Genomic DNA, 288,358 nt, shown 5'->3' on the forward strand with positions numbered 1-288,358 from the left:
ACAAAAGGTGTCCCCAGCCCGTGCCAGCCTCCAGCATTGTAGTAGAGCAACGGAAACAAGGTTTTCCTTGTCTTTCCCATTTTCCAGGCCCTTGCCTTGGAGTATTGCAGCGTTACAACCTTCAGTTTTTGGTTTGGTACACTTTAGCATTTGTATTCTTTTTAATTAATTGGCAGGCATTGTCTTTGAGCCAACCAGAATGGTTATTTTTTAAAAAACACACATTTAGGACCCAGTTTACATCTTGAAGGAACAGAGGGTTTTTTAAAAACAGATTTGAAGTGTTTTGCCACAGTCTGAAAGCTTCCCTAGTACATATGCCATCCTAGGGGTTAATCCATGTTCTGTTTTTTTCAAAACGCTGTATTCGGAAAGTATTAGATTTTATAGTTAGACTGCAAAGAACCTAAATAACCACAACCACAAGGGACTCACTTGTATGTCTAGCTCATTTAATACTAAGGTAAGCGACTTCTGGAAACACTCAAGATTTATTGCTGTATGTCTAGCTCTTTTAATGCCAAAGGCAGCAGACTTCTGGAGTGGGGATGTCCATCCAGGTGGTTTCTTCAGCAGGGGGGTCTGCTGCGTTCTTGAAGGGAGGCAAGCAGAAACTTTTAACTTCTCCCTGCTGCCTTCTCTGCCTTCTCTTTATGTGAAAAAGCAGCAGTTTCTCTCCAGTCCTACAGCTGCAGAGTTAATGCATGGTATAAAGACAAAGATCTCATGATAAACAAAGCTGTTTTACTCAGGGTATGCCTCAACATTATGGATATTTACATGTAGTATGTATACTGCAGAGAGGGAGAAGCAAGTGAGCGTAGAAATACAGAAAGTAAGTAATAAAGGCCTGGATATATGATGTTATAATTTTCACCCTGCTAGAGACGAAGTGGAGATAAATGGGTGTTGGCAACTATTTCCAGTTAATGTGTTTTTGCCATGCAGCTAATAGATCCTGACTCTGAGATGAGATTTTTTACAGTTCCGTAAGTCTTTCTACCAGCGCTTACTCCTGATCCAGAGCCACTAAGCCTTTGGAGATGTCAGACCTGTACTTATCTTCCCAGGTGTTTTATTGAAAATGCTACTTCTCAGGGGCAACATGGCAGTCAGGAATAGTTTTCACTTTCAGAGAACTGTAACAACAGAGTGCATAAAAGCATTCTGAGACCTTGTTAAAATTGTCTTAATCAGATAGCTTTTTCAATAAAAATGGATGCTTCCATACAGAAATGCAAGACATGCAATGGGATTGCTCAACACCTGAAAAAATGCCATCTGAAAAATAAGGAAAAAACAAGCTTTCCAGATGCCAAACCTTTACTAATTCAATTTTACATATTTCTGATTGTTTATATTATATGTTATATATTACATTTGATATTATATTCACACAGCTTGATTGCACCAGACTACAAATACAGAGCAAAGAAGGAACCCTGGTACCTGACAAGAAAGGAGACTTCCTGTCTTTCCCACCAACGCAGCCCACGCCAGCTACGCTGTACACCTATTGTAAATGGTGATTGCATTTGGATTATTCTTGGGGTGTTTTGACAGTCCTCGAAACATTGCAGATGTTTTCAGACACTGAAGGAGAAAGTTTCTTTTTCTGGAGGGGCTGGCAGTCTATTGTGCCAGTCTCTCAAGGATTTCCTTATAGATGGGACCCTGTGCCATTGTGGATCTCTGATGAAATTAATATGAAGTCAAAGACAATTAATGGGGAGTTTCTAACATAGCCTTTAGGTATTTGCTGTATAGGAACATCAACCATACAGAGAGGTGCAAGGGCATTATTTAAGTAGACGTGATACTATTACAAAAATAAAGTCATTACTTGTATGTGAAGATAGAGATCAGGGTTTAGCAGACTAAATTCTTCTGTGGGCAGCAGCTGTGGCTTATGCCTTTCCAAGCCTTTAAACTGCATTGAACAAATTGGAATAAAAATGTCTTCAGAGGGACTATTCTGCAATGACAGGAAATGAACTAGATAACCTAATAGGTTTTTTCCGTAATTCTTTCTCTGTTGGAAGTTTTATTTTGTGAAAAAGTGAAATTGAAGTCATTGGCTAACCTGACACTTTAATTAATCAGACCATCTATTTAACTAGATTCAGCAGGTGGTGTAAAGTAACTTTCATTAGTTTCTGACACTCCAGCAGAGCTTGTAAACCTGCTGAAGTGCACGTTTCTTACAACGTTCTGAAAAATGCAGAAGTTTCCCTTTATTTTCTTGTTTTCTTGCTGATAGGTTAATTTTCTCCTAACATGATTTATTTTATGAGTGACCAAACTAATAAAACTGGTTTATACACCAGCTGACAGAAGTAGAAGGAAATTGTTTAAAATACTACATGGAAAATTTGGCAATGTTCAGCCCTAAAAGCTAGAAAAATGTTTATGTAGAAATCAGCAGAGAAATGCCAACAATCTTTAACAGAATTTCTGCAAGGCCTTCTAAGGACTGCAGAGCTGGGAGACAAGTCTTTTTGTGGAGATTGGCAGGAAATATTAAGCAGCCCTCCATCCTATATAAACATTGGGTGCACATTTAATAATTACATTTTTATGTGGTGAAGTAAGAGAATACTATTCATGAAGGAACTTTCTGTTAAGGGAGTAAGATGATTTCTCTCCCCAGTGTAAAGGTAAGCATTGTCAGCTAAGGCAAGAGCAAGATTTAAAGGTTGATAAATGTTTGATATCATAAACTGCAACTATGCACAGTTTGTGTTTTACCAGTTAAGTACTATATTTAGGCAGGTCAACATTTCTAGGAAACTTGCAGATAGATAGCTCCAGAGAGGCATGGACAAGCTACTTTTCTTCTGCCTCACATTTCTGAAAAACACATGGCTCTTCTGGTCCTGCTAGCCCAGCCAGGGTCTGATCCTGCAGTTGTTTGTGTGCTGGAAGATGGAGGAATGCACAGAGAACACAACACGATGCTCACTTGAAAAAGGAGCCCTGAAATATATTGACCACTTGCTAAAATTCAAGATCCTGTCTACAGTCTAAAATATGAATGTAAGACAAGACTGGAAGCTTAAAATATCATTACTTCCTGAAATAATGCAAAAATGAGTAAGATCTTGTCATTTAGCAATAAAAGAAGAAGTTACAATAATCTTGGGAAGTCGTAGATTAAGTGCAGAGGATGTGACCATCACTGTTTCCCTCCTTATACAGCTTTATACAATCATATGCATTATTATATTGTTGAACACTTATAAATGATTTCAAGAACAGTTTTTGGCTTAGGACTCTGTACTGGCTTTGGCTGGAGTACAGTTAAATGTTCTTCACAGTAGCTGGTATGGGGCTACGTTTTAGATTTGTGCTGAAAACACTGTTGATAATACAGGGATGTTTTCATTATTGCTGAGCAGTGCTTACACAGTGTCAAGGCCTTTTCTGGTCCTCATCTTGTTCACGTAAATTATTCCATGTTTTTTACATTCAGGAAGCAGACAGGCACATTGTGTGGTTTAAACAAAGCTTAGGATCATGGCAGACAACCACTGAACTAAGCTCCCTGGGGAACACTATGTCTGAAAGGGATAGTATTTTTTTATATATATATAAACATGGGATTATCAAATACAAGATGAGAAGTTACACTTTTTCTGTCTTTCAGGGTAAATGCTTTTATAATACTGTATTCAGGTACAGTGTCCTCAGTCTAAGATAAATTGCATGTAGCTCAAAAAACTGTTGGGAGAATTATTAGAGGTTTGGAAAATTGTTTCATAATAAGAGACTCCAAATATCAATTTATTAACTGGAAGTTTGTGGGTTTAACATAAACATAATCTCTGGATAACTTGCTTTATAAAATAACATTTTCAGCACACAAAATTATACATAACAGTCACACGCATCAATGTATGGCAAGTCTTGAAGCTGGAACTGGGGGCAGACTACTGTACAAAATTTTAGCAGTGAAAATAATTAACAACTGGAACAACTTTCTAAAGGTTAATTTTCTGAAAGGTGGGATCTGCTTCATATAATAATTGAAGCCTTAGCTTAGACAAGCTCTTAGCTCTTCTTTTAACTTAGAAGAGCTGAAAATAGGTGTTTACTATAATTCCTCCCACATTTATAATACATGGATGCACGGCATTTCTTCAAATGAGTCCTACAGTTTTTCACACTGAACATAATGGAAAACTTTGCCCTTTGTCCTCCAATATTTGTGTTCCATTTGAAAAAGAGAAAAGTTCATTACATCCTTTGAGTTCAAAAAAATGATTTTGTTAATAAATTGGGTAAGGTGAGAGGGCTGAACTGTTTCAGTTAGTGAACCGCATTAAAATGTATCAGGGGAAAGGTATGAAATAAGAGAAATTTTCCAAAAGACAGTAGGGAATGTCAAAGAAAAGCAGGATATAGAGCTTACATTTATTGGGCCCACTTGGCTGTTTTCTATTATACGTTTCTCAGGAAAAGAACTTGGTGGTCTAAAATTGTCTCTGGGAATTTCCACTGTACAGAGGGTCTTCCACATCAGTGTAAAGCTGAGACTATCATCAGGGGGTGCCTGAACACACTTTCAGGTTGGTAACATTCATTTTTGGGTATATAAAAATGCCGAGCATGAACTAGAGTGGCAGACCTGCTGTGAGGACTGAGCAGCTCCTGCAGAGCTCTGAAGTCAGGGGAACACACAGATGCTGTAAAGCACCTTTGCCCAGCACCTTCATCTGGCCTCTAAGCGCTGGGGTATCATGCAAAGGATATTGTACCATTACCTTTCCTTTGAAGCATGGAAAAAAGATAAAGCTCTCAAAGCGTGACGAATCAGCTGGATTAGGATCTTGGAGACATTCACCACTTTGTGGTGTAAAATGGATGAAATGACCTATAGTGACCCCATCTTGATAATTTTTTACTGTGACTGAAGCAGACATTTCCTTATGCTATATAAAACATTTCTGTCAGCATTAACCGTGTTGCCCCTTGATCCTGTTTACCTCTATTGAACAAAGCTAATTAGTGACAGACAATAAGAGTTAAATACCACCGAAAGGGCAGCCCAAGAAGTTGTTCAGCCTATTTACACATTCAGTGAAAGGGGTGATGAACAAGAGCTTTGTTACCTCTCACCAGAGGTTTTCAGGCAGTTTTACATCACTGATTTCTCTGTCTTCCTCGTTTTTCCTCTTCATCGCTTGCTTTCTTTCTCTTACTTTCTCACTTTCTGCTCTATGAAGCTTCCACTCACGTTACCCTGTTAACATACTCAGCCTGGCTGTTCCCAATCTATTAATCTAAATGGGCCTACAGCTGCTTTTGGAGCCTTTCACCAGTCCACTGTTGCTCCTTGCTGGGCCCTTCTTTTTTAAGTCATTCTTGCCAACCCTGCTATAGTACCCCAGCTCCAAAATTCAACCCTTCCTCCTCTCTCCAACAAGAACTAAGCTTATCCTTAAGTAATACGTCTTCTACTCTAACATGCAAATTGTTTGCTCAAGTCACAACATGGTACTTGGCACTAAATACTAAATGACCCAATGAAGCTGATGTCCAGTCTTTACAGGAAGGGTGTGACTATTGTCCTTATAATATCAGCATATATTCTGCGAAAGTTAGTATGTGTTATGTTTTAGTATTTTAGGTGATAATTGTAATAATTATTAATATATTTTCTAAATAAAAGAAAGAACCTGGTTTCATTCCCAAAATTTGGATACACCAGCCTTATCCAGGAGACCTGGACAAGGAGCACAGATGGAATTCTCCTCCTAAACTGGCAATATTCATTGTAGCAAAGTATGAGGTTTGGGGCAGTATATCTTGGCTCTATTCCCTGTGTTCTCTCAAGGTCCACCTTCACCCTTTATTTTTACCCTGTGCTGTTGCTCAGAGCTATAAAACAATATGCAGGCTATGAAATCTGTCCTCTGCAAGCTCTTTAAGAAAGTGCTCTGAGCTAAGAAAGAGTCAGAGCAAGGTAAGACACTTAGCAGAATGGTTATCAAAATTAAATATGAAAAAGTTGGAAAGGGGAATGAACATTATGAATCAGGACTGAAGCCAAACTTCAGTCACAAGCCAATTTATATGGAGAGCAGGTTATGCCATACCTACCTGTTGAGGGGTTTCCTATATTCATTAAAAGGTCAGATATCGATCACTGTCAAAGATGAGATTTGTGAACTAGAGGGACAATAGGCCGCATGAACAATGTCAAAACCGATGCTCCTGGTCTCTCTCGCATCCTAAACTATTTGTTTGGAAGATGTTAGAATGGATATACAAGCAAATAGTCCTGTGTAATAAAGGAGGATGCTTGCTGCCAGTCATCTGTATCTCACTTGTGAAATCCAAGGATTTACCTTGCTTTTAAGCTGCTTATATTTCTTTTGAATTTTTCAGCACCTTGATAACCTGTGGAAGAATGTACTGCTGAATAAAGTGACCCATGTTCTCTCAGACAGAGAATTGCCACTGTTCAGGGTGGCTGAACTGTTCATTGCTTTAAAGACATAAATGACAGATCAGCCTTGAGTCTATTTCTTACCAATTCAATTGGCCATTATTGTACTCTTGCTTTTCTCTTTTGCTCTCAGGCTACAGCAAAGACTCTTTGAATTCATTTGTTTTCAAATATGGATTGAATAAACGTACAGAATATGCATGTGGGCATAACAGGTGCTACATACAACATCTGAAAACATGTTTAGTGATTTATTGACCTGTTTTCCTGAGGTACTTTAATGCTATACAGGAATTCTTTTCAAGAAGATTTTTCTGTTAAAAGAAATAACAGATAGGGAAGGAATAAATTGCCTTTATGGGGATTTATGTGTTGTGTAGATATTTTTATTTGGTAAACAAACAGAGAATTTGAGCCAAACTTTTAGGTGCCTGAAGATAAATAGGCTCAGCGGAGCTATGACTCTTCTATCACCCAGTTACTCCATAACCATTCAGTTTATAGTGATGCTTTAACAGGAAAATGAACTGCAAGTTTATATTTCTATTTTTGTTTGTTTGTTTGTTTTATTCTGGTGTCTTTTTATATTGCTTGCACAACTTTGCCCCCAACAATGCTCCTTAGCTTTTAAGACTGCTTGCCCATAGCAAGGACAGCTAGAGTCTGTCCTCCCTGATTTCTTTACAGCTATGTAATCCAAGAAGCTATTGACTTTATTTTATTACTCTGCTTCAGTATTGCTTAGACCTCAATGATCTCTGCCAGGCATGCTAGGTCATCTGTTTCTTGCATTTCATCTTTGTACTGCCTCTTGGAAGTTTGCCTCTTACTCCCTGAAGCCTACGTGATCTGGATCAGCAACATAAACTTTTACGGTTTTAACTCTGTGTTACCCTTGTATATTTTCTATCAGTCTCCTTAGTAGGGCTGATCTGTAATTTCCCTCCTGGGCTTTACTGAACTTCAGATTACCATGCACTATAGAGACTAGATCAACCCGTTCAGATTTAGACATCTTAACTTTTTAGGAACCTATGGTGGCATCTACAGTGTAGGTGTCTGTGTGTAGGTGTCTGGGCTCCCAACACAGGCAGGAAGGGATGCAGACACCTCCGGAGGGCAATTGAGTTACCTCAGAGGTCTGTCTGATGATGAGTTTAACCACCCTCTATTCATGCCTGGTTATCAGCACCAACTGTAAAGGGAACTGGGAGTCACTATGGTTTAAATGCTTAACTTCCGGATGCATAAGCTTTAGCAGATGAGTTTTACTCAAAACCACCTTTAAAGCACAGATATACTACCTTGCCCTCAGATGCTACTTCACTTTTACTTCCTCTGCTTTTTCTACTGCAATCCCTGGGTAGGATTTTCAACCTGGTCAGCAGAGTGCTTGCTCTTCATCAGGAAATGAACCCACAGACAACAAGACATGGGCTCAGTGCATGGAATTTCAGCTGGTCCACCGACTTGTGCAGAACTAGGGATCCTACATCTTGTATCGGACACGTGTCAGAAGGTAAATCCCACAATCCAGACTAACTTCATCCATATTTATCATGTTCTTTTACACTTTTCACTCTCAAATTAATCCAGAATAAAAACTTGTATTGTCAGTACATATTATTATGTGAAGAACAACCGATATTTTTCTCAAAACGATGTATTTTGGCCAGGAAAAAAAAAAAAATAGGGCTTTGCACATGAACTGCAGCTGAGGGAGAAGCAAATACTTTTCTAGAGGTTGTTAGTCATGATGCACCATAGGAGCTATTTGTTGATACCAAGCATTGTTATTTGCTGCTGTATTTCCACTAACAAATGTGATTTTTAAATGTTTTACAAAATTATTCCTGTGGAGGGTTTGAAAGCACATTGTGCTTGACAAAAATAGGTGGTAATGCAGACATGATGTTAAGGACCCAAAGCAAATGTTCATCTGTAGACATATTAAGGATATGGTGTTCTCCAGAGAAGCAGCTTCCAAACTGGAGATTGCAATGCCACTTCAAAATACAAGTGGAATCATGAGCAGAAGTTTTCCTCTTGGCGTTGCTACAAGCAACATAAATGATCAGCAGTGGTAATAGCAGCCATTGCAACATAATTTTGCCAGATTTCTGTCTCTCCTATATACAAGCTAATTATGTGATTATATAAGGAGAAAGAACCAACTCTTCAATATATATGACCAAAAAATGCACTGTGTTCACTTGCGTTCATTGTGTATATCATAGAATCACAGAATGATTTGGGTTGGAAGGGACCATAAAGATCATCTAGTTCCAACCCCCCCACCATGGGCAGGGACACCTTCCACCAGATCACATTGCTCAAAGCCCCGTCCAACCTGGCCTTGAACACTTCCAGGGAGGGGGCAGCCACAGCCTCTCTGGAGAACCTGTTCCAGTGTCTCACCACCCTCACAGTGAAGAATTTCTTCCTTAGATCTAATAAAAATATACCCTCTTCCAGTTTAAAGCCACCACCCCTTGTCCTATCACTAAATGGCCTTGTAAAAAGTCCCTCCCCATCTTTCCTGTAGCCCCCTTTAAGCCCTGGGAGGCTGCTGTAAGGTCTCCCCAGAGCCTTCTCTTCTCCAGGCTGAACAACCCCAACTCTCTCAGCCTGTCCTTGTAAGGGAGGTTCTCCAGCCCCCTGATCATCTTCTGGGCCGTCCTCAGGACCCACTCGAGCAGGTCCATGTCCTTCTTATGTTGGGACCCCCAGAGCTGAACACAGCACTGCAGGTGGGGTCTCATGAGAGCAGAGTAGAGGGGAAGAATCACCTCCCTCGACCTGCTGGCCACACTGCTCTTGATGCAGCCCAGGATGTGGTTGGCTTTCTTGGCTGTGAGAGCACATTGCTGTCTCATAGTCAGTTTTCCATCCACTAGTACCCCCAAGTCCTTCTCCTCAGGGCTGCTCTCAATCCACTCATTTCCCAGCCTGTATTTATGCTTGAGATTGCCTCAACCCACGTGCAGGACCTTGCCCTTGGCCTTGCTGAACTCCATGAGGTTCACACGGTCCCAACTCTCCAGCCTGTCCAGGTCCCTCTGGATGGCATGTCCCTTCCCTCCAGCAAGTCGACAGCACCACACAGCTTGGCATTGTCAGCAAACTTGCTGAGGGTGCACTCAATCCCACTGTCCATGTCACCAGCAGAGTTGTTAAACAGCATCGGTCCCAATACTGATCCCTGAGGAACGCCTCACCTATTCCTTTTTGCAATTCTATAAGCTTGCTATGCTCTCTTTTTAAAAAATACTTCACAAAGCACAGATGCAAATGAACTTGAGATTTGAGACTTTGTTGTTTAACGTGGCACATAACCCATAAACCAGGGTATGAAATGATTTTTTTAGAATATGCAATCTGAAGTCTAATAATGAATAAGAACCTTTTTTAGAAAATTGACAGTGTATATCAGACACCACAAAATGTATGTGAAGAATTTCAGAATAGGGTAATATTGGATGTCCAACAGTAGGAATTGCCTTTTGTTTTCCACAGCACAGAAAGTTGCAGTTGTTTCTTCCATGGCTGGCCACAAATACAGGATTTTGAGGGTAGAATACAAGAAGAGCAATTTGTTAACACAGCTATAAACTGGGAATAACTTCAGAGAATTAGCATCAAAATACTTCTATAGGTTTTTATTCTGATCCAGTCTCTGTCAGCCATTTCCCACTTACCTTCAGTTCTTGCTTAGTTTCAATATATGGAAGACACTCAACACATAAAATTGAGCCTACAGCCTAAATCAGAGATTTACTTAGAATGTTGTACTGTTTCATCTTTGCAAAACACCTTTTAGGTTATGTTCCTCTTTTTATGATTCTTTGGGAGTTCGGGGCTTGTAAAGTACATTCTGTTTATATTTTCAAGGTTTTTATCATTGTCACAATGACTAGAAACTTACATAAAAAGACAAAAAGAAAAAGACTGTCATATAAACTTTAGACTTGAGCTCTCAAAACCCCCACGTTACTGTATCATGAGATTCATTAAAACTATTAGTGATTGCCCAGACTGGAGTTTTACTATATAGTAGGGAGACATTGAAACTGCTTGCATGCAACTTTTAGGTTTGCTTAGTGTTATGGTCCTCATTGACTTTAAATGACATTAGGGGAAACCTCAGAACATCTGAAGATCACATAGCAACTGAGACACCATATACTTAGGTGTATGAGTATTCTAATTTGAAGCTCAGAGGTACTTACAGAGTAACCTGGTAGTACGTGTGCCAATTTTGACTTTACAACTCTATTTGTAAATATTGTGTATAACAAATGAATAAATTAAGGTTTCTAGAAGTGTTTTGAACAAATTATGCCAAATTTCCAAACTGTCTAGATAATTAAACTTTCCATCTTAATGGATTCCCGAGAGCATTTGATCTTAAATACAGACCTGAGACTTTTAACACTGAAATTACAAGATCACAGGCTTATTTTTTTTTATTATGATAAGGCCCCTTTAAACCACCTTGACAATGTAAAACATCTGTACAATTCAGGGAAATGAAGCCTACACCCTTTAAAAGCCCTATTACTCTGCTATTGTGCAATAAAATCATCTTATTGTAAAAGAAAATTTAAGGGCCAGGAATCTAATTGAGAAAAAAATCAAATCTTCATGAGCTCTGAAGAGAGCTCTATGCAACTGTAACACAGACAGGGCCATCTAGAAATTTGCATTTCTCATATAGAATGTGGAATTATGTATAAAATATGTTACAGAACTTGTTTTGAATTCTACTTGTATCTGCGCTTTACCTCTGGGCATGTTCTGTCTTGTTTTGGAAGATCTGACAGAAATGTCTCTTTTTTCCAATCACATTCTCAGCAAATCATCAGGAAGGGAATTGCTCAATAGCAGATTTAACAATCAAAGAAAAATTACAGCCTGTGTAAAATTCTTTTATAATCATAAAATGAAAAAGAAAAAACCTTGGCTCAGTATATAGAAAGATACTCTGTAAGGATCCAGTTATGCAGAAGTATAGAATTAATACCAAATAGGTTAAATTGTGTGGGTAGAAGTATGGGAGAAATACATATTCATGAAAATGTAATATGTAATAATCTGTAAGGATTAAATTAAAAGCACTATTTTTTAATTTGTCTTACTGGTTCAAAATACCTGCACAAGTATGATTGCTGCAGCTGCTGTTGTGAGGGAATGAGGCCCTGACTTGGCGAGCTTTGTGCCGGAGAAGTCTGGCATTGACTGTCCTATCAATAACCTCGATACCAAAACCATTATGAAATGCTAGTGATAAGAATACACAGCAACCAAGGATTCACAGGTAAATTTTCCCCTTGCCATTCTGATAACACATTTATATAGCACTTTATACTTCTAAAGAGGTAGATAAACATCAGCGCATTAATTCTCACTAGGAGGAGGTGCTTCCACTTTATTTAACAAGCAGTGAAAACACTTAATAGTGAATCACTGATTTCAGACCTGCCAAGTCTCATGCACTGCATGTGAGACTTACTCATTTGATTCCCCTTTCATCATCCTCCGCTGTGGCAGTTCTAGGCCAGGTGCTTGCTGTACAGCCACATCGACTCTCTCCTGCATTCTGATCTCACACACTAGGTGCTGTGATCTGTTTGCCAGCTGCATCTTAGATCTCTTTACCTGCTGCAGCTTCTGTGTAGGGACAGGTGAGCCGTATGGCTCTGCAGCTGCGGGTGCCCGATGCCAGGGAGCCCTTCCAGAAGCCAAAGCCCTCAGCTGCAGATTTGCATCATGATTAATGATGCAGGCTTACCTTGTTGTGTGATCTGACACACAGGCGTACAGCTCAGACTGGGGCCCACTGGACAGATGGACAGCCCTGCTGTGGGCGTGCAAAGTCACATGTCCCATTATGTGATCAAATGTCACACCTTAGTTGGAAAATCTACCATAATATGAAAAATTCAAGCCAGGTTCAAAAGTATTTCAGATAATCCTGCTTTTAAAGCCATTGAAGCCCCACTGTAGGTCACGTTCCAAGCAGCCTGAATTGGCTTTAAAGACTTTTAAAAATGGCTTTTAAAAAAGTCAATAGAAAAAGTCCAAGTCACCTAAAGCTTACGCAATAGCTCCAACCAAGTTTAAAATTGAGAAAGCATCTCCCCAGTGTACAGTAGGTTTTTAAAAACTGATAGTAGCAATTACATCCACCCTGAAGTCTCAGCTTTGCTATAGCCCTATACAGAGTCTGCTAGAGGCCACCACCTCTCTGTAGTAATGGAGATGTTAAGAACAAATATACTGTATCGTGTTTTGGGTAGATTTGAAAATATTTCCATTTATTTAAGTGTGCTTGAAACTATGTATCAACATAAACTATTTAGGTTAGTAATGAATATTGATACACTATGCACATCTTCTTTTATCTGTTTATATATTCACCAATTAAAATACTTCCTAAGACAATGAAGTAACATGAAGTCTGCTCTACCATCCTTAGAGAGGGACAGATTTGTTCCAGCCATGCAGAAGTTCTCTGTGCACACTAAATATGGTCTCATTAGCAATGTGAACACTACCTCTTTGCTGAAATAGCCCCTCTCAGCTGGTTACTCAGAATCCTGTAGCAGATTTAGATCTAAAGCCCATCTCCAGGCAGCCATCCAGCTAAATTCAGTGGGGCTTTCCTCAAAACTGTGGCAAGGTTAAAGCACAGCTCCTTCCGGAGGTGATTAAGGGTAGCTCTTGCAAGCAGACCCCAGCAAGAAAAAAGCAGAGCTTTGGGAGAAAGGGTGACAGAGGAATGCATTTTAATCATTTCATTCATTTTTTAGGCTTGTTATGGTTTCTACTGTGGAGTATACAAAATCAATCGCATACGAGCTTGGGATAGGTACAGGCAAAGGAGGAGCAGCTTCTGTAAGTGTTCTTCAATACAGGAAAATCATAGTCTTAAAGGCTGTCAGCCATCTCCAAAGAAAATACTTATTTACAAACACAAATAAAAAGGGTACAGCATGCCATACAGTAACACTCACAGCCAGGCCTTTTGCTTAAAGTTTGGAAATTCCCCTCTTCTTCTTTTCCCTGTTTACTTTAAAAATCTCTTCTTTATCTGACATTGTTTAAGCCTATGATAAAAAATAGGGAGATTTTTGGAGAGAAAGAACATGTGCTCTTAATTCTTAATAGAGATTTTCCACTGGGTTATTTTTATACAGTCATGTGATAGTGATTTGTAGACCACAACACTCTGAAGATCATTTCCTCTACAGATGTTGGAGAAATCTACGTTATTTTACAGGGAGCAAATGCTTCTGCATACTGATATTGGCATTTCACTACTGCTAAAGAATCACAAGCTCAGATGCAATGAACTGCCTGTAAAATTTCATTTTCAAACTGGCTGGTCTCTGTGATCCTTTTTAATTTCAAATTAAAGCTATATTTTACCACTAAAACACCTAGCTCTTTATACAATCATTCAAAGTAGCAAACTAGAAAGTTTGCATTACTAGATAAACTTGCAAAAATAAAAGTAATTTAAATGAAAAATCAGTTGCATGAATTTAAAAACTTGTTTCTAGATCCTAAGAGAATTATCATATCAAATTAGACTATATCAGTTAAATACTTGATTATCTTGTCCAGTGTCTGATTGTCATCAGTGAGAAAAATATTAGGCAACAACATGAAAAAGATAAATGTCTTCTTAACCATGTTAAGAATGTACCATTAATGGTTTCCTCATCTCCTGAAACATAAAGGTTCATATCCATTTTCCATATTCATATCCATGTCCAATCCTCATCCACATACTTAGCTCTTTTCAGCTGAGCTGTTTCATTGTCATCCAGCAGCAAAAATATATTGATATAATATAATACAATATAATTATAAAGAGATGAAATTTAACAAGTCCAAATGCCAGACTCTGCACCTAGAATGGAGTAACACCGGGCACAAGTATAGACTGGGGGAGGAGTGGCTGGAGAGCAGCCCTGCAGAAAGGGATCTGGGGGTGCCAGTGGGCAGCAGGCTCAGTGTGAGCCAGCAGTGTGCCCTGGCAGCCAAGAGGTCAAACCGCACCCTGGGGTGGATCAAACACAGCGTAACCAGCCGGTCAAGAGAGGTGATTATCCCGCTGTATTCAGTGCTGGTGCGGCCTCACCTTGAATACTGGGTGCAGTGCTGGGCCCCATGATGTAAGAAGGATGTGAAGGTCCTTGAATGCATCCAGAGGAGGGCAACAAAGCTGGTGAAAGGGCTGGAAGGCATGTCTTGTGAGGAGTGGCTGAGGACTTTGGGCTTGTCTAGTTTGGAGAGAAGGAGGCTGAGGGGTGACATCATTGCTCTCTACAGCCTCCTGAGGAGGGGAAGGGGAGAGGGAGGTGCTGAGCTCTTCTCCCTGGGATCCAGTGACAGGACATGTGGGAATGGTTCAAAGCTGCATCAGGGAAGGTTTAGACAGGACATTAAGAATCATTTCTGTACCAAGAGAGTGGTCAAACACTGGAACAGGCTTCCTAGAGAGGTGGTTGATGCCCCAAGCTTGTCAGTGTTTAAGAGGCATTTGGGTAAAGCGCTTAATAACGTGCTTTAACTTTTGTTCTGACCTGAATTGATCAGGCAGTTGGACTAGATGATCATTGTAGGTCCCTTCCAACTGAAATAGTCTAGAATAGAATAGAATAGAATAGAATAGAATAGAATAGAATAGAATAGAATAGAATAGAATAGAATAGAATATTTACTGATATTCACTTTTCTTTGACCTTTCATCTGTTCCTGATATATAACTCTGTTGTGCATGTGTAAAACATAGGAAAACTTTTTTTCAAAGCCTCTGAAGTCCATGATTGAAGACAATTTTCTCTCCTTGACAAATAATAAGATTCTTTCACTGACTGGCTTTATGCAACTGCATAGACGCAGTGCAGTAGTGACTGAACTCAGCATCTTTCTTAACATACCTGTCCCCTCACTTCTTTTATCTGTGACTAATGGTGTCACTGTTCTTCCTGCCACCCACACTTTCTAATCTGGGTGTTATTTGTTTATTCCTTTTTTGGAGCACTTCCTTTTCACCAGCATCTTCATTAAGATAAAATTTCTCATTCTTAGATTCACAGCCCTGCAGGATGCCCCATTAGATTCCTTTTTCCCTTCTTCCTACATCACAAACAATCCCAATTCTTTTGTGTCTTTTCATTCTCACAATTCAAGTGTCAGTATTGAATCTTAAAGAAGAAACTCCACCAGCACACCAGGGCCTTTCTCTGATGACCCACTCCACTCATGCTTCTGGCTTGCAGCATCAAGAGAAACACCTGGATTTAGAAATATCTTTTGGCTTGCATGCATCATCAGCTAGACACATGTCCAGGCAATAATATAGAAATTGATGTTTTATGTGGCTACAAATATTTTTAGGACCAGCAAATCACCCTTGAATTATTTTGATGTTGTGCTTGACATTTCATGTTATTTTTGCTAGTTCTGGAGGAGGGAAGATGGTGAGGGGGAGTGAAACCTACTGTCAATATTTTTCCTGTGAAGGTTTGTGGCAACTTTACCTTTAACTGTCTTCAAACACTCTTAGTTTTGAGATAATGACTTTACTGTGCATAGTGGGCTGAAAGGAATAGTATACCTTTATGCAGATTTGATTAATTGTTATGAAACTCAGAACCTTATTTTTTGTACTGTGTGGTGGATTCAAACTTGCTGTTCTCTAAATTTCCTTGTCCTGGAATATAATCTAATGCTGGACCGTCACTGCCAAATTTTTTTGTGGACTGTCATCAGAATCAGTAAGATCCCATTAAAATGCAGTTGTTGAGACTTAGTTTTTGATGTTATGGAAGTATTCATTAGCACCTCAGCTGAATTCAAACCCAGAAGAGGAACTTTGGTTATATGTGAAAATGAGACTGTTAAGTTTCACCTTAGTTCCTAATTTTTTTTTAGGACACCCCTGTGGGGAAAGAAGAAAGCAGTGTTCTCAGCCTTTGCTGTGGACATTCAGTTTTACAGATTCTAAATTGGTGGAATGTGCTCCTGCTTGTTTACTGACAGAAATATCCCATACTAAGTTATTTCACTCCAAATGTCATCTTCTATTATCTGCCTTGAAACTTCAGTGTCCAAGTCAGTGATTCTGTATTAGCAGCTCAAATGGTTTAAAAGCAATCTGAAAATGTGGGATTTTACACAAATTTATTCTTTCTACTTAGAGTGGTTTTCTACTTATTTCTGGGAAAGCAATAGACGAACTTGAATATGTTACATTAGAGAGTATAATATCTGTAGTACATGTGACGCTGCCAGGTGATACTCTGCAATAATGTTATCCACGGTAAGTTACAGTTAGCCACGTGTTACAATGCAGAAAGACCAACCTACTCCATTCAGTCATCTCAGGAGGCTGACACTGCTGCACACAATTCTGGTCTGATCCTGGGTGGGCAGTGGAGAAACAGGAGCAAGGAGGATTACAGCCCGAGGTCTTTCAGACCCCAGTCCAAACCTGCAGTAACTGAGACAAAGAAGAGGCTGAGCAAGGACTAAAAAGATGCAGAAGCTTGTGTGGGGCATATCTAAAGGTGACCAGTGCAGACAGGTCACTTCACTCTTCAGAAGCCATCTAAGAGGCCAGCGTTGACACAGCTAGTGACACACCTCTCCAATGTGTTTCTGTCCCCAGCCCGCAAAGCCCAAACAGTCGGTGCAGCTGCAGAGCACTGTGCCTATATCTGCATCCGCTGGAGACAGCAGCTTGTGGCCTCAGAGCCCAGCCACTTGGGAGCCACTGCACATGTTCCTCTGCCTTTTGTTTTATTTTAAAATCAAGTAAAGCCTCAGTAGGAGTTTGGTTTTCTCATATGTCAACAATCCACAGCTATCACAGTTTTTGCAACACCTGATGAGTTAATGAAGTCGACAGGTGGGAGGCATTATTCAGACCTGTGTGCAGCCATTACGCTGGCCTGGAGAAGGGGAGGAGGGCTCTGAAGGCTGACATCCGCCAAGTGACATGGAACTACACCACACCAGGAAGTATCAAAGCTGCAGCTGCAACCCTCTCATCCTCCCCCAGGAGACCCACCTTGCCAGGAGATACCTGCCAGCCTGGAGCTCGCTCCAGCAGACAGAACAAGCAGTAGGAATCGAAGGAGACATTAACACCAAATCCTGCCCCAGTGAATTCAGTTGCAAAATTCTCATTACTTCAAGGGACCAAGATGTTACACCTTGCACTCAGCTATGGGAGTGTGTCTTCTTAACGCGATTAGGGGAGGCTCAGCAATCACTTTCAATAGCCCATTATGAGATAAATGAATCCTAAAAATCTGCTGGCTCCCTACTCTTGCCGTAGCTGCTTGCTTAGGCTAATCTTCCTGCTTCACATAAGTGAAAATTAAAGAGGATGGTAAAAAGTATCTAATAGCTAAGGAAGGAGGATTTCTTTCTCTTCCTAGCTGCAGTTCAGCTTATTTCATTACCTTATTTATCATCTCTAATGATCTCTAAGCACACATGGAAGTGGGGGACATTTAAAAACCAGCAGATTGGTCCTTGCTCCAACCACCTCTCTGTGTACGTGGCAGCAGAAGTGATAATGTGTCCCAAAACAGGAACTTAATGGATTTATCTGGTGCAATATTGCTTTTCAGGGACAGAGGAGTAAGAACATGGGGTTTCATATGGCTAACTGCTTAAATAATGTGAAAACTAGATGAGTTTAAAAACAGCCTCAATGAGAAATTGTGCAGAGGCAAGGAGAGTAAATGACTCACTCTGCTTCTCTAAGGTAACAGTGAAAAGCTGCCAGGTATCTGGTGCTAGGAAGTAGCAGTTAGCGTATGAAACCTTGTAGCAGAGGTTGGTTAGAGGCAAAACCAGCTCTGTGTAACACAGCATTTACTATTACATTCTGAATTCTTGCACACAAAGTGTGTGGCTGAAAAGAGAACAAATTTATACTTATGTGCAGATACTTACTGTACTTATCGTACAAAGCAGACATCTTTCTGGGAAATGAAAGGTGAAATATCTCTCCACATAAATCACTGGGAATTTTTCTTTCAACTTCAAGCAAGCAATCCAAAGAAATTAAGAGATGAAGAAAATTAGCATAATCAGCTCATGTTGTTTAATCCCCCTAGTCCAGCCCAGGAACATTCTCTGTGTGTTTCTGGTTAACACTTTTATCCTGGCCAGGTTTATATAACCTGTAATTTCCCTATTCCACTGACTGTTGTAACTATCAGATATCTCACTATGTGCATCTTGGATTTTATAGAAAGATGCACTGCACACAATATATTTTAAAAGTACAGTTATACTAAGTATAATGGAGAAAGGAGAGCACAGAGAAATACAGGAGCTACAAAAGAAAATGCTTTCAAATCTGATTATTTTATACAGGTATAATACGCAAATATTTTTGATTCCTTCCTTTAAAAAAGCTGCTAAGATTTGATAGTGACTGGAGTGATGACCAGGATGGAGGTCAGTGATGGATGACAGACTGAAGAACACAACAGGAGAAGAAGGGCTTGTAATAGGAGATTTATCAGAAGATAAGGAATCTGTTGAAAGCTGTGATGATTCCATCAGACAGCATGAGCACTGAAGGCTCAGAACAACCATAGGTAAGAAAAACAGCTTCTCCTAAGCAAGTATTTATGTCTCACTTAAGTAATGCTTGGCACCTGTCACTATAATGTTTATGTCAGAGACATAAAGTTCTCTCAGACTTTATTTCGAATAAAAGAGCTGCAAAACCTATCCCTCAGTTCAGTCAACTTCCACTGACTAAAGTGAAATCACCGACAGGTAACTTCCATCTGAAATGAACTGAATATGCACTGTTTGTAGACCATACAGGGTGTGCCACAGTATTACTAGAACAGGAATTTGATACAAATTACTGTTATTAATGAAATGGTTGCTGTTACAGTAGAAGAAAGCAAGTTAAATGGCACTTGTTCTTATAAGTTTCTCTTCAGAGTTGAAAAACATTTATATTTAGACACCCCTGCTTGATTTTGTGTCATTAAACAGAAATAATGCCAATCTGTAGAAACTTTCCCCATCTGTCATGTACTCACCTGGTTTCCTTAATTCCACTGAGCTCAACAATATGATAACAGCTGATAATTTGGCCTTATGGCCATTATATAAAATGTAGATGTTATTCCAATACACAAAATCTGAAAGATGAAAAGGTAGTTGCTGGGACAAAAATCTTGACCGAAATGGAATATTGATTAAATGTGGCAACATAACTTGGTGGGGACAGGAATGGGTTTCTCAAAATAGCTCTAAGAACGCTGAACAGAGATGAAACAATACCAACACTACAGGTGCTTCCTGTATAACAGACTTTGGGCAATGGCTACAATTATTTTGTATCTTCTAGAGATTAATTTGGCTTTGGAATATGCAAAGTTCAGCCCCCCCCCCCCCCCCCCCAAATCATTTTTCAGTGGCACATTTATAATTCTTAGAGATGTTATCTTGCAACACAAGAAGAAAAACATTCCTGTCATGACAGTTTCTATTTTTAAACTGGCTTCTGAAAAAAAAAAAAAGGCAAACAAACAAAGTGCTACAAAATACTGCAGCAATGAGAGAGAATAATAATGGAATGGGCCACTCAGTCCTTGATAGTCGGATGCATTACTCTGAGGTCTAATGTATCCACGCTTTTTCCATGGCTTTCTTCCCCTCCTCCCACAGTCACCCACAGCACGCATGGTTAAGAGTATGACCCAGTCAGACCATATGACACTTTTTTTTTCCTGTGAAGGGCCTCAGCAAAAGGGATTACAGGGGGTTTTCAGGTTTGGTTTGTTTTGTTTTTTTTTTATTTCAGTATTTTGCTTTTGTTAAAAAGTCCAATTCTGACTCCCAAGAAATATTCCTTCCAATTAAAGAAAAAGATAATGGAAAAGTAACTGAAGCTGTTAGTTTCTACAGTTACGGCCTTTACCATATGTGAACTGCAAGTTTTTGGGACATAGATGATGAAAAACAGTGTAATCAAGTTTTCAAAGGATGTCCACCACTGCTCAGTGAGGTGGATCTGTCCTTACCCTGCTTCTTGTGCACGGTCCCATCCTCTGCCTCAGGCCAGCCAAATCAGGGAACTAATCTAGGGGGAAAAAAGAAAGATGCTCAGCCCATAGTCTGGTTCATTGTATAACCACATGAGCTCCATGCTGGGATAAAGGAACGCCACTGAACTGTGCTGCCAGGAGGTAAAACAAGGGACCACACATTTCACCAGCAGCACAGAAGTCCATCAGCTCAGCCAGATCAAGAAAGTTTACCCAGGCAGCCTGATTCAAATCCTGCTAAAGCCAGTACAAGCACTCCACATCATCTCCTGTTTGGAAGGATTTCAGAGCTTGTTGACCAGAGAGAGCATGACTTATATAGCAGCACTAGAGACACCCTGGCCAAAATACCTGGGAATAGCAGGAGGGGGCATTCAGGAGCCAGAGCTGCTCCTGGAATCATCCATCATGACTTTGAAAAGGTTTCTCACAGCACTGAGCAGTAGGGAGTGAATCCTGTTTAATAAGACTCTGGGTAGGGACCAAGAATTTGGCTCTCAGAAAGGAGAACATGGCATATTTTTTGCTGACAGTGCAAATAAAGATCCTTTTGTAAGAACTGTCATGCCAGACAAATACATTTTCTGTAGTTGGTATCTGAAGACTTTTTTTATCTGGGGAAAAATGACGGTGCAATTCCAGGAACATTTCTTCAAAAGCAGTCCTGGGACCTGGCTTGTGTGGAAACACTGAGCTGGACTGAGGAACTGCCCAGCCAGGTGAAGGGAAACATTTTTTTCTTTCAGATTTTTTTCTAGCAGGATGCCTCTTCCAGTTCAATGCACCGTGAAATGATGCTGTGTAGATAAATAGAATGGACTAGAGTAGAACAGACAGAACAGAACCCATCATATTGGCATAATACAAATGGTAGAAACACTATATCATTTTCTATGTAGATATTAATTATGAATGTTCAGTCAGTACACTGATGCAAGTTATTAAAATAAGTATTCATAGTAATTTTTATTCAGTTCATCACATCTGTGATTATCAAAAATATCAATATGCTAAGTTATTTGAAATGAATAACGACTATCCATACTCTTGCTATACTAGGGTAAAAAGCATCAAGAATATTCCTTTTAGTTATTTCTCTACCCCACTGTTATAAAAACTGTCAATGGCAGAATTTCCACAGCTCACTGGGAAGCTCATCTCGGTGCTGAGCTGCCTTTGTAGATTGAAAGCTTTCTGAAATACCTAATGAATAATCCTTTACTGCATATTATGTCATCCTCTTTTTTTCCTGCTCTCAAAGATAATGCAGAAAATGTGATTACCACTGGACCTTTTTTCCTCAAAAAATCAACTGGTATATGGATATGTTTTGGTTTGAAGGCTGCAGTGCTTTTAACTAAAAGAAATAAATCTTATCTTACATGAAGTAATGGGGATGAGGGTGTTATGCCTTCTTCCTCAATCTCATGTATAACACCATCCTTTGCAGGAATATTTGAAACTTCTTATAAGGCTGCAGTATTTGCAAATAAGCAGAAGAAACCTATCATTCCTGTACCCTTGCCACACACACTTCTGAGTACTGAAAAATTTAAAGCTTCCGTTTCATTCCTTTTTCATGACAATCCTAGCTGCTCAAAATAGGCATATGGAAATCAGGTTAACAAAAGTCTTCTTTCACTATAACTATAATGAAAATGCATGGAAAAAAACCCTTTCCCCTCTTTGTGGTATGTTCTATTTTGTTTGTATCAGCCTTCTTTCCCAAAAATCCTTCCCCGCTCTTTAGCTCCACTGCAAGCAAAGTGATTGTACAGACTGGAGTTTTTGGACAGCATTTGTATTTCAGCACACCCTGAGCAATGACAGAAAACTGAACTTTCTACATGGGATCCATTCTCTGCCTGGTTCATAAGTGAATGTAGCCCCTGGGTGACCTGGTCCGATGATTCCAACGCAAGCGTTAGCAATATTCAAACTGCACACTTCTGCGCCATGGCGTACAGTCACTACCGTGGCTTAGTGTGCACAGGTCACAACTGAAATGTAGACACAATACCACCCCCCAAAAAAAAAGTCCATGGCAATGGGAAACATTTTGAGCCTTTTAATCTCCTGTTGAAATTGCACATCTAGAATTAATCGGATTCTTTATTTAAGGCTCTTAGATTCCTCACCAGTAGCAGTTTCTCACATAGCTACATCAGCATTACTGTTACTGCCTCCACTGACAGCAGAGACTCATTCTGTCCTGGAGAACAATGACGTGGCTTCAGTCATCCACACATCTATGCCATCTCAGCCGGATTACAGCGATATAACGTCTGACCCCAAAACCTTTGACAAATGTCTTTGTAATATTGCCCCACCTCTTCACAACCCTGCCCTTTGCTCCCTGTGCCAGTTTCCATTACAGAATGTAATTACGTTCAAGACCTCTGTCCTGACCTTTGGGGGAACCAGTGACCTGTGCCCAGGATATCTGAAAGATCAGCTAAAGCCTACAAACGAAAATCACTGCCAGCAATTCAGCTCTCTAGTAGAGTGGAGTACCTTACAATTACAGTAAAGCTCCTTGGTCTAGAAAGTCACACTTCTTGCAGTCCTGGTCCAAAACTACGAATTGATTTCCCACAGGTTCAGAGACATTATGAGCATCATGACATTTTACTCTAAGTGTCATGTGTATTTCTTCAACTTCGTCTTCTCTATGAACACAAAGTATTTCCACACTGGGGAATGCCAGGTCAGTGAATAGGAGCTTTGTAGAAACTACATGTTGAGCCCCTACTGGGAAGCAAGTACTTTGCTTTCCTAAATTTGCACTTCTAGCCAACTCATTTTTGAGTTGATAAACTAAGAGCTTCACCCAGTTACCAATGGCTGGAACACTAGCCAGAATTATTCTACTTCTAAGGAAGTAAAAGGACTGCTTGTAGTTCTGGAAAGGATTCAGAAATTGCCAGTCTTTGATAGCTGGCTGAGAGGGAAAAGTGTCAGACTGTAAAGCAGTACCTAAATTCATTGCATGCTCATCCTTGCCCCTCCCCATGCCAAAGTTATGGAAAGAAAGAAGGAAATAGTAACAGAGCAAAGCAAAGAATTAACAGCAGATTACAATTCACTGTAATTTCATAAGGCAAGAAAAGACATCTGCCAGTTGTGAGAGTGGATGCTGGATCAGAAAGCCCAGAGCTGGGAGATGTTTGGTAATACTTGTAACCTAACTGTGTGGGATTCTTTGGTGGCTTTTTCAGAACTGTGGCTTTTTCAGAGCCAGACACTAAGCGCAGGGCAGCACAGGTGCAACACTGGCACCGTGTTGCGTCACTCGGGAGCGTGTCCCACATCAGCGATGCCAGTGGGGCCAGAGGGACTTGCCTCCCTGAGAGCTTCTTCCCTCCCCCTGTACATATGTGGCTGTAAGTTATTGCAGGTTTTGTTATCTTTTGTTATCTTACAGTTCAACCATTACAAGGATAATGAAAATAATGTTAACGTTTCTAGTCTTGAGTGTGAATTATTTTATTCTTACAACCAGAACACCTGTCTGTCTGGCACACTTTCCTTCCTCCCACAAACCACGCCTGCCATCTTCTGGCCAGGTCACCAAGCATCCAGGGGCTGGCTGGAAACGCACCTCGTGGGCTTTTCCAGTTGTTAACGCAAACAACCAAGCAAGGAGGTTGAAATTAAATCTTGCTTTGGGACGTGAAGTTCCCCTATCACAGAAGAATTTAGCTTTCAAGCTGTGCAAAACTCCTCTCTCTTGATTCATAAGGATTTGCATGAGTTTCTCCTTCTATCTTCATACCTGAAATATCCTGAGAGTTTCATTTATTCCAAGTCTAAAGGAGACGTTCAGCCAAAAGAGTCATTATTATGCTTATTTTATACCTAAATCACAATTTTCAGTGGCTTTTATAGGAAACCAATGTTGGTTCCAAACTGGAATTATGGTTTTCATTAATATTTATTACACACCAACATTGCAGTGGAACAGGAGGCTGAGCAAAGTTCATGTGGTGTCAGGTTCCAATGCAAATATTTGATGTGGCTCTAATCAAAGACAATGCTAGAGTTTGATATCACCTTAGAAAGCTTCAAGGAATTTTCTAACTGGGAGTAAAACGTTGTTTAGAAGTCAAGTGTTAAATTCTGAAATCATTTCTTTGCTCCTTGCAATCTTCAAAACAAAGATGAATCACTTTCTGAAGAACATGAGTTATTTTATATATGAGAACTAGTGGTTGATATTTCACAGCCTGTTACACAGAACTTTAGATTGCATGCTCCTAAATACTCCCTTTAAAGTCTGTGACTAACCCACAAGAGCAGAATTATGAGAGGTTTTTTTCCAGGTTAAAGCCATCCTGTAGGAAAAGGAAATCATGTCAAAATCAAAACACCTCATGAACTACATTGCACTAATGAACTTGAGAGAAAAGACGGAGAAGGCTGTGACGATGTTTTCAAAACAGGACATTGATCTTCATTTTCTTTTCAATATCAAATGTAGTATGCAGTATATCTTTATAATAAATGCATATAAACATCTTATATGCATATTATATGTATACACATTATACGTATCAATGCAAATAATATTGAATCTTAAAAATAAATACTTGAATTGCTCAGAATTTTTGTATTTTCAGTGCCTCAGTTTTAAAATATAAAACTAGCTCATAAAACAGAAATTCTGGGCTCCACATCACTTGCAGTTAAGAGGGATAGAGTGGGAACTGGAGCCATCTATATGAGCATGTAAAACATCAGTCAGACTAGTTTCAGCACCCTCTGAAAATGTACAAGGCTGTTTCTTACGTCACTGATGGAGACTGTGCTATCCAGCCCTGAGTGGTACACTTCCATCACCCAGTTTAAGTCAAATGAAGGGCTGGGAACCATCCAGCTTTCCTGGGTAGGCCATGAGCAGATGTCTTCTCTGGCATCTCTGGAGGATTTCACCTCTTCAAAGACAAGTGTCTAAGACAGTGGCTGTGTGTCTCTCTTCACCGATTTCTCAGGAAGCCTGGATAGTAATGTAGAGTAGGCTTTAAGAGCAGTCAGCTGAGAGAAATCCTACCCCAGGCCTCTTGAGATGGTGATAAAACCAAAGAGCTGAAATGAGCTTATTTCTCTCCATTAACAGAGGAGGTGAGGCTGACTGGATGTCCAGCTTCAACTATTCTACATCAGGCAAAAGTCGGCTAGACATCAGTCCAAATTTCTGCAGCAGCCCCATGAAGTGATTCTGTGATTCTGTGAAGTTTATCACCATGTATATTAAGGTTTGGATTTCCCTAGGACAAGGCTAGGCTGGTCATTGCTCCGAACCTTCTTTTGTGGTATATTACAAATCACTTATGCTCTACTTCATGTGAGATAAAACTGTGCTACCCTCTTCTTCCCACCCCCTCACCAAGATGGTAGCTATATGCAGTCTGAATTACACTAGTCCCTCTGACCCAGCCTCGTGCATGGTTAATACTCAGGCCTGGTGTTCTGCTGACCAGATTCAACAATTTAACAAACACGTTGCTGAAGGCTTTTCATGAGAGCAATGTTAGGATCCTCCTCTTCTGGGGAGGATCTTCTAAGATTGTATTTTCTGCTGTGGCAGGTCTAGTTTCTAGTATAACTTCACATTCTCTCTACTTTTGTCTCTCACATGTTGTCTAAGTAGCTCCCAGATCAGCTCTTCTGAAGACTGAAATCACCCTGAGATGTGTCGTTTTAGCTAAAACCAGAAAATTATTCTTTCCAGTATGCTTCATTAATCAAAAAAAAAAAAACAAAACCAAAAGCTACTATACAGAGCAGCTGACACTTTCAATTGTTTTTAACTACTTTTATATTAACTAACTGGTGTTAACTAGCTTGAAGTGGTCTCACTGGTGACCATAAGTACAATTCGGGCCTGTGAGCTGTTTTCAGTTATCAGGAACTAGCTAAATTTAGTAGCCCACAGATTAGCAAATAGCTCCTCTTTGGGACTGTGTATGCAAAGGGCAGGGGAACTAGGGGCAGGGTTGTTCTGCATGTGACTTCAGAAGACTGAGCTTTTCCACTATGATTTTTTCTGCTGAAGCTTTGTACTGAGTTCAGCGAGACTGGCAATTACAGTGCGAACCTCAAGACTGTTTGGTAATGTTGAACATAGTCCTACTGAGAAGCAGAGGAAAGCTCTGGCAGACAAGGCTCAGCCCAGTCATGACAGGGAGATTAATGTTTCCACAGCTGGGATTTCCTCTACAAGGCAGGATTCTTCAGGAAGACCACATTTTCTGCTGTGGTATGTCTGGTTTCCAGTATAATTCTGATTCTCTCCACTTCTGTCTCTCTGAAAACAAACAGCACAAATGATAAAACTAATGTCGAGTCCCAAGTTGAAGGAATCTGCCTTGCTCTTTGTTATTTCACTTTGTAACTCAGGGGTTCTACAATTATATTCCAGATGTTGCTAAATATCTGAGAGAAACAGTTCTACAAGGCCTTTGCTTTGCATATATTGAATTAGAATAGCCAGATCTTGCCTTTCAGCTACACAACTCACCACTTGCAGCCACACGTCACCTCGTAAGGGGAAAAAAATTTGTGCAATGTATAATTATTTTCGTTAGCTCTAAAAACACAACATATAGCGCAGGGTTCTACATGTACAGCTGCTATTTAATTTGTGGTTTCAAAGGGAAAATTTTCATTAATAAGGTTAAAAATTAACACTGAATCTGCATTTTATTTATTACATTTACAGCTGTATAACACAAAGCATGCCTGAGGTCAGAGAAACTGCTATGATGGCAGCATTTGCTCTTCCATGTGCTCCACACAAAGTATCACAATCATTTCTGTTTCTCCCTCTCAGTCAGGCACACCATTTCTGAACTGTTGTCTGGCATTTGAAAAAAATGAGCTGGCCCAGCTTTCAGGCTTTTCCAGCTTCCCACCTGTTTTAGCAAAGACACATTTTTTGCTGAACAATTAGATACTGAGCTCACAAGAAGTAATAGCCAAGAACATCTACAGAACAGAAACTAATATTAAATTCCAGAAAAATACTGAATAACAATTCCTAGGACAAATTTCAAGTGTCTGATCTGAGATACTGTAAATATCTTTTACTACTTTAACATTCTAGAGTTATTTTTACTGAGTATCTAATTTGTAGTAAAGCATGCTGCCTTTTCTGCCATGGATTAATAGCAGGACTGGGGGGGCTGGGGAAATCATTAAGAAAGGGTATGATACCCAACAGTCAAGCACATAATATTGCCTGTCTCTAGCAAGATGCACTTGAAAAATCAAACATCAAGGCAAGAGAAAAAGGCATACTTAGCAGTAATAAAAATAAAATAAAAAAGGATATTTAACCATCGTTTTTGCTTGCTTGGTTGTCTTTAAATCAAGTCTGGAACACAAAGTTTCCAGTTCTGGAAAAGAAAGCAAACCTCTGCAGCAGAAGCCACAATGTGTGTGTGTGTGTGTGGCGAGTTATGAAAGACAGACATTTCTCCATGTAGTGCCTGGAAAACAAAACAACAACAAACACAGTGTAGGTGAAGGATCGGGGAGGAGCGGTTCATTTCCCAAAGGCCCCGGCACAGAGGAGAACTGGAGCCAAGAAAGCGAGCGCTGCCTGAAGCACGGTACCTCCGCAGAAGCCGGGCAGCAGAGCTCTGGCTGGCAACCAGATGGTGTTGTCCACGTCTGCCGTCGTCGCAGAGGAAAGAGGCCCGTGGCAGGCAGTCCACCTCTCCCGTAGCCTGAGAGACACCAGGAAGGGGGCTACAGTCCTCAGACATACTCCCTGGCTCTTTTTCTTGTCTCCTTGCTAAGTATGCTAGTTGTAGGAAATGAGATAAATATGCCAGTGAGCAACTGTTAATGTTAGTTCTCTTACCACCCTTTTTTCACAGGAGGCAAAACCCAAAAGCTCTTTCTCTGCACAGTTTAAAGCCATAAACAGCACAGCCTAACACATTTATTTACTTTAAATAGAATGAGAAAGTTTGTCATTAAAGGAATACGGGGAAAATTATAGAACTAGGAGATTTTCCTCATGCAGATGGTGCACTTGTATGTAAATCTTGTCTCCTGTCAGAGATGACCCAAGTCTCATCCATGTCTTTTGATTCTCCAGTGCGTGCCTTGCTTTGTCAAAACAGAAAACTCTTCTAGGCATTTTGAACTTTCCAAGTGAGCATTCTCTTCAAATAACAAGCATAAAACCACCATCCCCCATTGAGGGAAACGGAAGAAGGAGTGCTCATATGTTACAGACATTGTCACTTCACACAGATGTGAAATCAAAATCGATCTTTCACACAAACAAGTTACTACAATTTGTTTTGTCAAATGGTTACTATGAGTAAATTGCCTTCTGCTTTCTCAGCTTCTTTTAAGAAATGCTATCTAAGGCCACAACATTTAGCTGTAGCAAAGGAATAAAACCCAAACTTAATACAATAACTAATCTTAAACACATTAAATTTTATAGGGAAATTCTTAATATATTGAAAAGGTCCCTATGTCAGTAACAATATTTACAGGTTATCATGATTTGTAGTTTTTCTCTTCAGAAGAAGACACAGATATAAACTATTCCTGGGTAAAGACTACCAGTGTCTTTAATTATAATATTAAAAATAGTTGTGCAAGTATAAATCGTTTCCATTGAACCTTAAGTAGTAATATGTTAGTCTTTAAATATTTTGCAAGTACCACATTGGAAACGCCACATATGAAAGTCTACCTATACCAAACTGCAGAACAACAAATTAGATGTAGGAAAGTCTACACATCCCTCTGCATTAGCTGGTGATTCACTCTCTTGAGTAGCGCACACACCAACAAAGCCACCAACCCTGTGTTCAGGCAGACAGAGCTGATGGCACACGCTGTTCTCTGCAGGAGGTAATGAGCAGCTTCACCAAGGCACAGCTGGGTGTCACCCACACGCTGGATCCACCAAAGCCTACATTAATAAAACATTGATATTTGGCTTTTAAAAAATTGTGGATTGGTCTCCTTTATGCTAGATTATCATCCCAGGAGAAGAAAATCCACTTTAGGTTCCTTTCATGACTCTTGGTTTTTGTTTCAGTCCAAAATATAGACGTCCTTACTGATAGTAATGAAAAAGCTGTCAGGACAAAATGATAGATATACCGTACAGAGTTTTATTCTTATATAAGGAATGCAAAATCCTATCAGGTAATTCACTGCAAAAGGTATCCGGGAAGGAGAAATGAAATTTGGAAATAGTTAATGGATGGCTACATTCCTTGCAAACTAAAACAAATTTTTGACACGCATATTTTGCACTGTTTTTCTTAGCAGTCAACTGTTTTCATTCTTACAGAATTTACTGTTATTGTATCAGGCTAAATTTACATGGCGTATTTCAAGGCAAAGGTGTTGTGTATGTATTTAAAGCTTTTCAGGATCTTGGAGTTAGGGAAAAAAAAGTACTCTAAAACCCTCTCCGCATTTTTATTCTTTTTACTTATAAAAATGTGATTTTTACAAGACCATGTGATTTTGTAATATCTGATGTAAACATTGGTGTTAATCCAATAAAGCCTTTGGCTTGAAGGGCTCATGAGAGCACTCAAGCAAAAGGAGGAGTTTTAAAAATTCAGAAGTTGTTTTGCCAAGAAGTGATTTTAGATGTGGCCATCATATATGGGCACTGACCCTAACATGGCCTCGGCAGACTGGTATAGAAAATATGCAGTTCTATCATTCCATAAGATAATAAAGATTGCTTTATGTCTGGTTATTTCAGTGCATGCTACCTACACAGCCGTAGTTCAAGGAAACCATCAGAAGCTGCACTTGATAATTTGTATTTATGCAGTTCCTCTTGTTCTAAAAATCTCAAATTGAAAAATATTAATAGCTTTTGAAAAAATTATATGAATTTTGATCACTCTTAGCTGTCAAAAAAATCCCCAAAAATCATTTTCACATGACTGAGAATAAAATTCCAACCTTCTGCCATTTGCTGTATAGACCATCAAAGAAGTCCGGTGACTTATATTTGTTATTGAAGTAAATTGATCTGTGACTTTCTGACTCATAGCCTGATATAGGAGATGTATTAAATTATTCGGAAAGCATTTTCGAGTGTTAAGTTCTTATTTATTATGAACAAGCTCCCTAGGGCATGTTCTTTTGTGCTGCCTTGTCACAGGCTGTCGGCTTGACACCCGACACATTTACCAAGTCAGGTACACACAGCCACAACAATACTCAGAACAACCTTCACCTTGGAGTTCAGGACTATTTGCCCTTAACAGTTAACCTACATAGACAAATCAGGAGAGTTCTGCTTAATTTCTATGTTAGTTTATGAACAAGAAATTGCAGAAGTCCCCAACTAAGAAAACTTTTTTTATAGGAATACTAATATGAATTTACTTAGAATAGGATTTGACCCCCTAATTTACAAAGCACTTGAGACTGCATTTAACCCGAGAACTAATGGGACAGATTTTCCTGAATTCGTACATATAACTGAAGTCAATTCAGTAGAGTTATGCGTGTGTAACAAAGCAAAATTTGGTTTATTATTCCACATCTGAAACTATGCAGTGCAAATTGCAAAATTAAAAATATCCAGTAGGTGTCATATTTCTACATATTGTAGGTATGATAATCAAGTTTAATTTTTTTTTTAACTGAACTTAAATGAAAAGTAGGAGTCTTAACACTCTGCAAAAAGTTTTCTGAAGAACATGCGTAAAAAATGCATGAATTTGATCTGATACGCTTTACTAATGCTAGGATTTCTGGCATATTTACCACCTGGAACTGTTTATGCACAAAATAATTTGCAGATATCCATGACTGTGCTTAGATGCCTAAATAACATCTGTAAAATATGCCTGTAAATGCATGTATTTAAACCTGAAAATCCATTTAATGGATTCCATTTAATCCACATGTCCTTAAAGGAATATAAATATGTACTACAGCATTGCCTCTGATCCTGAAGCCTGTATTGCAAAAATAGATTTAAGATCCTCTTTACTGATGAGGATATTAAATTAAGTTGGAAGGGCCTCAGGAGGGCAGGGAATCCCATTTCCATAAATGGTGTTTTAAGTTGTTGATTTCTTGAAATGACACCTCATATAAATAAATATTTTCATGTGGATTATTGAGAATTATCAAGTACCCAGATTTGCTTGATTTACATTGCTTTTGATTTCAAATCAAATACTTTCATTTCTATTCAGCAGCCTCACAGCTGAGGAGTAAAATTCTTCAGGCGAGTCTGAATCACTGTGATTCTGCCATCTTCAAATCTAAGTAAAATAAACACGTACCACATTTTAAACCCTAACCTCTATTATTCGGCATGGGGATACTTACTAGGTCAGAGTTATGTCTTTCAGCATGTGATTAAAACGTGCACTTTGTCCACGTCCATGGATTTTGTAATACAATCCTTTAGCAATCTGGCAACATTTCTGGCTTTGTTAGCGTGGGGCATCGCTTAGGAAAGTTCCTGTGCAATACTGCTGTTGCCTGATCCAAAATCCTTTGAAAATAATGGAATGAGTTCCAAGGGCTTAAGCCCTGAACTAGTGAGGCTCATGAACGGGCGGGGCGGCGGCAGGTGAAGCTGGCGGCAGCCCTGGCAGCAATGGCAGCGCGGCAGGTGCCAGCGGGCACACGAGCTCATCTCAGTGAGGCCTGAAACCTGCTTTTAATTGGCACCGGCGGTGGGGCGGGAAATGCCCCTGCTTCGGACGGACTAACGGGGGTTACACATTTGCATTTAATTCGATTTTTTTTTTTTTTTCCAATCGAGTCATCTTGAAGTTTCCAACAATCCCTGTATCTGTGGCTTCTATGAAGGTGCATGAGGGAGGAAACAGGAATTTCAAAGGCAAACGCCTTTTTGTCCCTGTGATCCTGTGCTATGGTTAGGCACGGAGTAAGACGGGGCTTTTACCGCACGAAAGAACAGGAAATTCTGCCCTCATTAACAGCGCGTTAGTCCGCCCAGGTGAACCGCTCGCTCAGCAGCCCGGGAACGCCCACCGGGGCGCTCCCGCCACCCACACGCGGGAGGCGGGAGGCGGCCGCGCTGAGGCGGGCGGCCCCGCGGCGGCGAGCAGGCTGCCCAGCACCACGCCTTTCTGTTATTTGGGAAGGATTCTTTGTGATGAAGCAGCGTTTTTTAGGAACACGAGGAATTAATGCATGTCTATAGTTTACGTATGTGCGCTGCCACTGCAGACCCGCCGGGGGGGGGCCGCGCCCCGTGCCGCCTCAGCGCCACCACCCGGGCGGGTTTCCGCTCCCGCGCCGCCTGTCCGCGGGCAGCCGGTCCCTGCGCCGGGCGGGGCGGGTTGTCCCTCCCGCCGCCCCGAAGCCCGCAGGGCGCTGCCGGGGCCCCCCCGGGCCGCCGCCTCAGGCAGCGCGCGAGGAAAGAGGGCTAAGTGCCGCGCGCCGCCCGCCCCCTCCCGCGTGGGAGCCGGGGGCGGGGCCGCGCCCCGTGACGCCCGCGCGGCCCCGCCCCGCCCCGCCCCCGCGGCCCGGCTGGGGCCGGCGCTGCCGAGGGAGCGCAGAGGAACATGGAGGCGGCGGCGGTGGCGCGGCGGGGGGCCCGGGCGGCGGGCGCGGGGCGGTAGCGAGCCCGCCGGCCGCCCTCCCTTTCCCCCCCTCCCGGCCCCCTCCGCTTTTCAAGAAGCGGCAGAGGCGGGCTGCCTGCCTGCCCCGTCGCAGGGGATGGCGGCCCCGGGCCCTCCGCAGCTCCCGTGGCTGCGGCTGGGCCCGCGGCTGCGGGCCGGGCTGGAGGTCGCTCTGCGGGTGCCCAGCCTGTTCCTCATCGACGCCATCTTCAACTCGTCCCCGCTGCCGGGGGGCTCCCTGTGCGCCGCGCTCCTGGGCGTGCTGCTGCGGCTGCTGGGTGAGAGACCTTCCCCTCCCGCCGCCGGACCGACCCACCCCGCCGCGCAGCCCCGGCCTTGGCCGCCCGCCGGGCCATGGGGGAGTCACCCGTCGCCCCCCCCCCCCCCCCCCCCCCCGCCGGGCCGGGGCCCGGGCCCCTCCTCGCTGCTGTCTGTCCCCGCTGGCCTCGCGTACAGCCGCAGGCAGGGCCCGGTCGCCGCTTTTCGCCCGGGTCCCCTCAGCCCTTGTTTTCGGCTGCTGTCGCGGCCTCTCTCTGACCCCTTCCTGCCGCCCCGGGCTCCCTCCCCCCGCCCCGAGTCGCTGCTCGGCCGCTCGTGGCAGGTCCCCTCCCTCCCTCCTTCCTTGCCCTCCTCCTGCCCCCCTCTCGGTGGCCGCTTCCCCGCCCGTCCCCGACTCCCGAGCCAGGGGGGCCGGGCCGGCTCCCTCCCGCCCCCTCGCTGGGGTGCCGTCCTCCCGCTTCCTGGGCCGGTGTGACCCTCGGGAGGCGCCGGGACCGGCGGGGCCGCGCCGGGCGTGGCGGCGGGCGGGCGGGCGCTGCTCGCCATGTGCGCGGCGACTCGGGGCTGTGAGCCCCCTCCGCGGCGGAAAACATGTGACTTCGCGGCTATACCTTTTTTTTTTTTTTTTAAAGCACTTTGGATAGTGTGATGTTTTCCTGAAATACGCTGCGAAATCCTTATTTTAGGAACATCGGTTCAGAAATGCCAAACGAAAAAGAAGTCTCTTGAAACTCGTTGATGGTTATTTTTAAGCTTTTTTCTTCCCTGGGATGAAGGTTGAAAATCACTGGTATAACTAGGCGATACTATTTTCAGTATTACTTGGTGTCTTGGGTTCTTGCGTGGCTTCAGCTGAGTTGGAGCCCCATTCTGTGAACTGCTGTACGGGTGATGCTGCATCATGTATCGCATCTTGGAGCTGGGAATCCTGAGGCAGGAAGGAAAGGAGGATCCAAAACAGAGCGAGAGTTTTTTGCAGGCCTGTGACGTGTTGATTTTGTGGTTTGTTTGATGTTTATAGCAGGAAAAAAAAAAAAAAGGAAGGGAATAGGTGGTATAGCTGTTGGGGTAGGAAGCTGAGAAGCGAGGTTAAAAGGAAAGGTACACGGTGAGAAGTGTGGTAATGGCATCGCAGAAGTTGAGGAGCAGAGGAAAAAAGTAGAGGATAACCTGTAGCAAGACAGCAGGTAAGAGGAGAGCAAAGAGAGAAAGTAACAAAACAAAGCAGATACTTTCTTTGGGCTGCTGCTCCTCTGGTAAAGGGTGCCTGGGGAAGTCGCCGCTCATGTGAGAGGCGAGGCTGAGGAGCTCATGACTTGCCTCCTTTGCCCGGCCTTGCAGCTGGTACCAACAGCTTTTGGGAGGGGGAGGAGGGTTTCTTCCTCCCTGCTTCCCATTTTCTTTGTTTTCTTCTGTTTTATACTTCTGGAATTGCTAGGAGCACTTCCTACTGATAATTTTTAAATTTTTTAAAAAATGACATTGCAGTCGTGCCTTCAGGAGTCCTTCGTCCTATGATCCAGGCACTGTAGGAAGTGCCTTGAAATTAATCCCACGTAAATGAGAACGGTGGATATGTTATTCGACGAGCTCTCCTAAATGTGTGATATTGGGATTAACAGATTAAGGTGCTTTTCAGGATTGCTTTTATATGATCACTTTTCTGGAAGGGTTTGGGGGAAGACGTGGGTAATCCCTGCTTCCTGCAAAAGAGCTTTGGGAACAGTTTATGTCAAGAGATTTATACTTTGAGACAAGTCATCTGTAGTTCTTGGCTTTCCAAAATTAAAGAAAAAGTAAAATGTAACCACTTGAAGATGATGTTAAAGACCTTCCAAGTGGTTCTAACAACAGTGCTTTTGCATCTATTTTTTCCTCATCTGAATTTAAGGATTACAGGGTTGGTTTTTTGCTGCTGTTAGGATAAACTGAAATACTTATTTTGGATCATTCTGTATTTAAATAGTAGGGAAGTTGCCCTTTTAGCTACCATTTGCAGGCTTTGAAAGACTGATCCAAATTTTTCGCTGTAGCACAATACTATTTAGCATAGGATAAATGCACAATTATCCTCTAGATATGAAGACCATAGCTCTGGAGAGATTTGATAGCTTTCAGTGGTGATACTGAGAAGTTCTGCAGTACTCTGTGAGTACAGTTCTTCAAGAATGCTAATAAAGATCTGTATGATTTTTAAAAAGTTTTAACTGCAGGATTCCTTGGTCTGATGATTCCATACAAGTACCTAGAGTTACACACAGCACAGAACCAAGTTCTACAACTAGAGTGCAGTTTTTCTTCAGTCTTTTTCATTAACCTTGCTTTGTCTCCAGCACCATGTTTACCTTTCATACCTTTGCATGGTTTAGATTCCAGCAGAACCACCACCCCCCAGGAGTGTGAAACTGTTACTTCAGACAGCAGTCTCTTCTCGGCCAGGACTCTGATTTTTCAGAGGGTTACAATAAATACTGTAGTCTGTAGAAAGATGTGGAAGCAAAGTAGAATGGCTGGGGCTAAGGAAAAAATAATTTGGCAGTTCCACATGATTAAAATACGTATGTGCAAAGGTAACTGAACTCTGCAACTGACTGAAGGTCGAATCCTAGGTAGTGTGCTACTATAAAGATACTGACATTGCAGGAGTTAAAGGAAAAAATGAGAGGGAGGGATTCATTGTAACACAAGAAGTTATATTAAAAGTAAATGCGTGTGGTTTGATTAAATGTTGCGTTTGGGGCCATACTAGAGCAGCTGGTGGTGGGGTGGCACAGATAGGAACAGTGAAGATGAGTGGCAGTATATACAGAAACAGGAGACAAATCTTATCAAAGGAGGAGCTGTGCCATTTCCCATCAAAGGAAAGTGTGAAAAGATTTACTGTTTGGTGAACACTTTGCAGGGCGGGGGAAGTCTCTTCCTGGCCAGATAGACTGAATGACCTAAATGGTGGAGATGGGGGAGAGGAGTGCTCACCTCCCCTTCCCAGATTTGAGTTACCTCCTGTGGTCTTTTGCGATTCTTTTGGGGGGGTCTTGACTTTCCCACACAAGTGATGACAGAGAAATGCTTTACCTTTTGTTAGCCCCTCTTTAGAGGAACCAGTAGGTCTAGCTTTTCTATTGACTCACTGTAGCAGTTTTTAGGGATGTGTCTTGCATGTGAAACGTCAGTGTTTTAAGATGACCTGTAGTATCTAAATACAGGCCTGTTACTGCAATTGCAAGGAAGAAAAATAGGTTTTAACAGGCGTGTTTCAGAGCAGCCTGCTTAGTGCAAAATGCATCTCATCTGGCTCAAATGATCAGACTTATGTAAATAATGAGCTTGTAAATAATGAGCTTGTTACAGGCATCTGAGCCTTTTCTGTGACTTGTGAAAAAAGACAAAGGGTACAGACTTGGCAGCAGCCTTGGCTTTCCCAAAGGTGTTTATGGTGGGAAACCATCAAGCCTCTTTTAAAAGAAGTGCTGTATGTAACCATACCCAGCTATTCATGGAAGAACAGAGCTGTGATACAAGGCAAGGCACTTGCTGAAAACTGATTGAGGCTTTTCCTCAGTCAACTTCACAAGGTTACTAGGTTAATGATTAGTTAAAGAGAATGTTTTTGTATGAGCCAATGCTGCTGGCAAGAAATACTGTTAAGGTGCATTAATAACTTTTTGTAGTCTGCCTTTTGCTATTGATGCATGTTGACCTTCTCCCTTCTTATTCAGTCCTCCAGGCTGGGGGTTTTTTGGGGAGAGGGGTGGGGTTGTTTGGGGTTTTTTTGATACAACCAGCTGGCAACACTACTGGTGGAATCAAATGCTGGTTCTTAGCAATTTTTTTTATTCCCATGATCAAGATACCATGGCTTAAAATTTTTTTTTTTTTTAAAACACTTGATTATGGAGGATTTGGAACAATCTAAAAGACAATTGTCAGAAAAGACTGATACTGTCCTCCAGTTGGAAGAGGATTACTTGTGATTTCATTAGTTTTAGTACAGAGATTGAAAGCAACTTAAATATAATTTGTAGAGATCGAAATCTCTCCAGATTGGTTTGGGTGAGAAAGCAGTTCTAGACTGGAAGCTGATTGAGAAGCCCAAACCAAAGGCAGTGTGTTTCCTGAAAAAAAAAAAAATGTTTAAGGAAGTGAATCTAGTGATAAGTGCTGTTTAATTAAACACCTGTTAGGGCAGAGCCCTTACCTATGTAGTACGTAGTGATGAAATTCATAAGCTACGCTACAGAAGTTTACTGCAAAGTTTTAAATGTAATACCAAGGTACTACAGATGCTGTGGTAGGATTTCGCATAGGAGGGTGCAGACTTCCAGTCACGGTCAAGATGTGTTCATGGTCAGTGTGAGGGAAAGGTTAGCAAACAGGAATTTCAAGATCTAAATCTAACTTCCACCAGGTAAGATGCAGGTTTGCACTGGCATTGGCAAAGAGGCGATTGGTGCAGTTTTGGATTCTGTGTACAAAAGCTTTATACTGTGGATGTTTTTTTCTGTAAGACTTTTGTTTCAGGATGCCTTATCAGAAATGAAAGCAAATGGAAGGGAATTGGAAGAAGAGTGCCCTCTCCCTAGTAAACCACCAATTTTTCACTATTTTCCCATTAAAGGGTTTAGCTAAACTGTTCTGGCCACTGTTATCTTTAGTATTCCAGCTTGACATCTGCAGCTGAGTGCTTTGCTCAAATGAATTAAGGGACTTCATAAATTTCACTCATTTATTCCTTATTAACTTTGCCTATAAAGATGATGCTGTAGCTGGTAATTCTTTTCTGCTTTTAGAACTTGTCTACCCTTAGATTTCAAGAGTAAGACTGAAAGGTTGGGAGTTGTCACTGCTCTAGTCTGAAACCACAGATGAATTTAACAGTGATTGTGACTTTATGTTTGCACTGCAAGCACTTGACTTTATTGCAGCTGCACTGCCCAGATGTATTAAACGCAGAGATTAAGCTGTCCTCTTGTCTGTTCTCTGAAAAGGGCACCACTGGTAATGCAAAGTGGCAAGTGACTAATTGGGAAATGATACATTAAATAAATGGAGCTCCAAAGCTAACAGGTTAAAAATCTGTTGTCGAATTTCTGCTGAGAACTAAACGATTTCAATCTGTTTTTAGGTGTCTTTGTATCCAGTGTTGTTCTGGTCTTACAACAGCGAGCACTTTTCAAGTTTTATATGATTGCCTCAGCATTTCTGCTGGCTGCGACTTCAGTGTTGGTGAATTACTATGCTGCTTTGCACATAAACTTCTACAGTGCCTACTACACAGCCGCGTTCGGAATTCAGATCTTCCCTCATAAAGGACCTTCGCTATGGATGGCGCTTTCCATCCTTCAGCTTACCTTTGGCATCGGGTATGTCACATTGCTAAACGTGCAGTCCATATACTCTCAACTCATCATCCTGGATATACTGATTCCTGTAATTGGCTTGGTTGTTGAATTACCTTTAAATGTCCGGCAGATACTAGTTTTTATTTCGGGCCTAGTTCTGACACTAAATACCACAGCCATTTTAGTTACGAAAATTAAATGGTTCTATTACTCGGTGCGATATGTTTATCTGCTGGTGAGGCACATGTATCGCATTTATGGATTACAGCTATTGATGGAAGATACATGGAAAAGGATTCGGTTTCCAGCTGTACTGCGTGTCTTCTGGCTAACGAGACTTACAGCACAAGCTGTGGTATTAACATATGTTGTAAAGATGGCTGAAACTAATACAGAAGCAAAATTCTTCTTGATATCGTGGGATAACTGCTGGGAGCTGATCTGCAGTCTGATCATAAGTGGGTGCGACTCTACGTTAACCGTGTTAGGCATGAGTGCCGTCATTTCCTCAATAGCGCATTATTTGGGACTCGGTATCTTGGCCTTCATCGGATCAACTGATGAGGATGACAAAAGGCTTGGTTTTGTAGCACCTGTCTTGTTTTTCATTTTGGCTCTGCAGACTGGTTTAAGTGGACTGAAACCAGAAGAACGGTTAGTTCGCCTGAGTCGAAACATGTGCCTTTTGTTGACCGCAGTCCTGCATTTTATCCATGGAATGACAGACCCTGTGCTCATGTCTCTCAGTGCCTCCCACGTGTCATCGTTTCGCAGACACTTCCCTGTACTGTTTGTTTCTGCTTGCCTTTTCATCCTTCCAGTTCTGCTCAGTTACATCCTCTGGCACCACTATGCACTAAATACGTGGCTTTTTGCAGTTACAGCATTCTGTGTAGAGCTTTGCCTAAAAGTAATAGTTTCTATCACTGTTTATATATTGTTTATGATTGACGGCTACTATAATGTGCTATGGGAAAAACTTGATGATTATGTCTATTATGTTCGTTCAACTGGCAATATTATTGAGTTTATATTTGGAGTGATCATGTTTGGAAATGGAGCTTACACAATGGTTTTCGAATCGGGAAGCAAGATTCGCGCTTGCATGATGTGTCTACACGCATACTTCAACATCTACCTGCAAGCAAAGAATGGCTGGAAGACTTTTATAAATCGCCGGACTGCTGTTAAGAAAATAAACTCGCTTCCTGAGGTAAAAGGAAGTCGGTTACATGAAATAGATGATGTCTGTGCAATCTGCTACCATGAGTTCACCACCTCTGCTCGCATTACGCCATGCAACCATTACTTTCATGCACTTTGTCTTCGGAAGTGGCTGTACATTCAGGACACTTGCCCAATGTGCCATCAGAAAGTGTATATTGAGGACAAGGAAAATGCCAGTATCTCTAACAACAACGGGTTTGTGGCACCAAATGAAAATCCTGTACAAGTTGCAGAAGAAGCTGCTGATGCTGAAAATGAATTAAATGAAGATAATGACAGTTCTGATAGTGATGAGGAAGATGATGAGTGTGTGGCACAGCACTTGAATGAGACTCTCAATGTTGACTCTAACTCTCTCGGTGATTAAGATGCCCTTTACTAAGCCATGAGGTATTTGTTTAAGATTGACTTCAACAGAATAAAGTATCACTTTGTAGTTATTGTACTTAAGCACAACAGCAGTATCTCAATGTTGAGTCTGTGAATGGTGGTTGTTTACTGTGGTGTGTGCTACTGTAAATATACCTCTAATTTTTGCTGGTCTCTTTCATGACCACCTTAAAATTATGTACATTATTGTACATGGAATAAAATGTTTTCACATGTTTTTAAGATGGTTGGAAAAACACTCTTTAATTGATGTAGTGATAATGCTGTGCCAAAGACTGTATACCATAATCCCTGATCAGAGAGTTCTGGATGCAAATGAAAAATACTGGTGAAAACAGACTGTTCAGCAGGTCAGATCAGAAATGAAAAGCCTGAACCAAAGCAGCTTTACAAATTCAGTATTAGCAGAGCTTTATCGCTAAAAACTAGTGAGTTGTGTTTTTAAAAAATAAAGAATTAGGTTGGTAGACTTAATGTTACAGCATTTGCGTATGTGGAACAAAAGATGAAACTGCTAAGCTTTCTGGTGAAGTAGTAAAGCATGCCATTGATGTGTTAAACACTTCTGAATTACCAGTAGTAGCTTGAAGTGCTCTACATGTGAACCCGGCAGCCTGGTGTTCATCTTGTAACATATACAGGTGTTAACAAGAGTTGCTAGCTTGGGCTGTCCTTGAAATTGATCCTGAATCTTGACGAAAGGGAAACAGGGCTGAGAAACTGCACAAATGCAGACGACCTTTTCAAAAGCAGCTTTAATCTTGTACCATAAAAAAAAAAAAAGCACGACATATTGGCTTCCATTGATAAGAACTTGCAGATATGATAATTTTTAAGGTTTTGCAATATATTTACTAAAGTTATGCTGAATAAATGTAAGAAAAATGACTATGTATTTGGAAAGAAGACTTTAATAGTGTTGTTATACAGAGTATTGGCCAACTCAAGTGGGTCATCTTCTCTTACTGCCGCCATTATTTCCAGTATTTGACTAAAAAAGAAAGATTGATATTAGAAGGCTGAAACTCAGTACTGAATATACTTCAGACTGCTGCATGTGTATGTACAAGTCACTAAGATTAACCTGGAATAAAAACCTATGCTGAGAGCAACAGGGTAAGGTGCTCAGATACGCAAATAGCTTCACTTTTAAGTCACTAACTGCCATTCCCTTTACACTGAACACTGGTTGCTCACTGGTACAGATTCATCTTTGGTCTTTTGACTCTTGTTTGGAGGTAATTAAACAGCTTTCTGTTTCAAAGAAAGTGTCATTTTGTGGGTGTCTTTATCAATGGTCTTCATTTTCCAGACTGAAACTCATTAGCCTTTCAAGGCTAAAGCTGCACTATGCATAAACTGGTCTATGGCAAAGCTTAAATTCCAGACACAGCCTTATCTGAAGAGTATAGCTGCCAAAGTAACTTATTCCTCCTTCCTCATTCTCTAGATTAATTGTGATTAATGCATATAGATGTTTGCAGTAAATGTTAAATGAGCAATTTTAAAAGGCCCATAGCCTTGATCCAAGCTAGGAAAAGGAGGCAAAAGAAATGGGATGAATAATATTAACACTAACAGAAAACCAAGCCACAGTATTTTCTCTGTACTTATTTTCTTGATTTTGTATCAATCATTCTGAAAAAAAATTAATATTCTGTGCACTTCCTAAGACGAGTCATACTTTCATTTCTTCTATTAGCAGAAAAAAACCTTCAGAGCAAAGAATAAGAACCTCAAGCCTGGTGGTAGGGTTTGGTGGTTTTGGTTTTTAGATCTTGCCTCTTAACTTATGCAATAGCTAAACTTCTTTCTGAGGAAGACAGAGTAGAGAAAGTTGCTCTTAACAACTACTGGAATGTAGATATTTTCCTAGATGCAGAATTAGCCCATTTCATGACCATTCCTGTGTTTTGCAGCCAAAGAGCTTCTGGGTTTAAGGGGATGTTCCCTTAAGATGAGATGGGGTGAGATCAGGCCTACGCAGAAGTAATAAACACCAAAGAATTTCACCCTTGAAGAGCCTTGGTAGCACTTACATATCTATTCCCACTTGGATGCAGCAGGATGCTAGATGTTACTGTAACACTGCGTATATGAAATCACTGAAGGAGGGGGAAAAAAGAGCATCTTGTGGCTAAAGTTTCAAAAAAATAGCTTCCAAGGGTGAGTAGTGCAGTTCTGAAAATACATACAAAGCAGAAATACCACCCAGCAGCAAAATTGAGAGGTATCCAGCACCACCAAAGAAAAGACAAGTGGAAAATTCCTCCTGCTAATTGAGCTATATTAAACAGTATATATACCCTAAACATTAAATATGCTTTGTGGCCTAACTTCCCCCTCACACCAGATCTTGCTATTTGAGAAGTCACAAAACACCAGTTCTCAGTTACTGTAATTCATTTTTCCTAAGGTGTAAGAGGTTCTCCGGTTACTACTCTACAATTAGTACAGGTTATATTTAATGTTTTAAAGGGACAGTAACTTTGAAATAATTTTGAACTAAGTAAGATTTTGTTTTATAACAGAAAGCAAAAGCCAAAGTGTAGCATTTGTGTACTGCTCTAGAACAGACTCCCTGCGTTTCCAGTTCTGGGGTTCTGGAACACTTCTGTAAACTACAACTAAGGCTGCAGCCAGGGAGGTGGGAGGTGGTGGTAACACACACAGGCTTACCGAAATAGCCTTATTCAGTGGCAGTAGAGGTCCCCCAGCTGTGACCAGAGAACTGTTCTTACTGGATTTATTCACCTCCTCCAAAATCATGGACTGACCCTAGAAAGTCTTAAAATACTGAAAGAGCCCTTCCATGGTAGTGTGTGCACTCTGTGTTTAAAGCCAATTTCAAAGGCTATTACAACTTGACATAACTGCATAAAATGTATCTGAACACTCGGAGATGTCACCATGTAAGCTTAAACTGTGCTTTTAGTGTGATCAGTGGTCGTCTCTCTCCAAGAGTTTCTTCGGGTCTCCCAAAAAAGCAGCAGAACTTCCTTCTGTTCTCAAACTCTTGTTTAGACTCCTTGCTGAATACCTACATTCTTTAGTACTGTCCTGAGCAGTTATTCCAAAAGCTAGTTCCAAACAGGTAGTTCACACAGCTTTTCATCGATATACATACAGACTTCACATCAACATCAAAAAACCCCGAATAAATGGGCTTTGCACCTGCATCAGTACAGCTATGAGCTTTATTTACTGAAAATTCATTCACTGCAAGAAGAAACCTTCCCAAATTCCTTTTTCTTTTCAGAGAGTTGGTAACGAGAAGATGACTGAGATTGGTATAACTCACTGACCAGACTTCAGTAAGTGTTGTGATATTTCAGGCATTTAATCCATCAGTGCTATTTAATGGAGATAACTAAACATTTTCACTAAACCATTGATACATTTCCCTACTTTCCACACCTCTGCCAGGAAGCACATGAAAACGGTTTCTGCACTTTCTAACTCTGTCAACAAGGCCCTGGAGTTTTCTTTCACTGTTCTCTATGCTGACTGCTGTTCTTCACATCCAAACTTCATAGGATCACACTATTCTATGAAACTTATTTTTTTTTTAGGCACAGTAGCAGAATGAAGAAATGACCCTAAGCAGATTCATGTTATGGCAGTTCATGTCCCAGGCGCTGTGATACGAGCAGAGGCACCACTGGGTGTCTCAGTAGTGTCCCCTCTGCGGAGGACTGCACAGCTCCAGTGCGTGTCAGTTTTAAAAATAACTGGAACAACAACTGAGTGAAATTTATTCAAGTCAGGTTACTTCACAGGGTTTAACCCCTCCTCTAATGTATCAAATGAGAAGATAAAAGCAGTACTGGTTTCACTTTCAGGGAGCTTTTTACATTCAAAATTGCTGAAGTGGGAAAATCACGGCTTTAAATTTTTCCACAGCCTATAAAGCAATACCTTGCACAAGTTTCACTACATTTAGAATTCATGTCTATTTACTACATTTTCAGTGAACTGATTTTTTCAATTTTTTTCCCTGTGAGATTTGAAGTATTTTGAATAATGGTACAGCAGTACACTTACATTATATGGCAGGGTTCATTTCTGTCCTTCAGGCAGTGCCCTATTTCCCATTTCTTTTTTGTAGGAAATGTAGTTTTAATGTATTTTGATCCAGCGTGAGTATTTTTCACTCCACACCAAGGTGCATCTAGTTTCATTTGAAAAAAAGAATTAAGAGTATGCAATTGTCTGAGAATAGCATGAGATCGTTTAATCAACTACATCCACAGACAAAAGTTCTTGCAATCTCTAGCAGTGACTTACGATTCAAAATGGAATTTAAGAGATTTGGGCAATTTAACATCGTCACAATCTTTGGATTTTTATACCATTAACCTTCACGATTTTACATTTTAAAAAATCAGCAATAACAGTACGTAACACTAATTTCCTCTGACATAAAGATAGCTAGACACACTGCATGTGTTCCACAGAAACTTCCTGTATACTTCAACAGGTCTGTACTTCATGTGCCAATAAATCTAAGGATTTAGGCAGTTTGTTATTTTCCTTTCTCATATTCACAAATTTAAATAAATACTGTATTTATAACTGCCAGTTATTGAGAACTGAACATGCCAAAAGAAAAAAAAAAAAGGCATCCCTAGTCAGTCAATTAAAATCACTGCTCATTAGGCCAAGAGGGGAATTGAAGCATTCTTCTCCTTTATCCCATTTAAAGCGCTGTTGTTTCCAAATGCTGATACTGCTACCAGTGGCAAGCTCACAGCCATTGCCCTGTGTCTGGCACATCTCCAGCAAGCCAGATTTTAAAAGATAATCAAGCAGGATTCTGGTACCCAAGTACATTTAAAAATCTGGGCTTGTCCATTTGTCCTTTTCATCTTCCCCTGCAGAGTCAGAACCTGACACAGCAGCTTACTCCTTCCAGCAGAAGGCTGAAAAGGAGTATTTCTGGAGCCTGTAAACTGCTTTCCAAAGCGGAGAAACAGCCAGTCCTTTTTCTACCCTGAACTCCTTCTGCCTTATCATTGCTATACAAGCATATCTCGTTGCCCAATAGTGTTTTAAGTCACAAACTGACCAAGATAGAAAATCTTACCAGTTTCTATCATTAATCGTTCACTAGGAATTGATTTCAGTGTTTCCAAGTTGGCTTCTGTTTTCAATGAACTAGAAAATCAGAGTTTGGTTAAAAAAAACATAAAAAGTATATAGAAATAAGTAATTTATCTCTTGAAATGTTTTGCAGCAAAGGCAGCTTCCTAAATAATTTTGTTAGTGAATAAAATTTGCTTCATTTTTTAAAAGTGCTGCCTGTAAATTCGAACTTTGCAGAAAACAGCAAATTTGGAGAGCTACCCAGTGAAGCTGTCTCACCCTAGCAAGCATGCGGAACCCCTGCCTGCACTGCCCACACCTGCCTGGCCTCGGCAACCCATGCAACTTATAAAGTGGTGCTGGCTGGCTTTTGGCCAGATGACTGCTGAGAATTCAGACTGCGTAACCAGTAGATGAGGCTGCTCAGGTTACATTTGCATTACTCCTGGATTTGATATGGCAGCTTAAAATTATGCTATTTTTTAAACACTTCTCAGAAGGACTGCTTCCACGTTCAACAACCTTATTTATTTACAAACAAGGATTGACCTGAGGGTAGTAGAATGGACTTAAGACTAGATTAACTCACTGAGCTGTGAGTTAAGAACTTTTTATAGCTAACAGACTAATGAGTGCAATTCTAAATCTGTCAGATGATTAAGAGTCTAGTGAGATTTGAAAACTTGATCTCATTGTTTAAAAGAAAGCACAGCTGACATTTAAAAATAGTTTTATTTCTTGTAAAGAACTTACCAGCCATTTATCCCAATATAAAGATCCAAATCTATTATAGCTGCTGCTTCTTCCTTTGTGCCATCAAAAGAATGTACCTAGAACATATATAGATGCACACATATATACTTAATTATAAAACTCGAATCATTTAAAAGTACATATAAGGTTTTATTTGTGTCATAAATATCTTTGATAGTATGCATTGCACATCTGTACAAACATAAAGATGGGGCACAGCTTAGTGGATTCTGCACTTGGCACATGATTCTGAATTTGGGCAAAGTTCAGGCTGAAGTCACTTGAATGCTGCAATAGAAGTGGCTACCACATTTTATTAGTGATAAATATGTGTAGAAAAGGCCTATCCAGTGATACTGCTTTTGGCCTAGGAACTTCCTGTAGCTGACAGCTAGGAGACTATACACAGGAACTAATCCTGTGCATGCTAAATTTTTACATTTTTTCCTCAGTACTCCCCACAGGGCACTGTCAGGGACACAGTAAGAGCCGTGTTACGTTCTCCACAGATTTTAGCCCACTGGAACTAGAGGGACAGTCTATCTGGTCATCACAGGGACTAAAGAGGCAAGTGAGAGGTCACAGTGTATAAGCAGTGTAATGCATCTGGGAACTGCAGCTTGTCAGCTGAGTGGAGCAAAGCCAACTGTCTGCTTCCCCACGGTGCGAGGGGGACACTCAGCTGCAGAGGCTGCCTGCTCGTCATTTCTCCACTGATTACCAGTTTTGCAGAAAAGCAAAAGAAAGGAAGGAGAGACTGTACTGTATTACGTAAGAGCACAACATGCAAAGCACTGAGCTAGGGGGGAAGGTTTTAACAGTAACAAAAGGGAAACCTGGGGACTGAGATATTATTGTAGGAGGTGTGGTGGTATTAGTAGGATAGAGTAATCCAAGCATCTATTACTTTTGGAAAACCCTGCCATAATGGAAACCTGAGAGAGCGTTGCTGGACTTTCCTAACTATTTCATCCAAAGTTTCTCCTCTTATGCTTGTGAATTAAAATACGTGATCTGAATACCTAAAGTAATCAAAAGTTACATCTGGATCTAATTTGAAAACGATGTCTAACGTAAGAAGCAAATGTCTGAGGTTATGGCTTCCACTGGGAACATGCATCTAAATTATCTGTGGTCTGAATGCACTGCAGTTACAGACACTGACGAATTGGGAAAAGGCCAGTATCAATTATAAGGTGCTTAAACTGTCCTTCTGACAGGCCAAGAAAAACTGCTCATGTCAGCTGCAGAGCTTTTTCTCAGCCTATCTTCTTACCTTGCAAAAAACCTGTTGAATAAGCAATGAAAATAAAAATACTAGAAGGGACTGGAAAACACTAATTAGTAATAACTTAAACCATATAACAGGAAGCCTACCCAGATTCTATGACAAACAAGAAGTTGCATATTAAGCAACAATATTCACACACAGGCATATAAAAAAGAATGCTACACTGAAGTCCATACTTACCACTCCTCCTACAAATCTATCTCGGTTTCTTCTCATTATGTCTATGAAAGGAAATAAATAAAAATGTAAGACAGCTTTATAACAGACAAAGGCGAAAGATTCAGGTTTCCAGATTTTACATATTCAGAATTTGCTCTGAATATGAAATATTCAAACAAAACCCACCTAAAAATTCAGCATGTGAGTTTCTACAGTGGAGAAACATGGGCAGTTGGGTCTGTTCTGACAGGTCAAATTGTTTTTCAAAATACCTGTAAAATAAAAAACACCTTTAAACAGAAACTCAGTGTAAGAGCAAATACAGACAGTAAATTAGTTTCTTCCAGCTTTTGTCCTCAAGAACTAAAGACAGAATTAATGCATTTGCCATGCAAAAGCTCTTCCTTGTTCAAGGACTTAAAACGAACTCTTTCCCGAGGTATATTCACATAGTTGTGATCTATGCTGGAAGACAGATAAGAAGTGGCCAAGAGCATCAATACTGAAGAACGCATGCATATATATATATATATGCCAAGCGTGTACTCTTGTGTAGTGCCGGTGTTGGAGTTTGGTTTTATTGCGCAGACTTCTATAGCCTGAGACGGTCAAAACTGCATCAGAGCTGACTGGCCTGCAAAATAACAATCCAGAGTTTTTGTTTGCCCTTCCATGAAGGTCAGTTTTTCCTCTCTTGGGGTGGCACAAATACCAATATTAGGCACCTTACTTCTGTCCCATTCTGCCTATTGTCTTCACTCTTTCAAAGTCCTCCACTGTCTTCCCTCTTCTCCTTTGTGTGCCTACATCCTTTCCTTTTCACTCAGTTTATCCCTACCTTCTACTCCTAGTATTCCCTTCGAAGGAGCAGTAACAGCAAGGCAGCCATGCTATGAAAAGACATAAAAATATGGGCAGAGGGAAGCTAACTAGGTAGCCAGCTTCCCCAGTGCAGTTTTCAAAGGAAACTAATTAGCACTGAACTAACCCATCACTTGTCATTGGCAGCTAATTCTGATCCCAGAGCATTATCATCTACCACTTCTGTCTGCCACGCTACACCCAGGCATGCAAATGACCAACGCTCAGGAAACACAGTAGAATTTATGCATGGCAGAAGGCCAGCAGTGCATAGGTGACTCAGTATCCATACGCAATTTGAAAGATGACATTATTTGGACAAGGCAGGAGAACAACACTGCCTGTCCCAACAGGCTGGGACTGTATGCATGTATTGGATTTCTTTAGGTGTTACTCTTAAAAGCAGTCTGGGGCACTGGGGCATTCCCATCATCAGATATCAGAAACATTTCAAAAGCAAACTCGTATCACTGTGTATGATTCACATATCAATCAGGAGAAAGCAGCAGCAAACCATTAGTTTGATTCACACTTTGTTAACATATAAATAATAAACCAAATTGCAAAAAAACCCCCAATGCAACCGGTCATTCAGTTTTGTGCAATTTTTAGTATTTTCTGTATATTACAGGTTGATATAGAGGGTGGAAGCAAGGACAGGCAGCCTGGGAGGAATACAGAGGAATTGTCTGAGCAACCAGGGATCAGGTCAGGAAAGTCAAAGCCCTGACAGAATTAAATCTGGCCAGGGGCATCAAGGGCAACAAGAAAAGTTTCTATAGGTACACTGGTGATAAAAGTAATACTAGGGAAAACACGGGCCTTCTCCAGAAGGAAATGGGAGACCTGGTTATCCGGGACATGGAGAAGGCTGAGGTACTCAATGACTTTTTTGCCTCAGTCTTCATCGGCAGGTGCTCCAGCCACACCACCCAAGTTGCAGAAGGCAAAAGGGGGGACTGGGAGAATGAAGAACCATCCACTGTAGGACAAGATCAGGTTTGAGACCATCTAAGAACCTGAAGGTGCACAAGTCCATGGGACTTGATGAGATGCATCTGCGGGTCTTGAGGGAACTGGCAGATGAAGTGGCTAAGCCACTATCTATCATATTTGAGAAGTTGTGGCAGTCCGGTAAAGTTCCCACTGACTGGAAGAGGGGAAACATAACCCCCACTTTTAAAAAGGGAAAAAAGGAAGACCCAGGGAACTACAGGCCAGTCAGTCTCACTTCTGTGCCCAGCGAGATCATGGAGCAGATCCGCTTGGAAACTATGCTAGGGCACATGGAAAATGAGGTGATTGGTGACAGCCAACATGGCATCACTAAGGGCAAATTGTGCCTAACAAATCTGGTGGCCTTCTACGACAGGGTTACAGTGCTGGTAAAGAAGGGAAGAGCAACTGATGTCATCAACCTGGACTTGTGCAAAGTGTTTGACACTGTCCCACACAACAACCTTGTCTCTGAATTGGAGATACATGGATTTGACTGATGGACCACTCCAGTGGATAAGGAATTGGCTGGATGGTCGCACTCAAAAGAGTTGTGGTCAACAGCTCGATGTCCAAGTGGAGAGCAGTGACGAGTGGAATTCCTCAGGGGTCGGTGTTGGGACTGGAGCTGTTTAACACCTTTGTCAGTGACACAGACAGTGGGATTGAGTGCACCCTCAGCAAGTTTGCTGACAATGCCAAGCTGCGTGGTGTGGTCGACTTGCTGGAGGGAAGGGATGTGCCATCCAGAGGGACCTGGACAGGCTGGAGAGTTGGGTCTGAGCGAACCTCATTAAGTTCCACCAGGCCCAGTGCAAGGTTCTGCACAAGTGTCGGGGCAATCCCAAGCACAAGTACAGGCTGGGTGATGAGTGGAACGAGAGCAGCCCTGCGGAGGACTTGGGGGTGTTGGTTGAGAAGCAGCTCAATATGACACTGCAATGTATATCTGCAGCCAAGAAAGCCAACCACATCCTGGGCTGCATCAAGAGCAGTGTGGCCAGCAGGTCGAGGGAGGTGATTCTCCCCCTCTATTCCACTCTCACGAAACCCCACCTGCAGTGCTGTGTCCAGCTCTGGGGCTCCCAACATAAGAAGGTCATGGACCTGCTCGAGTGGGTCCAGAGGAGGGCACAGAAGATGATCAGGGGGCTGGAGAACCTCCCTTACGAGGACAGGCTGAGAGAGTTGGGGGTATTCAGCCTGGAGAAGAGAAGGCTCCGGGGAGACCTTACAGCGGCCTTCCAGTACTTAAAGGGGGCTACAGGAAAGATGGGGAGGAACTCTTTATGAGGCAGTGTAGGGATAGGATGAGGGGTAGTGGCTTTAAACTGAACGAGGGTATTTTTAGTTAAGATATAAGGAAGAAGTTCTTCACTGTGAGGGTGGTGAGACACTGGAACAGGTTCTCCAGAGAAGCTGTGGCTGCCCCCTCCCTGGAAGTGTTCAAGGCCAGGTTGGACGGGGCTTTGAGCAACCTGGTCTAGTGGAAGGTGTCCCTGCCCATGGCAGGGGGGTTGGAACTAGATGATCTTTATGGTCCCTTCCAACCCAAATCATTCTGTGATTTCTCTGATAAAAGTTACCTTCCTTGTTTATCAGTGGAGATCTTTGAGATAAAACAGCTGGAACAGAAAGCACCTGTAACGTTAAAAACTGACATGAAAATTCAGGAGAATTAATTACACGTAATTTGAATCTTCTTTGTAGTCTAGACTCTGTGCTTAGTTGAGCTTGTTTGACTAAATACAAATTTAATTAGAACTCATGATTGCTCTTGCGGTTAAATAGCTACAGTTGCTTGATTATTGGTGGGGGTTTTTTTAAACAGAAGACTTGTTTCATAAGGAAGTGATGTTTTAGAGACTGAGCTACAAACAAGTCCTGTAAGTAACTTACTACCAATTTCAATCTAATTTTAAGAAGGGCAGTGGTCTGGAAAGTACAGAGTTTAGTGTCCCTACAAATGGAAAGCCAATACAAGCTTCTTCCATTCCTAGCAACAATGAAGCTGAACACATGCTACTACTTGCCCTGTCAAAGAGAAAGGGGAGGTGAATGGGGAAGTTTTTGGAGAGAAAAAAGAAAAAAAAAAAGGAAAAATAAGGAAAGAAAGATAAACCCTGGAAAAGCATTAAGAAATCAGAATGATCAGAATGGTAACAAAATAAGTCAGTAGGAAACTAAACCTTTCTAGTTCTAGTGCTGAAGGAACCACCTTTTTCACTGGATGAGCAGACAGTCATTCAATACATGCTGGTTCTACGTTGCTTCTCAATGAAGAAGTTTGAAGATATTTCTGCAGGGTTGTTTGCAGGTCTAGTTTTGACCATAAAGTTCAAATACTGTGGTATTTCCACATTTGGGATTAAGGCACTAAAGGAGCTGAAGCAAACTCGCCTTGCTGAGGGAGAATATCCCCAAACAATTCTGGATTCATGTATGAATAACAGTGCAAGTGATTTTGTTCATCCCCTCCAATTTGATTACAAAACCTTCCGTTTCCATGTCGCTAAGCCCCACAAACCCCTCCCAGTAGCACAGCACAAGTAAAACTTCTATATACTTATCAGTCCATTTATAATGTGACCTTCACCATAATATGAAGGCAGTATCTTCATCCAACTACCATTCAAATTACCCTCCTTCTGTTGGAAAAGTTATGAGAATGGAGAAAAATTCTGACAAAGTTCTTAGGGCTGCTTCAACAAAGGAATTTAATTATTAGCCTATCACCTTTATTAACTTTTCAATCCAAGAAAAAGGATTAAAAAAATAATGTTCTTTTTTTTACAGGTGAAAATTATCCAGAAGAAAACACAGCACAACTAACTAGAAAATAATGATTAAACATTAAACAAAACAGAGGTCATGCTCAGATACTACCGCCTGGGAAACTACCATACTTCTCTTCTACAGGGTAACTCTGCAGCTGCTTGTGACATATTCCAATGAGTGCTCCAACACCTGAACATGCATCAGCTGAAAAGCAGTGACATGCCTCCATGCACTTCACATGTTGCCTTCCTTTGATTTAGTTCATTTATGAAGCATTCATTCTCTATTAATTCGAAGAACTCACCACCCAGTCTGCTAAAAGTCATGAAAGCCAGACTGTATCCAACTCCATAGCATCCAACTAGCAGAAATTAAAACAACCCTAAACCCTGACCATGTTTCACAAACACATGGAGGATGAGGAGCAGGGAAAGCTGTCCATTTAGAAAATAGAGGATTTCCAAACACAATGTTTGCAGGCATCTACCTCTGAGGCTTTCAATATTTCTTCACTCTCTCATATTTCTTGCTTTCTGTCTGTTTCATCAATCACCTCCTTCCAACTGCAATTTCCAGGAAGGGCTCCCAAACAGCTCTGAGAAACTAGATTTATGTATTTCATACGATTCACTGAAATAGCTCAGATAAAGACTTTCTGTCGTTATCAAACGTAATCAGAAAGGACTCACCTACCACTTTAAAAACTATTTCTGTTCCACCCTGTCACCTCTTTTCTCACAACCCAATTTCAGTACACTTAATCAGAAGTTTTTCACTACAGGTCTTCAGCTGCAGTCCATCAGATAAGGAAAATCAGATACATTTTTTTTCTCCCAATAACATCAAGGCAGTAAGGATCTTAACATGTGATACTCCACTAGTGTTCTAGTTTGCCACAGAAAAGAAACAGGTTATGCTCCTAGGTGTGCTCTGCTGAACTGTACACTGAATTCTACCAGCAAAAAAGTTCTGTCCGCTTTGCTGAATATTTTACCATATGATTGCAGCATTATGAAGAAATTAACCTACCTACTGCTAACATGTGGCAATTAGAAAAAAATACAACTAACCACTGCCCCCCAGTGACTAATTTACTCAGAACAGTAATATGCAAGAGCAATTCATTATTCACTCATCTTATTTGAATTTATCACTCTTATCTTTCAGTCAGTTCCCTCCGTAGACAGAAGTTCTCGATACAAGAATGCAAGCTGAATTTAGGGGCTGTGATAGGTTTTTTCCATTTGGTATCTATGCTGCAGATACTACTTCAAAACACAGATCTCCCCAGCTCCCGAGACTACCTTTTTCATCAGCTGTCAATTATGTGCTCCCAGCTTACACATCCCTTAAAAGCTCATTTTTCTTCCACTGCCGACTTACCCTTTTTGACAGTTCTGTTCCCTTCCCCATGCCTTTCACTCAACTGAATTCTTCTTTCACATACTACAGTTACGTTGTTGTCCCCATGAGTCTCTATGAGTTCTTGAGTATTAGCAAAAATGAACACCTGTCACACTCAGAAACCCACAAATTCTGATCGATTTTACAGAAAAAGACATGCTAAGTCAACACTAGGCAGGTAGCAAAATTTAGCACACAGCACTACTTGAATGTAGACATGCATCTTTCTTTAAAGTTCCATTTCTGTCAAAAACGCCCAGATCCAACCCTGCAAATGGCAGGTCTATGCCTGACAAAACGTTACCTGGTAGAATACAAGATAGAAAACACTCCTGTAAATTGCTACAAGTCAATGTATAGTCATCAACAGTTTCTTACTTGAGTTGGGTGTCCTTTGGGCAAAATTCTAATCTATCGAAATCTACAAATAAAAAGAACAAAAAACCCACTTAAGTGTTTTAGAATTTTTTAATATATGTCTAGAAAAAAAATTTGAAATACTAAAATAACACTTACCTAAGCCACATTCTCCAACTGCTATTACCTTTGTCTTATTTTTTTCAATCAGATTTTTTAATTCAGATAAATACTGTTCAGGGCTACTCTGCTCAAATTCTCCACAGCGGGTAGGATGACAGCCAACTGTACTGTAAAACACATCTAAAGCAAGATAGTATTAGAAGGTTTTAAGAAAAAAAGAAACAAAATTTATATAAGGTATAGACAGTATCTGTATTTGGACTTTTTTTCGTTGCTCATAATTTTAAAAGAAAACTCCCTTTGAACAACTTTATCTTGGTCATACTTTTATTACGCTGCTATTTTCTGCTTTAAAAATGTTAGACAGTATCTCTAGTGGGGGTGTGTGCACGTGTTTCTTTTTAGTACACATAATTTAGCATACTCCAAAACTGCAACTCAAAGCTGAATTATTCTAGTGGAGTGGCCCTCAACAAATCATACAATTGTTGAGGTTGGAAAAGACCTCTTGAGATCATCTAGAAATACATCTCGCTCAAAATGTATCAGGTCATCCTCAGCTTAAGATTTGCAGACAACATGCAATTTCCATCGTGTGTCTCTGCATTAGCTGTTACAGAATTCCGCAAGCAACACCTAACCTGATTTACCTAAATATCTAATCTAGACTACCTTAGTGCCAAATCTAACGCTTCTCCTAAGTGCCTTTGTGGAGAATGTAAAAGCATGGGTGGGGAGGGAAAGAATATATAACGCCCCAAGAGTTTATGTTAAAGCTAGTGCTGCTTTGATGGAAGTGGGGAGGTGGATTGGGTTGGACCAGACCACCTCCTCAGGTTCATTCCAACCTGAATTATTCTATGGTTCTGTTCATAAATAGTACTTTAACATGTGTTTTAGTTCAAACACATATTTAATTAATTAGTGGAATGATATTTGCCTTTTCACAGAAAGAAAGGAAAAGCCAGGAGAATCATAAAGAGAAAGATACCTCTCTTGTTCAAGCTGGTCATGATAGATTGCTAAATAAAAACCAAAAACCCACCAAAAAACATACATTCCACACCATATAAGCATTCTATCTTATTTCTAGAAGGTAGCCTTGTAACAAAATTTTTATTCCAGAAATTTCCTGAAATTTCTATTTTTATCTAGAAATAGAAATTACAGGAAAGACTGATTCATTCCAACACCCAGAGATCTAAAGAGCAACATACAGAAACTCATACACAATGCATTCACCCCACTCTGAAACATAACTTCTCATTTTAATCTGAGATTCTGTAAACACCTCCAGGGGCAGGTCCTTTTGAACTCTTAATTCTGAGAGTGGAAAAGGTTATATTTCTGACTGACAACATAAATTTAATGTGAAAATACCATTTGTCTGTGCCAGCTGCAATGCATCTTTACTATCTTGTAGACTCCCACCTGTAATCAGAAACTTGAAAGAAAAGCAGTGTCAGCAAGTATGTTCTCCTTTGAACATCAAACAGAATGTTTAAGAAAACACTCAGATATAAGTAAGAATCTAGGCAGAGAACATCTGAAGGCAATTACTTATATATGACAGAATTTCATAAATCAGTAACAAACCTCAGTGTTCCTCAGCAGCTAGTAAATACACTACGTATCAAAACCTGATTTTTTTCTTTATCAAATATCTTGTATGATAAGTATTTAAACCATTAAATGAGTAAAATACTTCTATTTGCAGCAATATTAACTTCATTAGATAATGACTCGAAGCTTTATTTGCATTCAAGAAATGATATTCAGAAATAATCTCCCTGTTTTACAGGTGGAGAAACTAAAAACTCCCTAACACCCAAACCAAGATGCGAGTAAGTAGATAAACCAACAAAAGAGTCTGTATCAAGTCATGATTACAAATTTAAGAATTTCTGGTTCCGATCTTTTATTTTTACCTTAAGATCAATGGTTATCACACTAGAATTGTTGCTTACAGTGTTTTTTGAACCACCACTTGCAGGATCTTGCAGCCTAGGTCCTAATAAATCATGACTACACTGCTTTTTGGACAACTCTTACCCCTACACATGCTACACCAGACTTGATCAGCACCAAGTCAGACATTTCTGCAGTATGCAGTAGAGACAGACACGTCCCAACAACATCATCAGAAATGTAAGTTAAGCTGAAATTGTCTCAGTGTACATACAGCACAGGGCAAAACTTCACAAAAAATTTACCATAAATCAGCAGCTATACAGAAAAAAAGAAGTATTTTCAAATAAAGAAATTAATCTTATAGGCAAGCAGAAACAAGTCTGGGATGGAATGGACTTCTGACACTGTACAAGCCAGGAGCAAGACTCAAGACATAGCTAAGGACATGGAACTCCTGAACTCCATTTCTGAATCCACTGTGCACCTTAAAAAAGTTATGTAGCCAATCTACTTTTGATGATAAAATAGGAAAATTGCCACTTACTTTCAGAGGGTGGTATAAAGATTAAACACTACTTACACAGCACATATAAATGCAGTAAAAGTGACTATGATTCTGTACTTGCTGCAGTGTGGTAACTTCTCCATCACTAGTTTTTGTTTTTTGTCTCCCAGTTTATTTCCTACTCTTTTCAGATGAGAGCCTTTCAGCAAACATTCAAGATCTCTGTTCCTCTTCTAGAGGTGGGTTTGTTTATTTATTTCTAATCCATCAGCCTTATTAGTTCAGTAGAACAGTTTGTGACCATGTGCACTGTATTTTTTAATTCGTATTTTTGTCTTGACAATTTATTCAGTCTAGAGAGAGAGAGGTATAAGCAGGCTGGACTATTATAACTAAAGGAGTGCAGTCCATGGCTGAACGCACTGATTTCAAGCTAAGAGTTACAAACCTGCTAAAACTGTAAGACTTTATGGGCACTTCCAGCTCTTCTGCAATTACAAATTTCCTTTACACAGAGAAATATCTGAGGGATTATGACCAGACCAGTTTTTGAGTTTTGATCTGTAGCGGTAACTGTTGACTGAATCACTCAGAATACAAGATGACAGGCTGCCTATAATACAGCTAACATGGAAAATTACGTACTCGACTGCAGTAGGTCAGAGGAGAACATCTTTCTTTTGAAACTGTACAAAAGAAATTCTACATACCTATCACATATGATACCACTGAACTGAAATAATCAGCTTCTAACGATCTGTGTAAGTGAAAGACAATGCTCTGCACAGAACACTTTTGCTTTATACTATTGAAGAAAGTTACTGCATTTTCCATTGTAAGTTCCAGAAACTTTTAATACTGAGCACTAAAAAGCAAAGTATTAGAAAGCAGTTTAAAATATTAAAGAAATTTTACGAGAAGAAATTACCTTTTTAACGCCAACTTTGACTGCTCTCTCTACCACATCCAAAAAGTCATCTGTGAAAGTTCAAAAAATGCCATAAACTGAATTTAAGATTTTACAGCACAATTTAACTACTTTTCAACTAAAAATCACTTTCATGCAGTCAAAATGCCTATCGTGAACAATCTTTAAACCACACTTTATTAATCTTTAGAAGACACTAACAAAATGCAGTAACTGAAGACCCAGTTTAAATTACAAGAAGTCAACAGAAGTTTTTCTCATACTTTAGTAGAGACTCTGTTTTTACATCTATATCTACAGGCTGTGAAAGCAAAAAAGCATCAGTTATAATTAGTAGCTACGATTCGGCAATGCTGCACTTTGGTAGTTTATTGCTCATAATTCTCAGATCAGTTTTTTCCATGCAATCCTAACATAAAAACATCAGCAATTTTCCATTTTGCTCTAGAAGCAGAGCTACCAGTATGACAACTTAATAGCAATTCAGTAGAAAAGAATATATTTTGCTTAGAACATCTAACTTATTTTGTCACGCTTTCTTCTTCAAATCACAGTAAATAAGCATCCAGTTTCTGAGCAGAAAAAAAAAAATCTAACCTCACTTTCTGACAAGTAAGAAGCTTCCATTTTAATAAGAAGGATCCTGTCTTTCAGCAGATACAAAGAAATGTTTACCTTGATGTTTTTGTGTTCCCCTGTAGATTCCTCTGAACATAGGATCTGTTAGGTTAATACCAATATCTATGAAAAAACAAATATAGAAATTAGATGTTACAGTCACTCTACATTTCAATTTTGAGCATTAGCCAACTAGAGAAGACAATGAAAAGCATATCATAGCAGTCCCCGCCTACTACACTGACAGGCCATATAAAGCTTAAGCATAAGTTTACTTGCATAACTTGAGAGCTTACTCCTTACTAGAAGTGTCAGAAAAATAAAATTTTGGCCTTCTGTGCAACTCCAGACTTATTCTAGAGTGTGTAAGACATGCCCTTATAATCACCAAGGCGAATACACATACACTGTTTATTGCAATTAATTCTGCTTTTCACATGAAAATACAAATTTATCTCTGCCAACAAGCAGTAACAGGGAAGGGAAACTGCAGTATCTCACATAAAACTTTTACACGGGTGGGAGCAGCAGCAGACTGCCTCATAAAAGTGCCCGTTTTCCCTCCTACTGCCCGCGTCCATCCAGCCGGGCCAGCAGCTCGAACACGAACACCTGCAATGCAGTCCCCGAGCCAAGCCCGGCCAGCCCCAGCGCTGCTGCTCTACTCGGCTCCCCAGGCTCTCCCTGAGCCGCAGCCTCGCAGACCCGCGCTGAAGCACAGGCGTCAGGAACAACCACCTCTGCAGCTGCCAGAGCCCGCGTTTCTAGCAGGGTTTTCTAGCGGGACGGGAAATTTTCCAAGATAATATTGGGCTGCTTAGCCACAAATAAAGCTTCAATCTGAACCCACCTTCTGAAGTTATTTACATACTTCCTGCCGAATTGCCTAAGAATATTAACATATTCATCCAAGCCAATTCCATACAATTAGAAACAACCACGGCTAACGCACCAAAGCGAAAAGGGCACGAGGGGCGGCCAGAAAAACAGAAAACCTAGAGTTTAAGTATGACTTTGAGGAGCCACACAGCAGTCCCCCCCTGAAGCCCCCAGCGAAACGTTCCCAAACGCTTCTTGTAGGCTGAAAGGCAGCCGGCATCGCGGCCCCGGAACCACCGAGAGGGACGACAGAGGCGACAAGCCCTGGCTGAGGGTCAGGCCCTGCCACCGGCGCGGCCCACGCCCCCCGCCCGCCGCGCTCGGCCCCTCACCACGGAGCGGGGCGGCGGGCTCCTCCCGCGCGGCGCGCACAGGCGGCGGCGGCGGCTGCCTCAGCCCGGCACCGGGCGAGGCACGGAGGGACCGGGGGCGAGGCGACCAGCCCCACCGCGGCCGGGAGCGCGGGCGCCCTACCCCCCTCCGCTCCCCCCTCACCGATGAACTTGGCGCGACTCATGATGATGATGATGATGATGATGATGGTGGTGGTGGCGGCGGCGGCTGAAGCGCGAGCGACGCGCCTGCGCGCGGCGACGTCCTCCAGCTTCCCGTCAGCCCCCGCGCGCGAAGGTGAGGCGTAGGACGGCCCGAAATGGCGGCCTACCTGACGCACCAACAGAAGGTGCTGCGGCTCTATAAGAAATCCCTGCGGCACCTGGAGTCCTGGTGTATCTACCGGTAAGAGGTGAAGGGAAGTGGGCCTGGGGACGCCTGTCCTTCCTGGGAGCGGGGCCTTTTAGCTCCGTGCTTAGCTGCGCGGGGGCCTGGCGCTGGCGCTGGGACTGGTCTTCCCTTCCCTTCCCGGGCGTTGGACTTGACTGGCGCTTTGTCCTCTCTTTTTTCCTTGGCCCAAGCGTGGCTGAAGGGGTGAGGAAAAACCCTCTGGAATCACTTGGGAGTGCCTGCCACAGAAAAGGGCAGTGTAGGAACAGGAGCTCCTCAGATGCCCGTGACCAAATCCTGTCTTTGCTCAAGGGTGACTGGTGATGTTGCCAAATTTTATTTCTGTATGCGATTAGTGTTTTCTTGCATACATCGCTCTACTTAATCTCTGTAGAGACAAGTACCGCTACTTTGCCTGCCTCCTGAGAGAACGATTTGATAAGAACAAGGATGTGAAGGATATGGTGAAAGCTACAGAGCTGCTGAGGGCAGGCGAGGAGGAGTTCTGGGCGAACCAGCATCCTCAGCCGTACATCTTCCCTGACTCCCCTGGGGGCACTGCCTATGAGAGATATGAGTGCTACAAGGTAAGGTGGCCTGTGAAGTTCTGTATTACTGTGCTTGCCTTGCTCTTCTTTTAGTGAATGTAAAGTGAGTGCTCTAAGTGGACTTTCATAGCACTGCAGCTTGGCTCAGCAGTATAATTTCAGTAGTAGTTTACTGGTGCTAAACATCTTGCTGCTTGCGTGGGAGAAGCTGTCCTGCTTGTCAGATCCCTGAAAATGGAGTTTGGTGGTCTGCCTGAACACAGCTAGTTTCTTTCTGCTGGGATAGTCGTTGCTCTTTTGCCAAATGGGAGCTGCTCTGCAATGGGTCAGGCAGGCACAGTGAAAGGGTTAGAACTGAGCTGTGAGAGTAGGCAGTGTGGAGGAAGCTGTGCTGCCCGCTGTGGTGCCATCTGGTCACAGCTTTGGTTTCTCTCTGGTCTTGTCAGGTAGGCTGTCAGGGGACTTCACTCGGTCCCATCGTTCTTCCAGCATTTTGAGTAATGGTACAAATTGTCATTTCCCTTCATAAGCTGTAGTGCTAGATACGTATCTGTGCGTCACTGTGTGATAGGTAGTATCTCTAAAAATAGAAGCTGTATTTTTAGAATCTAAGGCATTTCTAGAGGCTTTTTTTCCCTGCTAGATTGTTCTATTTAGGAGTAAAGAAACAGGTTTCGTAGACAAACACAGGGTTTTCACTTTCTTGGCACTGGCTCTTTTAATGTATTACAAGAAATTAATACTAACCTAGAGAGTGCATGCACCCATTTTCTCCTGGATTTGAAGAAGGTGCTGACACAAGATTAGATCTGATCAGATCTTTATGCATAAGAAGCCATGTGAAAGGGAGAATCTGACGTAGTTATCAGAGGCAGAAAAAAGAAGCTATGAGTGGAAAGGGAAGAGGGGAATTTAAGCTTATACCAAGGTTGCGGGCCTTAGCAGTAGTACAGATAATAGGGAGCGAGAATCTGGACAGAAAAAAGGCTAGTTAAGGAATAAATGGTCAAGATTAGTCTTCATGTAGAAATACAAACTGATTTATGTTCTCTCGTCTTTGCCCTGTTTGCTATGCTCAAACTGTCCTTTCACAAAATGGCTGTCACAGGGATTTGGCTTGTTGATACATCAGTGAATGTCCGTTGTGGATGCTGCTATAAAATGTAATTTTTTAGATCTCAGGCTGTTTGATGGTTTTAATTGTTGTTTGGTGTGTGTGGATTTCTTTTTATATTATTATTGGCAGCTCTGCTATTTCTGTTCAGTCAAAGGTTTACTCAGTGATGAGACTCATGGTAGGAAACTGGAAATGTAAATGTCACTCAATGATAGTATTGGAGCAACTTCTTAATTTTATTTTTTTAAGAATGGGGGTTTTTGGGCTTTGGGTTTGTTTTTTAATCAACGTTCCTGTCTTTAAAATGTTAACATTTAGTGATACGCTGCTGCAGTATTTTAAATATGGCTTTTTTCTTGACTGGACATCTTAGAGGTCTGACCATTATCAAGATCTTAAAGGTCACTAATTTTTTGGTTGTTGTAGACAAGCAGAAATGAGCTGTAAGGTTCTGTCTCTGTCAAATAAAATAAATTAGGAGTTGGAGAAAAGAATGTGTCTAACCTGCTCCCTTTGGGAGAAGGAAAGGAAGAAACAAGATTTTCCCTTCCACCAGACAGAATTATTTTGAGAACCTTAGAGCAAACTGAGATGACCTGGGGACTTTTCTTTGGGATGCTGTGATTTAAGCAAGTCTCTATGATGTCTTCCTATGACTTAGGATAATGCGTGAAACAAAGATTGAAAGTACTGACCTCTGCCATACAGTGCCTTGAGACTAACAATAGCCAGGTAGCTCTTAAATGGTGTTTTTATGTAGTACTTTATTTCCTGGGTTATTTATCCATTTTAATACTGGCTTCAGCAATTGCGTTTAGGTTTTTGTGTGTGTGTGTACTATGCATGATTTCATATATAAAAGTAATATATATAAATCATGTTTTTCGTTAACAGTTGCCTGAGTGGTGCTTGGATTACTGGCATCCTTCTGAGAAGGCAATGTATCCTGATTACTTTGCCAAACGAGAGCAATGGAAGAAGCTGCAGCGGGAGAGCTGGGATAAAGAGGTCAGTGCTTGCTCAGTGCAAAGTAAAGCTGCTTTAGCACAAAAGTATTTTGTGCGACATCTAGATATGTTCTTGGAAAAATTATTGAATGCCTGCTGCAGTCTCATTTAGAGTCTGCTTTATTAGAACTCTTGTCAGTGTGAAACACTGACTTGACCTAAAATGCTTACACAGAGATCTTTGAGTTACTGCTTCCTAAAGACTGTGAAGGGAATTTGACGTTAAAGCTGAACCTCCAACCATGTTTCAGTTAATGCAGGGCTGTTGCAGCAGTTTTGCTAAAAGAAATTCCAAAGTGGGATGAGAGGAGATTAATGACCACAGAATTTCCCTTCTGCTGCTGGGAAGCTCTCACAGTTTCTGGTTGCACCTTTGAAGGTGACTTACCACAGTGTTGCCATCAGTTGGGAATTGAGACTAATTTCTGGCCGTCTTAAACTGAGGTTCAGTTGGAAAAAGTTGATGTTCTTCGAATAGTTCTCTAATTCAGTTGTAGAGAAATAGTTGGATTGTATGTAGTATGACTCTTACCAGAATTAACAATAGTGGCAGCCAGCACTTACGCTGCTTCAAGAAACTGTGAAGGCTGCTTCAAGAAACATGTTTTGAAAACATCTAGAGGGCTGCTGGCAGCGTGCAGAAATAGAGGTCTCCTGCAGGCTGGGGTGGAAGTTGATCAGGACTCGTAATGGTCTGGCAGCTTTCAGAGCAGCAAGAGAATTACGTCTGTTTAATGTAGCAGTAGTAGACATGAATCATGTGGAAATAATGACCTTTTAAATGAGATTTCTCTCGTAAATCACTTTTTACTCCTAAAATTTCCTTCTTAATTAGGTAATAGGAGCCTGCAATGATTACTGCGTTCAGAATACTGGGAAGCATGAAACCTGTCTGTCAACCACAGGTGTAACTGCTGGTTCTTCCCTTCTGAAACAGGGGCCAGTTTTGCTTAGTGCCGGGATGCTGAAAGGCACATTATGGAAACGTGCATTTATGAACTAAAGCAATTTTATGTCTTGTCTTCTAGATTAAGCAGTTAGAGGAAGAAACTCCAGCTGATGGTCCAAGAACTGAAGCTTTGCCTCCAGCTCGTAAGGAGGGGCATCTGCCACCGCTGTGGTGGCACTACGTTACAAGACCTCGTGAGATGCCCATGTAAAATCATTGTTCCACTTGAGAATTGAAGTGGTCTGTCTTCTGTAAGCAGTTGATGTGTGACCGCACGCTACTCTAAGTAATACACAATAAAGCCAAATAAAGTAAAAGAGAAGGCATTTTTCTGACATACTGTTCTGCTATAACATGCAGATGCTTCCCTTCCAGTTTGGGCAGCGTAGAATAGATAACTGTTAACATCTACACAATATAGTGAAGATATCAGAGCGTGCTGACCAGCCTGTGAAGGAGTCTTACTGGGGTACTGACACCAGAGCAAGTTTTATTGCAGCTTTCACAGGAAGAGTTAGAAAACTCAAACTACGAGACTGAAAAATTTGGCCACATAAAACGCTCACGTTCCCAGAGAAAGAATGTGAGCTTGAAGGGCAGGAGAAGCAGATTTACTGGATCAATGATAAGCAGCTAAACTGAGAATAACTCTGCCAAGAGCCCGTTTCCTGCTCAGAAAAGGTGGGGAGAGTGGATGAAAATTAATAAATTTGTATCAGTCAGCCCCATAACTTGGAATCTGGTCCTAAATACAGGCAAGGTGTTAAAGCTGGAGTTTCAAGATACTGACAGCAACAGACGTGGGCTTTGGCTGCTCCTGGAGTGAGGGTAGTCATAACCTTGCTCAGGGATAAAGACGACTTGCCCTCCTTCCCCACCTTGTTAGGCTCTTTGCTGCATTTTTCACTTGGGTATCAAATCTCACAGGACATAAACCTTCCGTACAATGCCACACTTTCTTGCTGGCACAGGTAACGTGTAGAGCACTGGAAGAAAGTTCATCCCCATATAAGCTGAATCCTGGATAACTACAGAGTGGTATTGGTTAAAGCAAGTGGCCTGCTGAGGGCTGCTGTGTGCTCGTTGATGGGTCACAAGCGGTTCTAGCAGGCGATGCGATGCAATGAACCGGTACAAAAAGCTGTTTGATTCTGGACACGTTCCCAAAGCATCGATACAAGACAGGAAATTTTGCTGACAAGCACTCACTAACCTTCCCCTAAGAGAACAGATGGGATATAGCCACCCAGTAAAAGTTCACCGGAAAACCTTCCTGGCACTTCTGCTGTTCTCCCATTTTTAGGGCTGGAAGAGAGATTTGGGTTACCTCAACTGCATTCCATTCTACAGAAGTTACTTGATTGTACCATATTTAACACTAAGGCCAATTTTTCCATGGACTCCAACTTAAGGCTTGAAGATAACTGATGGCAAAGGCACTAACTTCAGGTGTTTTAAGGACTAAACATATTTAGCTTGGGTATAAGAAAAGGCTTTAATCTGACTGGTTTTCAGAAATTTTACGCAGTCCTCTTCAAAAAGCTTATGTACTAAATATTCCTGAATTTTGGAAAAAAACCCAAACAAATCCCAACCTCCAGAAAAATGGTTTCACATATTCCACTGCTGAAATTTCCATTCCTACCAGGAAGCAGGATCTGCCTGCGCTCCCTTGGCCGCAAGGCAGTAGCAGGGTCGAGGCGTGCCCTTTTCCAGCAGGGCTGTCCAGCACACCCTCACCTTCAGGCTGTTCACCTGCTCAGCACGGAGCTGCGTCTTCTCTCTGCTCGGGTACCTGTGCTTTGCTCTGCTGTTTTTCAATACTGAAGGTGATTGTTCACAGAGTTCCAGCCTGTGCCCCTTTTTTGAACTTGGTACAGGTTTCTAATACAGGGTCTGCACTACCAGCGTTGCACTTCCCTAAATTAAAAACGCTGATTTGCTTTAGCAGCTACTTGCGTTAGCCTGAATATGAAAGGCCACAACCAGATGTGGGCAAAATTCATTGGGAAATACAACCTCACAGGGCAAACCCAGCTCACCTGCCCTGCCCCTGAGCCCACTTTGCCATCTCCACCAGCTTGGCACGAGCAGCCCTGGGCTCGGAGCCATAACGGGGTGCGCTGACGGCACGGGTGGGCTGGTGCCAGAGTGCTCAGCACTGTGGTGGAGCAGAGACAGCGGAGCAGTCAGTGGGTATACACCAGGTGGGTCTTAACTTCTATTCAGACAAATACAAGCTTACAAAAACTGCCCCCTCTTCTTCCACCAAAACCCAATTTCTGTGCTTTGCTTGTCTGGTAACTGTGTTCAGAAATTATGCAAACACCAAAACACTCGTTTTTTAATTATGTGCAATTTTGCTTCCTCCCAGTCAACCAACCAACCACATCATTTTTTTTTGGCTATAAACCAGCAAAAAGTCCCTCCTGATTTTTACAAACACTCGAGCAGGGTTGACATGTTCTGTAACATGATGGATACCCCACATCCCAGCATTAAAACCAACACCAAAAACCCTCACCCCACAACAAAATAAATGTTTTGCACTTGCATCTGCAAGTGAATTGGATTCACTGTAGAAGCAGCAGGGATAAACTTCAAAATGAGAGCACCTGGCCAAGCAGTATGTGAGATACAGCCATAGAGAGACAGGAGGAATGAAACTATAAACCTTTTGGAGATGGGACGTATTTCCAGGCAAACCACCCTGAGTTCTCCTTTAACATCTTCATGACTCAACTCTGGCTGAGATGGAGTCAATTTTCCCCATAGCAGCCCTCACAGTGCTGTGCTTTGCACTGGGAGCTAGAACAGTGTTGGTAACACACCAGTGTTTTGGCTACCACTGTGCAGTTCTGGCACAGCATCAAGGCTGTCTCTCCATCCCCCCTCACAAGTAGGCTGGGGGTGGGCAAGAGCTTGGGAGGGGACATAGCCAGGACAGCTGACCCAAACTGACCAAAGGGTGTGGGCTCGTCTCTCCATGGGGCCACAGGTCCTGCCAGAAGCCTGCTCCAGCATGGGCTTCCCATGGGGTCACAGCCTCCTTTGGGCATCCACCTGCTCTGGCATGGGGTCCTCCACGGGCTGCAGGTGGAGATCTGCTCCACCATGGACCTCCATGGGTGCAGGGCACAGCTGCCTCACCATGGGCTGCACCACGGGCTGCAGGGCAATCTCTGCTCCAGTGCCTGGAGCACCTCCTCCCCCTGCTTCTTCACTGACCTTGGTGCCTGCAGAGTTGTTTCTCTCACATATTCTCACTCCTCTCTCCAGCTGCTGTTGTGCAGCAGGTTTTTTTTCCCCTTCTTAAATACATTATCACAGAGGTGCTACCACCGTCACTGATGGGCTCGGCCTTGGCCAGCAGTGGGTCTGTCTTGGAGCCGGCTGGTGTTGGCTCTGTCAGACATGGGGGAAGCTTCTGGCAGCTTCTCACAGAAGCCACACCTGCAGCCCACCCCACTTCCTGAACCTTGACATGCAAACCCAATACCATAACAAATGGAAACCTCTGGACATAAATGAATCTATTGCAGTGGCAAGGAAATAAATTGGGCCACTGCATGGTAGCTGCAAGTGGGAGCAACATCCCTCTCTACCTTAGTTCCTGAGAAAGCTGAACAAAAGAGTCTTCAATCACTCAGGGGCATGTGGGAGACGGCACTGGTGGTGTGCTTGATAAATTCTGGCTGTGAGCACAGGCAATGTTGACAGCAGCAATTTTTCTCCTCTGGCAAAAGGAAGTCCAGCACTGAAGCAGATGCACAAACATGTCGCACTGGCTGGGCTTCCTGGCCAGATAACAACTGCGAGGGACAGAGAAATGTCATCAGTTATTATTTAACGTGAATTTCCACTGTTAGCACTGCACCTTTGTTCCGCTAGTACCCTTCCAGTGCACATCAGTGAAACACAGCTATATGTGATCTTATTTACTTGTTTTTCAATTGTCTCTTGCTTCTGCCGCACGCAGATGGAACCTGCGTGATCTTCAGAAGTCTGATGAAGGACACCATTGATCTCCAAAGCTCTGGAAGCAGAAAGTCTTTAAGAACTGAAATACAGAAGTTTTTCAGCAGTTCTTTATTTATAATGTAGGCTTAAGCAATCATTACAATGTAGAAGGGAGACACACTTACAGCAATTATTTATACCAGTTTAGAACAAAAAACTGCACAGGGAGAGGTCAACTCTCAGTACAAACTAGCAACTAAACCACAATAATTTACCATTAGAAACATTTTATTTTTTAGCTGTGACACTGCTTTTACAATATGCAAAAACACAAACAATAGAACTATCCAAAGTGTTTTGTCACATTCTTTCTACATTGAATTTGGCAACATTTTATATTAAATTTTACTGATTATACTAACGTTTAAGAACTAAACAAGTGAAAAGCTGTACTCGGGTACAGTTACATCCATTTATTTCAAAGGTTTAAATAACACTTTTAACTATTGAGATTATCTCCTAGCAGTTTTTGTTTATGCAAAAACCATCTCAAAGCCTCATTTGCACAATGCATCAGCTACTGTATCAAGATTGGTGGGCTACACCACAGGCACTACTGTTTATTATAATCTGTAATAAGGAGCTTGTTTTTCAAAGAAAGGAAGGTTTAATATTTTCTAAGAATCATGCCTTTTTTTTTTCTTTTTGCTTTTAAGCCATAACAAAAAAAAAAAAGGTTAGCAACCACAGCAGTGTAAAATGTTATATAGAACACAGTGACTACACAGTTACTAGAAGTTTCACATCCAATGCAGTTATGTATTAAAGCATAAGAGGTTATGTAGGCAAGTCTAGAGCCAACAGAAATCTGCAGAGTGTGTGGTGGAAACTAGCCCCTTTTATGTATTATTTGGTGCATTTTTAAACAATCCTGGATGCGGAAGTCTGGTGTCCATCCACGCCTGGGTCTGCTGTGGGTGGGCAGATGGCATCCTTCTGGACTGTCTGATCGGAACACGTGTCGTGCCCTGGGGTCTGCATATTTCTATCAGCTTTAGGAGACGGGTATTGCAGCAATAACTTACTTTTACTTCAAGGAAAAAATCCGACTCTTAATAATTCTATCAATAACGTTCCAAAAAACATGACTTAAAGTACAAAAAAAGAGAATATAGTGGTCAGACTCCCGGTATTATCAAAAAAACAGTATCTCTCCCCACCCCCCACCCTTCACCCCTTTCTTTTCGGTATTTAATAAAAGCCAATCAACTGCCATTTAAAAGAAGTTAAGAAAAACAAGCCCCTGTATTGGAAAGAAACATTTGCAGTTTATTAGATCACAAGCTGGTTACACCTGTCAAATTGTTAAGTGTTTTCTCAAAATATTTGGGCTTTCCAAGGTGCCCAGCCTGCTGGGCACAGTCAGAAAAAGGCATTTTGATAATATCTAAGAACTCCCTGCTTGCATTTTAAAAATGTTTTCACATTTATAACTGCCTTAAGCCTGTCGTCCTTGTTTGTATTCAGTGAAAGGATGAGTGGAACAAAAAGTGAAGGTGGAAGAACCAAGCCTACACAGTTAAGGCTGCATGCATGTGACTGAGAGTTGTTGCTGTGCAGTCAAAAAAAGAAATGTGGAAAAACCCCAGTCTTTAAAACACCCTACAGAAACAAAACACTGCAATCCAATATGGCTTATTCTGATGCATTTACCATGAAGCTACTAGTACTTAAATCCTACTAGGCTACTTTTGTGCAACAGCATCTGCTATTTTGATGGCATCTCCCACCCCCCCCCTACCCCTCAAATATTCTACCAACTGCAGGTTTCTTCCTTGCATTATATATTGCTTTTATTGTCAATTTTTATTCCTGCTTTTCAAACTTTATTTTAACACTTAAACGAGGATCTGTTCCTTACAGCTTGTCTTAAACCTTAAAATACGTCCCATTGTTTTGTTTTTTAACCTCACTATTACAAGGCGCTCTACAAAAGCTTGCAAAAAAGCCAAATTTTCATTAAATCCCTTTGCTGAAGTTAACTACTCGACATTTTTTTTCTCCTATGATTTAAAACTTTACAAAGAGAGTTATAAAAAAGGTAAATGGGATTTGGCACCTTCAGAAAAAATTAAAAGTGTAACTTAGATCAAAAAAATGCAGAAACAAAATCATTGATATTTACAAATTAAAACACCAGTGAAGATTATGTCTTACTACGCTCTTTCACCTTGTTTTCTCTTTTAGAGTACTTTCAGACTGTCTGTTACCGAGTATCTTAAAAAATTCATTGATTACAGATTGGAATGGATAGAGACAAATTAGTTTCCTCACAGTTCCTTCTCGGCGGCTAGTACTCTGGCAGCTTCTCCACTCCTAGGAAATACGAGGTGCTGAGCGATCATTCGTGGTCGTCTTCTTCAGTTTGACACCACGCCGAATGGCGTTCAGCATATCTTCACCTTGCGGGACATCCCCAGGACTCAGGTCTCCGGGATCGAGCTCCGGCTGGCCCGCAGGTGCGAGGCTGCTGACACCATCCCGGTCGCTTTCTTCCCCCTCGCTCTCAGGAACCACTTGCCTCTGCTCGTCGGCAGCACTCAGTTTCTGGCTTGACGGCGGAGGGTTGACAGATGCTTGTCCGCTCCATGAGGACGAGGGCATGCTGGTGACACCTTGCCCACCATCTCCTGCTGCTGGAGACTCGGGACTTTGCTCGGGACATTCTTCTGTCCCAGCGAGGGTGCCGGGCAGCCCTCCTGGGATATCTGGGACAGTTGGTGTTTTGACAGGAATCACCGGCGTCTTGATGGGAATCGGACCTCCCCCTATGGTACCGCGTCTGACTGACGGCTTGGTGGAAGGGGTCCGTCTGATGGTGGCGACGCCGGGGGTGACGATGACGGGTCCAAGCGTGGTAGGCAGGCCTGCGGTGGAAGCAGGACGCTTGGTTTGAAACATTCTGCGATAGGACTGGCTAATGTCGCTGTTTCTTGGGATGGTGGAAGATTTGTCAAACTCTTGTTGTTCTGCCTCCTGGTCACCACTCACAGAGAAATAATCATAATCTGAAACTGATGCCAAAAGACACAGTTAGGAACAAGCTGGGAGAAGACAGCTGAATCACATCAGTAAGTCTACAGTATGTGTCACCAAAAAAGTATACAAAACTGAAAAAGCCTGGAGGTCAACACCAATTAAGAAAGGTTTCACCTTTAGGAGGAAGGAAGCCTGAGACATTGTGACCAAGACTCTCAGACTGCGTGGCTAAAGGCAGGCACTACAGCAGACCGACCCTAAAGCTGCTGCAGGGTGCCCACATCTCTTGTGAAACAGAACGAGAACTGTGCACATTCAGTACCTTCTCTGAAAAGAACTAATTAAGTAGCGAACACTCAATGTTTGTTGCCAACATTAAGATACCAAAACCAGCATCCTACAAGCCATATGCTACCACTTGTAGATACAAATACTTAAAACAAGTCAGTGACTAAAAAGTGTACTTCAGACTAGGCAATGTGGGGCTCAGGGGACTGTGTACCAGTGATTTCAGCAACAAATTGGCTTATTTTGTAAACAAAGTAAATCCCAGCTGTCACCTCTGAAATCTCAGCCTCAGCTTTAATAATTGCATTGAGTTCCTTCCTTTCCAGGTAACTGCTGTGCCAGGCTAGGCCCTCCACAAGTCCTACTGCTCCTTTGATGGCACAGCACAACCAACCTCAGCTGAGCAAACAAGGCAGTTGCTGAACTGCAAACACCAAACTCAGTCCCTCTCAGCTTTCTGCTGGTTCTGAAACAGGGTACAAAACCCAACACCTTATTGCAGCTTCCCAGGTATGGCCAAGTTAAGGTCTCTAAACTGAAAGAGGGTAGATTTAGATTAGATGTAAAGAAGTTCTTCACCGTGAGGGTGGTGAGGCACTGGCACAGGTTGCCCAGAGAAGCTGTGGCTGCCCCCTCCCTGGCAGTGTTCAAGGCCAGGTTGGACGGGGCTTTGAGCAGCCTGGTCTAGTGGAAGGTGTCCCTGCCCATGGCAGGGGGGTTGGAACTAGACGACCTTTGAGGTCCCTACCAACCAAACCATTCTGTGATTCTATGAGCCCATGAAATATAATACCAGCATCTTCTTTAAAATGGTAGCATCCTTAAACTAAAACTCTAGTAATACTAAAATTCTAGTAATACATGAGAAAATATGATAATTCAGTACACTATGCAGCAATCCAGGTTTCTATTTAGTTAATAAATCCAGGCTGCATTCCAAGCTGGAAAAAAGTTCACAACAGCAAGGTTCACCCCTTCCTCCCCAGCTGACTACAAAGCCAGTGAGTGACAGGTGCTGGAATATAACTCCTTGGCACCACGGGGTGAGTGTATGATGGCCAGGCTGGGAATGCTCTGAAAAAGAGCATCTCTTGGATGGGTACCTTGAGATGGGATGGTGTCCTCTGAACAGCACGGAGTTGTTGTCTGGGTGCTGTAGCCACTGGAGCACTGCAAGGAATCCCGACTGCTCCTCTGGGTATCCAGCTGCAGCCCTCTCGTCAGAGCGAGCGCCAGCTCCTCGCAGGCCTCCATCTCCTCACCCTGCTGGTTACACACAGGAAAGAGAGTCATTACCTCTAGAAGGGCTAGTCTATCTTCACTGACTTTTAGCTGTCTCTCCTCCCAAGCAGAGCTTGTCACCATCACAACCCACCAGGATTGTGTCCAACCATTTACTAGGGCTTAGAAACAGACACACTTTGAATGGTGTTGCTCTACAAATGCCAATACCCAGTGGCATATTCTCTCATGCCCAGGCAACTTCCACTGACCACACCAACACCACACCAGTACAGCCTGTCAGATAAACATGTGCCAACATAAAGCACATCAAAAAGTACTGGCAGGAGCTAGCACATCCACTTCCTTTGCACCAAATAGCATATTCGAAATTAGAGTTTCACCCTTGTGGCAGCTGACACCGTCATGCTCCGAGGTCTCTGGGTGTCCTCAGGGGGCACGGGTGGCCCGCTCTGAGCTCCTCCATTGAGTTCTGGTTCACGCTTTTCTTTGCGACGTTGCAACGTGTTCACCATTGGTTGATCGTATGGGCCTGGTTTGGCCCAGTCCTAAGGAAATGTGCTTGTTAGTGACAGCTTGCATCAGTAACTGTGCTTTAATTACATGTAAAACTATGCAAAAGGACAATTTTAATGCAACAGATTACGTATCAAACTGGATATGCCTTTCTGAATAAGGCCAGAAATAAATTAATTATGAGGATATTAAAAATCTTCACTTATACAACCTATCTTCTTTATTAAAGGGAATCTAGATTTCCTATTCTACCTAAGTGTTCTTATTTAACATTTTAATACTGTAGTTTTCTCTAAATGAAATTCCATTGTGTTAAAGCCTTTCTTTTCAGAAATTCAAATGCAAAATCACTGGCACAACAGCAGAAAATACACATAAATGTCCAATCAGTGATGCAGCTGTTCTAGATGTACACAAGTTCTAGTATTACGTGCTGTTACGCACGTCTTCAATTCTGAAAAAATCAGGCTTGCACAGATTTTTCATAGATATTAGAGAAGCAAATTACTCTGAGCAACCTCTTCATTTACTTACTAGCTGAAATCTAGTTTGTAATAACGATCCGTACTGAAGAAAGACTAACTTCACTCTGAATTACTGGTGCCAAATTTGAAACAGAAATTCCTCAGGCCATGAGGGCTATATTCACTCAGGGCTCTATTAAGCAAAGTCCTGAGGGTGTCCAGAAACCACACGTTGCACACAACGAGCAGGATTGACCAGTGACCTGTGCTGGGATGCAGAACCACTGCTGAGCAGCTGCTCCCCAAATGCAAGCTGCTGCAGGGGCAAGTCCAATCCTAAGAGAGTTTTCCCTTACCAAAACAAACGGTGCTTTAAAAATAAAAATAGAAGAAACAACTTTTGCGTGAGAACAGGTCACACACACCCCACCGTGGGCAGCAGCTGGCTGCTGGGCAGCCTCTGCACAGCCTTCTGATAAATAATTAATGATGGGCTAAGACCACACTATAGAATTTACTGATGGGTCTCGGTCCAAGGTATGAGAAGTGCAAGGCAGCTGTACTGACAATGGCCCCCTGTGCAGACAGGTATTCTGGTTTTATTAACACATATGAAATTCCGCTTTCCCTTAGCAGCTGTGTCTTTGCTGTAAGTGTTTTGCTGTGAAATATACTGGCAAACTGCTTCTAGCATAGACACAACTAATTACCCTGAAGCTCCAGGACCACTGTGGCCACCCTGTGTGTATGTCTCAACAGTCTCCAGCTGCTGGAGAGAGAAATTAGGGAGATCTGAAACAAGTATCTCAATTTACATGTCTAAGAAGGTCCAGTGGTGCATATGCAGTATCATATAACCATCCACAGGCACCTAAGACCTGTGCAGCTACTATCAACTGCACATCAGCCTTGTGAAGATTCAGGGCAACAGACAAGAGACCTTCTCCCCTTGCTCTGGGGCAGTCTCCCAGGGAAATCGCCTGGCAGGGATGAAAGTCAAGGCTCTGGCAGAGCAAAGATGCTTTGATGCCAAGGAAGATCCCTGCAGATCCAGCTGGAGCAACTGAAAGAAGTTACTGCACTCTGACTTTTTTGGTGGTCTCACCCAAGAGAGCAAAACAAGCTGGGTGAGCACTTTCAGTCTGTGGCAGTAGAGCTGGGATAGCTTCAGTCATCACTTAGGTTCCCCTGGTGACGAGCACATTCTTAAACCACTCCAGCTAGATCTACAAGAGCCATGGGGCCAAGCACAGCCGCCGCAGTGAGAGCATCATGTTGTTCAATGTATGGTTTCACTAAGCCAACGGGATGCCACGCCTGCACTTCCCTGCTCAAGTGAGCGCTTTGACGGTGCTAAACAAGCTCTTTTCTCGCTGAATAGAGCCCAGAGTGCTTTCACCAATGTTCCAGAGCTAAACTGTTCCTTCCTACCTAGGTGTTGTCAGCTTTAATATGTTTTAGGCAGTGCCAGAATAGACAAGGTCATTCAGAAATATCTACTACCAGATTTCAGCTCCTGATTATCACCATGCAGTGCCCATTCAGAGTGATATTAAACAGAGCAAATCAACGAGTAATTACATGGATCGAAAGGTAGCAACAACTGCCGTGTGCACACTGTTGGTATGAGGAGGTGAGGACTGCCACAACAAAAGGAACACAAACCTTCCAGCTAGGGATCTTAGATGATGGTAACATGCCTGGCCCAATGGTGTAATAATGAACGTAGTCTGGAAGGAGGGCTGAGGGAGCCCGAGTCCACGCGCGGGAGACAGGCGGGAAATGAGGGAAAGGACCTGCACCAACTGAAGCTACGGATGGGTCACTTGATAAACTACAGTGATAAAACCCATTAGACAACTGGAAACGAAACAAATAAACAAACAAAAACAGAGAAATTAATATAAACAGAATGAATATGAAAATATACTGCGACTCTGATGTTCTGGGGAGAAAACTTCTGTATCTTAAAACAAAAGAAAAAAATCTTAGCTTTGCTGCAAATAAACAACAGAAAATTGATACAATGCTTGGTTCAGAAGTGAGATTGCTTGAAAGTTGTTATTTGGTATAACAAATTTCAGACATCAATCTAGCAGTCATGGTCTCCAGGCTGAGCAGCTTTGCCTTCTGTCCATGAAAGCAGCACACTGTGAAAAAGCCTTTGCAATTTAGGTACCCTGCAGACTGCAGACATAGAAACAAAACATTTCCAATATTGGAAGCATCTGCATTGGTGGCGTTTATTCTATGTAGCTGGACAGAGAGGAAAAGCATACAGCCTTTGAACATGACGTGTTCTGGCTGTGTGATGATATGGAAGAAAAAAAAAAGAAAAAACCAACAGCAAGGATTTACCAGATGAGAATGGAGACTGCTATCACTTCCTCCCCTGATTCAAACTGTATCCCCTGTAATTTATTACAACCGTGTGTGTTTTGTTTTCCTTTTTGTTTTGGTCAAAAACAAACCCCAATTGCTCAGTTTAATGTGTGCTACCTAATGGGAAAGAACAGCACAACCTGGGCAAGATGCTCTTTGTCAGGCAACCAGCTGGATTTGGGTAGTGTTCCACAATCTTTTTAAGTAGAAAAGGTGGACAAGGAGCTTTTCTTAGAAAAGTACCTTTGTAAAATGCCCAATTTGTAGCTTCCCCCTAGCAGCTACTTTAAAGGCAAGTGTTGCTGTGGCTTATTCAAACAGATTCATTTCTACGGGAGCATGCAACAGTTCCTATTCTCATCTTCACAGAGTGGAATCCTGGCTGCGTCCCATGCACGGTGTTTTTTTGTCCAAATGTTGCTGGGTTTGGATAACGAGCTATTAGGTTTGTATGTCTTTTAGATGAAGTTTTTCACCTTATCTGTGGAGGCCCAAGCCCCCATGGTGGAGCCTGAGCTGACTGAGGTGGGGGAACTGCACTCGCTCACTGACTGGCAGGTTTCAGAGGCTTCTGAAGAGGCAGAGCTGGACGAATTCTGCAGCGTAAAACAGCACCGCAACGCAGGGAAAGGATACACAAGCCATCAAAAAAGAAAAAAAACACAAACAAAAAAAAAAGACAAAAAGCACGTACACAGAGACACACACAGGAGAGAGGGAAGGATGAGAGAAGCAAAGGGTTAGGGTTTTAAAAATCAATTAGAAACTGCTCAAAACCATTGCTAATGTTCAGGAAATCTATGAGAAACAAAATAAGCCATTTGCTTAATGCGAGAACTTGCCACACTGCTTTAGAATGAGGGAATCGAGGCAGTGATCTCAACTCCTCATTGCAATTTCAGCGTCTCAATTCTGTTAGCTGTCTCAGAGCAAGCAGCTGAGGGAGCTGGGGGCACCTACAGTCCAAACATGCAATATACTGAGACAACTGATTTATACAGAAAAGCAGATCATCAGTACTTCAAAGACACAAAGTTTAGATTTAAAACATGGAGCAGCAAACGTCACTTACATTCACAAGTTCTCGGATATTCTTATCTGCAAAAGTGCTTGTGAAAAGCTCATCTGAGTTCAAATATTATGGAACAGAGAAATAAGTGATACTTACCAAAACTGGAGGTTTCCAAAGTGCATTATCTGTATGCATGTGCCTCTGTGGGTAGTATGCATACACCAAAAACACTCTGACTCAAACTTTTCTGCCCAGCAGCCAATATGAAGGTACATGTACTCTGCTGAGCGCATAAGTGGTGGCATGTGCTTGCCACCTGCTTTCTCTTAACAGCAGAGAGAGAAATATCAGGGGCTTGGATGGAGAGCGAAGGAAAATGCAAGACATAGAGTGTTCATCAAAAACCTTAAACGTTTTACTCCTAGCTAGGAACTTCCAATTTCCAGTGCACGCGCTTATGTTACATTTGCTGCTGTAAGGCCTCTACAACAGCATCTAACTCACCTACAGGCAGGCCAAGGTGAATAACCACATGGACCATTTTACCAACTAGAGTGCTCTTACACATTTCCCCCTTGAAAGTGGCATCCCCCTCAGTAGGGGTGTGCGTGCAGCTCCAACCAAGAGCTTCGAAATAGTCAAGAATACTTGCAAAGTTGTCAGAACAGTACTGAGCTCTATTTACTGCCAGGAAATTCAACACTAGCAAGACTAATTCATCATTTGGTAGTCCAAGAGCTGTGAAGCAAGTCTATCTAAGGATATTCCTGGCATTTTATTTTATGACAGCAGAGAGAATGCACTCTTGTATCGAGTTTGTGTGGCAAAGCCTCAGATTTCAAGGAATGGCATTTTGAAGAGAAAGGGAAATCTCATCTGAAATAAAATTTCAGCAGTTAACCCTAGATGAGATCTTGGGGTGGGTTTTCAATAAAAGATAGCTGGATAAGAGGCACTGCTGAGGAGTAATTACTGTTAACACCCAGAAGTTGTCTCACTGGTCACCAGAAGCTACATATAAGGAATGTACAGCTAATTGCCTAGGTAAAAGGAGATGTCGGTCTCCTGAGACGGAATCATCATAAAGATTTTGGTGAAGACTACTGGGGCTGTTGAGAAACCAGTACAGTATCAGCATCTTAAGCTTATCAGCAAACTGTGTATTTAAGTGAAACTTTGCAAAGGCTGTTAAAAAAATTTAAAAATCATGTAATGTGGTGGGTTATTTTATAGAAATAACGCATATCCCATCTTATGCTGACATTAGATCAGATCTGCGGGTGACCTGTCAAATTTGTTTAGGGTACAAGTAAGCTCAGCTAACAAGGCTCGTATTCAAAGTGCAGTAAGAGTTGAGGTGAATGTAAGATCAGAAGAAACTACAACAAATGACATGTAGCTGGTAAGGAGAGAAGTGAAAAGTATGCAGTGGGGTACCCAGTGATGCAGTGGCTTGATGTCTTGTGGAACTTGTCACATTCTTGATTTAATGCAACTCCTTTCACAGGAGAAAAAACTCTAAAAATAAGAACATTGACAAACATGGGCTGCAGTTGACTCTGCCATCAGACATAACTACAGTACACTAAATGGAGATGAGGCCTATTGCTTCTATCTGTAGAGAAAAATACATTATAGAAAATTAGCTTTTACACTAAAACTCCAGAGTTCTGCCTGACATTCCAGGTAGCTCAGTAAAGGAAACTGAGAAGTCCCATGAGAACACTCACACTAGTATTTCACTTTGGCCAGGAAAAAAGAGAGAAAAACGTAATTTCAGAAAATGCTTCCTGAAACCTCAGGCTTATGGCCTGAAAGATGTTCCTGGCTCTGCATACTCTGCACGTGGCAGGACAGACAGTGAAGGGTCTGAGTTCCAAATATAGTATCATGCCACCCTGTTCTCTGCAGATGCCTTAATGATAACAAGTGAGAATTTGGAGTTTACATTTGATACGACTATTCCTGATTACAAGACAGAAACTTCATGAGATTATGTCAAGTAATGGTAGAAATGGGTCATAAATGAGGTTTATTAGCAACAAAGCTGCATGTAGCAAACAGATGGAAAAAGGCCAAAATGCAAGTTCTGAAGATGCAAAGAACTACTCAATTTACTTCAGGTATGGGGGAAAAAGACTGCAAGTGGTTAACTTATTTTTGCAATAAAGTGACTCCAAGGTGAAAAGAGATGAAAGAAAGGACTCTCCCACTAACTCAGCATGGACATTTTCAGCAGGCAAAGCTAGACAAAGGATGAACCAAGATGCCATGGGGAAAACACCTTGGTAGTTGAAGAAAATGCAAGAGGTCGTGGTAGGGAAACAGGGTCTCCTCCTCGTCTTGAGAAACTTGCATGGCACAGGGTAGGGGAGCCTCTGGTCTTGCTAAAAAAGGATTACAACAGTAAGAAAACAATAAGAGAGGGAGATAGAAGAATACTGAACTCCTGAAGGAAAAGCGTGAAGAAAACATGGAGTGGCAACAGGTCAAAGGCTGCCTGGATCAGACTGCAGAAACAATCTTGAATGCGTGGGTTGGACCTGGGTGTGGGAAGCACAGACCACCCTTCATTTCTAAGCAGAAAGTACACGAGGGGCTGAAAACAGAAACTGCACAGTTACTGCTTGGGCAAAAAGTCTCCAAAGTTTTGAGTGCTTGTTCTAGATGCACACCCACTGGCACACGCACACCTGGGAGCACAGGCACAGGCAAACACTGGGCGGAGCAATTTCTACTTCACATCCCATGGAGTGAGAAATTTGACTATAGGATTTTTTCAACTTATTTTAGTAAACTCCTTTTTCAAATGATTGTTTAGTTTGAATAATTCTTAAAATAAATTCTTTCATTTTAGCTATCTTAACCCTGGGACATTTTTTTTTTCCCATAACTGCGATAATGGTGGTTCTGCTCTGATCTCAAACCACCTCTTCTGAGAAAAACCTTAAAGTTAACAGTATCAGCAGAAATCTAAAACCATGCTCTGCACAGTAACAACCAGTTCCTCAAATGTACATTATACATATGCAGCTTGGTATCCAGTCTGTCTCTCAGACATTGTGCCATGGCTTGTTCTTGGACAGTGTCCCACTGCTTGGTGTGGTATGTATGAATTCCAGAAAGGATATAAAAAAACCCTGTAATTTGGGCTACTGGACTGTATGATCATATTTTCCATCTGTTGTCCTACTAACCTATAAAATGACTGCAGTTATCATGGAGCACTTGCACGCTTTGCTATGTTTTCCATTCAAATATAATATTGCTTTCTTAAACGCTTCCCTTCTTCAACTACTAGACAGAGCTTCCTGGGCAAGGGCTTCCCAGGAGACCAAATCCTAATGAAGAGCTTCGTCCACTGTCCCTCCACAGTCAGCGGAAGATGTCTCAGTTGCCTTTCAAAAAGCTTTGGATAGTGACTCAAGGTCACCTCCTCGATTTGTCTCACTTCCAGGAACATGCCTCTACTGTCCCCTCTTTTCTAGTCAGGGACAAACTGTTGGGAAACTTAACTTAAAAAAGGAAGTTTAGGAGAAACAAATACTTGCTGATAAATTACAGATGCATTTCAGTTATTTTGGGGTTTTTTGGTTTTGTTTTTTTTTAAGGTCTCATGTGAAATAATTTCTTAATTTACGTGGAAAACTGAATAGTTGTAACAACGTATTTCCCCTATTAACTTCAACCTACGTCAAGCAATGGAGTCTCCTCAAAAGCAGAATCTTTCCAGCTTGCTAATCCGTACACGCAGAAGGAAGTTCACATTCAGTTTCCCTCTACTTCACTGTTTAGGGAAAGCGATTTCCAGAATACTCTAACAATAAAGACTTAGTCCTCCGCTGTTTGACAGCACATCAACAGTTTTTTTCTCTTCTTCATCTGCTTCTTTCTCTCCCCCTGCTTTCATCCCCATGAAATCATAAGCAGCCTCTAAAATCCAACTGTATAATTGCTTCCCCCATGCGTGTTCACTCCAAGTCCACTGGCTCCTTCTATTATCTTCCTAAATCAAACTGTACTAAATCAAATAACTGTACTACTACCATATTACTTCATCACAGATACTCCCGGATCTCAGTTTGCCTACTACATAGGGCAGCATGTGGGTTTAGCAGCACCAGCTACATTCAGTGTCCATCCAAGAGCTACTCTGTGCTCCCCAGGTGTGTCAGAAGGGCTTTACATGGTGTCAGTACATGCCATGGACAACGCTGACCATGGCTCACCTCAAATCTGGCATTTAAAGGAACTGTTCTGCTCCAGAAAGCGACCTGTGATGCTTTTCCAGCTGATGTTCAGCTATACGCAAACGTACTTTCTTAATTAAGATTAAAGCATTTTACAGTGACCTTTCCACATGTAGAGCTATCTGTTACAGACTAACGCTTTTACTCCCAGTGATGTTAACAGCAACGCTGCAGAAAAGAGATCACACTAAGCCAGTGTAAAGGCAGAGTCTGGTTTTATAATTGCTCCTTTTCCTATTTTCTATGCAGAGTGTGATAACTGTAAAGACTTATTCCTCAAACTATAGGCTGAAAAGCAGTCTTCATTTTGCCAGTCATCTCTCCTCTGGTATAGTCTGTATCTTGTTTAAGTCTCTACTAATTCCTTGTTTGAGATATTTTTTTCCCCATCTGTGATTTTGAATAAATTCAGTTTAATTTTCAGTGACGCTTGTCTAAAATCTCTGTGAGAGCATAAAAGCTTCACATAGCTCATATATTCTCATTCCAATAATATGGGGATTTTATGTAGCCCCCTTCTATTTATTTTTTTTAATCCATTATTAAAAGAAAATGGGCTTTGTTGCCCCAGTAGGTGTCACAGCATGTAGCTAGCAAACATCAGCTAAATATCCACCTGCGCAAGATATACAGCTTTTAATTTCCTTTGTTGATTCCAGAGCTTGCTTTTCTGCTTTCTCAGTGTCACTACTAGAAACAATGACATCAGTGTTTTAGAAACAGCAGCCCATATTGCTGCTCCTCCCCACCCACCACCAAGCCTCAAAAGCACAATACCACAAGGAAGATCTGTCAGTTGGTTAGAGACACACAACACAAAATAACGCTGTAAATTGAACAGCTTCTTGGTAAGCTCACGATCACAATTATCTGTCAGCACAACACACACGATTTACTTAGTGCTGAACATACAAAGCAAGACACTTAAGCAAAGATGAAGCGGCCAGGCAATGATCTGTTACCTTTTCCTCTGTGTAAAGGTATACAGAACTAGAGACATACAGAGCACATACCTATTTGTTATACCAACACACTACACTTGTCAGGTCAAGACCACACTGCTGCAGCCTTCTACAGCTCATGAATAGCTCAAGGGATGCTTGGATCAGTTTGCAACTTTATGGACAGTTTCTAAAATGAAGTGAAAGCATACGAACCTAGCTGGTGTAAATCAGCATGACTCCCATCAACTTTCAGGATGCTCTGCCAGCTGATACCAGCCTAAGTTCTCTCCCCTGCTTAACAGGGGAACTTGCAAAGAGAGGTGTTGGGGTTTTCCCATGCTAAGGGCAATTGCAAAGTTACATCGTCATCTGCAAACATAGCATCATCATGTAGATTACTGCCCTTTTATGAAAGTGCAGTGGATACTATGAAATCCAAAGATGATGCTAGCATGTATAACTGATGCATGTATCTTAAAAGCAACTTCCTTACCTTGTTACTATTCCAGTTTACTTTGTTACTGTTCATTTACTTTTTGCATTTCACTTAGATTAGCCATAGCCAATCAAAACAAAACATTCATTTTATTAGTGAGTTCAAAGTTCTTTAGGATGTCATCTATAAAAATACGCTGATGTGTCCAGACTTGGGACAGTGCAGAAGATGTATTCATTTGAAAAGAAAGCATTTCTATTAAAATGAAAGAGGTAAATATATTTAAAAACGGTTCAACTTCCCTTGAGAACGTGTTCCAAGCCTAAATGAACCAGTGTTGTTTTGGATGATACCCTAAAAATCTCACTAAGGTTACTACTTACTAAATGTTCTGCAAAAAGTAAGGGTCAGTGTGCTGTCAAAGGTGGTCTAGGAGTAGCTTAAGTGTGCAGGTGACACTTGGTAACTGCTAACACTGAAATTGTTGGCTGCTTGCTGACTGTAAGGATTAAAACCATCTACTCCCCAGCCATGCCTACAAAACCATCTACTCCCCAACACATGAAAAGGAGTGCAACTACATTTATTAAACTAAAGGACAATCTTCTCCAGCGACCTCAGGGTGTATTAAAAATGAGTGATACTCAACAACAGGATATTAGGTCCATTTCTGATTGGAACTAAGATTTACAATGGGATTTATAATGTGAGATGGCAGTTCAGCCTTGTTTAAAAAATACCGCAGTTGCTGTGTGGTTTGTTATAAAAAAAAAACAAAAACAGAAAAAAGAATTCAGGTGCTGGAAGATACCATGGAGGCACGCAAAGCTCTGCCTGCAGGTGGCCAGTTAGTTTTTATAGGAATGATGCCATGAACAAACACAGCAGCAACTTTCTTCAGCAGACCAAAAAATGCTCTGGAAAAGTTTTTATTATATTTATAGTGAAATTCTCTTAGTTTGACTGGGTTCAGGACATTATCATATATAACTACACAAATGCTCATTTCTTATGAATTCCATAAAGAATTAAAAATACCTCTCGTTTTCATGAAGAAATCTTATTTCTGCAAGGTGCTCAGTGGATAGTCAAAAAGAGCAAGCCTATCCACAGAAAGAGATGTCATAAAACCCAGCAAAACAATTTCATGTGATACTGCTAATGGCATTTTGAGTATTCCAGGCCCTTTGCAGGGGAGGAATAAAAGTAGTCTCTCTGATGCTGAAGCCACCAGTATCAATATTAAAGCTGTCAGAAAGCTGTTCTGGCACTGATATTTGTCCATTAAACAGTAAACAGCCACCAGATATTAACAACTTGCAATCTGTGCAGGATATTAATTGGTAACTTCAGTGGGTAAAGTGAATATTACTCCCTCCTGTAAGGTGGGACTTCTTGCTCTTTCTCGTCAGTATGTATCTGAAAGTTTGGCATCTAGGTTCCCTCCAGGGCTAGGGTGAAAACCAAATCCCCTGACAGCGACTGATCCCTTACTTCAGTGCTAACTGCAAAAGCAGCATAAATCACTCCAGCTAGAGGCCCAGCTTTTAGATGGATGAAGTGCAGTAAGACAAACCTTACCCTCAGTGTTTAACCTGACTCCAAGGTACCCCAAAACCACACCAGATCCTTTTTGTGAAAGGTGAGCCAAGTTACAGAGTCCAGCTCACGCTCAGGTTTTTGTTCTCATGCTTCCACGTACCTGGTTAGGTGCTTCTGGTGGCATGGGGGATGGCGATTTGGACTGGAAAGCATCCTGGGACATGAATCCAGAATCATGGGAGGACACACTGGACAGCCTCATGGGTGCCTGCTGAGGCAGATTGGAGCTGCGATAGCGATAGTGTGAACTAGGTGAGTGCGAGTGCGAGCCACTGGACCGGGAATCACTACTGTTAACGCTGTTCAGACTGCTGTGAGAGACAAAAGGAACAAAGAAAGGAAAGGGGAGAGGAAAAGACACAAGGGTGGGGTGGGGAGAGACCCATATACAGTACAATTAACATTCCACATGTCTCTAGCAACAGGCAGCATAAACCGGAAAAGAAAAAATGTTGACAAATTAAATATATATATATGCACATATATATCAGTAAAGAACCATAAGCAGCTGCAGTATCCCTTGCGACCAGAGAGAAAATGGCGTTTTACCTTGAATTTCACTCATACGATCAAATTATGTAACCACTCAAAGTTCAAAGTCAGGTTAGGGACGAAGGGATTGCTGCATGCCCTCTCTAGGATTTGCACAGCACTTGCACAGAAAATGCCTGCTGACAACTCTCTCCTATTCCTGACTTACACCTTGTTGTTCTTGCACCATGGCCCAAATTTTCAGTGGGATCTCTAGCAGGGGGTTCAAAGGCATCACAGCTCATCTAAAAGTCTGTCTCTAGGCATGCCATTGCAGTCAGTCAGCAGGCCAACTTGTGACACTTTTGAAAGCATCACCAAACTCCATGCTTCAGAGTACCTGGGACAAGTTTCGCTCACATATGAAGGCTTTCTACCAGAAAAAAAGCATGTGATGGCATAGTGAGTGAAGTAAAGCCTCTGGGTATGCAGCTTCAGTTACTAAGAAAGACGATCAGAGAATTAAATATTCCTAATTAATATCCATGAAAAAAAAAATTGATTTTTCAAAAAAAGAGATTGATTTTTAACCTCCAGTATCCATGAATGACAGCAGCGACATGCCAGCCACAATGTGGGAGCCTTTGAAGTTTCCTGCTGGGGTGGCTGAGCAGGACTAGCAGGATGCATCAATCTAAAGGCAGCTTCCTACCTTCGTTGGCAGGAGCCCATTAGCTAGCTGAAGGGATGGCTCTAAAGGATACATGGATGAGGACTACACCTCCTGCTCACAGATTCCATGTAACACATGAGATGTACAAGCCAGCTTGGAGCAGGGTAAGAGGAGCTCTGCCTTATTTTACCCATACTCAATAGTCTGTTGTCATACAGGTATCCCACACAAAAAGACGAGGCTGATTAGGAACACATGATGGATTTTTTGGGGGTTTTTTGCCATTTTCTTTTACAGCTTCAGGATATTGCATCTTTAAGCCTGTGCTCATTGCTCTAATTATGCATGTTTTCACATATATATATAAAAGTACTGAAGTTTTTTTTATATATATCTGCATGCAGAGACAAGTAGGTACATAGAAGAAGTCATGTTCACTTGCTCTGACATGCTATAGGTAACTTTGCTCATACACAGGGAACCTGTAGTACATTATTCATAAAGCAAACTAAAAGGTAATCATTCGAGAGCAGCTAGAAAGGTGTTGAGCAGAATACACAATAGATATTTTCCTTTTCAGTAAAAGGAAAGAGTAAATGTAGACATCAGGGTATGGGGGCAACATGCTAATAAACTGTTTTATGAGAGAAAACAGTTTTTATGGAGAAAGCATAGACAGAATCCAGTGTTTCAACATACTTCAGGACAGCATTAGACAGCATTAAACAGTCAAAAAATCTTGTATCAAAAAAGCATTTCCATCTACCAGACTGATAGGGCAATTGCCAAGGATGTTTTTCCTTTTCAAACAGTTTAACTTACTGATTAGTAATGACTACTTAGAATAATCTAAAAAGTCATCACATGAAAAACAGGAAATTATGAATGAACAATCTCAGAGCTTAGATCAGTACAGTCTGCTCTTTGATCTGAAATGGATTCAAGAGAACTGAATCAAAAGCACCTTCAAGTTGTTTTGAGTTCCAAAGCTGTTCAGTCATTCCCATCCTTTTTAATATTCCCAGTCACACACTTAAATGGATAAAGACCATGAGGGATTGATTTCATTAACAGTTGTTATTTAAGATTTAAGTATGCATACAAATCCATAAGACAATCTGAACTTGCCTCCCTTTGCCCCCGAACAGGTTAAAATTAAATATTACCAGTCTACTTACCTGCAAACACTAGATTTTCTGGACATGGTAGTACTGGGAGAGGATGGAGGAGTCTGATAAGACCAGCTGTAATCAGAACCTTTCAAATCTAAAATTACCTGATGAAAGATAATCAATAGCATCAAGGACGTGGAAAAAAAATTTTCCCCCTATTAACAGAAAGCATCCGCTGTCATGCAACATTCATCACCACTACAAACTTTCAGTGCCAACTGACCCAGCTTCAGTTCTCTTCCAGAATTACACTGTGCATATTGCACAGGAGAGTCAGCTTCATCCTTGGCTTTCCAGGAGCTACCATACTTCAACACTAGGGCTGCTATCACAGAAGGAAAGTTCAGATTTGAATGGAAAAGTTTTTAAAAAGTAAACTGGAGATTTATTTTATGTATGCTGTAAAGCTGTTTTGTTTTGTTTTCCTTTAAAAAACTATTACAGCCTTACAGTTTAAAAACTGTTGTATTTTAAAAACTTAATCGAAGATCCAATATTTAACCGCAGGAAAGCCTCCCTCCTTTACATTTCTATGTCAATGATAAGGTAATTAAGGTATTACAAGAAAATTGAGTTCACACAGCAGGGTTGGGAAAAAAGGTCCTATTTGGAGTGATTTAATGATACACATTTTCCTACGCATTTTAAAGACAGCATGGAAAAATGCTCAAATGTTAGACTCTGTCAAGCTATCTAATCCCAGCAATCTTGTGACCACATAAAGACCAGGGGTGCTGAAATGTAGGGTGAGGAGATGATGCTCATTCCTTATGTACTCTCAGCACAAATTGGGCATCTTCATATACTTCAGAGTGCTACTTCACACTGGTCTCACCAGATACTTCAGGAGCACTCAGCTGGTACTTCAAAATCAATTTCTTTAAAATGCTTATGTTAAAAATGACCTTGCTGCAGTGACGCATCCACAAAGCATAACACTAAGCCACTAAATGCTAGGAGGCAATATTCCTCGTGACACAAAAGGAAAACTGGTACAAGCTACGGATAAAAATGTTTTCCAGGTAACAAGAGCTAACCTGTTCACTTGAAGATGGCAATTTGTGTGGATCCATGGTAAGACTTTTCAGGTCATCTGATATGGTTTGTAAATGGGTTATTTCTCCCAGCATTGACATTTCTTCTTCCTGAAAAGACAAAAGAACAAGGCTAATCACAGCCTTGGTTTTAAAAATCAGACCCATAACACAACACATTATCTTTTTCTTTTTGCTGATGACTGTGGGAATGGTCAATGGAGCTGCTTTTTCTTTGCCCATTAAGCAGTCATGTCTTATGAAAGAGGGTTGAAAAATTAATTTAGAGTTTTATAACTACTTTAATATTGCTCTAAGTTCTGAGGCCCAGAAATCTTTTCTCTCATCAATGAGATAAGTAAGTCTCAGCCTTCTTTTTGTGACATCTTCAGAAAAAGAGTGTAGTTTTTGTTGCATTTGGAAAAGATTTAACTCTTCTATGTATACTCACTAAGGTACCCTAAGGATTTTAATCTTGAACATAAACAGGGGTTAAACTCATAGTTTTTGCTAGTTTTTGGAAACTTCTGAGATAAAGGCACTATACAGGGACAAAGCATTAATATATCTATGATTAATTCTGGCTCAAGTTAGATTAACAGCTAACTCAAAATGATTTCCGCACTGTAAGTTACCATAGTAATCCCTTAGCTACCATGGTAATTTCATCCAGGTCCTCGGAGTCTGGAATTCACCTCCTCCTGCTCAGCCATCACCTCCCTACTTCTCTAACCATGTTTTTTTGTTGAGACTGATGCTCTTTGTAAACAAGCATTGTGGAGACCCTTCAGAAACGCATCATGCTTGCACAAAGCCACAAACGATTCATCGCTGGGCTTCAGACAACCCGAGAAGATGAAAACATACTCAAACCTTTTCAATGAACTGAAAAAGCTGTCATGTAGGAGGAAAAGAGCTGCCAGAAAACTGCATGGAAGCAGCCTGCAATCTGTCAGATAATGTCATTATATACACAGGGGAGGTCTTGAAACATTTATCAGACCTAGCACTGGAGTAGAAGTAAGGATGATTTATATTAAAATGTGATGTTAAGAAAAAAAGCAGTGGAAAAAACTGCATTAGCAATGTCTCAGGTCGGTAGGCATAGGGAACTCAAGCCCACTTAAGTCTTTGCACCCATTGTTTCCCCATTAGTTATCTTGAAAGTATTCAGTGTCTTCAGTCCCTGAATTACTCCAAATGCCTACAAGAAATGTCCCAACTCTTCCTAGGGAGAGATGTAGGTTGAATTTTGGCTCTGGAATTTCATTCCTAAGACATAATGAGCTACTCTTTTTAAAGGCTTTTGGCCACTTATGTAATTTGTGAATTTTACCCACTTAAAAGGGAGAGCTCTTACTATCACGGGCCGCAGCATCGAGATGAAAGTACAGAATCGACCACGCTCCTCAATCAGAGCTTTTCTGACAGCTTGCTTCTCGGTTTCTTCAAGCAGCAGGTACTTATCATTGACATCTTGTAAAGCACTATCCAACTGGGGCTGAATGTCACCCCGTCCTGTATGCAGGAAACAATCAAGAGTACATTTTGTGAAAACTGTTGACATCCATAAAGGAAGACCTTATTTTCAGCCAGCACTGCTACCGGATTGTGCTTTTGCAATCAAGTCTCAACCAGCATTTTCCCTTAATTCAAATTAGTAAGAGTTTTTCTCCCAAATAAATCAAGCATTTTGTAGCATTTATTTTTCTCCCCTTTTGCACAGAATAGAAATCCAGCTCCATTCAAAAAGTTTCAACAAGCCAAAGACAGCATTTCACATAAGAACTTTCTCAAAGTGTTAGCTGTAGAAACCCTTCACATCATCCCTGCTGAAAATCAACATCTTACTAACTGGGAGAGTATTAATCACTAACCCCAGGTATATTCCTCTTCCTTCCTGCTTTTGTGCTTGGCAAGGTCCTAATGACAACTTTGTGGAGTCACTAAATGAGGGAATGAATCTGCTATATGAGATGGTATTAAGGACATGTTACTGACCATTGGACCACTGCATTCAAGTACTCTACACAAGCAACAGCTAAAACAGTTTTCTTTGCTTCCAATCCAAAACAATCTATCAACATCCTAAATACATACTAATGTCCAGTATATGTCTATGAAAATAAAAAAAAAAATCCAGTATTTTGCAATCAAAAAGCTTCACTGTGTTAATTATAGTAAACTCATAATACCAAAACTTTCTGTGACAGTTAAGTACCTTATTCTGCAACAACTGCTTACTCTGCATCATGCCAAAAATTTATTCTTCTAGGAACGAAGAGCTGCTGCATTAGCCATAGTATTACTGAGCCAATTGCAAATGTTTTCACGCAGCTTATACCCCTAAATATTTTAAAAAACCTCAGTTATGTAGATTTGTCTTAAGCCTCCAAGAAACACCATCACGTGCAAATTAGGTATCCAGGTACATATCCATGCTGCTGTTGCTAAATACCAGGAAGGTAACATTGAAAAATGGTGGGTGAGTTACAATTTGCTACCCAAAATCAATTTTTATGGACAGTAACCTTTCTGCATGGAGGATTTAAAGCTATGAGCAAGAGGAAGAAAAAAAGTCTCTTTATGTGTGTAGTACACAATGCAGATGACTGAAGGTCAAGGTTACAAAGGAAAACCTTTGCCTTATTATCATATATATTTCTTCAACACTCCAGAGTGAGGTGAAGTCATCAGCTCCTCTGCACCGATACACAGCCAGAGCCGCGGGAAAGAGAGTAGTGATGGAAGCAAAAAGAATCACACTGGCTTAGTGGCATTACAGACTGGATATATCCAAATCTCCTCTGTAAAGAGTTAGACATAGTCCAGATAAAACTGCACAGATACCCACAAGCAGAGCTCTGCAATGGATCCTTGAAGAATCATGTACAGTGCAACACTGGCACAGCCACCGCCAAGGCCACCTGGGTACCAAGCTGCCAGCAGGAACACCCCACGTCTGATCCTGTAGATCAGGCTGACTGGTGTAATGTGGTCATAAAACTGTTTTGGAAGTAAATAACTTTAACAACAACAGACTCTGAAAGTTGCAGTCACCTGCTTTCTCTCTCAAAATTAGCAGCTGCCAGAAACAAGTTATAGAGGAGTTTTGGATAACTCCCTGAAGGTCCTGTGCCTTCTTGTCTGTCATCCTTAGGAGACAAACTGGGCCATTCTGCTTGAAGACAGTTCTGTACATTTCAGGTCCTTCCCCATATTCTTCTTTGCTATTAGATGCAGCGATTAAGCATTATACTTCTCTGGAGTTGTTCTTTCAAACTCCTTATGACACTGCGACTTGCATTATCGCTCAGACCCCTTATTTTGAGAGCTGCCTGGAAATTACAACAGGTGAAATATTCTCCTGTTGTTCAAACCTAGATACTGGCTCACTACTGTGGATGTACCAAATGTCAAATACTTTAGTTGCAAACTAAATCACACACTCATTAGTTTAGCTCTGGAGAACTGCTGTAAACGTTCAGCTGCTCCACCATATGATAATGCCCTTAACACAGTAAATTCTTGTTAAATGCATCTGTCTATGCAGTGAGAAGATACACACTTAGAAAGCAATTGGACTCCACTGACAAAGTGGGTTCACTTACAGTGAATTTTGGTGATTTATGTGGACCTCACAGAGCACCACGTCTTGGACCAGAGCAAGAAGAGCACCCAAAACATGGGGCAAAAATAAACCTCATTTACACCTGTGTAACCCACTCAATTCAACAAAGTTATCAGCACAATGTTCAAGCTGTGTATTTTAACCCTTTGGCAAAAGCACATGTAAAACCAAATCACTCTCCAACATCCTCTGTACCTCTACAAAGTATCCATTTTATTCCATTAAGTGAGTTGGGACATTAACAGACCTACCATCCCCTCACTGCTACTTTCATGGACCCTTTTTTATGCTACGGCTTTTGGGCACCTCCACAGTCAGTGAAAACACACAAGCTGTCCGGGGTATAATTCAGAGCAGGAAACAAGCTTAGGTGAATCATTTAGATGAGGCTCTGAAGGCAGATGTTTACATGGCATGAATACAGCTCTCTCCTGATGTCTCCTTGCAACTCATCTTTTAGGAGCAGGAAAGCTTTATTAACATCCTTTGAAAGCTCCATAATGCAGACATCAATCTAACAAGTCTTCTGAAATCAGGCATAATTCTTCCCACGCCCTGAATCACCAGCTGCCTCCCATGGCACTCAGACAGCTCGGGAATTTGAGGGACAAGATCTTTGCCCAATTTAACCAGTTTCCTTTGCTAAGCAGAGCAGAGCATAGCCCCTCGACAGCACTCCTACACCTAGAAAACACTGAGGATGTGAGGGCCAGGTGCCGATCACTTCTGCTCCCACCCATCTTGGGTCTCTGCTAGTTTGAATCCACTACTTATCTCAGAAGGGAACAATGACCACTGGAGAGCAACGCAGGGCTTTTCCCCTTTGAATCACAAGGGGAAGGTCACTTGTCTATGGCATCCCCGACAACTGATTGCACTATTTTTCCTGTGGACATGAGGCATGCTTTCATAAGGAACATCAGCAACTGATTATTCTCTCCAGCCCACATTCTCTGGCCTTCAGGTTACCCATTTGGAAACACTTTCAAACCAACACAACTATGGTAATGACAGAAAATAGTTCCAGAACAGTCTCATCATGGAGGAGCTGTAAAAGTGCACCTGGAAGGACACTCCTACCCCAGCTGCAGACAGGTTTGACTGACCCACCAAAGCAATCAGCATTAGCAATTAGCATCAAATGTAGTCACAGGTCTCTGGTCTGCAACCAGCCAGAACCACATGAACATGATGTAGGGATGGTTCTGCAGAGCGTGTCCGGTTGCACTCCGAAGAACAAGTCAACAATCTTTAAACTGAGGAGAAATTAAAATCCAGCCTTTCTCAAAGTGGAACTTTGGTGTTGCAGGGAGGAGCAGAAATGCAAGACCAGAAGTTGTGGGCTGACTGCTCCAACAGCACCATGGTCCGACAGCCCGGGGACTTGCGGCTTGACACAGGCAAGTGGCAGCTAATGAACTGCAGAGAGCTGAACTGCTTCTCATCAATATTAACATGAATCCACTGCTACCTTCACGTTACCTTCAGAGCAGGTGCTTCACATCATTACCATGACATGCAAGAGCTTTAAAGGACCAACATGCATTAAAACCTCAGTTTTACAGTGTTTTGTGTGAATCCTGCCTGAAAGCCTCATGCAGCATCTTAAATAATGATCGTTTGAAAAGAACTTTAGTGAAGGAAATGTCTTAGGGAGAAGGAAAAAGGTAAATCTAATTTTCAACCCAATTTCATGCCTCTACTTTATAAGACAACTTAAACTAGCAAAGCTGTCAGCAACAGCAAAGGAGAACAATGATTTTTAAATGCTCTCAGTGCAAGTCTGACTGCTAAAGTTAATGCTGTTCCTGACAAAGTAATATAGCAAATATTGGCAAAATTATTATTTTCCACATTCTCACTTAAAGAGTACTCCCTTGCACTTTTTTAGGTGTCTGCACAGAACTTGAATATCCAATATTGGACATTTTACAGAGTGGCAGAATTTACACTGTATGAGACAATGCTGAGTACACCTCTACTCATTCAAACCAAAGCAGGCTCTAAGTCATTCATTCCCAAATCACCTTCTTTACAAGAGCAGGCCTGCTTCAGCTGCCAGGATGAATAACCCCTCTAAGTCCTGCACAGTAAAGCCAACAAATAAACTCATATGGATCTAGGCTGAAAACAGAAGAATTCTGTCACTGTTTACGGAAAGGTGGAAAATCACATTGCTGGGGTTAACTTCAGACCCCTTCAGCAATCAAATCTGAGTCTTTCTGGTGGCTACCAGATCTGAATCAGCTGCTAACGTTCAAAAGTGCTACCTTGTCCCTTAAAAGAAAAGTTTCAGGTTACCAAAGGAAACTTCCAGATTGAATTACAAACCAGGAAAAACACAAAGTGTGGTTTCAAAAAAGCAGACAAGCAGCATGCATCAGTGCCCAGCTTCAGGAGCCCAGCTGAGGTCCCGATCTAATCAGTCCAGGCTTCTCCAAAGGGCAACACCTACATCATTACACCTACAAGTGGAGGTATGATTATTTCTCTCAAATTCAGAAACACCACGTTTCATTCACAAGAAGATCTCAAGGCAGCTACTTTAAATTTGCAATACAACTGAAACAACACTCCCAATTTAAGCAGATTTGTGATGTGATCAGGCAGCTGAAGAAGAGACAATTGTGATGCTGATTTCCACCCCTTCCCCATCATGAAGTTAAATACTGTGATTTCTTATCTATCAGTTAAAAAAGGTGCATGCGATTTTTCAGAAAAAAGGGGGACTTGGATCACAGGTTTACAAAGAACAACACTAAGGACTTTAAGCTCTAGACTTTAAAAGTCATATTAACAATAAGATATTCAATTATTTGAACATCACCTTGATGACGTGTCTATTCCATTTAACTTCTCTCCCAACTGTGACATATCAGTCCATGTTAATCCCTTTCTAAAATAAACCAGAGGTTTATCTACAATACTGATTTTCTTCTTTTACAGTGTTCCAATTAGATGCCAAAAGAAAATAAATCAAAAGATGGTTTGTTCGTTAAGATTAGGCAATATTTTAGTTTCATTAGAAATTAAAGTCTAGGCAGTTAGTGGAGACCAGACACCATAAAGAGGCCACAGCAAGGGCTACAATAAACCAGCCACCAGGGTTACAGCATGGCACAGACTTACCCAGAGCCTCAGCTGTCAGGCAGGTGCGCATGGTGAGAAATTGCAGGACACAAAATTGACACAGAAAGGAAAATAAAAAAAGTCAAACTGGTATTCCAGCATTCCTAGAGTTTAGACATTATCATCAGTGCCAAGACAAGAGAGCGAGCAGTTTGGACTAGACTATTTTGACTTCTTCCGTTGATGATAAAGACAAATGCATTAGTTTTGCTTCCTGATGAGCTGTTTCAAATTAAACTCCCGGTTATTTACCATACAGTTTTATTTTAAGAGACTTAATCCAGTTTAGGAACTTTGTTTAGCTTGCAGATTCGTAGGTGAGAACATGTTAACCTGTGCTTCAGAGAAAGTGCACAACACAGACAACTGTCAAACTCTGGTCAAACTGATGAAGTGGCACAAAGCTCATCCCCTCATGGGGAAGAGGGAACTCAAACTTGCAAAACTCCAGGCGGGTGCTGCATTAGTAACCACAGGGCTTTTTGATGTTCTCTACTGCAATTACATTAATAGATTGTTAATTAAACGAAAAACTAATTGCTGATGCAATGTGGAAGAACATCAAAAAGATTAACCATGATATGTGTATTTTAATTTAAAAACTTTATATATAAAGTTTTGCAATAAACTTGGCTCACTGTCAAAAAGAGGGGAACTATCAAGAGGCATTCAAAACTCAAGGAATGAAAATAAATCAAAGAAATATCTCTGGCCACTGATTTTGCAACGCCTTCACTGAATTTTTATGAAGTGGAGCTTACATTATAAGCTTGCGGGGGGGAGAAAAAAACGCAAATAAAAACCTGCAGGCACCTTGGCCTCATCCACACAGGATTTTCTCCCTGCAACTGACAAGGATAATTTGCTCATTAGCTTCCCTCCTTCTGAGCTGTACCATGCTGACTCCACAGCGAGTCCTGGCCCTCACTTCAGTCATCATGCCACAGCTGATCAATTCAGAGGAATAAGGCTATCTCCTGGCAGGGAAAGGCTCTGGCCGGGGGTCCTCCCTCCCCAGCCTGCCACTCCAGACAGGGCAAGTGCCAAGTATAGAAAGAGTGAAAAGTACTTGAATGAGAAGGTCTGCATTTGCTTTAAGAACTGAGATGTTCTTCAGTGATAACTACATTGAAGAGCTTTATGTTTTTCAGTTAAGAGTCACAGTGTTTGCACACTCATCCTTCAGAGGAGTATAACAATATTACAATTTTCTAAAACATAAACATGTCATCTTTGTTAACTGGGAGGAGGAGAAGAAAAAGCACTTTTGGCAGTATTACAGTAAATTAATAATCATGTTCTACTCTCTCAACTTCATTAAAAGTAAGAATACTTTACAAAACTGCTGCATACTCAAAAGTAGAGGTTGTGAGTTTGGATACTCAACTCAATGTTGATGGGACACAAGATGAAATGTTGTACTAAATGTTAAGGGCGCTCTGCAGAAACTTCTACAAACGGCTTAGAGATAAAACTCAGTTTTCACATTAACACATGTTATATTATTGGGAGCATTACATATAACTCCTTTTCACAAATCCACTTGGATTTAAACATTTTCCTCAAAGCTCACACACAGTGTCACATGAAGAACCTGAAAATGAAACCTACCAGTCAGGTTACAGGCAGAAGGGAAACCTGTCTAGTTTATCATTAATAGCCAAGCTGAAATACAGAAAATAAAGCCAACATGCACTCCAGATTTTACATGTACATTCAGCTATATTTTAAGTGAGTCACTTGATGCTTTTTTTTAAAAACTAAGAATCATGCATTTTGTTAACCTTCCAAATTGGTTACATGCAGAGCCACAGCTGCTGTCTCTCCTCTGAATTCAATATAGCATCAACAGCTTCTAGCAGCTATGGATCCACTTACGAGGCCTTGACTCAGCAGAAACCTAAACATGGAATTTATTTTAAATATATGCATAATTATTCTGCTGATTCAGGTTAGCTGGGCTGACTTCTGATGTCCAATGTTTGTCTGAAAACAAAGAGCAATTTAGAAGATATATGCAGTTCCATGCACTATGTAGCTTCATCTGTTCAGACAAGAGCTAAGTTTCAATGCTGGGATGGGCAACATGCCCTACAGGCCTGTTCCCCTTGGGAACTAGGGCGTAAGGAAAAGGATGCACCTTGAAGATCACCATGACACCCCCAGGGACTGCATGGATCTGGGAGGTGCACCAAGATCATATTTAGAGTACATATAGTTAGACTTCATATGGATTTTTTTAATAGTCACAGACAACAAAAAGAATGAAAATTATCCCCATAAGGTCTTTTGAAATGCAAGACCTTCATTTACACAGACACTTGTCATTTTACCAGATACACTCTAGCAAACATCCAAAAAGGACCCCTAACACGTTTTTGTTTTGTTGGTGTTTTCCCCATCACTTCAAGCTCTGGTAACACCTTTATTGCAATTAACACACCTACTCTACAAACATAATTTCTAATAAATGATCTTAAGTGCCCGGCCTGAACTTTCATCTTGGCCGCATGGAACCAGAACAAACAGACCATGCACAAGCCAGAGAACAGGCAAACCCCAGTGTATCAGCCCCTTAGCACTAAGGTGGGGTGCCCAACCTGTAGCACTGCTGCCAGGAGAAGCCACGCAGCCCATGGCCCTCTCTCCCAAACGTCCTTGGGATGCAGGCAAGGAGCAAGGAGCTGCTATGCATGCTGCAGCCATCGGCTACGAGAGGGAGCCTCTGCAGCCTGCTGCGGCAGGGAGAGAGGACACCACTGCCATGACACAAATGAGAAAAGTAGAGGGTTATATTTGAGTTCCTAGATCTGAAGCTGCCCAAAGCAGAAGAAAACCACTTTCCCATCCAGTCACAGCAGAGAAAGCTTGAAGGACATTTTTAGTAGCATGCACAGTATTTAAGCAAATCCAGAATTCAGCAAACATCTCACTTGCCCACAGATCATCATAAGGTTAATTCAAAAATATTCTTACAAGCGCTAGGAAGGGAATGAATTGGTTGTTTTAGAGTTCCCATAGGTGAGTCAGTAACTTTACAAAAAAATCAAAAGGACAGGTCCTGCTTGAGGAAGAACAGAACAAAAAAAGTAAGTCTGAGCAACAGGGAAACAGGAGAGTTGAAGACACAGTAAGACATTCATGCACTCAGCCACATGCCTGCCAGGACAGTTTCATCCAAGAGTTGCCCTCCCATAGTTTAAACCTCATTTGTGACCTAAAGCAGAATCACTTCTGCAGCTTTTTCAATTTACAAATAAACCCCTTCTTGATTTTTTTTTCATCTCTCAGTGACAGCAAGAGCAACATACTTCACCACGTAGCACATTAAACAGATCTGTCAAGGTGGGCACATACAAAAGAGTTTTCATAACAACAGACCAATGCTTTATTCCTTCAAGGTAGGGATCAAAAAGGCAAAGAGGGGAAGAAGCATCTGCTACGTTTTCTATATTTAAATGCTGTAGATAACTTGCAAGAAGACAGGGTGAATTCCCTCCCACCTCCCACCCACTCGTGCTGGGAACCCACAGGGCCAGCAGCTCTGGGCATTCGTTCTCACATCCATGAGAGCCTCAGCACCTCACTACACCTCTCCTCCCCAGGAGCCGTGAGAACAACTCTCAGCTCCTCAAAAATACTGCAGCTCCTCCTTTCCCCTGTACTGGCTACCTGCCAGCCTCCATTGCTCCCACCTTCCCCATACACGTCCCTCTGCAACCAGCTTTAACCCCACTGGATTTGTGCTCTGGACCCAAACGCCATGTGTGTGACAGCAGTTCTGAGGGATACAGCACAGAAATACAGCAGGTTCACTGACAACTCCAGAAGCATGTCATAACAGCAAAATTAATCAAGGAAATGACATTAAAAATAAAAAAAGTCTTCAATCATAGCATGGCTGTTATAAAAATGGTAGCAAAATGAGGCCTGTTCCACTCCCTGCTTGAAGATATTTAATCCTGAAGGAGGACAAGACACCAGTGTGCTGACCTTCGTCACTAGACATGGCACACTTTTGGGAGGGAGATAGGAACCCAGAAAATCCAAGGAGAAAGTCCACTTGCTTTAACCACTGCTGAAAGACACCTATGGTGGAGTCTGCAGTATGAGAACAGTGGGGTTTTTATCCAGAAGGCTTTATGTGCTTCTCTCTCCTCTTCCCACCTTACAGAAAATTCTGTCTCCTCCTCCAAGACTGCAGATTGATTTATACTCAGAAGCAGGATAAAAGAAAGATGGAGCCACATAGCTGTCAATTCACACAAACAGGTTCAAAAAATGGTTCCTTCTTCCCAGATCACGGACATGCTTTCCTCAGCTCTCACCTACCATGCATTGAGGGATTGTTTCTATCACACAGGGACAAGAAGCAATGAGACCAGAAAAGGGAGAAGAAAGGGAAGGAAACAGAGGTAATATCACAGACTCTCTAAAGCTGTTGATCTGAAGTCAGACAATTCATCACATGAAATGAGAAACATGTTTACACATCACCCAAAAATAAAATGTTATCACAAAAAAATCATGTCCTCCTGAAGATGACCATTCTGATTTAAAACACTAAACTTCTGCACAGACATACAGACACATAGCCTACTGAGTTAAGCTCCTTCTTGCTGGGTTCCATCTCTCCCTCCCTCATCCCTCATCTAAAGTCAGCTAAAATTCAAGAGCAGTTTTCCAGTCATGTGGCTTTCTACCAGAGTAATTATTGACTCACCTATTAGGAAGGACAGTTAGAGACAGCTCACCTGTTCTGGAGAACACTTACACAATTTAAAAAGTTCAAGAAACTCCCTGCCCCAGCATTTATTTTGCTTGTCCCTGGGCTCACAGTTTTTAGGCAGAAGGGGAAGCACAAGTTGCAACCTGCAGGCTGAGAGCTGCTCAAACCACACTTTCTACCCAGCCAGGAAGAGCCCAGTGCCGGGAAAGGGTACCAGAAAGTCTGCTTCTGTACAAGCTCCATATCATTCTTGCAAAGCTTGGTGGCGTTTGCACTTAGCCAAGTAAAACCCTTAGTGATGGCAATGCTGCAGCTATCAGTGATGCACGTTGCCATTAACATAATGATGAAACTCCTGTGACAAGATGGTGGTGGGAGAGCAACAGGAGCACGAGATTCAGCTGCTAAAAAAGACAGATTGCCTTTGTGGAGAACTCCTTTTCTTTTCTTAGTCATCTTTAGTTTTCTATGGTTGCCAAGTGCCCTCCCCCTGACAACAACCCATGCCACCTTCTCACACTCTGAGGAATAATGTAAGGTTTAGGAGATTACAGGCTGTTAAGAAAAAAAAAGAAGAAAGGTGGTAGAAAGGAAGAATAGTTACAGAACGTTTATGTAATGGCTTTTTTTATATTATTCCAAAAGATTCTAGAATATTTTACAGGTATCTGCACAAGTCATGTTACAGTGTCAACATTCCTAACAGGAGTAAGTTAGCAGCAAGTGCTCTATTTTAAACATGACTGACTTTGTACAAACAGTTTTAAGGCTTTTGTATAAGAACATTAGATACCAGCTTCAGAATATGATTTAAATGACACATAGTAATTGTACCCTGGTGTTCAAGTATGTACCAGGAATACAATACAGGGGACCAAATTATTACAGTAGAAAGTCCTATCGCTGTTCAATCTTTGTCAATGAGCACCGCACAAAAGGTTTTTAACAGTACAAGCATGAAGCAAGTTACCTTTCTTTGCTTTCTTCTGTAGCTTCAGTGTATCGGATGATTTCTTTTTTATCTCTTGGCGGGCTTTTTTGTATTCTAAAAAAACACACAGTCTCTATTATCAACATAATGACAAAACAAATGTTTTTCACAGAAAAGGCTATGTTTATAGACATTAGACTACAAATTTTAAGAGGACAGCTACTATTAACCAACGCGACTTAGAACTCGCATTTTGTAGTGCCTATACATTTGGCTTAATATAACATTTTAGGGTGTGAGTACATTCACATACCAAAATCTTTCCCAAATAAACAAAACCTTTACAGAAATAACAACTGAGAACACAGTACAAAATTAGAGTGCTTTTCATTTCAGAGACTCATCCACTCTCAGAAATGGAAAACAGAGATGACAGGTTTCTCGAAACATCTGTGTTCAAAAACAAGTATCCAGAAATGGCAAGGCAGAGAATATCCTGTGATCCCTCTCCAGCATGAGAGTCAGGCAGAGGGAGAGGGTGCTAAAACTTTGCCCAAGGAAGGGTCACATTGCTAGCTCTTGCTGATGAAGTGGAGCACACTGCAGTTGTCCTCATTTTCAGATGAGCTGCAAATCCCGGGAGAATTAAAATCCCAGAACAAAATATCCCACCTCTAGTCCAGGCACACTAAAGGTACCAGATATGAAAACTGATACTTTGGGGAAAAAAAAAAAAAGATAAAAGGCATGTATGCATGTATATACATATACACATACACTTTAACAAAGGAGGTCAATGTTATTACTCTTCTATAGATGGAAAAACAGAAGCAGGCTGGTGGCGGGCACAGGAACTGTATCGGGGCCAACTGCACCCCCAACACCCAGGTCTACCCCCTAAACCCTAAATCTCAGTGCCACTTTGGCTGGGATCACCCCTACCTGCAGGAACCCAGGTGATTCCTCCCTCCTGATCATTACCCGCTTAGCACCCTCTGCAGCACAACGTGGAAAATTTTTCAAGAGCTGCTGGCTTAGCTGCTTCTATTTGACCACAGTAATAATGGGGCAAGAAACAAGTCCTGTTTTGGAGGCCAAGCACACTTCTTTCCATCAGTTCTCACCCTTCTCAAAATAAATTATGGTTTCGCTGCTTGTTTCAGACACAGCAAAAGTCTTCAGTTTTCAAGGGTCAGTGGTAAACTGCAGCCTGCTTTCAGCACCTGTGCTAGAGGGCCATCATTCCCAATACAAGTTTTGCAAAGTCAAAGGCATCTACCAACATGCTGTTGCTGTGCAAGACTTTGCTGCCTCCTGCTCGTTCCCCCAGGAGGGCCTCTGGAGCCATCATCAGCACCGCAGCTCTGAGCATCCCATGTGCAACGACACAGCTTTCCCCTTCCCCAGGTGCACATTTCTGTATTGTACCAGATATAAAGTGACGATGCTGAATGTTTTACAGGGCTGTGCATTCTCTGGAGGACACTATGTCTGAGACATAACATGATCTTACAGTTAGCTTTTAACTACACCCCAGGGCTTTGCAGGGATAGAAGCAGCATCCGCAATCCTCAGCACTATTGGAGATCATACAGTAAGAGTGGGCTAACAGTCAAAGCTAGTCAGTTCTTACCAGTCTAGAAAAACAACCCATCCCTTGGGGTCCTGCAAACTAAACCTTCAAAATGTATACGCAAGGGTTAAAAATTTGTTACGCACTTTGGGAGAGGAATGTTTTAGAAGAGAAAGGTTGCTATACATATTTAAGCACGTCATTCAGTTCCCCAGTACAAACATGAAAAGAGGAAGAAAAGCTGATATTACAATCTTACTCCTATTAAAGAATTCTTCCTCTGTAACTACCTTTTGCATGGTCTTTATCCAGTTGATTGGCCACTTTCTTCCACTCTTCCATCTGTTCTTGAAGTGGGTTTATCAGACAGTCAATTAAAGCACTAATTTTGTTGAAAAAACACAAAGAGCAATCAAATCCTGCAGATGCCCCTATTCTTATATAGAGAGCCAAGGTCAATATTGGAGTATTTTTACTTTTTGCTGCGACAGCTACCAGTGTCACAATGTAAATATCAGAACATAAAAATGTTTACGCTGGAGAAAGCAAAAGAAAGGACTGGATCAAAAAAAATCCACATCACAAGATAACCAGAATTACTGCACAGAAGTTCAGGACAGTGAGGAACAGAGCATAAACCAGAGGAGTGACCCAAAACAGGGCCAATGTAAACAGTCAGATCCTACTCATCTGTCACACAGAGCAGTCTAAAATGGATGCTCCAGAGACCAAAAAGGTTCATGCAGCCATGAAGATTATAAACTTAAATAACACATGTATATGCACAAGAAGACAGAGCAGTTGTACAAGCAAACAACATCCTGCCCACTGATGTGCCTCACCTCTCACCAGTGGAGTCCATGATACAGCACTAGTAATGTTCCACTAATTAATGAGATTGGGATTGAATCATTTAAACAGCTAACTCTGGGGTAACTGGAAACTAAAGTTGTCTCCTCACAGCCAATTTCACATATATCTTTATTTTAAACAGGAAAAAACATACCAGGTTGTCAGGCAAAGGGTGAAGCATCATTTTGTTTCACATCAGGTCAAGTATAACTTTTAAGTCTGGTTAAAAAAGGCACAAGTGCAAACTACTACTTACTACAGAAGTAGGTTGTTTATGTATAGACCAGCTTACACGAGTTAATTCTCTCCCATTACTTCTACAGTCTAACTTTAACTGCAAAAAGGGAGTGAGAGAATTTGTGTTTTCCATACTTGTTTGCTGAAAGTTTCTCTCTTGGCTACAAGCTATTTGGGCTCTCCAGTAAGCTGAGGAAGCAGCACAGTACTTGCTGCTGCTTTAAAACTCAGTGACAAAGCTTTAAGTCCTGAAACAAAGACAGGTCGGTCACATCAGTAGCTGCCTGCTCAGCACCAAGCAACAGGAACCTACGGCGGGAATATTTAGAGTGGTTTGAGGTGATCAGCCCAATCCCCAAAACATGCAGTGAAATCCTGCATGTTCACACATCTGCTGTGCTGAGGGGGAGGAAACAACTATCATTCTCAGTGACACGGTCAGAGATCAGCTGAAAAGAACAGCTTTAGGTGCTTCCCAGTAGCAAATGAAAGATGAACCTCGAGCTCCGGTCCAGGTACAGAGCCACTCACCTTGAGAACTGCCGGAGTTTGGACTCTATACTTCTGTGCCTCATACACATCCTGGTGAGAGCAGACCCAATCTCTCTGGTACCACCTAAAAAACAAAACACAAGGCAGGTGAGACCCCTGATGGAGATTCCTGCCTGTGGTGTAGAGGCATGCCAACCAGAAGGCAGATGCCAAGTCTTTCGGAGCAACTGTAAACCAGACTCATAACTGTAGAATCGACCAGGCTATTAACCGGGCAGACCTCAGGGACATCTACCACCTTGGGAAGAGATTAATTCTTGTTCATCCAGAGACCAGAACTGACCAATTAAACACAATTAAAACGCAGTTCTTCCCAGCAGCTTTATGTGCCACGAGGCCCAACTCCGTGGCAGAAGAGTTAAAAGAAAAAAGCTCGAGATGTCAAAAGACAAGAAGCAAAGCTGGCAAGCGAGTGGGTGTCTATGGACAGTTTATTTCAACATTTTGGAAACAAACCTAAGGGATTCGATCCAATTTTCCCATCTCTAGATCCTTCAGACCCAATGACTCAGAAGGATTTTGCTCCTCCTGAATATGTAACTAATCCTACATCACTGACACATACCATCAGTGTATCTCACACGTACCTGCCATCTCAGATCACACATATTTTTCATTACATTGCCAGAAGGTGGCACTATTTGCTCTATACCCTCACTCATCTCGGTTTCTGACAACTGCATGGCAGCAAGAATAATTTTTTGCAAGTGTTCCTCCTCTGAAGTTTTCCCTTTTAAAAGCACACGTTCCTCCATTTCCCACTTTAATCAGCATTACCAACTTTGATCAGTCTATTAAATTTCAATGTAATTTTGTTTTGGTTAGAGTTAGTTTTGATAATTGCTTAGTTCCTATCTACTAGCCACATCTACTGCTCTCAGGGTACAAACATTAACCTTTGTACAAAGCTTTTCCAAACTGTAGTATTCTCTGAAATGGCAAAGATATCAGCATCTATTTAAAAGTCTCATTTGATTATTAAAATAACCTTAGACTTGTGATATACAGTAAAATATCTTCCTTAGGCTTTAAAAATGGTATCATGCAAGTAAAAAATATTTTCATAGTAATGAAACTTGAAAATTTTAATAGCTTTTTTATTTTTTAAGCACAAAACCAAGTCATCATCTTCCTGCATTCTTGCAGAATTAAATCCTGTGCCCACAAAATGGCTCCGGAACAAAGACACTAAATAACTGGAACAAATTGTGGCTATTTGGTATTTTCCATTGTTCAAAAAGATAAACAGAAAGTCCTTTGTCACTTGCCCAATTACTCATGTTTTTATAAGGAGCTTTTGAAATAAAATTATTTGGTAACACTGAAAAGCTGTAGCCTTGCTGCATACGGGTGGCTGGGAAAAGCATATGGAATCCAGCCTGGATCCGGACCCATCTCTTCCGGCAATGCTGCACTTGCACAAGCTGCAATAGACTCTGGTAACTTGAAAGCAATACAGAAGATGGGGAGAGGCGTAACGGAGATAAAGCAACTGGAGGAAGGGACAATGTCCACAATAAAAAGTAGAACTCTGTCCCAAAACATGTGCATTTTTCTCTGGAGCCACTGCCAAATAAAAGTAACTCAGAGCCTAACGAAGCACAACTCCAACAGCACAGATAGAGAAATGAACCAAAAACTTCCACGGCCATCGGCAGAGCAATTCCCAATTGAGTTTAAGCAACAGGCAGGTTTTTCAGGATGAAAACTCATTGAAATACTGAAATATTAAGGACTGTCAATGGTTAAGTGACACTCCTTCCTAAGCCCACTACATGAAAAAAGGAAGAATAATTTCAGAACAATAAATAGGAAATAAGGCACCATGTGTTTTGAAGACTAGGAAACAAGGGTCAGTTACTATTCATATTAAATTGCAAGATAACAAAATTTTAACTGAAACCCCAATAACCAAAGTATAAATATATCGCCTCAACACATAGTACAAATGGATGGGCAAGGTCAGCAAAACAGCTATACAAATTAGGTCTATACACTGGTAGTTGTGCTTGTTAAAAAAACACACAACAAAATAAATAAAGCCTCTAACAAAAAGGTTATTCCATAGGAAAAAAACCAAACCCAGCTGGTTGAGGATGAGGGGGGTTACTGGTTCTTCCCACCTTTTGAAACTTCATGTTACCCATAACTGTTTATAAGAGCATGGAAGTATGAGGTGTTAATTTTATTCTGTGAATAAAGACTATTCTAACAAAGCAAAGGGGGAAAAAATCATTTTGAGAAGATTTTAATGCCTCTTCTGGATACAAGGTTTTGCAGAAGATGGGTTTAGGCCCCTGCTCAGGAAGAGGAATGAGGGGTACTGCTGGAAAGTTTGGGAGGGCTGAGCCAGCACCTCAGCCCCGTCAGCGTGGACCCGGGGAGGGCTGCGGGGAGTGGGTTGGGGCCGGCGAGGCTTCGTTTTAATGTCCCATGCCGAGGTGTGCGGGAGTTGGACAGTGCTGGCGAGGGTCAGTGAGGTGACTTGAACTTCTGAAGCAGCAGCTCTTGCCAACCATTTGTCGAGAAAGGTGCTGCTCGGCCCTCCCTAAAGACTGTAAATCCCTCCCAAACAGCGCTTAAATGATAAACTCAACCTGCCTAAAAGTGAAATGTTGGGGAACACAATTGCTCTAAATGGCTACGAGAAGAAAGGATTCCTGTTCCTCTGCAAAACTGTAACTCGCTACGATCAATAAACTGAGTTTATTGATAAATAAACTGAGTTTACAGTAAACTGAATTCAGAATAAACAAAGTTTAACTACCTTGGAAATGAGATTTCTGCAGTACTGCAAAATATCAACATAACACTTGCAGTAAGTGCACGTCCCCTATACAGTCTTCCCAGCCACTCTCTCTGCTCCTCTTGCTATGGGACCATTTTAAGAGTTCTCTACAGTCTCTCGCCGCAAGGCTTACAATGCTGTTGGACACAGACAGGAGTGAGCTTTGCTTTTATTCCTCAGAGCCACCTCATTCACAACCCACTGCTATCCTGCCATGTGCCCGGCAGCTAAAGGACATGAAGTCCCATTTAGCTCCATCAAGGGTAGAGGGGGGCAGGAGGCAGGCACCCACTGAAAGGCTGTTGCGTGCCAGAAGCTTCTGCCCCAGCAAAGGGGAACCGGTCTCTGTTCAACACATGCTCCTACAATGAAGTCACTATGCATTTCCAATTCCTGTTTAAAAGCCAAAGTTACTGGTGTCTAATTAAGTGTAGGAGAGAGAGAACCTTTGCAAGAGACAAGGGGCTTTTTAATTTTGGCACTCACTCGATTAGCAGAGGCAAGAAAAACATCCAAGCTTCCCTATATACCTATCTAGGTGAGACACACCACAGAGGTACAGATGCACCTCCTGCGGAGTTTCTGGATGCTGAAACAGCAAGCAGCAGCATTTTGAAAATGATCACTTCCTCAGGTATGCCAAAACAATTCACGTTCTGGGGGTGCCTCAGCAATCCCTTGTTAAGAATCTGTCACCAGACTGAAGGAAGGACAGTACAGCTCATCTCCTCCCACGCCTGAATCCCACTGCTCCTCCTCAATGTATTAAGTACTCTAACAGCACCAAACAGAGCTTTACCATCCTGTTTCCAACTATATTATCTGTGAAGAATCAAAATACTTCCTGAGAAGGCAAAAAAAATTAAATACAAGCCTCTCACCACCCCTTGATTTATTGCGTTGGAGCATCACAGCCATTACTGATGCGTTCAGCAGTCCTTCCAGGAACATGTGCGGCGCAAACGGTTTACCTCAACTGCCAGGAGGTTTCTGTGAAGGCTGGTTCCCACCACCAGAACTGCAGTGATGCTTCTGTTTCCACAGGGCTGGGATCAGCTAGCTACACAAACTGGCAGAAGGGAACCATTTTGTACCACTGCAGCGGTTTGAAAATGTCCACACATAACAAGGGACATAGTTTGGATTTGCCTGTTTTACCCAGTCTCAGCCAGACAGTCTTAGTGAACAAGAGTAACATATGCTTTATATAAATTATCATTCAATGTTACAGTAGTTGTTTGCTCACAGAAGGACTGGGTGGCCAAAATGCATACTCTGCAAACAGAGATGGACCTTACAAGCAACATTAACATGTGTGCAAGTCCTGGTATTGGCTGTACAGCTGATCTGGTAAGAAGTTTATTGCACTGGGCTATGCCACAGTCATACAAAACCTGCTTCAGCCTCCAAATTGTTTTATGGTTTATCTTTTCAAAAAGACCAGCTCCGTAAGTGACCAACTGCCTACTTACTCAAGGCCAGAGCCATGAGCCAGGCAGGCAGAAGACCAAGTGGAGATAACTCCTTTTTCATTGCTATCAACACACAAACTTAGTGGCAAAAAGAGCATCTGAAACAAAAGTGTGTCAAGAGTATGATGAAAGCACTGCCCGTCTCCACTTCACATACAAGCAGGACCCCGGCAAAAAGTCATGACATTCTCCAGTAGCTATAATTTCCTGAAGAGAAATACTGAGGCCACATTAGCAAACTTTTCATCAAATCAAGTTGGGTGGGTGACCTGGGCTCCATTCACAGCTCTGCAGCTATGCAAGTTACACTACTGTGCCTTGGACTCTCAGTTTATAAAATGAGGCTATGAATTACCTACGTCTCTGACATACAGTAATTCATCCATTAAAACAAACAATGCTTGGGAACGGTGTAAAGTAATACTTCGAAACCGGAGACGAGAGCTGTATTCATCAGAATTCCCACTCAGAGAAAGTGGCTTAACAAAATGCTCCTGTCAAATTTGATTAGAAAGTGGATGATAACATCAGCCTTATAAGTAAAAGGCAACTCTGCAAGGCAAAACATGCTTTTGCTCTCACCTTCCCTGCTTCTCCCTATTCCTGTCCAAGCCTGTAAAAGACCAAAAACCATTTTCATGCAAGATAATTAAATGAAAGCCTGTGGACCATGACACTACAATGAATCCACTATAAAGGCATGAATGATTTTCTTTCGATGCTTGCTTGTCATTCAACATTGCAGAGAGACAACAGAGAAAGATTGTAGGAGAGAGACTCAATTGTTTTATTGGAGTCATCATGTTTGTATTTAATAATGATCATATATCAAGGAAATGATTATTTGATGAAATGTGCAGCTGTACAACTGCACGGCCTCTGTATACTCCGAACAACCCACTACAATCGACCTCTTATCTTCCTCCTCTTGCTTCACTGTTGAGCAACCCCAGAAGGCTCAGAAGATGACTGCCTTTCAGGAAGTGCCTTTAAGGCCCCAACTTATTAACGAGCTCATCTTTATCTTCAAGGGCAGAGTCCAAATGTGCCAGCTACTTCCCTCTTTCCCAAAAGGGAAAGAATGATGAAAAATGGGTGTAATACTTCTGTAATTTCTGTAATTTCAAAGTTATCAGAAGAGGCTTCCATTTTTGAGCAAAGATTAAAGCAGGAGCGGAACAGAGGCTAGATTATTAAATACAACTCTGAACACGGAGGCTATGACAGGATGACTAACAGTAGGACATTTTAAGTTAATGGTCATTACTCAACTCTTATCCAAACTCACGCTGTTAGAAGAGCAAGCAGCTTCCATCACTGATTACATGGGGCACAGACCTTGATCTTGCAAAACTGTTTATGCGGATACCTCCGTGAAACTCAAGGATGATGGGATCGGTGCCAGGGAAAAGGGGTGGTAAGTGTAACTGGTGGGACAGAAACCTGAAAGTGGAGTGATGGTAGCACTTTATGTTTCACGGTGTCAATGGCCTCCAGGTGAGGCTTGTAAGTTGGAAAAACACATCAAGAACTGCAGACAACAGAGGGATGTTGCTCAGCATCTACCAGCCAGAAAAAGAAAACAGGACACCCTTATTCCTACAGCTACTCAGCCTTTCTGAGCAGCGCTTGGCAAAATCTCTGAAAGTTGCTGCTCAAAACCAGCAAAAAAAATTTCCTGAAGTAATTTTTAAAAAAGTTTTCATTTAGACATCTTTCAGAGAAGACTGGATCAACAAATGCAGATTCAAGGTCAAACTCACCTAAACTTTTCAGATTAACTGAATTTAATAAAACAACCCTGGCAGGCCATTGTCATGTACCGCATTTGCGGTTGTCACTGCAAAGGAACAGCTTGCTTGCATTGTTCAGTCGAGTGGCCTTTTGGGCAAATCACTTGGAAAACGTATTTATAGAGACCTGATATGAAGTTGTCACATTTGCTAGAGCCCCATGCAGTCCAGACAACCCTGAAAAGAAAATGTGGTAGGTGGTTTGTTTTCTCTTTTTGCAGAAGAAACTAGCAATTTGTTCACGGATGGGACTTGCAGGACATCAAATTGCATTTGCATTGATTTTAAAGGAGGAAGAAGAGTTAAGAAGAGTGGCAGTGGCAGCTAGTTAAAGCAGTAAAGAAGCAAAAGGAACAGGAAACGTGAGCCATCCCTAGCCCACAGCCTGCCCTGGAAACCACCAGCTTTAGGAAGTCCTTAAAACAGACTATGACCACGTTCCAGTCAGTATGTTAAAGAACATGCAAGAAAGCTCTCATGACTTCTTCCAATCCAGCTTATTCCTCTGCTCAGCAGCATTTTTGCTTACCCTAGCTGTTCTCCTAGCAGAGCACTCGGCAAAATCCTCGCCCCATGGGAGCCAACACGAGTGTTGCCATTAAAAATGCAGGGTCAGAATTTCACCCATGCACACAGAGGTCACTACGGAGTCTGTCCAACATATAAAATATGGTCATGAGCAAGCCATGCTATTCTTTGGACAGTTTGGATTTAGTCAGCCTTCAGGGCATGCTGAAAAGCTCACCTGTGGCCCTCTGCTTAAAGAAGATGTCACACACACAGGCGGCTGAAAATGTTTTGGGAAGGTTTAAGTTAAGTTACCATAGGATGCATCGATTCAATTTTGGAGAAATCTAGAAGTCTGTCATTGATTCACAAACTTGTAAGAGACATAAAATGCATCACTGAACCATGACATCCTGTTAGAGAGCAATAAAAGTCCAGGCAGAAGTGCTTCCCAGTAACAAAAGCCTCGAGTTTGAGCATGTTTTTGTCAGGAGTGCAAGCTGGCTTGGTCCCTCCTCCTCTCCCTTTCATAGATGGTGTTGCCTGCACAGACAGCAACCTTTTGCTTCTGGAGATTTCTTTCAAGAATTAATATCCATCCCACCTTGCAGGTGCTTGTTGCTCATTTTTATGAACTCCAAGTTCCGCATCCAAGTTTTAATGCCACAAGAATAAAACATCATTAGAAACATATTTGCTTAGAAGAGCAAATACCACTCTTGTGTTTTCCAAGGGCCATTATTTACATTTTATTCTTTGAAATACAAATAATTTCATTACTGAAAACCAACAGGGTCTGCTAAACATCTGTCCTTACGATGAAGCTGTGCCCACTAATACTGTCCATACCTTTTCCCCATTTCTTTTCAAATTTATAGTTAAATGTATTTCCAAAAGCATTCTATGAATAGTTAGGTAAACCTAACGGTCTTAATCTGAGCAGAAACAACTGCTTTGCTCCCAGTGCTACACCCACTAATGGTTTAAGAAAGGCAGGCGACGTGAGTCATCAAGCTTGTTCTCCAAAAAAAAAAAAAAGCACGGTAATAAAAAGGACTCTTTGTAATGAAAAGGGAATTCCTGAAGCTGCTGAAGAATGCAAGGTCAAGCCTGCGTGCTATTTCAGGGTAAACCCATACCTGTGCAGCACCCCAGAGCTGAGCTGCCAGCTGACGGGTATCTAAAGGCTGGCTCCATAAGCCAGGGATACTCACTGCACCAAGGACCACGCTCCACTGCCTGTTCCAGATGGTGGAAAGACAGAGATGTGGTTCAGACCTATTTAGATAGTCAGACTCATTGATCTCCGTACCTTCGTGAATCTGGCTCTAAATGAACATTTAATGTCAGCTCAATGTGTGAAGAAGGCAGTAACTCAAGATTGTTACTTCTGAAGTATGGCTCTTATTTCATCTGGGCACAGCTATGAACTGCGTTGTAATCTGATTAGACGCCAGCAATATTCAATGAGGGGAAAGGATAATACACTTACAGCAAATGGCTTGGAACACCAAGAGCAATTCTACCACATCCTCAGCAAAACACGCATGGCTTATTTTGAACTGGCAACTTCCACAGAGGCTGTGAAAAGCCTACAGGTAACTCTCCTCTTTGTGTTTAGCTATCAGCCTTGCAAAAACTTCTGGCCCCAAAAGTCAAAAGCTCCTTAACTCAGGTCTCCCAACCACCTGTGCTGCTGATCCCAATCCAGCAAGGATTTCAGCTACGACCAAATGGCTGCTGCCTCCAAAGCACAGAATGAAGCACGACCAGGACAAGCAGGTGCAAAAAGCAGAAGATTATTTTTTTTTAAATTCAAGTCAGCAGATCTAACTGAAACCCTACAGCAAGCAGATCTGCAGGATAAGGCAGTGCTATTTTTACACGCTGTCACTTCTTCCAACAGAGCACGCTTAGTGAACGGAGGAAAAGATCATGAAGGCACAATGGGAAGTAAAAATCATTCAAATTACCTTAAGAAATTATCAGTTCAAGAAATTTTAGAGAAAGTCTGTTACGTTTCAGTTAGTTATACAAAGATACAGCATCATCGAACCATCAAAAGACTCAATGCACACCTAAGCATTGAGTGCAGCATTTTAGTCCCTGGGTACAAGGAGAAGCTCTGCCCCCGCCCCAGGTATTCAGGGACACGGTTCCCTCTCGGTGGTGCAACCTCGTGCTTTGCTCAGCGTTAATCATCTCTAACTGCAGCTGGCGTATATGGGGTGGATGCTGGCGGTGATGCTTCAAAAGGCAATATATCCTCTTTCTGGTACTTTCTCAAGGCAGCTGCCCTGTGTGCTCCAAAGGCCGTTTAAAAATAATCTCAAATATGTATTGAAATACCCATGGCTCAACTTCATCCCCCCTGGTTTATTTAGTGCACCTCTAAACTCATTTCAACATGGCCTGGTAGAAACCTAGAGATTAAAAACACACTGACTTTGCAGACTTCTCCTGTAAAACTCGGGACACTCATCAGCAGACACATGGAGAACGTGCACACCTCTTTAATAGAGTGGCAGATAATGAAAGAGTAACAAGAATCCAGGGCACCAGTGTTTACAGTTATCTGAAAGGCCCCAAAGCTCATTTTGCCCAGTGCTATATATAAAGACAGTTGCACTGTTCATCAGGTCAGCTCTCAAACAGTTAACTAGTTTTGTCCTCAGTGATGGGCTTTTTTTTTTTGGCAGCATCCCACTTATTTTCAACTTCAGCTTCCTCAGCTTTACTACAATATAATGAATTTTCACAAAAGCAAAGGAGAATGTCACCGCATGGGTTTGACACCAGCTGGCTGCTTAAGCCCGCAGTATGAAGGAATTTGATACACAACACTGAACGCGGCTTTAAAAAAAAAGTAATATTCCACCTGTTACAGAAAGTGAAATGAGGACAGTCATCTCCAAGCACAGAAACCAGAGGTCTTTGTGCTTTTGGCCACAAACTCAATAAACACACGCACCGAAAGACACAGCAAACTCTGAATTCATACTTTTGAATTTAGAAAAGGTACAGGCATTTTCTCCTTTACTTATAAGTAGCAAACGAAGCAAGCTGCACACAAGAACAAGGCTTCATGCAGATCAGGTGAGACAGCTTACAAGCACAGGACCGTGCTCCCCAGATCTTTGGCTGCTTTGAATGCACAGATTCACATGCTCCGCAGGCAAACTCCTGTTTATCCCACAAATCCTTCCAAACAATCTATGCTGTCAGGCTGCATTTGAAGTGTGCCTGCTTAAACCATGAAGAGTGCAGCAGGAGAAAAGCTTCAAGAGTTCTTTGATTTACAAAAAGAAAAAAGCACATCTTGTAGAAAAGATCAAATGAAGCTGCAGAGGTATACGACATTACAAACACAGCATACAGCAAGACACTTAGCAGTGCTGATTGGCATGAAAACACCAAGGACGTGCTTATCTTTTTCTGTGAGGACAGAGCAACTGCTTTTCTTCTTCCAAACAAGCTCTGTTGGACTTGTAGCGAACACGTCCCAACCACTGTAACAGCAGATGCATGTAATTCTGCTGTATTTGACCGCTGTGACGCACACACATGCAATGCACACCAGGTTTATAAGACCTGTGCAAGAAGGCTAAGTTTTAAAATATCAATCACCCTTACTAAGAACAACTGTAAGAAGCTCCAGGAAACTAGGATTTGAATCAATGAAAAAGGCTATAAGCCAAAAGACAGAAGGAAAACAAAGATGAATTAAGAACAGGGCTCTGCAAATCCTGAAATTTAAGCCTTAAAAAGGGAGCAGAAACCCTCTGTGCCCACAGAAGCGGCTTTACAGCATGATTTCTCCATCATTTTAGCCATTCCTCACTGCAGTACAGAACACCTTCTGTACCTCCTCCCATTGAACAGCCCCTAGGAGAGGAGCAGGAGGGGATTCGCACCTTACACTCCACATAGAACAAACCTTCAGAGTACTATTACCATTATAGCCAAGTCCTACTCATCTTATAGTCCTTAATCATCAAAGCAATTGGGGCTGGGCAATTTTAAATAAGGCTGCAATCCATATACAGAGTGCTGCTAAGGCTTCGCAGCAACTGCACGCAAAACTATGTCCCTCCTTCCACAGCAGAGAAGTCCATGTGCCTGTACTGCTCCCCTCCAAATACTGGTGTAACATGTTTGGTTATTGGTCCTTCCTTTCAGCATCTCATGGAAAAAACAGGGAGACAAAACCGGAGGAGATCCCAGGAGGCCGTGTTGTGGTCTGCTTCCCCACTAAAAGCAGGGCCAACTTTGATGAGGTTTCTAGGGTCCTTCCAGTCCAACTTTGAGTGTCTCCAGGGGTGGGATTCCTGGGCTCCTCTTCCAGTGGCTGACTAGTGCCATTGTGAAAATTGTTTTCCTTACCTAAATTCCAGAGTCCATTGTCCCAGCAATTCAAATCTACAGTTTTCTAAGAGCCTCTTGGGAGGCTATGCTCCCCTGACACTGCTTCGTCAATGTAACACAGTAGATACATGTGGAAAGTGTTTATTGGTTTTATCCAAGTAAAAGCTTTGATGTCAAAGGAATCCAAACATCCACCTTACGCACACAAAACAGCATTGTTGCAACCCAATCTGGGAAAAAATAACATTTGTGGTATTTTCAAAATGACAAAAACCAATTAAAGCTCACCTACAAAAAGCAGTCAGCCCAAGTGCTAACTTGTCCAAATGCATCCATGTACATTTATTTTTGCAGCATATCTTAGAATTTCTCAAAAAATGAATTCATGGTACTTTATGGTTAATCTGATTTTAATACAGAAACATTCATCTGGTCATTTGACATCTCTGGTAATACAGGAAATCCATCTAAACCTCACAGCTCCTCACACGCTCTGATGCTCCCTTGTTCTTTTAACAGACCTCATCAACCCACACCTACAATACACAGTTGGCTGTGACCTATTGCTATTAATTTGTCTATTAAAGACAAAAGAAAGAGTCAAAGTTGGATGGAGGATTTCTGACCTAGGCTTTAAGCACTGTAATACATAGGACTCGCATATAAATTATAAGTTTAGAGGAAAGTGCTCAGAAAGGGTCACCTCCTATTTAGAATTTATTAACTACTCCCCCCAGAGACCACCCTGATTTAGTACCATGTAACCCATATTCCCACATTTCACAGTGATATTGTTACACGAAAGGTTTTTCTTCCTTCCTGCTCAGCCATGTGAAGCAGGAATGAACAATTCACCCAGCTCTTCTCCCAAAGATGGTCAACTTGACAGGTCTCTCAGAAACTACATACACACAAATGTGCACACGGTTACAGAGAGTTTGAGGAAACCCACTGTGCTGGTTTTGCCTGGGACAGAGTTAATTTTCTTCACAGGAGCTAGTATGAGGCTATGTTTTGGATTTGTGCTGAAAACAGTGTTGATAATACAAGGGATGTTTTTGTTACTGCTGAGCAGTGCTTACACAGAGTCAAGGCCTTTTCTGCTTCTCACCCCACCCCACCATCAAGTAGGCTGGGGGTGCACAAAAAATTGGGAAGGGGACCACAGCTGGGACAACTGAACCCAACTGATCAAAGGGATATCCCATACCATATGACATCATGCTCAGCATATAAAGCTGGGGGGAGAAGAAGGGAGGGGACATTCAGAGTAATGGCTTTTGTCTTCCCAAGTAACCGTTACATGTGATGGCAGCTCTCCTTTCCTGGAAGTTGCTGAACACCCGCCTGCCGATGGGAAGTGGTGAATGAATTCCTTATTTTGTTTTGCTGGTGTGCACGGCTTTTGCTTTACCTGTTAAACTATCTTTATCTCAACCTATGAGTTTTCTCACTTTTACTCTTTTGATTCTCTCCTCCATCCCCACCCGGAGGGGAGAGAGCGAGTGGCTATGTGGGGCTTAGTTGTGGGCCAGGGTTAAACCACAACACCGACATTTGTAGCACAGTGCTGGACATGCTGGGAAAGAAAAGCCTTATATCACTCAACAGAAAGTCATCTTGCCATGTGGTCTCAAAACCAGTTTGTAACACACAGGGCCAACAGAGATGATGAGATTTTATTTTGCTAACTGAAGTGAGAGCCCCCAAGTTTTGGAAGCTCTAAGACTTGGGCTCTAGTCCCAAATCCCCAAGTGTAAGCTTGACTCAAATCCATCTGCTGCTCACCAGCGTGTTCAGCTGACCTAGACTGAAAGGCAGAAATCTTGCAAGACAGTGAAAAATACAATCCACAGAATAAGGATGCAGCTGCTCTGAGAAGGTGTGCAGGAAAGAGGCAGTTACTGAATTGCCCGCCTTCCCCTGATGGGTAGTAATGCTTTAAGGCACTGATTCGTGAGCTGTGTTTTTCAAGACGATGGTGTGCGCCCTACTGCAAGTCCACAAGCAGTGCAAAGCCCGGGCTGCAATACAACTGTATTGCAACTGTATCATGGCAACCAAATGCCATACACAGCAAAGCATCTTCTCACCACATACCCATCCAGTGACCCCCACATGAGCTGCTCAACAACGCTCACATGCCTATATTTAACGTCTGCACTGAGAGGTAATTTATGCTTTTATTTAAGGGGAGCTTCTTGAAAGAGGGCAAAGGTGCCTCAAATTGTTTTCCCCAGAGTAAAGTGCATCTGCAGACCTTGAGGAGCAGCTAACACACGGGAGTTTAATAACATGATACCATTCTCGTTCCCTGACATTCTCCTGGGCATTGCAGGGTCAACGCAGGCCAAAACTTTTGCAAATTTAAAGTTTCAGTTAAAAAGAAAAACACACACATGCTTTTCACATCATCTATAGACCAGACACAACTTGTTCCAGAAAGAATCAATCTGTTTCTCCCGCTTGTACAAATACCCACCAAAATGATGCTAAACAGCCAAACACTTGTACTGGTAAACTAGTTTTGTTACCACAGCATGCCAGAATGAAAATGAACCTTAATAATGTGATAAAAACAAGATTTAAAAAAAATATGTATTTTTAATGTGCTCATTTTTAATGTGGTCAACTTCTGGAGCTACACTCCGGTAAGCGTGATGTATCATCAGTCTTAATAGACTTCCAATGCAACAGCAGTTTCTGATTTATTTCCTTCCATCCCACATCCTCTTCAGAGTCCATTTCTATTTCAAGCATCAGTACCCAACGCTTGCAACATCTGCAGGTTGCCAAGCTGGTTTATCTATGGAAAAATGGATACGAACTACTTGCCAACAGAAGAAAATACAGCCTGCACTGAAAACTATGGCTAGCTTGTGCTTTTTCCATCTATCTATAAATACAGCAACACCAACTGCTAATTAAAGCAGACAGGTTCAAATGGTGTAAAAGCTGTAATCACAGTATGACATGTGTAAGTCTCTAAATATACGTATTAAAAAATGAGGCTAAAAAGCCCTCCAACCAAAACTCTGTAAAGGGATAAGCACTCCAGCTTTTTACACTGCGTTAAGGAGAACAGAGAGCCGCTGATAAAGGCTACCCTGTGCAGAAAGCACAAGATATGCAGTAAGAAGCACAGAAAACACAGACCATGAGATCTGTCATTATGTGGTACTGAAGCCATGCTCTCCTCAGGCTCCCGAGGAGCCCTTCGGCTGCCGGAGTATCTGTCCGTGACGTAAGCTGACAGTAACTGCAATGCAGCACTCGCATGGGCGCCGATTATCTCTGAACTTGCCTTCTGAGGCAGCAGCACCGTCACTCATCCTGAGCGAACTCAAGGGCATGCCTGGAACAGAAATAATTGCCATGTTTAATCTGTCCAGCTGCAATCCATTTCAGATGCAACTGCTTGCAATAGGCTTTAGCCTAGATTTTTGTAATGGTTTGTTTAAAGTAGGTAAAATAAATGATTCAATTAAAAAGATAGCCCCCAAAGAACTGGTTTTTGGTACGGGAGTAAGGACGGTATAAATGGGTCTTGATGTAAGCAGTATTACTACAGTTCAGAGAAAGTAGTTAATCTGCCATTCCCAAAAGAATCAAAAGGCTGTGAAAGGCACGTCTTGCAGGTCAGACTGTATAAAAACAAGGCACCTCAGTTGGCAACCCAGGATAAACCAGCAATACACATGGGGTGTATTCTATGCCATGCATTATTTTCCTATACAGATGTGGCAAAACCCTATGGCAGCAGAAGTGGGAAGCACTAAAAAATCCTGTGAAGACCGATGAATTGTAAATATTAATAAAAACAGAATCACACTCAAGGAGCTCCAGTTTCTCTAAGAAAGCTTTACACCACATCTGCTAAAATGTATGCGAACTAGGGGCAAATGTACGCATCAAATAATTAAAAAATGTACTGAGCTCCAAAGAGGGACATGGCAAGTTATCTGCTATGAAAACAAAATTAAACCTAACACTATTTTAAAGCACTTAAGAAGGTGATTGAAGAGAAAATAGGTACAAATCAGCATCAGCAATTACCCATCCAATGACTCCCCTCCTCTACTAGAGGCAGCTCTTCCAAGTCAAGTCAGCAGTTGTGATGGGCAGAAGGAGGTAGAGGATCCCCAGGTACACTTTTTCTACCAAGAACCAAATGTGAAAAGACTCTGCTTTAAACCTAAAGTGCATACAGAAGGCAGTACGACACAGTTTCCTTTGGAGTTTAACTGCCTTTTGCAAAAGGAAGAAAAAATACTATCTAAAGAAATGAACTTGCAAAAAAAGGTGAAGAGATCTTTTCAGCAGAAGCTATTTTCCAAGAGTGCACCACCTTCCTTTGGCCTGAACCCTGTGCGAGGCAGCCTCCAAGGAGTCACACACACAGGGTGTTCCTCATCCAAACATAGATGCTGGGTACTGAAAACGCACCTTCGCTTTAAGGTTTTGTTACCAGAGTTGCACTGGACACATTTCAAACAACTTTGATGCTGCTGGGCTTTGCCAGGCAATAGTGTGAAACACCGACCTATCTCTAACCTGGAGAAGTCAAACCAGGGGGCACTAGAGCCGCTTGGGGCAGGATGAGCACTTACCTTCATCATCTCTCTGCCAAGGCGCACTCCAAGCAAAAGTATTCTGAGAAGTGGGCAGAGACCAAAAGTAAAAGTCCTGTGCAATTTGCTCATTTAAAAATACATCCCCCATCAATTTATTCTGCCATCTGTTGGTGAGGTCAAAGGTCCATCCAAAGTCTAGGCAAGCCACCAGCCCTCATGGGTGAGGCGCCCTACTTTCTGAAGCCAGCAGTGCACAAGTGTTTGATGGGCTCAGGATCTCAGCCAGCTTCCTTTGGCTCTCTGGCCAAAGTGACGTGGTGCATTTGGAGCAAGGCTGATCAGGGACAGCCTTTGGCACAGTGCAAACCCAGGCACAAATGTGGGTTTCTGGATCTGCAGCTGGATGCTGTTATGCATCCTATTCCTTTGGATGTTTTGGCCTCTTCTGTCTCTACAAGACTGGCATCAACATCTCCCAACAGCAGTTCTGTAGCCCTGGAAAAGGCCACTAATGCATCCAAGGATGTCTCCTAAAAGTAAGAACTACTAGAGATGAGAACACCCCTAGAAAGATGGACACAAAGACAGAAAGCAACACAGAACATCTCCCAACACCTCATCAGATGTCACCAAGGTCCATCCTCTCCCAGATCACAGAACAGTTGTCTGTAGCCCAGACCTCTCCTCTAGATAATGTGCTGCTCAGCTTCATGTGCTTGTTCGCCACCAAGGTACGAGAACTTGGCAGATGACAGGAAACACGTTCTTCCGGCACTGTGCTCTCTCCAACCCATTCCAAAAGTAAGGAAATGGTCAAGCTCAAAACATGCCAGTGGTCTATCAATTTAGTACAGCCAACACTTCCGAAAGGAAAAACCTCCAGGCTTAAGTCTTTAACCCAGTCTTTCAAACAGGCCAATACATTTTATAGCAGGATATGCTTCCTGCCATAAAACATCCATATGCAGCAAATACTACAAATTTCCTTCAAAATCTATATTTAAATTGGAGTGATAACACACTGCTGATATCACTGCTGATAGTCACTGCTCACCACTGCCTTTTTTAGCGAGCTAGAGGTTTAGATGCTTTAGCACAGCTTTTTGTTATTTTATCTGTAAGTTTTCCTCCATCACCATCTGAATGCTCCTCCAGGAGAGCCACCAAGACAGATACCACCTGTCCTGGTGACTCCCGGCAGTGAACTGGATGCAATCTAAGGACAATGAATCATTGAGAAGAGCTATTTAAACCAAGTCCAGCATTTTGATAAGAAAAGTGTATCACCTTCATCAACCTGGAAGGCTCTTCTACAGCAAAAAGCATGGGAAGATCCCCCAGGCAACGAGCCAAGTCCTCTCTCTACAAAACCTTCCCAACAATTGCTTTGGTGACCGCAGGGCCAACCACAGGGACAGGAATGATAGTCCTGTCCGAGTGACACAGTTCCCCCACTCACCTGCATGGACAAGTGAACTCCAGAAGGAAAGAGTCTGTTCTTTTCTCAGTCAATGCAGTAAAACTAGAGGTCTACAGTCTCTTTAGGTAGAACCAGGAAAACCCTACTTCCTATGAGATGGCTCTTGGCCCAGTGAACAATGAAGAACTATTAAATTGAAAATACTGACGCCGCCTGGCTGTGAGAATAGAGACCTGAGCTCCAGTTTTACTCCTGGAATTCACTGTGATGAACAAGAATGAACCCCCCAAATATCTGTGATTCAAATTTTAGGATAATTTGATTCTCCACAGAACAGCAATGCCATACTGGTGGTGTTTTGGGGAAATTTGTGCAAAGCCAATGCAACATTTTTCAGCATGGCCTCGCTCATAAATGAACTCATCGAAGTCCACTGTGTGAGCCTGAAAGATAAGCATGCTGAGACTCATCTTCAGAATACAGATCTTCAAAGAGCATCTTTTCGATTTCCCCTAGTAACTTCAGGCATAACACTCAGAGGGGGGGAAAAAAAAATGCAACACTATTACAATTTCTATGACTATGACCTTTAAATGTTTAACTAGCAATCTATTCTTTGCAGTCAAGATAAGGCAGCAGGTGATTAGCTTCACTATGAGTCACTATGGCCCTGTAGTGCAATAATTCAATTAGACACTTTAACAGCCTTCAATTTTGTTCAGGATCTGCTTATTAGAATCAGAGTTCCCTAGCTACAATTTTGTTCTGTCTTGCAAGCTAAGCAGTGTCAGTCCAGGTCAGTGCTGGGCTGAAGAAGAGGTCTCAGAAAATCCCAGATGCTTCAAGAAATGGGGCTTATGTTTCTGGAGGAGACACTGTGAGCAAAAGCTCTGGAAAAAGGTCCGGAGCTTGTGCCTGGATACAAGCTGCAAACTTTCAGTGAGCTACAAGCAAAACTCTGACCTCTCCTACTCACTGATCTCAGGATACACTTATTTCACTTGCTCAGGCTATCCACTATCTCCCAGATAAATTGGACACCATATTCTTCATTCTCTGCTGTAGCTGCTGCAAATATACTCTTAAGGGGCTGTCTCACAGCTCCAGAATTGGCTTCAATGTGGTGGTGTGTGTGAACACCTACCCACCTTCACCTTCTGCCTGATCGATTCCTCAGCTGGTGTTGCAGTATCAGGAAATTGCTGGAGCAGCTGAATAAAGTTTCCTGTGTAATATGTAACATACAACTTCATTTTCACTCGACCACACCTGGATTTTAGGAGTTATACAGGAAAGTATCTGCAAGGTTGAACTGCGTTCTTGACAGCCAAGGCTCTTCCCTCTCCTCCAGAGTAATTTCTTTTTCCCCCAACAGCTTGATAAGCAATTCTGAAAAGGAAAAACATATTTCCCTCCTCCACATAGCTGAGTCAGCAATGGCAACAGCAAACTCCCAGAGCATGCATGTACCCTGCTGACCTCTGGACCTCTAAAATTGTTTCACTTTTCCTCAGCACTCGAGTTCTCCAAACCCAGACACAAGCACAATGTACTCAAGTTCACTGGTACTCGCAGGACCAGCCCCTGACCTCTGCTCAGTCCAGAGGTTTACCAAAACACAAATATAAATTAGCGGGAAGGGTAAATGTTCTTTCCATCAACCCATGGCCCAATACATTTACCAAGAATCAAACTACACACAGTATCTCTTCTAAGCCTGCACCATGGGGCACACAGGTTAAGTTTAAAAATTTACTTTTCTAAGTTTTAGCTTAAAAATTACCTTCGGTCACCCTTTATTGACCATTTCATAAAGCTTAGGAATCTGTTACTGGCTGCAAGCTAAGTACTTCACCTCAGACAACATCTGCTTGTGGGTTCAAACTCCACAGCCATGGTCTGTTCATTAGGGTTGTACAGTCATAACAATTAAGAAAAAACAAATTACAAACTTTCACAGAGAGCAATGAAACATTTTTGTTCTACAGCAGGTAGTGTGATCAAAGCCTTTTATTAAATATTCTTCCACTTCTTAAACCAAGCGTTCTGCACTATGGAAAGGGTTCTTTTTATCTCATACCTACCCTGGTTGTATTTTAAGGCCATGTTTAGTATGATATGTTTTTTTAATCCAGGATTAGGCTCACCAAGAGTCTTATCAACACATCAGTCAGGGGTTTGCAAGGAAAGTATCTGTAAGATCCAGCATGTATGCACATAGCTTCATCAACATAAACACATTCATCCCAGTAAAAACTGCATTTTCATTAGGCATTGCACTGCTATTCACGGAAGTGTTAAAAGCAGGGTTACTACAGCTTAATAGGTCTAATATTACCATGACACAGGGAAGCCCTAATGAAAGTTTTGCAACACTGTATTGAAAAAGGGCTCCAGGACTAGTTACAGCAGAAAGATTTATGTCACAGACATCTATACCCATATGAATGGGAGACGTTTAGTTTTACAGGGATAAAAAACTAAAACTGTGGCCTCACAATAGAAAGTGAATCAAGACAAAAGAAATTCATCTTACACAGCAAGAAGATAAGCTGGCAAAAAATAAAAGCAGGTAAAGTCATGTATCAACCTCATGACTAGAAAGCAAGAAAAATGCAGTCCATCTGGTTTCCACTTAAGTCCAAAATCTCATATTTCTTTCTAAGAAGGCCTTAAACCAAGACTCTTATCTGCCATTATAAACTTGTACTTTGGTTTGTCCAATAACAGTAAAGGCACAGCACGTGGGCACCATGATCTCCTGTTTCCAACTCTTCTAAAATCACTTTCAATGCTTCAACCTCTCAGCACTCCTACAAGAAAAACCTGGTGAGTCACCACAAGCAACCAAAACGCCCAAATACCTGTGACCTGTGCAGGGCTGAGCAGCTCTTCGACCTACAAAATTTCATCTCTTCAACAGACACTAGCCAATTTTGAGATGGCATAACTGCCTTCAAAACTTGAAGTGGTGACTCCTGGAGCTTTCTGCCAAAATGAGGTATGCCACAGTTGTCACAAGTGGAGGTTTACAGTGGGAAAACTCAGAATAAAGTATATGTTTAACAGCTGGGCTAGAAGAGGCCATAAACCTTTCCTTTTTAAAAGCAATGCAATCTCCACACCACATCCCACGTCCCAGGAGCGTGGGAGCAGATACGTCCCTGGCTCGGCAGTCTGCGCTCAGTACACTGTAACTCGAGCAGCTCCTGCCTCTGCTGGGTAAGATGTAAAAACCACTGTCAGCCTGAGAAAAGACACGGGTTGTGCTCTTATACGCTCAGCACATGGGAGATGGCCCTTTCCTTCAAGGAGCACAAGTGACTGACGTTTGGTCAATTAGTTCTCTATTAACATGCAGCTGGGGAGCCGGTAACGAGAACACTTTTTTTTCTTCCTGATTTGATAGAAGGGACACAAAACATGTTTTAATCTCCCAACACAGACTGATAAAACCAGCTGCCCAACAGACAGTCTCTTTCACGAAGGCTTAATTCTCCTCGGAGAGCTTGAGAGCAGCTTTACTGCCTCCTGGATAAGTCATGTTTACAGCAGATCCTCAGAGCTGCTCAGCCTCCTAGATGAATTTAGAAATCAGACCAGAGGGTAGATTTGTAGAGCAGTAATTAGCATAGGAGACAATGTAGAAGCAATGGAGAAGAATAATTTAGTCTGTGTCAACATAAGGTCAAGGTCCAGGGTACTTGTTCAAACTTCTGGGCAGCTCATGGGGAGAAAGTCAGGGAAGGATGAAACAAGGGGGATCTGCACTCCAGAAACCCAACTGCTCCCCACAGACCAGCTTGAGCAGCCTTAATCAGCTTTGCAACTCTTCTTCCTTGCCATTTCAGGTTTTTTAAATTTTGTATTAAAAAAAAGGCAGATAGTGGGCACCTCTGACAGGCAGCACTGCCGTGTTGCCACAGTGACTGTAACAGTACACGGTCTGTTGGCAGGCAGAGTGTTTCCCCATTACTGCCTTTCTGCAAATGAGTCAGCAAGTGCCTTAACTTAAATAACACACCACCAGCTCAATCAGGCTTGTTACTGTGCCACTGCACCCCAGAGCAGAGCAGATGGGAGAGTTCTTGTTGTACCAGCTGGGTTCAACCCTGCTACCCTCTAGAGCCACTTCCAGAAAAAGCCAACGTGGGTAACTCCAGCCACCAATTGCACATAGCTCAGCATCACCATTTCCATCTCAGATGGACTGTGTCAGCATTGAAACAAAATAAGACAAATAGTTAGACAAAGACAAAAAGATGTGAGATATAGGCAGGCTTACTTGAAAACAAAACTCAAGTCAAAGGAAGGCCAGGCACCATCAGGCAGTGCAGCTCCTTCTGGGTTCTCCTGATCCAAAACAGAGCCACTGCACCAAAACTCATACGTTCCCTCTCATGTGCAAAGATGCTAGAGAATTTGTCAAACAAGTTTCTGTAGGGCTGGTTTATTTGTGCTTCTCTCTGTTCTCAGGAACTAAGCATCTTCTTTTTCTGAAGTCAGTAAGAACTTACTACTGACATTCCGGCTACAGACAAAAAGCAATACCAGTAGTGTCAATACTGACACATATTCCTCCAATTACTCCTAACACGTTCCTACTCCTGGAACTGTGTTCGTGAACACAAGTCCCAGAGTACACGCAATAACTGCACACTCAAGAGCACAGAAACTAGCAAAAAGATTCACTTCCCTTATGTAAATAGACAGGTTGAGTACTCATATTCCTTAGACCCTAATATGTAAAGCAACACATGCAGATTCCCAGAAGAGCTAAATACAGTGTCATGGACAGAGCAACTGAAGAGGTGGACAAATCTTTTTCCTATGAGTATTTATTGACTTTCTGAAAATGGCAAATGTGCATTAATTCAGGAAGTAAAAGAAGGAGGCCAGATCCAGTCCTTTCCAACTTCCAAGCTGCCTCTGCCCTCCCTTCCGTTTTCCAAGGCATTTTCCACCCTATCTGTGCCTGGTTGAGACAAGCTACTGCAAATCTGACCCAGGAGACAGTCTGCGTATTGCTCCCATTTAACGGAGGCACAGCAATTCCTGAAAAAAAAAAAAAAAAGCAGGGCTAAGAATAAATCCCAGGGGCCAGAATAAGTACATGAACTAAGTACAAGGCACACGTAAGAAGATTTATTAGGTCTCAGGCTGTAACAGCATCGTGAATCATAATGATGCCCTATTTGCTACCCACATAGATCTTTAAGTCAATGATAAAAGTTCACTTACCACAGAAACAATACCATGCAGGGTTTCACCTGCGGTGTTTTACTTCTAGCCCTTCCCAATTCATTTGTGTTAATCCAAAAATTAGCTACTTTGGTGGAAAAAGATGGAGAAGTCCCACAGCCTCTCCAAGCTGGTGAGCACATAGGGTTGACAAGCAATTTGCTAGGCTGGGACTGCCCCGCTATGTCCAGTAAGTTCACGATACACATTAGACACACGAGTGAGCCAGTGATCACAGGAACACTCACAGGAGGTAACCTTACCTCCAAGAACCCATTTCTTTGGGAACCTTGATCTGAACCCTCAAAAATCAAGGCAAGCATTACAGGAATTGATGCTGGTGTCGCTGTTAGAGCTGGCCTGCAAACACTGCTGGACAAAGCGTGTTGGGGGGGAAGATGAGCTGTTCCAGTGAGTCCTGTTTGCAGGTGTACCAAAAGGGCCAGCAAAAGACCCCATAGCAATGATGCCATGAAGGGCAGGACTATTACTACCAGCAGTAAATGGTCTAAGGAAACTACAAGGAGCAACAGAAGGAAGTGAAAGCAGAAGGAAGAGTACATTCAGAGTGCAAAGCCACCAATGGCACATCTGTTTTTTTCTCCTGTTTTCCACACAAAATGACTACACATCTACCATCACAACCAGTCTCCTCTGCATGGCAGGTTTGCCACCTCTCCTTGAGGCTATAGAAGATTTAGCAATAGATTTTCATAACTTACACCAGAGCACAGATGTGCTGGGTATATTCAGTACTGGTGACAGTGACCTTCTAGGAAGTCCTATACCACCGCTCCACGTCCTTTTGTGCAACCTGGCTTTCAAGACTAAATACAGGCAGTCTCACAAGCTTGTTTGCTGTGCTCCACAAGCCTCTGTCTTGCTCTTGTTGGAAGCGACACCACCACATCATCTGATGTAAAGGGATATCCATACCTTCAGCTCACAAGCAGATATTTCCATTCAGTGCTAACTTTGGTGCTGGCTTCTCTGCTGGGAGCATGTCTCTGGTGCAAAAAGGATGTTAACCAAAGTTATTTGCACAAGCCTTTGGAGAGCTTTGAAGGTGAAGCAATATTCAGTCACTACCAGTGTGCTCCCAGTTAAACTACAAAATACAGCTAAGGACCCTGCAGCCACACTTCATCTCCTAAATCACTAATTTCCTGATAAATCGTTACTGTGTATAAAAGAAAAGAAAAGATAGCAAAGCTCTAATTGTCATTCCCATCCAAACACACCTTGTATTTGCTGGTCCTACATCTCAATTATGGGAGCTGACCTGGGATCATTGGGGAAACACATAGATGGAAATGTTAGTTCCAAGGTCTATGTATTTTTTCCATGATGAAAAAGGTCCCTCCAGGGCTGGTTCAGACACATACTACAGGAGATGAGGAACGTCCCGGCTAATGCCCAGGGATCTGTTCACATTCACTGCACGCTCCTTAGTACATCTGCCTACAGTATCTCTTATTTTACAACAGGTCCTTCTGTTTGGACAAACTTCATTCAACCTTCATCTGCCAAGGACAAACAAAACTGAACAGAACACCACAGCTATGGCACAGTTTTGCCTTTATTTCTCTTGTTGTAGAACAGACATAAGGCGACCAGCTCACGTGAGTAGTCGGGGAAAATATCCACCTCCTCTGGCATGCAGTGCAGGCTTCAGGTCTTGGAGGGACCGTTTCAGCTAGAAACCTTCAGATGCTGAACGGGGAGCCAGGCCTGAGAGCGAGAGGCTGAAAGAAGGCAAGGAGGTTTTGCAACAGCTCTGTGTGGCCTAAGAGCACCAGGGCTCACCACCGAGAGTGGCTCTGCTGTGCATTCAGGATTATTGATTATCCTCTCCTAATCCCATGATTGAGTGCCCAGAGCAAAAAAAAAAAAGTTTCATATTATATACAAATAGATAGCTATTTAAAATCATTAACAGAGATTTATATCTCTGAGCTAGTCTTCTGTTCTCTGGGGAAACCAGACAGCTGCATAGTAAGAGACTGAAAGCTACAATAAAATGAAGAAATGAGCTTCAATAAATCATTAAGCTAAAGCTCAGAATGTTTATCTGCAATGTCATGTCCCTACAATCTACAAAAGCAGATGTGTAACTTTTTGTTTTTCTTTTATCAACTATTAAACTGTCATGTAGCTATTACAGAAGATTGAAACTTCTTTTTAAAAGCACTAAGCATCAGGGATTGCAGTTTCTTGTCATGGAAGGGATACTTTCACGCCAATCCATATCGTGCAAGAGGAACTAGAGATAAAATATATGGAAATAAACCTTTGAAGGAGAGGCTGTTCACCTGCTCATGTTCTGGCAAGCTAGACGTGCTCAAAGCTTTAGTAACAAGGCAGCTCTTTGGGATCATTTTTACCAGTTCTGCTCCACCTTCCCTCATTTATTCTTCTTCCAGTACACCCCATCCTGACGTTTCCAAGTGTATTATATATACAGGGGCACAGGCAGCACCAGAGCTGGTCTGAAGCCCCTGAGCAACAAAGGCAAAGTCCTGTGCGGCCATGGCACTTCTGCCCGGGGGGCGTGGTAGGGGAGGGCAGGCAGAAAGCCTAGAAAAAGGAAGACCCATTTCAAGAGCAGAAGGAGGTTTCAGGGTCAGCAGTTGCTCTGCTACACCCTCCCTTGCAAAGGGCACTGCTCCTCCCCCAGCCAGCCTTGCTCTCCCTCCCAAGCCCCAGAATTGCTGGGGAGATGGGAAGCTCGAGAACTGGGGCACTGCTCCACAGGAGCAATGGTGGAGAAAGGACAGCCCTGGAGACATCCCACCAGGGGAGTCATTGCAGGGATAAGCTGATGGCAGGTACGGATAGCTGTGCCCCCAACATCATCCCCGAGAGGCTGGGGCAGGTGGTGTAGAGAGGGGCAGCTGCAGCCCGAGGAGACACGTTGCTATTTCCCCAAGATCCTACAGTGACCAAGAAAGGGGGCAGCCAGTGTTGCATCACAAGCAATGTGTTTGCATGACCTCTCTGTTGAAGGCTCAGAGCTCTTCCCGCCCTGGGTAGCTCCATAAACACCGCTGACATTTTCCAGAATTGCACTGTAACACACTATGGACAGAGACCCTTCACCTCTTTCTCTGGGGCAGTACTACAGACACCAGGAGAGAAGGGAGGAGAAGTCAGCCTTGTAGGTATTTCAGGGACCCAAATATTATTTTTAAAACATCCCTTTTTTTAGAAGAATAGAGCAGGAAAGCTCTCTGCTCCCTCAGGCTTGATATCCAAAAATTAGCATTTGTTTGTTTTACAGAACAGGACTTGCTCTATGCAATTTAGACCCAATCTGTTAATCTACAAACAAAAGTAAATAAATACCAAAATTATGACTAAGGGGGATTTCAAATGGCCTACACCTTACTGTGCTTTTTTGAGGTATTACGAATAGTGTCTTGCATTTATTCCACTGTATTTCCTGCTGGCACAAATGCAAAATCCAAAGCTGCTGTGCTGCTTTTGTCTGCTGCTGATGTAAAGTGTAACTACGTGTTCAATCCAGCCTGGGAGGGCTGCTCTTTAAAAGCTCATTTGAAGCATGATTTCCAAAATCCTGATTGTATGAATCCGTGAGCAAATCTCTCTACTTGTTCTATGCAAGCCCTCAAATTACTGCTACGCTCAAGTCCTTGAAGTCCACCAAATTAACAAGCTCTGGCCCACATGACAAAGGTTCACAGAAGTTCAACCCCAGCTTATATAAGAGACAGAATTGGTGTGTTTGCCTTTTAAAAAAACCACCAAGATAAATACTAGGGTCAGCAAACATGCTGTGCAATATTTAACAAGAAAAAGCTGGGACCTTAACAGGATTTGCAGCCTAAAACTGTTCCTGAAGGCAACAAACATGACATGATCATTCTGACAGCTGTGACAAATTAGGTTTCATTTGCCTGAGAGCCAGCCATGTTCATTTAACTGCAATTACTGGCACATCATGATCCCCAGCCAGAGAACGCACCCAGCCATCCAGCCAGACAGTAAAACAAAGCATCTTTCACAGCTCAACCTGTTTAAATGGTTCTCCTGTAACAACACCAAGTCTTCAAAAAAACCCCATTTGCTAATATGCACCAATAGCTTCTTCAGGTGTTTACTGTGGTATCTCAGCTCTTTTTCAACCAGTGGAACAACAAAATCTTGTTAAGATGCTTTAAACTCTGCACCGCTTCCCTGTGCGCCAGGTTGCCGAATGCAGTGCTCGCAGGAGAACGTGATATTTAGAGATGTTTACTCTGTCTGGTCTAATCCAGAAGATGTGAAAGTCCTTTCGTGCACCCCGAAATATTCTTTTGAAAGACTAAACATATAAATTAACTCTTTCTTTGAAACCTGTCTTTATGCCTGAGAACACATCTGGACTTTATGATCTTCAGAGCAAAATCCTGCACACATATCTACAAGATACCTACAAGGGTTCATAAGAACCCTTTCCTTATCCCCTCATACTTCAGCCCCACCAAAGAAGAAAGCTTCAATCAATTATACATGCACCATTTCGACATATTTAGTTGGTGAGCTAATTTAAAGGGGAAAAAAAAAAAATCTCTGGGATGTGGCCATCAGCTTCCTTGAAAATTCCTGGATAACACATCCACAGCGTGTCTAATCCATTTAGTCACACCACAAAATATCACTCATTTTTCTTCAAGACAAACTTTATTTATTCCCAAGCAGGACTTTACAAGCCTATGTGTCCTATAGGCAGGAACGCAGGAGCCCTCGTCCATCCGTCCGTTTGCTGTTGAGGCACCAGCTGCCAGCAGTAACAGGTGTTATCTGGTTTTCTTCTCAAGAGAGAGTCCCAGGCACTATCTCTGGTGGAATGCAAAAAACCAGCACGGCACGCAGGGCCCGACACGGAGCTGCATTCCTACCCAAGCAAGCAGGCAAGCCTCCCTCCGCTGGAGCGCCACTCACTCAGATGTTTTCCTGGGGAGTAAGCTGGGTTTGGGTATACACACTCAACAAATTCATCCAAATCATCGCTTGAAAGGCAGGTTTTCCCCACTTTTCTTTGCAAGGAAAATAAGTTTATAAACAGCTGCAGAGCACAGTACATTTGAGCAGTGCAGTATTAACCAACTCTCAGTACACCATCAGCTGAGGCTGAAGACTCTGCCCTGGCAGTAGGTAACTTCTATTCAGTGTTTCTATGCAGGGAAGATCTTCAAAAGTTATTTTCAGTAACTTCTGTTTTCCTTTTCAAACTCTGCAGTGAGCCAAAATAGCTCAAATTTCTGAGAATAAGATATGCAGGAGAAAAAAAAATCAAAAAAGAGGGATTAAGAAAAAACAAGTGGTGAAAACAAGGAAAAACACGGAAATGTATTTTTTATTAAAAACTGGAAAATAGCCCGTGACCAAAGCAAACAGCCATGCAATGTGCCACCAACATCTTCTGAGGAATACTTAGCAGCGAGGCACCACACAACTGAACACAAATTTCAAAACAAAATCAAGTTTGTTTCTGATCTTCAAAGGCTTATAAATGCGTTAACCTTTACTCGCTCCGTGTAGCCCTGCATATTTACAGTGAATTAAGCTAAGCATAGACTTAAATGACTGTAAGATTCCATCTTAAATTACTCCTACATGGAGTCCTTCTCATCCTGTTGTACGCTGGGCATTTTTAGACGGCAGGTTTCTCACGGTGGAGATTGACGATATCACCTAACATACTCCAAATGGGAACATGATACAAGCAATAAAGCAGCTGCCCAAAATCTAGTCATGTTGCCCATGTTTACAATGTAAAAAGTTATGTTTATCCTGATAAACGCATCTTTTGAAAAGGTTATTTCCCCCCCACTCTGCAAACAGAAAAGGTTAACTTCATCATCTGCTGCGCACACGTCAAACTATCATGCAAAGGAAGGCGCTGCAAAGAGCACAGCCCTGTGTTCCTCTGCACTAAAGAACCTGTCAAAGCATCCCGGCAAAACACCCAGAAAACCATCCTAAAGTTACACTAACCTGCCTCAAACTCCTCTGCCACAGCCTGCTTGTTTAGTAGACTTAGTTTTAAAGCAAGCCTCTTGAGGCATGGGTTTATGAACAAGTCAAGTTCTCAGACCAGTAAATTCAGAGGTAAAACCCAGCTTACCTTTTCATTTAGTGTAGTCATTAAAAGCAGAGTGCCAGGAGAGTTCCTCCCACCTGCTTTCAGATTAACCCCACTGACACAGCTAAATCACAAAAATTTAGTCACAAGTGACTGATGTGCTGCTGAGAGCTGACTCCCAACTAGTCTTTACACCCTTATTCCTTGAATTTTATTTTTTTTTTTTTTTAAAGATAGTGCAGAATTCCCAGAGGACGTCAGTACTGTAACACAAAGTAGAGCAGCACTCACAAGCTAAATTGCTGCCTCTCGGGTGTACCAGCAAAGTTCAGAACAACCACTTCATACACAGGCAGGCAAGATGCCCGAAATGCAAGAGGTCATTTCAGCAAAGCCCAGAGATGCAGGAGCCGGAGCTCCTTTGACAGTTGCCTGGCAACGCTCTGTAACCTTACATTCATTTATATTATTTTTAATACACTTACACTTATCCCCAGGTCTCACCCAGGGTTCTCCCCAAAATGAGTTTGGCATTTTCTGTCATTGGGGGGGGGTGTTTGTTTGCTTTCTACAAGCCTTCTGGAAACGAGTTCTGCTGAAAAGAGCACAAAACTCAAGAGCTTTCTGAGAGCAGTTTTTGGAAGGGGCTCTCTGCTCCTTCCATCCTCAGTTTTGCATCACAACATGCATTTTGGATGGCTATTTCTCAACAAGTACCTCTCACGGCTGCTACCTCGTCAGCATCCAGCCAGACACTTGGCATATTTCATGAAGAGATGGGCTGAACTGACTCTATTAGCTGAAAATATCAGTTAATGGGAAGCTACTGTAGTATTAAAAGCATTTTTATGCTTAAAAAGCATTCAAGTTTATTCCGTTGTCAATAAAAACAAGGCAAACTTAAAATTCAACAGGACCTTGATTTGCCACTACATTTTCCAAATTAAAGAAGAAAACATTCAATTATTTATTTCTGGGGAGAAATCTCCCCCTGTCTCACTTCCCCACTTAAAGAAAAAGAAAACATAATCGGTGTCCACACAAAAAACACCCTAAAGCCCTTTGGGCATGTTTTGAAGAAGCTATTTAGAGTAAGGAACATGGGCATTCTGTATCCTTGTATTTATAATGAGGCTTCACCATCCCCAAGTGCTAAAGCAGAATGAAAATGGGTCACGTATCTAATTAGCACTATTGAAGCGTGAAGCCCAAACATCCCTGAAATGTAATAGATTTTTTTTAATAACTCCAGCTTCATTAGAATATCCCACAGTCACCTATGTGAAATGCCAGAAGCTTAAAAAAAAAAAGGGTACCATAAAGCAGGCATGTATCCGGTGTCATGCTGCTTTACTACTGGGGAAGGGGAGACAGTGCTTTTGACAAAATCTTACCTATTAGCTAAAAAATGAAGCAATTAGTTAATCGGCCTAGGATAGCCTGTTCTTTAATCACTTATTATTAAAAAACCCCAAAAACCAACACAACCCTTTTGACTAAAAAACAATATACAGATCCACAGGCGTGGATGAAGCATGTTCAAGAAGGAAAGTTTTTAAAGCAAACATCTGGACGGGAACGGGCAGATTCCCACTCTTTCTCCCAGAAAAACATCCACATGCTGTCCCATGCTTTGCCCCCTTCCCCATGTTATCAGCAACCCAGTAAGGGCTCTGCAGCAAGCCCCCCACCCAGCTCTGCACTTGACTGCGCTCCTCATCCACACCTCCCTCCCACGCGCAGGTATCACACCATCCGAGTGTCAGACACCACCAGGCACATCGGGCTGTCATCGACAAACGTGTTCAAAATTACAGGTGTGTGTACTGTCAGAGCACACTAATGAGCTTGTTCTCCTGCTTGCCAGAGAAGGCACAGGGAGACTGCACGGGTGGGTGGAGGGGAAGAGGCGACGGATGACTTCTCCTTGGACATGTTTACAGTACACAAGGCTCCAAAGAAGGTGCGTGAGCGCTGCCCATCAGGCTGCCATGCTTTGCTTTCCCCTCCACTTCCACAGCCTGCTGCTTGCTCTCACCTCCCAGGGCTTGCTTTTACACCAGGCAGACTCAGCCTCATGCATCCAGCACCCAAAATTGCATTTGCTTTGGGCTAGACGAATGCCAGTGAAGCTACGGGAAGCATGCCCGAGGATTACCCAGCAGCTGTCCACCCACCCGAAAGACACTCAGTGAAGACTTCCACATGCAAACCCGCTCTCTTGTCAATAGGACTCTGCGCCTCATTTCAATCAAAGTCAACGAGCCATAAACGCCACTCACCCGTGAGGGTTTGGAAGTCACTACAGTCTTCTGGAAAAAAAAAATACTATAAAAAAAAATCGAAGGGGGGAATTAATTGAGCCTGCAGCTGTCTGCTCTACATATCAAACGTCACAAAGTTCATGTTGCTGCACAGGATTTTTTTTTGTACAAGAGATGAGCCGGCAAATGCAGCGCAAAAACCAGAACAAAGTGTTTACTCTGCTCATCCATGACCACACTTTTACCCCGCAGGCGACTGTCTTTTACAGGACTTGGCACGTGAGCACTTTGATGCATCTCCTGCACTGATTTTGCATTTCTGTTTATCACAGCAAGAAGCTTTTTCCTTTTTTTCTTTTTGTTTAAGTTCTTTTGTTGCAGTGGGGAATGAGGGACAGCACTGCATGTGAGTGAAACACAGTACTTTATTTGGTTTAATCTAGTAACTCCCTTATCTGCAAATGGAAACAAAAATAGACACACTTTAATTATAGAGACATATATAAAAATTTATATCTTTTTATAATGGCATAGCATGGTAGTTCACAAACCAGCAAGCTCTCCCAAACTGCTCAGATGCAATGGAAGTTAAAGCCAAAGCAGAGCAAACAGTGATGGATGATCCATGTCAATGATGGAGACCAGCAAAGACCACTGGTCCAGCGTCTCAAATCTACACCTGACATTATCACTGCTGGGGTAACAGTTGGCATTTTTATTGGTTGCACAGGTAGAATTTCAATTACATTAACGAAAACACAGCTTATACCACAAGTAACTCTTCACAATTTCTTCTGTAACCAAAATTCTCTTTCCATCATTTCATTAGAATACCAATATTAATGATATGGCTGCAAGGAGAGTCGGCCACTAGCAGTCTCTAAGTGGTTCAAACTGTATAATGCTTGACAGACCTACTTTCCCTCCCCCCTCCCCAGCAAATTGCCCAGCAATTGCTTAATGATTCCATCAAAGTGGCTCCGGAACTCCTGAGACTGAGTTTCCTGAGAAGCTCAGCTTCCACTGAGGCACGCTCTCACCAGCTCAGGCAGCTCACCCAGCACGCAGTTCTCAAAATGTGGCCTCTTGCTTAAATATCTAACTGGAAGACGACCTGGGATATGTTTGCCACCATGTTTGATCCTGGGACCTCCAGGTTGTGAAAACTGCCTTTCAGGCAATTGAACCCATGCACCAAACTGGCCTCCTTGAAGTCCGAATTGCACATTCAAGGTTTCCCACCCACGGTGATGGACACAGCCTGTGAGGAGCCAGGAACAGTGTCCAGAGCTTCCACCACCAGAAAGCCCCATTTACTATGGAACAGAAATAGCAGAGGGAAGGCTTTCAGTGGAAAATGTGATGAGAATAGAAAGCAAGAGAGTAAAAGCCCTGTCAGCACATTTCATAGACAGTCTTTTTAATGAGGAGATAAACAGATAAAGCTTTCAATCCATGTATGGATTTTTGCCTTTTTTTTTTTTTAATTTGAAAATAAGCTAACCAAGCACACAGGATTCAACAGAAAACAAAGGCTGAACAAAACATTTTCTGACAAGGCCTGAACAATCTAAAAAAATGTCAATTCTAGTGCCACAGAGAAACCAAAGGTTTCCCCCACTCCCTACCCACCCTATTTTCTTTAATTACCTTTTGCTTTCAGGTAGCTGGCTGTGTAATGAAGTTCACAAGTACATAAAAAAACCAGCCCCCAGTTCTGCAGAGGACCCACAGCTTTGCTATAGCAGCACTAGAAGTCAGGGCAAAGACTGGGAGCAAGCTAACCTTCCCTACTGGAGACAGATCCAAGCCACACAGTTTGGATCCAGACCTCCCCAGATGCCTGAGAGCTCCCACCAGTGTGGCAAGACTTTGTCCTTATTACACAGTTCCCAGCTATAGTACCTGCAACCCTCTACAACCATTTGATGTGCAAAGAAGTTGTCCCACCAATAACATGCTGTTTCTTAAATCTGATGCAACTCATTTAAATCAGGTGTGTAAATGGAAAATCAACATCCAAAAGCCAGCCTGAAGCTATTAAGCAACAAGAGAGATTTCTTCATATGAAGATGATTTTAAACACAGAATTTAAAAAACATGAGATGGGACCCAGACAAGCAGCTTCGCAAAAGAAAGCCCTCTCTTCAGATGCCACACAGCAACAGTGAAGTGCGCTCTCACCAAGGTTTCTTCCATCATAACCTGGAATGGTAACCTCAGATGGGGGGTGGCAGCTTATCTTCAGTGGCCCCTTGAATGTTGACATTCATCCTTTGGGTGGAGTCTTCAAATGAGTTATCTCCCATGCACAAAGACATTAAAAGCCAGCAATCTCCAGTGAAGGCTTTATCCTCTATGCTGTACTCTCCTGGGCAGCTCACAATACCGTCAAATTTCATATATGGCATCTTCAGAGATAAATGATTTAGGAGGATTTTCAGCACAATCAGAATCTGCCCTGCAAGTACCACCACAGCTTCACCCCTGCTGTTGTAAGAAACCACAGGCATAGATATAGCTATGGACTTTTCCCTAGACAAGGTGAATCCATCCACACAAACCCCAAACTTGAAAATGGAAACAAAACTAGTTTCATATACAAAATCCAACTAAGTGACAACCATACTCCACAGAAAATAAATCTTGTTTTGGTGCTTTTATGTTTCAGAGATTGCATTTCAGGTTAGCAGAAGAAAACCATATCCTAAAGAGCCAGCCACAGAAACCCATTACAAACACATACACACTTAAATATGAGAGATTGCTGCCAGACATTTTCAACAAACTGCAAACTTATTGCATATTCAACCATCCTGAACAGTCCTCAGGGACCATCTTCTGTGGTAATAATTCAAGATGTGTAAGTGTCACCACATAGGAAGCAGCACAGTCCTGTAACCTGTTACCCAGGTTATACACACCATGCAATTCAAAGTATGTAGGTTTTTAGTCTGAAGTTGTGAAGCAGGGCTAAAAACTGCCTCCTACTTTTCTGTATTAATAACTATATGCAGAAGTAGATCATTGCCTACATGTCAGATGAGATAAAAGTCTAATGTGGTTCCTAATTTATAACAACTGGGCCAAAATTATCTCTAGACATGAAGGGTCATGATCAGAGCAGCAACTACATCATCGCAGACCTCCAGAGTGGTATTTCAGACTTCCTGCACTGCGAGGCTGGTAGACCCTGGCTCCCTGTATAGCAGAGCCTGTTTTCAGACCCGCTGGTACAGTGGCCTAACTCAGATGCTGTGCCTGTCTCTGCCTGCAAAAGGAGCCGGCAGCCCCGTTCAGCAGGAAGCCCATTTTGCAACTTGTTCTCTTGAATGAAGATGCCATGGTACGTGACTGTATGTGTCTTCATCGCTGTATAATGCAGTCTGAATACAACCACCCCAACTCTCCCTTTCTCATCTGGATTTGTTCAAATAGCTAGTTAGAAGGGTATTCTTCCCAAACAACAGTATAAGCGAACATTTGAGTTTGTTATACAAATTCTTGCTTTCTTACTTCTATTTTGTGGAAGCAAACTGGGCTAGATTAACCAGTGTACCAAGGGAAGCAATAAATTCATCACCACTCAGGCTTCCGAGTCCACTGAGATTTGGACAGCCTACCCAAAAGTTTTGGGCACAAAAGCTTTCCATTCGCACCAGGGAGATCTCATCACAGGAATTCCTATGTGAATTCCTCAATCTGAATGGAGTAAGAGATCAGATAACAACGACACAGACTATTTTCAAAAACCTCCTCAAAATACACATGCTCTCTGAATAGATGCAGAAGTTAATATATCTACCTAGGACTACAGATGGATACATCAGCCGCACCAGTGACTGCTCCCAAGATCGTGGAATAAGCCTAGATAAGTGGGAAACTGCACAATGAAGTATTCACAGCAAGGCCAACTGTCTAGAGTATCCCAATTTATTGTAATAGTTGGCCAATCCAACATGAAGTATGATATTTTTCTTGCATCTTAACCCTAATGTTTGAAATATACCCTGTACTGCCTTCCTCCAACACTTCTTTTTAATTTGAAAGCCGATTTTACTACTGAGAAACCTGTGTATACTACTAATTTTTTTCTGAAAAGGAATTCAACAGTTAAGCACTTTTTTAAACTTTTTCATCTGGTCCAGAGCATTCACCTCTCACTCCCTTCAATAAAGGAATTCGTTAATGGACTTTGCTTCAGTCCCACTCACTTTCATGGCATACATCTACAGCAAAGAAGTTTCTACACATACGGCAGATATCCAGCATTTGCTTTCAGACTGATCATCATGAAAAATACAGATATATTCCTTATGTATTATATGAATCAGAGCCATAACTCGAAGCCAGAAGTAATTACCTTCTCTGGACAACATTCAGCAACCCATTCCCTTCTTCCCCGGCCTGCCAGCTGCCTTCAGCACAAGCAGCCATGTTCCTCCTTTTAATTATCCACTCCTTTGTTTCTTGTGGTTTAGTCTTTTCCCATTTTTCTCCTCATCTTTCCCACTTCAGCTTTTTACAGGGGTTATACAAGGCTCCATCCCCAGGCTTTTTGCTCTCTGCACTCTGCTCAGCTTCTTCCTGGGGGACCAAACTCCCACTGAAATAATTTTATTGTGATCAGCAGGAGTGCAGCATCCTCAACCCTTGAAAAAAATATCTGTGTTTTCAGTATTCTCAAATATAAACATAAACAACTTGGCATGGATGACTCAAGATTAGCTCTCCTTTTCAGTCTTGTTCCCCATCTTAAATGTCTTGGATTATTTCCATTTTTTGATGAAGTTCAGGCATGAAACACTGCCAAAAAAAAAGGCAGACTCAAAGCACACTCTTAGCCCCATTTCCTGATCGCTGGAGACATGGCCACCCGACTGACAGACCCAGCTATCAGGGACTGTTTTCTGCTTAACCCTTTCTCCAGATCATTATGTCCTGGCTGTGCTTCTGGATTCCTTCTGAGAAGCAGCAAAGATGTGCTTTTCCCATCCATCCTAGTACTGAAACCTGTAACTGAGTTTGGGTTTTGGTAATGCTAATATCTCCTTTTTTGATACATGTGTCCTGTTGCTTTGTTCAGACTTAGCTTTCCTTCCCCTGGTCTAGCTTTACCAATGCACTTAAAATCATTGCTTTCATTCTGGTTTTGGACTTCAGTGCCTCCATCAGGCTTATGCTATTTCAATCTTCAGACTACACTGTGTTATTGAAGTGTCAGCTCCGGTCTCAGGTAGGCTGACCCACATAGACTTCACTGCTCATCTGGTAAACTTTCAACATATTCCATCGTGATTTTTCTCTAATGAGGTAACTGTTCATCCTGTTATCTACAATACATGTCTGTCTGTCCTTGCGGCTTTTGCTGGGCTCAATCAGTAATTTTCAGTTGTTGCCTATCATATTGATATTGTTGTCATGGTTATACACTAAGTATATGGTGGAAAAAAAGCTTTCACTGGGTTCAGCACTGTACAATCTTGACTCAGTACAAGCCAAAGTAACCCTACATTTATTAAAAACTGGCCACAAAGTAGCTCAAAATATTCCCAAATATTATTATAACTGAAAATACTCCCAACTATTTCATAAAAAACATTCCCTGCCCAATTGTTGCTTTTTACTTTGGAAGTCAGTCACATTAATAGCAGCACTGATACTAGCATATGGAGCAGACTGCAGCTTTTTAAAGTTGCCAACAAGTTTAAACAAACAAATTGCAGAAATTAAAGTTTAAGCAAAACTTTCTTCCCAGAAACAAATACTGACACTGGATACAAAATATGAAAATGCCAAGCCAATACAAACACCAAAGGAGACAAAACAAAACCAGGCAGGAATTCCATTTTGGCTTAAGTGACAACAGTTTTGTGCCTGGATCACAAAGGAGCAGTTTCGTTTCTGAAAAATGAAGTGTCTGTACCCCCAAGCAGATAGTGAAGCACCCAGCAAGACTGGGGAGAATGATGCAGAGCGCTGCATTCCCTCTGCCCAGTGACTCACCAGGGAGATGCCTGCCAGATCTCTTCTGGTGGTGTTTTAATTGTTTCACACAGGGCAGACTGGCAGCTCCCGAGGGTAGCTCTTCCTAGTAAATACTACACCGGCAGATTATAGACTCCAGGAGTGGACAAGCCTTGGAGGCAAAAACCCGGGTGTGCAACTTCAATGATAGAGACCTACTTTGATGTGACCTATAGGATTAACTGTAATCCTGGTGTGACTAAATATGTTATTTGCGATCTTTATTGCCCATGAAGGAAAATTTAATGACACCCCTACTTCTTTTCGCTCTTCCAGGCTAGCAAAAGACTGGGCAAAAAGATAATACGCAATACACTTAAACCCTATTTCACGCTAGCAGGTTACTTTTTCCCCTTCTTTGGATGGATGCTGAAGCAAAACTTAAACTTTCAAGACATTAATAAAAGAGCACTCCAACTATCAATAAATTAATAGAAAAGCAGTCCAGGCATCCTTGTCAGTATTTCCTTCAAACAAAAGGCATTCTGAGGTCCTTTGCTCCATGTGAACTGTTGCCACACACTTAAAAAGCAGCTCCATTTGCCTATGCAGACACTGCACAGACAGAAGGGAGCCCTCTGAGTTACCTAACATGAGCCATTCAAATTAAAACATGCATAACAGAAGCAACTCAGTCTTGAAGAACTGTCATTACATTTCCAAACCAAAATGCAAAAGCTATGCATTTGAACAGCAAGCTCTGGCTGAAGTAACCCATCGCCTGAAAATGCTGTTTTAAGAGCGTGCTCAATATAGCACCAAATTTTGTGAAACTATTTTGCTACAGGACACAATCATTTCAGACTAACATTAAATGTGGCCACTGCAAAAGAAGCAGCAAGCAATAAAGCAGATTACAAATAAGCAAATCTTATCCCATGACCTTTTCAATCAGATGCTAAGTAGCAACTTATCTCTGTGGCAGATCATTGGTATCATCAAGGTTGCTCCATCAGATTCTTCCTACAGTCCAGTCTAATATTACATCAGCAAGTCAAGTGAGGACACAGCCATTTAACTTTCCCCTTTAATTGAGACTTTGCAAAAGAAAAGCAATTTCTTCAGGTTTTTTTCTCTGTTCAGAGGAGGCCATCATATTCACATTTAACTATCTGTAGTGCTTACAGCCCTAAGTGGTCTAGGACCAGGTTCTCTCAAAGATATTCCCTATGGGCTGTTCTACACCATTGTCTGCGCTGAGTAGGGTCTGGGTACTCTGCGTGGGACTAACAGCATCTCATCCAGATGGTTTCATTTTAAGTCACTATGCAACGGACTCTGGCTTTAAGTCCCTTCTGGCCATGTTTTTTAGAATTAACTTCCAGAACTTGAGACAGAGTGTACCATCTATACATACCCTGCCTTTGCCTCAGCCCAAATGCCACAAACTGAGTTTTGGTTGCACTCAGTTAAGTAGTGGATGTGAAACCAATCACTTCAGGCAGCACTGCACCATTATTCAGAAGCTATCCAGATAGCAGTGAAAACCAGGACCGTAAGAACACCCAGGCTCCTGAGCCCAGGCAGATACTTTTCAACTTAATTGCTTTTCCTGTTCTACAGATTACCCCAAAGTCATTTGTCCCGGTCTGCATTCCTTCAACTGCTTGCTCATGGTAAGTACCTGCTTACTTAGCTGTCCTTGGTCACGTACGCAGCTTGCACAACTCCCTGCCCACGCTCTGCCTCGCCTGGAAATAAAGCAGCTCCTTCTTGAGCTGATTTTGAGTAACATTACACTCTACCTCACGATTGAAAGCAAACTCATACAGAAGGTCTGACAGGCCAAAAGACCGTTTAATGGAGGGGAAAAACAACACCCATGGTAAAAAGACTAAACTGCCCTACAAAAACACTTTGTAAACTCCTAGGAGGAAACCTTTGTTAAGTATCAGAGGCTTTAAGCAATGGGAAATCACATGCCTAAACAACCCTGTGGAGTTGTATCCTCATGCCAAGGCTTGAAGGTTTTAGCCTTACATTGCAGCATAGCCATCTTTTTGCACAATGGCAGGCTGATCCCAGACAGAAAAGTCAGCTGTGCCATACCTGCATCTAAAAGGAGGAGGTGCTTTGTTTAATTGCTCAGGTTCAAAGAGCCTCGCAGAACTCTCGCTTGGTAGCTCCTATCAGAAGCTATAGGATTTCCTCAGTATACATTAGTCCATTACCTATTACAGTCAATAATGTGAAATTCGGCACCCTTTACAGGAAGGGTCCTGACTGTGCAGCAGGCTGCTCTCTAGTGTTCCCAGCAGTCTTAGTGAGGTATAAAATAGCAACTGCTACCCACTTGTGTGCCTGATAAAACTCCCAAGATAGTAAATCCCAGCATCCATACCTTTGCACTTGATCAAAGTGGAGGGATGATTCTTCATCTGCATGCAAAAAAGAGTTTTCTTCTTTAATTATCAGCCTCACATGGCCATTTTTGCCACACAGCCTTGAATAACCTAGATGCAGGAATTAAATTCTGTTTCACTTCTCACTGTTACTCAACATTAAGTCCTGCTATTAGTCAGATGTAGAAACTTCATTTTTCATATAAGTGTCTGGATCCTCATTCCCATTCATAGCACCCCAGTGGCCACAGCAGCTACACAGGGACCACCAAAGCAGGGAGGACATAAAACTTTGGTACTGCTAACACAGCACATCAGGCATTTTATCAAGACTAAACCACAATAACTACAGCAAAACCCAATCTCGTGCCCATTTATCACTGCCTGCATTTAAGTCTGTTGCAGCCTGTCAAGTATCTGGAAGCTCTTCCTGCCATCTGTTTCCTTCCTCCACGGGTACTGCAGTTTTCCATCACTGCTTTCTCACAAAAAGCAATTTCTGTGAATCTTAAGAATTATTTTTTAAGTGGGTTATGTATTTTGAACCTGCCTATGCAGATTGTAACAACTGTCATTTGCTTGGATTGATAAAATTCACCCTGTTACCTGCCTTCGTCCTCAGAGTCACACCAAAATCTATTTTCCCCACCCTTGCTTTGTGAACTGGTAATATTAAACCCAGCCAGTTAAGATGGCAAGAATATACCAAGCTGTTTCCAGAATGCAGTGGCTTGCTGCTCCCACAAAAAGCTGTCACACCAATTACCAAACCAATTAACAGCAACTAAGCAAGGAGATCGATTTGTAGAAAGACTTGCTTGAGTTTCAGTGCTGAGTGGTAGTTTTACTGTTGCCCTTTGAACACCAAAGTTTACAACAGATTGTTAATGGTACCTTTTCTGCAGCACTGAGGTTCCTGCAGATGAGCATCTGTCTCCTCTATGTATGTAAATATTGCCCTTTTCCTTACTTCCTACAGAAGGCACCTAAGGATTTTACCATCTCAGGAAACAGGCTGCCCTAAATATTTACGGATCCTTTTGGAGTTTTACAGCAAATAGCCCTAAGTGTACATAAACATCTACTTGTTGTTATAACGAAGTCTACTTTTTCCATAACGCAGGAAGTATACTACATAGTAAACTGTCCTTAGAACAACAAAAAATAACCCAGCACCTTAAATTATAAGTAATATCCTTGAAGAAACACTGAATTAAAAACACAGGTCACTTAATTCACTTTCTGCAGCTACTAGCTTCAATAACCAAAAACTGGGGATGGGCTGGCTACTTAGCATTCATTTTTCATTTTGTTTTATACTGCAGCCGTCTTGCAGAAGAAAGAGTAAGAGATTTCTCACAGGAAAACATTCTCATTTTAAACTTGAGGCTAAATGACTTGTAGTGAAACATTTACATCAAGAATACCATTGCACAAGAGTCAGCAGAAACACTGTGGTGTTAATATCACATTTGGAAGTAAAGACTAAAATCTGTTATGAGTATACTTTGCACAGGACCTCAGAAAGCAAAGGGAACAACAACAACAACAAAATGTCCTGTACCAGGTACGCCTCCTGTATTCGAGAGTTATAACAACACCGTCTTTACATAATCTCACTGGAAAACACCAGGCCAATCTGACCTACATGTTTTAAATAACCTGCTGCTTCTACTTTATGGAGAAGCTGGTATTAAACCATTAAGCTAATAGTCAGGGCTGGCTACTGTTTGAGTTTTAATAAGATCTGGCCCCAGCTGATAAAGTACAGTGAGAAAAAGCTTTACAAATGGAAGCTTTGCATGAAAATCTGGTCATGGTAACACCAACTCAATTTCCCCTCTTAAAAAAAGGCCATAAAACCAGCACTAAGCTGATTTGCTCCATCTATTAAGAGATATCAATACCCACCCATATTTCAGCAGGCTGTGGGAGCAACGGCATTTACAGCACAAGGATGTTTCTCAGAAGGGTGTATGCTTTGCTGTTCACATAAAGAGCTGAGCCTTTCCCATATTCCCCATGTTTTGAATACTCAGGAACTACTCAGCATAAAGGACCATGTGCCATGCTACCTGCTAAAGCAAAAAACAGCAAAATTCAGCACATCTGCCTCCAGAAACTGTAATAGTTGTAGAAGCCAGAGCTGAAATATTTGTAATTATGAAATTGTGCAAGAAAACTGGGAGGAGACTGTGTTGACAGAAAAAAACCACACATTCTTCAAATTAACTCCAAACTGCCAGGCACTGCTTGCCTCCCTTTCTCCACCCTCGCAAGCTCCCCACTATGAAAGAGCAGCTTCAGCGCAGCCATCCCCCCATGCCTCCCCACACGTCAGTACCAAGGGTGTTTGTATCCTCTAGGTCGCCATTCCAGCATCATTTCTTTCCCATGAACAGAAAATAGCAGTAATTCACAGCATCACTGGGGTATGTTGGACAAATGCTCACTGTTAAATTGGGAATGCTACAGAGTGCAAGATGACCCCTGTGATTTGATCTGCGACCATGGGTCTGGCTGAAGCTGCTGCCTCTGCTTATTAGATGAAAGGGCTCTGTCTGCTCTGTCCTCAAATTCCCTTCCATCTTCTACCTGGTCTTTCTCCAAAGCCAACACTATTCTGGACAGCAATGCCTAAACTGTTTCCCAAGGGCTTTGTTACATGGCAGTTCCTGAGTGCTGCATCTGAACAGGCCCAAAGGGAGAACACTGAGCTGAAGGCTCAAACTTGCTTAATTCCATCATTTTTCCAGCAAAGGTTTAGCTGCTTACCATGGCTGCAGCACAGCCAACATCAGTAATAAAAATGTACTGCAATTTAAGAAATCTTCTAGGTTTTTTTCTATTTTCTAATTTTTTCTAGTATTTACAGCACATTTAGTTCACATTTTCAAGTTTTCTCCTCAAGAATGCTAAGAGTTCTTTTTAATCAAATATTTCATAGATCCACAAAAAAATTGCAAGATGTGGAATAAATTATTTGAATATAAGCCCAGTAACACTCTGTATTTGGAACATCCTACAAAGAGGGCCTTAAAAAAAAAAAGTCTTCTCTAAAACAGCAACAAAGTAGCATTACACTTTTAACTCCTTAAAGGGATATTTACTTTGGGGCATGCTTTGCTATCAGCACAACCCTAACCATTGCTTGCTGTCTGGATTTCCCTTGAGGAACATAATTAACATGAAGTTAAAACCCTACCTCCAGCATCAGGGAGATAATTGAAATCCAGGCAGTCCCAAGACTCTTCTCAAATTGAGGAGTTGCTAAACCAAAATGTAAAGCTGCGGCGAGATGTTTGTATTAATTATACTAACCAACCATCAAGGGGCTCTTATCTGAGGGCACTTTTCCATGGATAATTCATGGCAGCTTTTGTATGATGGTCCATAATACACTGTGCATTCCTCAACAACACAAACAAGCTGTTGTAGCTACTTCGGGCTTCCCCTATGAAAGTGTAGTGGCTGCTTAACTCTCCAAAGGAGCTAATCTCTCTAACGTTATCTTGCAGTGATTCCTTTGTCAAAGTGTAAGGACATTTCATGGTTTAGTTTCTGAAAAGTACTGCCTTGTAACACCCTTGAATTATCACCATCCAATTAAGATACCTATGAGCTAATAGCCTGAAATTTCAGGCAAAAAAAATCTTTAAACTTGTTTTTAGAAAAGAGCTAAGTGATCCACTGCTTTTTGCAATAACTTCCCTATTTTAGTTTTTTACCACTTTGGGTTTTCCCCTTGAGGTTCTGTCCAGCAAAGATTTTTGCAATTCCTCTATATAAAACTACACAGAGAGTTACACCAATACAGTGGGTAAATATGTCCCCTTTATATGAGTAAATCAATTTAATTGACTAGCTACAAAGTTAATCAACTAGATTAACAGTTGACCTGCTTAAAGATAGGGAAAAGTATATGATACTTACTTTCTAGAAAATAATATGCAATACAGCATCATCATATAAACAGGCAGGCAGCCCAGATAAAGCAGGCTGAAGGCTAAGGGCATGCACAGTAGTGAAAGAACACATGGCTCAATGGTACACTAAGGACTCCGTTTTACACTGATGCATTTACATGAAGCTTGTGGTCTTGGGGAAAAAAAAGGCAGTGGGACAAAGGCCCTCTGTGAAACATGGAAAGCTATCTGCTCAACACAATGAGTTTTTCCCAACAGGGGCAACTCTAATGATCAAAATTTCCCTCTCTGGATTTTCTCAGAGCTCTTCAGAGTTTGGGGTTTAACAATTCCCTGTTCCATGGCCAGGCTTGCTTTGAACACCTCTCTCAAGACGACAACCATGTGAACTCCCATGAACACTCATTTCACACTGTTGCATTTATGCCCTTATAAGCCATCTGTCCTGCAGCAAGCTATGGCAGAAGACATTTATCTGCTTTGACCCTCAACTGCAGTCAGCAGTTATCGCACGTGCTGCTAAGAGCTCCTACTTCCACCTAGGTATCAATTTATTGGAAATCTGATTTTCTAACCCCCTTTTTCCTATTGAATTTACAGCATTTTAGGGACATTCTGTACTGACAGCTGATTCACACTTATTCCAAACTGTTTGTTACATTGGGGGAAAGGCGTGGGGCTTTTGTTGTTGCCTTCTGGTTTTGGAATAAAAAGCTTCGTTGGGAGGAACAGTGCTTCAGACGAAGGTTACGGGTTCATGCAACACAACAGGGCAAGCAACCACAGCTTAGCTAAATCAGTCTCCACCCAACACTACAGCTGCTCAGTCTGCAGTGTGGTTTCACACCTGCATCACTGGATTAAGGCAGTGACTACAGAGTAGAAAGCCCATTCAAATCTTTTGAAAGGCTCCTGTGGCAGTGCCACACTACTCAAAAAGACCTATTTGTACTGGAAGCTGGAGCTAGAGCAATCCTAATAAGTCATTTCTTCAGCTATTCGTCAATCAACAGACGGGTACATTGATGGAGGCTGTATTGTCTATGAGTGAAATGTGCTTTCTTTCCATGCAGTCAATCTGAACATTGTAATTCTAGCTCATATCAGGCTATGTGTAACGTCACTTATAATTAACAAACCTGAAAAGCAGCAAATAATTCTGAGAGACAACTGAACAAATGATGTCAGGTTTTATGACAAGGTGGTTGAGCCAGAGGCAATGCATCAAACAGCTATGTGACATTAAACTTTCTTCTGAAGAAACATTCAGCTGCTCTCTATTAATTTACTTATTTGATATTTAAGGACTGACAGCGCTGAAAAAAGTGTCATTCCATTAGACAGATAGCTGTCCTGCCTCCGGGGAAAACGCCGTTACTGTAATGGAAAGAGATTTAAGGCTCATGTGCCATCAGCCCCTGTCTGCCCTGAGCAGCTGTTCAGAAACCCCGCACAACCATTCCTCAGGAAACCACAGACTTAACAGCAGGGCCAGAAGTTTCCAAAAAATGAAAAGCATCTCTCATCCCTCAAGAGAATGTGGGTAAACAGAGAGAAGAACAAACAAGGAGGGGAAGCAGAGGGAACGATTAGGAGTAGAGGCCAGCTTCTGCTGAACATCTCTTGCATGAGGCAATTCAAGACAGGAGGACATAACAAGAACTACTCTGATTTGCAATGTAAATTCGGACAATTCGCTCATGGTTCTTGAAAATATGTACTTTGAAGGTAGTCCAGCATATTTCATTCAATATCTAATATATACAGAGAAAAATAAATTTATTCTTTGTATTCTTATTTGCTCTTAAGAATATCCTTTCCTTCCAGTTATGCAAAAATAAAGAAAATAAACTGTCATTTTGGCTGACTTATTTTACTCTTTTTTTTCCCAACTTTTCTCCCCACTTTTCCCAGAGGCTTCTCCCGATAAGACACTCAGTCTCAGACGGCTTCAGTTATATACTTTCCCTTCAGTCCTGGTCCCCTCAGTATGTTTTAGCATCTTTTCATGAGATGGTGTCACACAATTTAGTTCCCAGAGTCATCTAAACAGTAGTATTTTGTAAGGACAGCAGCAGTCCTTGGGCTGGATTAATTTCTCCCTCTGCCAACAGCAATTTTAACACCCACAATGTAAGATGAAAGCTAAGAAGCAGAAAAACAAATGCTTGGGGGAACCCGATTACAGGGGAGTCCAGCTACTAATGCAGTAAGCAGAGCTTCCTGTCATTTCATTTTGTTGATATATTCAGTGATGGCATATCTCCTCCCCATCCACAGAGAGGGTACTGCTACTCCCTGATGGAAGTGTGCGAGACACGTGATACAGACTATTGGGTTGCAGACTGTACATTATTTCCTATCCCTTTCAGACAAACAGACCACATTGTTCCTTTTCTAATGCCTGGATTTGTTTCCTAGCACATACCTATTCCCTAGCTTAGAGGTGTGAAGAAAGCTGGGTTTGATATCTTGAAAGCAGCACGCCAGTACTTCTCAGCCCTTCCCCGACCCCTCTATCGCAAAAGCAGAAGCATTGCTGGTTGAGTGCCATCCCAACCAGCTGGCCCTCTCAGCACTCTTTACAACTGTCTAATATCTTCGTGTGACCTTCACGGCGCTACCCAAGCACAGAGAGGTCCAGGCAAACAACTCAAGGAAGAACACTAAAAATATCCCAAACTTGCATTAGTCACAGGACTACAGCCCTGCTGAGAACACAAGCCACTGCTCACATTGTGTCGCACCCCTGCTCTTCCAGCTCAAAGGCATCGGTGTATCAACTAAGCTCAAACTCTTTCATTTGGGTTATTTTAAAATGGCAGTGAAGAAATACAGATTTCTACCACTGGGTTTTGTCCCATGACTAAATCAGAGTATTAGGAGGAGACTCACTGATCCCAATCAGCACTGGCATAATTCAGCATTCAATAGCTTCTTTATGCCAGTGCAACACCACATCAAAGCTCTGCCACAGTGGGTCATCCTCCTATGATTTACTGAAACCAGGCTTCCTCTCACCAGCTTGTCAGAAGACTCAGCTGAGGAAAGTACTTGCTCAATGCTTACCTTGGAAAGATACTCCCCGGAGACATGGAAACCAATCCATGCACTCTTGATACTGAGCTAGGGAATACCAGGAGCTGAGCTACTGGGAACAGTCCACAGGTGGATTCAGATACTTAATTCCCATCTGGTTAAAATAAAATGCAACACTAAGGATGGATGAGGCCTAAAAGGCAGTAAAAGAAAATAAGTTTGTTCCCGGGTCAGAGAGGGTTTCAGGGATTAAAGGGCCAGCAAAACATCTTAAGACAGTGAGAAGCTGACAAATAGATACGAAATGCAGCATGAAAACCAACTTTTCTGCTAATGTGAATGCTTTCCCACAAATGAAACCCTTTCACCACTCACAGAAAAGCTGATTATAATAGAAAAAGCATCTGTATTTTCCCCATTTTAAAGTGGCTACTCACAGAAACACCTGTGTATTTCCAAAAGCACACCAAACTTCAGTGCTCTTTTAATAACCTGCAACAAAACCTCCCAGCTGGCCAGTGACCCACAGGCAGGCAGTTCAGAGGAACAGGAGCATGGGGGTGCACAGAGAATGAAAACCCCCTTTTCTCCCCAGATTCCCCAGCAGCTGGTGCTGTGGAAGGGCTACGGCTGCAAGGGCTGAGGGCAGCTGCTGTAGGACATAAATACGCAACAGCTGTTTGGCCATATGCTCGATGGGCTCCAAAGGGTTAAACTGTCACCACCCCAAACTCCTGCACATGAAGCTGCCTGGCCCCAAGGCAATAAATACCCTTGCCTCTGCCTGCAGCATCACTGCTTCCACCCCTTGGGGCATGGGGAAGGGGATGAAAAGAAAAAATGCCGTGTTGTTCTCAAGGATCAAAAAAATTTCGAGATTTTGTTTTGAAGACAAAGCCAAGGAAAACCTCCGAGGGAAGTGAAAACCCATTACAAAGTGTACTGAAGTACTCAGGGTGTGATGAAAGCCATCACTTCATCCCTTTTGCTGTGTGAAGGTACTAATGCAGCACTGCGTGTGTCAGTACTATTTCAGACCAACAAATTCAAGCACATCAGGGTGCACAGTGACAGTTGTCTTCAAATACAAGACACACTTTCCCCTGCTATCACTGCACAGCTGGAAGCAGCCCCAAACCCCAGAGCACCTTGCTGCTCCAGTGCATCTTCACAGCACACAGCTGAGCCTTGCAGGCACAGCTGCCAGTTCCTCACTGAAGCTGAAGTTCGGGATTTTGCTTGGCACTCTCCTCTTTTTGGGGTGCTGGTCATGACTTCGTCTGCCTGCCGCCACCATCCACAACACTCCAGTTCCTGTGGAAACAATCTCCCGACTGCGGCACACAAAGGCAGTGGCTCTTTTTGGAAACAAGCTCCGAGAGGAGTCGACAGCAACCACAAACAGCAGCTTCACAACAAAACGTGTAGAACACGGCCTCAGCCTCACCTTCCTGTCAGCCACAGCACAAGAGAAAGAGCATTTTGGGGGAATCCTCTCATACTGGAGGTAAGACAGACTGACCCGCTGGGTATGCAAATAGCAGCAATGTACGGAGTGTTACAGAAGCAGAACGGAGCCTAAAGTGGTTCTTGAATTGTAAACTTCAACCCTTCTCAAATCCTTCTAACCCTGTTGCAAAGACAGCTTATTTGCTGCTGTTTGTTGAAATAACAAACACAGCCCTTCCCCAGCTTCACTCTTCCCATGGGGCTAGGACAGGGCAGACGAAGCTGCTGCCACAGCACTCCACATCTACCCATGGTCACTTACTGTCCCAAATAGTTTGCATTCTGCATCTAATGCCAGGAATGAATTCCTCTCATCACACGGCACTCATGCAAGATTTAATGAAGGCACACACCACACCTGAAAAAATAGTGACCGAAAGAACGGGATGAATTATTTAAACTACCAGTGTATCTCTTTTCCCCAACAAGAGCAATCACATGAATGCCCTCCTCTGATACAAACCCTTATCAGATAACCAAGTACCAGCTTTCTGGAGCAGAGATCAGGAGTGAACTCTGCTTTTCCCAAAACCAGTTGTGATACAAATGTTAAAAAAACAAAAAGGCAGCCTCCCAGCCATCACAAAGCAAGCCACACAACCAGCCGCCTCCCAGAGCGGTGAGGTGCAAGAAGCACGGATGCAACAAGCCACTGTATATTATAAAGAGATGCTATTTCTGGTAGAAGCCTGGGCCCCTCATTTCCTTTGACCAACGATGATAATAGTATTTGGCAACAGAATCAGGGCTAGAACAAAAACAAGACCAAAACATTTATATAGAGAATTTACAGCACATTTTGGAATCTCTGCAGATATTTATTTCACCAAGCCAGTAGCATACCCACTGTCACTGAGAAACACAGACCGCAGAAGAGACCCAGGGAAGCAGAGTTAAGGTATTGCATGGGAAACGGGCATCATACTATAGGCTTACACCCAAGTAAAGCAACTCCATCCCATCATTCCCTTACATGCCGAGTTCAGTTGCAGTGAAAATCTTAAGGACAAACCACTGTGCAAAGAACCACCATGAATTGCCAGGAGGAAAGTCAGTTTCCCCCGTATCACCCCACCTTAACATGAACTGTGTCACATGTGCCAAAATTTCAGTTAAGAAAAAGTGAGTGTGAATAGTACAGTGATGTTCCCATAAAAGAGGCCAGAAAAAAATCATAGCCAAATCCTATCCATTGTTCTTGTCATTTTCATGTTTATTCCAATGATGTTACCTCTGTGCAGAGATCCCATTTATCTCATCAGGCTAGATGCGGAACATTATGACAAGTCGTAATCATAATGTGGAAGACCACAGAAGCCAAAATGGTGATTCCCCAGGAAGAAGGCAAGAAAGCTCATATTTTTCAGGTACTATAAGGGAGATTTGTAAAGTCACTGATGCAGAGAAACATTTCCATTTGCTAAATCTGGTCAAAACAATCTACATCATTCTTAAGTGTGGCTACACAGAACTGTCAGGCCCAAAATTAATGCCTGGATGCAATAAATAAATAAAATCATGTGCTATAGCATAAGGTGGGGTTCTCATGCAGCAAGCGCAGTGGCTGGAGAAGAACGAGGACAGTACTGTAGGAATTACTGAATCACATAAATACTCACGCCCTTGTCACTACTATTTCACACTACTTGCTGTGTTAGCACGCCAAACAGAACACACCGTTCTGCAATAAACACTGGTGCTATTTATTCTGGTGGTTTCTCTATTTTGGGTGTACACACCCATAAGAACCTGATCACACAAGAACGATTCAGCTTTATACGCCTTTTTCCCTGTCCCACTGAAGTTACAGGTACTCTGACCAAGTATTTTGCCAAAACCGGATTTTCGGTAAAGCCACGGCACCAAATCTGTTTATCTCTGATCAGGCACTCCACAGGTATTTATTTTTCCCAAAGCCTCGTCCTTAACCAAGTGCAACTCTGTTTTAATATCTTTTTGAAAGTTAATTAAAGGTAATGGAATTCACTGCTCTAAGTGCATGGACCAGGCATGCTCACCACCCCTTATGGAGCAGGCAGCTATCTTCAGAAAGTAAGTTAGGCAATGCGTGAAAGAATACTGGCATAAATTAAACCATATAAATCAAGTCCTGCTAGTCTGTAGGAAGCAAACAAGATGGTTAGATATCAAAGCTTTACTTGTCCTAAAATATTATAAGTTTATACCTTTACAGTTTCACTGTTCTTTGTGTTGCTATATTTCACAGAATCATCTAGGTTGAAAAAGACCTTGAAGATCACCTAGTCCAACCATTAACCTAACACTGACAGTCTCAACTACACCATATCCCTAAGCGCTTACAAGGCATTGGGAACCATTTAACCAGCTAACCACCTCCCAGGGGGCTACAAGTCAGACTGCAGACAGCTGGTATCAGCCATTTGGCAACTGCAGACACATGCAGTTTGGGGGAACCAAAGTTGAGCTTCTTGGAGATAGGCAAGGATTTTCTCTGTATTCTTCATGAAGTGACCACTCTCAGGAAGCCAAGGACGATATGCTTTCATAGAAGCCATACAGCCTATTTTAATCCTATTTTAAGTAGAAGCCAGCAGTATTTCCTCACAGTTGGTTGACATCAACAGGATGCAGCTTTCTGCTAGCAAGCACAGGTTACCTCTATCGGAGGGATATCTTCCAGAACATGCCATTTAAGCACTCACATTTAGATTAATGTATTCCGTGTGTCCCATTGTTAAACTATTTCTCCATAGCTTCCTTCCCAGGAGTTCATTTTCCTCTTGAAAATAGTCACAAGGAAATAAAATGCCCCTCTGAACTAAAGGGATATTCAGTAATTAATTCATCAAACAGGACACCTATTTGAACCCCCCCTTTTCAATTTCTGAAAATAGTTATTCTCTTTTCACAAATTAACTAGGCAGAAAAAAAAAGTCTTTTTTGTAAACTACTACTGGAATAGTTACAAACTGTATTAATGGTTATCAAGTGTACCTTTTTATGGTAGTGAAAAAACAGTTCCAAATTCCAGAATTAATGCTGTTATTAGACATTTGTTTGGTTTGAGAATTGAATAAGAAAATTTAAGCTTCCAAGTGGCTTTCTATTTGAAGGCCTGGGTGACTAATTATGTATTCAGATACTGCTTGATTTAATATCTACTCAATTCCCATTTTGTTTCTGTGGGAAAGAGACTCAAAAGACTTTGGAAGAAAGTTTTCCTGACCATGAACCAGAACTTTATGATGCAGTATTTTAAAAGGAAAATTAGATTTCACAATTGAAGCAACATAAACCAATCTGCTTCATGGCAAAGGAAGTCAGAATGTTTTTGGTAGCAACATGTGAAAATGGGTAATGACAGCAAAAACTGAACTACACCCTAATCCCCCCTCCTGCTTAATATTAACAGTGCCACTGTGCTACTTCAGCATTATTTTGGTTCTGAGAAAATACATAGAAAGAGCAGCAACTGAAAAACAGCTACCTCAAAATCCAAAATTTCCCTTTATTCTACTGAATTAGGATTACTACTGAATTAAGGATTTCAGATCCAACAGAATATTAAGGGAGGAGGTAGGGAAGAGCCAAAGATCCTCATGAACTTGAAAATTAGCTTGAGTTTACATCAAACTAAAAGGATTGAACATTCATTCTACACGCCTGGGAAGACTCCAAAGTAATCCCCCAGATTTAGTTTCCTTGTCATACAGTTTGATAACAAATATACTCTGTCCTGCATGACCAACGTGAACCTTGGCCTCCCATTCAAGCTCTGGTTTTCAAAAGTGTCAGAGAGTCCAGAAACCCATTTTTGGCTGTTCAACAAGTACATGAAGCTAAAAGCAGACACCTATTACACCTACATGGGTGTGCAAAAATAGCAAATACACTTTTTTTGCAGAGACTTGTCTCTGGAAAAAAAGTAACCTAAACATGCCCATTACTGGTTACTTCATGGCAAATACAAAGTTTAATACACTACTGTAATTAAATGAGTAAGGCAGAATAAACAAACAATTATTTAAAAGACCTGCTGCCACTAAATTCATGTATCTGTTTAACCCTTACTTCTTCCACCCCCACATGAGGTTATATGAAACTTCTCAGTCTTCCTTTCTGTCTCCCTGTTTAAGATGTTGATAGTTTTGAACATTTACTGTTGGGTGGACATAGTGAATGAGAAGTCAAAACAATTTGTGTAGTCTTAATTATACAGTAACAGATTTACATTTTGCTTCCACAAAGACTAAATTACAGCATTTCCCCCATGACCAAAGATACAGAATGTCAGATTCGGTGTCCATGCTTCTTTGTGGACTGTCATTTATCTCTAAAAATGGCACCAGCAAACAAGGGTGTGGCACCAAGGCATGCTCTCAAAGGGTGACTTATTAAGGCCACATCTCATGTACAGCACACCACATCCACTGGCAACAGCTGGTGCTTAATCCAGGAAAAAACAGGTTTAATCTTGAATTTTAAACCTTTACTCCTACATTTTTTTTATAGAAACACATACAAACCAATTGAGCCAGACTTGCTTTTAAAGCCACATAAACTTCAATTTGAAGTTATGAATTTGTTGTTCAACTTGCCTGTCCTCAATGCAGATCGGACTACATGATGTAAAACACCCCAAACAGTTCAAGTCATTGCCTAGTCTCATGTTTCCTCTCTTCCAATTAAAAAAAAAAAAGAAATAGTGTAAAATATCCCAACCCAACTAGATTTTTCTTCTTCCTTTGGTCACCCAGGAGCAAGTTCATGCTCAAAGCAAGTCACTGCTGACACCTGCAATGCATTTGCTGCCACCTTGAATTCTTCCACCTTTCATCAGAAGATTTGAATTTTGTTTCCTATTCTGTTCAAAAACTGGAAGTCCCAAAGTCCTCCTCCCCGCCTCACCCTACCCCCTCAGACACTGTAAAGACCTCAGCAACATTTGCTTGAATCCGAGATGTTCATGTCATCTCTTGGCACACATTCTCAGGTCAGCTGTGTGATGCTGCTTCCTCTTAGAAGAATGAGGAAACGTTGCCAATATCTTTTCCTCCTCTCTTTTTTAGTCACTATTTCACAATTAAGCACAACCCTCATGACATTTAAAAATAAAAATGTCTGACCATGGATTTTCTCTTCCTCTCACCTGCTATACATTTGATATGTTTACTCAAATATTTAAATTATGAGATTTTTCCCTGTACCCGAAATAGTGATACTTGGTGGATTACTGGTATTTTTACAAGATGCTGGTGTACTCAAAGCAATTAGTCAAACACAGATTCATCCTTTACCAGTTATTCAGAAACACTGAGCAGCACCATTTAAATAGATAATATCCTGCTAACCAAGAAAATACGATTAAAAACATATGCTAGTGAAAAGGATCTAATATGTTATTACAAAAAGGAAACAATGGAAACGATAAGCTCTGCAAAATGCCCTGTTTTAAACAGACTGTGGTGAATACAATGCAGATTATCTGGGAGAATATGCAGATATCAGAAAAGAAAGATGAGAGAGGAATTTTAACTGTGACAAAGAAGATTCAGCAAGACATTAAAAAAATAGATTCTTTTGTCAATTGAGAGAAAATTGCCTGAACAACTCTGGCATCTGATACCACAAGGCTATTTGGATACTACTGGATTCTCTTTTTCATCTTAACTTGGTCTGTATTAAAGACCACACAAACATTCTTCTGCTAGAAGCATTTGTTTTTTAAAGTTATTATTAGCCATGAAGATCTAAAGCAGATCTGTTCTCAGCCCAGATGTGGATATTGTGAAGACTCTGCACGAAGAATCAAAGCCAAGATTCCAGAGTCCTGTACAAGAGGACCCACAGGAGATAAAAAGAAGGCTGTCTTCAGCATTTCCATCCTACAAGCTATTTAGGGGACTATGACTTCATACTTGTTTGTTCTCAAGTAGCACAGATGTGCTCTATCAATTCATAGAGTTGGAAAAAGACGTGTAGAACAAGTGTAAAGTCGGAAAAAAAAAAAAAACCACAACACTTTTGCACCCAAGGTTGCAGCAGTACAAACAATGGAACCAATAGGATTTGCTGCATTATCATTGGGGCAGAATATTTATTTATATAAATACTTACATTATATTCTGTCTGACCATCAGGTCTGAAGAGATTCTGAAGCCAACAACAAAAATCTATAGCTGGAAAAACACTTACCCTGTCCATGTTCTCAGCTTGTTTAAACTGCAGGAACAAATCCTGACTGAATTAGCAGTAAGCCTTTCTTCTGACATGTATGCTAGCTGCAAGATAACCATTTTGTTGAGGATTTTTTTGTTTTAAATTAAGTACTGTCACTTTTAAACAATGCATCCTGTCTTCAGAAGTCAGATAAAAATTTAAACAAAAACCAAGCATCCTCTACAAGAGTGAAGATACCAGTAGGTCCAGAAAATTGACTTGCTCTGCCATAACACAGCTTCCAAGTGTGTCAAAGAGGGTGTAGTAAAATTACTTTTTATGTTGCTGTAAGTTTGCAGTACTTTCTGCCAATAATGTTTATGGGAAAATACTTTATAAAGCAACAGATTTCCCCTTCCTATGATTTTTCCTTTACCTACCACATTACCACCCTCCTTGCCCACATGAAAGTTACATTTGCCACCAACTGGAAAACATAAAACACACAAGCACAAAGATCAAAATGTGTGATGAATTCAAGAATTTGCACTGGGATGTCCCTGAACATCAGGATGCTGCCCCAGAAGCCATCCTGATTCGCTTGTGCCTTCTACAGAACATCACACAGCAGCACATAATCACAAACAGAACCGCCAAAATTTAAGGGATATGTTTTCAATGCACTCCCCATATTCCAGTCAGTGGTACAAATTACCAAGGCAGGTTCCTTAATTACAAAGTGCTAAATTTAGTATTGTAACTTATTATTCTTCTCAAAGGGTCATAGCCATGTTTATTCCAGCAGCTACAAAAATCCACCTTATACTTCAATGCTGTGTGTATTACAGCATATGATTTACAGCACAGAACATTTAGGGTTTTTTTTAAAAAAATTGCCTCCACAAATGTGAACACTCCTCCCATTTCTTTTTCCTCCCCCATTCTCCCACTTCCATTCAAATGAGGTTAGCTAAGAAAAACCCTATTCATAGGAATTAAGAGCTAAATATACAATCCACTCTTGCAATGAACAAGCAGCCTCAGTTAGTGTCCATGTCATAAACCTGCTCTGGAGGTTTATAAACAGGCTGCTGTATTTTTTAATTTGAATGAAACACGTCTGAGCTATTAGAGAGGCCTGAACCAGTAGGATCTACTCAAAAACTTCAAGACCTGTGTTTTGCATTACCTTAATCAAACACTGTTGCTTTTAGGAAAAAAAAAAATTAAGATTCATGGATTAAAAGAAACCATGCTTCTTGACTAAATCCCTACATTTTCAGTGACTTCTGTGGTGTTAAGTGTCTCAGGAATTAGAAGAGCTAGAGGTTCTCAAGCTGTTATTTTGATGATACTATGAACAAAATCTCTCCCACCGACATTCTTGTTCCAAGGCAAGCCCAGCCACATACACAGTGCTGAGCATGCAAGCACTGTTTCAAAGGTCTCGCAAACAGAAAGTTCATTAAATCACTGTTAACTATTAACCTCCAGTTTACTGACCTGCAATTGCATTATCAACTCGGCTTCCATGCTCCTCATCCAGCTCTGAACACAGTTTAGCCTCATCTTGTTTTCAGAACATTTAACAACTGGCAAGATCAGTGTCTTGACAAAGCTCAAAGCACGGCAGATGCATGGATCTAGCACTAACTCTTCCTGCAGAGCATCCCATTTAAAATAAAGCACTGAACCTCAATCCTGAGACAAGCCTCTGTAGATCTGTGCAATTCCATCTTCAATCAACCAGCAGGTAAGAAAAGCTCCTCTAACCACTAGGATGGCCATTATTTACTGCTGAAGAGGTCCTGCGTGCCTAAAGCAGCAAATTCTGCAGAAGAATATTCTGAATCTGACCATACTTTCTACTTGGCTCCGCAAACCTTGCTCATGGAGAAAGCCGATGGTCCAGCTGGGTAACAGGTAACCCAGGATTCTCCATGTCTTACATACTGTCTTGGTCCACAATTGTTTCCTGCCCATCACAGTAATTAATTCAACAGATCTATTAAGGCACCACACCAGTCATTTCCATGGCTAACTTGGAGGAGCTGCACATCCTTTCAACGAAGCCTTCAAATAGCTCATTTCCAGTCCCTTTACAGCAGGTGATGACTGGTCATACCACCTGCAATTTTAGGACCCATTGTGAATTTAAGACACATGAAGGTCACAGCCTGTTGTACAGACTAACTGTACAGGTCACAGGAATTGGAGACAATCCAGAGATCTAGCAGTTGAAGTTGTTACTGCTTTAACTCCAAAAACACAACACTTACCACTGAAAGACAGGCTTTGAAGCAAGTAACTGAGACTACTAAATGTGCAGCACAAGAAAGTAGCCCTAAGATATTATTTCAAATATCATGTAATAAAAATATTCCCTGCCAGTCTGGCAGCTGCACAGCAGCACTAGCAAGTCTGCAAGGTCTAAGGGTGTTTTCTCCAGATATAGTGGACACATCCAATTGAAGTGGTCTGGAGTGCAAATGAAAATTGCATGTTACAAGCTGCTGGACATCTGTTGCCAAATGATCTGTTAATTCTTCTGAGTGTTCTTAAATGGAAAATCTCTCACCCTCTATAAAAAAAATCTATCAGTAGTTGATATAATTAAATTTAATTCAATGAAAAAATTGCCCAAACTGTAAGACCATCCCATAAATATGTAAATTTCACTGTTATGAAAAGACTAGTCAATCAACTCCATGAACAGATACTGAGATATTAACTTGTTTATATTGTTAAGTGCCCATCACTTTTGTCCAGATACTCGAAATTTCAATTTACACATACACAAAGCAGTATTTTTTTTTTTTCCCCAAGCTGAATGGAGACCAGCATCTCATTTCTCTCCAATTAAAAAAAGAAATTGCTGAATGTAATCAGCACATTTTCTCTCTAGATAAGAATGACAAATACAGTCAATAATGCATTGCGCTGTATTTCTGGTCTCGCAGCTGCTTGAAGCCTCTACTTCCAAAATGAAGTGTCTCAAAAGTAGACAGCAGTGAACGTAACTTGCCCTATGCAAATGTCTCCAACTTTAAAAGAAAACTAGCTCCCTCTGTGCCTAGCTCCTTCTTGTAGTGCAAATGAGGAAAAGAGAGGAAAGTCAGCATGCTCAGATTCCCCCTCTCTGTTATTTTAGGAAGCTGTTTGGGAAAATAGCTGCTCAGGCTCTGCATTTCAGAGTAGCCTGAACTACCCCAGCCATTAGCAAAGGGCTTCCCTTCAGCCAAAGATCATGCTGCATCCACGCACTCCTCAAAGCTCCTTCTGCTCATCCTCATGACCATTCCTGGAAATTATTATTTGTGCAATCCAAAGCACGGCTCCAAGTACATCTCTCTAGTCAGAGCAACACATGCCTAACAGTGTTATAAACCACTCTGCACACAGTATGAGGGAGTCCGTGCAGCTCCAAGGCATTTTGTAAACAGGCAGACATGCTGCATACCAGACAAAAATTTAACAGCATATAAGAACTAGGAATTTAAAATGCATACAGGACATCACTGACTTAATTATGGCAACCGTCACACCTTTTTTTTTTAATGCTTAAGGTTACTTATCCTACTTATTTCACTTTAACATTTCAGAACACAAGCACAAAAAGGGGATACTAACCACATAAATAAGCAAAGCAATATGCTGTTGCTTTTCTTCTCTTCATACAACTTCATGAAAATAACACCTGCAATTTTTCTTCTGTTTCTCCACATGCTTAAAGCAACACAGGAAAAAGTACCTGGAAGATGGAACACACTGACAGAGAACCACCTACATTCATCCCTTAAGCCTGATGCGATTTCAACTCTTACACTTTCACAGACTTCTGGCTAAACAGTGAGGCAGCAGAAACTGAAAGAAAGCTATATTCAGTTAGTCACTGCTATTTTATATTCTTGTTCTCATTTCTAGGCAAGTGGACTGCAAAAAAAAAAAAAAAAATCACAAAGCATCACCACAGATGGCAGTTTGGCATCCTCCAGCCAACCTCACACCTGCAACTTCCTCGACCCCTGTTGCAGCTGTGCTTTTTGTCTCCTCTCATCCCCACACAGAGAAAAGCTGCAAAATATGCAAGTGTTAAGTGACCCACTACCACCATCTATTTCATTAATGAAGTAAGTCTGTAGGAAATCAAGTTGCAGTCTTCCACTCTTGGCTCTGCTCCCACTGTCACAGCTCTGCTTGTACCATAGGAAGAGGTAATCTTCAGGCAGTTTGGTCAAGATCAGTTACCAAGGGGGTGGGTTAATTTTAAATCTCAACCCAACAGAGGGAGGTAAAAAAGAAAGCACACAGAATTGATAGTTCTGAAGAGAACTCGATGGTCACCAACAGCAACATGAACCACAGGAGCTCTCTGCTAAACAGGTTGTCATGAGCCTTGCAAGGACAAAAGCGGATCTCTTCACTGCAGTTTTATTTAGACTCTTGCTGCTACTAGCCACAGCAAAATGGGAGTTACCAGCTCTCTACACACATTACGTATTCCTGGCCATGACATTTCATTCCAGGCCATGGCTTGGCACCGCTGTTTCCATGAGCTTCACACGTTACAAACAGTAGGTTTTTGTGCCCAGTCTGAGATGTGGCAAGACAATCCCTCCCCTACCTGTAAATTTTATGCAAAATCCAAGACAATAGACACCACCAAATCCAGTATGCATATTTCCTTCAGGACTCAAGTCAAGGAAGACAACCCAAGCAAGACCTCTTGTGGGTACTAGTTTGGTTTAAAAATTTTTACATTTATTTTATACAAAAAAAGATGCTGCCAGAGTATTTTTCCAGAGCATCTGCGATTCCACAGACACTGCCCATTCCCACGCCTCTCTCTGCTGGAGGGCTGCAGCCATGGCTGCATCCAGCACAAGGCTTGCGGTAGACTAAGCCCTGACCAGTCCTGCAGAGATAATCAAGTTAGATGATCTAATGGTCCTTCTGGTCCTTAAAAAGAAAATTAGCTGTGAATCACTTCGATGCTTTGAAACTCTGGTACAGTTTCTCCCACAGGCTGAATACAGCCACTGCAAGATGAAACTGAAATCAAAGCCAAGTTTTACTTCTGTGGTCAGCAGCACATGGCTGCAGCCATACATATGTCAGACAAAACCAAGGTGAAGCAGATGAGCAGGGAAGAGGGGTAAAGCTAGACCGGCTGCTCACTGTCTGCGGGACACAGAGGCATTCAGTTGGCTAAGAAACAAAAATGTAGGGAGACAAGGAGCCTGAGGGGTGCTTCCTGGCCTGATGCTTTCCACATGTAAACCCTAAAATGGCAGTCACCTGTCCGCCACCGTTCATTCACTCACCCCTACTTATCAAAGCACAGTTCTCTCATCAACTGGGTGGAATGTGCCATCTTTGCCTCTTGGGCAGGTCAGTGGCACGAATAACTTATCCTCTAATCATGCTTCATCCTAATACTTAAAAAAAAAAAAATGCACTAGACAGCTATTAATAAGGGTAACTCAGGAGGCTTTTTTTTTAAGCTTAAAAACTACTTTTTCTCCAACATCTACCTGTCCAGTTGTCCATACTAAGGTGGCTCAGCAATACTTAAATCATGAGGCCATTGCTGTTTAGTGTTCCCGCAGAAATCTTCCCAAACAGATTTAATTATCTGATAAGTTATATTGAGAACATATTCAAGCAACCTAGGGATGCTGTTCCTCACGTTCCTGCCAAAGCAACTCTACTCCTACTCTTCCTCCAGCATAACTGAGTCTAAAAATAGCCTTATAAAAATATTAAAATGGTTTTCATCATAGCTTAAACTAGTCAGATAGCTTTGACAACTCTTCCCACAAAGCAAACTCCCTGTAGACCTTTTTTAAATATCCTGAAAAGAGTTGTAGCTCTGCCTACAGAATTGAAATCTAAAACAAGTTAACAGAAAACAAAAGAGGAGGTAAATTACTACAAGTGAAGTGTTCATTGCTACATGGAAAGACCTTTGTCCAAATATACTGCATTTAAGAAATCTTAATATTGTGTAATTAAAACCTGAACTAATACGGCCAGGGACGTGGAGCTTTAAGAACAAGGCTTTCAGGATTGTCTAGTTTGACACCTTCTTTAGTGGCAGAAACAAGTTTGTCTGCCTTAATCCTTCCTATACAACCACTGAGAAAGGTCTGCATGTGTTATAAGAGGAGCACCTGAGGTTTTTAGGGATCAAGAAAGAATAACAAAACCGTAGCTAGGCCTAACGCCATTCAAACAAGAGATGAACAAGATGCAGTATTCTCCATTGTCATTACCCGTCCTCTGGCAAAACCAGGGTATTCTTCAAATTACATACTATTGAGTCATCCAGCTTAACGCAAATATGCTGAAAATGCTGCAGGAAACATGTAGTGCCACAGAAAGAAAGGAAAAAGCACCGAAACCCACAGAAGTTGAAAACAAAAAACCACAGGTAAGCCTCTTCCCAATGAAAACAAACACTGACCTCTGCAAAGCAGCACTAACTGAACCAAACAGGGAAATCCAGACAGACCCATGAAACACCAGAAAACAACAGTTACTCCAGACTTCTTACTTTAAAAAAAAAAAAGGGGGGGGGAGCATGTGTAAGAAATCTAGTTGCCCTCAAGATCCTGTCAACAGGTATCCACCTGTTCAGCCCCAGTACCCCAGTAATGTTTTGGGGTAGTTCTGGGCATGCAAAAGAGCATATCTAGGATCCTAAATAACATTACTGAAGAAATCAGGTGGCAGGAATTCCAGACCCTGCATGTTTTATGCAGTCACTTTGCTGGAGTTACATAGCATCTCACACTGGATTTCCAAAACAATTATGTAACTTCCACAAACTTTGTAGACATTAAGACCAGAAGAAATTCTTACTGCTATAAATGGGTCATACAAAACAGATACGCCCGACAACATTTGACATCTAAGTCTTGTGGTCAAACTACCACTTCACACCTCCATCCCAGGGGATGTTCAAACCCTCTATAATCCAGGACTATTCTTGGAAGTTGGAAGTCTTTATTTTATTCTCCCTTTAACTAGAACTAAATCTTCCTTTAACTACAAATCATTGCAATTATGTAAATTGCTGTTGTCACATTGCTTGCTTAAAAAAACCCAAAATCCAAGTTTTACTTGAAATTATAAATTCTGTGCATCTACATACTGAAACTATTGTTTGCGGCAAGATATGTCATTACAAAAAAAAGCTAAAGGAATAGATTATTTGCCTTGTGTCCCTTCAACCTTTCTCTTTCTAACTGTTGGAAGCAGTGAATCAAAGGTAAAATGAACTGACTTGCCCCAGTTTGTTTCCATGCAACTTAAAGCTGCATCATTAATATTTAATGTTTACTCCCATTGGTCACGAGAAGCTTTTTACATTTCATCTAAGAGATGATCTTTCTCTTAAAGAAAGCAAGAGAAGAAAGCTATTCATACATCCTTCAGCTTCTGGGTAGATCTAGAGGGCACAAATTTTGAGTCCAGCTTCCTTTTTTTTTTGACAAAAAAATCACACATGAAAATAACTTGGAACCAAACTAGGACTAACCTGAAGTAAACAGAAGTTAAGCATTAACACAAGAACATACCTCACTTTATTCATGACAATCATGACCTCAAAAACTGAAATCTAGAGAGGCTGAAATTCTGACCATTTTCAACAGATTAGGCAACAGTCAAAATAGTACATTACAGAGGGGGAGAGCTTTAGAAATGATACTGAATAATTGTACTTTTTAACCCGACCACACCTTCATTAACCAACCTCTTCAGAGCGCATAGGACAGACTTCTTGCCATGCTGGTTCCAAAATCCCTTGGCAATATTCATGATGGGCATGCAGATGGGTGGTTGTATGCACTCTTGCAGAAATTAGCTTTTTTCCTTTGAGAGAACCCATTAACTCTAACACAAAGCCTTAACAAGAAACCTTTATTCTAACAGGTACATTTGTTTTAAAATACTCAATTACACTGTACATAAAGTCACCCTACAGTAACCTCCCAACCACCTTCTTGACTGTCTCTATAGACACACACCAGAAGCTGAGCATTTCCACCCTAGCTGGGAACATACACCATGCTTTTTCTCCCACTCCTAATTTTGGAAACCATGTTAAATTAGTAAGGTTGCCAACAAAAAAAAAAAATATATTGTGAAGAACAGTCTCTGAAAACAGGCAGCCACTTTGGAGACAACTGCTAAAATGCTTGTTAAAATGCAGCTTGAAAAGCATGGAGTTTATAACTCCTACTAAGGTCAACCTCAAGCTTACAATGAAAGATTAAAATCTGTTAGTCTAAATCAATTATCCATCCTGAATGCACATGGTGCATTTGAACCACAGAGTCTGGAGAGAGCTTTGCATCATGGTACATACTCAGTGACAGCACTCATTTCCCCAGCAGCAAGCTAAATTTCAGCTTAATAGCTCAAACATTCCCTTGACTATACTCATAACCAAGACTCCTGCCTCTACAGTAGCTACACATGAACTCTTTACCTTTGAACCAAAGTGACTAATGCTCACACTGAGCTGCTATTCTCCATGCAAGATAACCTAGATTTAAAATGAATACGCACTCACAACAGCATCAGAAGGAAGAGTGCTCTATTGGACTCCAGTGATTTTGCAAACTAGCAGAAAATGAACAAGCATTAAAACCAGGGATAATCCATCACAATATGCATTTTAAGTATTTAGTAAATGTACTTCAGATTTAATTTATTTATAACAACTCAGTGTTCCAGACTTGCATCACTATGTTGTGTAAAAGTAACACTCTTATTCTAAGACCTCATTTCAACACTCTGCTTAGTACCTGCTTGCAAGAAAGGGAAATTTCTTTTACTTCTACAAAAGAACACAAACAAAAATGATTTCTCAGCAACATGGGTCATTATATTCTTGAATGATAGCTTCCAATCCTGCTTCTCAAACTGTTAAATCTTGTCATCTCAGTGTCAAATTATCTCAGATTATTCAAATGCATGATTACTCTCAATAGAACCAGCTTAATTCAGTAATAATTATTTTTTTTCCATCACTATTACTTTTTACTATGGACTTGCACATGTAAACAGCAAATATAAAAGATGACCTGTCTGAACAATTTTTTTTTTTTAAATAAAAAGCCAAATGAATATGCACCTGATGTCCCCTAAATATTCCTAGCACAACACATGCAGGCCCTCTTTGTCCCCCATCTATTTATTCCTCTCTACACTCTTCTTCAGCCCCCTCCAGCATCCCCAAACGAGTAAGAGGCTATTCTTGGGGTGGCCAAGTCAGGGCTTCCCTTGAGCTGGCTGAGCAAGTGGCACTTCTCACTTAACCAGGTGTGTGCACACTCATGTGCATGCCTACAGGTGTGTAAGACATACAACTTCACCCTCTCCTCAAAGATGTTTGTTTTTTGGGGGAGAGGTCTTGGGAGAGAAGCAGGGGGAGCACATGCTCATACACACCTCCTTTTCTAGGACAGCCATGAAAACTGACCTTCAGTCATACACAAAGACATCTTCACACTTCAGACTATTTCAGCAATACCATAATACAGTTCAAGCTTGGCTTCAACACAATTCTGGGGAACTACTGGGGGGGGGGGGGGGGGGGAAGACTCAAACCATTGCTGCCTGCCTAGGTCCAATTTCTGTATTTAGAGGACTTCTCTGGATGTAGACCACTGTTCTGCATTCCTCCCCCACCTCCATAAGGTGATAAAAGTTTTACTTTGAAAGTGACCCTAAATGGAAGATTAAGTTTCATTTTCATGCACCTGACCCCACTATGCCTTTCTGAACTACTTGCAAACTGTGCAAACCAGGCTTTCCATATTGCCTGGCACCCTGAGAGCCTACAACCTACAAGTCAAGCTTCAATCCTCTCTATCCCCTTCCATGCTTAACCCTGCAGAACAAATACATTTAGTAGGTGTGCCTGGGCCTAAGTGAGGGCAGAAGCTAGTCCTGCAGATGAAACCACATTAACAGTGCTATTTATCATGCTCAGCAGAACAAACACCAGCTCTGCTTCAAAACAGAATAGTGGCAACAGCAATGGCTGTTATTCTTGGGAGAAAACGGACCCAGTTCCTAGGCTTATGTTTCACTGGCGTGGGCTGAAGTGACTCCAGAACAAACACTCATCGGTGTATTCTTCAGTGTTTCCATTCAGCAGCTCTCCCTCAGGAAAAAAAAAAAATAAAAAGAGGGAAAAAAAGACACACCCCCACCTCACCTCCAACTCCATTTTGCAAAATGCCTATTTTTAGACCTCAACGTACATGCTGAGGTGCACAGCACTACTACTGTAGCAATGGCAGCCACAACCTCTGACTTCTTGTTTGTCATCAATCAAATAGTCATACAGGATTGCATCAAACTGCGAAATACGCTCAAATACAGCTCCGTAGCAAAGTGCCAGCCAGCTCCTTGATATTAGTTACTATAGAAACCAGTCCCTTGGCACAGGCACTCACAGCAGGAAATCATGCAGATTTCAATTTTACATAGTAATAAATGCTGCAGGAGAGGAGAATTTCACAACAATTGCAGGGGTTGATTGTACAAACCCGGACCACTTCTACCCTGTGACACCACCACACTGCAGATGAACGTGCTCTCCTCCCCTCCCACACAGACAATTGCCACTGCTATTAGTTTTGAAGTGGTTTCCACAAAGCCTGTGTTGGGATGGTTGCTGCAAAGGTTGCAGCATTTTTCAATGGCTTCATTAGATTAGAAAACATACTCGTTTTCACATGCAAAAAGCCCAGGTGAAAACAATAATAAAAGCAAAAACTGCAAAGCAGTAAAAAGATTTTAAGCTTATATAAGCACACAGAGTCCAAACATTTTACAGGAAGTACAGTCAGGTCACAACCCAGAGCTCCTTTGGAAACAGCCCATCTTCCTTTCCCTCTCCACCCTATCCAAAAAAGCAACCTGAATAGAGGGCAGGTCACAGATTAATTGGGAGGAAAAACCACTGTAGAAAGCACAAAGACAAGAGGACGTCTCTAAGCCCTGAAGTGAAACAGTGAGGTAATTATATTATTTTAACTTTTCAGAAGTAGTTCTACAGGTTGAACTTCATCAGGCATGGGAGTGGAAGAGGAAGACACACAGCACAATGCACTACTTGTCCTAGGCAGATGCTAATTTTCTAGTGAAGTTCAAGAACCAGCAGGGACTCTTCCCCACCTCTCTAAGTGAGCCTGTAAGCCTGAACAGTGCAAGTTCTGCCATCTCAACCAGGGTAAAAAAGAGCATGGAACTGCTTCACTGAAGAAAACGAACATGTAGGGGAGGAGGGAAGGGGTGAACAGCTTGCACAGCAACAGGGACAAACATTTGTGCTGGCAACACCCAACAAATCATCAAGCAAACAGAAGGACAAGAAAATGAAGGATGCTGGTCTATTTTTAAGCAAGACCTCATTATTACCATGAACATGCACTGCTTCCCTGCAAAGCAGCAGGTATGCAAACATGAGATGAATCATATCACCGAGTAAATCACCTGGCAGTAGGAACGCTAGTTTGCATGGACACACACAGAGCAAACACACTATCTACTGTCCTGACACCTCCAACAGTGCGAGGAGGAACATCCTTCTGAGAGGCAGACTGCTTTATAGAGGGCAAAAAACCTGTTAGACAATGCAAATGTCACTGGTGCTTCTGTTAATGACTTTCGTTAATGCTTTTGTTAATGATTAGCTAGAGCTACATTGTTCTGGACACTCCACTCGACATCAGTCTTCTGGAGCTTGTAATCTCACTTTCTGTATACCTCTTATGTCATTAGAAACAAACATAATTTCTGTCCAGCCAGGGTAGGAATAGACTTAGGGAGTTGGAGAAGACATCCCAAGTCAAAGCAGGTATTTTTATGCCACCACCTTTGCACAAGTTACCTTGCTAATATAAAGAAATTCCACAAGTGGTTCTAGGGATCTATAGACTGGGGTGCAGTGAGACTGAGAAAACTGCCTGAAGTCTGGTCAGGCCCACACTCACCTCCCTAGAGATCTGGTGAGTTTCCATGAGGCCAGTTGATAGCACCAACCTGATCCTTCACCAACACATTATCTCTTCTTGGAAGCTGCCTCTGGGGTGACCAACAAGAGAACCACGGCTGAACCTGCATTTCAAGACAGATGTAAGGCACAGCAGAAGCACAGCAACTGCTCTGCTGTCTCTACAGTACATTATGGCAAGGTCCACAAGGCAAGAAGCACTACCCTACTTTACAGAAACCTAGCTTACTCTGGACTGATTTTTTTATTTTTCCTCCCACACCACACACCATCTCCCTTTCTGTCTCATGGCAAATAAGATACTAAATAAAATGCAATAGAAACAGATCTTCAGCTACCTTTGCTATCCAACTGGTGACAGATTTAAAAAAAAAAAAAAAAAAAAAACAACTGCAACAACTCTCTTGTGGTTACTGCAGAATTGCTGCTATGTGCAACTAGGAATTTATCACATCAAAAGGCTGACTAAATTAGCCTGAAAGGGGATCTCCCACCACAAGAACATGTGCTACACTAGGAAAACCAACCGCCAACCAAAACCTCAGCCTCCATTTTCAAATCCACATCCCATTATCAAAAGGATGCTCTTGCATCTTTGCTTCTAACATAATAGATTATTTGAAGGAAATTCTCACAACCATTTGTGATTTATCCTCATTATTTCCCAAACTGGATGCTTAAGACATCAAAAGTTTGGTTCTATTGTTAACACTGAGAAAACTCTTTGGAGCTACAAAACCAGTATTTAGTTACTGCAGTGTAGGTGCTCCGCATGAAGATGCCCACAGAGATACAAAGTCATCACATAGTTAGGAACTACAGTCAATCCATCCATCCCAAGCCTGCAGAAAGATCAGGACCTCATATCCTATCCTACCACAAGCAACACAGCTGCATAAGGAAGGGGAGAGAAAGAACTATAACTAAGATTGAGTATATGAAAAATTAACTCTGTGTTGTTCCCCCTCCCCACACTCCAAAAGATTTCTGATTCAGGTGATAGTGAGTAGATTTACATTCAGTCATGAAAAAAAAGGGCCTGCCACTCTTACCTTGACACACCTGCCCACTCCTTGGATGAAGTATTAAAGAAGCTTATTTGCTTCTTCCCCCCTCATCCTTTTATTTTCCTCCTTTACAGAAGATAGTCTCGCATTCAAATTTTCTGTTTCTGTTAGCATCCACAATCACCTGGCAGCTTCAGCCCTTTCCTAACAACACTTCAGTCTCTTAGCAAAGCACCTTAAGCTCAAAAAAATACCGGGTTGTAGGGCAAATACAAACTCTACTTATGCATCACACTGTGCACCATACCAAGGGGTAGCTGACTACAGAAGTTATTATAGCAATTATTTATATCTATTGCCCTGAAAATTTCTCCTTAGGTAGGAACATCAACACAATGCAAACGTTGCCAAGGACCCTGAGCTAGGTTTCATCCTGACCTCAAGGAAAAAAAAGGCCAAGATAAATAAATAAAATTTCTTTATGCTGTAATGCACACATCCACCCGAAGAAAGGGCAATGGTAATGTTTTGTCTGCAGAGCAGCCCTGTTAATCCCCTAAATAAAAAATCTAGTCATTAATAACCAAACCACTTTTCCTGTGTTTGTGCATATAAAATGTTCATCCCATTCTGACTGCTCCAGCCAAACTGGCTCACATCAGCAGCAGAGTTCTCAGGGTGCCACACTTGTTGAAAGACACGGACTGACATTTGCTACTCGTCTAGAGAAAGATGGGAATACAGAAACAGGAAGTAACACAGAACTGCCCATTATATATGTGTTTTGTAGTTTTAGTAGTTGTAAGTAGAATTTTCAAGTTCCACTTTTCAAAATGCAACAGATGTGTAATATTCATCAAGCTTCAAAATTATCTGCCAACAATTTTGAATTGGTCCTGTGTTTTGCATCATCTTCATGAAAGTATAATGGAAGACTGAATGGTTCATTTAAATAATTTTCTTCCTGATTATTTTATATTTGAAAATCCACAAAGAAAAAGGCTGGACTGTATTACTTTACTTCAAAGACTCCATGGGAGGAATAAATGCTTATTACAAAGTCTTATCTTAACTGACAGGAAGCTCAAACAAAGGTTTCGTTATCTGAGTAAGAGCATCTGAATTTAAAGAGGAGATAGAATGACAAAAGAATTGGACAATGAGAACCCCTTTCCTCTTGTGCCCAGCTTTGCTTTCACTCTGAAATTATGCACACATTATCATCACAGCTCCCCAGACCATAGCCAGGAGCATAAGAATTCATTTCAAAAATGTTATACAGATTTTAGGTCTACTGCTATAGATTGTGGTCCTTCCCCTCCCCAGGTTCCCCTCTTTTTTTTTTTTTCCATGAAAATAAATAAAAACCCACCTTTCAGTACTGTCTATAACATTTTGTTGTGGCCCCAAGAATTTATCCCTGGGGTCACACTATGCCTTATTTGCAGCGAGAGAGATACTGGTTCAGAAGGCCTAAGCACACTTACTTGGGAGATAACAGATGCTAATTCCAGCACTGCAACACTTTGTGCAGCTTGTCACCTTGGAAAACCACTTCAATACATACCATTTATATCCTGGTTAAGATGACAACGAAACACCCAGAGTAGGGACTACTTCACATAATACCTGGAGCAACATGGATGCAGAGTCTGCCCAGGAACACAGATCTGCAGCAAAGGTACTATTTTAAGCAGCTTTTTAAAACATGAATAGCAGTCACTGAATACTGCAGGACAAGAGCTACCGGAGGCAGACATTCACCATTATTAACCAGGTTTAATTTTGTAAGTAAAAGCGTTAAACCATATTTACATATCTGCCTGCTGATAAAGATTAATGGGGGCTGAAAAAAGTACAGACACTTTAATGCAGCACTTCTTCCAGGCTGATATACCCTGTTTCTCAAAAGGGTAACATTAAAATGGCTATGCTGATTTTGGTACCCTGACCCTGCTGCCTGCCATGCAGGCTAGGGCTGAGTTTTGCTTCCAGGTCTGCTCAGTGTCCCTTTGTAGCTGGTTGATGACCATCCACAGCTCTTCCCTCCCCCAGCCTCAGGCCCTCTCTGCCCACCAGGCACCCTCCATTAGAATTTCCTGCAACTCTTGTCAGTAGCTCTGCATTGCCTTAAAGTCCTCTCAGACATCTGTAAAATGAAAGAGATGGAAAACATAAATAGCACCAACCAGCATGACAGATGTCAAACTTACCAAAGGCAGGGAAAACATACCTTTAGTAGCACTTGCCAAGTTGAAACAAGGCAACTTCAAACAGCACTACAATCGGTGGAATCCAACTGGCCAGAGAAAGCCATGTGATACACTGAAATGTATCTTAAAGTGATTTAACTCATCTGCCAATATCACACACACCTATGTATATGCAAAACCTTTCAATATGAATGAAAAACAAAAAACCCACAAGACTGGATATCAGCTGCCTCATTAACAATCTCACTTTGAAGATCAATTTTAAGCTTCAGGGTAAATCAAAGCTTTTAGATCATCTTTCCATAAATTTTAATTTACACCTGTGAAGATGCAGGTAGGCAAGACAGGGGCACATTTTTTTCCACAGAAGCCACTGATGGTGTATTAAGTAGATACAGAAGTGTGCATGTCTTCACATTAATCTCCCTCATAACACAAGACGAATAGTTACTCTTCACACCTACTTTTTCAAGTTCCTGAATTCTAGCACTTATCTACAAAGGACATTCAAATGCAGCAGAGGCAGAAGAATACTAGCATACAAAAAGCAAAGCAATTTACACACATCCTTTTACATACTGTTCAAACCCAACTTACAATATGTTTTTGTGATATATGTTTATATTTGCGACGCACAGTTCTTGCTTTCATAAGATAATAAATTTTTAATTCACAAAATATCAGGTAAACGGTGTTAAATGAAATTAGACTTAAATATCTTTCAAGATTCAGTTAGAATGGATACGGATAAAAACATTCAAAATTTCAGATACTGGAAGACTTAAGCCATATGAGAAAAACTTGAACTAAAACTCACAAGCACACACCTCCCCAAAAGGAAATGTCACTGGGGTTTAAAGGTATCCTGAAGTATCTATTTAAATTAATATTTTGTGAGTATTCTCTTTAGTAATCATAGTGAGAAATAATACCAGATACCACTTCCGACTATCAAGTTCTGCCAGGCTGTATGCCAAAGAGAGGTAGCTTGAATAATACAAGCCACTAGATAGATGTGTGTATCTTGTCAGAGCTCAAAAGTCAAAACATCTAAAGGAATTTTCTTTTTAAAATCTCTGGTACCAGCAAAAAACAGCACATGCCGCTATTTAGCTAGCATTATTAGAGAATTAGCAACGTAATTTGACAGAGTCCCCCATCCAAAGTATGTTTTTCATATGATCAGACCCACAGAAATAAAAACTTTTAGCAATAGATGCATCAGAACTACTTTCCCCGTGTTTTTCCTTGTCAGGCTGAAATCAAAAATCATTGAACTGAGGGAACTGAACTCAAGGAAAAAGAGAGGCTAAACTTTGGGTTGATAGGCATCTAAATGGAGAGACAGCAAAGATGGAAGCAGAAGCTGAAATGAGCTGGTCATGAAATTCATTTGTGTATTGAGTCACCTCAAAACACTGGGTATTTTACATTCACAGCTTCTTCTACTTCAAAAACTACAACGTGAAGAAAATACAGCAAAGTACAGGTTATCTGACTCATCCAACCACAGGTTTTACCATAGGCAGAGCTCCAGTTATGACCTCTATTTGAGCTCGAAATGGGAATGTGAAGATAAACATCGTTACCATTGGAGAATTAGAAGAAAGTAAATGACACAGAAAGATACACCAAAAGGAAAAAGCCAATGTTTGAAAGCAGCGGTAATGGCACATGAGGTAGAAAAAGATATCAGCTGGAACAAGGACTGGAGTTGCTGGACATAAGCACTGGGTGTCTGCAAAGGTAATCATCTCTTCTCACGTGTGTGTGGACATGTACATCCATGTAAACACTTTTTCTTCTTTCAAAGCTAATGCTGATGCAGGCAGATTAAAGAGTAGCCAGAGAGTGCTTCTGCTGACTGATAAAACGCTTTCATCACCTACATCAGTAGGTCTTAAAATAACAGACCACTTTCTGTAAAACTATAAGCAATCACAAATAAAACGCAGCACCCAGCTTCACAACACTTCAGTCATCCTACAAGGAACTAACGCTGTTCCTCCAGAACAGGCATCTGCTTCAGCATTTTCATATACCATTCCCAGAAGCCAAACCTGGCTCATGCAACAAGCCAGCCTTATGATTTAAGATACACCAACCCTCCCTGCCCTTGTCATGGGAAGTGCTACACAAGTCTTGTATATTCCCAGAAGTTGAACATGATCTTTCCTGACTTTGGTTAATCTCTTAACTGAGAACCCTCTAAACAGTGTGAAGCATAGCCAGGTGTTGGATTAGACAATCAAATGCATGATTTTATAAACTGTAACAGGCAAAATGTGATGAAGAATTGTTCCAAGTTAGGTATCTCCACAAAGGAAAAACTGAGAGCCCGTTAAAATCCCCACATCAGAGAGGAAAAAAAATTAAGTTTGTTCAGTTTTTTTTTTCTGAATACAGTTGTTTATACTAACAGTAAAATACACTTTTATGAAATTGTGCCTGAGTAAGTCATAGGGAGTTTTGCCATCATCTTCAATGGGGCCAGGCTTTTATCCATGTCCATAGCAAGCTAGAAGGATTTGTATTTGTTAAAAGACCAACATGCAACCTCAGAGATGCTCTAAGGCAATAGATGACTTATATGTAAATACTTGAACGAGCACGAGTGGAAGTTGGGTTGGGAGGCAGATCAGAACCACCAGCTTGGAATTTTGATTCTTTGCCCAGAACATCACTTTCTAAAAATAAAAACAAGATTCCCTTCTATCCTTTCAGTCAGGAAAGGCAGAAAGACAGAACAGAGGAGCTATACAAATTTGGCAGGCCTGAATTTACAGAGCTCCTTTTGTAGAGGATGCGTTCGAAGAGATAAGAGACAAGACACGATGCTTGTTGGACATGGTCCAAATAACACAGCAGAAAGTGCAAAATACCCTTCAAAATTCTGCACAAGACATTTTTGTTTGAGAATAGGAGAGTTTCAGTCATTCTGGTATCTGAATGCAAGTTCTATAAGCCTGCCAGCACAGCCAGAAGAAAAGTCTCAAGGATTTTGGTAAGGTTTACTTTGTTTTCTCTTTTGGAGGAAGGATAAGAAATGTAAGAGAGCATGCTCAAAGGAAAGACATGCTAGAAATCCAAGTTAAGTTCTGCCTTGGGTCTCATCCTTAGTTTATTCCACTTTCTGGAGTGTTTATTATTTTATGCGAGTAGATTACCCATCATTTACAGAAGGTATACATATAATGAGGAACTTCTTATCAGAATGTAAATATTAGCTTTAAAAAGGGAAAAAAATACTGTTCCCTCTTGTCATTCTATGGCTTGATACTTGTTCCAGCAGCTACCACTACTCCTGTTAGCCAGAAATGGAGGGAAACGGAAGTCTGGCAGAGCTTGCACACTGATAATGGAAATGCACACTCTTCATATTAGCATATTACTTTCTTACTCTCCAAGTCAAATGACAAGGACACATTAGGACTTTAAAAAAAGTTACAAAACCTCGAAGGTTAGAGGTGGCCAAAAGCCACTCTCAGCAGTGACATATGCACTTTGGATTTGCTCTTCAGCAGCAGAGCACAGGGACACTGTGACCATGGGGAATGCCCTACTGCTGCAGGGACATCTGCATGCAATGCCTTGGTCACTGGGCATCCAACATCAGAGAAAAGCAGCCTTTTGTTTCCTTCCAACTCAGCAGCCTGGAAAGATTGCCAGCTGCACTATTTCGGCCTCCATACTCACCAAGCTTAGACTGTTACCCAGAGAGGCCCACAGCCCAGGAAAATTAATTCTGACTAGTCATGTCAGATTTAAAGAAGAGTAAGGACAAGCAAAGACTTTACTCAAAGATACAAGTACAGGCTACTATTATCATTATCTGCAGACCCCAAAGGCCATAGCATCAGCTCTGTCTTCAGCAACCCTGTGCTTACTTATACCAGCTGAATATCAAGCCTTTTACATTTACTTAAGGTACAGAAGCATCAGTGAATACAGATTTCAGTAACTCTTGCTTTCTAAAATATTATTCATCAACATATAATTCAAATGGTAATTAAGAAGTGTTCACATGATTGATGACACATTTAAATTACAGGTTTCCAGCATTTTTTTTAGTAAAGACAAGATTACTTCCTTTTTCACGTACAGCTTTTTCAAAGTGCAAGTCCATCTAACAGATGTCTCACAGATCTGCTTGTCAATGTAACAAGTTAGACTTTTTTTATTACGATAAATGGTATAAACCACACAGCATTTTGTTAAACTCAATATTGACACATCTGCTTACCACGTGTATTAGTAGCCATGTCAGCCACTTTCTGAAAGGCATCCAAAAAGGCAGCAGCTGCTACTACTGTAGTCCTGAAATGCATACAGATAACAAAACATTAGCAGTGTCTCATTGCTGCCTATTTAATTATTGCCAAAAACATTTAGGCTTATAAAGAATACCACCGTGAACTTGCAGAGGCCACAAAAAATATCCTCTCTTATATCTGAATTTAGCCTTTTCCCTCCTTCATTTCTTAATCCCTTCCTTGCTTTGTGTTAGCACTATGGACTTGGAGGCAGCCATGCTAATTCTGTGCTGTGAATTGCACGGGACAGGTGCTATTTCAAAAGAGCACAACCACCCCCACCCCCACCCCTCCCCTTTTAGCTGATTTCCTCTGATGAACTAATATTAAGCAGTCAAACATGAAAAACAAATCTAACACACATTATATTGCACCCATTAGTGTACAAATTACAGCCACTCTATTTCCAGAGAACATATATATTTTAAGAATAAGTACGAAGGACCTTCCTTTTATCTAGGATCCTAACCAAATACCTTCCTGAATTTCTCAACTGAGGAGCATGAGAATCCCTTGAAACAGAAAATAGTAACTTCTTGGAAATTGGACTGGTCTGGAGTTCTTGGGCAAACAGAAAAGGAGGAAAAGGAGGAAAAAAATATCCGCTTCAATAAAAAAAGCCCACAAACATACAACACCACAAACAACCCCCAAATCCCCAAAACAAACCAAATTAAAAAAACCCCTTCCTGATCCAGTGCTCCTCCAAGCAAGTCCCTTCCCAATGGGTACACCAGCAATTGTGGACACTCCACAACCCAAAGCGTAAACCCCTCTAGCCCCATCTCCATCCAGGTTTGGAAAGCACATACAGACCGCATGTCTGTTCAAGTGGACAGCAAACACAAGTTACAATTTTCCAAACATGTTTGTTCTACATAAGCAGGTCCTAGAGCCCCAAACACCTCAGGTCAGTACCAGATGTCTTATGGTTTATATTCTGGTTGACCCAATTTAAGTGAAAGTAGGCCAGGGCTCTACAGGTAAAGCAAAACTGTGCCCTCTCCACAGTTACCTTGCCATTCTGTTTCTGCACATCTTGTCTACCAATAACTCTGATTTTCTCTCCTGACAGTAACAGTCAGCCTCCCCAGGCAAAATCCTGAAGGAGGACCATCAACTTCACTTTGTTTCAAGAGCTCCTTGCTACCTTCAAAAAACCCCAAGAGACCTGCAGGAAAGCTGATCCTCAGCCAGAAGGACCACAGGACTGATTAATTAGGTCAGGTTTTATGCAAGTCTCACTCCACATATGCGCAAGATATAGAGGACTTAACTGGTAGTAAGTGGCCTACTGACAGCACTAAAGATTTGAACACAAAAAAACAGGCTTGAGAGGACCAACCAAATGCACAAGGACTCTCCACATGCCCAGGAGATTAAAGGGAGGGCAAAATAACCCCTGACAGCTAGCTAGCAATATTGAGCCCTGGAACCAGATAACCTTTTCTGGGATTCTTCTTAACAGTGTTTGTGTTCTTCATCTTCCAAACTTGTGGGTCATGCCGTTATTCACATACCATGTTGTTAATTATTAATTCTATTGTTAATAACAAAGTTCTATTTCTCCAGTAACAAGATCCAGGAAGACCTGGCTCCAGCTCAGATGACATCTGCTGTCCTTTATCCGAGCACACAGAAATGAACCAGAGGCAAAAGGCTCACATTTGCTAGAAATGAACAGCAAATCCTCGCACACAGGCTTTCAAGCTGCCTGCTTGCACGTTCCTGTAGCTAGAAAAGCGCTACATTGATTGAATGCAACACCACAGGACTGGGAGATAAACAAAACTACCCCTCATGCCTTCCCAGAAGGCCTGTGTTTAAAGAGTACAAAGGGCTAGGAAAGTTCTCCATTCCTCCTCTTTCTCTACTTCCCCCGCTTCTTCCACACTCACTCAATGTTGACTGCTGGAAAAGGAAAAACCACATGCAAGTGTGATATTTTAGGCATGGTGTGGCAGAACTGCATATTCCAGCTGTTTAGGGCAAATGAGCCTAAACCCTAGCTTCTTCAGGAACGGTTCACAATGCAACGCAGAACCGCAAAATAGACTGCCAATAACCATACCCATTACCACTGCTGCTGTGAAAAAAACCACCGATGCTCTGCAAAGCACAGCCAGATTGTGGTTCAGGGAGAGTTGTGAAGAAATGGAGCTCAGATTCATATTAGCAGAAACAGATTTTACAAGTGAATGAATTCTAGAGATAGTAGAATTGGTCTGAGTGTGACACATGGCACTTACTAAGCAATGCAGAATGCCATTTGCAAAGTAAACCCCGATAAAGTAAGTTTTAACAATCACTGATGAATGATCCAGCACAGGAATTCCCTTCATTTTCAAGGCAGAAGAAAATGCTGTTAAAGACTACCAAAGGCTCAATATTTTGAGACCTCTTCTAATATAAATCTGCTGTATTCTACAACAATAAAAAGGACAACATAGGGCTAACTAACAACAATAAACTATCTTTCTAATTTTCCATCAGAAGCCATGAGATTTAGCTCATTTTATGTTTATTATGTACATCTGGTGGCAGATTGTGTATTTTCCTAAATACATGAAAACAGCAATAGTAGTATGTGAAAAAATTACATGCATGGGTGTTGACCAATATGCACAATTTTACTAGGACATACTTTGCAAATTATCCTGGCAGAAGCTGTACTTAATCTTAATGTTTGCACATACAAGGAATTGTAAGGGATCTTGACTCTGTCACACAAAACTCACCGGAGCTGAGACTGCAGTTTTCCAGCTTTGTTTATAAAATCTTCCCACACTGGGTAACTTCCCTGCAAGAAGAACAAGACACAGTAATGAGTACTTAATTTGAGCATTCTGGTTTTGCTACTCCAGATTAAATGAAACTAGAAGTAAAGCAACAACTAAAACTTTACTAAATCCTAATCCATTAACACCAAAATGTATTTTCCCAGCAAGTTCTCTCTTGCACCCTTAGACACCAGTCCCAAGCAGATGGGACATCAACTGTTTCTGAATCTATATGAAACAGCAGGTCCTCTGAGGAGCCTTTACAGATTTTCTGAATAGAAACAGAGTGAGAAGAGGGATTACAACTAAAGCAAAGAAATGCCTTGCTTCAGATGGATACAGCAAAGCCAACCTATTAGAAGTGGGTTGGTAGGATTTTGCAACAACATGTACAGAGAAGCTCCCAAAACCAAACGCATGATTCCAGTTGTTCTTCTCTACAAATGGATTCTCTGTGTCATTACCAGGTTCCCATCCTCTTTTTAAAAAAAAGAAATAAAATTAAATTATTTCAAAAACCTTTACAATAAAGGTCTGAGTTAACCAAGAGACCACGTCAAACACCGTCTCAAGATAACTCAGCAATCTGGCACAGAAAAGGCACAATGGCCATAAGACAACAAACTTTCTCAACAGCTGCACTGTAACTACAAGACCTGCTTCCAAAACAGTCTCAAGTGACCTTGGAGCTGATTTCTGAATTGAAGACGATAAAGCAGTGTGCCACTGCGTGTATGCGAAGTTCTTAAGAAGGTTTAATTCTTCCTGACTTAAAGTTTTCTGCAAATTTATTTCCCATGTTTTGAAACTGTATTAAAAGCCCAGCTTTTCATTTAGAATATGGACACCAAGTGTTCTTGCAAGTTCTGATCTTTATTTTCCAAAGTTAAAAAAAAAAGGGCTGATTTTTATGGTTAAAAAAAATCATCCATTTTAGACCAAAAAAAGGTTAATTTGCTCTCTGCAGAGCAAGTGCAAATTTTCTGTTAACAGCAGAAATTGTGGTAGAAAGAAACCTCAAAATTTTCCTGTGATTGGAGTCTAGGGAGTAAAATAAAATATCACTGCTTCCTTTAATAAAGGTATAAGACTTGCTGTTACCAAAGCAACGACACAATGAAACCCAGATACAGCAGATCCTCAAGGCTAACATTACCCCAGCTCTGACTGGAAGAGGTTGCAAGCAAGTGCAATTGCTTGGAGCAAACTGGATCCACCTCGATGAACTGGTCTGCTTTTTTTTAAGTAAAACAAAATCCATTGCCCACACTGCCATGAAAGGCCACCTCTTGTTCAGGGCAAAGACAGCCCCTTTCCCAAAAGCTGACAGCCAAACTCCAGCTCCTTGGTACACCCCGACAAGGCAGCTCCCAGACATTCACTGAGAAGCCTACTGGTACTCTACGTATTTTTCAGCAAGTCTTTTGGGTTTTTTGCTTAAGGAAAAAAAAATAATCAAAAAACCCCAATGTAAAACAGGTGTTCATAAAACCTCATTGTAACCTACACACAACAGAGCCAGTGGGAAATGCAGAATAAGAGAAAATAGCAGTTATTTGGGTGGTGAGACCTAGAATATAAAGTGCTTTGTGCTAAGCAGAAACTGTCAGACATTTAAGAAAGTGAAAGAAACCCAACAATTATTTGAAAGAGGAAAAAATGCTATTTCCTTAAACCTATTAGTCTTACTGAAATCCCCTACTCTGAACCATCTCTCAATGTTTGTCTGCATGCCGTATATGCATTATGCATGTGTACGCCAGGAGCCCTGAAAGCCCTGACAATTAACAGCAGGGCCTAAGGCTTTACCGAATTCTCGAGCAAAACGAAGCCGGCAAGCAGAGGATACCAAAGCAGCCTGATTATGTTTCCATCTCGGTGGTGTATTACCCAGCCAAACGTGCCTGATGGCATGCAGGAGATTGACACCAGCCTTGTGTTTAACTGCTTCATAGGGAAGCTTAAGATACTCCTATCAAAACACAGGTCAGGAAGAAAACACCTTTTTTTTTTTTTTTTTGTGGCCAGGCTGACCACAAAGCAAGCAAAATTAGAATAGTCACCAAGCAATTCCACGACTATTTATTCTGTGTCTTTAAAAGTGTTCTCTTCAAGCCAAGCCTACTTAAATAAACTGTAACAGCTCACTTAAATAGTTTGCTGTATTTGTTTGCTTGAAAACAACACAATCTCTTCACATGGGCGCTCCTACTGGCCAAAAGCACCTGACCTCATTTTGAGCAGTAGAAAAATGCAGCGTTTTTAAAAAAATATCACTGAATTAATAACTTGGGTGGTGGGGTTTTTGGGGAGTTTTTTGTGCGTTTTTTTTAATTGTTAAGAAAACCTTTCAACAGTACTGCACCAATGACAAATTCCTGAATTATCTACTTGGCTTGGGGTATCTTGATTTGTTTTCTGCAACTCTGAATTCTAATAAACTCAGCTGCAAATTAAGAGGAGTTTATTTTATCTGCGTTCCAGTAGAATTTGCTTTCACTCTTCCCTGCTGAAGTCACATCCGCAAGCTCTGTCAGTAACACACAACTCAAGTCTTGCACATAAATTCTGTGACCCTCTGAGCTTTCCCAAAAAAAGACTTCTAGCACCACATCTTTTAGCTGGAACCAAAACCCCCTTGATTCCTACCTACAGCGTAAGTGCACAACGCCTACTACTTCACAGGACCTAATAACTGAAGTTTTATCCCATCACCAGAACCTAGGAAGCCATTTACTGATGTTTGTGGGGGCAAACCAAACAGATGACATAGGAACCAAACTAGTGCTGTAAGTACTGCAAGGCTCCAGTACCCTGGGGAGCAGCTCCTTCTCAAAGCCCTCTTCAAGTACCACCTTGAGCATGGCAGTCCCGCTGTCACTCCGTGTCTCACCTTTGTGTTTGCAATAGTTCTTGCTTTTGTCAAAGCAGCCATCAAGAGAAATGTTAACAGTAGTGGAAACCACATGCTAAGAGAGCCATAAAACTTAATCCTTGATTTGACATGTATTACTTTCTCAATTTTAACGCAAAGAAATAGCAGGTGGAATTAAACGTCTTTGGCTAAGAAGTGCTTTTGCAACCAAAAGCCACTTTCAAAGAGTAATAACACAGTATTTTTAAATGCTGTCTCTCCCAGAGCTTCCTCTTCTCCTTCTGCAGTTCCCAATTTCAACCAGCTGATAAAGAAAATCAATTTTCCCCCCTTTAAATGTCAGGGTTACTCAGGCCCTGGCATTATCTGTAAAAGCAGCAGGCCTCCTCCACCTCCAGCCCCACTCGGAGAAGACCTGCTACAGGATTCTGGGTCACAAATCCTCTTTTAAGCTCCTCATGGGTTAAAACAGAAATCAGTTATGGTGCAGGTTTGTTGAAATAGTTTTCTTGAAAATCGTTAATGGTTTAATCTGGGGACTATTTCCCCCCAAATAACTTTGTGCCCAATTATTTCTTCACCATCAGATGACGAAATTTGACATGTCTTCCGTGAAATGGGTGTTTTACCATTACTGTATGGCACTCCATGGTGCCAAGTCCCCTCAAGCTGCTCAGTGAGGCCCAGCCCCTGGCTGCTCACCCACCCATCAGTAAGCCATAACATGCCATTATCCTACCCTATTGCTCAATTAGTCAGTTTATAGATGATTAGTCACCTGATCCCAGTGCCCAGCTCCAGCTAATCTACACCAAACACAGGCAGGGAACCACCTTTCCACCTCAGGGCTGAAAAACAAAATGGTGCCTCCTGCCTGTCACTGATGTAGCCAGTCTGCAATTAGGGACATGAAACAACTTTCCCTCAGGGACAGGCACACAACAAGTTTTTGAAAGGCACCAGGCTGAGCTGGCAAAGCACCTGCAAGTGCTACACACCAACACCCAGACCCGCCACTGTCCATCCAGGCAGCATTGTCCACAGCTGCAGCTCCTGGGGACGGATCCTCCCTGTGGGCTGCTGGGGATTCCATGAAATCCCATCCAACATCCAGACCCATGGACATGGGCAGATGTTTTAATTTTTGTCTGTCACCATTCAAATCTATTTTAATTGGCAACAAATTTCATCTTCCCTAGCTGAGTCTGGTTTGCTCATGACAGTAACTGGTAGGCTATTTCCTTGTCTTTGTCTCAACCCATGAGCCTCTTCATCTTATTTTCTCCCCTGTCCCACTGAGGAGTGAGAGAGCGACTGGGTGGGCACCTGGCAGCTGGCCAAGGTCAGCCCACCACACCACAGAACAGCAGGCAGTGATCACTAACAGGCAGCTTTGGAAGAAGCATTTAAACCCTGAAGAATTTTTTTTTGTGAACCAGCCACCCTACACAAACACAGCTCTACAAGACATTTATTGAAGTTTGTTTTCCCCTTCTTTTCAGGCCAGCAATCCTGCAGTAGGAGTGAGAAGAGATGATTCTCAGCGATTTCTCAATAAAGGAAGGGTAAACTTGCAGCAAAGAATCATATTTACTGAAATTGTTATTGATTACATCTAACAGCAAGAATAGGAACCCAGATTGTTGTATTTATTTAAGACTACAACTTGAGTATCAGCAGTCTTGACAGTTTAAAACTGTTCTGTCACTCCTTCTGCTAAGGAGTTATGATTCTTCTTTTTCCATTAAAAGACACCTCCTTTAATAATTCATTTCCGTGCACCCCAACTCCCACAGACGAAATGCCTCACATCTTCTAAAAACCCTTGACAGAGTTCTTTTAAGTGCTTTCATTTATCAGAAAGGCTTTCCAGCCCTATTATCAGCTTTTGCTGGGACACCAAGTACAAAGGCAGCAGAAACAGTTTGGTATCTTGATCACAGCAACAACCCATCTAAACTTTTGGGGCAGGGGGAAGGAGAGAGCCAGCTGCTCTACAGCAAAGCAAATTCAGAATCTAATTTTGGCTGTTCCAGCTAAAGAGGTAGGAGAGAAAGGGACCAGGTGGGCAGTGCCTTGATTTTATCTCACCAGTTATCAAAGCAAGAGCTGTATGCCTTCCAGAAGGGTACTGAACAATGACTATCTGCAGACTTCAGTAAAATGGAAAAAAAAAAACTACACGGGTTACAGGAGTTAGGACTTCTCCACTTCAGTGTAGTCATTCAGCTATGACCAGCTAAAAAGCCGAGTCCCAAACACACATCACCTATCAAGCTTCACACCCTAGTAACACATCCAAATGACATACATCTATCTTTGGAATAAAAATTGTCACTTTGCTCCTGCATGTGTTCTCCTACCACTCCAAAAGAAATTATGCTGAAGACAAAATATTTTTAATATAGTTTTATCAGATATCAGAATCACAAAGATTATTATAAATGTCTCATTTCTGTGGCATTTACTACACTACCTCCAAATAGCAAAGAGACTTTATTGTGCTAGACACCACACAAAGACGCAGATGTTACACAAAAAGAATGACCTGGATAAGCAAGTATGGTTTGCACATAGAGATTATCACTTTTCCAGGGGGCCTTCAATAGGCAAAAACAGGAAAAAGTGGAGGGGAAGGGTACAGGAAAACAATGACAGCCTAAAAAATAAAAAAAAAGTGTTCCAGCCACAGATGTCTCAACACATGGGAAGATGCAATGGTTGACAATCAGTTTCCCTTCCCAGCTAACATCTGGCACTGGAAGTTTTTCCTCTTTTCTAAAAGAATCAGTAGTCAACTGGGGAAAAGGACACTTGGCCAGCCACAACTGCAAGAGTTACAAAGCGCTACCAACACTAACACATTCCTCTGTGCAACCCACAGATTCAGTCAAGTTCGTGACTCATCAGTAGGACTGCCTCGTCCTTTAATAAACCACAAAAGCTCCTGCAACACACAGGTGAGCAAAGAATGAACATCATCTTACACAAAGTTCATAATTGCTCTTCTCCATCCAAAAAATTCTGCTTTGCCTCTTTCTAGGTTGAAAAATAAACAATTCAAGAGCCTGTCTCATGAAGCTTTCTAAGCTGCATCTATTTCCCAATCACTCACCATAATGTCTCAATCTTTCAACAGATCAAAACATAAGTTTTGCTGGTGAGAGAGACTTCACTTTTTATGAGGACACAGGTGTATACAACACTTATTCCAAGACTTCTTTGGTTTCATTCACCTCATTTCAAATATACAGAATCACAGAATGATTTGAGTTGGAAGGGACCTTTAAATCCAGCCCAACACCCCTTCCATAGGCAGGGACATCTTTCACTAGAGTTTGAAAGATTATAGTGCATGCAAGTGAAAGTAAAAGCATATCAAAGATCAGATTAAGATGTCATTTAACCTGCAACTACCCTTCGGGAAAGAAAGCAGAGATACTTAAAATCGAAGTCTTGTATCCATACATCTACTGCCATTATTTCTGCCACTTGTTTAGGGAACGGTAGGGTTAGAAATGAGTTTCCCCTCAGCATGCACAGTATAAATATGCATGACAAGCTTTGTTTTCACAAGGCAATATATTATCACAACATTGCAAATTATGCAACAAAACACGTCTCATATGCTATTAAAAAAACCTGTCAACTAGGTATTCTACGCATCACAGAACCACTCATTTAGTATTTTCAAAACTGTTTGGTTTTCAGTCTAAACAAAGCATTAGGACATTGAGAAAAACAGGTAATAGCATGGTACCTTGAGAAAGTCAAGACTAAAATCCAAGCAGAAAAGTCCAGAAAAGGGTAATCACCCCACTGGGGGGGAAAAAAAAAAAAAAATCACATAGATATCAGTCATTTCTACATTCCCAAACCACCTGAAGAACTCTAAGTAATACCCAGTTCCCTGAGAACTGAAATGCAGCACTTCTTAACATGAACACAGGTATTTATTAGACCTCACTAACTATTTAAAGGGGGAGGGAACCTAAGTCCGGTACCATTTTGTTGTTAGAGCTCTAGAGTCTTTAATTTGTATTATAATAAAGCCTACACTGCACTAACCAATATTTAAACATTCCCAGTGGAGGATACCAGTTGCCCCATGGTTGTGACTTCAATTTGTAGTACGGCAAGGACCGGTGAAAACTCATACTCCTTGGTCGCTGCATGGCATCCTGGCTTACAACCCAACTTGTGGGCCCCCTTGCTACATCAATAGGGACCACGTCAAATCTGTACTGTGCACAGTCCCGTTTGCAAGACGAACAAAGTCAGCTCTAAAGCAGCCACCATGTGGTTTAAATTCAAGATCGGGTAATTAGCAAACAAAAGTTATACTGTGAGAAAATATATCACGCATAAACATACAGTCTCTCTCCCTCTCTAAACACAGGAAGTTATTCACAAGGCGATGAGGAACAACTAGCCAACAACTAGACCTTTTATCCCATGCTACATTAAAAGAGTTGGACATTAAGTGGTCATCCAGAGGAAGCATTTAGTTCCACATTTTTCCCTGCAGGTCTGAACAAGTTTGCAAGCCTGAATAGCAAATTTCTTCTCAGAGATTCATCAATACCACTCTTCATCCACTCAATCATTAAGTGTCCACTGTGCATACTCAGCAGCTATTTTCTAAACCCACAATATTTCAGCTAGATCAAAACAAAGATAATTAAAATATCAGGAGACAGTCATTCAAGTTAATGCCCACACAGGATAGCCTCAAGTCAACAGCCCTTTGTCGGTAATGCCACCAACACCACTGGGGTCTCATCACTTCTTCCCAAGCAAGGAGAAACCCTAATTTCTAAGCGTTCGCTCAACACAATCTCCATCACACAAGCAGTCAAAACACTTTCCACGACTCAAGAAGTGGCAGTATCTATTGCCAAAGTACTGACAATCACCTGAGTTGAGCACAGAAGTACCTCACTGGGAAAAAGGCAGCAGCCATGCAGCAAAGTTTTTAGTGCTTTATGAACTTTGGCTCTTGCCAGGCAGCAAAGTGCCACTACACTCATCACAGGCTACTTTCTCTTCATTTCACTCATGAGAAGAGAAATAATCACATTCAAGCTCCAAGTAAAACGCTTGGTTTGCTCATGGACAATGAGCATCCACAGGGTTTGTTCATGGACTGTTAGAAGGCATCTCATCACGAATAAAGCTTTATTAACAAAAAAATCCCAAATTAAGCCACTACACAAAGGGCTTCAGAGACACTATAAAGCACATATGTGTCTTGTTGAAAAAAAAAAAATACATCTCATGCTTGGGTAAGAAGCATCATGGCAGTTTATGTCGAAGACAAAAATGGGAACAAAACTGAACCTTTCTGTACCACGAACCAAATGTCTAGTTACACACTCGTCGCTAGCATTGCACACACCAAGTTCATTCCTGCAAGTGTTCTTTTTAAAAATATCCAAGGTGATTTGTTAAGTGAGGTTAGTACTCCAGCTAGCATCCTAGAATTAAAAAGAACTACAACACACTTATGGTTATTAACCAGAAGAGTGAAAAATACAGAGCTCACATGCAGCCTCACAAGACAGATGGCCAAATTCTTCATTATCTACCACCCTATGGCTAAGACGCTCCAGCCAGCCTTCTCCACTAAGAAACTGAGATGTCCTGTAATTTCAGTTACAGAAGAGGAGTTCAAGGTGTTGAGAGTTGATCAGTCATTTGTAGATGTCATCTCTTCTGTCTGCAAACACTGGGTTATCACAGGGAGTGAAGAGCAATACATCTTAAGCAGTACCAACAAAGTGGTGTATATGTGTGGACAGAAACATGTATTATACTGGGAGCTTAAAAAAAATCATCCCCTCATTAACTTTGTGCTCTCCATGCACTCAATTCCTTCTTGTCCTAGGGGAAAGAAGTCACTGAACCTGCAGCCATAGCCTGCCTTTCTGTAAAAGGGGAGCCATTCTTTGGAGCTAAGTCACACACAGAGCACTTTGAAGATGAAAGCTGCTATGGTCTTAACCACAAAGCTACCAGACATTTTGTCTCCAATCCTTCCAAACATTTCAGCATTCAAGCTATCTCACAGGCCAGCAGGAAGAAGTCAGTCAACATCCTTAAAGGTCAGCCCAGATGCCAGTAAACAGGGCAGTGCTCAGCACCTTACAGTATCAAGGTAGACAGAATTTTGAAATTGAAAACATACACTTGAAGAGGGAAATGCATTTCTGTATGTAGCCTAAAGAGGCTACTCTACTCTCTAGAGTAGCTTCTTTATAGTACTAACTCAAGCCTTTCTGTACCCATCTTTGCATGTGCTGAATTAGACCAAAAAACCTTTTTAGATACAGTTCCTTTTCTGCTCTCTGCCATGTGATGCTTTCTGCTTATCTTCAAGACCACACTGTCTCTGGGTAGACCATGAACCTTAAAAATGTTTTTCAGAAGGTGAAAACACACAGGCTGTTAAGCAGATGATGCTATTTACAGATTTACAGGAATATTCCATCAACTGTTGGAACTTCTGTACTTTACATAGCAAACAAAATTTTGGTTTTTAGGGTATTTTATATCAAATATTTTGTACAGCTCATGCACACTCAGAACTAAGGAAGGAAGCAGCAAACTCTCCCAGATACCACCCTGTTAGGTATTAACCAGCACAGAGCCTGTAATTACACAGACTTCTTGTCCTCCAACATTTGTTCAGCCAATTGTGTTTCATGCAGCACTGCACAACTCCTTCCACACTTACAACCTCTCAAACCCTACTATGCAGTTTTTGGCATTCTGCCAGATCTAAAAAGAGTATTCTTAAGAGACATCAAAAATCCTTGCCCTGGGTATGCCACAGAATAAACCAGCCTCGAACACACTTATATAGTGAATGCTCAGCAGTTGTATAAATTGTTAACACTCACACAAGAATATCTGGAGCAAGAAAGAACATGTCCCTAAGAACTAAATTACTTGTGAGTAAGTATCTTCCCAGCTATGTCCTGTTGCTTGAACCCCAGTATTTAAGCAGGCACACAGTGGTTCTCTTCCTGCACCATCGTTCAGCCTTCCTTGCACACCAATCCCTCCCCCTCCGGGATGCAGAAAGATACTGCAGCTTTTTAGAAAAGGCAAGGAATTTCAGTGTACGCAAACCAACCATTTGGGCAAGCAAGCTGTTGGAAAGCAGCAGGGTTAAGAAATCAGTGCAGCCAGCTACACCCAAAATGCCCTGGTGGTGAAACCTTTCAGGGGAAAAAAAAAAATGGAAAGAAAAGCTACATGGAACGGAAATGAACTCATTTCATGCTCTTTGGGGAAGGCGAAGAAATGTTGATTTGCTAGGTTTGGAATAGATCAGTTGCCCAAAAGTCTGTCATGCAAGGGACATGCCAGTGCAACACAGCACACGTGGGAAAGGGAGGACAGAGATACCCTTTTCTCTCCAAGCCTGTACCTGTCTGTTGCACATGAAACATTTGTTTTTCCTTACAATAGCTATCATCCTTAACAGCTGGATTGAAAATAGACCTTAAAATCATTGAGCTGAACATTCCTAATCTCCACAGAGATCCCAAGCTTCAAATAAAGCACAGCTGCAGAAGAGCTGTCATATTACAACATGTCAGGGTAAAAGAAATTTGCTCAGATTCTCCAATACATGCAGGCTGTCCCTTGGATTAACACAAATGCAAGAGGACCTGCAGCTGTACTTGCCATAGTAATTGTCCCAGCATTTCTAGCAAATATTTTTTTCCACTCAGTTTATATTATTTGTGTGAATAGAACAAGGCCGTCCTTCACAAGCAAATCAGGCCTGCTTAACAAACGGCTCTTAATCCTTGATGTGGCCACCCCCGGTTCCATCTTCCATAAAAAGCAAGATTAAAATGCTGCTTCACACCGGTCACTTCCTAACAGGAGATAAGACGCTGCAAAAACATAAATGTTTCTCATGACCATATGTTCATGTCTTTCTCTCCTGCTTTGACCAAGAGATTTGCATGGCTAAAAGCAAAGGTGCACCACTGCCTTGTTCAAGAGTCCCAGCAGCAGTAAGGGAGTGAAGGGAAGGGTTCATCTCCTTTATAGTATTAAAGTAGAGATTACTGCCCAAAGCAAAAGGTTGATTTCATTAGGTTTTCAGCTAAACAACTATAAATAAAGCACACACATTTAAAATAAAAGATTTTCTAAAATTTTCTAAAATTTCTCCTCCTTTGGGAACCTTGTTTTTGTTCACTGACAGGATGATGTTTGCAGTCCCTCTCATAGCTGTACATCCCTCGCATGTGGGGAGATGAGAGAGACCAACTGGTAATCCACACCAGATCCATAAGAATTTAGTAAATCCTCCCACTTGGTGTAAATGAAGTCACAGACAACCTGTGTTCATCAACTGCTCATTACTTATCTTTCCCCTATGCCCACCCCAAGGGTGTCAGGTGCCGTACACATACGGCAAGCCCCTGCCCTGCCAAAACACATGCTGGCAAAAGAGCCAAGACAAATAAAGAACATGCAAAAAACAAAAGAACCAGCATCAAGCAAGTGATGAACTACAAACACTGCCAATTTCAACATTTTCAGAAGTGTTTTCTTGTTTTCCTTCAAGATAGCAGAGAACAAGGCAATTAAAAGGAACACAAAATCAAGACTCAGAAGGAAAAGCAGCATTAAAGAGAATCTGCTCTGCGTGAGAAGACAAGATCTTTCGAAACCCATCCGCAGCAGGCCCTCCCAAAAATTATCTGCACTGATTTGCTTTGCACTACAAGAAATATTGAAATTAACAGCACATTACAGCATCTCATTTCTCAATTGCCAGAAATGAGTTACAAACCATTCAGCTCAAATGCTCCCTTCCCACAGGGAGCTACAGAAAGTATGCCATGTTCAAAGAGAAACCACACAGTGTTTGCATGCAACGCACAAAACTACTCCTCCAAGGGGACACACACGTTTTATTTTTGCTTTTATAAACTTTGATTGCTTTGAAAAAGATCTTGCATTAGAGTATAACAAGTTAGAAGTGCCACGTACTCAGTGACGTATCACAGGAAACACCAGGGCTGTGACAATGGACCAAAATTTAAGGATGGGAAGACTTCTTCCCCACCTTTATGATCCTTTAATCTGATCCTGAAATCTCAAAGCATCGAAGTCCAATTCTAGAGCACAATGGCCAAGTACAATTCCCATTGTGGACTTTCTACAAACAACCCTCTCACCATGTACACCACACACTACTCAACAAATGTGACCCTTGTTTTGCATGGAAGACATGGACTTCCCTTGTCAGGAGACTGAAGTTCCAGATGTACATTAAAGTGCTGTATAAATGGGATGTTTATTAACCATTGTTACATTTAACTCAATAACATCATTTCTCTAAATCACATAGCCTTACGCTGTATTGTTTTGGAACTTGTTTTGTTGAGTATTAACCACAAAATTATTTTTGGTAGAGGATGGAGAGAAATTTGGAGTTTCTAGAGAAAATATTAAAAGCAGTTCAAGAGGCCTCAGCCAGCAAGAGAGAATCTTGCTATCAAAAAATGTGATGGGTTAGTCACACCAGCATATATTGCCCTCATTAAGTTTCAAAGTTAACACAGTACAGAGACAAATGGAAACAATCACATTATTCAGGATTATAATTCCAGTTTCTGTAACCTTGTCAAGATCAAGGAGAGCTCAAAATTAACAACAGGTACACCTGAGCCAGTCCTGTGCTACTGCAAACAAAGAGAAAAATCAGTCCACGCGTACCGTATCTTCATCACCTCGGCTGCAGCACCCATCTGCATCCACTGGCAAGACTTCAGAGTAATTTTAATACACTGTTGATTAACCCTACCACCTTTACAACGAGGTTTACAGCAGAGCAATACATATGATAAAAAGAACCTGCAAATTATTTAGTTAAAAAAACAAGGCAGATGCTGCAGCAAATCCCTCAGTACTGCAGGGCATGTGGGGCCTTGATCACAGCCTGTGATGAGAAACAGGCACAGATAGTGCACTTGGGTATGTGTGGGCAGACCCCTACACAACATCTTCAAGATTCTGCCAGAAGCCTGCCCACACAGACCTGACTACGTGAAACAGCTCTTAAAATGCTAATTTTCATTTTACTACTAAAGGTATGATTAGTTGAAAGGTTCTGGTTAGCTGTCAAAAAATAGCTACTTTTTCTTAGAAATTGTCACAATCCTTTGTGCGCAATTCACAAAGAATCCTAGTGCATCTCATCAGTAGTAGGGCATTAGCTGCATCAAACTGAACTACAGATAAAAATTATTTGTTCTATTCATGCTAAATAACAAGATTTTTTAGACCGTAACAACCACCATGCTGCTAAAGATCTGCTGTGATTCCTTCCAAACCTCCCCCCCCCCGCCCCCAGTAAATTGCCAGTTCACAAAACAGGTTCCACTACTATGGAGGATTAAGAAAAAAATATTCACACCTGTGCCCATCTCCATAAGCTCATGTCAACATGTTTCTGATGAGCAGCATTCCCATGCAACTAACACTGTGTAAAGGGAAAAAAAAAAAAATCCACACAGCAAAGGCCCATTTGCTTAAGAGCAAGAAAAATCAAATGCATCACTTATGGAAAGAAGCAGAGAACAAACATACTCAGTGTCCCTCTGTGCTGAAACCCAAAACCGCACTTCATCTGGAACAGAACATCTCCTGCGTGTTCCCTCCACAGCCCACTAAAACAATTCCACAATTTGTGATTGTTTCTTGCTTTTAGGGAGGTTTGTTGGTTTATTTTAAAGCGCAGTTGTTATTAAAAAAACGAGGGGGCTGAGAGCCGGAGGAACACCACCGCCAGGACTGCAGCATTGTCTTGACAGATACACACACACACACTCCCCCTCCTCTCCGCAATCTGCCTGCTCTTGACAAGCCACGCTTTTAATTAAACGTCTCCTAAGATCTGTCGAGAGGAAAGTGCATATGAACACTTGCCAAAAAATAACTTCTAGTGCAGCTTCTCCACCTCTTCCCCAAAATACACGAGAAGCCCTTCACCTCTGCCAGGCTCCCTCCTAGGGCAGACCCCATCCTCCTCCACCACTACTTGGCGGCTCTTTCTCCCGCAGCCCCCCCACTCATCAGCGATAAAACACCCAAAGAAATCCCGCGCCCCTGGCTGGGAGAAGCACAGCGGGCAGGGTCACTGCCTTTAAATTACGGCGGTCCCCCATTATCTGACGCGTCCCTCAACATCTCCCGACAACTGCATCCTTCCCAGCCGGCCCTAGGAGGGAGACAAGCCGTCCTTGTCCGGGGGAACACTGCAGTATTCTGCAGCACGGCCCTGCGCCGGAGGCCCTGGGTTCGGGGGAGGCATGACTGGCAGAACACAGCCACGCTTCCACGCTGTTTATTTCCACGAGCGAAAGGCGTGAGGCATCACTCGTCCAAAGAAAACCCTGCAGAAGTGCCCTTGGCTGCCAAGGATAGATGGGGAGCGCCTCTCTCAAAGGGACCCTCTGGCAGAAGGAAGGGGACGGCGCAGCCTGAGATTTCTGGTGACTGGTAGAGAGGAGAGAGCCGGCAACTTGACACCTTTGCATTCATCCACAGAAAGAAGCAAATGCCACCTCCATGAGCATACACAGCACGAAAATAATACCACATAACCGACTGAGCAGCAATTTTAATCCAGACACACATCAACTTTCGAGCATCTCCAGGCTGAATTTCTTTTTCCATCGTGCCCATCAGCATGGCACAGAAATCCTACATTGCCCTTTCCAGCCCCACCCCACGGCTGACATGCACCGTGCCCATCTCCTACACACAACACTCCCGCCTCACTGCATTGATTCTGCTGGAGATCTGACAGCCCAAAACAGTACAAAAAATAAGAAGAGGTGGAGGAGGGAAAGAAGAAAAAAAAAAAAAAAAGAGACAGGTTTGGAAAACGCTGCCCCTGGTGCAAGGTAATAGCTTGCATGTTTGAGCAGGAGAGACAGAGAAAAGAGGGAAGGAGGGAGGGAGAGGTGGTGTCCTGCAAGCAACTCGCAAGCCCCAGACCACGGGGGTGAAGCGTTCACACGAACCTCCCTGCCCGGCTGCCTCCGCCGGCGGGGACACGCACCCAGCGCCCGGGGCAGGTCCCCCAGCAGCAGCCCAGGGCCGGGTGGGCTGGGAGGTCGCTCCACCACCACCGCCCCCACGCAGCTGCAGCTCACGGTGCAAAGTTTCGCCGGGGCAGGTGGGGAGAGGTTTCCTCTCACCTGGGCCCCCCCAGACCCTTCAGTCTCTTACCTTCATGTCGCTTATGATGGTCTGGAAGAGCCCTCCGAGCGCACTACATTCCTTCTCTATCACAGCCTCCATTTTCCTCGCTCGAGCACACTGGAGGAGGCAGAAACTGCTGCAATTTCACTACTGAGCTAAAGATAAATTAGACACCCCGGTGTCCCACCTCACGCAAAAAAAAAAAAAAAAAAAAAAAAGAAAGAAAAAAAAAAAAGGGGGGGGGACGGGGACGGGCAAAGAAGCCGATGTAGGCAACAAGGGAAAAAAAAAACCAAAAACAATACACCTGAACCCCTATCTGCCTACACCTCTAAAAATTTATCAAGAGGGGGGAAAATAAAATGCAGTGCTCCTGGCGGCTCTCTGCTACAGGCAGCTCCCCGCCCCGCTCAGGAGCGCCGGGGGACTCGGAGCCGAGCGGGCACTACCCTCCCACGCGCGGGCGGCCACGAAATCCATCTCCGCGCATAACGGCCCGAGCCCGGCGGCGGCGGCCCCGAGCGGCCGCCCCGGCCCCCCGCGCCTCCCGGCACGGCGGCGCGCTCAGGGCAGCGGGAGCCCGCAAGCCCGCCGGCTCCGCGGCACCGGGCAGATGCGCACGCACACCCCCCCCGAAAAAATCAGGAAAAAAAATATAGAGCTCTATAAAAAGAGCTTGGATTGCGCGCTAAGCCGCTCCTCGGGGCGCAGCCTAGGGGGTCCCTGCCAGCCCCAGCGGACCAGGCTGCACCTAACGCCCCCGATCCGCTGCCTGCCCTCTCCAGGAAACGCTCTGCCCGTCCGCCCGCCGCTCCCCCGGCAGCGGCGCCCGGCCCCGCGCTGCGCTACGCCCGCCCGCGCGGAACGCCCCGCCCCGCCCCGCCCCGCCCCGCCCCGGCGCGTCACCGGCGTGGCCGCTGATTGGCTCCGCGCGGCCGCTGGGCGCCGGGGCGGTGGGTTCGCGCCCGGGTGGCGGCGCGTGCTGCCGGGGCGCGAGCGGAGCCTCCCCCGGGGGGGGGCGCGGGCGGCGAGGCCGTGATCCCGCCGGGAGCCGGTCCCGGCCCTCAGAGCTTGAGCACTCAGCGAAGAAACTGTTTTTCCGGTGACATTCACCGAAATTGCCAACATTCGGCTGTTTCTGGTGAAAAACATCTGCCTCAGCCCACCCGTTTAGAACGTCTGAGCTGAAAGTCCTCAGCCAAGCGACAAGCAGCGGAAGGGGCAACCCTGGCGGAGTACAGCCGGCAGCAGCTTTCATCGTACATTATGTGGGGCTGTTTATTCGTCCTGTCCTGCAAACTGAGAGGGTATTTAATGGTATTAGAGTAACTTATATAAACCATGGGGTTTTTAAAGTGATACAGCTTCCACATTCACTGGGCCAAATTTTGCAAAACATCGTGGTCAAAATGATGTATTTATACATGTATACAGGCTGTGGTTCACATCCTGCGAACACTGATGTGTGTGCGTAACGCAGGGACACGAGCAGCATACGCTGAATGTCCTGAGGCTCCCCGAGACTCTCCGTTGCTCTGAAATCAAGCTCTGCTCATCAGTTTTGGGGACCTGAGGTCTAAAGAGCCTGTTGGTGCTAACCCCAGGGGAGCCACACTCCTGGGGAAACAGGCTGCATTGCTACGTGATTTAGTAAGAACCAGATGTAGAACAAGGAAGATGTAAGTATGGAAGAATAAGCCTTGGGCCTTGAAGTGAGGGGGGAGTCTGTCTTCATATATACATACACACACAGGTACATGCACAACCATGACTGAGAGGGAAGTTTAGAAATTTGAGTTATTAAAATTTATCCTACAAACTCTGCCTGAGAAGAGCCACTGTGCGCACCATCGTATTTTGCTTTATTTCAGCCAGTATCTAGGTACATGCACGTGACGGATTATGTTCTCTGTGTTAATTTAGCCCTGGAGGAAAAGGCTGGACAGGCGACCTGCCTCCAGTGAGACCGTGACAGCACAGGCTGCTGCAGCAATTTCCCCCTTGCTTTTCCCCACTTCACTGCAGGGAGGAAACACCCCACCCAGGTCTGACCAAGCAATTCATTTTGTGGCTCTGTATGACCCTCACTCCCAAAGAATAGCCCAGGAAACGTCCCCGCTGCTTGTGATAACAACATCACGTGCAGAGCTCTAGGTGCTGTCACATAACCAGCGTGACAGCGTTCCCCCGGGACAGAGTCACAGCCAGAAATTTGACAGGGAAAGTTGGTGGCCCACTTTGCTTTCTTCAGCTGCTCCGTTTCTGCAATGATCCTCGTTTTAGCATAATTAGTGCTTTGGCTAACACCCTTTCTGGGAATGAGAATTTCCAATGTAAAAGGCTTTACAGGAGTAAAGGTAGCAGAGTGCACCATGCATGTGGGACAAGAGGGAGAAAAAACTCCTTCTATAAAGAAAAGGCTGTTGTTTAAGGACTGCGTTAATGCTTTAGTTAATAAATCAGGGCTGTCTGCTCTGTAGCAAGCAACAAGTCTTCATACACCAATGAAACAGCATGCAGGTATACAACAGAAAAATTAAGTAAGAGTTTCAAGCCTTGATAAATTACAAGAAGTAAATTAGGCATACAGTGTAAGAGAAATGGTTTTTACCTTGCAAATTTGAAAGGAGAAACTGTGCACATTTCTGGTTATGATGAGTAACTTGCTAAACCACCGTTACTCAAGTGTACCCAGTCCCATTCCAGAGAGATCTTATCAAAACTGTTCAAGTGGAATATTTTTCTGTCAGAAGGTGCTAAGTTGTGAAAAATGGAGACATGATTTCAACAAACTTCATCTTCATATGATCAAAAAATCAAAACAGAACATTGCAAACATGAAAGTATTTGTTGTTTCCAGTATTTTTTATTTCAAAATCTATTTTGTTAAATTTTCATTATATATATCACTTAGAATAATGATTGCGTTAATGTTATATTTTAAAATTTTTGTTTGTTCGTAGCATAACACAGCTAAAAATAAAGCAAGGGCATATAATTTAAAGCCATCAAAATAGGTTCTTGATGACTGAAACTTTTTTTCTCTTGCATTGAAGGAAATTTCAGACTTTTAATTTTATTCTGCCTTTTAGTGAGTTTTAATGATAGAATTTTCTGCAGGATGGCAATTCAGCTTCAACCAGCTGAAGAGTGAGAGTTAACATTTTTCTTTAAAGACCTGAGTCCAAATGGTTGTTTAAAGTGCGAGTAAAAAGTAGTTTGGTGATGTTGCGGTAATGTCGGGTTACCATCTGTCACATTATTTCTGGGATCTGCTTGATTGATTCTTAGCAAATCGTTTCCTGCAAGCATTATTTGCAAAACTTTATTATGGGCAAAGGCTATTTCTGTGTTTGTGAGCCATCGTTACCGGGGAACATTTCATTACCAAGTGATGACATTCTGTAAAATATCCTGGTGCATGGGCAAATGCCAGCACCACTTCTTGACAGTGGGTTGGCTGAGTGCACCTTACTTGGCAACCCCCAACAGATGTCAACCTTAAAATTTGTCAACAGCACAATAGTAGCCCATGTTCTGACATCCTTCAACGCGTTGGGTGCTCTGCTGACAAGAAGCCTATTCCACTGAAACCGCAAGAAGGCTGATGGTTAAGAAGGAATTTCTCTGGAGATAAGTGGGCAGGTTGAGCAATGATTTGGTCACTTTGCCTGGCCTGGATTGTTCCTGCTGCTCCTCCCATGCTGAGCACCAAGGCACAAAGTGCAGCAGAGTGAACTAGGGCACAAATCTGTGAGGGTCAAGGGTCCGCAGCATGTTCCCAGGTCTGCCAGTGGACTTGCCTTTTGACCACTATGTATCCATTCACATTCCTGTGCCTTGCTTTTTCCTTCCGTAAAATGAAAGTCTCAATTTTTAAAAGCATTCTGAGTGTTTTTGCATCAAGCACAAGTGTGAAATGTCATTGCAATCAGAAGAAACATGTACTCTGTCAATGTGCCGTAAAACATTTAACTGTGGTGCTTATTTAGGTCCTGATCTTACAAAGATTTCAGCCCTCTTATGAACGTGAGTAGCCCCGTGGAAGACTAGATTACACATGCACTTAAGTGTTATCAGATTGAAGTCATAGAACAACAATCACAAAAGGTATTTAATCACCTTTAAATTACAGTGTTCCTAATTTAGCTAATGTTATTCCCCAAGGAAAAATTGCCTCATCTAGCATACAATCAAGAAAGAATCAAGGGCTGTTCCTTCAAGTGGTTGACAGTTCAAAAAGAGATGTGATTTTAAAAAAATAGGTTGCTAAAGGCTGAACTATTTAATTGAATTATCTCTTTAAGAAATTGATGCAAATTAATATTATACTACTCCATTATATTGCCACAGAATCTTTCATCCTCAAGCCTTTGTAGAATATATTAATAAACTTGAAAAACAAATGTATACTTTTTTTTATGGAACCAGCATTCTGTCCCTGTTTCAGGCTTTCTAATAATGATTTATACTTTGAAGGATGATGGTGTTTTCTTCTTTGTCGACTGAGGAAATAGAGCCCAAGAGCTTCTAAGAGACAGAGTCCTTGACACGATTTCCTTCGGTCCTCAAGGTGCTCACCAGGTACAATCCTGCTCTGTCCGTAGAAGCAGATGAACTCACTCTACATTGCCTATTTGGATGGAGAGGTGAGGTGGCAGGCCATACAGCCAGAAAGATGACAAAACGAATTGATGAAAAATGGAGCAAACCCAACAGAATCTATGTGAGCCAGCCGTCCCAACATCATTACAAATATTAAATAGTGACGTCCTCCATACCACTGGTGAAAAATCTGTGTTGTATCTAAAGAGGCTTAATTCTTCACTGGTCGTACATGGAGGTGGGGACCTGATGAAGGAGAATTCATTGTTTTTCAGGAGCAGGTGTTTACAGTCTCTGGTTTCAGAATATAAGAAATAACAGTGAGTGGTTCTTCAGCTTTATTTGGGTTATTTTTATGTCCCAAATTGTTTTCAAATTGCCAAGTAGCATTGCTGTAGTGGGGGTACCTCTGCAATTGTTTCTGCTTGCTGCTTGCTGGCAAAATAACAGCTGCTATTGCTTTACCAGGATTGATTTCCATAGAACAGCTCCATCTAAAGCCTACCTACAGGCAACAACTCTGCAGCAAAATATCAATGCAGTCTCATTTTCAGCTGTAAGCTTTTCTCAGAAGAAAAAAAACCCACAACATTTTCAGCAAAGTCCAACACAGGATGTCATTCATTCAGAGCACTTAGAGGACGAGATGCTTATTTTTAAGGGACTAAATTAGTCTTCCATTTCCCCCTCACCAACAAGTAGGGAAAAAAAGGCCTTCTCCCAGCTATCTTTGTGTACAAGGCACAAAAGCTAAGCATCACTCAGGGTTTGCATGTTATATCAAAAGCTTTACAGATAGGCCACATTTTTCAGTAGTGGGAATGTGAAATGTTCTTGCTCACATTTGCCATCTCAGGCTGGTAGATTCAGAAAAAGCACACAGATCGATCTATCACCTCCTTCCAAGCTCTTAACACTTTCATGATGAAACTCAATAAATGGCCAGGGGCATTCCCATGGCCAGCATTACGTGGTCACTTTCATCCTGTGCAAGCCTCCTTCCTACACCACCCCATGTCACCGCACTGGAGCTCAGGCAGCCGTATGATGGATGGATGGGTCATGCAGGGACCTGATTTGGCAGAAAACTAAGCCTACAAATAAAGACTATTTTAGCCCAGATGAGGACCCTGCCTTTTTGTGTTTCACAAAGAAGGGGCAGCCTGTATAACCATTCCCATGCTCGTTCTCCAGTAGATACCTTCTTGTTTCTCCCCTACAGCCAACACAGGTTTAAATATCCAGAACTGTTGCCCTGAACTCTCTTTCAAACTGGCTTCATTACCTTGTATCAGGTTCTGGCATGGACACATTCACTCCACAAAAACTGGCCTCACTTTCATGTTTTAAAGCTGTTTAGCTGATGCATCTTCAAGTCACGCCCTAAATTAATTTGGATAAAATTTCCTGAGTGCACCAGTGTAGACAAGCAGTAAGTTAAAAAAAAAATCAGGTTATACTTGCAATTACATACATGCTTAAATGCTCTGAAGAAGTAAAGCCTATAATAAGTGTCACTTTTGCAAATAGTTCATGTTCTCTTCCTTAAAGCAACATCAACTTTGACTTCAGTATAATTACACATATATATCAAAGTTGCCTGTTGGGCTATATCTCCAGCACGTACATTAGCCCAAGCCTTTGTCAGCCATTTCTCCCTTTAGGTGTGATATAAAATGAATCTGAGTTCTTCTGCACTTCCCATCAAGCAACGATTTTTAGTAGGTCACTATTCCTGAAATCTCTGAGATCTGTATTTATTGGTATGCACAGAACTCAGTGTGTTGAACCACCTCAGGACACAGTCATGTGAAACATAATGCAACACTTTCTCCTATAAAAGAAAACATTATCTTTTGGCAGTCCATAAATCCAGCTTTTAAAACAAGCATTACATTCACAAAGAAATGGTTTAGAAAAAAAATAAAATGTATTAGAAAAAAATAAAATGTATTTCAATGGGCAGACTTCCAACTCTCTGTAAGTGTGGAATAGTCAGGCGCTTTTTTTTCCTATCTCTTTAGTTATGTTTAGTTTTTGAAATTCTGATGAAAACAACTTGAACGCTAATCCTCTTTTCCAGATCTAGACACCTGGGATGTCAGTAAGTAGAAATTGTTAGGTAGAGGTTTCTGCTCTGAGTCCAAGTTAAAGTTCTACTGTAAACTCCATGGCCAGAAAGCATTCAGGGGAGATAAGATCATGCTGAGAGTTTGCTATGTGCAGTTTCTTCAAAAACAGAAACAGAAGAATTAGAAAAAAGAGGAGCCCTTCTAATGAAGCAAAGAAGATGGGCAAAAAGAAAAATCTAGTTTACTGATCCAAATAAAACAGGCAGACTAGCACGTACTGGAATTTGGGACTAAAACCAGAGAGAGCTGACATGAGGACATACTGCAGGGAGGGACAAGCACAGCGATGAATGGTGCCATTGTGTGACTATTTTAATTAATTTTTGTAATGAAGCCAAAGCTCTCATTTACCACATCCCAAAAGTAAATAGAAAAGGTTATGACCTTAATTTCAGAGGTGGGGAAGGAAAACCTAATTGCTAAGTAGTCAGCTGTCACTCATTGCAATTGGATAGATACACTTGGTGTGTTACTATGAATAGTCCAGATTCAACAGTTAAAATAGTGGGTAATGACAGTTTCGTTCCCTCTCCGCTTCATCTTCTTTCAGTCTTTGACTAGTAACATTTTGTACCAGTTTTACCATGTGGATTGCAATACTCCCAACTCCATCAGATGCTGGGTAAACCTGTCTGGGCCACATAATAGCCTTTTTTTTTGTCTTCTTAGTAGGCAGATGTGTGCAACTTTAGCAGGATGCAAAACATACAGAGATTACAGGAGATCATTCCTGCCTTCTTACTTTCTGCTAGCCCCAGTGAGTATATTCCTATGCAGGAGCTAGCAACGGAAGGACAGCTTTTCAATGCAACATGCCTACAAGCAGAAAAAGTGCAAAAGCCACATCTATTTCTAACCATGGCCACTAAATAAATGCAATTAAATGTGCATTATATGCTGTTCAAAACATGCCTCTGTTTTCATCACTCAGACTATGCACAACCATCTCTGCACTTAACTCATGGGGTCATTTCTATGGACCAAATAAAGATGCATGGACAGGTCTGAGATTGGTGTGAGGTATTTATGTCTTATCAAATGCCACACCTCTATATGTGCCCACATAAGAAGAGTACAGTACTGTGTGCTCACTAAATTAAGTGTTTTCTACTCTGAATCTTTTTGTTCTTTGTGCTATAATGCCAGTTTGAAGAGGAAGTTACCCAGCATCAGAACATAGAATCATAGAATCATAGAATCATTCAGGTTGGAAGAGACCCTTGGGACCATCGAGTCCAACCATCAGCCCTACTCTACAAAGCTCTCCCCTACACCATATCCCCCAACATCTCATCTAAATGACCCTTAAACACATCCAGAGTTGGTGACTCCACCACCTCCCTGGGCAGCCTATTCCACTCTCTGACCACTCTTTCTGTGAAAATTTTTTTCCTACTGTCCAGTCTAAACCTCCCCTGTTGGAGTTTAAAGCCATTCCCTCTTGTTCTGTCACTAATCACCTGTGAGAAGAGACCAGCACCAACCTCTCTACAATGTCCTTTCAGGTAGTTGTAGAGAGTGATGAGGTCTCCCCTCAGCCTTCTCTTCCTCAAACTGAACAGTCCCAGCTCTTCAATCACTCCTCATAAGATTTATTCTCCAGGCCCTTCACCAGCTTCGTTGCCTTCCTCTGCACTTGTTCCAGCACCTCGATATCCCTCTCGTATTGAGGTGCCCAAAACTGGACACAATACTCCAGGTGTGGCCTCACCAGTGCAGAGTACAGGGGGACGATCACCTCCCTACTTCTGCTGGTCCCACTATTTCTAATACAAGCCAGGATGCCGTTGGCTTTCTTGGCCACCTGGGCACACTGCTGGCTCATGTTCAGCTGCTTGTCAATTAGAACCCCCAGATCCTTCTCTTCCACACAGCTCTCCAGCGACACCTCCCCAAGCCTGTAGCGATGCATGGGGTTGTGGTGGCCTAAGTGCAGGACCTGGCACTTGGCCTTGTTGAAGCTCATCCCGTTAACATTGGCCCACCGATCCAACCTATCCAAGTTTCTCTGTAGTGCCTCCCTATCTTCATGCAGATCGATAGTCCCGCTTAACTTGGTGTCATCTGTGAATTTACTGATGATACACTCTATGTCCTTATCAAGATCATCAATAAAGATGTTGAGCAGAAATGGTCCCAACACCGAGCCCTGAGGAACACCACTTGTGACCGGCCGCCAGCTGGATTTAGCTCCACTGACCACCACTCTCTGGGACCGTCCATCCAGCCAGTGCTTGACCCAGCAGACCGTTCGCTCATCCAGGCCACGGGCAGCCAGTTTTTCTATGAGAATCCTATGGGGAACTGTGTCAAATGCTTTTCGAAAATCCAGGTGGACAATATCCACAGCTTTTCCCTCGTCCAATAGTTGGATCATCTTGTCATAGAAGGAGATCAGGTTTGTCAGGCAGGACCTGCCTTTCATAAACCCATGCTGGCTAGGCCTGATCCCCTGTTTGTCCATTATATGACTTTTAATGGCACTCGAGATGACCTGCTCCATGACCTTCCCTGGCACCGAGGTCAGACTGACAGGTCTATAGTTACCTGGATCCTCCTTCCTGCCTTTCTTGTAGATGGGTGTCACATTTGCTACCCTCCAGTCCAATGGGACCTCCCCAGTTAGCCATGACTTCAGGTAAATCATGGACAGCAGCTTGGTGAGCACATCTGCCAACTCTTTCAGCACCCTTGGGTGTAATCCACCTGGTCCCACAGACTTGTGTGCATCCAAGTGGTGTAGCAGGTCTCTGACCACCTCCTCTTCAACTGTGCTGACCTCAATCTGCTTCCCCTCCCCATCTCCCAGCTCACGAGGCTGGGTGTCCAGGGAACAGCCAGTTCCACTGCTAAAGACTGAGGCAAAGTAGGCATTGAGCACCTCAGCCTTTCCCTCATCCTTAGTTACCATGTTTCCCTCTGCATCCAATAAAGGAGGGAGATTTTCCCTAATCCTCCTTTTGCTGTTAACAAATTTATAGAAACGTTTTTTATTATCCTTAACAGCTGTGGCCAAGTTGAGCTCTAGCTGCGCTTTGGCTCTCCTAATGTTCTCCCTGCATAACTTCACTACATCTTTATAGTCTTCATGAGAGACCTGGCTCCTCTTCCAAAGGCGGTAGATTCTCCTTTTGTTCTTGAGATCCAGCCAAAGGTCCCTGTTTAGCCAGGCCGGTCTCCTTCCCCTCCTGCTTGTTTTTCAGCACACGGGAACAGCCTGCTCCTGTGCCTTTAAGACTTCTCTCTTGAAGTATGTCCAGCCTTCCTGGACTCCCATATCCTTCAAGGCAGCCTCCCGAGGGATTTTGTTAATCAGTCTCTTGAACAGGTTAAAGTTAGCCCTCCGGAAGTCTAAGATGGCAGTTTTACTAAACCCTCTCTTTGTTTCTCCAAGGATCAAAAACTCAATCATCTCACAATCACTGTACCCTAGACAGCCTCCAACCTTTACCTCCCCCACAAGCTCTTCCCTGTTCACAAGAAGCAGGTCCAGGAGGGCGCCTTCCCTGGTCGGCTCACTCACCAGCTGTGTGAGGAAGTTATCCTCCACACATTCCAGGAACCTCCTGGACTGTTCCCTCTCTGCTGTGCTGTGATCCCAGCAGATATCCGGGAGGTTAAAGTCCCCCACAAGAACAACGGTAAGTGACCGCGGGATTTCTCCCAACTGTTTATAGAAAGCTTCATCCACCTCACTGCTTTGGTTGGGAGGTCTATAGCAGACTCCCACAGCAAGATCTGCTTTATTGGCCCTTAACCTAATCCACACACTCTCAACCCCGTTGTCACTATACTTGATTTCTGAGCTGTCATAGCATTCTCTTACATACAGGGCCACTCCACCACCTCTCTTTCCCTGTCTTTCCCTCCTGAAGAGCTTGTAGCCATCGATTGCAGCACTCCAGTCGTGTGAGGCATCCCACCATGTTTCTGTTACAGCTACTATGTCATAGTTCTTGTGCTGCATCATGGCTTCAAGCTCCCCCTGTTTGTTGCTCATGGAGGATTTAAGCAGAAATGTTCATAATAAAATATGCTGTTCTAGCAAGTTCTGCTATGGCAGAAACAAAGGAGTGATCTGCATTAGGCTGACTAGTTCAGACAAAGCATACTGGTATTAGGGTGGATATTATTAGATCAACACCTATAAATGTGGTAGTTATCATCCAGAATAACAGATACTTTCTGCCCCCAAATCCTTGTGTTAATAGCCACCCTCCTATCACAGCGTATGCAGAAGCAGCCACTTTTTTTCTAGAAACATGAACATTTCTTCTGGCACTGTCCTTTTCTCAATACTCCCACTCAAAATCCTGAATTAAAGGGCACTTCATCTATAGTAAGTCTTTAAATCTTCAGTGGCGGGGCAGGTTAGTTAGCTGGTTGGCATCACAGTTTAACAGTTTAGGTCCTGAACACAAAATTTGAAGTATTCTGCTAGGAATCAAGACCTGGTTCTTTCAACAACCCAGAATAAACCTCATGAATGACTTTCTCAACTTCTGTCAGTACAGGAAAATAACAAATCTTCCCTCTTTTGTGGCTGTCAAATCAAGAGTGGACCGTCTTTTTTTGAAGGACATGTTTTAACGAAACACAAATTAGCACAAGTCCTGATGGCCTGTGTTAGCCAACAGGATGATGTAGCGGTGTCTTTTGACTTTGAAGGCTATGGCTGTGTCAGTCAAACTCTAAAGAAGACCTAGGGCTTAGCACAAATCTCAAGAGACAGCTGCCAGTCTTATGGATGCTCAGGGTTGATATATAGGGAAAGCACAGATCCTTTCATGCTCTTGTCCCAGTGGGTTGAGGCATAGCAGCAAGAGGGAGAAAGATCCTGTGATATATGGTCTGCATGCCCAGTGGGCAGTCTGCTGGTCTCCAAAGCTGTGTCTCTTCTGGGGACACTAAGGCTGTCAGCAGAGGTAATATCTTTCATTAGGCCAAGTAGGATATTTTGAAAAAGTAGACAAGTGTTTGAGTGTATGAACTTTTCCTAAAACCTGTGTAAAATGCAACAAACTTCAAAGCTAAGTGAAGACATTTAAAATACAAAAATTATTTCTGGGTAACATTTGACATTGCTCTTGTGTGAGAAAGCAAAACGTCGTTTTTTTAGAGGACAGCTTCCACATCAGTTTTGGTTTTAGGGCTGAAAATATCCTCCCTGGATATCTGGGTACTTTGTTGACATCCACATCTTTTGGCCTTTCATATGTGAATCCTATGGCAACGCTGATTTCCCAGCCTGTGCTCCGCTGAGCAGGGATGGGTGAGCAGGGCCAATGGGCATTAGTTCCAGCCGACGGAGGCTGCGGCGTGGGCTGCCCTCCCACCAACGCTGCTTGAAATGGGGAGCGGATTTTACGCCCTTCAATTGCAAAAGGAGTGCTTGGCTTCACCGTCAAGGCTGGCCTTTGGCTCTGTAGATCTCAGTCATCTGCGAAGAATTGCTGCATGCTGACCTAGATACTCCATCAGCTCTGCTGCAATGCTAGCTTGGTGATGAGGCTGCCATTTCCCTGGTTTCTGCTCTGCCCTATATCCTGCCCTGGAGATAAAAAAAAAAAAAAGAGGGACAAATTAACATTAATCAGAATAACATTTTCCTCCAATGATTTTTCTGGAAAACAGAGTTTCCCCGGGGAATCTGTAACCTGTTGCCTTAATCTTCCGCTACTGCTCCCCTTCCCTGCTGTCTCATTATGTTACTTTATCTCAGAGAATCCCACCATGTTTCAAACATACACTGTCCTCAAGAGAAGAGAAACGTGCCACCTCCGTTCCCTCCTTTTCTTGAATCTCCACCCTCTATAGTACATCTACATGATGTTCTCTATAGTACATCAACAGAGAGTGAGGAGGGCAATTTTTAAGATAAAAAGGGGGGCCCAGACAGAGGGTAAGCCTGGACCTCTGACAGCAGCCATCTGAGATGTCTGCATTGCACTCTGGTGGAATATTATTAACAGGGCACTCAGTCCAGCTTGAGAAGTACAGCTGATAATATGAAAGTGTTTTTGTAGCTTCTGATTTGTACTAGATAGGAAATGAAAAAAACCCCAACACAACATAATTGCCTCTAAAATTTCACTAGTGTCAAATTAGATTGGCATATCTAATTTTTCCTCTAAAAAAATTAGCAACTGTAAAGGTTCATCTGGGATTACCAGTAGAAGGGAATGTTCATCCTTGCAGTCTTGCTGTAGAGGGCTACAGGGCCAACAACAGCAGAGCATCCCAGAAGGCAAATTTTCTCCTACATTTTTGCTTCATGTGACAGCGTTAGGCCTTGAGAAGGCACAACACCCTGTGGCATAATGAAGCACGGTACTGCACTGCCTTGCCTTCCTCGGTAGTTCAAGGAGAAAAGCTGCCTGGACCTGGAGACCCCTTGGTTAAACCTGGTGCACTACAGACTGCTCTGAATAAAATCCCTGCCCTCCTTTCTGCTCTGAACCACACGGAGCCACAGGCTTGGTTCTCTGCAGCTTCATGCCACTTTCATGTGGCCTGAAGTGAATAATTCAGACTAAAATGCTCAAACTCCATCCCTTGGCTTCCTATCTTTGTTACAAGGCTACTGCAGCCTCAGAAGGACCAGACACCCCTGTGCACTGCACCACAGCTACGGTGGCATCTGTCCAGCAGGATGGAGGATGTGGTTTTGGCTTGGCGTTTGGTGAGACGCTGTGAACAGTCCCACCAGTCATTCAACCACATATGACAGGAGGAGAGACCATTACCTACAGGTTTTCTTGCAGATTGTTTAGATAAGTGGGAAGAAAATACTGCAAGGCAGAGCAATAAACATCGTAATTCACTCAGCAGGATTTGCAGGGCAAGGTGAATAATGCAGAAGCAAGGGGAAACAATGCAACTTTATTCCAAAGTATATGAAAATACAACATTGGAGCCTGATAATTTCCGTGAATTCAAAACCAATCCTGTAAAGACCAGTGTCTTGAGAGAAGTGAGTGATTTGTTGAATTCAGGAGACATCTTTTCCTAAAGAAGGGGAAAGCAAAAAGGAGGTGAGGGCTGACAGCCTGGCCCTGTGCTCTTTGGTTGATGCTTTTCTTCTTGAGGTAATAAAAATAACAGTGTTTTCAGAACTGCTCTTACTGATGGAGTGACTGTGGCAAGCATTGGCCTGGGGAGATATCAGCCCCATTTTCACCTCATGCCACTTCTTTTTCCTCCCTCACTAACCTCTGATTAAAAGAAATCTTTCTTTTACATCCACAGTCTTTCCAGGGCCAAATCTTCAACCCCACGGTGAAGTCTGACAAAGCTGAGTGGGAGGAGGGAGTGATGGGGAAGCTGTGTGGCAGCAGGACCGAGTTTCAAGAAGAGCTCCCAGAGGAACAAGTGTGTACAAGATGTTTTCCCACTCTCTGAAGAATTTCTGTGGTTAGGGACAGGGGCTGGACTTCCATCAGAAGACCAGCAGCCTTGAAAGCCAGTGCCCAGCTGACTTTTGCTAAGATTGTCAGGTGACAGAGGACACAATGCCCTAAAATTTTGGTGCCCTGCTACTCTGGGGGAAGGCTTTGCTCCCCATCCTGTGCCACAAGCCTGCATTTCAGCTGAGCAGAACCAAACTGAGCTGGACAGTTTGGACAAACCAGTCTGGTCTTTTGCTTCTGTCTTTCCCACAAAGGGCTCCTGAAGCTGGGAACTGACTTGCTTTCCCCCCCTCTCAGTGCACATTGCAAAGCCCATCTTCCCCAGGCTGCAAATGCAGACAGTGTGATGTGATCAGAGATACAGGTCTGGAGGCTGTGGGATGTTTTAAGAAGGCATGTATGATTTGATTGTGTAGACTATATTTGAGATTTTTTTTTTTTGAGGTAGAGCCTGTTATTAGAAACTTTTGTATTCAAATTGTTGAATTAGACTATCTCACTGAAAAATATAGATGCTTCATTTTTGCATAAAAAATACAACACTGCAGAACACTGCAGTGGCACCAGTGGATTAAAAATAAGGTAATATCAGAAGCCAGTGAGCTGGTTTGTCTGTCACCTGCCAAGAGTCTAACTTTCAGTTGAATTCAGCAACTTCGCTCTTAAAGGTACTGAGCTCTCCAAGTAATAAAGTAAATGCAAAGATGGCAAGCAGTGCATTTAAAATATTTATCAGGGCTGGTGCAATAAATATATTCCATTCCCCTATTTCTATTTATGAATTTACTTAAATGCAGCTAGATGAAGTAATTTTACAAGGAGCATAATATTATTCCCTTGCATTAATCATGCATTGACTGCCAATGCAATCTGAGATAGTGGTGCTGAAGAACAAATAGGAAATATGCTTCCAGATTTTGTTATTTCTCTCCCACTGAGATCACTCATTGGGCTTGCTTTCCTTCTCCATCCCATCTCTCCATCGCAGGCAAGAAACTGAGCGTGCCAAGGAGGAACAGTGGTTTGCAATGCATCTGTGCCACACTATTGTGTGAAAGCTGGTCCTCCTGCTCCCACGTGGACCATACACAGAGGGCACATTACATGCATGGCTGCTGCAGCATAAGCTCTTTGAAACACTATGTCAGCTTGTCTCTCTGATATCCCAATAAAACAGAGCTTTTTGAGCATTAATTTTTCAAGATGTAGGTGGTTATTTATACTATTGTTGTCTACGTAATGGCTGAGCCTTGTTCTGCCAGGTTGCTATTTTATTTCTTCAGGATTCAGTGCACTTCCTATTGATGGTAGTAGCAAGTCTCCCACTTACAACGGAATTGTCTCTTGTGATAACAACATATTGTATGTGAAATGTGATAATGAGGATTTTGTAGATAAGGCACTGCATTGATTTAATTGATTTAATGTCTTTTCCATACCTTGATCTGGAGCAAGACCCTCAGCTAAACTTAGTCCTTGAAACTAAAGCAGACTTCTATCAAATTATTTTTTGCAATGGTCAAAACAGAGAAGGAAAGAAAAAAGGATGGTTTATATGCTGGGGGCTCCTGCATTTCACAAGCGATAGGAAAATTTCTGTCTCCGGAGATGCTGAGGCTTTCATCTCCAGGTGGGAGCTGGGAGGCAGAAGCAGGTGTCTCTCACATTGGCAAGCTCTGCAAAAGCCTGTATCCACCTCTGAGTGGAAAGCTCAGCAGGCGTTCCTGCGGTCCACAAATTGTTGCCAGCTGTCAAAGTGAAATGGTTCAGCAGTGAGTCTCCCGGGCTGTGTTCCAGCCAAAATTCAATCGGATTACAAACCAATTGCTCCAGCCTGTCCCAGAAGCAGGAAACCACCATCAGCTGGCTGGTGGGATCTGGTCTCAGTGACAGACAGTGCTGCTCCTCACCAGCTGCAATGTGTTTGCAGTAGCTCACTGGGAGCAGTGGCTCTCCTTGCAGGTCTTATGAATGCAGTTCTCCCTCCTTCCCCAAGCTGTGGGAATGATGATTTCCTGAAAAAAATTTTAAAAAGAAGAGGAGGAGAGGACTGAAAGGTGTACTGCTGCAAGCAACTTTTCTCCAAGCAGTGATTTCTTGGCAAAACATCTTCTGAAACTCCAGGGGCCACATCCTCCCAAAGCACTACCACTCACATATAACTGAAATAGCAAATACCTTTCACCAAAATAAGAAGATTGCTTTTATTTCACATACAGTTTGGTTGTGGACGGCCTGGCTGTAGATTTCATTGATATCAACTCAAAGAGACCTGGCCAATTCTATAGGTAGCAAGATTATCTAATGACAGTTTGTAATCAAAAACATTTTGGAAAAGAGAAAGAAGTTTCCTGTTTGGGGACTCAGTCAGGCTCTGATTATTTGTGATTAAAGGCAAGACATTCATGAGAAACAGGTTGTCATACACATACCTTGCCATGTTTCTTCTCTTTCCCTCTTTAGCACTGACTGCCTACGACATGCTGAAGTACTTGGTGAAGGTTCTTAGTAGGATGCCTCAGCTAAAGCCCCACTTAAGCCCAGTTGTAAGCTGGACCTTGGAAGAAGTAGTCATCATCTTTGCTTCACTTGTGGGCACAAAGCAGTGAAGGCATCACATGTTAGTCTTGTCAACATTTTAAGACTAAGTATAAACATGATAAGAAAATAAGATGCTGTTGAGGCACTTGGCTGATCCCGCTGAGTAAGAAGTGCCAGTGATGGAGCATTACCAGGCTGAGGCAGTTGGCTGCCTGTGGGCTCCTTTGCTCTGAAGGGATAAGACCTTTAAGAGCGAAAGGTAGAGAAGAACAGGGAGATGTGGACACCTGAGGGTATAATCAGGAGCTTCTTCCCATGAAAGGAATGGGGGAGGGAAGCTTTGATTCCTCTCTCTCCCACATGCCTTCACTGCCCTTTCTTTTCCTCTGTATTTCTAGTCCCATGGGGAAAACGTTTCTATTAAAGCAAACCTCCAGGGAACTGAAATATACGTAGGAATTCTTTGGAGGAAAACTTGGCTCCGGTGAAGTCAACAGGAGTTTTGGAATCAACTTCAATTGAGCCTGAATTTCACCTTGCTGTAATACTGTCCTAAAACATTTCCAGGACCTGCTCAATGTTGACCTTTCTATCACAACTGTATGGAGCCTGATACCATCCTGTGAAATTCACCATTCTTTTGTGATAAATCGCATTCTCTCTCAAGGGCTAACAACAAATAAATACCTCTTAATCATCTGGAGAATGAGATTAACAGTTTCATGTATTGCTGGACACCACGACCAGACCTTTGTAGTTTCAGTGGGAAACTGCTGGAAATTGAATGTTTCTGCAGAGGTTGTTTATTTGGAATATTCCAATGATCCAGATTTAGTTATTTTTGGTGTCCCTTTCCATAGGGAGTTGGCAACCTATTTAAATCCAGGGGACCATGACTAGTTATTCAAGTTTTGCTCTGCTGGATTTGTGCCGTGTATATTTTGGAAACAACGTCTGCTCTGAGCAGCAGATAGAGCGATGCCACAGCCCACATCAGTGAAAAGCTCTTGTGAATTTTTTTTCCTATTCCATTTTCAGTGAAGGCTGTGCTCTGTTCTCCTTCTTTCTATATTTTATTGCCAATGTGGAGTGCTTTAAAAATGCCATTAAGGAATGTGTTACCCAGTAGGATCATAGCACATTTCACTCTCTATGCTCTTTCCAACAGCAGCCAAGCTCTGAATCTACGATATCATTCTGATGATTGAAAAAGCACAAGCATTTTCTGTTTGGTAAGTGTAACTCTGGGGCTATTGACAACAGACTTCTAATGTAATGTGCAGAGCCCACATTTTCTTAAATGCACAGTGATTTTGACATGACTGGCCTGATTTTCCAAGGCAGTCGAACATCTGAGGATCCCAAGCTGATGGTTTTTAGCTTCTCAGCAAATGAGACCAGACACTGGAAATTCAAAAGTTAGATCCAAAGAATGAGCCACCCAAATTTGTGAAGTCAAATGACTTTACCTTTCTCCTCATCCCCACTGTCTTTCCCATTCCTGGAAGAATTCCGCCTGATTTCTTCAACTTGCGCTCTATGTTTTAAAAGCACTTCTGGAGCCATTACTTCACCATCCTTGAAGAGGCCTGGGATCAGGGAGTTCATCAGCAGCGAGGGGTGACTCAGCAGTGAGAAGCGGTTTTCAGTTACAATCCTGCCTCCCACAGTGACTCTGAGCAGGGAGTAATCAGCATATGTGTGCAAACACGTTGGCTTGGCAGGATGAAATGGCAGCCGGTCCTCGTGCAACATCTGCTTCCACTGTCAGTCTCTCACGTATGCCCACGTAGCACCATCCTCTCAGCAGCCAGGCACTGGGAGTGGATCTCCCCTTCCAATCCTCTCCCATCCGGCAATGCAGGATCCCCTGCCTGCTTCTTCCCTGTATTAGTGCTTGCCTGGCTCCAGCCTATGTCTTCCTGCAGATCTCTTCTACTAGTAGGGAGGATCAGTGCTTTGGGAAGCCCCTGGCAGAAGATGGGACTGTAGTCTTCTATACATTGTATACTTCTATACACTAAGACAATGTGATGATGTGAGATTTCCCTCTGCACTGCTTTGTCACCCCCAAACCCTGCCTCAGGCTGGTTTGGCTATGTCCTTTGGGACAAGATGGCAGTGGGACTGGGAACACACTGGCTGTGCAGGAGCAGGATGCTCAGAGACATTCCCACTTCTACCATCGACTCACCACATGAGGCTATAAGGGCAGGTAACTTCTCTGTTCCCTGTGTTTAAAGACTAAAAAAGCAACTGTGACCTACTGAGATTAAAATAACTTAAGAGCCTGGGCAGTGTCTTATTAACTGATTATTGCCAGAAAAGGAAGAGAAAAAATAAGCTGGAAAAAGCCTCTTTCACTTGCCTTGTTCCACTGCCATCTAATTCCCATAACCTCTACCTGTATCCCTGGGCCCTTGTATCTCACTTATCACAAGAAACAAACTTAGTCATCCCACCAAGAGACAGAATCCTGGTGCAATGCACAGGGAACCCTATCAGATAGATGTTGTTAAGAGCAAATTTCATTAGAAATATTGGTGAAAGATGGAGAAGGTGGATGGTAAACCAAGGGCTAGCACAGAACATGTCCTGCAGAAGTCATTAGAGCTATTTTGGTGTCTTCAGCAGCAGTCAAACTGGGCACGGCGTCTGGGCCATTTTGTAGACTTCAATCTTCTACTATTGTGAGCAGTCCTGGAGGAGGATGGCTTTAAAGTCCCTTTCAGAGAGTTTTTGGCCAGAGAAATGTATGCATTCAAGATGCTACAGATGATTAGAAATATTTTTGCTAGCTCAGTTTATTAAGAAATGACCTTAGTGATACAGTTGATAAGTTCTTTGTTCTGTGAGTTATAATGTGATAACAAACATTGCTCTGCAAATAGAGAAAGGCTGGTTAGTCTCTACTAAATTCCCAATGATTAGCACCAAAGCTGTGGCCTCAAGAAGCTACAAAGGTTCTGTCAAATAGGGCTAAAAGGGTCTAAAGCCTAAAGACTGGCCTCCACTGCTGGAAGAAGGACCAGTGGGATGCTGTATGCTTTAGCACTCTGCTGTGTTCCTTCCAGATGCTGTCTTGCTCCAAGCAGATGATGTCCTCTGTTCGGTACTGGAATCTGTATAGTTGACAAGGTAAGTAGAGCATTTCCAGATTGCTGGGGAGGGAAGAGATCCTAATTCAGCGGTCCCACTTCACCTCAGCACCACTCTGTGATCTCCAAGAGCTTGCTGATGGCAGCCAAAAGGAGGGTAGACAGCCATAACTGTGTCCTGCCTTGTTTCCAGCTGGTGTTGTGGCTACAGACTTGCTGATTTCCATCACAGCTACTCACTTCTCATGTGCCACTGCTGCTTGGCCATGCTGGCCCTTTATTGCAAAGACAGTGACCGGTGGTGTAACATTTTCTGCTGCAAGAAATACAGGCCCTTGCCACTTGTATGAAGAAATTCCTACAGCATGTCTATTTGCTTGTGCTTTTCCTCTGTGTACATAACCTATAACTATTTTTATCTAGCTATGCACAGACCTTTTATAGTTATCTCTGCTTATTTTCAAAAACCTTAACATTTGGCATGTATTGTATTGGTCCCACTGATTTTGTGTTGTTTTTCTTCTCTATTCCCTTCATTCCTTGCCTCCTCTCCTCAGTGGATCCCAGCCCACGGTCTTCTCCCAAACAGGCACAGGCTGGTTTCAGCCCTGTCTGCCCCACTGATTTAACCTAGTCCTTTCCCCAACCCAAATTAACAAAACCTTCTCACAATAGTCAGTCACAGGGCTGGTGGCTTATTTCCAGCTCTTAAACTTACAAACCTATTTATAGCTCAAAAGGCTTGAAAAGAGATCATTAAGGGAATATGTTTGCGAATATAGAACAAAGATCTGATTCTAGGATTTTCTTTATGCAATTAATCAGTGTAAATAATAATGTTTGACACCTGCTTTCCTCTCCCATAGAAATCTCAAAGCAGTTTACAGCTATGAATTCACTAAGCCACCCTCAGACCCAGTGCAACAGAGAGAGGAGCCATCCTTGAAGGTCTTGGACTGACACCACATTCAGATCTACTAATGTTATTTTTCTTTTAAATTCACTGACTTGCTCTTACTCTCTGACCCCCACTCACGCTCCTCCTCACATCCGAGGCTGAAGTGTGCGTGAATTAGACCTTCACAGATTCAAATTATATCAAAAGTACAGCACTATAGTGCTCAATGGTGACATTCACTGGAGACCCTGAGCTCCTTGCTTTATTCTGAAGCCATTAAGCATTATCGTTCATCTATAAAATATAGCACGGTTACACACTGATGCAGAGAGATTATTTTTTCCCTATTTCTTCAGTTCCCGTCACTATTAATGTAATGTGATCATCAGAGCACGGGGCTCGGGAGCTCCATCCTATTCCTGCTCTACAGTGACAACCTGAATACATGTTTTCTGCAAATTATGTTTTGCTGTTTACCTTTGGTTCTGATGAAAAGCTGCAAACTTGCAGTTAGTGTTTGAAAACCAGTGCTAACTTGGAAAGTTCATGCATTACTCATGGAAATGCACTTCAAAACCAGGATTACTCTTACGGATCATGTCTCCACTCGGAGAAATGGGGACTTAGTTAAAAATGGCAAGTTCCAAACAGGATTTATGCTGAGGATGCAGCCACATGAGCTTATCATGACTTTTTTATCCCCAAATTCAGATTTTTTCCTTTTCTCTGTCACACTTCAGCTCTAAGTGCCACTTTGCTGCTGGTCACAAAAGCTCGGCTGTGATGTGCACCTGTTTGCAGTTTCTTTCCATGTAGTCAGGACAGTGTACAAGGATGATCACATTGACTCAACCAAGCAAAGCCATCCACCTGCACCTGATACGGCCCAACAGTTGGTGAAAACACAGCAAGGCCAGATATTTCAAACACTAGATATGTCCTTTTGTAACTATGTTTCACATGATATTTTTAAACTTCAAGCCCATCTTCTCCCAAAAAGTATCTTCTGGTAGAAGGGTTGATTTGCTCTGAAAAGTTTCTTCTTGCCATGAATCATTCTTTTCATTGAATCTTTACTGTGGGCCTTGACAAAGGTTTCAAAGTCCATTTTGTTTTCCCTGAGCAATCATGAACGTGCAGATCAGCAACCTCATTCAGAAGACTGCTGGCCATGCTTGGGTAGTGCTGTGAGTTCTGGACTCCTGTATTACAGAGATGTGCTCCCCTTGTACCTGGATAAAGCCTAAAAGACACACCTCAGTGAGATTTCCCCTAGAAAATAAGGCAAAAATTAGCTTGATTTATGAAGCATGTTTTAATCCAAGTCAAAATATTAGGCCTCTGCTCTGAGAATTCAAGTACATCTTGTTGTCTTAGGTACCTTCTGGGTGAGGGAGTATAATATAGTGATAAAATGGGGACACAAGGATTTTAGGTAGTAAGTGGGGTAAAGCGTGGGGAGAGGAGCTAGAATCACAGTTCTTCAGGGCACCACGAGGTATGACTTGGGGGTGAGACCAGAAATGTCTCTGTAGACATCAAGTGCATGTCTAAGCCTCATCAGGTTCCACAAAGGTTTTCTACTTGTGCGAAGCTTGACCTGGTTGATCTTCTCATGCCTTATGTAATGAGCTGGATTAAAAACCCTCTTATCCTTCTACTCCTTTAGGCTATTTGTGCAGGGCACAGTCACTTTGAAACCATGATGGACTTGGCAGAAAGACTCACTAAGATTCTTTAAATTAATAAATACTTCCTCATTGTGTTAACTGGGCTGCGTTTACATGTCTTTGTCCGCAGCATGTGCATCACCACTTTTTCTTCATCTGAAACATGCCTACACTTAGACTGAGTATTCAGAGGTTTGTGATATCCTTATGTGTCTCATCCTCCATCTCTGGCCCAGCTACACCTCCTTTACACCTGAACAGAGACTCTTTGGAGCAGAGACCTGTTGGCTCTGTGGAGGTGCCAGCTGCTCTTTAGGGCATAAAAAAATTACGGCCCAGAATGGGGCCAAATTGCTGATGAATAGCCGTTGCGGGTGCCAAGTCGCTGATGACTCTTGGGCCTGTTGGCGACTCCTCTGGCTACACCTGTACTAGTGAACTGGTGCCAGTGCCCACCCTTTGGTCCTGAGGCCAGCTGGCATTGGCTGGCCATGTTGCTACTTTTAGCTTCTCTTAGCTACCAAAACAAGTTTGTAAAGTTCCTACTATTAGTATTCCTGGTCCAGGCAAACTCCTGAGCGTTTGTTTAGGAGAGTGCTGCTTACTCTGGCTATAATCATGCCTGAGACCACTCCAACACCTTCACAGTGTTGATGTTCCAGTGTCTGAGCCTGGTCTCTGGTGTTGTTCATGCCAAATGAATGCCAACTTGCTTTGTGGTTAAACAATATCTTCTTCCCAAACACCAAGGATTTTTTTTCCTGCTCGGTTGGTGCTAATTTCTGCAAATACTCTCACTGCCTCCCAGTTTTCAGTGCATGTATCCCCTTGGCAGATCTGTAGAGAAACTATGTGTGTGTCTTCACTACAATTAAAGAGTAACAGCAGTCTTGCAGAGATATAACAGAAATCTATTGTTTAAAGTAATCATAAATCATAATTCAGCACTTACTTTACTTATTTTCAGCAAGATAAATCCCTGCCAAATCCCAGGCTCCACAGCCAGCTGGTATTTCTGCAAGGTAGACACATCCTATACCCTGGGCCTTCCAAGGTTTGAAGAGCCTGGAGGATCAGGTCCTAAATAGCTCACTAAAGGTCATGAGGAAAGTCTGAACAGAATGTGGAAACAGCTCTTCCAAGTCACAAGCTATCACAGCAGCCCCTGGAGCACATTTTTCTCAAATTTAATAGGTGATAGAGCCTTTATGTCCTTTAAATTTTCTTTCCTCTGTAATAACACACAGGACCAACCTTCGTTCATATAGGCCAGGGTCATAGCTCCAAAAATAGTCAGAAAGCAATTCTCAAGGGAAAAGAAGGACCCCCATAGGGCAGAGAAATGTAATTCAGTGGTCCAGAGGCCTTAATTGTATCTGTGTTCATATATTACAACTCAAAGGTGAGTGAAACAGCTTCCATGACAATGATATACCTGATAAGGCTAAAAAAAATTTAATCCTGGAAAACAAAAAGGGTGAATAAAAGACAGAGGAGTAGAAGAAAATAGGGATTTGTCTGTTGTCCATGGTAAGCTCAAACGAAGACCTAGTTAAAGAGGAGCTGATAGGGAAAAAGCGTCCCCTGGCACCAGGGAGGGGGTAGGAGGACTTGCAGAGGTTTCCTGCCCGAGAGAGGGCTGGGAGAGCAGCATACCAGCAGCATGGGAAGAGCAATGCAGAAGAGCAAGGAAGGCCAGGTATGCACTGTGTTGTCTGCAGAGAGCTGCTGCAAAGGGAAGTCCACCTAATCTTTGCTACCTCTTGCTTGGTAGGCACTCCATGAGAACATGAAAAGTAGCACACGTACCTCTTTCAAACACAAGAGCCCCTTCTGCACAGACTGAGGGCAGCTCTCCAGCATCCACGGGGGACAGACACACTCAAGGGCAAAGCAGGTCTCATTAGGGACAGCTCTGGTGGGTCCTGGAGCAGACCCCAGCAGGTGCTTATCACATTCAGGCTGTGGTCAATCTGCCTGTATTAACACTGGGGAAAAATTAGGGTAAGGCAATCACCCTCTTACTACCACAGGGTTCACCAATCTCCCCACTTACTAAAACAGCAATATTTTAAAACAACCTTTTTATTTTCTACCACGCTTGGATCCTGGGGTCTTATTTTAGCTGTCACATCCAGTCTGCTAAGAGAGGCAGGTTCTGTATCTTAGTCTGCGTATGATTTTCTGTTTGTCCTTTTGAATGACTTTGCCCAAAGGGGTGATAATAAAAAAAAGTGAAAGCTGGTGTCAAAATAATTTCTCTAAGCCTGGAACATACTTTTTTTCATTATTCTTGACATTCTCTTTTGTTTGTGTCTTTTCTCTTCCCCTCTTCACTTACGTTCAGTATTAGAGCAAAGTAAAACACATAATACACATAATTCTGCTTTCAGATTTCTTGGCCAGCATTGACCTCCTTTCATGTGGATATGTGGGAGCCTTGCACACCACATATGGTCTTTATATTCCTGTGATTTATGAAGACATGTAATTTTCCATTCACAAGTGCACAAGAGCGTGATCATATGGAAGATCCTTTGATTCCTGCTGTTGGGAGTTCTCCTGCTATTTAGCCAGAGCCAAAAGCTACAGAACCATCCCAGAAGGAATCTCATCCAGCAGCAAATTAAAAAAAAAAAAAGGACATGTTCCATACTGTCATACAGATTATTCAAAATAGATCTTATAAGGTCCTTCCATTCTATTGGCCAAGTGGGGTGATGCCTCCAAGAGGAGGGGAGCTAACCCAGTGTTTCATGCTTGTTATTCATCTGGGTGGGATCCTGGGATCTGGAAGGGCTTTAGGAAGACACCCTCCCTCTATGATATTTAGAAGGATGTTAGGGATGTCTGGTGTTTTCCTGTTATATGCTGTGGTGAAGAACTGAAAGGAGGAGGGCCCGTGTTGATGAAAGGCTGCTTATATGTGCTGTCAGGCATTAATTGTCCCAGGTAACGTGGTCTGTAATGAGGCACCGGTGTTAATGCTCCCACTTCATCTGCATGGCTCTTGGAGGCCCTTATCGTGTAGGGGGTGGGAGTCAAATGGCAGCTAAGTGAGGTTGGAAAGGATCAAAAGCAGATGCCGTTGTTTCAGCGTTAATTCCCAAATAAGGCTGTTTTAGGAAGAGAGCTTGTTTCATGGTGATACCATATTAACATGTAACTGCTGGCACAGCTGGAGGAGTGGTTTCTCTCCCTCTCAGCCCTCTTTACCTTTTCCTAAATTGTTTCTTCCCTACCCCAGATCTTCTGTTTTAAAGCCCCTTATAAAGGACCTGGTCTGCTTCTAAACACATTCATGGGTATTTCATACGTTTAGCAAAAGCGGGGTCTAATTTCTGAATGAGTGTCACCATTTTGACATTTGTGTTTAGGAGATAGCATCTCCAAACCTGTATGTCAGGGGGCACATCTCAGGATCAGACGTGGTTTGGCTGACACCACAGCTTTGTTCCTGGGCATGGCCACTTCTCCTGAAGGCCGTGCAGGATAAGCATTTGGGCTCTCAGTCTAGATAAAGCATAAACTGACATATTTTCACTCTTTAGTATTGACATTACAGCAACTCTTAACAACGTATTAGATGATGTACTGACATGAAGGACACAGCGGTCCATCTGCCACATCAAAGACAATGAAAAAGGTGGAAAAATGACAGATGTGCCATGTGGGGTTATTTCAATCCACCTATGTCTTTAATATCCACAGCTGAAAAATAGTTAAAATGAAAATTACTGTTCACTCTGGGATCCTCATCAAACTGTAGTGCCACAAAGCTTGTAAAGATGAATGGATGCTACAGTCAATTGGTCTTAGTGAGCTACTGTAGTCACTGCAAAAATAGGATTTGCCTCATGGCTGAAACAAGGGACTAGGAATCTCCTGGCATTTGTTACAGTCTCCAACACAGATTTGAAATGGTGGCTTAGGGCAAGGCTTTGTTTTTCTGCCTTGCTGTTCTCCTGCCTGAACTAAGCAGTATTTCCCGCCTTGCAGAAATGCTCATGCTGGGAGATTAGCAAGGTGTACCAAGAGCCTGGCATGGCATGGCCACAGCTGGAAATTCCAGGAACTGTTCACTGCAAGGGCGTGTGTTAAGTAACTGTGTTTGTTTTTTTCATCGTGGCTATTGCTGTCTGTCAGCAGCAGTGAGAACACAGCAGTGAATGCATCATCACTGTCCTCTGACGTAGTGGAGGAGTTGGGCCACAGGTCGAGTATGGGAGATTTATGAAGGTAGGGTGCACAAATGGTTTTCACATGGAGATATACACATTTTCCTGGCATGAGTGATGCACGCAGTGTGAACAGTTCAGAGAATTGCTTTGAGCAGACAGGCTTTGCAAATAACGTTTGTTTTGTTTCGAAACAAACAGGGAGTGATTGAAACGCACAAAGGTATTGGCATGCCACAATGAGAAAATTATAAAGGCACTCACACGTGACATGTTGACTGAGTTCACATGCCGGGACACTTCTGAAGCTTGGATTTGTGAAAGAACAGAAGAGAATGGGGTCTTCAGATCCCACAGGTATTCAGTGGGTTTTGAGTGCCCAACTCCTTTCAGTATTTAGGGTAACAAAAATTTGATATGAATTTAATAAAAGAATGGGCATTAATGCACTTTCCTCAGTTCAGGCCAATGATTCCTGGCTTGGGCTGCGGAGTCAAGGAGATGTTGTCACAGAAAGACAGAGGTTGGTGTCGGTAGTTGCAGCGTGGCAGTGGCCAAAGACCCTGCTCCAGACTGGCTCCCACACCGGTGGGGCTGGCAGGAGTGGCCAGGAATGGATTACACCAGAGAAAAGGACCAGGTGTGCTCCAGAGGAGAATAAATCAACCACCTGTAATTACCCATAAGCAATCACGCAAGGAGGGAAACTGTTTCCTGGTTCCACAGCAAACCATTTATTTTTTACAGATTTTTGGTTTGATTAGCTCCTTTCTCAATATACAGAATTGCCTTCTTATTTCTTCCCAAATCCAGCCCCGTAGTTCACCAGACCATTCCTCCCAGCAGGTAATTCTGATTAATAGAAAGTGCTGCGAGGTCTCTTCAGGACGCAAGGATGACTAACTCTGCAGCAAGTATCTCTGGCATAGATCAAGCAATAACATTCAACCAAAGCAGATTCTGACCTCCTTTACATCAGCTGAAGTCCCAAGTAACTCCAGGAGCTTCAAGGGATTTATGTCTTGTTTTAGTATAAATAGTCTGAACTGGCCTCCCTGCTGAATGCAGCACCAATTATTTTGTATGGGCAAGGGTGGATCCCACCACAGTAGGTTTTGGAATGATCTCTGTTTTTCACACCACTCTGGCAAATGAGGTCCAAGCTGGGGTAACCTGGCCCACTTTGAGTTGTGCCTTACTGTAAGATCAGCTTCTTGAGCATTCGAAGTATGATGTTCTCCTATGTGGGCTGCCATCCCACCTTTCTCTCAGTATGGTAATTCATAAATAGGACCTGGTCCATCCCTTGCTGAGACACAGGTGGAGGGACCAGTAACTGAGATCATTGGTTTGAATGGCCTAAACTCTGCCCTCCATCACCTCTTAACCAAAATGGTGACTTGGATGAAGGAGAAAGAAGAGGAGAGCGAGTGGGGAGAAGACTTAATGAGTAAATTTAGGTAATTTCAGTATGTAAGTTAGGGTTTACTACTGTTATTAAATGTATTTAGCAATGGACACACACTACTCAGGTCCCTCACTACTGCAGTCTGTAAATGGCAGGAGCTGTCAGCACAGTAGAGAGGGACACACCACACAGGATATTGCTGTATTATATTTTAGAACAAAACTGACCTTTCCTCTTTTCCTCTAATACCTCCTGCAGGAAGACTTTGACCATCCCTGGGTTTTATATTATCTGCAGAATGAGTCTAATTTTCCACCTCAAGCTTTACATGGCAGGATGTGATTGTCAGACACTGCTCTGCTTGCTCCGTGCACACTCTCTGACAGTGCTGACGTGTTTATTATGATTAATAAACATTATTATTCATAGCACAGTGGCAGCTAGAGAGTCTAATGATGCATTAGGGCCCTGTTACTCTAGGTCTGGTAGAAACTCATAGGAAGAAGCAGTAATTTAAATAGACAAAGAATGTTATTACTGTTTTACAGGTGAGACCCAGAGAGATTTGAGAATTCGTCCCATGCCTCACAGGAAGCTTTGCAGAATCAGAAGCTGAACTCACATCCCCTGAGCTCCAACCTCTAATTTTACTGAGACGGAAATGCAGGAGGAAAACCACTGTCATACAGCCAAGTGCATCACAGGAAACACACTCATTCTCTCAGCCCCATAGAGTTGAAGCATTTCTGGTTTTTTGTTTTTATTTTTGTGTTTCCCTTCCCTGGTGATTATTTCTTCTTTTCTTCTTTGACTTGCAGCCTGTGAGTCATTGTTGTAAAGAGAAAATTTTCATCCAAAACAAATGGAGCCTGGTTTAATCAGGAAATCAAACACTATTTCTTTTTCTTTTTTCCTTTTCCTCTCTTTTTTATATCAAACAAGTACCAGACTGGGCCCTACAAAAAGAAACCCAAGTTCCAGTTGGACTAACATTTGATTGCCTTTTACTTCACCTGATACCAGTTCACTTTCACAAAGGCCAGTGTGGAGCATAACACCTCTTCACTGCTAGATTTCCTCATCCTGCTGGCAGTGGGGTTAATCTTGTCCTGTACAGGACATATGGCATGATCCCATACAAGTATCTCTGTAAGTTGTCTCCAATTCATTTGAAGCATGAAGGGATGTCTCCATGATCTCTACCTCAACAACTCATCTGAGATTCAAATCCTTTTTGAAAACTTATCCCCGTCCTATTGTTCTTGAGAAATTTGCTGACCACTGTGTCCTGCTTGAGCCACCTCTGTATTCTGGGCTATGTCTGACCATGACTGTGCCATCCTGGTTTTCCTCATCTACCCCTGCTTCAAATTACATTTTCAGTCCCCTCAGTGCAGGTGGCTTGTTTTCTGCTGCTGGAGGACTCCTAGCAGAAATCACCTTGCTGTTGTAATTTGGGTGAGGAAGGAGGTGGTGAAGGGTTGTCTCTGCCTCAGCATTTGCTTTCCTCTTTCTCTTAGCTGCCATGCTTCATTTCATGGCATCCTCAGCCAAAGGGGTGCTATTATAACCTTTCCAGGCTGCACCATGCTGTGGATTCCATCCCAAATACTGCTATAGGCTACAGCCTTTTAAAAACCTTTGGCAGACCTGTGGGCCAGATGAGGACATCCAGGCATTCAGCACATAACCTGGGACTGTTCCTGGTGTTATTCCATGTGTGGCATTTCCACGGACGGAGGGAAGTCATCCCCTCTTTCTCCAGAGAGTCAGCAGCTTTAGGATATCCAGTACAAGTATCATCTCCCACAACTGCTCGGAGAGAGGAATCTTTCTCTGGAATAACATCCTCTGTGGCTAGTGAGTGCTGTGGATTAGTAAAACACATGGGCCTGCAATCACAGAGGCTTTTCTTCAGCAGGGAACTGATTAACAGAGCCCACAAAGAGCATCTTCTGCTGCAATGGCAGAGAGAGCTTGGCAGGTGGAATAGCAATGCCTGTTGCTGGAGCTGGCCAGGGTGCAGAGGCTTACAACACTCATCTCCTCCAGAAAGCTAAAACAACATGAACCTGGTGTACAGGCAATGATTCGAGATATAACAATGTGCAGTTATTAATATTCTCACACTAAAAAGCCTTTGCTACTGCCTCGCTCCGAAAAGATGACCCTTCAGCACAGAGAGGTGTCTTTCCGGCACTGCTGCGCCAGCTCACATATCACTTGGTGTGGATACCTTTTAGAGACTATAAATCGATGCCAAGACACTGGCAAATTTGGTCAAGGACATGGACTTGTGGGTCATTTTGTCTCATGGTGTACTGCAAATCAGTACAGCAAAGTGCTTTCCTCGTTATGATGTTAATTTTTGCAAGGGAGGTAAAACGAAGCAGACTTTTCCTCAGAGGAAAGAGAGCAGATGGCAGACTCTCAAGGCATGCTGTGTTTTGAGTAAAAAGAAGGCATCATGAATGGCTGGATTTGAAGGCAAAGACCAGATATGATTTAGTCTGCTCTCTCCTGTTCCCTTTATTTAAGGACAACAGCTGACTGCCTTTCCACTGTGTTTCAAAGGGCTGCTTCAAATGGCGAATTTCAACTCCAGGCATCTGCTCCTTCCAAAACACTGAATAGCCATGGTGCTTCATAAGACCATTTACAGCTGTGAATTTCAGGGGCACTAAGCACCCGACCCAGAAGGCTTCCAGGTGGATATTCAAGTGTGGATACACTTGAAAATATGTGACACCTTGAAGACAAGGGACTTTTTTTTTTTTTCCTTTGGAGAAATGAGACTGTTTAACCCTTCCTGTTCAGTGCTGAGCATATCAAACACCCACGGATTTAACCAGAGATGCCAAGTAGGACAGTATAATGGTTGTGAAGAAGCATGTTCATTAACACTGTTGAAAGCCTTTGAGCCTGCTTATCTGTCCCCTAAGGACCTGCTTCATGGAGAGGTTGACATTCTTCCTGCATCTTTCATCTCTCTTGGGCATGATAGACTCACCACCTCCTGAGTGCAAGTAGCTCTTTGTGGACCACTCACACAAGGAAGGGAATTCTTGTGCCATTACCCCTCCAGCATCCTCATGAATACAGGTCCTGATAGACTGGAAGGAAAAACTGAGATATTTCTAATTGTAGCCTCAGCTTACAAACCCCATGTTGTTTGCATTTACCTTGACAACAGCTGTATTGCAGTTCTCGTATCTTCGTGGTTTTGCTTTCTCTGTGCTTTGTCATTTTAAACCAACAGCTGATGTCGAAATAGAGTTGGGCTTTCCCGAATTTTCCACTTTTGATGGCAATCTTGTCAGACCTCTCAAACCACAAAGACATATGGGTGGCGAGGGAGTTCTCTGAATGGCCAGACACTGCAGGGAGTGGTGCTGACTGTTCAGCATGTCTCACTCTGAGTCACCTCTGAACCCATTGATGGAGATGGGGAAACACAGGCTTATCAAGGTACCACGTTCTGAACAAAACAGAAAAAAATGCCTTATATTTGAGGATATTAAAACTTCTGGGGAGAAAAAAAATTGCTATTTAAAATAAAAAATAATAAAAGAAAGAGCTCCACTGGATCAAGAAGCCCTGTGGGGAGTAAGACTGAAACATTATCTGGTGTCAGATCCCTTAAAACACAAATGAGGAGTTCACCAATTAGCAGTGTATGTGAACAGCTCTCTGACCTAAGGTTGCTTTACTCAGCACACATTATCTGATGGCTTGGAAGTGAGAGGGAAGTTGTTGTCCACAGGAGGCAGAGGGTCACTGTGATCTAATGTCTGCATTTGCGAAGTCAAGACTTGTTACTCATCCCTTAGACATCTATTTTAAATAGTATTATTTTTACAAGTAGCCACAAGACCGACTTGTAAAGCAATTCCTTGTAAAAAAACATTGGTTCAAAGACTAGTATCCAAGTAGCCTTTTCACACTGTAAATATATTCTGTGCATTTCAGATTTCCCCTGCAGTAAATAATGGATTAGGTCATGAAAATCACATTATAATGAGAATGACATGATGTTTTAATGAGATCAGAGCTAGGAAAATTAAGCCAATTTTCTGTTCTCCTCAGAAATCAGGCTAAGGTTTATCATTAACATGATCATGATCATTAAGTAATTAATGACAGTAGCAAGATAATAGCAAGGTGCTTGGCAGTGTTATTCTAGCTGGTGTATGGACACATCACAAAAATCTGAGCTTTGTCCAGAAAAGTTTACAACTCAGAAGACTAGAACAGAAAGTCCACAGCTGCCAATCTCTGGAGCACCCTAACTACAGGCTGATGACAAGGTGGATTCTTCCCTACCCTTTCTGTTGAAGCTGAACCCTACACGAAGAAAGACCAAGGAAGACGTCTCTCACTGGTAAGTAGCCACTGGCATTCCCTGCAGGAGCAAGCCCAGAACTCTGCTTCTCACTCCTAGTGCTATTTATACATTTCATACCATGAACCAGAACCAGAGAAGTCCCTGGTGCAAGCATCAACCATCACTCCTCATTCCCCACCCCAGAAGAGCCCAAACAACATGCCACAGAGGCAGGACCTCTTTTGATTGCTTTCTCTTGCAGATGTAAAGCCTCCACTCCTTTTTACACAATAGCCCAGCTACAATTAGGGATGTGAAGTGTGGGGACATTTCATCCTCTCTGACCTCCAGCAAAGCTGTGACGATGCTCATGTGGAAATGGAAGCAGTGGCTTTGAAATCTCTCAGGTTGAGGGTGTGAAACCCAGGTCTTCCTGTTTCTGGACAAGTGCTCAAACTAGCAGGTTTTTATACAAAAAGAAAGAATTGTCTGTTTCAGTTATGGTCAGGAAGAAAAAAAGCTAGGTGGCAATCTCTACCCGAGGGGAGGATTATGGTTATGTATGGGAGTGCTCTGCAAATCCCCAGTCTGGATGGTTGCCCTTGCCACTTGCTGACTGTGTGCCCAGGGGACACCAAGGTGTGCAGTAACCTTCCACTCTCTTCCACTCTCCAGCTTCTACAGGAAGAAGACATGGGTGCAGAGGTTGGAAGTCATGACTCATCCCAGACAGGTCCTGGCTTGGCTGTATGGAGGACCATAAGGTGAACTGTGGATCATCAGCATTCTCCAGCCAGACAGCTGGATGTCCCAAGGTACAAGCTGACACATAATTTGGGCTTTCAGGTAAATACCTGAGTCCAAGAGAAAGGTGGCATTTTCAAGATTGACTTCTTCTTTACATTTCAGGCTGTCTTAGCAATGCCCTTCTCAGCACCCTCAATGCTGTGGGCCCCATTCTGCGATGCCAGCTCTTCTCATTTTGACAGTGCCCTAGGTGCCTTAGCTCATGAAATGCTAAGGGCCTTCTAGGTGTCAGTTTGTAGCCTGCCTTTCACTTGCAGCTTTGTACCCTTTCTCCCAGGCTGCCACAGGAGTGTTTTCCAGAGCTTCTGGGGTAGTTGTTTTCCTCTGTTGTCAGTCGCTTTCCTCTGTTGTTCTCACACTGTTGTTTTCATGATGTTATTCTCATGGCCTTGAACCTGCAGACCCCAATACTGTTGTCAAGATGGGTTCTCAAGGGGAGCAACTGCCACCGGGGTGAGACTCATACCTACCCTTTCCCTTCCTGTTGGTGGTAGCTTTCAATGAAGGGTCCCAACAGTACACAAAGATTAAAAGCCAACCAGCATGCAACACCCACCCCGATCAAAGTGGGCTCCCAATGGCCTTGCGAGCAGGAATAAAGTACAAATTCCCCCAAAACAGTTCCTGATGAAAACTGTGTAGTTATTATGGAACACTGCAATGGAGGGACCCTGCTACACTAGAGAGGGCACCCAACCAGGGGGGCCCATCACTTGTCTTCCCAGCTGGGCCCTCATAGAATTTTCCCTTTCCCTTATCTCTCTCTCTACTTCAACACTTGTGCCTTGTTGTCACTGATAGGCTGGTAACAGCAAGTGCTGTTTGATAAGATGATTGCAAACATGGTGCCCTAACTCAGGATGTGGTTATGACTATATCTGAAAAAACTCATACATCTAGGCACTTGTCTTCATAGTTCATCGTTCTTTCAACCTGCTGATTCAGAAATGTACTGAGCACTTTCCAGGAAAGGACTCGTGAGCCCAATTTAAGATCAGATCTTTAAAAGAAAATTTGTCCCCCTGTTTATTATAAAAAAGACTATCAACACTACCAGTTCTGCAGTGATGGTTTGTGTTAAGATTTCATGATGTTACAGAAGTGTGGACCGATTTCCCTGGTGCAAACAATGATGTCAGTTCATGGCTGATGAGTGTTTTAATCACCTTTATCTTTAGACCCACCCAGTAATTAAGACTCCAAAAGGGACTGTACGAATGTGTTTGCATGCAAAAGATGATGCCCTGCATGGAGTAACTGATTATATTAGCAGCTTCAATTCTGGCTGAGCAGTTCCTTAGTCCTGCCAAAACTTGGGAGTCAATCCAGCTAAGAAAGATATGATTTCTTTGTATCTTTTCCAACTGCTGTTGGAGATTCACTTCAGCCAGAGTCCTAACCAGCGCAAACCCAGATAAAGCACTGGGAATGCACAGACATACAGAAGACTCAAACTGAAGAGAGTCTAACTTCCCAGCATCCTGGAAGACAGCTGCAAGATGTTTATTAGCCATGATGATACATGAGATAGAAGGAAGGATGACTAACAAGCCTTTCACTTGAAATTGTGGCTGAGTGTCTCATAACCAGTAACACTCAACTGCCTCTAGGCAAAATGCTCCATCAGTCCCAAAGAGCAGACAGTGCAGTGAATGAGTAAACTGAAGCTGGGACCCAGTGATTTCTCAAAGCACTTGCTGATTTCCACCCCTGGTGCTTTGAGCTCTAGTATGCAGCTAGCAATGCCCTTGCTCCAGAATCATTATTGGCTCGACAGCATCTAACATAACTCACCCATTACACATTGTCTAGGGTTCGGCTGTCATGGCTATAAACAGTGAAATAAGGCAAGATAAGAGATTACCCAGATTACTGCCAGCAGTAGAAGCTGTAGAGCAACCTTGGCAAGGCTGCTTTTGCTATCTGGCAGAAAGCTGAGTAGAGAGGAAAACAAGGCTCTGCCCGTACTGGGGGCACAGTCCTTGGCATCCTGTGAGGAGAACTTGACACAGGCTGCCATCACCCAGGATTTATGACAAGCCACCCTTTCAGCTCAGAAAGGCTCTGTACAAGCTTAGGGCATCTCCCCATGCACAACGTTTGCCAGTGGCATGGCCCCGCTAGAGGTTCAGACACACAAGGGAGTTACTGAAGCCTTAGGAGGCACTGTATGGCATTGGGACCCTCTGCTTCATCATATGCTTACCCTGAGCTAGCAGCAGAAAAGGGTTATGCTAACACACTCCGCAGCTCCTATTTGCAAAAAGCTAACCCTCATTAGAAAGGGATCGGGGTCACTTCAGAACGGGAGCCCAGTGGATTCCCAGAGAGGTGGTGAATGCCCACATGTTAGCTGAGCTGTGGTAACTGTTCACGTACGTGCTCTTACCCCTTTGCGAGTAACAAGGAAAGCATGTTCATCTAACCCTCTTCCACTGAGGCTTAACATAATGTGTTTTACCTCATGGCTGCCGTAGGCAAAGTGTATGAATCAGTCAGCTATTGCAGCACAGCTGACATGTAAGAACTCAACCATGTGTCTCAGCCCTCTGGGCTAACTATTGTCACAGTGTCCTTCCTCCTGCATTTGTCTCGGCTTGTTTATGACCCTGCATGATTGGGTCACATCAGATTTACTTTGTGCCTTCTCTTAGCAGGGACCAGGTTCCTGTTTCATTTTTGCTATGGAGTTTTCACTTTTCTGGGCTGCTGTGGTTTAGCCTCTTCTCCCTCCATACAGAAGGGTGGTTTCCTGAGCTTGAGAAGTATTTTTTATGTTTTTACTTAAACCCCCCATTGCTGAGCCTTTCTATTCATATTCAGACATGTTCCTCTATTGCTCTCCATTCAAGTAATAAAGCTCTCTTCATAAGCAAGCAAACAAAAAAATAGCCTAGTACCAAAAGCTGTTTAAAACAGGTAAAGTTTAAAGCCTTACATAAAAAGTGGGGCTGATTTTTGCAGTCCTCATTGTACTCAGTGGAGCATTTTGTCATTATAACTTTGGACTATAGCAAAAGAACCTTGCAATAAAAGGCTGCCATAAATTGACCTTTTGTTGCAAATTCTGCCATTCAAGCATAAAGCAGCAAGAAAGGCTACATAAGCTGTGTTAAAAGTAGGTCACTGTACATCCACTGTTACCACGGCTGGTCCTGGCTGTGTGTTACTAACTGGGTTTCTTGGATTGAGCAGCGATACGCACGCAGGCAAGATGGTGAACTCGCTACACAACTATATGGTGTAGAAAGGCTGGAGTCGTGCCGGGGGTGTTTAAAAACCTTGTTCCTAGGTAGGGCAGGACTGCTGATGACCATCTGTAAAGCCATTTTCTGAGATGTGAGGCATCCTGGTGGCAGTGACAGTACTTTTGGAAAGAGCCTGGTGTCTGGCACTGCCACCTCTTAGGAAGGTCTTAGGACTGCAGAAGTGACACCAGGAGCTGGTGGGAAGCTCTGCTGGCAATACTACAGTTCTAGCCACAGCAACAATACTGCAGGGTCTGCGTTGCCTGGCCTTGCTGAGCCTCTCTCTCCCCACTATGCTCCCATCCAGAGCTGGGACAATGCCACCTGCCTGGGCTCCCTGCCACGGCAGTAGTCCTCTTCCTCCAGCCCAGGGTGTCTTCCTTTTCCCCAGCAAAGTGCTTGCTCTGTTACACTCTGGCCAGTACAAGGTAGAGGGAAAAAGAAGGGGTCAAGAAATTACTTACATTGGGGATCTCATCTCTTCTGGTCTTACCTTTTCAGTCTCCATTGTGGCATAAAGTTGCCCTTCCTACTGTACTATTAGCTTGCTCTCAGCTAGAGAGCAGAGGGAAAGAAAATTTTACTTCCTCCACAACTGTCTGAAATGTCAGTCTCCTGAAACATTCAAATGGTCTCAATCTCTGCAGCTCCAGGACAGTCCAAGCAAAAATAACAGAGGTGGCTTAACTCACCCTGTCCCCTTCCAGGGCTACATCCAACGGGTGATGCCTTTTAGAGGATCCCTGACTTTTTTTCACCATTGCCAACATTACTGAAGAGAAAGTTGAATCCAAGCCTCCAAGAGTCAACAGGATCTTTCTCTGTTAACTCCAGTGGGATGGTTACAGACATTACCTCAGAAAACCACCACGTTCCAGGAATATACTTAAGTGCACCAAGCTCTAAAATGCCATTCTGAATAGGAGTGAACAAAGCTCAAGGCCAAATGTTTCCTTGACTCAGACCCTAACCAGCATAATACAGATAATAAAAACTGAGTGAGTCATAGGAACTCCTCAAGAAAACAATTATAACATCCATGTTTCCCCTGACTGTCCAAGCTTATCTGACTCAGTTGCACTAACTGGCCCAAAATAAGACTGGATTCAAGATCCAAGCTCCTCCTGCAGATTGACAGTAGATCCTGGCAGGTGATGGAGGGCAAGAGCACTTCCCCAGAATGGGCAATCCCAGTGCCAGTTCTGCCTTGTCCTCAGCTCAAGGGTTTCCTGTTGAATCTTTTACTCAGCAACAGGGAGGAGCCTTCATTTACTATCCTTGACATAAAATGACATGATGGACTGAAGCGAAGATATTTTCCTTTGTATCTCCATTATAGACTTACACAGTAAAATAATATGCAGCCTTTGATCTTGTTCTGCTTGTTTTTTTGCATCATCTTTGCAGATGATTGAAAAATAAAATATAGGATGTGTAGATTAAAAGACATTCAAAGTAACAGACTAGCTAGACTTTATGATTTATGCTGAATTATTTATTGCACAAGAAATGACTTATCTGTTCTAGTAGACAATCTGTCCGCCCATCCCCTTCCATGGGCTGCTGTTCAAAAGGGCTTAGACACTGTCAGAGGAGAGAAGCAATGGAAGCAAGCAAAATGATGGTGCCTAGTCAACAGAGGAAGGAACAAAAAGTGGAAGTTGTTGGGTTTTTTTAAATTATAGCACCGGATAGACATTAAACAGAAAGGTTCTTTCCAATATCTCTCTGTCAGTTCTGAGTGGTTGCAAATGGAAGTACAGTTCCCTATACTGAATAAACACGGGCTAGGCAGAATGGGTGGCCCAAGATCTCACAGAGCTGGAACACCACAGCTTGGAGAGGGACAGTGTAAGTCAACCAAGACCTGGTCTGACTTGCTTATCTGACATAGAATGTGTTGCATTTAACGTGCACTTTCTACTAGTTTTGAAGGATTTGCACCAAAATACATTGAATACAATTCTAGGCATTGTATGCTAAAAGGCCTGTGGCCTGTATTGCCCAGAAGACTCAAACCTAAACATAGACTGCTTTAAAAAAATGCTCTGCATGTGAGTGCCAAACTTTTTAACTCCCCCTGAAACAAGCATCACAGAATTTCTTTTATCTCTGTAAGCTTGAGTTTCTGAAGAGTTTATGCAGTCAAACTGTGTGTTCACACATGTGTATATGTATAGATGTGCCCACCCTGCAGAATCACAGAACAGTTGAGCTTGGAAGGCGTCTTTGGGACCATCTGGTCCAACCCCTGGTCAAAGCAGGGGCAATTAGAACAGCTTACTCAGGGCTGCATCCAGTCAGGTTGTTAATTTTTCCAAGGATAGAGACTCTATAACCTCTCTGGGCAGCCTGCCCCAGTGTTTGACTGCTGAACAGTAAAAAAGTTATTTATATTCATGCAGAATTTCCTATATTTCTATGTACGCCCATTGCCTCTCTGGTGGTGTCGCTGGGCACCATCACTGAGAAGCATCTGGCCCATCTTCCCTACTCCCCTCCTCCCCTCCAGTTCGGTATTTATACACATTGGTAAGGTCCCCTGCAACTTTCTCTTCTCCAGGCTGAATAATCCCAGCTCTCTCAGCCTCTGCTGGTGTGACCCTTGATCACCTTTGTGGCCTTTTGCTGGACTCATTTGTGGCATGTGCACCCACCTGATGAAAATAGGGCTTCTTGGCTGCTGAAATGTAGTGGCCATTGATCTCCTTTTTCCATGGCCTTGTTCTCAGGACTTTACGGTAATTGGGACCCTTGGCCAATGGAGGCCGATATTGACCACAGATCAGATTCAGCTTGGGTATAAATGGAGTCCCCTGGGGGAGCCATTTTGAGCTAGTCCACCCCCTGGAGCAGCACGCTGCGGTCAAGGACTCTCCCATTGGGTCAGGACGTCGCCCAAGGAAACTGCTTGAGGTTGCTATGAGTAAGGATGCTTCCCTAAGAAGTTCCTCAAGGTTGAGAGCCCTCATTTTTTTAGGTGAGTGACAGAGCATTTTGGATTGTCTTTAAACCCCAGGAAGTTTGTGGTGATAGTTGTGCTCTCCTCTTACGGACATTCAAATCTGCCATTGTATGTTTGCAGAGTGCTAGCTGGTTGCATTGGAAATAAATTATTTTTAGTTGTTGTTAGCTTATTTGAGAGCTTCCACAACATCGTTCCAGTAATCCATGTCTCTCTTGTACTGGGGAGCCCAACACTGGACACAGCACTCCAGATCTGTCTCAGCAGGGCTGAGCAGAGAGGAAGGATCATCTCCCGCAACCTGCTGGAAATGCTTTGCCTAATGCAGCCAAGGAGGCTGTTGGCCACCTTTGCCACAGGGCACATTGCTGGCTTGTGTGTCACTCCTCCCAGTTTTTTATCATCTGTGAACATGCTGAAGGTGCATTTGGCCCCATTATTCAGGTCACTAATGTAGAGATTAAACAGTACTGGCCCCAGTATCAACCCCTCGGGGTACCTCAATGGTGACTGGCCACCAGCTGGACTTTGAGCTGCTGATCACAACCCTCTGAGCCCAGCAGTTCAACCAGTTTTCAATCCACCTCACTGCCCGTTTATCTAGTCTGTACTTCAACATTTTGTTTTGGAGATGTTATGGGAGACAGTGTCGAGAGCTTTGCTAAACTCAAGATAAACAACATCCACTGCTCTCCCCTCACCCACTGAGTCAGCCATCTCATTGTAGAAAGCTTTTGGGTTGGTCAAGCATGATCTGACTTTTGTAAATTCATGTTGACTACTCCCAATTACTTGGGATTATTTGCTGCATCACTGTCCCAGGGATCATGGGGAGAATCTGAGCGGCCTGTAGTTCCTCAGATTCTCCTTCTTGCCCATCTTGAAGACAGGAGTAACATTTACTTTCTATCAGGCCTCAGGAATTTCCCCCAATTTACCACAATATTTCAAAGACAATTGAGAGTGGCCTCACAGTGACATTGGCCAGCTCCCTCAGCACTCATGGGTGAATCCCATCAGGTTCTATAGACTTGTATATGTCTAGTCTGGCTAAACGTTCCTTAAATTAATCCTCATCCATCAAGGGCAAGTCTTCCTTGTTCCAGACTTTCCCACTGGTTTCAGTCACCTGGGATTCCTGTAGGCAAATCTTACCAGTAAAAAACAAGGGAAAGAAGACACTGAGTACTTTGACCTTTTCCGTGTCCTTTGTCACTACTTTCCCTGCCTGTGGTGGTTTGACCTTGGCTAAATGCCAGGTACCCACCAAGTCGCTCTATCACTTCCACTCCTCCCCTTTTTTCTCAACAGGGCAAAGAGGGGAAAGAAAATAAGATAGAAAAAAACCAACCCTTGTGGGTAAAACCAAAGCAGTTTTAATATAAGCAAAGCGAAGCAAAGGTCCGCGTGTGGAAGCAAAAAAAGAAAACAGATTTATTCTCTACTTCCCTTTAACAGGCGATGTCGGGCCTTCTCAGGAAGCAGGGCTCCAATACGTGTAGTGGTTGCCTTGGAGGACCAAGGGTGACCCCACCCCCTTCCTCCTTTTTCCCAGCTTTATACTCGAGCAGATGTCACATGACCTGGAATATCCCTTTGGTCAGTTCGGGTCAGCTGTCCTGGTTGTGTCCCCTCCCAAGATCTTGCCCACCCCGTCCCACAGGGGGCGGGGAAATATTGGAAAGAGCCTTGGTGCTGTGTAAGCACTACTCAGCAGTAGCCACAACACCAGTGTGCTATCAACACCCTGCCAGCTCCCAGCATAAAACTCAGCACCATGAGGGCTGCTATAGGGGAAAACCAATTCCGGCTCAGCCAGACCCAGTACACTGTCCCATTCTCATCTCATCATCACTGCAAACAAGGCTACCCCTGACCTTCACACTGCTGACCAGTTCTTCCTTTTTGGTGCCGGGTAGAGCAGAGCACTTCCTTTTGCTGGCTGCTCCATCACCTGTGTCCGGAAGTGGCTTATCATCAGTGCACTCCAGAAACAGCCTTGCTTGCTTGTGCCCTGCTGTATTGTCCTTCCAGCAGATATCAGGGTGGTTCAAGAACCAGGACCTGCAAACACGAGACTTCTTCTAGTTGTCCGCTTCTTCCCAAACAAGTGATCTGTACCAGACAACCACCACAGTTGTTCACATTGGCCTGACCTTTAATCCTGACCCATAAACTCTCAGCTGGCTCATCACGTCTCCCTAGGCAAAGCTATACTGCTCTTTCACATGAAGCTCTCACACCCTCCTAACTTCCAAATCTTCTAGTTGATTTCAGAGAAATATCTATCATCTCAAGCATGTGAAGTTCCCACTACGTTTTTCATGGAAACTTGTCTCCATAGGTGGGGGGAGGCATGGATGGACAGACAAACAGGACAGTGGGATGCAGGAGCTACTCAACCCTTCTTAGACACTGGAAATCCAGTTATAGGACCCAAATAAATGGGGACCCAAATAAAGGGGAAAATCAGACTACATTATTTCTACTGTGTACAAAGCAGTTCTGTATTTTTCATAGAAGCATTGTGAGGCTTTGGACCTTCTAAAATAGAAAAAATCTGAATGTTATTCTCAGAAGAAAGGAACACCTACATCATAAGACATCCCAAGAGAACTGTAGAAAAAAGGTGAGATGTTCCTTACACAGCAGGAGTCCAGATCACGAAGTTGTTATCTAGTCCTATCATTGCCTGTACTTTCCACAGGAATTTTAACTGAGCTACAGCCCCTTAAAAATAATGGATGGATTTAAGGATTTTGTACTATTAGAGAAAACATGAAATATCATCCATTGAGTCATACACATTGGGGGTCCCATTTCTAAGTATCTCATGAGAACTGGAAGATCCCACTAATGTCAGACATTTTTATAGTTTTGGTACCACATAAGTTATTTACACTTATTTGTTCTTTAATGAAGGCCAGTGACACACTTATACCAAGCTTATAGAGAAGAATGAAATAAAAAGCTCTAATACTCCAAACGTAAAGATACAGCTCCCACTTGCTGTTTAAGAGCCCCTCATCTCTCAGATTTACACAGGAGGGAGAGGGAATGAATCCAGTCACCGGATGAAGTTACAAACTGCCCTTCAAATCCTGAAGAAATATTCTGATGGCTTTTGTTGACAATATCTTTATTAGTTTCCTGGTGTAAACAGCCATATATTTTGTGAAAAAAAAAATTGGATTTAAATCAGAGTTCCCACAGCTTGTTTGCAAATACAAACTTCTTGGAATTGTTTTAAAGCTTATCACTCTTTGCCTGCTTTCTAAACAAGCAGGAATGAGGAACAAAAACATCAGTTGTTACCTTAGGCAGGTATCTCCTTCAACAGGGCTACTCTAGTGCCAAAGTCCAACCTTGATTCAGGGTTACTGCAGGTTGGACATGGAAGAAGCCCTCAGCACCAGTGTCCTGCTGAGCAGATCTTGGTGCTGCTCCCAGCGCAGTGAGATCAGCCCTCACCCCAGGGAACGATGGCACAGCTGGCCCCGTGCTAAGGAATTAGAAGCTTCTCTTTTGAAAGGGTTCTTTGTTTCCATAAATAATGAGTAAAATTCTTAAAAGTGCAAATCTGCTTCCTGAAAAGTGACAGGAAGCCCTTGAGCTTAAGTCTCCAACACAGCTGCAGCCGAGTTACCTGATCACAGGGATCCATAGGATCCAACATGCCCAAATACATTTGAGAATCTGGGCCAAGAGATTGAGTTTCACCAAAGAAATGGAACAAGGACTCCAAAGTGCTATTTCGTTAGAGTACTTAGCTGTCCTAGTACGGCATTGTGAAACACATCAGTAGAACCAAAGCACCTCTTGTAATTATACATCTAAGAACTTTTCTTTGTGTCTGATCTTTGCTGGTTTTGAAAAGTTTACCCCAAATCTATCTCCCTGTTCAAAAGCCCAACCATTCTTGACAAAGATCTGCTGTCAGTTACACCCTGCAAATCATCTTGATACCAACATACGTGGTGGCTAGACGCATGCATCAGGCCAGAAGAGCACTTCGCCAGGAATTTGTATGAAGTAATGTTGCATGGGGGCAGTCCTGCATAACTGTGTGGTCTCTCCCCTCTCCATTACTATGCATTCCAGGCAGAAATAAGAGAGTGTCAGATGGAAGCTGAAAAACAGCCTTCTAGGCTCTTGTAAATCTGTCTTGTAAATGCAAGTTGTTGTCTCAAAGGGCTTTTGTATTACCTGCAAGGGGACCATGCCAGGGTCAGCGTCAGGAGATTTCTGTCACCACAAACGGTCCTTCTTAGAAGATCTTCTGCAGCTCTCAATCATTTGTAATGAATTCTTGCCACCACAGTCACAGGACATCTTAAGCACAGATGTCCTTTCTTACTGCCAACATTCAGGATGTTGGTTTATCATGTGTTTCTATAAACCTGGTTTAGAGAAAGGCTTTCTCTCACATACAAATATATCAAGAATTTAACTTTTCTCCAGCAGAATATTGCATTTTGTCCTCCAAAGAGTTCTTCTTAGATGAAACCCTAGAGTCATCCAAAAGCAGTCAATGTAAGAACAGAAGTTTTTTACTTAGTTATAAATACAAATGACAGGTAATATTTAAAAAAAAATCAGGAAGAAACCCATGGAGCTGTTATTTTCATTCACTTGCATCTGCCCATGCTGCTTTGATATGAAAATGACAAGACTGTAAAATTAAATTCAAAAGTGATATAAAAGAAGTTTCATCTATGTTGAACCATTTGTAGTAGAGCTGAAGCTGACCTAGCCTTTGTGAGTTTCTTTGCTAAATCAGAGGTGTTATTTTTCTTGTTGCTGTGTCCATGGGCCAGCAGAAGCCCACGGCGGCTGCATGTGATCCTTCCACAGTGACGTGCTGGAGACCATTCTGCGGGAATGCCTTATGTTAGCATTACTGTAAACGACGTGATGTGCTAGTACAGATGTCAGGTGAGAACTTCACAGTTATGATAAAAATCAGTACAAAGCCTGTAGCTGGCCAGCATACCAGGAAACCTCTGCAGATTTATGCAATCCTGTTTGTTCCAGTTATGTCAATCAAAATTGCCCTGGCTCAGGAAACATAAAGCAACTACAAACAATTATTTTCAAATAACAAAGCTCCTAAAATGTAATTGAAGAAACTCTGAACTCTGCTTTATTCCCATATAAAAAAACATTCCATACATATCAAGGATTTGTCAGAATTCCCCTCCCTCTGTCTTGCCTTCTTGTAAAATTTACTTTTAATAACTGTCAGCTTCCTGAACCACAAAGTTCTCTCTTCTGTTTTGCTGTTATTCACTGGGGCAAAATAAAATGCTAAGGCAAGAAGAGAACCCAGGTGTGTTTACCCTGGGTCAAGGCAAAAGGAATTTGCCCTCCGTCAGGAGTGGAAACACAAGCAAAGGGCTAATGGGTTGTTTCCAGCTTTTGCCTGCTGCAGTGGGAGGTCTCCTAGAGGGGCTTGCTAAAGGACACCAGCCAAAACTGCACCTCCACCTGCACCTCTGACTCCTACATGCTGCCCACTGAGATAGCTTATACTGGAGGGAATGTGATCATCCTCTTCCTACTGCAGGAAGTCCCAAACCTGCAGAGAGCAGAGGGGTAGCAGGCATCTTAAACACTGCAATTTCCACCCCAAGAAACCATCCCACTTCCCCTGCAATCTGAAACCTTATTACAATCAGGGAGTAAGCGCCAGGAAGAGGTTTCAATGCCTTTCATCCCACCAGTGTCTCCAAACTGGAAGCTTGGAAATAACACAATCCAGTGCAGATCTGACAGTGCAGCTCCCTCTTACTGCAGTGCTCTTCTGATACTGCCAGAAGCCCCTCTTGTGCCACAAATGGCAATACCCTTATGGAAGAATATGATGGCACTGCGCAGAGGTGACAGGCCAGGTTTTAGGAAGCATTGATCTCACTACAAAGGTAGATAGATTTTGAGAAAGATTTTTCAATTGTTTAAATCCCATCGATTTCCATGGCAATTGTGTTAGTCACCTTTCAAAAACCCCACTAAGCACCATTCCTTCATACTCTGGCTTTTAGCTAGCAATGGACAGTGACTATAAAACCATGCTTTCTGTGTGTGTGGGAAGAGGGTTGAGGCAATTACTTTGCTGAGAAGGGAGAGGAAGAAATGAAGCTTAAGTAACCGAAGCAAAAAGAACTACACTTTGAACCTACCATGTAGAATTCTATGTAAAACATAGAAAAATACTGAGAATATAGTGGTCAGTTCAGCCAACTAGCATTTTTTTCTGCTATACTTTATAGACTTTGCTATAAAACACCCAACATCTAACACCCAGCAGAATTATCTCCCAGACCCAGCTCTCTATTTCTCCAACACGTACACAGTGTGTCAGTGCAGTAACAAGTTGCAGTAACATCATCCGGCTGCAGGATGATGAGAAGATACATCTTTAGTACATACATAGTGTCATATTGACCTGCAGCATTGACTACAGATCCACATCCCGTTATGCCAGGAGCTGCACAAAGAGTAGAAAGGACTGGAGAGCAACCAGGGAGGGCCTTTGCAAGAGCAGGGAGGGAAACAGTGCTTTTACAATCGCTTTGCAGTTAGATAGAGAGTGATCTCTTTCCAGTCCTGGGAGGAGAAAAAAAAAAGGCAGTTGTGAGACCTGCTTCACATCCACTCTCCACAATACTGACTACCCTGTAGTAATTGTCCCTCTCTAAAGAGAGCTTTTCCAAGGTAAGCACATTTCCATAAGCCAGGGTAAGCACATAAACACCAACCATGCATGCAAATCAGGTGTCATCCTCAGTCTTTAAATGTGTGACCAGTTAGAGCATTCATGCTAATTCCTGGTTACAAACATGATCTTAAATTATGAACAAAATACTGTGAAGGAATGCCTGCATAGGCAATAGACAAATATTAAAAACACATGAGAAAGAGCTGTTTTCCAAAGTAAGTTGGTCTTCAACTCCAAACATGGTCCAATAGTTTATTATATCACTTTCAAGCTCATTGCTTGACCTATGTGTAGACCATATAGAAGCTTATTTGAAACTGTCTCAGCATAAATGCTGGCAGTTCTGACCACATTTTAAACAGTCTCCTCTACCAGAAGATGTTTTTACATGCTAAGGATATTCTTGCAAATTGATTTGTAAGGAACGCCCACATAAAATTTTCTGCATATATTGCAGAGTACTACAAAACCAAAGGCCAGCATCCTGCCAAAGCAAACACCTGAAAAACGGTGTTCTCAGTGTATACATGGAGATAGTTAAGACACTCTTCAAGAAAGTGGGAGCTCTGGGCTCGTACCGTCTCAGGTTGCCATTAGGCTAAAGGGGAGAACCTTCCTCCTCTTCCCCAAATCACACTGCTGCCCAGGTACATTAGACCTAGATTTAAGTGTATTTGACTTCCTGTCAATACTTCTGAGCATTAACAGGAGCACTGACCTGGGCTCCCAGGCAACTTAATGCCTCCATTTTCAACCATCAATTGATTTTAAGGTTCACTTAACTTTTGAAGGCACATGAACAGCCTGAATGAAGACTTGAATTAAGTGTCTCCAGTCATGACTAGGTGGAATTTAAGTCTAGTGTAGTTCTATGTATTTAATAGGAACAGCTCAAATGTTGCTTGTCAAATGCTTGTAATCAATTTTTCACAAACATCAAGGAATTGGTGGAAAATATTTAATCAAGATGTAAAAAAACCTCCAAAAAGCAAAGTGCAGAAAAATGTAATCTACTCATAAACAACTTACAAGTAATAAAGTTACTCTGTAAAAAATGTGACAGAAGCCATAGCTTGAACTACACCACAGATGGCCTCAAATACTAATTTTTTTTCCCAGCTAGAGCTAAATGCTCCCTGGTCCTTTAATACCAGAAGACAAGGGGCTGCTCTGTATATAGAAGTGAGCTGTACCATCATGAAAAATTATAGCCTGAAGGGGCAAGCAGAGCAATTCAAAGGTTTCCTTTTTTTTTTTTTTTTTTTTCTTGTCTGTCTACAGGCTAGTGGGCTCAAAGGAACATGCAGCAACCACTGAACTGGAGCCACACAACTTGCCCCCCCTGAAACCCAGGATGCAGAGGGCTTCTGCCTTCTGGAGAAGATCCAGGAACTTCCTGCTTCTCCCATGTCACTGGGAAGTCCCATGCAATCCTTTTTCCCTGTCTCCTTTGTGAGGCAGGAAAGCCCAGAAGAAACCCAAGTCTCAGCCTCCTGACTATAAAATATGGACTGAGGCAGCCAGCATGCCTGAGTAGGCATTTGCGTGACAGGAGAAGGCAGCTCAGAGATAGGGGAGGAGAGGACTGGGACAAAGGCAAGGTGAGTAGGCTGGCAGCAGCAAGACTGGGCAGGCCCAGCTGCAACAAGAGTATGAAGTTCAAACAGGGTGATGCACAGTGAGGTGCAGGTTCTGGCCTCCCATACACACTGCATGGTGGCACCAGGGAAGAGTAAGGCCTCCTGAGATACAGCAGAGAGAGAAAAGCCAAGTCAGGCACGTGGCCTACGAGGAAATACCTTCTAAAGGTTAGTGCTTTGACATGAAGAGGGTGATCTGGCAATGGTGGTGGTTGATGGGGAGCAAAGTGGACTCAAAATATTTGTTTATACCTTGATATAAAAGTATCAGCAGTTTACTACAGACCATGTCTCAGATTCCTCTTTTCAGGTGTTACCATTTATAGACATTTTAAAAAGCCACCCTTAAGTTCCATCACATTATCTATTAGGCTATAAGGAAGCACAGAGAGGGGGGTCTATCATTTCTCTGCCTGCACAAGCCTCATCTGTGATCAGAAGTATTAATTCAAATTGTCTACATGATCACTGACTCTCCAAACAACATTTCTCCTTCCAGTAAAAGAGTTACATAACCCCCTAAATCCATTAATATAAAGGCAAGTTTTTCTGGGGGTGCCTTGGCCCTCAGAAGCTGTTTTGCTAAATTAGACATTAAAAAGAGAGAGAAACCTGCATAACTAAAACTGCCCAGGCAATGGTAACCTGGTCATCTCTTTCCCTGCCTCACACCTCTGCTGATCTGCAGCAGCACACCACTGCCCACTTCCACAGCCCCTGCACCGTATGCATGTGCCCCCCTGCAGCATTACACTTTTAGTTCCCAAGCAGTAAGGTCACAGAGTGGGTCTTTCCCACTTCATACCCCGTGCAACAAGGCAACTGCTGGCCCACACTGGTTTTCCTCCTTATTTCCTGCATTTTCAGCAGTTTGTAGAGTTAAAATATACTCAGTTGCTTAACTGGGGCCATCATCTGGAACACAATCAAGATTTTAAAAATCTGCATTTTGTGGCTTTCTGAACAAAGTGCCTTTAGGTATCTTGAGATAACGCACTCATTGTCAGCTCTGTGTCAGCAACAATTTTGTCTCACCACCTCCATTTTTTTTTTTGTTTTAATATGAAATGCATTCAAACAGAACCCAAATCTTTCCAAAGCTAACAAGGAAAGGATTTCTCCCTTTGATTGAGGTAGAGTTAGCAAGGTTGAGATGAAGCACTGCATGCTGAGACCTGTACAATGCCAGCAATGAACACATAGTAAGATGAGAGGAGTCACTCTAAAACTGGGCAAAGGGGTTGGGCCCATCTCTCTATAGCCTGGTGTATACCTCATTATTTCAACAGCAGACAAACAGCAAGACCAGATTGTTTACAAGAGTGTGGAGGTACATCCTGACAGTATTTTGTTTCTTCTGTAGTTAGTGATGACAGAACAGGTGATTATGAAAAGCAATTGAAGTATTTCTTCCCAGATTGGATGATTCATAACTCCTTGTTGATGCCATTGTCTCCAAACCAAAGGTTGTTGAGGATGGTGAGAGGAGGAAGAAGGAAGAAAAGAGAAGGCATGAAGAAGTAACACGGTGCACTTGCAGCAATGTCTCTGTAATCCTGAGCCACCCCTACATGCAATCCTTAAATTGCACATATAGATGAGTACAGAGTCCAACACAGAGGTAGGAACAGAAGTAAAATGTTAAAAAAAGTACAAAAACAATGCCTACACAGAAGGCAGAAGATTAAGTGCAAGCAGCAGTCTAGACACTGGGTCATGCACTTATTTCTCACATTAAACCATCACTCGGTATACCCCAAAGTGAATAAGCCTGAGTAAAGCTCAGAAAAGTCTTTGTCAGAGCACAGGGACCAAGAAAGACATACGTTAACATGTTCTACATCCTCACCTGCCTTAGTCAGAATAACTAGAACAAAGCCAGTGCAGCTGTGCCAGTTTAAACCAGCTTAAGCTATGACCTGTTTAAACATTTTTGGACAGAGTCCACTGATAGAGTCTAGACATTGTTATTCAGAAATAACTTGATCTTCACCTTTTTCTTTTGTACAGAAAGGAAGAGGAAATGTATGTCACAAAGCAACATTTCATGCAGAACAGCAGGGAAAGACAGGATGGTAACCCAATTAAAGGCAGATCAGAAATCTTTCAAAGCTGTGTATAAAGAAACGTAAACTATCTTCATCCTCCGGTGACTGAATGAAAAGAGATTGCATGAAGCAAGGAATCAGGTGATCTGCCTTGCAAAATCTTCTTCGCCTCAGAGAACAAAATTCAAGAGCCCATTTCATCAGCCTTGCCCCTTTGGTCACTGCTGCAATCTCCTGCTTTTATCTTCCTCAGTTCCTGATCTGGCAGACCCAGCACCCAAGAAAACAAGTCTTGCTGCTGTCTGCTATCTTATGTTTGCAAGGAAAAATCTAAGGAGCTTGCAAGGTCTTCTGTGTTTAGGGACTATGTCAAACAGCACTGGGTTTTTTTTGCCCCTAGTTGTTTACTGAAGCAACTAGCTGCTTGTCTGAAGCAAAATACCTTCTCTAATTCTAATAGTTTGTATCTTTCTGGTCTTCACTGCCTCTAGGTCTCCTGGTCATAAAGTTTTATTTTTAGCTTACTTCTCTTTATGTAACTTCCATGGAAGAATTCAGCACGTTCCTTCCACACGGATATCTGCACTAAGAGCAGGGACATGAGGGATTCTTTGAAAGGAACATCTGTGAAGTCTTTGTGCTACAGCTTCCCGAAGGCCCTGACATTCTGTCTCTTCCTTTGCTTCTACATCAGCTTCTTGTCTCTTCATATGCAGCTTTTAAGTGTATTTTTAGATAGTTGAACAATTCAAACAGTTTGCCTGGAGCCAGCATTTAAACTTAGACCTATATTTTCAGAAAAATATATTTAAAGTTAGAATGGTTATTTAGAAGTTTCAAAAAGGTCATTCTCCTGCTGACATTTTTACATATCTTATTTTTGTAGGAGCTTATACTTCAGAAGAAAAATTTGTGTGTTATAAAGAAACATATCATCTGTTTCAAGAGAAGGAAAAAGAGGTCACTAAATTCCATCATAAAATGGCAGACTTTTTTTTTATTTACCTATACTTCTCAGGCTAAGCTCAGTGGGACTGATTTAGTACAACTCAGACTACAATCTGATGAGATGCTAACGTCTGTGTTTGAGGTCCTAGTACTGCATCTCAAACATCATGCACACATCATGACAAGCACTGGTTCAATAAAAACCCCTCAATTTGCTAGTTCTTTTTTATCAGAAGCATTTTTGTACATTGATGTGCCTGGGGTAACCAGTATGCTGCACTGCATGCTGTCTATTCTCCTGTAGCTGGCCAAAACCAGCATAAACCTCTTCTTGGGAGCCTTTGTGAGTTGAACAAAAGCACACTCATAGTCCACACACTAATCTCATCCAACAGAGCACAGGTTCTACTTGCAAGTGGAGAACCACGGCCTTAGAAGATACAGAGAGATGAAAACCAAATTATCTCAGCAACTATCAGAATGGCTACAATGGTTGGATATTTGGGAGTAAAAATGTTAAAACAGAGTCCCTCATCTCACAGGTGTGTCCCATCTCAGATTGCAGGGTTCATTGGAAGACAGCAATCGAGCTTGACACACAGATGAGTTCTCCTTTAAGAGAACTCCAGCTATCTCTACTGTAGCCTGTCTTCCAGTTCCTGGGAATCCAAACTTCTGACCTTACTTGGCTATCTGTTGAGAAATTGTCTCCATCAGTCATATGAAGACACTACAGAGAGATGGAGGGTGGGGAACTCCAACGGATTTTGCCTGGAGAAGAAAACAGTGGTTCCAAGGACCTAACTCCTTCCTTGCTGGACAAACCCACCTGGCCTCTGAATAATCTGATGATACCAACCTCAGAAGCTGAAGACTTGCTTCTTCCCACAGATGAGAGCTATGATCAGCAGCAAGTTTGTGCTGGCCCTAGACACCATGACATTATGGGAGTGAAAAGGAACTGCTGGAAAGCAATGTGTGGCTCAAGGGTCGTAACACAGTTGCTGCTGTCTTAGCCATATCTGCTTACCATTGGGACTGCTGCTGTTATCGCCTGCCTACCTGCTCTCCTCTATTGCTGCTGTTTCATCAAGGCTCAGACTACTAGTACAAAACCAAATAAAACCAAACATTGCAGTTCCTTACTTTGTTGGCACCACTCCTGGTCTGACTCATCCACCAGACACCTCTTCACTTTATACTTGCTATTTCTGCTGGTGCTTTATGTCTGTCTCATGTCTCCCATAAAAATGATACCAGCTGCCATCAAAACATCGGGATCTTCAAAGATTGCCACAGCTGCACTCCTGATACTGGGATACTTCCCTTCCCCACACTGCTAGCAGCATACCTTGTCCTGCCAATTAGTTTGGACATATCCTGTGATGTTGAATTAGAGAAGACTGAGTAGAGGAAGACCAGAACACCAGTGGGGTGACTTGACCTTGACAGTCAAGGAAAATAATATTTAGGTGACTAGGACAGCAGATGGAAGGGTTCAGACAGAATGGGACTATGCAAAGAAAAGCAGTTGTGATGGGCAGTTGTAGAAGGACAATTTACCACTTTTCAGCTCATCTCCAGGTTTTCTTGGCAGTAATATGTTCATATCTACAGCACATGTAAAACAATCCAAAGAAACTTAGTCTTCTCATGGCCTCAAAATAGAAATCCAAAACACCTGGATATCTTTGATATTTGCTTCAGCTGTGCCTTAGTAAAACAAGGAATTATACTCATCTCCAGAAAGGTATGAAAATGAATTAAATAATATTCATGATAGTTCTGAGAACCACAGAAGAGCCTGTTAGAAAATTAACATTTGTGACTTTGGAGTAGTGTTAAACAGAACCCACTGGAACATGGTCTGGAACTGCACAGTGAAACTGTTAAAGCTGATCCTTCAGCAGACATCATCCCTATTTTGCACTGAACAAAGCAAGCATCATATGGAAAATTCAGCATGTTATAAAAATCTGTATCATAACACATAGAAAGGGTATAAACTAAGGTAACATGGTAAATGTTAATTCTAATGCTTATCTTCAGAGTTACTGCATTTGTCACTCATTTTTCTTTTAATACAGCTTTTTGGATGAAATATTAGTATATGCTAGCAAAAAAGAAATTCAAACCAGACAGCTGGATGTCATTTTTTCCCCTCTAAGGAATGTCATGTTTGGAATGGCCCAGTGGGCAAAGGCGAATACATAATGGTTATTCAGAAAGCAATTAGATTCTGACCGCAGGGAAATGTTTTCTGAATGGATTGAGCTTTAATAGAATAGACCCAATAGTCTTTTTTGTTCCTCTATTTCTTATATAAGAAATCTTTTTTCCTTAGAATTAAGATCTGGGTTAACGATGAACACATAATTATATTCTTCACACAGTTCTTCACTATGAACTCATCTTAATAGTTACAACAGCTGCATTCTAAGACAGATATAAATAAAAAAGTGGCTAAAGATATTTTGAGGTAAATGACTTTATACATGCCCTTAACTACAAGCACAGTTACGCTAGTGAATTTTTAGCCTTTTCATTTACAGAGACATGGAATCACAGGAGTAGTCAGTGTTTTGGGCTGATACAAACAACAAAAGCAAGTGGTAACCCAAGCCAAAATTAAAAGGAATTTATTTGCCTTTGAGCAAAATTCTTATGATTTAGAAATCTCACATCTTCTTGTGCTGTTTCTTTTAGCTCTAAGACATGAGAAGACATACTGTATTTAGAGCTAATAAATAACAGGTCTAATTCTGCTCTCAACAACATGGGCAAATCTCAAAGCAAAGGCAAGAGGGTTCAGGTAGGTTATGTAAGCAGCACTGCTACCAGATCTCATGAAAGGCTAATCAGCAGCAGAAAAAAATAAAGCTGCTATAAATCAGTATTTGATAATATAAGAAAAGTTAAGTCTTTGCAATATCTAATCTTATACCTCTGTAATGACAAACTGTAAATATCTACATTACCTGAATAACCAGCGAGATGCAAGATTACTTAGTGACAAAGCACAGGCAGTACAGACACTGAAGAAGGGTGGAGGGAAAGGAATGGAAAAAGTTTTTTCTTTGTTCTTTCTTGTAAACATTCTCATACTAAGGACAGGCTGAAAACTTGCCCTAACCTAAAAGGCACAAGGCAATACAGAAGAGATACAGCTTTGCTGAGTAGCTACAGAGCAAAACATGCTCTTCTAGGTAGTGAAGTCTCATCAGAGCAGCTATACTTTTTTTCTTCATAAATTACTACAACTGGTTTTACACTGTTTCCAGTAACACTCAGATGCTCTACTAAAACAGCACATTACTGCACCAGCTCTAAAAGCCCTGGTACCTTACAGACTCATTCTTTTTTTAGAGGGTTTGTCAGTTCTCAGTTGTGGCAATTATGTACACCAGAGTTGCTTGACGCAGGTTTGAATATACCAGCTGTCGCTGGTCTTCAGACAGAATCAATTCCAAGTGTCTCTAATTAGCCAGTGAGATCAGGTGCTCTCATAAAAGATTGCAGCGTTGGCTCAGCTTCTTGGTGTATCAAAGTCAGTCTTTTGTGTTTGGGAGTGATCAACAGCTGAGGTGTGAGTGAAAATGCCTGAGATTACATCATCTCCTTTTTTGATACCAGGTATAACATAAGGTGGATAAACCTCTTTTTCTTCCCATTTTATTATATTATTTCTTCTTTGTAAATGGAGGAGGTGAGGGGCAAGCCTTTGTCATTAAATACATTTCAATGTCTGAGCAGCTAGAATACCTGTACAACTGTGGTACCACTTGATTTTGATATTTGTGATGATTTGCAGGAAAAAAAGACTTTCTTCATTTGGTAGCACTTTCTATAAGAGTATTTACTATGCAGTGAACCGGATCCAGTTATTAAGTAGAAGAAGGGGTTTTTGTGTTATTAGTAACATGCAAATACCAGATAATTCTAATAATGAAGGTTGTTCATAGGAATGATAAAACATCTGCTTGTATAGACACCAAAGTTAAAACACATGAATGATATTGAGCCATCAAATAAGATCTTGCTCTTATGAAGTGTTTTTCACTGGTAAGCTCAGATCATAAAGCAGACTTAAATGGAAATCAGTACTATAGGAAAACAATTAGGAAGTTGGTAGATGGAGAAGTGAAGGACATAGTCTGCCAATCAAGAGGTCAGTGGGAGCAGTAGGAAGAAATTCCTTGTCTCTCAATTCCCTGATCTGTTTTCTGTCCATCGTGCTGCCACAGACAACTGTCATTTAATGTTGTTTTTTTAAGATACATTATAGAGACGAATGCAAAAAGACCAAGAGAAAAATAATCCTTGCAGACCATCCTTTTAATTTGTTATAATACTATAACAGAATTTTGTCCGCTGAAACCCACCAACCTCCACATCACCAGTTCAGACTTCTAGAAACGCATGGGAGAACTATGTTTTATGTTCAACTAACATGTGAAAGAAAATGTATACTGTAAATGTTTTTAAAGCCACTCTTCAGCATATAACCACCTTCAGACAGAATTGTCAGGATTATGTTCTGGTATTTTTCAGAAGTATATATTGTCTTCTTCTATAGAATTAATTTTTAAGACATGCTGGAAGAACATGGCAGCTGTATTTTCATTTATTTTATGGCTCTGTGTGAAATGGAATGTAATGGTTTACTGCTTCTTCTTCTGTTCTCTATTGGGGATTATTTAATCAGAAGCTGATAGTCTTGTGGATGAAAATGTTAAAAAGCCCATAGACATGCATTCAATATCCTGCCTTTTGCAGGCAGGCCACAAAAAAATCAGTTGTGAAGATGTGAGGGCAACTGATCTAGAATTGGAAATTGGAAAGATTGAGCTTCTACAATATTTTTGACACATACAGTATCTGTGTATTACAGATGTTGAAGTTTACCTGGTATATGATCTTCCCTGTAAATCCCTCTGTTTGAGCCTACTGGGTTGGATCTGTGAAGGGCCATAAATGCCTGAAGTTAGACTTAGGTGGTGTTTGGGTACTAACTTCAAAACATGCAAACCTCAAAAATTTCACTTAGCGCTACAGACATGAAGTCTGTAGACGTCTGAACTTTCACTCACAAATCTTCCCAGCAACTTAAAATTCTGCTTCTGGGCCTGCTCAGAAACACCAGTCAAGCTCTACAGTCAGGTCATCTCCCTACATTGCCTGAAGGTCCTGATCCAGTTGCTGTGCTCACTTAATGAACACCTGTAACATCCTTTTCCTCCTACGACAACTGCCACTTTTGTTTGGAAACATGGCTAGCAGAAACATTCCAGAGCTTACACAACTTGTCTTGTAGTTTAGATGCTCTCAGAGAAGGGCAACAAGGGGTTGATAGCAGATTTGTAGAAGAAAAGAAAATTTTCCTGTCTCCTCAAAAGTACATTGGGGTATTCCCACAAAGAATATTGTTGATAAAGAATTACTGTATATGGCCTTAAGGGTCTCTCTTTTTTTTTTTTTTTACCTTGGTTGCAAAATTAGTCATTTCTTTGTTTCTTTTTAGAAAGAGCAGAGCAATATTTCTATTTGAATTTTTTTTTTTTTTTGGCCTTTCCTGGACACAATAGGGAACATTAGTGATGTTACAAAACCGGTATACAGTGTTTCTGAAATGTTCTCTGTGGTCATCCAAGCTCCACAGAGCTTCTTATTAAACAGAGAGAATAGCAGAGAAGGCAATTTCATACCATCCATAGGATATAGCTATGTAGCAAAATTTTTTCTGAAAAGTGCTTTATATTGGATCCTACAGATATAGACAGATTTTGAGTGTTGTTTTGAGAAGCACAAGAAGCTCATAAGCCAGTGTCCTCCTTCATTCTTATTCCAACTTCAGCCTCAGTTCTTCCTTCTGCCCAAGGATATGAGTTAACAATGACACTTAAATCATATCTGTATTGAAGACAGGGAAAAATTGCAATCACCAACAAGTCTATTGTCTCATGATATGTAAATGCATTAGCTGAGTAACTACACCATCATCCTTGGTACAACTGCTTACTGTTCCTCAATCTTCTTTCTCTAATCTTCCTGCCTTTTGCAAGTAGGTTCCTTGTAGATTATAAAACACCTTTCAGCATTTTACATGTGGTAAAAGATTAGATTAATTTATTATAAGAATATATTGCTACAAGAGTTAGTCTTGAAATCATGGACCATCAACCAGAGGTCACAAACTAGCTATCAAATGTATTCTGTGGGCTTTATCTTCTGTGATAATTCTGGAAAATGTTTTACAGTTAATTTTAATGTACTACTTGGGACAATTTTGAGCTGCAATTTGTCATGTACCATTAATTTACAAGTCTAAACAAGACCTGATATGCATTATTACTTCATAAAAGCCAAACATTTTTTAAAGCTATAGTGATATTCCTGTTCTTCATCTCTACCTGTAACCATCTGGCTGCTGAATATTTGGTTCTCAGTGCTTAGTTCTCCTCGTATTTTGAATTTGTTAGTATGTACTTATTAGGAAAAACACTACACTATAAAACATGCAATTATTGTATTCATTCTTTAACTTTCTGTGTGGTATTTGACACCCGCAGAGATTTCCCCAGCTCTGGGAATTGTTGAGTTGATGTCTCAGCTACAGACCAGCAACCATTAGCTAATGCCTTCAAAGCTGTCAGAAGCTGCACTCTTAAATCCATTATTTATACCCTTTGATAAAAGTGATCTGATTTTTAGAAACATAAAAAACCCTAATAAGTTCCAGACTGAAATCAATGAAGAGTAATTATTAGCATTCCTAACTAGCAAATAGAAACAATAGTCTATATATGCTCTCATGTATTTGTGTCTAGTCATACATCCTTTACCAGGACCAGTTTGGTCCATCAACAGCTGATGACATTAGAAAAGCAGTACTTAAACTTGGGATTAATATTTCACAGCAGTGGCCAAAGGGACACCATAATCCAGGTCATAGCAATAAACAAGTTGCAACCAGTAGCTCAGAGAGTAGATGTCTAATAGTTTAGTAATGAATGTGAGTGGATAAAAACAGCAAACTGTAACGTGGCTCTAAAAAATTTTCTTTACATACTTAAAGAATTTGAGAATGTTTTTAGAGCCAACCAATAGCTTTGAAAGGCTGATAAACAAAAGAAAGAGTGGGAAAACTATTGTCAAAAAGGTTGCCCTTAGAGAATTGCCCAGAGGAGACAGTGGGGGAGGTGAAGACTCCTTCCAGTCACAGCTAAGAGGTGAGGTTTCCTCCTTCACTGTAGTGACTCCTTTGCCTTTCCTGCACCCTGGACTTCCTTCCTGTTATTGCAGGACACTGAGGTGAAGGCTGCAAGTGCCTCGCTGATCTCCCTACCTTGCAAGCACAGGTTCTTGGCCACTGTGGATGTTGCAAGGAGAAGGGAGGGGAGGAGGAGGAGGAAATCACCCTGAAGTCAGGAGGGGTAGTAGCAAGAGGAGGACGCAGTCATCTTCACCCTGTATCCAAACAGTAGTTTGCAGGAGGTACCTTCATTCTGCCTTGGAATTAGGTCTCTGATTTAGCCTAACCCACCAATTTAAGTCACCTGGGTTTGTTTCCTTTGCAGCAGTAATGCAGCCTGGCCAGTCTGGCTGACCTCAACCGGCAAGCCTACAGCTGAGTGTCTCATTATAGCTCACGGTGCTATGCTGTACTTTTATATCAAGAGCTGAAATAACAAACTCAGTTCATGCAGGGGGCAGAGCTTTGGACTCATCTCTGCTTGAGAGGCCTGGTTATTTATTAATTATATTTAAAGTTTTATAACAGCTTAAAAGGAATGTGAGCCAGAGGCAACACTTCCAGTGAAGCCTACCTTGTGCAATGCTTGTGTATTTCTCTTGTTTTAGCACTGGTTTGTGCAGCTACAGAAACTCCAGTCTGTTCCCTGCTCTAATGCCTCCACTGGTCCTAGTGATTTCTTCATCCTTTGACATAGGAGTGTTCTGACACAGACCCCTAAAAGTACTACTTTTTTGTGAAATCCCAGTGCATGGGAGTCCAACGGGCAGACTAGTGCTGGGGAAGGCAGAAAAACAAATTGCCCAATCACTTTCTAAGGAAAACCGTTAAGATTCCTGCCTTGTGATACCTGCTCGGTGAGATCAGAGAAAATGCTTTGCAAAGCCACTTCCCTTCCCCTTGAAATCCCACTCGCTATAATAAGGTACCTGTGTGGTCGGTAGGCTGCAGGATCCAAGTTTCTGATGCAGAGCCTGCTGAGATTAGAGTATTAAAGGGTGGTGTAAGTGAACGAGTTCAGGTTAGTTAAGAATTGATGTATACCGGCTTGTTGAGTTGGGAAAGGCTTTCATAAACATATGTATGATTTGCCATGGCCTTTTACTTGGTGCAAAGCAACCATTTACTTGGTAGTAGGCACTCCTGAAGTAGAAATTCCCTGGTGTGAGTGGTTTGGACTTCAAAACACTGCATGGAGCAGGATCAGAGGAAATTGATTTTGGCTGAGCCTATGTGGGGCATGGATAACTAAGGACCAGACTCTGCCATAGGGCTGCTTGTAAAAGTACCTACTCTGGGTTTCCTCTGGCATGGTTGAAGGCATCCTGGGAGCCTGCCCCACTGCAGGGTAGCTGCTGGCTTGTTCCTGATGGCTTGTTCCTGTGTCCCAAAGGTTCCTGCACTAGATCCTGCAAGGCACCAGAAGATTGGGTGTCAATCTTTCATACCACCAATGTATTTTTAAACAAACTTCACCCATTTAATTTGAGAGCAAGTTCTCGTTCTGAACAGATCTTTTGAAATCTGTATTGCCTTTTTGTTCTCTCTCTTTTTATATACATTTCCTCTTTTATAAAAGCCAAGACTTAATTCCAGACACTTAGCACATATTAGCTAATGAAAACATTGTAGTTTTGCAAAGCAGATTAATATAATTATGCCCATTTTGCAGCAGAGAGTACTGAGAAGTAAGTCAGGTGAAGGTTCGAGGTCTCTCGGCAGCATTATTGGTATGGGCTCTTGTCTGGCCATTCTTGCCTATGCAGTTTGATACTTGCGGATGTTTCATGAGATGCTGGCCCCAGGGAAGGAGAGGCTGGGAGATAAGATGTGCTGCACCCTGTTAGGAAGTATACAAGGAGTCCCTAGAAATCATTTCACCCTCTGTTCTTCCCCACTGATGAATTTACCTTTGCAGGAGTGCAAGCAGGGAAAGGCAGGCCTAAGAAACCTGACATAAATTCAGTGTGTTGCAGATGAGCTGTGGGTTGTACTTTGATTAAAAAAATTTGCATAGCCAGTATTAGCTATATCCTAATGTATTTAAAAAGATGTTAATCAATTAAGAAGTGCGTAGAAAATGATATGCAAACTAAATAAAATAAGGCATAGGAAGGCATGGTTAAGGGAGTGGTTCCTGAGAGGTTTCTTCAGCTTGCTGTCTGTGGATAAGATGCCATCCTGCTTCAGCAAGGCCTTATCAAGATAAGGCAGTAAGTGACTGCTTTGATTTTAGCAGTAAAAGATATTATCTATGTTTCTTGATTTCTTTTAAATTAACATGCAACTTTCTGTAGTAATGTTATAGGTTTCATAAACAAACCCAGCAAAGGTAACAAATGTTTATTGGGCCTACTAACCTCAATTTAATATGATAATCAACATCTTTTGTTTTTTCCGCTTCCTGTGCTGCTGTGTCTTTCTTCCCTATTCCCCTGCTCAGTTTGTTAACCCTTCATTTACCCTGTTGACTTAATTTTTCCTAGGAAAAAAACATCTTCCTGGCCCATTATGCATCCCTTCACATCTCTTGTCTTTGGTGCTATCCAAATGAACAAAACTGGAACACCTTGTCCTAGAGCTCTTGCTGTCTAAGGCTGTTACAAAAAAGAAATGGATGAACAAACTGACTGTGGTGGCAACAAGGAAATAAAAAAGATGGCCATGATCTGGAGTCTCAGACCAGTTTCAGTCTCTTCCTGCTGGCTCCCCTCTGCAGATATCCTCCTAGTAATATCACTGAAAGTCTACTTCTTAACCAAGGTTCAAGCCTGCACATCATCCTCATCCTCTGATCTATCTGTTGTCCTTGACACTACTATTAAATGCTTGTCCTTTGATAACTCGTCACATTGGACATCATGACTTTTCTATGCTCTTTTTCTCTCAGTCTAGCCTTTCTCTCAAGCATCTCTCCCCAAAGCTTTTCCTCCCACCTGGAAGTGTAGCCTCCTCAAAACTTCCTGGTGCCCCTTCCCCTCCACCCTCTGTTCTCTGTCCTTGGGTGACCTCTTCTGCTGATGTGGATGCAATTATTACCTCTGTGCCAATTATCTTTAAAATGCTTATCTACTGCTGATCTTCCACACATTGGTTTCACATCTCACTGCCTCCGTAGTGCTACATCCTGACAGACAGCTTGCTACCAAGCTCACTGAGATCCAAAAAAGGAACTCATTAAAAAACAAACCCAACAACACAGCTTTCCTTAGCTCTCTGGCCAGCAGCCAGTGTGTGTGTCAATTTTAATGTCTTTGATATTTAAATTTAGCTCTCTCTTACTGCTGATACCATTTGGCAGAAGGTGTACTTACAATATTATTCCCAAAGCTATTCACCAGGCATCTCTTTGCTACACTCAAACCTTCCCAGGAATTCACTTCTGTGAATAAAGAAATGTAGGGATGAGCAAACTATCAGTGCTGTCCTAATTGGCTAAAGGGATTATTTTCTTGTTTTCACTCTCTTCTGTCTGCTCTTTGTATGTTTGTATGCTGTATCAAATCTTCCCTTCTAGCCAAGGACTGTCTTTAATTGTTCATGACATATCTTCAGGTTTCTTGGAAAATTAATGTGTGTTTGTGCAGTTGTTTCATAGAATTACAAGGAAGAAAAATATTTTAGTATCAGGACAGTATGACTATACAGCTGCAATGCTGGAATGTGGCATCAGAGGCAGATGTATTATCTGCTTGAGGATGCTGTACTTCTGGGTCTCAGATTTGACACTATTTGTGGGAGGTAGTGCAGACTGGACTAATGCTTTTCACATGTTGAATGTCTTGGTTAAAGATAAAAAACTAAGTTACCTGACAGCTAGACTCAATAAGACTCTTGATTATTTTGGACGTTCTTTTAAGGAAGCTTCAACACTTCACAGTTATGCAAGTATTGATGTATTTGTTAACTTATAAATTCTTCATTGAGGTTCCTAACTTCTCTTTTGACAAGGATCTGAGACTTGATTACTCTTAGTTTATTAGGACTTGATTCTGTAAATTTTTAAGACGTTACAAAATGTTGAAGGTACACAACTGGGATTCAAGCGATTCCATGTAATTTTAGGTGGTTTTGACCAAAATATAGGTGCTATTGGTTGTAACAAATAATTTTCTTAAAAAGAGAAAATTAGTGACAGTTACTTAGATGTTGCCAAAACCTGAAGGTGTTTATCATGCCTTGATGCCAACATCTATGTCATTACAGCATCCAGATACTTTGAATTTAGACAGAAATCCCGCTGAGATTCAGGACACAAATTTTTTGCCCCTCCTATTTCACCTGCAGGATTTGATATGATGTATATGCTGACATGCAATTCCATACAGTCATGGCTGAAAGTCTGCCTTTTCTCCATAATAGTTCAGAAGTGAGGCATTCTCCTATATCTAACTCTCCTCCAGTTTTTATCCCAGGACATTGGAAGTGGCTAAATAAGTGCTGTATCACCCAGCTACTCAGGGGAGAAGCTCTAAACTCTGTTTTCAAAATAATGCTTAAATACTAATAAGAGTTGGGCACAACACCCACTTCTTGAATGCTCTAATGACCATATTGTAGTATCATACTCATTTGTTTTCCTTGTCCTGCTGAATATTCGGGTATGCCATACAAAGCAGAACTTCCACAGGGGACCAGAATATCCTGCAGCAAATGGGCAGAGTGACAGAAAAGAGGAGGGAGCTCTGGATTTAAACCTCCAGAATAATGGCACCCAGCCTTTGGTGTCCACATCCTGGGTGCCTTATCTGGGCAGCTAGGTAATTACCCTGAGTATTTAGGTAAATCGTCAATGCCTGGCTAGTCTTTGAAAGGGCTGATGACCTTCATTCTGTCAAAAGATTTTTTTTTTCCCAAGAGGAGAACTACACCTTAGTATGTGCAGAATCAGAACCCCAAGTGCAAATGGTTAGAAAAGAGGAGGTACAGTAAAGTTCCCATTGATAAAGTCTTGTAACTAAATAATTAATCCTTTATGAATGATTGCAAAAAAGATCTCCCTTTTCTCTTGCCCCCTAGCCCTTTTTTGTTCACAAAATCCTTATTACTAAGCTGTAGAGAAGACCTGCTCCTTTTAGGTCCTTAGAACTACCCAGAAAGAGCTTTAGCAGGGGATACTTAAAATTGCATGTTACATTAATTTTATTTAGTAAATTTGGCAGATAAAAAAATTCATTGGTTCTTCCAGCAACAGCTCAAGAATAGTATTTAGCTGTGAAGTTACCTATGACTTGTTTTGTATTTAAGCTTTTTCTTACACAGTTTTTGTTCACAATATAATCCAAAGCCTGTTAAATTTAGTGGGAACTGTGTTGTTGCTTCTGTTGCTCAACTGGAGAGTTTTTCTCGTGGTGCTTTAAAAGCTCTGCAGAAATACAAGCAGGAAAGTTTCAGTCTGAGAAGACTGCTTGACATACATTAATTATTGAACACATTAATATTCATAAGGGACCCAATTATCTGGGAAAGTCATAGTGATCTTATTTGCTGATTGGCAAAGAGAACACTGACATATTTTTAAGTTCACCTTGTTGACTAAAATTTGTGTTAGTGAGCAAGCGCAAGGTTAAGATGGAATAAGAGGATAATCACACTGGTGAGACAATAACTGCTCAAGTAAAAGTGATAGACAGGCAGCTGAGTATGATTCTTACCTGCTGAAAAATCAGTCACACGATAATTTAGTTTGGAAGGACCTCTGGAGGTAGGTTGGTCCAACTCCCCCATCAAAGCTGGCCAAACTCAAAGTTACATTCTTCAGGGCCTGCAAGGGACACTGCAGTGTCAACAAAACATGAAAAGGGAAATGCTTGAACAAAGGACATAGATATATTTAGGTATAAAAGACATACTTAAGGGTGGTTCTTTGGAGTTTCATCCAGGGAAAATAGTTTTTTTGAAGTCATCAAGCTGTCCTGTTTGGCCAGGCAGTGTTAAAAGTAAGCAAGATAAAAGGCTGAAACATTATCTAAAATGAGTGTTTTCATTCTGATCATAAGGGAAAGTTTCCCAGTTTTTGCTAAAACAAACCTTAGGTTTTCTAGAAAAATGACAGTGATTCAGGACAGCCATGAATGTAGAAAGTATCAGCTGGGCCTTATCTAACAATTTAACTGAATAGTCAGCATCCCCAAAACCTCTGGATCTCTTACTGAAGGACCACTGCAGAAGTGGCTCACAGGAGACACCTGCCTCAGGTCTCTGGGGATGAGAAGAGAACTTCACAGCACAGTACAGCACCGTAGGAAGAGTGGCCAAGCTGTACTGATGTCTTCCTGAGACCTGGTGCGTTATGAGCAGCAGCCCTACACACACAAACATCACCATGAGCAGTTCCTGCTCACATGCATGCCTCCTGGCGCATACCTACACTGCTCTCCATCATATATATTAAAGCCAGAGAATATTAGTTTATTCCCATTCCTGGGAAGGGTCACCACCTTGAGATTTTATCCAGGATGCACTCAACCTCGTTACAGCTCTGCCCACTGCTCTTTATCTGTCTCACATTGAGGGTGAGAATCAAAGGCAGGTGAAGTTCTTGTGGGAGCTGACCTTGTTCCGCAGGGCTGTGCCATCTTCAGACAATTTTCAGGTTGCCTCTATACAGCAAGAAAAGGCTGACTCACTTGGTTGTTATGATGTAAAAAAGGTACTCAGTATCTTCCAGGAACTTTAGAAATTGGATTTTGGTTTCTACTGTTTCCACACTGAGAATGTTGCCATTTTTGCAGCTGAGACTGGGCTAATTTGACAGCTGGAAGAAAAACTGATAAAGATCCTCATGGAACAACTTGAATTTTTCCCCTATATCATATACAATTTTTTGAAAGCCTGAAAATTAAAAGATCAGGAAGCTTACTGACTTATATGAGATTTTCTGAATGCCTAATTTCTCCTTACATTTGCTGCTTATTTTTCTCCCCCTTGTTTGTCTTCTGAAGTACCCATGCCAGCACAGCCTTACTGACTGTGCATGTTTCATTATTCAGTTCTGATGTATTGGTGATGAAATTTTTGGGATCTGCCAGCTATTCTATTGTCTCATGAAGTGCTGTAACACTTGCTTTAATTTTGCAATGAAGGATTAAAAAGACTGCCAGTCAGAAAAGCATGTAAAAGTCTGATTAAAAGGCTGGCTTTCCAGTGGTAGCTTTTGGATTTATGCAAGTGCCACAGACAGAATTCTGTGTCCTTTTTGAAATGTTTACCAAAACGTACAACTATTATTTTTGTAACATGACCTCTGCAATGCAAGTTTTATCAAAACTGTGGGTACGAAGGGAAGATTATGAATAATATTAATTTGTGAATATAAAATTCAGTTAATCTCAAATAGTGTCTTCTCTGTTTTGAATTTAAAGCATCAGAAGTTCCAGACTGCCTCCCTGAGAAGATCAGCTTGAATAGCTTCTCAGTCCAGAGCTGTTTTCAAGTGAACAGGAATGTGCATAGCCAGAGCTAAGGAAGATAAATTCAGAAAGGTTTTAGCAGTTGGAGGAAAAAAAAAAAAAAAGAGGATGGGGTATGGCCTGTAAGCTATGAACAGTAAAAAGAGAAAGGCAGAGGAAAGACTTATGGGTGTGATCTTGAGAAGAAGCTAAAAGATGGGTCCAGGCCCTGGGATCACACACACGCGCTTTTATGGGTGATGAAACTTCCTACCAATGTTTGCTGCTTCTGCCTACACACAAACAGGATTTATGCACATTTTTTTCAAATAAACAAGATTATACTAAGAACATATCTAATTTGTATCAGCAATTTTTATTCAAGTAGAAAAAAAAATCCTTTCAAGGCCTTGCAATCCGATAATCCACTTGAGCGAAAAGGGCAATAATATCTCAATGCAAAACTCTTCAGTAGACCTTGAAATGCTTTGAAGAGTTGACTTTTAGTTAGCATTTTGCTCTGCGATGGTTACAAAGTAAACTAAAATATCAAATTACATTTCTGTTTTTTCTCAAATACTGAAGAACAATGTGTGTGATTATGCACAATAATACAAGACTGAAAGGAGAATTGTTAAAACCGATCTTCAAAGAAGGCAAATCTGGACACAGCAGACAAGCAAAGAAACTGAAAAGGTTTGGGAAAGAAATGAGAATGAGCCGAAAGTCTGAAAATGGACTACAAATCTCAAACATGTTTGGTACTGCTACAGCAAAGGCAGAACTTTACATAATCGGAACTTCTCCAGAGCTAATCAGAAATGCAAAAGAAAATTTTAGGAAAACAAATTTCTGAATTCTTGACATTTATGAATACTTGACATTTGTGAGATACTGAAAGAAATACTTTTTTTTGAAGGCAAATATATATTTGTGTGTATACACGTATGGAAAATTTCAAACTGTGCAAAGCTAATAAAATGAAACATCCATTTACTTCAGAAAAAAGGACTGATAAAAAGTTTTCATAGATCAGAATAAATCGGATTAAAACAGGATTTTCTTGCAGCTGCAGATTCACCTTTAGGTCTGTGACACATACGCAGTGACAGATTAAATCTGGTTGGCTGAAATTGTATCTCTGACTGTCTGCCAAACCTTTAAGGCAGAGCTAATACCACAGTGTTTTAAATCTGAAAGCAAACCAACCGTAAGCACAACTTGCCTTGTCACAGTAGCCTGAAAGCTGCGGTGGTCCAAAAGCTGCTTCACTTGCCATTTACTTATTCCGTGGCAGGGTGAGGCACATATGTGGGGTGGGCTGAATCTGCCATCAATTTTAATCTGCCATCACATTGTGTTCAAGCATTGAGTACAGTTCTGCTGCTGCCAGAGAAGACGAAACTTCAGCCAAGAAATGTCATTGGACAAGACAAACTTGAGAAAAAAATGTTCAGTCTGATCTGTGAGGAAAAACATACTGAAAAAATGAGCCAGAGAAGCTGGTTTGTGGGTGAGATCAGTTCTGTAAAAGGTATTAATTATCTTTAACTATTTAGCCCATCACCTGTATTTGGTAACAGGATGTAGAAGAGCCAAGAAATACCCTCATTCATGTAGCTAACTTTCTTTATAGCGCAGTAGCATGAATGTGTCCAAAAGCATTTTGACCTTAGTTAATGACTTCTTTCACAGCAGAACTGCCCCCTAATTCAGTCACTCCTTGCATGATCTGCTTGTCATTCCAATCCCTTGCATGGTTTCAAATGTGAAATCAGGACTTCTCTGGGACCTTCTCTTTGGCTCTGGCTCCAAATTACAAGAATGCCTGCTGGTGTCCCACACATGGGAAGTTAATGGACAGACCTCACTTTAATGACCATGTTTTGTCTTTGTTACTCTCTCAGTAGAGTCCCAGCACTGTTTTCTCAGACCAGCTCTCCCAGGAATATTTGCATTGCTACAGCTCATTAGGTAATTATAGACCAGAATTCCTCACATGGCAGTACATGGTCTCTGTTCAGGCTGTGAGTAAATCAGCTTATCAAGGCCTGGCAAGACTGTGGAACAACCAAGACCATAGGGAGAGCTCAGTCAGCAGCACAGGAGGCGTTCTGCATAGGAGGACAGGCTGCTTGGGCAGCAGGGAGCATCCTGTGTCTGCTTCCCTGAGGGGCAGGCCCTGTGATCCCTACTTGTCCAGTACTACTGCTGCTGGCTCTCCTGTTGGAGCTCCCTGAGCCCCTCTCTCAGTCCTTCCCGATTCCTGTCTCTGGCCCTTTCATAAATAGCAAAGGATGAGGCTCGTGTGAATAATACCCACATTTAATAGGAGCACTTCAGCTTTAGCACAGAAGCTGTTGTCCAGCAACACATTGCTTGCTTTCACTCTTGAAGCATCCCAGCCACCAGCCAAGAGGACTAGAGGTGGTGTGGGTAGCAAAATGTTTTTTTAAAATAATATTTCAGTTGGAAGGGATCTACAATGTGACATCCTTCTCTCTAAATTGGAGAGACATGGATTTGACCAATGGACCACTTGGTGGATAAGAAATTGGCTGGATGGTCACACTAAAAGAGTTGCAGTCAACAGCTCAATGTCCACATGGAGAGCAGCGGCAAGTGGCATTCCTTGGGGGTCAGTGTTGGGACTGGCTCTGTTTAACATATTTGTCGGTGACATGGACAGTGGGATTGAGTGCACCCTCAGCAAGTTTGCTGATGACACCAAGCTGTGTGGTGTGGTCGACTTGCTGGAAGGAAGGGATGCCATCCAGAGGGACCTTGACAGGCTTGAGAGGTGGACCTGTGCAAACCTCATGAAGTTCAACAAGGCCAAGTGCAAGGTCCTGCACATGGGTCAGGGCAATTCCAAGCACAAATACAGGCTGGGTGGAGAATGGATTGGGAGTAGCCTTGAGGAGAAGGACTTGGGTGTGGTGGTGGACAAGAAGCTCAACATGTCCTGGCAATGTGTGTTTGCAGCCCAGAAAACCAACTGTATCCTGGGCTGCATCAAGAGAAGGGTGGCCAGCAGGTTGAGGGAGGGGATTCTACCCCTCTACTCTGCTCTTGTGAGACTCCACCTAGAGTACTGTGTCCAGCTCTGGAGTCCTCAATACAAGAAAGACATGGACTTGGATCAGGTCCAGAGGAGGGCCATGAAAATGGTCAGAGGGATGGAACACCTCTCCTATGAGGAAAGACTGAGAGAGTTGGGGTTGTTCAGCCTGGAGAAGGCTCTTGGGAGACCTTATTGCAGCCTTTCAAGACTTAAAGGGGAATTATAAGAAAGATGGAGAAAGGCTTTTTATGAGGGCTGTAGTGACAGGATGAGGGACAATGTTTTTAAACTAAAAAAGGGTAAATTTAGATTAAACATAAGGAAGAAATTCTTTACAGTGAGGGTGGTAAGACACTGAAACAGGTTTCCCAGAGAGGTTGTGGTTACCCCATCATTGGAAGTGTTCAAAATCAGGTTGGACAGGCCTCTGAGCAACCTGATCCAGGGAAAGAAGTCCCTGCCTATGGCAGGAAGGTTGGACTAGATGATCTTTAAAGGTGCCTTCCAGCCCAGACCATTCTATGACTCTATGATTCTTCACATCCAAGCCCAGACTGTAGCAATAAAGAGTAGATGGAAAATAAATGTTAGTAAAAGGGAAATGCTATAGACAGCAAAATGGAAGAGGTCCCCTTTTTCTAGGCTCTTCTTATGCTCTGATGCATTTACTTCAGACTTGCCCTGTTTTTTCTCATCTTCTTGCAGTTACTGTATGTTTGGGAGTTCTCTTTACAAGCTCAACTCAGGTACTTGCTCATGGAGGAAGCAGTCTCTTCCTTTTCCCAATCATTCCACTGGTAGAGTCATACTCATCTTCATTTCACGATGTCAGCTATCAAGAAGTAACAAATTCATTTTTTGCTCTAAGAGGCAAAGCTGCATTTCGCTTTAAGGTTGCCAGCTAGCATTTTCAGATAGCTGCAACATTCACCTGCTTCTACCATCAAATCTGACATTTGCAGGTGTTTCTGATACAGTCAAGTGCTTAGGTTTTGTATTTGGGATTTTTCCTAGTATTTCGTATAATTAGTATCCCTTGGTGTTTTATAGATGTTCACAGGGTATCTCAGGAGAGTGAGGAGAACTCCTTCTTTCATTAACGCTACTTCTCTCTCACACTGGTGAACAGCTGGTTTTGAAACCATGAGAGAATGCAAATTCATAGAATTAAGTTCAAGGAGGGGACACAGTCATTTAAACTGTCGCATGAAATACAAACCATCTTGTGTCAAACAGTTAGCTCTGGTGCCATTAAAAGTCATATAATGGAGAAACAGGGGATCAGGCCTAGCCAGCATGGGTTTATGAAAGGCAGGTCCTGCCTAACAAACCTGATCTCCTTCTATGACAAGATGATCCGAGTATTGGACGAGGGAAAAGCTGTGAATATTGTCTACCTGGATTTTCGAAAAGCATTTGACACAGTTCCCCATAGGATTCTCATAGAAAAACTGGCTGCCCGTGGCCTGGATGAGCGAACGGTCTGCTGGGTCAAGCACTGGCTGGATGGACGGTCCCAGAGAGTGGTGGTCAATGGAGCTAAATCCAGCTGGCGGCCGGTCACAAGTGGTGTTCCTCAGGGCTCGGTGTTGGGACCATTTCTGCTCAACATCTTTATTGATGATCTTGATAAGGACATAGAGTGTATCATCAGTAAATTTACAGATGATACCAAGTTAAGTGGGACTATCGATCTGCATGAAGATAGGGAGGCACTACAGAGAGACTTGGATAGGTTGGATCGGTGGGCCAATGTTAACAGGATGAACTTCAACAAGGCCAAGTTCCAGGTCCTGCACTTGGGCCACCACAACCCCATGCATCGCTACAGGCTTGGGGAGGTGTGGCTGGAGAGCTGTGTGGAAGAGAAGGATCTGGGGATTCTAATTGACAAGCAGCTGAACATGAGCCAGCAGTGTGCCCAGGTGGCCAAGGAAGCCAACGGCATCCTGGCTTGTATCAGAAATGGTGTGACCAGCAGAGGTAGGGAGGTGATCGTCCCCCTGTACTCTGCACTGGTGAGGCCACACCTGGAGTATTGTGTCCAGTTTTGGGCACCTCAACAGGAGAGAGATATCGAGGTGCTGGTACAAGTGCAGAGGAGGGCAAGGAAGCTGGTGAAGGGCCTGGAGAACAAATCCTATGAGGAGCGATTGAAGAGCTGGGACTGTTCAGTTTGAGGAAGAGAAGGCTGAGGGGAGACCCCATCACTCTCTACAACTACCTGAAAGGACATTGTAAGAGGTTGGTGCTGGTCTCTTCTCACAGGTGATTAGTGACAGAACAAGGAGGGACGGCTTTAAACTCCAACAGGGGAGGTTTAGACTGGACAGTAGGAAAAAATTTTTCACAGAAAGAGTGGTCAGAGAGTGGAATAGGCTGCCCAGGGAGGTGGTGGAGTCACCATTCCTGGATGTGTTTAAGGGTTGTTTAGATGAGATGCTAGGGGATATGGTGTAGGGGAGAACTTTGTGGAGTAGGGCTGATGGTCGGACTCGATGATCCCAAGGGTCTTTTCCAACCTGAATGATTCTGTGATTCTGTGGTTGGCTAATGTATGTATAACCTGACACCTGATTTACAGGCATAAAGAGATGGCTCTATCATCTCTCCTGAGAGTCGGTGCCAGGCATTAATCACACTCGGCAATACACATTTGGACCTTATTCCTCATTTGAATGACTCTGGAACAGTTGGCAGCCACTGTTTTTCAGCCACTGCTGCTCGATTAAAGAATCCACTGGCACATGGGATTTTTTTTACACAAAGGTGTTTCTCTGCTATAATTCAGTCACTTCTCAGTCATCTATTTGACAAATTCAACACAATTAATTTCTTACACATCCTAGTAAAATGCATTTTCTCCAGTCTTAAAAATCAGGTGTGGTGGTCTTTTGCTCACCTTTTTTTTTTTTTTTTCAATTTTTAAGGTTGATTTTTGGCCTTGAGAACACAAATTCCCACGGGCCATTCTGGTATCATTGTCAGCAATGCCATATACTGCAATAAAATAATTTTGCTTTTTCTACTCATTCTGCTCATTTATACATCCAAAGATTACTACTACAGTACCTCTTGCTACAGCAAGGGGATATGCCTGTTTAGTGATTTTCACAGTTGCTTCTTTCCACAACACAGTTCCTCACTTTATACTGACTGAAGTGTCAAGAGAGCTTCCAAGACCCGTGACCTTAAAATACATAAAGCACGAGATAAGCCTCAAGTATCCATTAGCTTTTCAAAAAATTCTGCATCAAGCAGTTAAAAGAAAACTAAAAAGCAGAAAAAGCTAAAGACATCGGTTGAGAAGTTCCAATAAACAGAAATTAGTGATTAAACTGAATATGAATTCCTTTACTGAAATCACCTCCCGTTTGGCTTTGGCCCTTTTGTATTGCAAAATAACACACGCAGGCAGCAGTGGGGCTGTGAATCAGACCCTGATACAGAGACAAAATATGGGAGAGTTTTGGAATGTAATTTAGCAAAACTCCACAAGAGGGGGGTACTAGCCAGAAGCAAAACCTGCTCGGGAAATGTAAACGTCATCTTCCTGGCTTGGTCTGCAGAGGGTTTTGCAGGAGGCTTAATTTACGTAGCAGTGCTTCTGGGGGGCTCTTTGGAGATGGAGCTACAGCCCCAGTGTGGTTGCTGCTTAGACAGCCCTACCTCAGTTATTTTTAAGATTCTAAAGTAGCTGAAATGCTTTCTATATAAAATAGTTGATAATTACATTTATTTAAGTAAACGTCGATTGAAAATATCCTATCAGTCACTCCAGCTTTTGAGATAATAAGAAACAAAGTCTGATTCTAGAGACACACAGCAGCACATAACAGTAAAATTTGTTCCCATGCTTTTATAAGAAAGGAAAAAAAACCAGATATCCCTTTTTTACAGGGAACGTTACTGAGTCAAAACTACAAATCTCATTTAAGCCAGCACTGTTCACATATGACTGCACCATACAGAGCAGCACTTAAATTCATATTTAACCTCTTTTCTTACCTTTTAGCCCTAGATATTTTGTGGGGGTTTTTTTTTCAAACTTGAGAGTTTGAAACAAGAAAAGCTTGAGTCTTGTAAAATCTGTTTTACTTGTTTTCAGTGCAGCTTCATTCTCTTCCGAATGCTAAATGCTTAGTAGAGAACTGCTTCTGTAATCAGGACACTGTGATAGCTGTGTATCTGCAGAATGAAAAGGTCAACCTTAGGGTCCTGTTGGGTTCATTTCTGAACAATCCCGCACGTATCAATTTCTCCATCACTGATGGAAGCTGAAAGCAACCAGCATTCTCGAAAATCATCTGAATTTTAGCTAAGAAAAACAAACTTGAGGTTGTACCTTTAGGGAAACGTGTATAATTCAAGGTAAACTCTGTGTTTATGTTTCTTGATATTTATGTTTCCCCTTGTCCTGGTTTCGGCAATACATTTGCCCCTTCTCCTTTTGAAAGGTAGACAATTGCTAGTTACTGTGGGAATTAAGAACTGATGGTTAGCAAAATGTAAACTGACCTTGAGGTTAGAAGAATGATTGTGGGGAACTGAGGCAACATTCAGAACACCATGTTGCGAGCGTCAGAAACAGCAGGCCGGAACACCGCCTGCAGAATGCATGGTGAGCGTGTGAGCAGTAAACAGATAAAACCTGAAGGTCAGTAGGATGTAGAAGGAAAAACGAACCTATGTAAACAGGTGGTAATAAATTGGGAGATTGCACTTAGTGCAGCGGCAATGCCCCCCCTTCAACAAACTGGTGTGAGTTTGTCATTCTTCTGTGCGTTGCCCTGATCCCGGCTGGACCGAGATCGACAAGTTACTTCTGTTGTTGTCCTGGAGATTAAGACAACCAGCAGCTGTTGTAACTCAGACCTATTACAAGAGATTGCAGTGGGAAATGCAGTAGCTGTAGCCTAAACTGGTCTGGAGGAAAGGGTCGTGGGTGCTTGTCTCACTAGAGGTGACTACCAGCTCATTACATGCAAGTAGAGAGTCCTGTAGGAGGGCACAAATGCTGTTAAAGTGCTTCCTACAAGGGTTTCATGCAGCAATATTCATCTACACTTTGACAGTGGGGCTCTAGAGCATCTAGAGAGTGACCACACTCTGCCATGGGTAGAGCTCTCTTGGAGACACTGCTTGTGTCACCAGTCCTTGCTGTGGTAGCAAGTACCTGCTAACCACCGTGGTTTTGTCCTCACTCTCAGTGAATGAGTCAGGGAAGGGAGATTACCCAACCAGAGTGTGAGTCCTCTTGGCATTCCACCAGCCCGCAGTTGTGTTTGTGGCTGGTTGCAGTGGGCAGCTAAGGATACAGACAGCAGCTCTACAAAGCCTGGCTGTGTGGAGGATGCCCCACACATCATTTTTGAGGGACTCAACCTCTCCCTGGAGGAAGAGGCAGGCCAGGAAGGACCATCAGCGAGCCTGATTCTTCTCATCAGACTTGACTGAGCTGAAAGAGGCTGGTGATCTTGAATAAGCAGAACAAATTTGGGAGCCAGAGACCTGTCCTAAGCTAGGGGAGACAGAATCCATGGGACATGGACTTGGCATTGGCAAAAACATGTGGAAGAAGCTAGAGCAGGACATTCAGCAGTCACCATTCAGAGATGGTGAGGCAGACAAGAAGGGTGGAGATAGGCAGCAGTTTTGGCAGCTGTCTGTTTATAATTGTAGCTGTGAAGCAGCCTTGAGCAATGGTTGTAGGTACCTGAATAGTCCTATTGTAGAGAGACTACTTAGTGAGCTACCTTACAGGGAACACCCCTCTGGTGGAGGAATAGCAAGTTAGAAGGCAGTGCAACCTTTCATCTAGGGGTTCCTATGTCTCTCATCCAGGGCCAAGTTTGATGTAGCACAGCTGAGTGAATTTCAGTCACTTTTATCGAGGAAATTGTTAAGATGTGAAAAAATACATGAACTAAAGCCTTGCCAGATAAGAAAAATAAAAAAACAGAAGACAGAAGCAAAGTTGTTGAAATTGTAATAGCAGCATAAGGATTAGAGGAGAATTCTGATATGAAAGGTATACATTCCTAAAAAACAGATCAGGAGATCAGAAGAGAGCAACTCAGCAACACTGAGGATGCCTCTGCTCCACAGAGCAATGGAGGTCAGCCTCTCCACCTGACTGATGTTCTTCTGAAAAGCAAAGAGCCACAGGGCATCTTACCTAGGGCAGCAAGCATATGCTTAGCCCAATAGCTCATTAGTTCCAGCTCTGTATTTGTCATATATTTAGGCCAACAAATGTTTGGGTTTTGCTCTTCAATTGTGTTTATCCTGCCTGAAGAGCTTTTGCTTAAACAGTGCAAGTTACCTGAACAAAGTGGCCTCTGATACCCTCATCTCGTCAGGGTGGATCATTATAAAGATCAGTATCCTCAAGGAGGTGAAATAAGAGATGAAAAGTGCCACTAAATTAAGCTTGAACTTCAGAGGAAAATATTCAGTTCTCTGATCCAAAGGAGTATTTTGTTCAGGAGTACTTTTTCCAGTTTTTAAAGATTAAGAACCTATTGCACCTCCTAATGAAAAACTAGAGTAGATGCAGAAAAGACAGAAAAGAAACAGGGAAGATGGATGGCAGGGAAAATATACAGAACTCAGTGGAAGAACTTATCAGCACCTTGAGATGATGAATTTTCAGAAGTTTTTATCACATGCTCCTACAGTCCACAAAGACAATCTTTGGTTTACAAACCATCCAACCAACCAAAAAAACTGCTGAATGGAACTTGCCAGCTGTGTGGATTCTCTCCAAGTTTTGTAGGTCAGACATCTTGCTGCAATGTGCCCCTCCAGAGCCTGCAATTACAGGCTGTCCCCATTTTTACTGACATTTCCAGCTTATAATATTCAGTCATAAACTTTACCTATCCTTGACATTTATAGATGTCAAATGATTTATATGTAAAACACTTCTATTTGCAAGCATACTTTTTGTTATGCAGTCCTGTGGAATTTAGTGTGTGGCAATTAACCTTCTTAGGAAATAAGTTAGCTCAGCAGCAGGAAAAGTTCACTGACAGAAAAGTTAGTGTGGATTAATTCCTGTCTCATAAGAGTTTTTTTGTATTTGCTAAGCTCACTCTGCTGTTCCCTTCTTGTCCTGGCTTGTCCTTTCTATCTGCCCTTGAAAGCTGTTCTGAAATTCTGGTGTCTGTTGGTGCATGGATGGATTATTGTTGATGTGTAATTTCCAATTCCACTTCATGGGAATTCACCAATATGAGCTGCTTTCCTGTTTGTAGAGCTAGTGCACCTCTTGCTTCAGCATTGCTCCATACTGAACTTGAAGACTTGATTGTCTTCTGGGTGGATGTGAGCTCCAGCTATGTAGAAACCAACTGCTCACTGAACACACAATGGAGAGAAATGGCCTCTGGGATCCATGACAGCTCTGCTGTAAAGAGAAGGAACTGTTTGGATTTCACATGGAGATAGACACTACAGAGGCTGCCTTTCTGTTCAATGCTGCATAACTGCACAAAAGGAAAGACTTAATAAATGCCACTACAACACTGATATGCTTCTCTACCCTACCTCTGCCTTCTGTTTTTTTAACCTCTTTTTCCCTTCTCAGTATCTGTAGTCTGTCTGCTATCCATTAACCCTATTCCTACATCACCTCCTTCACACCACAAGCCTGAGGACTTTAAATGTCTTTAGTGCCTTGTGAAAACATTCTGCTGTCTTCAGCAAGGCATGACTAGGAAATGTCTATGGAATGGATCTTCAAAATCAGAGAAAAACACAAAACTCTGTCACTGCTGGTGTGAGGACTGCAATTTTTAAAATAGTGAGTCAGCCTTTCCCTTTCCTTTCCTTCTGTCCCAGTCAGCTGACTTGCGATTATGGGTATCATTGACTGAAAACTTGCCCCCTCCATATAGTAAGGAAAAGAGGTAAACACATTGATATTAAAAAAATCACAAATTTGCAATCTTAGAGATGAAATTCTAGAAAAATAGACAGCTTAATTGCAACCTGAGAGGGAAAATAGAACCAAGGGGACAAGTGCTTATATATATGTAGCTGTTGGGGCTGACACAGGGGGCATGTGGCCACTGGCTATACCACAGCCTGTATGTTGGCTGTATTCCTCAAGCCTGAGTAACTTTAAATTACAGCCTGGACTCCCCAGGCATTACAGCTTTGCCCCCAAATAGGTGCCCTCCTAATGTTCTGTACTGTCAGACTGCAAAGAACATAATAGCCACTGGCTTTAATTCCCTCATTATGCATTAATAAGAGACAAATTATTTTACAATCTTCCCACTGGGATAGAGAGAAAATATTGAAAAACATCCCTTTGAACACTTTATAAATACAGTATGTCATAAGGATGAACTTTCATGATGTGCTGCATATTTTAAACTTCATAATGGAATTCCAATTAATGCATTACATATATATTTGATGGTTTTGGTGTTCCTCGGACATTAGGCTGTTTTTTTGATGTTTATGAAAAACATACTGAAGACATCTGCAGAGCTCTTCATTGTGATAAGTCTTGAAAATATCCAACTGCACTGCTTTGTTAGAAAAATGAATTAAACCACTCAATTTCTCAATATAATAAAATCCCCATGAGGAATAACAGTTTTGTCTTCCTTCATACATCCACTGATATATACACAGTTACAGCCTTTTATGCAAGTGACCTCTTGCTTCAAAGCTCAAAGCAACTCTAATTCGAATAACTGCAGTTTCATATAATCATTCTTTTCATTTTGAGGAACCCTACCACCTTCCTCTTCCAAACATTTACCAGGCTCTGCTTCTTCTCATGATGATTAGTGAAACCTAAGGATAGATATTTGTCTTTCACCTTTTAGTCTACACACCAGACTTTCCCCATCTATCTACCAGTCTGGGCAGATGACCATTAATTGGATGCACAGTGAGACCAAGCTCTAGGACACGTGCAGCATGTCTATGGACAGTGAGGCTCAGTCTCGTGTGGCACATGCTGGTCAGTCGTGCGGCATATAAGCGATAGGTCTGATACCCTGGAGATTGGTCCTGACGCACGTGCTGCCAGGGTAGTTGTGACCATGAACTAGGGGCATGTTTTCTGTTTTATGGGTCTGCATCACAGGATGGCATACACATGATGCCTGCTTCTGCACAACTGGCAAAGTCTTCATCAAGTAGTTTATTTTTTATACCCCAGAGTTCAGCCAACCATGTCTGGTTATTCCAGCATCATATTCTTTCCCTGCCAACTGCTGGTTGTCCAAGTCTGAAAAGAGCATTTCGCTGCTTCTGGAGAAGGGATAAGAGAGAAGTCTGCTCAACTCCAACCTCTTCTTGGGTGCCTTTATTTCCTGGTTGTGACCTTGTTATGGAATTTTAGAAATTCTTGTTTCAGCCTGTTCATATTAGCCACTGTGAGATTTAAATCATGAAAAGATGTTTCATAGTAGTCATCTTGACAGGGTTTCACAAGTGAAGGAAGAAGTCTCTTATTCTAGAAACAAAATTCTTAACAAAGTTCAAGAATGTACATAAATACAAAACAGAAAAAAACATGTTGTTTTGTAAAGTTGGACAATAAGGCCATAGCAAAAAATCAGTAGCTCTACCTACCTATCTACAGAAATACCTTTTTATTTACAATAATGTAAACATCAAAAGATAGCTCTTACAGTGAACAAAGAAATGCAAATATGTCACGCTCTTCACCATAGCCAAGACAGTGAGAGTAAATGAAGAGGTAGTGGGGAGTCACCCACTTTCAATGTCTTGGCTGGAAATACAGAAATGTTCTGATGATATCTGAGCCTTGAACACATGCCTCTGTGAGTGCTGCATTCAAACCCAGAATTCGGTAATTGCTTCAATTCCCAGCGCTAGCCACTCCAAATAGAAATAAGAAGAAAAATGACTCACAAATTACATAATCCTGAAAGACATTTTCCATGAGTGTTTCATCAACAGAAGGTGATTTCTTGGGGTGGAAGAACAAGCGTGCAGTTTTGTTGGTCACCTAATAAGATCTAATTACAACCTGCAGCTGAAGGGACACCCACACTCACGCCTTCCTGTACCAGCCCTGTATTACTGCCCTCTGCTCTGGTTCAGGCGCAGTGGCTACCGGGTGACTTGGACGAGACAGAAAGTTGATGTTCTGTAGTGGGTTACACTTACATGTTGTCACCAAGTCAACACAAGTTACCTTACAGCTGCATAAAGGAGGATCCACAGTGGGGAAAGAAGGGTTTTGTGTAGTTTGCAGTAAAGTGTAAGATGAAATCTTCCTCTAATCTTAAAATCATCATACCATTATTTCATTCACGTAGTTCTGCTTCAGCCTGTTTTCTTAAACACCATTCTTCCTTCTGTTAGCCACTTAAGCTGCTCTGGTCCTCGGTACAGTTCTGACTATGCACTAGCATCACTCTGGTATTATTTTCAGTAGTTGTTGGTTCACATATGTCAATTGACATTTCTTAGTCTTTAGAAGGTTTGTGTTGGTTCCAGTAACTTAAAGGCTATGGTTCTTTTCATGTTTGGTCTCTAGCATGAAATGCCCAGAAGGTTACACGCAGTTTAATTTGGTCTTACAACATGCTGAGTGACTCTGTAGAGCTCAGTTCATAAAAAAAAAGCATGTTTAGCAGACACAAGGAACATTAGCGAACACACTGAAATCAAGTGCAGATCTATGTAAGAGGTTCAGTCTCAGGTGGTTTAAACATAAAACTTGCTGACAGCTGTAATAAGCCTAGTTCAACCTGGGGAAAAGCAGCTCCTGCTGTGAACACCTTTTTACAGGTAGATGCCTAGGATTACAGATGACTGTGCTGCACCAGAGTTCATTTCATCACTGAGGGAGTAACCATCATTGCTGGACGAGACCCATGTCTTTACCATATAGAAAAACCTGTGCTTGACCTCATAGCTCACAGGATCTTTATTTTTAGCCTGAACTGACTGATCTGATGGATAAACCAAAGCCCCTTCTCTTACTGGCTCCTGTTTTCGCCTGCATTTATTCAAGTCTGCCAAATTGTTTTCAGTCTCCTTTTCACTGCATAAGAAACTACTAAACGTCTTTCCCCTCTTCAAAATCCGCTCTATTTTACCACTGCAAAGATCTCATCTCCTTTTGCTCCATTTGCATGTGATTGGTTTTGCTCATTCTTTCACCAGTTCTGCCTGGAGTGGAGTCCTGACGTGTTTCATAGCTTCATCACTTTTAAGTATTATTATACTGTAATAGACTTGTTCAATATTGTTGCACTGCAACACGTACATAGCCCAAGGTTGGTCCCTCTCACAGAGAAAAGGGACGACCATAGGTGTGTGCCCCCGAGCAGCTCAATGCTAAAAAAGGATAATTTCTGTTTTGTTGGTTTTGTCCAGCCATACAAATCATCCCAGGAGCAGATCTTCAAACTCCCCGTCGGTAAGGCTGGGGCACAGCAGGCTCTTTCTTACCTCGCACCCCCTCCTCCCGTTTCTCCCTTGGGTTTTACATTTCTGGGCCCAGTTTGCGGCTGAGCGGCTGGCAGCCTGCCCCTGCCCCTCAGGCTGTCCCGCGGCCGCCTCGATGCCGTCGCCATCGCCCCCCGGGCCGCCTGACGACTCCCGCCCACGGCCCTCGGCCTCCCCACCGGCCCCTCAGGCACCTGCGCCCCTCGCAGCGCGCATGCGCGGCTCCGTTAGGCAGCCGGGCGGGAAGGGCCGCGGTAGCGCTCGGCCCGCCGCCGCGAGCAGCCGCCCCTCATCCCGTGGCCATGGCAACCTCTGCGCTCCCGTCCCGCCCTCCCCGTCGTCACATCAGCCTAGGTGCTCGGCGGGCGCAAGCCCCGCCTACCCCCCGCTCGGATTGGGCGCCTGGCCATAGCGCCATCTCGGCATAGCACCGCCGATTGGCCAGACGCCGCTGAGGCACGGGGCGCGCGGTACCTAAAAGGAGGCGGAGGCGATGGTTCATTAGCATAGCTCCGCCCTCGCCGGCCGGTCTGCCAGCCCGCGCGTGTGTCCCCCGCCCCGCCTTGCGCTCGCGCTGAGGCGCCGCCGGGGTCCGGGGCGCCGGGCGGGACACGGGGGCGGGGCGGGGGGCGCCGGCAGCGCCGCGTCGCGTCCTCCCTCCGTGAGGCGGCTGCGGGGCCCCGACGCGAGCAGGCAGAGCATCAGCCGCGCCCGCCGGGTGTGAGCCTTCCTCCGCCCGAGCCCCCGCTGGGTGCGTCACGGGCGGCTGGGGCGGGCCCCGCGCAGCGCCGTCGCCTCGCTCACCGGGCGTGCAGTCTCCGGTCGCATCGCTGCCCGCGGGAGCCGAGGCGGGGCTGGGCGCGGCGGAGGGGTGACCCGGGAGGCGGTGGGGCGGGGACGCGCTCCAGCTCCGCGAGCATCGCTTGTGGCGGGCGGCGTCGTGCATTTCCTTGAGGTGCTGTGCGGAGCTGGGTGATTTTTAAGAAGACGTTTTATATTAATTTTTTGGGGGGGCGTTTTTGAAACCTCTCTCTGGGCTCCCGTGGCAGCCCGGCGAGGTGGGGCTTCATCCTTTACAGGGTTTTGTGGAGCTCCTTGTTTTTCCATTGAGATCTCCCTCCTTGCCATCAGGAGAGGAAGTCTTTGCGTTTCTACACATATATTTTTTTTTGATACCTTGAACAAAATCCCATTTGGGGCAGCTTCCATCAACGGGAAAGCTTTGGAGAAAGCAACCAGGAACAGTGACGGGTCCCCTCACAATGTGGACCTTTCTGGGTATCGCCTCCTTCATCTACGTGTATAAAAAGTGTGGAGACCTCATGACTTACGCTAATAAGGAGGTGCTACTCTCCGTGTTAGTGTTTTTCTCCCTTGGCTTGCTGCTATCGTACAGGTACCACTTCAGGGGGCCCAAGCAGCAGCAGCAGCGGAAGGCCCACCTGGGGATGCTCTCCGATGTTCTCTCAGCTTTACCACTTGTTGGCTTCATCTGGGCTAAACCCACTCCAGGATCTCAACAAGTTGAACAACCCAAATCCAGAAAGGTAGGTTCAATTCAGATGGGGTGCAGTGTCCTCCTCTTGTTCCCTCTGGCTGCTGATCCTCTGCCCTGATGAGAGAAAGGAGCTAAGAAAGGATTGGAGAGGGTTTGTCTTTAGATGCTGGATATCTGATTTGTCATATTTTTTGTTAGTTTTGAATGGCAAAAGAGATGGTGAAATTCATTTAAGTAGTAAACTGGGGGTTTTGTGTAGTCAAATGTGTTTGAAGAAAGATTTGTAGTAAAGGATTATTATACTAGCAAAAAAATATCTTCAGTTGCTAGTGTGTTGTAGAGATGAAGGACTGGTGCATCTCTCCTATGAGAAAAAGCCAAGAGAGCTGGGACTGTTCAGCCTGGGGAAGAGGAGGCTCAGGAGGATCTTATCAATGCATAGAAATACCTGAAGGGAGGGTGCAAAGAGATGGAGCCAGGCTCTTTTCATCGATGCCTAGTGACAGGACCAGAGGCAATGGGTGCAGACTGAAACACAGGATGTTTGCTCTGAACATCAGGAAACACTTTTTTACTGTGAGGGTGACTGAGCACTGCAACGTAGTTTCCCAGAGAGGTGGCAGAGGCTCCATCCTTGGAGGTATTCAGAACCCAGCTGGATGTGGTACAGGCCAGTCTGCTCTGAGTCTACTTGAACAGGGGGTTTTGGACCAGATGACCTCCAGAGGTCCTTTCCACCCTCAGCCGTTCTGTGGCTCGGTGATCAGCTTCCTAATATTTATGGATAAAACACGCTTGTCTAGACAGTGGTACATAGAATTATTTGGAAATTATTACCAAACTATTGCTTGTACAATGGCTACAGGTCCTGAGCTGAGATAGTCAGTCGGTTCCGCTCAGCCCAGGATGAGACTTTGTGAGACAGTGGAGAGAGCTGTAGTTCCTGACTGGAGCTTAGCTGGAGTCCTGCCATCTAAGACTGGACTTGCATATTCAGTACATCAGTGGGTTGGCACTGTTTGGCTTCTTTCCAGTGTACTTCTGGGCAATTTCAGCTGAGCACTGACCCCCTGAACAAAAGAACTTGAAACTATTTTTGGCTGCAAGTCAAAGGTTCTAGATTTTTATTTTGTTTTGCTGGTAAAGCCTGCCTTTACGCCAGTTTCTTGTATTATCTGAATTCAGATAGTTTTGCACTCCCTTGCTGCGTCGTACATATAAACGTGACACTATACCACTAGAAATTCTGGTGTCAGTGTTGTTCTGTGCGTTTGTTCCACTGATGCAATCGTATTTTACCACTGTCAGCAGTGCAGTGCTGAGGCATTTGTGAAAGAGTGAATTTGACTTTATTCTTCATTCTACCAGCTGGAGAAATGACTTGCAGGTTTGCACTGGAATAGCCCTTGCAACATTTCTTCACTTTGAAGAGATGCTGTTAGGAAGGTACTATAACACAGCTGGTCTTCATGTACCAGTTTATATGTTAACTGATACATAATCTGATGTATGACAATTCCTAACAGTTTTAAATGTAGTTGAATGGTAATTTTGCCTGTACTTTTTGACTGTCTGATATCAGAGTTTTCATTTCAGGACCATTTCTTTGTAACATTTCACAGGTAGCTGCTTCTGCTGACACTTTTACATGCTGAGTATTACCATAAACTGTTATTTTGGTAGGTAGGTTCACTTACAGTAAAATTAAAGAGGAATACATTTTCCAGTGAATCTGATAACATTTTCACTGCAAAGTGCTAAGGCCTCCGTGTGGTAGTGACTCACTGATATGATGGCATTGGTGTGTTACTTTATAGACGAAGGGTATGGGACAGCCTTGGCTTACTGCGTTTTATAGTAACTTGACTTTCAGTTTCTCTGAGACTATGTTAGTGGTTGTCTTTGATCAGCAGGACAGTTTTACGCAAGTATCTTGATTTTGTTTTGGGGGGTGTTGTTTTCTCTTTTCTCTGCTTGTTGAGTTTTTGTTGCATTGTAGAGTACAACTGATTTAATTTTGAACAAAACTAAACTGGAAGATGTTCTCTTAACTACTGGTGTACTCTCAGTCCTCTGGGTCAAAGTAGGACTAGTCCAGAGTCAGCCCTCTGACAAGATTATGGTACACATGCATTGGCACATGTAACTTTGTTGGCTTTCTTTTCTAAAGGGTAAAAGAGAAGTAAACTTCTCAGATGTACATCTGACAGAGACTGCTCCAAATGCAACATTATCACCCCAATACGATCCAGAAATTATCATTGTGGGATCAGGTGTCCTTGGTTCTTCCTTGGCCACGGTGCTCTCAAGGGATGGAAGAAAGGTGACTGTGATAGAGAGGGATCTGAAAGAACCCGACAGGATAGTTGGAGAATTGTTGCAACCTGGAGGTTTTAATGCACTTAGAGACTTGGGTCTTGAAGGTGAGTGCATTTTAAAATGTAAATGTATCTATAACACAACGGTTATTACACTCAATTATGTTTTTAGAAAAAGCATGCCTACTGGGAAAATTAAGAAATACATTATCTATCTTTAATATTTGAATTAAAATTGCTTGCGTATTTCCAGTCTGCCATTTTGAAAATATTCATCCTTCAACATGTGTGTTTTAAGAAAATCGGACTCTATGTAAAGAGATACTTTTCATGCATGATTAAGCTTTCTTAAAGACTTTTTTAAACTCTTCTATTGCAGATACAGTAGAAGGTATTGATTCACAAATAGTAAACGGTTACATAGTTCATGACAGAGAGAGCAACTTGGAGGTTGAAATTCCTTATCCAATATCTGAGGATGGCAGCGTGGCAAGTGGAAGATCTTTCCATCATGGCCAGTTCATCATGGGTCTCCGAAGGGCAGCTATGGCAGAGCCCAAGTGAGTCACATTGCAAATGGCACAGCTGGGATCCAGAGATTCAGAAGCACTGTTCCCAGCGTCCATGAGATTCCTTAACTATTTCACTCTGACCCCACAAAGAGGGCTGCAATGAACAAGACTGAGAGAAAGTAACAGCTATAGTTGCTCATTCTGTTTTCTGCAGACATGTTCATGAGTTGCATATACATCATACATTACCCTTTGGGACAAGTTAGTCTTTAAACTATGGGAATATAGGCTTTAAATATTAGGCAAGGTACTGGCCCATCCATGTGAGAGAACAGTTCAAGAGTAAGGGGTTGATTCTGTTCTACTGATTCTTGGGTTTGGCATTTTACCAGAGAAATGACCGCTTCTCAGTGAGCAATGCGTAGAACTTTGGTCAAGAAACGAGTGGCAAATCTGGTATCACTTCTTAGAATCATAGAATGGTCTGGATCGGAAGGGACCTTTTAAAGGTCATCTAGTCCAACTCTCCTGCAATGAGCTGGGACATACATTTCTTGCATTGATGTTATCTATGATGCCAGAAATCAAGCTTCTTTTACATTTGCATGTTGTTCTGGTTTTAATGTTAGCAAGAAATCGAGCAAAATAACTAGAAAGGAGCGCTAAATGGAAGTAGCTCTTTCCAATTATTAAGCTCTGTTTTTCAGAGTCTTGAAGACACCTTCTCTTCCTAATGAAAGAAAAATTAGTGTTTGTTATTTCCTCTCTAACTGATTTATTTCTTTTATACAAGAGATAAGAAGGAACTTTTATTGAAAACAGATTCTAGGTGCTGGTTTCTGTGGGGTATTTTTTGGTTTCTCTTTTTTTTTCTGCTAAATAATGCTTATAAGGGAAACGTGGCATCATTTTTTATGTTACATGTCTTTATTCTGAACTGGAAAATTGCTTTCTCCTATCATATCTGTTATATTATGAATTACTAAAGTAGGACTAAAGACAGCAGATCTGTAGTACAGTTAAAATTAACAACAGCCACATTTACTAGCTATAAAAGCTACAGCCTTCTTGTTGAGGGTTCAAGTTCAGTGAAATTTGGACACCTGTTTGCTCCACTTACTGGGAAAAGTCCAGTATCTGTACACAGTCTTTGAAGCAGAAACTTACAAAAGCTAGTTTGTGACTTGAATTCAATGCTTTCCTCTTTCTCCACGCTGTCTTTTAATGTTCATTTTGTGTCTGTTTGCTTTACATTTTAATTGTAACATAGAAAACTGCATGTTAAATTAAGGTCTGGGAGAGGTCAAGAACTCTTAATAGTGCCATGACACTTTGTTTTTCATCTCAAAGCTTGTGAAAGTATAATTATTACTGATTAATACAGCCTCATTATAAGTACTAGGCAATATGAATTTATTTCAGATGAGTAAAATTAATTTTGCAGAGCGAAGAGGTAGGGCATCACTAGTTAATTATTTTTATAGTGGGTGAGAACCAGAAAACGAAGTGAGCATGCACTTAGATAACTGAAGTGACAACTGTAGAAGAAATTTAAAGCCGATAGGATCCTCAGAACTCTGATTCACCTGCTGTTAACCTGACATGTTGCTGTACTCCCTTGCTGTTAGTGTGCTTACACATAACCATTCATATTTTGATACAGCCAACCTGCCTGTTGCCTGGCAAATTAAGTCAGTCACAATCTGCTCTGAAATTTCCATGCTGGCTGACATGCAGGAAAGATGTGAATTCAATTGCTTTTGTCCCCTCTGAGACCCTAAAATGTTCAACTGTTGTATTCTCACATGGACTTTTAGCTCATTTCTCCAAGTTGTAGAATTCCATCTAGATATGAAAATATTTAGAGAGTGTCCATTTTGAGCTGTGAAGTCTGAACTGCTGGGGTCAGGTCTAACAGCTCAGACCCCACAAGAGATGTAAGTTTACAGAGATTTAATTTGTGAACCCCAAATAGCTCTCGTTGGGAGGTAGAAGATGCTCAGTTCCAACTCTAAACATAAGCATTAGCAGAACTTTAAAAGCATAAATAGCAAAATAAAAAAAAGTGTATCCTGAACTCCTGAGGTGAAAAGGTAGATGTCTCTGTCCTAAACAGGTTAGATTATTTTGGACTACTCTGAGAATTGGGTACCTCACTTTTACCTAGTGTACGTGTTAAGTGTTGAAGTGCTACTTCAGATCTTGCTTCTGAATTCTGCTTGGAGTTATGTCTCACCCACACTGCCAGTGTTTCCCGCCATTTAGCAGGGATGACTCAGTCAGCTGCCTGATTTCTGAACACTGTTAGGTGTCAAACTCCTCTCTGGAGCCATGGCCATGGAGCACCTGAAGCACAACTGAGGATTCTGCTAAATGGTAGCGTGTTTAAGATAAGGACTACAGTTTTAGAATATTCTCAGGTATCAAACCAAACGGTAGTGTTGAACTGAAATTAGTGACAAACATTTTTGATGTTTAATGTGGCTTCTGAAAGTGGTCAAGAACACATCTTGTCTCTAAAACTTAAACTGTGTTGGCAGAGACAAGATTAGTGAAAATCTGTCTCTCCTGTGTCTAATGCCTTGAAATGTTGGCATCATTAATCCTCTTCCATTCTGTTCTAACCCCTCTTTTTTGTTTCAGTGCAAAATTCATTGAGGGAACTGTGTTACAATTGCTTGAGGAAGATGACTGTGTTGTGGGTGTTCAGTACAAGGACAAAGAAACTGGAGACACTAAGGTAAGACAGTTTTCTGTTACGATCTTTGTTAAATTATTGAGAAAATCGTTGGTTTATATATATATATATATAAAACTTAAAAAAAACCCTCTTTCAAAGCACTGGTACAGAAATAATGCAATTATCAAGAAAGTGAAAGCTTTAATAAAGGGAGATTACTTTCTAGTGGATACAGTCCCAACATAGGGGAATTCTTGTTATAACTTCTTGTACAGCTTCTGCTTTCAGTGTCTCTGGAGAATTAAGTTCATTATTTATTTCAATATTCATATGTCTGGAGTTTAAAATCTTTTGAGAGTTACTGGTGAAAAAAACCAATATATTAAGATTTGTGCTTTGCCTGTGTGTAATGGTCTACATCTCCAGGTATAATTCTACCATTGACTGAGGTGTCTGGAAATAAGAAGATGGGTGTCTATTCATAGAGATAGTTCTGTTCAGTCATTTCTTGGATCACAGAGAGTTCTGGCCTATTTTAATTGCATCACTGATTTGATTAATGTTCTTTGCCTCAACTAGTACTAAACTGCTGAGCATTACTAACAATCTTTCATCTTCAGGTCATTTAGAAATGGAAATGGGGATATAAAAACATACATAAGAGAGCCTTTTAAAAGTATTTGCCCAAGATGTAGGAGAGCTAGTTGATTTTAGGCCCTCCTCAGGCAAACGCCTCCCTTGATGGCAAAATGCTGTAAATAGGAGGCTGTAAGAGAGCTGAGTAGAAACAGTATCTTTGGCCCCTCTGGAGGTAGCTGGAGGAAGGGGGAGTTCCAAGTCCTGTTCCTTGGTCTGTCTTTCATGTCATGTAAAATTAATAAAACTATATTAGGAAATCCACTCTAGCAGAATAAGCCATTGAATCACAGGTGGGTACTGGAAAGATAGGGAGTTAGCAGAGGAGGAGGTTTTTGGCAGGGATGGAATGGTTTGTTTGTGGGTTGTTTGTTTTTTTTTTTTCCCCAATCCAATTGGCTTTATCACCCAGCAATGTAAAGGGGTTGTTTTTTGTTTTGTTTGGGGAGTGGAGGGGGATAGTGCATATTTTGCTTTGAGACTTGTTTTTAAGCTTTACGCATTTATGGATGTTGTTGTAATTTTAAGTGTGGCTTATCTGACCAGCAGTAGGGTGACCGGTGTTTTAGCCTGCATCTTTCCTGAGGGCACTTGTGGTGTTCTTAAGGCTTTGAATTCCCTATCTGTATAATGGGAATAAACAAATTCATGTTTCACTCTGAATGCTGAAGTTCTGTGGCTGGAAAGAACTGTTTCATTTGCTGGCCTAGATCCCCTTTGATTTTAGAAACCTAGTGTAAGTAATTTTCACTACACATTTCTTCTTAACTGTGTTTCCCTACCTCTGACTCTTTACAGCTGGGAAGCTACTTAGGGGAAAAAAGCCAAAGCCTGTTTGCATTCCTTAGTCTGTTTTCATAAAGAAAGGAGGGTGATCTACATTTTGTCTGTGGTTTTCTGTTCTCTCCATCCCTGTTGTCCACCACATTACCTTTGAGATTTTTATTCTCTTAAATGAGATTCAAATTAGCCAGCATGCTAAAAATCAACTTAGAAAGTTTATCAAAACCAGGCAGCTGAATAGAGTAAAGGTCTTAGTATGTTGATTGTGGAGAAATTGTAGCATAAATATTCAGATCATTAGACACCAGGGAACCCATATGGGCAGGTGACTTTGCTCTAATTGCAGGAATAATTAGAGCTTGCAGTCATCTGAGACAGGAATCCGTAGAAAAGTGGTTTTGTTAGCTCTACTCTGGAGCTCACTTCTATAAGCTCAGACACCATAAATGTATATTGTTTTACTCGGCTCTACTCTCACCTGACTTTTGTCTGAGTTCCCTTTACACAGCAAAAGATGTAAGGATTGTGTGACACAAGTGACTGAGTTGATTCCTATGCAGGAGAGAACTGCTCGTAGAGGAACCCATTCACATACTGGCTCACCAGATGCTTCCATCCAATAGTAGAATATTTTCTAGGAGTGCTAATGAAACACAACATGCTTTTTTGCCTTGTTACTTGCATCCTGAAAGCTTGAAAGGAAAACTTTTTTCCTGCTTATGCCAAATGTATGAGATTATTGAAGGCCAAGGACTAATGCTCAATACAAATCTAGTAATTTGCAGTTAAATCACTGAATATACTGACATCAAGAAAGCTGTAGGTAGAAGGAAACATCTACCTCTAAATGCCTTCTAGTATAATAATGTTGTTATATTACCATAATAGTAAAATGTTTAAAAATGTATTTTAATAATCAGAATAATTTGCTCATGTTAGAGAGCAATGTGTATGTGTTAAACATTAGGAATTTGTGCATACGTTCTGGCTGAACCTAATCAGTTTACTCAGATTCTCTTTTCTATTTTGTCTGTATACACTATTTGTTCTTATAGTTCCTAAATATACTAGGAACTGCTCAGAGTTTGCTGCTTGGTCTTTTAAAGAAGGTCTTGGTATGCTTACTGCATTTCAGTTTGTTACACTTCAGTTTGTTTTTGTTTAGTTGCTTATGAATGGTTCTTTAATTTAAAATTTCTTAGGTTTTTTTTTTTCTTCCTGAAGAGCATTATAGGCTCAAGGGATCAATTACTCTACTTTTCTTGTGGTGGGTTTTTTTTTTAATCCAAGTTCCAACACAGTCCCATAACTGTGTTATCTGATTGCATGTCTAAAAAGGCTGGACTATACGATTAGATCAACTTTTAGAGGAAATAGAGTTAAATATGAATATGAGGAAGGCAAAAAATACTCTATTTCTTAATAACTATATTATAAATATGGTCTGTGATTCTCTTATATGTTTGTTGTTTTGTAGAACATCTGAGAGCTTTGGAGTTGTTTCCTACTGTTAAGCAAAATTGGAAATATCACGTCTTTTTTTATTTTTTCTTTATGCTGCAGGAACTTCATGCGCCACTTACTGTTGTAGCTGATGGACTTTTCTCCAAGTTCAGAAAAAACTTGGTCTCCAGCAAAGTTACTGTTTCATCCCATTTTGTTGGTTGCATTTTGAAGGTAACTTTTATGTATAATACTGTATAAGCCAGTATGCTGCCACTTCTTAATGTGGGTCTGAATTTAACTGAATATATTGTTGTTCATTATCTTTTCCAACAGAATCAACTAGAACTATGCTTTTAGAAATATATATACAGCTGTTCTATCAGTTTCTGTGTCCCTTTGAGGAGCGCTTGGAAATTCTGGTCTATGTTTTTAACTCTTAAATTATTGATGCATACTCCGTCCCAGCTCTAGGATGGCTGAACTTGCTATGTCAGACTTAACATGTTTGGTACAGTTACAGATCAGATTTTCAACTCTTAAAACACTTTTAAGTAACTGTGAGCCACTTTTGGTTTTGGTTGTTTTTTTGTTTAAAGTGGATGTTGTTCTTAAAAGTTAGATTCTGGTTTTAAGAGTGGAGTAGTGTTAATCTTAAACATATAGATGAACAAGGGAAGGTTTAAAAAAAACAGAGTAGGATTCAACATCGCTAGTTTAAACTGAACACTGGACTCACTAGACCAGTTCATAGAAAATACTTCTTTCCTTTTTTAAGGAAAAGCAGTTTCAACATTTTATATAAGGTAGTGTTATGTGTGCTATTAGTGCTATATTTCACATAGCACTAATCTCTGGAGTAGAAGTAGGCACCATTGTAAAGCTGGAACCCAATTTGTAAAATTGTTTCCCTGGATATAGGTTCTTTGACTGGTTTGTGTTAAGACAGTGGTAGCTAAGATGGTGACACTCATTTTTTTGAAATGCTTACGGCACTTGTTCAGGGAGCAGTTTTAGATCATCCTACCAGCTGTGGGTCAAACCACCTGTGTTTTATACTCCAGAAGAATACCCAAACTGTGCTCCTGCCTGAAGGTGGGGTACCTTGTAACCAGGTACATACATACCTTCAGGACCTGTAAACTTCAAGAGAAGAAGTGGGAATCTGGGTTGGTAGCTGGGTGGTTGGAAAACCCAGTTAGAAATCCTGTCTGGGTCTTGCCCTCTGTGGCTGCTGCATTAACTATGGCATTAACAGCAAAAATAATTAAGGGAGAAGGAACCAAAGCTACAGAATTTTCACTGGACTGGAAACACTGACCTGGAGGAACTTCAGCACTTTTTGGTCCCTAACCCGCTTACCACTGCCCAGGTGCCTCCTGTTTCTCTACTTTTGGAAACATGTTTAAGACCTAGTTAGCTAGGACCCTATGATTCTTCCTCAGTTGGTATCTCCATGTAGTTGTATACAGACTAGAGTATTTCTTTCTCTCCCACCACTTTCTTTATGAAAACAATATGATCTTACTGAAAGCTACCACATTGATTACATTACAGGTTATCAATGGCATGTATTAAATATTAGTGAGGTATTCAAATTAAAAGTATAACTTCATATATTCTAGTAAATATTACAGTGTATTGCCAAAAGACTTGTAACTACACTGAAGTTTGGCACTTTCTTTTTGAAAACACTTCTCTTGTTCGTTTAAAGAGAAAAATAACACAAACAATATGATATGGGATTGTATTTCAAAAGTTCTTCAGAAAATGATTTTGTATATCTGAAGTTTAATATCCTTTCATTAATCATTCTCAATCTTTCTCCCCCTTCTTTCTTTTTAAGGATGCACCACAGTTTAAAGCTAATTATGCTGAACTTGTTTTAGCTAAAAGTAGTCCGGTGCTAGTCTATCAGATTTCTTCAACTGAGACTCGGGTCCTTGTTGATATTCGAGGAGAAATGCCAAAAAATTTAAAAGAATACATGATTGAGAACATTTATCCACAACTACCTGGTAAGTCTAGAAAGATCTCCAGCCGTAATTGTCACAATTAAATGTGCCAAAAAAGGCACATTTTATTTAATTCATTGAACTGTGTGGGCTTTTTCCATGTGTGCAGTTACTGTTTCAGTAACCATTCGTTCTTCTTTGATTCCACGTCACACAGCAGTTTGTTCAGCCCACATCTGTAAGGTTAGCAATTCAGAAGGATTATATGTCTTAAGATATATATATAATATAATTATCTCAAGATATATAATGGGTTGTGTGCAAATTATTTTAGACTCTAAGTAGTATAACTAAAATATTTCGTTATTGCAGACCACTTAAAGGAACCATTCTTAATAGCAGTTCAGAATGATCGTTTAAGGACTATGCCGGCCAGCTTCTTGCCTCCTTCAGCTGTAAACAAAAAAGGTGTGTATTATGAAATAAAAGGAGTGAAAAAGGCATTATAAACTTCTTCTGGGACCTAGGGCTTTGTTGTCACAGAGGTATATTTGTTGTTCAGTACAACTGTCTCATAATTCTATGAAAAACAGTATTTTGAAAAGGTGTACCTTGGGCACAATTTAACTGGAACGTCTATCTTGACACCAGACTTTAAATGAGTGCCTGCTTTATTTTTAAGTTTAAATCACTCAGTTGTTCAAGATTATACAAATGTGGTCTTTTTAAGAAAAACTTGATTGAAAAAGGAAAGAAATTACCTTAAAAGGTGTGTCTGTGCCTGTGTTCTTTCACACACACACATGCATACTTACAGGGAAAGAAATATTTTGACCGTGATCATCATAAAGGCTTTTTAAGCCTGTTAATTAAAAAACATTCTTTTTTTTCCCCCTTTCTTTTTTCTTTTTTAATTTCTAGTTGTTATTCATCTTACTTTCTGGTGGGAATGAATTCTGAGTAAGACTGATTTTTAAAAAAATAGATGGTTTGAGTTCTAAGATTGTGTAATGGTCACGCAGTATCCCATTGTTTTTTCTCTTACCTAGGTGTTCTTCTTTTAGGAGATGCATATAATATAAGACACCCTTTAACTGGTGGAGGAATGAGTGTTATTTTAAATGATATTAAAATATGGAGAAGTTTGCTCCAGGATATTCCAGACCTTTATGAAGATGCTGATGTTCTTAAGGTGAAGCTTTATTTTGGACTTATTTTAGGTAGCTTTTGCTGCAATTTAATGACACACTTTTAGGTTTTATGCAACTTGGGGGCAGGTAAGTTATTAGTGAGGTACAGCAGTTTTCAAAGCTTTGGCTAGATAAATCATACATTAGTCATTCCCCAGTAAGTGGAGCTGTGAGCGCTGTGGCTGTGTGGCAAAAGGCACATTCAAAACTGCTTATGGACTTGTTGTGTTTTGCTTGAGGAGACTGGTGTGATGTGTCTAGTCAGCATGCTTGGCTAGTATAACCTGATATTCCCATATTAGTAGTGCATTTGTAATGCAGATTGATCTTAAATGGGGTGGGGTCAGACCATTACATTTGTGTGGGTGGTACATAGAAAATAATGAGCATGTGTACCCAGTTTTTCAAGGTGCATCTCAGTGCTCCGCTAGCCTCTTGACTGCTGCATTAATCTCACAGTAGTAAGTTGGAAGACATCCTTCTTTCCCAGGAATCAGCACCATGAGTGTTGATGCTAGGTTTATTTTTTCAGTGAGATTTAGACCCAAAATTCTGATGAGTAGGTTATAAGATTACTTATTTATTTGTTTACTGCTTTTAATCAGGTTAGACACATTGTCTTGGCTAAATTAGAGCTAGAATAATTATAGACTACAAGTAAATTATTCAAAGTGTATTTGAAAATTGAGAAGCACTTAGAGGGACCCTGAATGTCAGGACAATACAGGACTTACCTGACCAAATGCACATACTTACATTTCAGCTACTCACCTTAGACTTCCAGTTATTTCCTACTTAATCAACAGAGAGAACTAGGTGGACATTATCCTTCAAGTTTCTGACCTACCCCAGCCACCTACTGTAGGATGAGATGAAGCACACCTTGGAACTACTTTTTTTCTATATTTAGTGTAAGAGGAGCCTAGATAACAGGTTCAAGTTTCCAAAATTCCTTAATGACCTAGCTTGCAACTGATCTAGCCTATCACTAAATCCACTCTACATTTTCACGAGTGAAAATGCCACCTTTTAGGGAATCTTGAATGTTCTTCTGTACTTACTGACAGAAATATTTTTTTTCCCCCTTTTTTAGGCAAAAAGAACGTTTTACTGGTCAAGAAAAAGATCTCATTCTTTTGTAGTGAATGTTCTTGCGCAGGCACTTTATGAACTCTTTGCTGCCACAGATGGTAAGTATATTTTAAAGGTAACTTCTGACTAGTTACAACGTAGTAAATAAATATGCCTGGGGAGGGGATGTGTATGTGTATGTGCGTATGTCCATGTGCTTGTGTGTGTATGTGTATATATATGTGTATATTGATATACATTAAATGTATGTGTATGTAAATGCATGTATGTGTATATTAATATTAAAAGTATATCAATCAATATATATTAAAAATACATCAATAAATCAAGTATTTTAATGAGTTAGCTTGGGTTCTCTGCCTAGTTGTTTAGTTCTAGTATTATGTAAATGAGTTATAACAATGTGAAGGCAAATCTGGAGTTAGTATTAAAAAAAAAAAAAAACAACCAAAACCAAAGAAAAACCCCACAAAGGAAAAAACCAGAAAATACTTGTTCTTGTGTCAGTTAATTTAAGAATATGTAGATATTCTATAAGGCTATCCTCTGCTTAAATAAAACTAGCTCAAAATCCAGCTTAATTTAACAAAACAACAGCTACTGAAGTACCAAAGTTCTGGATTTAATATCACTGTTGCATATGCTGAAAAAAATTTTGGTGTATGTTGAATATATTTGTTAAGTGATTTTTTTTTTTTTTTAAATTAATTTTGTAGATTCCTTGCATCAGCTAAAGAAAGCCTGTTTCCATTACTTCAGACTTGGTGGAGAATGTGTTTCGGGTCCTGTTGGATTGCTATCTGTGTAAGTTCAGTGTGCTCCTAATAGTTGATGTGAACCAGGTCGAGCACTGTGAGGCTTTGCTTTGCTCCTAGTCAGCTCTGCACAGGGGGAATGGTCCACATGAGCCTGTATTTTTAGGATTGTACTAAAAATTGGAGCTTTAGTAGAAGCTATGTCTTTAAATGCTGAC

General features: G+C 42.0%; 5 protein-coding genes across 22 annotated transcripts in view; 3 read left to right on the forward strand and 2 right to left on the reverse strand.

The window, feature by feature from the left end:
* The first annotated feature begins 33,088 nt into the window (after positions 1–33,088).
* Positions 33,089–40,630, forward strand: RNF139 (ring finger protein 139). The gene is made up of 2 exons (XM_074887564.1): positions 33,089–33,448; positions 38,575–40,630. The coding sequence occupies exons 1-2, from the start codon at positions 33,268–33,270 to the stop codon at positions 40,383–40,385; spliced, it is 1,992 nt and encodes a 663-aa protein (XP_074743665.1). The 5' UTR covers positions 33,089–33,267; the 3' UTR covers positions 40,386–40,630.
* A 515-nt stretch (positions 40,631–41,145) lies between these two features.
* Positions 41,146–59,656, reverse strand: TATDN1 (TatD DNase domain containing 1). Of its 3 annotated transcripts, none has more exons than XM_074887588.1 (12): positions 59,552–59,656; positions 58,235–58,300; positions 57,560–57,609; positions 55,596–55,659; positions 54,252–54,395; positions 54,114–54,156; positions 47,883–47,968; positions 47,718–47,758; positions 46,247–46,323; positions 45,495–45,565; positions 44,453–44,579; positions 41,146–41,399 (listed from the first exon to the last, which is right to left on the reverse strand). In XM_074887588.1, exons 1-12 carry the CDS (start codon positions 59,571–59,573, stop codon positions 41,297–41,299), a joined length of 894 nt encoding a protein of 297 aa, XP_074743689.1. In that variant the 5' UTR covers positions 59,574–59,656; the 3' UTR covers positions 41,146–41,296. The 3 variants fall into 3 exon arrangements, with proteins under 3 accessions (XP_074743689.1, XP_074743679.1, XP_074743699.1); XM_074887578.1 differs by lacking the exon at positions 59,552–59,656 and adding an exon at positions 59,389–59,517; XM_074887598.1 differs by lacking the exons at positions 54,114–54,156; positions 54,252–54,395; positions 55,596–55,659; ... (1 more) ...; positions 58,235–58,300; positions 59,552–59,656 and adding an exon at positions 54,040–54,076.
* Positions 59,657–59,663: 7 nt separating this feature from the next.
* On the forward strand, positions 59,664–63,726 carry NDUFB9 (NADH:ubiquinone oxidoreductase subunit B9). Its single transcript, XM_074887612.1, has 4 exons — positions 59,664–59,794; positions 60,174–60,366; positions 62,339–62,452; positions 63,480–63,726. Exons 1-4 carry the CDS (start codon positions 59,709–59,711, stop codon positions 63,609–63,611), a joined length of 525 nt encoding a protein of 174 aa, XP_074743713.1. The 5' UTR covers positions 59,664–59,708; the 3' UTR covers positions 63,612–63,726.
* Positions 63,727–67,474: 3,748 nt separating this feature from the next.
* On the reverse strand, positions 67,475–194,288 carry MTSS1 (MTSS I-BAR domain containing 1). Of its 16 annotated transcripts, none has more exons than XM_074887655.1 (16): positions 193,511–194,288; positions 178,324–178,385; positions 175,516–175,589; positions 102,499–102,583; positions 101,169–101,260; positions 99,345–99,419; positions 93,646–93,657; positions 88,246–88,403; positions 86,889–86,996; positions 85,858–85,955; positions 83,636–83,762; positions 75,768–75,887; positions 74,575–74,769; positions 72,313–72,477; positions 71,791–71,953; positions 67,475–70,434 (listed from the first exon to the last, which is right to left on the reverse strand). In XM_074887655.1, exons 1-16 carry the CDS (start codon positions 193,580–193,582, stop codon positions 69,737–69,739), a joined length of 2,304 nt encoding a protein of 767 aa, XP_074743756.1. In that variant the 5' UTR covers positions 193,583–194,288; the 3' UTR covers positions 67,475–69,736. The 16 variants fall into 16 exon arrangements, with proteins under 16 accessions (XP_074743756.1, XP_074743744.1, XP_074743737.1 ...); XM_074887643.1 differs by having other exon boundaries at positions 83,636–83,843; XM_074887636.1 differs by having other exon boundaries at positions 71,791–71,950; positions 83,636–83,846.
* A 79,720-nt stretch (positions 194,289–274,008) lies between these two features.
* SQLE (squalene epoxidase) overlaps positions 274,009–288,358 on the forward strand; it is a 15,497-nt gene continuing 1,147 nt past the window's right edge. The window contains exons 1-10 of the mRNA XM_074887768.1: positions 274,009–274,825; positions 276,947–277,199; positions 277,474–277,654; positions 280,250–280,346; positions 283,269–283,382; positions 284,995–285,166; positions 285,476–285,571; positions 286,153–286,295; positions 287,387–287,483; positions 288,102–288,189. Of these exons, the coding sequence (XP_074743869.1) occupies positions 274,541–274,825; positions 276,947–277,199; positions 277,474–277,654; positions 280,250–280,346; positions 283,269–283,382; positions 284,995–285,166; positions 285,476–285,571; positions 286,153–286,295; positions 287,387–287,483; positions 288,102–288,189 (1,526 nt within the window). The 5' untranslated portion in view covers positions 274,009–274,540. The remainder of the gene's footprint in view (positions 274,826–276,946; positions 277,200–277,473; positions 277,655–280,249; positions 280,347–283,268; positions 283,383–284,994; positions 285,167–285,475; positions 285,572–286,152; positions 286,296–287,386; positions 287,484–288,101; positions 288,190–288,358) is intronic.

Source organism: Strix uralensis, chromosome 1, assembly GCF_047716275.1.
Source record: "Strix uralensis isolate ZFMK-TIS-50842 chromosome 1, bStrUra1, whole genome shotgun sequence".
Taxonomy (NCBI): Eukaryota; Metazoa; Chordata; class Aves; order Strigiformes; family Strigidae; genus Strix; species Strix uralensis.

What these genes read in the sequence shown, in the direction of transcription:
- RNF139 (XM_074887564.1), top strand. Translation starts at nt 33,268, where the DNA reads ATGGCGGCCCCGGGCCCTCCGCAGCTCCCGTGGCTGCGGCTGGGCCCG. An exon ending in CGTGCTGCTGCGGCTGCTGG is followed by an intron (nt 33,449 to 38,574) that starts GTGAGAGACCTT and finishes ATCTGTTTTTAG; the next exon opens with GTGTCTTTGTATCCAGTGTT.
- TATDN1 (XM_074887588.1), bottom strand. Translation starts at nt 59,573, where the DNA reads ATGAGTCGCGCCAAGTTCATCG. An exon ending in TATATTGGGATAAATGGCTG is followed by an intron (nt 45,566 to 46,246) that starts GTAAGTTCTTTA and finishes CTGATTTTCTAG; the next exon opens with TTCATTGAAAACAGAAGCCA. An exon ending in ACGATTAATGATAGAAACTG is followed by an intron (nt 44,580 to 45,494) that starts GTAAGATTTTCT and finishes AAATGAAACTAG; the next exon opens with ATGCACCTTGGTGTGGAGTG.
- NDUFB9 (XM_074887612.1), top strand. Translation starts at nt 59,709, where the DNA reads ATGGCGGCCTACCTGACGCACCAACAGAAGGTGCTGCGGCTCTATAAG. An exon ending in AGAGATATGAGTGCTACAAG is followed by an intron (nt 60,367 to 62,338) that starts GTAAGGTGGCCT and finishes TTTCGTTAACAG; the next exon opens with TTGCCTGAGTGGTGCTTGGA. An exon ending in GGGAGAGCTGGGATAAAGAG is followed by an intron (nt 62,453 to 63,479) that starts GTCAGTGCTTGC and finishes CTTGTCTTCTAG; the next exon opens with ATTAAGCAGTTAGAGGAAGA.
- MTSS1 (XM_074887626.1), bottom strand. Translation starts at nt 193,582, where the DNA reads ATGGAGGCTGTGATAGAGAAGGAATGTAGTGCGCTCGGAGGGCTCTTC. An exon ending in AAACTGCAGTCTCAGCTCCG is followed by an intron (nt 175,590 to 178,323) that starts GTGAGTTTTGTG and finishes TATGCATTTCAG; the next exon opens with GACTACAGTAGTAGCAGCTG. An exon ending in AAACTCCGGCAGTTCTCAAG is followed by an intron (nt 101,261 to 102,498) that starts GTGAGTGGCTCT and finishes CAACAAAATTAG; the next exon opens with TGCTTTAATTGACTGTCTGA.